This window comes from Poeciliopsis prolifica, unplaced genomic scaffold (assembly GCF_027474105.1).
Source record: "Poeciliopsis prolifica strain line A6 unplaced genomic scaffold, Auburn_PproV2 SCAFFOLD021, whole genome shotgun sequence".
Taxonomy (NCBI): domain Eukaryota; kingdom Metazoa; phylum Chordata; class Actinopteri; order Cyprinodontiformes; family Poeciliidae; genus Poeciliopsis; species Poeciliopsis prolifica.
In genome coordinates, this window is record NW_026562396.1 from 6,842,745 (window position 1) to 7,060,678 (window position 217,934).

The following is a 217,934-nucleotide window of genomic DNA, read 5'->3' on the forward strand; positions in this document are numbered from 1 at the left end:
CTTTCTGTTTCTGAGCTGAAGGGACTATATTCTCGCTCTTTACGACTCGTGTTTGGAACCCTCCCTGAAAGTCGCCTCAATTATTGAGCGTTTGCGGAACATGAATAAGCAAAACGGTCTTAAAAATACATATCCTCTCGGTCGCTTTTCCCTGGCAAATTTTGCAGCCTACAAACCGATCTTTCTGTGCCGATCACTCTGATATGGAACAGACGCAATTGCAAAGTTCCCAGAGGAGTTCTTCACCGCGGAGGCTTCCGACAAAAGTGTTCCACATCCAGACTTTTCATGAGACGAATCTTACAGTCTTTGGGTCGTGAGGAGCTTAATTGGCGGCGACAAGTGTGGCGGGAAATGTCAGAGCTGAAGGGAAGGCTTCTGGAAGAAACTCCCCAGGGTGGCAGCCATGTCAAGAGAGAGAGATTGTGTAAGGTGCGCCGAGTTCAGAGAGCGGCGTGAGTTGGTTTCCCGTCAATGCAGATGAGCCATCGAGTCGTCTGTGGAGCAGCAAGAGAGTGAAGCCTCTGTTTAAATAATATTTTGCTTCAACATTCAGCTAAAGACACGCAGAGGGCCAGAGTGGAGACAAGCTGTTGACTCTGCCACGTTTTTGCATCTGGTGCCGACACGATGGTAATGCTCCCGTCCGAGCTGTCACCAAATCAATCATTCATCCTTCCACACCAAAAGTCCAGCTAAACGCAGTGCGGGTCGTTTCATTTCAATTTGTTATGACTTCATCAATCCAATTTTGTTCTACATATATATATATATATATATATATATAGTTTTTTTTTACAAAGCTTTTATCTTCAGCTAAGGATGCAATTTTCTGAAAAGGCCTGCTTTAAAAACGTGACGAAACCCATTGACATCCCTCAATTATTAACGCTTTCCGCAGAGAAATTGACTAAGATTGCTCCATCATTTTTGTCACTTTTTTTCTTTTTCTTTTTTCCAGCCACAGAAATGTTCTTCTTGTTCTTTTTCTTTTGCCAAGGGAGCCCAGAAAGTCCCGGAGGAGGCTGTAAAAATCTCTTCCGTAAGCATAATAGCCTGTAAACTTACATTTGCTATGTATTCTGTTTATCTCAGAAGCATTTGCCACGTTCAGTACCCATATGATGACCCCAGTGTTAACATTACATTTTGTAAATCCTTTTAATCCAGTGCTGCAGAGCATTTGAAGAAATCTGGGTGTCATTTTCTGAAGTCAACACAAAATGCTTTACATATTAAAAAACGAACCAAATAAACGCGACAAGTTTGGTTTGTAAGTGACGCACAAATATTAGTTTTGTTTTTCCCCTTCAGTAAATGAGCATTTTACTGCTAATAATCTCACAAGTTTGGAAACTCTTAAACTACTTAAGTTTTTTTTTCTTTTTTAAGGGATTACAAAAATCCCTCCAGCTTGAGAAATTAAAACCCCGTTCCACTTATTTTGGTAAAAGAGACGTAAGCAGAGCGGTTCTCTCCTAGAAAACCGAAATATTTTAGGAAAAGAAGAAAAACCTTTTTTTCCTCTGAAACATTTTTCCAGATAAGTAGAAAATACCTGCCTCCCTCATTCTTCTCTGAATCTGTTTCCTTTACTTCCTAACACATCGGCACTTCCTGTCACTTTTTCTTAAAAAGCCAGAACCATAAATTTACAACCTTTTCTATTTTTTTTTTTTAGTTTCACATCCCTGTGACCTCTGCAGTTGTGCCAGAAACCTAATATTCCCTCAGCACATCTCCGTGTGTGAGCATTCGCTTTCAGAGCCGGCGACTGCTCCGACTCCCGGCGGCACATGTCACGCCGTGTTGCTCGAGCGCCTCGATTTGTGCAGCAGCTGGTGCTGTAAATGTGCCGTAATTGCACAATCGCACACGGTCCGGGGTTCGCTCGCAGCATCACACCACATCTACTCATCTGCAGGCCGTGTGAAAACCCCAACCTCACTCTCTCCCTCTCTATGAGGCCTTCTGTGTGCGCCTGTCTTTTTAGTAGTTAAAGGCAGCCTTTGTTGAGGATATACGCTTTATGTTTTTCTTGCTGCATATGCCTCTGTGCGTGCGCGTGCGTGTGTGTGTGACTGATTGGAGGAAATGCTTTAGTGTTGTGATCTGATTGGGCCCCAGCAGGCCCCTCTGCAGTAATGACCCGTGCTGGGAGGTGTTGCGGGAGCAGATTCGGAGGCGCTATCCTGTTAACAAGGAGCCTGCTGAGACAGGCTGTGAGGAAACGCCGCTCCAAGACGTGCGATTTCGAGCAAGGGCTGTTTGTGCCAGACAGTTGGAGATCTACGTGTCGCCGTCGTTCGTCTCTTTCTTTCTTTATGTTATCGAGCAGAACTGCTGGAAGGGAAGATTGACGACACTCTGTAAGAACGACTTGGATCTGTTTTGGGGAAATTTGTTCCTTTCATATTTTCTTTCAACAAGCCACTGTAATCTGTTACAGGAGACGTTATTATATAAAATTGAATAATTATTTATTTGGTTTTGGAGCATTAGATCATACTAGAAAGTTCTTCCCTCATCAAAAACATACCTGGAGCGTTGCTTTGGTTCTTCGACGCGTGGGTGAGAAATCCTCCAATCTCCCGTGGCAACCATTCTGCATTGTAAAACGCCTTCGAGACGCTGCTCCACGCTTTCTACGCTTCCGCCTCACGGGGCAACCCTCCCCCACTCAGCTCCTTCAGACTAGCAGCAGCAACGAGCAAACACCTGGCTGAGCTCGTCATGCCGGCTCCTTTTCAGTGAAGCGCTGGTTAAAAGCGTTGTTCAAGGCATTGGATTCCAAAGTCAAATTTCTTTCTAGTCACATAAAGACTGAAGATAACATAAATCTTCATAAAGACTGAAGATAACATAATTCTTTAATTGTGCTATAAAAAGGCACTTGTGAGCGAAAAACATATAATAATGATCTTTTAAAGTTTCCTGGATAAAGAACTTTTCATGATTTTGTTCTTTCCCAAATGGTGATTGATGTAGAATGTTTGAATAATTCCCACTGTATTTAATCATATGGTAAAGTAAAAATTTTTTTTTTACATCCAAATAGATTACCAGGTCCATTTTTGCATATAGGTAATTGTCACTGAGTTGATCTAATATTGTTCTGAATATAATTGGATTTGTTTGCCTTCTGAAGTATGTTGAGGTGACATTTCTTATGTAGCTGTCAGATCATGTAAATGCAGTTCTCAAATAAATACTTTGTTTGTTAATAGATAAAAAGAGAAACTAACCTATTTGGAAAAGGAATAACCCTTAAACGTGACGACGGCTCGTCGGTTCGGTCCACTCTTCTCTTGTGGAAACAATTTAATTTGGTCACATTGGAGCGTTTTTTGTTTTCTTTTAGCAAGAAGGGCCTGTTTGCTGTCCTCTCACAGTGTCTCCCTTGAATTTGATCAAACACTTTGACTAAACCACTCCACCCAACCCATGATGATGCATGGACTCTGCATGTGGATTCTCTCCAGGTACTCTGGCTTCGTCCAGCTGTCCAGATCACGTATGTTTGGTTCAGTGGGTCTCTACGTTTCTCTGTTTAGACAAATATTGGTGTAAGAAAATGATCAAAATATGTGATGAAAATAATAATAAGAATAAAGCTCTAAGACTCTAAAGTCTGAACGAGCTCTTGATGACAACGTCTGCCTGGTTCTACACAAAATATTCTTCAAAAAAATGATAAACCTCAGTTTTATTAAACCGGATAGAAATCAGAGTTTCTCGTCGCTGACTTAGTGATCATCTATGCTGCTGGCGTACCGCAAAAACGCATCTTAAGCTCACGACTGCGCGACCAAGCCTTGCTTACATGACTTCAGGCCCACAGGGGAACACCGAGGACTGTTTTCATAAAAGAACAAAAGAACGATCCATCAGTGGGGAAAACAGCCCCGGCTCCCTCTGTGCTCCATCAGCTCCATGCAGCGTGATTCTCTGGGGGACGTACTCCAGACATAATGAGAGAGAAACGTCGAGAGTAAACAGATCGACTTTTTTCTTCTTTTTTTTTTTTCTATTTTGCAGGCAGGCCTAATTACAAGGCACGAATAAATAACTGTGTGAGAAAAGGCAGGGACGTCAGCGTAATGCATTGTAATGTGCTGCGGGGGAATTAAAGCACCATTTTTCTGCAGGACATGTTGCTGTAGCATGTTTGGTTCCTGCTGAGCTGCTGTAATCACAGCGATGCGGGGCTGCAGCGGCTGTGGTAGGCCGGCGTCCTGTCCTCCAGCCAGCTCTGCCGCACTCACGACGTTTGAGGAGGCAGACGCATTAACCCAGACAAAGTCACTGTAAGTATTTAACATTCCTCCACCAGGGCAGAATCGATTAAAATGTTGGCCGTGAGTTTTTTCGTTACTTCTTTTTTGCTCAAGACGTTCTCGGGTGAAACTGGAAAGGAAAGTTTTGGACCAACTGGAAGAAAGTTTGATTATTGGTATAGTTTCTGGATTGCAAGCGGAAATAAGTATACAGCTTAGAGTTACACTTGCTGCACCACAGTAGAGCATCGCTTTAATATCATCCGCTTGAAATTACACATGACAATGTATGCTTCAATATGTTTTGGGACCAAAACTTATGGATTTGTTTGTCCTGCACATTGCTCTGATGTTTGATTAGTTTGGGGTCTGGCGGCCAAATTATCATCCTTAAAGCTGCAGAACGTAACTTTTATAAAGAATATGTTTCTGACACGTTTGTTAAAATTGTCACAATGTTGTGACAGCGTGTTATGAGACAGATAATCTGTGAAAAGATCAATCTCCTCCACCCCCTCCATTACCTACTGTGCACAGCTCCTGACCAGAAACAACCAATCAGAGCCAGGAGGAGGGTCTTAGTGCTGTCACTCACGATGCTAAGTGTTAAAAGAGAATTGTTTATCCACTGTCACAAGCGGCTATGCTGACTAGCCTGAGCATTCGCACCAGGATCTGTTGGCAGAAAAAAGCTGCAGCAGTAGCAGGGAGCAAGGGGTTAATGACAGCGCTAAGACCCTCCTCCTGGCTCTGATTGGTTGTTTGTAGTTAGCGCTGGGTGAAGGCAGAGGTTATCTGTCTCATGTAATAATGTCACGACGTTGTGACGGTTTCAACAAATATGTAGAAGATTTTTTTAATTTACGTAAAAAACGTGAGGTTTTTTTTTTTTGTCTCTTTTCGTAACAACTACTGCCAAACTATTTCCTGAAGTGTACAGAGGAATTTTGCCCCTTTCTTGTTTGCTGAATTATTGTTAACCAGACACGCTGGAGGATTTTCTCACTTTAATAAGTGAGGAAAATCCACAGTAACACGTCATGCCACAATGGGATGATCAGCTTCGAATCTTGACTTTGATTAAGCCACTGAAAAACCTTAATTTTGGTTTCTTTGAATCAGTCAGAAAATTGATGTAGTACTTTCTTTCCATGTCACAGGAAGCACCACCTTGTGTGTTGGGCTTGTCACATAACAAACTAATTAGACGAGGCAAAGCATCTGTTTTTGCCTCCTTCACGTTTATAGGACATTAAGGGCAGAAGTGGAAATCTTAATCTGAATACTCTGTTTTCAGACAATCTTCCCTGAACAAATTGCTGTATTTCATTTTCATGTCGGACAGCTCGGCGCTGCCCACTTCATTGTTTGTTTCTGTCGCGCTGCGTTTGAGTGCACTTAGCTCCCCGATAACCTCTCTGGTGAAAGTGTCTGATCATCCACCATGGGTAAAGCATTACACAAGCCCTTTATGCCCACTGGCGCCTGCTCTGCTCTCACAAATGAGAGATGAGCACAGAGAAGAGGCAAATAACATCGGGCCACCTGGTACCAAAATGAAACACTTAAAGTTGCATCTGCCCTATTTGTCGGCTAAATTGACTGTGTTTTCTGAACAGGGCTTTTCAGATTGGCTGTTGCTTCCTGTGTGAAGCTGCTTTGGTCCCCGTTGTTTGAGAGGAGAGGAGTCTTTTTAAAGTGGCTGAGGCAGTTCAACAAAGAAAAACAGCAGACCAATTGGTAGCCAGCAAGAAAGCCCCCGAACCTCAAGAGCAGCAGCCTGGAGGGGACACTGGAGGGAAGCTGCCTGTTCATTGCAGGAAGGGTGCATGTTGGCCAGACAGCCCCTTAAGTGACTTCTCCCCATCTCAATGTTACTCATCGAAGTTGAAAGAATGCCATTCATTCACTGAGGGAGGATTAGAGACATCAGCTCCATCTGGAAAGAGTTCCCAATGATGCTAACATGTTCCTATAATTCTGTAAGGGTAGGGTTGTCCAAAATGCAACCTCGAACTGAACTGCAAGAATGATATATGTGACCCGTTCAGTACTTGTGCCTGATGCAGATGGAGACTTTTTAGAATCAGGGTAAACTTATAACTGGCATAATTTTCTTTCAGTGAAAAATGTTTAGCACACCAGAAAGTATTAGACTTTTTATTTTCATCTCCTGCAGACTAGCCGGCAGCAATTAGCTAGCGCCTGGTAGAGCTCTTCACAGAGAGTGAAGAGTTCATTACACGAGCTACGCTGGTGACAACGTTCTTAAAGGGTTAATGGAGAAGTGATGTCGCGATCACTTCCTGAGGGCGGAGTTTCAGAAAGAGCAAGTGTTTAAAGAGACAGAGGCTCAATTTCAAGGCATTAAATTACTAAGTAAAATTTCTTTTAAGTCATATTTGATGAATAGCATTTTTTTTTTCATACTGCTACTAACTACCACGGCGCGCTTAAAATTTTAACACATCAACAGGCTTCTTACAAAACCTCCAAATATTTATCTGCCAAAACAGAGTATGGAAGGGAAGGGCCTCCCCGGTTGGCCTCTTCAAACACAAACTCAGTGGCTGCAACTCAAAGCCGGGCACCGTGGCAGGATTCACGCGCCATTACGGATTCATTTTGAAGTTTGTGTTTACGCCGTTCGGTTTGTTAGTGTCCCGTCTCCGAGCAGGAGCACCCTGCGCCCCCCTGCTGGGATGACAGCGAAGCATCTGCCTTCAGAAGATGGAGCCTAACAGAGACGGAGTCTACTGTAAGACGGACAGACGGCTCAGGAAGCGACGTTATCTTCCTCTGTGAAATTCATTCGAAATGCCAGGCTTGACAAATTACACCTGACTCCGTCTTAATAACACTCCATAAATGCCTTTTCTCTTCAAGTATTGTGTTTGGATGCACTCTGGAGTGTGAAAACCGGCCTTGTTTGTGAAACGACCCAGAGCCGGAATCGTCCACGCCTGGCTGTGAAATGGACTCGGATGTGTGAGGGGATCGTGCCTGGGCGAGCGGATTGTGCTAACAAAGAGCTGCCTGGTTTAATGGCTTTCATTTGAATTTCTGTTCCTATCGTTAGAAAGCGCTGACATTTTCAGGGAAGACCGAGAGTCATTATCGCTGACTAACCTTTAAAAAGAAGAGCGATGTGTCTACTCCGAAGAGACAAAGCTCCAGAAAAAAAAAGGTCGATTTAAGAAATTATTTTCTTAAGTTCGAAGTAAAAGGCAGGTGCAAAAAAGGATGTCACGAAAGAGAAGAAGATGGTGGATATTTTAGCACTCAATCTACAGAGTGAAATGTTTACTTTATGGCTTCACTGAGCTGCTTACCATATCCCTCCCTCCCTGACAGTGTAAGTGCAATGAATTTCTGGATTCACAAGCACAAATGTCTTCATGAGAGGTAATGTTGGCTCTGAAGAAGCAAGAAAAACTAAGAAAAGTTCATTCAGACTAACATTTATCGACCACAGGAGGTTTGCACCAGCCCCTCCACAGTCCTGCAAGGATTGGCAGGTAGAGACGATGGATTAATAAACATTTCATCGACCAGATTACCTGCAATTAGGACTATAAATTTATATCATTTTCAATGTATTCAAACATGTAGTAACATGTCCACTGATACGGGTTGACTGGTACTGTGTGCAACTAATTTAATTTGAAACGAAACTCCGGAAGTTCAAATGAACTGTAATTTCAACGTGTTTGATTCTGAGGTGAGATACTTCTCTGATTCTGTTCCAGGAATTCCAGTTCATTTTTCTGACTCGCTGGTCAAGAACGCAACAACAATGGGTAGAAAGTCCGGCTCATTTGGGGAGGAGTGAATGCACAATCGATCTCAGATGCGGACCAAAAAAGCGAACTCTGGTTTGGCTGAAGTAAACTCTGGTGCAGTTTGGATGCGCTTGGGGACCGAAGCCCGCTCTAAAAGCAGGAAGCAGTGCAGGGCATTCTGGGAAAATACAACCAAAACAATCATGGTAGTCTAACTCGAGCAGGAGATAAATCTGACGCTGCTCCTTTTTTGTTGACTTTTTGTGCAGAAGGAAGTCGCGCTCGTGTCTTCTTCAGAGGTTTACCTGTAGTTTCCTTCAGTTGTTCTTGATGCGGCGCCACCACAGGCGAGGGGGTGAACAGGTTTGTCAATTAGTTTGGATCATTTGACACAGTACAGTGTGAAAGTGAACCGCACCAGCTGAAGAATTTAACAAATGTTGTAATTTTGGTCACCAGTTGAGTCAAGTCTGGTGTGAAAATTTGACTTGTTCATAGAACCAGTCTAGAAATACTGTTTCTACAACAAAAGTGGCATCAGACACTCAGAATTAGTATTCTACTCTATTTTTTCCTAAACCTATCCAGAAATGTGAATTTTGTATCATTTACACCCATCAAGACCACTTAGCAACTCTGTTCAAATGAGTGCTAGTATTTTATTTATCGTATTAAGAAAAATCTTTACCTTTGTGTTTCACCCTGAGCACTTGGAAGCGTGAATCTGATTGTCTCACATCCACCAAGGAGCCGGTGCGAGCAGGCGGAAACTCTTCGGCTTCACAATGAGAGGTAATTAGGACCGGTAATCACCAGCGCCCAGGAAAAGGAAGACGACAGGGAAAGAACGTGCTGACTCGTGTGAAGCAAGCCGTGCCAATGCCTGAAAATGTGCCCGGGTAAGCACTTGGACGATGGGTGTGTCTCAGTGTGCGCCGACCTCCTCCTGCGGAAATGGAGGTCGTCCATGTTGCCATCCTCAACGACAGCTTTGAATTGGCTGCACAACAAGCAAAGCCAAATGTAGCAAGACGTTTCCAAGTCAATCCAACTTGCTTGAGAGATGTTTTTGTCTTCTTTTTTTTTCTTTGTCTGCGAGGCGAGGCTCCTTGCACACATTCAGCTGTTTCACACAAAACCATTAAATGACAATAAACACCTTCTTTATTCAGGTAATGGGTCAGTGGACAAGCGTTGCAGCTTCATGGCGGCTCCTCTACGCTGAGTGGTCGCAGGATGAGGTGACATTTCATTCGGAGTGTAAATAATCCCGAGGATGTGCCAAATGCCACACTGAAGACTGTTCATCTGATCCTCCAGTGGAGCTCAGCCTCGTGTGTCTCTCAAAATCAGGATCATCTTCCACTCCATGATAATCCATGTTGATCATACAAACAGATCCACTGACCTTATAATAGGAGCTGTGAATATAGAGAGAATACATATGGAGAACAAATCAATGCATGGGTGTGCCACAACTTTCTCCAGCTGAATAGAAACAAAACTGAAGTCGTTATTTTTGGACCTAAAGAGGAACGATCTTGAGTCAAAGCTCAGCTTCAGTTATTACTGCTAAAAACTAGCAGAAATCTGGGTGTAGTGATGGACTTTCACCTGAACATTCAGAGAGACATAAAGACAGTTATAAAGTCAGCCTTCTGTCAGCCGAAGAACATTTCCAGGAATAAGGGGTTAATGTAAGCTCTAGAGAAATTCATCCACATGTTTCTTTAGTCACACTGATTATTAATGCAACAATGTCTAAAATATGAGACAGATGCAGCTGATACAGGATGCTGCTGCTCGCATTCTGACTAAAACCAGGAAGATGGAGCGTGCTATAAAGTCCAGACACTGGCTCCCTGAAGCTCAGAGAATAACTTTAAAATACTTTTGTTAGTTTATAACTAACTAATGCATTAAAGATTTGCTGCTGTTGTATTAACCTTCCAGATCACTCAGGTATTTTGGTTCTGGTTTCTTCTGCATCCCCATACCCAAATATGGAGAAGCAGGATTCAGCTTCTAAGCACCACAACCCAGAACAAACTTCCAGAAAACTGCAAAACAGCTGAAACACCGAGTTCCTTTGAATCAAGTCTAAAAATCCATTCTTTCAGGTTAGTAGTAGGTAAAACACTGATCAACATATTTGATGTGTATTTTGGAGACATTTGACAGAAGAAAATTAATATTCATCGCTTGTTTCAAAATTGATTGCTGTATTATATTTTCCTGATGTAAAACACTTTGTTGCTGGAATACAAACATACAAGTAATCTTAACTAGACACAGCTTCATGATGCCGGCTTACTGTATATGGCTGCTTCTTCTAGCTGCACATAATCGTACGTGTGAATTACTGCACTTGACATCTGCCTGAGGCGCACGCCAATCCACCGTCATTTCCACGCTGCATAATCTGCAGGCCATTTCCTTAACCGCTCAGCGGACATGAGGAAATTTACGAGGCGAGTATCTCAGCCGAGTTCAAAGACCCGGCGTCCCGATGACCCTATTCGTTAATCAGGAGGAAACAGTTTTCCCACAATAGAAAGCAACAGGCTTTCTATTGCAGGAGGAGGGAGTTGTTGTTAGAAATATGAGTTGACTTTGAGCCCAGCTGTGCGCCTGCACATAATATAATTGGCCTGTGGATGTATGCTGAGTGTAGCAGGCAGCGCTGCAGTGCGGGATATATTGCCTCATTACGAAGAGCATGAGCTTATGTGAAAAGCTGAGGTGGTGTTTCTTGTTCTCTGAATTTATGTTTTGGCTTCTTAGGTGTCTCGCAGAAGAACAAATGTTGATCATTACGGTGTAATAACCGCTTATGTGAACGCCAGCTACAAGCAGAGGCGAGAGTAATCTGACAAAACGCTCCGTTCAGGGGCTTTTGTTGTGAGTTTCAAAGGTGCCGTCAGCTAAAAAGCAGACAAGATATATATACTTTGTGAGATGGCGCTCCACCACGCTGGCAAAAACACAGATCATCACTAAATTATGCCAGGATTGTTGGATTAAGTTGCTCTTGGATGTTTTGATCCCACTTTCTATCCATGTCCTTCACCGGGCCTGAGAGAAAAGCAACTTTTCATCATAAACACTCAAAATGATAATCAACCCAGCATTTTGTCTTTTTTCTTGGTTCTCAACTTGTCATTGATATTAGTCTTGAAAAGAAGTGGGGGGGTTTTCGACACATGACTAAAACTAAAACTACTGCCAGTGCTGAGCGAGCTCTGCACCAGCAGCATCAATATCTGAAGTCCAGCTCTCAGCGGAAATGGCCCTGTTGCTTCCTGTACACTTTTATTCTGAAGCTTCTTCTTCTTTGCCACCCAACTTTTGAAGTTTGTGCTATTAAAAAAAAAATCCCCCCAGTTCTTAGCAGCAGTTTCCCAAGATGAGTGATGTAAAAGGAAGATGCTTTTCGTTTCATCATGACCTGCACATGAACAAAGATTTCAGGCACATGTGCGCCTCCTTTTGCAGCTATCAGTCTGGAGTCCAGACCGATAGAGTGATTTCACTTGGGCTTGTAGAACTCCAGTGAGATGAAGGCAGCTGATCATTTTGTTACCGGGCCAAGCTGATTAAAACTACAGCTTTTATTGTAAAGAAGCCTTTTCAAGATAATTAAACAACGCAGTGATTCAATACGCGTCTAATCACTTCACAGTAATTTAGCAACAATGCAAAGAATGAACAAATGTAGCGAGGTTTGCTAATCACAACATGTGCGCCTGAATTTATCAGTTCAGGAATTGTAGATCCTTTTTCTGTATTAATGCAAAAGTACTTTTGTCAGTAGTTAAACTCATTTAAAATAAAACGTCTGCAGGTCACGTGGTTTTTGCTGAACATGAAACATCTGTTTATAACTTTCTAGACCTTTGGTAAAGTTTAATGATTAATGTCAAACTGACAAAAGTGACTGGCAATGAGTCCACAGGTGAAAAGGCTTGGAGTGCTTTTAATTTGACAGTAACTTTGAAGGCACTGCATTTGAAAAGCTACGAAAAAAAAAGTCTGAACTTGGACGCCGTTGCTTGTGTGCAGTGCAGTATTTGCCATGCTCAACAGGGTTTTTGGCTGTCGGAGAGACAAAGCAGTCGGGAGTACAAGTGCGATCCCGTCAATTGGAGGAACGGCGCGGATGTTTAACCACAACAAAACCGTGACGTCTGTGGAGCTTTTTAAAAAATAGCAATTGCTTAGACTGTCCGGAGTGGGCGTCTCGTGATAAACCGAGACAGCTGATACCTATTATTTGTTACTGCTTTGTAAATAGATGAGCTGATGTTGGTACAACTTTAGGGAAAGGCTTTGGATGACGATTCAGCAAATTTCAAGGGCATTACCCTGACGTCTGAAAGCAGAAAAAGCACAATGGGTCCACAGTGTCTCTTGTAGTTTAAGTAATGTACTCATACATTTGCCACACCTTCTCCAAACTTTAAAGCTCAGATTTTGAACAGGTCACTTTATTTGTTTAGTTCGTACAGTGCAAATGTATGCTGAAAGACACATTTTAAAACGGTTTCAATTTTTAACCTTCATAATCTACTTATCCAGTGTTCATACAGTGAGTCGCATGTTGCATTTTCCTTCTGGATGGAAGGCCTTTTATAATCTCACTTATATGTTGATAAACATATCAAAGGGTTGTGTATGGGGGAACATTTTGTTCCCAAGAAGACTTCAGATGTCTGGACTGTTGGTTATTAAATTACGTTTGAACTCTAATTTGTATTATTGTTCTTTATTTTTGATACAGAACATGACATAGCTGCCATTTCAAAGCAATTATGAGCCAACACTGTTTTCAAAAAAAGTTGACAACAAAACATTTTCTATTTGTTTTTTTCCCCTCACTGTACAAGTTAAACACAAGATAAAAAATATTTTAAAATTCATTTACAAAATAGTAAATGAAAAAAACACACTTACATGGAGCAGAGAAGAACCAAAAAAAAACTCACACAGAGTTCCCACTGTTCAGACGACAAGCTGTGCTCACCAGTGCCCTGCAGGGGCCAGTCTGAGGAACAAACAGATCCGAGGACAACCTGGGACTGAAGAATCCGGAGGAAGGCAAATCTTAAAAACTTCTCCAACTCAATGGCACTGAGCACTGGGGCTCCTCAAGGCTGTGTGTTTGGTCCTCATGCTATTTACAGGGCTAGCATGCTAACCCATGCCTGAAAATCCACGGTGAAGACAAGAGCAAAGCCTGATCATCAAATTTTGCAGACCATTCCACAGTAGTGTGACTTCCCTTCTGTGCTGGTTTAATGAACGGTTAAGATGCTTGTGCATTAGAGACAGTGGAAGGCATTACGTTCCTTCAAATTACAGATGTCTGATGGCCCCTGACCTCGTGCAGAGAAAGCACTTTCTGAAGAATCTGAAGCAACAATCGCTCTGTTAGCAGCATCCTCACGTCATTTTGCAGAGATGAGGACAGTAAGGGGAGTTGAGGAGGCTGTTGGAGTGTCTCTACCTCTTTGTTCAGGATCTGTTATCAGACGCCTCACACCCTCTGCCAAACATCTGGTGGCCTCACCATCAGCACTGCTGCTCAGCTTTCTTGCCTATCATGGCTGTTAAGTGCTCAAGTGCTGTTAAGATTATCAATCTTATGCTGTTGCTCTTAAGTTATATCTTTGATTTAACCAAACACTTTCTATTTCTTAATTTCCAGAAATTCTGTGGTGGATTTCCTTGTATATTTTGGGACATTGTCATGTTGGAGGATGCGGCTCTGCTGCCGCTTTCTTTTTTAAAAAGGTGCTTGCTCCTCAAGTATTCACACATTAGTTGATGGTGGATTTTATTCTTGTGGGCTGGCCAGGACCAAGCCATGACATTCTTACCTCTCTGCTTTGCTTGACCACATCGTTCGATTCCCGTCTTATTTCTGAAAATAAGAAGAAAAAAATTACTCGTCTTTGTCATCTTTGGTAAACTTCAGTCTGGCCTTCACTGTTTTTCTGCAGAGCAAAAGTGTGGTATTACACCTGTAGAGTCTAATTTTTAAAGTTTTGGAGACTTCTTTTAGCATCTTCCTTCCTGCTTTCACAGAAACCTTGATTAGACGACCACACTGTGTGCAGATGTTATTGGGGAACAAGAGGCAAACCCAACAGAAACGAGAAACGTTTGTCAACGCTTGAACTCCTCTGCTATGAATGAACTGATTGTTTCTTGACTGACCATCAACAAGTCAACATCATGGAAACTCACAAGTCAAACTCGACATCCTCTAAAGTGACTTAATTCTGTTAGTTTCTTGCGTGGAAACTAACAGAAATAAATCATTGTTGGCTCCTTTCTTTCACTTGATGAATATACTTTGCTAAAAAGTTAGGCTTTTCCAAAAATGCTCGACCTAAGATCTCACTGCCTTTGCAAACTATAAATTTGTTACCGTTGAAAAGCTGACTTGAGCTCTGAAATAAATTTCATCAACAAAAAAAAAAGTTCCTCATGAACTCAGTTTTATGACACTTTTTCTTATTCCTCTGATCACATTCGGCCTGTTTTCATTCTGCTGACCCATATAAAATGTGCATGTCTGGACTCGGTAACACCCAACGAGCATTAATCACAAGGAGGGACCTCTCAGGCAGACCACAGAGTTAAAGATCTGTGTTTTTCTTCCTTTTATAGCTCACCTCATGTCTCTGGTAGTTTGTGTTTGTACAAGATTGGAAAGTGATGTGAACTATTGCGATAAAAGTATAGAGAAAACATTGTTTGTCCAGGAGGAGAGCCTGGAGGCACACCATGCCGTCGCTGAAGTATTATCATTATCAGTGAAAATGAAAATGTTATGTTTGACATATCGAATGGGCACATGTCCAGGGCGGCAAGCGGGCAAACAAAGGAGTCTCTGTCATGCCCGAGGAGCTGATATGTTCATGATTAATCTGCCGTGAATTACTCGGGCCAGCGGGGGGCGCTGTTCAAGAGAGTAACGAAGGGGAGACAGAGCTGTGCTCGCTCAACAAAGACACCATTCCCATTTTGATATTCCCTAAAGCCAAGTCACAAGCTGAGAGAGAATACAGCAGTTCTTGTCTGAGCTCTCTGACTTCTGATCCATTTAACTGCAAACAAGCTGTCAGCTTTGCTAACGACCTCAACAAGAGCAAAAACAATCAGGTGATCAAGAAATCCCCCTGTTCACACAAACTGGATCCCTGCTTCCTTCCCCTGGCCTGGACCAGCACAACGCGACGGGGAGATCATTTTAAAGCAACTTGATCTGCAACTTACGGCTGTTGATCGCATCTTCTGACTTCCAGCCATCATGTGAAAGATGTAAGAGTCGGGTTACAGATGTTAGCCTATGTGGTGGGGGAGATCCTCCTGAAGAGGAACGACAACAACAAAAAATACCCCTATTCTTTGGGGGAACATTTTCAGCTGGCCTAGATTTATCTGTGAAACTTGCTAAAGAGAAGACTTGGCTGTCACAAAAGTGAAACATAACGCGGCGTCACTGCTTCTGAACTCTCTGAATGCATGGAAATCTGGAGAGATGAACCCGGATCTTCATCCACAGCGTTTCAGTCGGGTGTCAGTCTCCAGAGTGCCGTGGAAAACTCTTCAAAACTGAGCTTAGCTTCACATTTCTGCCCTTTGAACGCCGAGACTGATAATTCAAAGCAGATTATTATTGTGGAACATGGTAGCCAATAAGAAGTTCATCACCAACAGATTGTGGAATGGAACAGAATAATCTTTTACAGCAAGATGAGACAAAAATGTACAAACGTGTGATTGAAATCACTTAAAAGTGCATAAATCTTCTGATTTGATCAAATTTTACAAAACGTTTCTACCGGCCTTTCCTGGAGTTTTAACTGTTTAGTCGCGTTCCTTGAATTACTCAGTATTGTTGAATTTGAGGTTAAACGTCCGTGTGTAAATATGATCCACTGGTTACTTTGTCCCACAAGCAGATGAGGAATTTTTACTCAAGTAAAAGAAAATCGTAGCCGTCAGAAACATGACTCAAATGCTGAGAAACTGATCAAAACATCAATTATATAACAATCACATCAACAGACGGAACAGAATATAAAGTTATGTAGAAATGTTGGCATTTCAAAGGCCAAGAAGGAAAATGATCCACGTAAATGACAAAAATAACAAAATCAGATAAAATGTTCTTTTTCCTTTTTACATTTCGTTCCACATTCAAACCCGTGACACTTTGTGTGTGTCTGGTGAATGTTTGGTTTAAACAAGCGAGTTAAAGTTGCTCACCCTGGGGAGAGTGCCCAAACATTTTACTCAAATAAGAGCAGTAATGCTTAATGGTAAAAAGTGCCTTTTACTCATAAAAATGCCCTAAAAGTTACTTAAATAAACTTAACTAGTTATTACCCTCTTCTATTTGGCCTATCTTACATTAACACAACCCTTACCACCAGGGTGAGGGTTGTGTTGCCAAACCTGGCAACCTGGGCCAGGTTGATCAAAACCATCAGGATGACTGTTACACTCAATCTCTCCTGCAGCCTCTCTTCCGTCCCACGCCGCGTTTTAGTTTCTGCCCGAGCTTGACAAAAGCGAGCCGGGATCCAAGCTTCCGCCAGACTCCGCGCCCGGTTTTCCGGGGAGCCGCAGATCCAGCCCTTTCAGCACGCCGCTCGCTCTTACGTCCCGTCCCCGAGCGGTGAGCTGGCCGCTGCACAGATTTCTCCCCCCTCTTCTCGGATTACTTATCTCTCCTCTAACGGAGCTCTCTCTCGTTTTTTCCCCCCACACGTCGCCACCGGTAGATATCGGAGCGTTCCGTCGCGATTTGTTTAGGTGCGCAGTTGTGCGCAAAAAAAAAAAAAAAAAAAAAAGCCATCGCGAGGCTGCGCCTCGGCGGCAATGGATTGATCTCAGTGTGGTGGGTTTTTTTTCTTTTCTTTTTTTTTCTTCTTCTTCTTCTTTACGACCTCTGCTTTTGACCAAGTTGAGAGAACAGTCTCTGACCTGCGGCTCTCTCCTTCCAGCTGCGCGGTTCTCCAGCGGAGCTCGAGAAGTCACCAGGATCTGGATGTTTTTGCACATTTCAGGACTTTGAACTTTTTCTCCCTCTGTCTCTCGCTCTCTTTTTTTGTGCGTTTTCTTTTTAAACCCTCCTTGTCGTGCTCGCGGGAGGTTTGCCTGGGATTCTAAGGATATATCTATCTCCTATTATTATTTTTTTTGTTTTTTTTTGGGAGGTTGGAAGCTTTTCGACATCTTTCTCCGAGGTTTCCCGAAAGCCCGCAGAGATTTATTATTCGTGAAAAGTGATGGCCGAGCGAGGAGCTCCGGCGCTCCTCTCTCTCCTCTGGCTCACCTTTCTCTTCGCGGAGACCACCGCGGCGAAGCATGTCGACAAAGGTAAAACACAACAGCACGTCTCCGAGCCGCTCCTCCTCCGTTCAGCTCACTTCAACCTGTAGGTGGGTTTGTGGGTGGGGGGCAGAGCTCGGACGCCGGTAAGGGGAGATGTCTGAGCAGAGAAGCCGTGTACCGTCAGGCCGGGGCGCTCGGGTCAGCGGCTCGTTAACTTTGAAAGTAGGGCTACTTTTTTTTTTCCATGAGCGCGCGCGCCGTTTGATCCCCAGACCAGCCGACGTGCCTCCACGCGCCCCCTCCTTTTGTCTCCCCCTGTCTGCCTCCTGCAAGGACCAGACTGGCGATGGAGCCGTCTCTGGATCTGGACGATCCAGAACACATCCACAAACATTTGCTTTGTGGACTGAATGAGTCGGGGGATGCATGTGTGTGTGTGTGTGGGTGTGTGTGGCCGAGTGGTCGCAGAAGGTGCTTTATATCGATGCACTGATCTGATCTTTGTTTTGTTTATTTTTTGGTCAGTTACTATTTTCGTTTTTCTTTGTGTTCGATTGAAATTTAGACGTGGATGCAAAAGATAGTGGAAAATGAGAGATCTCTGCTTTTGATGCACGTATGTATATATATATATTAAGCTCAAGTGGCGATACACTGATCCGACTTCTTATTTTCTATAATTTTGGTAATCACGATAAGGTTTTTGCTCGTCTTCTTTGTGGACTTTCAGGCATGGGCTAGTATGTTAGCAGTGAGAACAGCAGTTCACTAAACACACAGCCTTGAGGAACCCCAGTGCAGTCAAATTGGACACGTTTCGGTTGTACATTTGTCTTTACTCGTCTCCTTCACCCCCTTAAAAACTGTCACCATTTATTGTCTGTTTTCTCATTATAACTGCATACATTTTCCCTGTTTTTTATTTATTTATTTATTTAAAATCACATTGATAGAAGTTTGGGCTTGGGATAAATGAGGATAATACCACTAAGAAATTGCTGGTTTTTGAACAACAATCACAGGGAAATTAGCCGATTCCTATCTCTTCCAGATTGATTGGTGTGTCTGTGCTCAAAAGAATCATTAGTGATACATGTCAGATAATCATTTTGCCTCATCAGACCAGCAGAGATCTCATTACCCCAGCATCAATATATGCTTAGAAGATGGATAAACACCACAAAACTCTTTGGGTTTTACCAAATATTTTAAAGTGACGTCCTCTCATGTCGTCCTTACGAAGGCATTAGAAACAACGACCTGGAAGCTTCTCCTAGCGTCTAGATGAACGAGACGCTCGCTCAGATACCGTAGCAAATCTGGTAGTGGGCATTTCCTTCCCACTACCAATAGGTCCGCCGATCACCCGGTGAGAGTAAATTAAGGGAAAATTGTCAGATTTTGACCTCTGGTCATATCATTCTTCCAAGCTGGAAGGTTTGATCAAGATCAGCAGCATGTGTTCTGAAAATTTCGAACATCTCCGACTGTTGTGCAACGTGGCCCAGATTCTCTCTCTTAATTCCTGTGATATGCAAAATAGTTAATGTGTCGTAGTGAGAAGAACTCATCGTTTCTTTTTTTTCTCGTTTTTTTTGTAGTTAAAAGGATGAAAGCAGTGAAAGTGATGGGCCTCTGCTAGCTGTTGGACTGTCTTGCATGTGCAGGCTGATGAAAGACCCTCTCCTGAATGAAAAGCGCTCCCCGGTAGTGGAAGAGATGGCAAGAGAGAGAGAGATAGATTGGAGGAAAAAGAAACGGCTCCTCCTTGGCTTTAGCGCAGTTTGGTACAAAAGAAAGATGAGGGGGTAGGGTTGAAACAGGCTGACTGTCTGGAAAGTAATAAAACCTGGAGATTAAGGGGTGCGGGGAGTTCCTCCGGGAGCTTTGATTGATTCCAGAGAATTGGGCCGGGACCCACACGCAGAAAGTCTCACGTTACTAATTGTGGGGTCCCCCGCACTCTCTTCTTCTTCAGTCTATTTAAAACACTTTTTTTTTTTTTTGAAGTCCTGACTGAAGCCAGAGTTTATCTCCATCAAAGCGGGAAGACCTGTGGCTCAAAGTTGAAAAGTTGACTTACTATTTACAAAAAAAAAGAAAAAGGAAAAAAAAAAGCCTCTCTTCCTTCTTTCTTTGACATAAGCCACCGAAGCTGAACCAACCCGCTGCTCTCTTCCCTCCTCTGTGGCTCGTGAGGAGTTGTTTGGGTTTTTTAAAAAGCCTTAATAAGTTAGGCTTTTGTAAACAAGTCCCAGTCAGAGGAGAATAAAATCCATTTAGGCGCTATCTTATCTCCGCGGCCCTCCTGGGAGGGAGCTGTGTGCTGATTGTCTCCCCGTGGACAGTGCAAACAACTCGTGAAAATGTGCAAACATTCGGCAATCCTCCACTCTTACAGTGCTCTCTCTCTCTCTCTGGGGTCTTATCCTCACGGACCACCTCGGATGCAACTCTGCAGAGGCTTTCCAAACATCCACCCTTTTGTTTTCTTTGCTGCATTTAGGGTCTTCCCAGAGGATTTTAGCCTTTAAGAACATAATTTGCCACCTTTGTGATGTTGTTTGGCAAGCTCTGGTGGTCCCGCATTCCAGTTTCTGAGGAAGACGGGGAGAAGGGGGGAAGGGGGAAAGGCTGGGAATTTAATTTGTAACCGCAACCTAATCAAGCATTTCTCTAACCTCTAACTTCATTTTTTTTAAGCCCAAAAGGAAGGAATCTTTAGCACATATTGGTCTCAGTTGTTGAGTTCGGAGAGGGGAAGGGGTGGGGGTGGGTGGGGGCTGGCATTATGCAAACTGAGAAACAGTCTCTGCTGGATAGATTGTGCTGTTTACTGATCATTTATTTATGGCTTCCAATCGCTCATAATGACCCCTGTCCATGAGGGGATGGATAATTGTGGACTTGGCAACCCCTTTCGACTCCTCTGTCTCGCTAATGAAGCTGCCCAGTTTGGATTTGGTGCTCATATCCAACTGCTGGTGCAAGATGAGGAGCGAGGGGGGATGTGGTTCATCTGGTTGACGCTCTGCGTTTCCTTATAAGTGATGTTTAGGTGAGAACTACTGGCTTTTTTTTTTTTTTTTTGCTTTTTTTCCCCTTATACATCTAGATTAGTGAAGGCTTAAATGAAAGCAGTTACTGAAAGTGTGAAACGGGGATCAATATCTGCAGGGTAGAAGGCTTGACATCTGTTGGTGGGCTGTGCTGGTGGTCGTGTGTGTGTGTGTGTGTGTGTGTCAGGGAAGGGGGAGGCCAGCCATGTTCAGCTGACATGGATCTCTGGCGTCTGAATTTGCTTGTATGCTGCTGTAGCTGCTAAAACAGAATCAGCCTTTATGGTCATCGTACAGAGGCGAAAATTGACTTCTCCTACTGCCGGGCTTAGCGGGCTTTCTGGGGGAAACCCTTTGTACAATATACCTTTTAGGACAAGACAAACAAATGACTTTACACGTGGGTAGACGGGTGCCCGAGGCTGATGCCATGCTGATGCCCTTTTGTTAGCTGAGAATAAACAACATGGGGATGGATTGAAGGACAAAAAGAATTTCACAAAAGGCATAACATATTACACCTGCTTAGTAAGTGCCAATATTTTGTTTTAGTAAATATGCTGCTTGCAAAGCAGGGTTTCCCAGTATGTAATAAGCCTGGCAGGCCACCAGGCTTTACTTGCCCCCCCCCCCCCCCCCCCCCCCCCCCCCCCCCCCACCCCCCCCCCCCCCCCCCCCCCCCCCCCCCCCCCCCCCCCCCCCCCCCCCCCCCCCCCCCCCCCCCCCCCCCCCCCCCCCCCCCCCCCCCCCCACCTCCTACCCCCAGGCTTAGCAGGCTTTCTAGGGGAAACCCTTCGTACAGTATACCTTTTAGTTTCTCTACACTTAAAAGAAATAAAAAAGTGATTTTCCCCACATTAGTAACCAGCTGCCCTGCGACAGGGTGGCGACCTGTCCAGGTGAACCCCACCTCTCGCCCGGAAGATAGGTGATAGGTACCAGCACCTGACAAGGGTGAACAGACAATGAATGGATGGATAGTAACTATAAGCCCGACTCCATTGTCAAGTCTCCATTGTCCCATCCAGTTGGTGCTCTTGCAAGTACTGCCTTATGTAAATTCACAGGTTGATCAAAGAATGCAGTCTATTTACAAGTATCTCTTGAGTGCAATATCTCTGTCTTGTACCTGCAGCATGTTATTAAAAAGAATTTAAACCTGGCGAACATGACAAAAAATTTTGTGTTTCGTCTATATTTTTAAAACATTGATTCTCGTAACCGGTAATTCCTTGTTTAGGGAGTTGCTTCAATGCACGATTGAAGATATTCTTATAATTTCTGTTTATTAACTGTGCCGTGGTCTTAGCTTGACGCGAAGGAGGAGTGTGGCAAATGTCATGGTCAGACACCAGGGAACTGGGGGGAGGTGGGCAGACTGTTAGACTGTCAGTTCCCAGAACCACACAAAAGAATATCTCGTAAAAGCAGAATAAAAAATTTGTGGCATCCAAATCACCCCGTCTGATACGACAGGGTCTGAATAGACACGTTTTTTTTTTTTAAAGGCTAAAGAAAACAAAATCGGCATACGTCCAAATCGGTGCATTTTCATTTACCATCGTTTCTCAGCAAACAAATCTTTCACACGTCAGCCATTGGACTTGGAGCTTAATGCTTGTTGAAAACACACAGTGTCCCTCCTATTAGCCATAGCCAGGTTTAGAGTTGCTGTGATCACTCATTGAAGGGTTGGGCGACTCTGAGTGGAGAGAAGCCAGGCTTGTGTTGTGAGCTATCAAAGAGAGACAACGGAAATCTGTCGCTCCTCGACTGAGGCGTCCATCTGTCCCCATGTCCGCCTACCCGATTCCACCAGTACTTCCGCGGGCATCCCCTGACACTCCTAAACCAGCTGGTAGTTTTAATTTCTCCCATAAATCCTGAAGTTCTCAGCTGCTTGTGACTCTAAAATCAAGAGCCATCCACATTTTCTTTTAAGCTATCTGGTTTGCAACTCTAATCATTTTTACATTTGGTCTTCTTCACCTTCTGGTCTGCTAGATACATTTTAACCTGCTTTACTGAGTCCCATGTTATGCATCTTTCAAATGCAAAGGAATAATTCAAAGATGTAATCTACTGTACCCGTAGAGAGCTCGCTCTCTCAACACTAAACCTAACCTTTTAAATTGAATTGCTGCAAAGGGGAGTCTAACCGATGTCTGTCTGCATCCAGGCCGTTCTCTTCGGCTGCATTTTTCCTTCTAAGAGCTGAACTTCAACTCCTCTTTGGGGAATCTACCGCTGATCTTAAGAAGATATCAGAAGCACCCATTTTTTTGCTCTGCTGACAGGATGTCTGCCTGACCTTTTCATGTCAAACACCCCCCCCAAAAAAAAACTGTGAAGAGATGTCAGGAGACCAGAGAGCTGTCCGTGCAGAATAGCGTGTGCATTCCTCGGAGGCTTGGTTACCCGCGAAACATTAGAACAGCTGTATCCTTCGCAGGAGCCTGAGCGGGAAACATCCCTGTCCCTGATTTTGTAGATGTAAGGATGAAGCGGCTGTGGTGGGCTTGCACTGTCAGAGCTGTTCTCTTCTGCAGGCTTAATGAGCTCAGGAAGAGCATCTTTTATCTACCTCCAGGGTGACACACACGTCACTCCGATCCAGTGCCCAAATTCCAGTTTGTGATTTAAAATATAAACCAACCCGTGTCCTCTCTTTGGAGACAGGGTTCCCATGCAGTTTGGAAAAGTTTGGAATTTGATTTGAGGAATTTCTAAAGCTGGAACATTGGAAATATATTTCCTCCAAAGCTGGAATAGCCATCCATCCATTATTTATGTTTTATACATCCATTATGTATCTACAGATTTTATCCGTCTGTCCATCCATCATTGCTTTTTCCTTATCTGTCCTTGCAGCCATTACCTTTCATAGTAAGAATTTATTTTCCTCATTTTAAAACAAAATTAAAAAACGTTGGAGAACTTTGAAAATTTCTGTTTAGTTCTGTTGTGAAAACTGCACCGTAATCCTCTGCAGCGGCAACCTGCTCGCCGTCAGCCTGCAAAAGCCTCGCTGTGACGTCGCCGCAGTGCTTCAGATGGACAATGAGAGCTGTTTCTTTCAAAACGTCCCCGAAAAGGACCTGCAAACATACCTCTGCAATCTCTAAGACATCTGGATCAAATCTTCTCTGTTCTGACTAAGCCTCAGCGGCTCGCTTTTCTTCTCCCCCGTTTCTCTTTTAGCGATGAGTGTAAACAGTTTACATAGAAATAATGATTCTCTTGACGTATGAATACAGTCGCAGCTCTATGCTGGCATGTAAGTGGATGCTGCACGACGAGCGAGCCGTCATCTTCTGCCAAGATACGTCCTGTAATATTTATGTTCTGCTGCGCCGCAGTCACAGTTGCTCGTGTTCTTGCAGGCAGCCTGACGCTGCCCCGTCTTTTCAGCGCGTACGGGGTCAAAGTGCACGTCTTTCCCGGCCTCACTGTCGCTGTGGCACGCTGCAGAGCAAACAACCTGGTGTTTCCATTTGGCCCTTGCATTCAGGAAAAAAATCTTCCAAGATTATTGCTCATCCGATCTGAGCTTACGTACAATCATTTATACGTTGAATGGAAAACGTTTCACTTATGAGGAGGAGCTTCATCTTTTTGGCTTAAACTATGCTAAGATGTTGGTTATCTTTAAGAATCTTGCAAAGCTGCACCGATAAACCCCACAGTCCTTAGTTGTAAATTAAGAAAAATTACCTGGACGTTCAGCACCTGGCAGTTCTCAGACAAGGATTTATTCTCTGCTGTGTTTCTGGAGGGCGTCCGAGTTGTGATGAATTTTCCCCGAAAAGTCTTCAGTAGTGGAGAAATAAATGCCGCCTGGTTGAAGATGCTACCTGTCATTTGTCTGCTTTGATTATCTACGAGTATCAATGAAATCTAGACTGGTTGTAGTAAGTTGATTATGTAATCTGGTACACATGGTAGATTCATTACAAGGGTTTATTTGAATGATTTGAACTACAAAGCAAATAAAATCATAATCAACTCCTCAGAAATATACATTACCATAGAAGACATGAGAGAAGACTTCCCCAGTTTTCTGCCAGTTTCACACTTTACAAGTTTCTCATGTTTAAATGGGCGCCATTTGAGCAGGAATTGTGAAAATGAGGAAACACAAATGCTCGAAATGCATCTCTCTGCATCCGAGTCTTTAGGACTTTTCAAAAAATATTTGAATTGAATCGCTGAAGTAAACAAACTTTTCAATGATTCCAAATCATTCAAACACAACCTGTGATGCTCCCGCTGTCCTACTGTTGGTCTCTGTTCCTTCGACATCCATGATCTTGTTTGATCACCGTGCTCCGCCCGCCGCTTCTGTAAACGGAAGAGATCTCGTACACACACACACCAACACACACACACACACCAACACACACACCATAGGCCTCCGCTGACTCAAAGGAGCTTCTTATTTGCTGAGAGGGTGTGGGGAGCAGCCGGCGACAGAGGGACGACTGTGAGCGCTCCTCGGTTGAGTTCGCCCCACCGTCTTGAAACCTGCCGAAGGCACTTGGCAGCTCCACGCACGGTTGAATGGTGTGTGTTTTTTGTGTGTGCATCGATGGATGTTTTTTTTTTTTTTTTTATATAGGCGTGCACCACCCAAGTGAGGGAGAAACAGCTGGCATGCTGACGAAGTTCAGAGCGTGTTCCCCGTCGAATTAACGGCAGCCTCTTACCCTGATGAATGAGTCCCGGGGAGGAGAGGCAAAATACCGTGTTATTTCTTCTGGCGAACGGCTTTATTTAGTTTATTTCGTTGCAAAATGACAGATTTCCTTCCAGCTGTGACTTGTAAAGCGCGGCGGTTTGGGTTTTACAAAAAGATTCCCGAGTCCTAAAATGCCACAGGAAAACGTTTATATGGATTCTTGATGGAAGTTTGATGTTTCCCCATTTGAAAATGTCTGAATTCTTTTTTCCTTATCATTCTGTTCCATGTTTAATCGATCACTCTCTTAGTGCCAAAGAATGATTTGCTGTTGATTTTTTTTTAGCAGCTCCAGAACAAATCTGTTTGAAACCGCTCGGTTTTTGTTGTTGTTTTTCTCTCTCCACAATATTGGAGGACTGTTGGAAACTCGGTTCCTGTGATTTCTGAGCATCAGGCAGGAGCCCCTGAAGTTTTGCAGCAAGCTTGGCATGGCGTTTTAAAGCGTCAGCAACCGACGAAGCCTTTTTTTTCTGTTTTCTGTACTTTTCCGCGCTTCTGCCTCTGCTTGTACCGTCAGTCTTGGTTTGAACAGTTTCCAGCTCAGACGCTCTCTCAAGCCTCGTAGTTTTTATTTTGATTTTCACCTGCTGCTATGGCGACTTTAACCAGTGTTTCAGCTTCAAAAATCAACTGTTCTTCATGGGTTCTCAGTCAGATAAAGGCCCTCTTGTTTGGAGGAAGCTCCCCTTTGGCAGGGAGGTGGCTGCTCTCCTGACTGCAGTGACTTTGCACCGTGTTTTTGGAGCCAGGCCCTCCTCAGCTCTGAGCTCATCCACAGCGAAGCGAGGTCGGCTCAAACTGCGGAAATACGGCCTAAATAAATTGCAGTGAAGTAATGGAATTGGCTGCCGCTTTTGATTCTGGTTTTTTGAGCTTTCACAGGTCAGACGCAGCACTTTTTTGCGTTAAGTAAGCCATATTCCAGCAGCATGAAGCCCACCTTATGTCCACATAGAGAGTATGTCCTGTTCTAAATATTTCAGGCATGACGATGAGCATTAAAGCCTGGCACAAACGATAATAACGTAATATACCCATTCATTTCACTTTTCATGTATTTCCTTTGTCTCTGGAGGAGTAAATCTTGTCCTTGACCCTTTCAGGGAGATTATTGTCTACGGAGGAGTCTGTTTTATGGTGCGAGAGAAAAGTAGGTTGAGCCAAGTTATGAAATTTCAAGAAACGAGTTAAGCAGTCTTAACACAATCCGTGCAGGGATGAGTGCACATTTTCCACATTATGATCCAGAGTGATTTTGTTCTGGAACGAGTCTCTGATGCCTTTTTGCTGCTTCAGTGTCATGTATCAGTTTTTTCCCCCTTCATTGGTGAAAACTCTAGTTTAATCTAGTTTTAAAGAAGAAAAAAAAACACCATTTTTTTTTTAAACTTAAAAATCCATCCGATCGAAACTGCGACACTTTATTCCATGTGGTGGTGTCATTTGTCCCACTCTAAATTTTAGAACGCAAATACCGCAATTGTACGTTATGACACTATTTACAGAAAAATCAATGGCTACATCCTACTTTTTTTTTACTACTTTAAAAAGTAAAACAATAACTGATAAATTTTTGCAAAAATACTGAATAAGTTTCCAAGCGGCGGGATGAGACAATGTCCTTGTAGAATTATTTCTTTTTGGTTTTCTATGTTCTTCCTCTCTTCTGAGTTGACGGGGTGAAAACCAGCACATTATTGCCCCCTAGGAGACCGCATTGGAAACTACATACGTCTAGCTAAAGACAGCATGAGTAGCACGCTTGGTCGTGAGGGTCAAGCTACTCATGTAAACAGAAAAGTATACCTTCAAGTAGCTACCGTCAAGTTGATAATGGTAGCTAGCTGAAGTTAGCTTGCTAACTGTGACAAGCAAGGCTGCGCTTGGTTTCTAACAAACACAACCCTTACAGCTTAGTAAATGTCCTAAAGCATTACCTTAAGAGACAGGAGTCGCTCCTTCCCGTTTCCATGCAGCCTGAAATTATTTTCTGTACGCTAGCTAGGCAGCTAACAGGCAGAGGGCCAGAAGGGTGGAGGAGATTCAGCTCTTTGTTACTTTGAGCTCAAAGGGAAAACTTTGCTCATTCCAGCACTTTCTGCTGCGTTTGGGATCCCAGTAAAAGAGTCCTTAATGGCTCAGCAGATTTTAAACAGTAACCTTTTAAAACCTTTGCTACGACTAACTGACCCATGCCTAGCCTTCTGTTGCATCATGTTTGCACTTTGCTGTAAACATGGGAAGAATGTAGGGCAGAAAAAAGAAAAACCCTCCAGTCTCTCTTTCTGTTATCTCATTAAAAGCACTTTAAATGGTAATTGGAACCCTTTTGAAACCCTGATACCTGTAACCTGTCCGTGCCTAATATGCACAATCTATAAAGGCTCTTTAAATATTTGCAAACTAGTTTAGTTCACCTTATGATGTCAGCTGCCTACAAAACTGAAAAGGAGCAGGGTCATTTGTGAACTTTAATAGTACAAGTATCATTAGCTCTATGAAAAGTCTTGAAATATTTGACCTGATTGGTTTGCACCAGAGTGACCGAAAGGCTGCCTAAATACGGGTTTGAGTGAGAAAAAGGACCGAGTTCTTCATCTGTGTCTAAAAGCAGCCGCGACCTTCTTCTGTAATGGAGGAGGAAGGAGAAACGCTGAGGTTAAGCTGACAGAGAGTGAGCAGGTAAGCTCAAAGAGGGGCCGATTTAAAAAAGAAAAAAAAAGGAAAGTCTATCCAGGTTGACAAGGCTGTGATGGGAAGCATCTGCATTTATCCCCTTTTTTCATGCCGGCGGAGTCTCGGTTCATGCTGAGACTCCGCCGCCACCTCCCGTCCCCGCCCCAGCCTTTTGACGGGTCACTCAGCCACAGTGACGGCGGCGCGGCTGCAAAATAGACGGCAGCCACCAGGGAGCACCTGCAGAGAAATAGCAGGCGAGCAGCATTCCATCACAGGACCCCGAGACACAGATGTCATATGAGACACGAGGGAGGTGGATGGAGAGGGAGGAAGGGAGGGGGTGTGAGCTGACGGCAGAGGTTTTGGCATAGTGGATCAGTAATGGGGTAGGATGGCAGGCCAGCTGCTACCAACAGATTCCTAATGAGGTTCCCCATCAGGAACACGGGGAGATGAACATTAATGACTACAGTTCAACCTGTCTGTTCATTTATTGGCCCCACTTTCAATCATGCCAGGATGAGCTCCCTGACATGTTTGTCCCCATGTGTAATTGTTTTTCTTTTATTATTATTATTATTATTACTCCAAGCCACGTTTTACTTTAATAGATTTGTACATCAATAATTTTCTCTGATTTATTTGTCTATATTTGATCGGTTGATTTAATCATTTGGCTTGTAAAATTATTTGAATGAACCCAAGGTGACGACTCCGATGCCTTCGTTTTGATGGCCGCCGCAAAATATGAAAAATAGACAATTTTGAAATTGTACACATTTCAGACGCTCTGCCTTTTAAGGTAAAGTTAAGAATATAAATTCTTAACTTTTATGTTTTTTTTTTTTTAAGGATTGCTTTCTGTTTATATTAAATCTAAAGGATTTTGCCTCTGTGGAGAAGCTGCAGAGCAACTCATGCTTGGAGTATCACGGCTCTCTTATTGTCCATTATTGTTTTAAGATGATTGTTTTGCTCATAGCAATCGGCAAAATGTAATGCATGTTTTCTGGCTTCTTAATTTGTGACCGTTGTGTTTCTGGCTTTTTGTGTTTGTGTTTTTATGATGCAAAGCACCTTGTTGCTGAAATGTGCCGCACAGACACAGTTGGTAGATTTTATCGTGAACACAAATATTTATCTTGGATCCAAATACATGAACGAGGGCGAGGTGGTGCAATGCTGTGCCTCACCACCGGGTGCGCTCTGTCACAAGTGATTGAAGCAGGCAGGCATTTGGTGCATGCCCATTGGTATTTATGTCGCCAACGTACTTGTTGTTTGTACATTGACGTTACACAGTCTGTGTGACGTATTTGATGAACGTATTTGACATATTTAGTCTATCTGCTTGTGAAAAAATGTGCAGTGAAACCCGGCAAGTGAGGCAGAGAGTACCGGGCCTCACCAATGGTGGACAAACCTGAGCTCCATAGACGCAACAAGCAGCAGGTGTACCTCTGGTTCATTGAGATATAAACCATCAGAAGTGTAGACGGTTCAGTTTGGAGAAACGCTCCACTCAGGCAGAGAGACATTTTGAATAACAATCATTCAACTAACAAGTGCATTTTTAATAAATGAGAAATGCACTCAGGATTTTAATGTACACTTTGTTGAGAAAGTGCTATGTTGAAAATTATTTAGTTGGCATTACAGAAATCAAACCCTTCTTATAATTGCTGTCCAGTTCTGTGTTTGTATTTTTATCAGTTTATCTTAGATTGAGAGCTCCAATTGTGTTGGAATTGGAAGGTCTTCCTTCCATAACCCTAATCTTTAGCTCCCTCCACTGATTCTCTTGAAGATTCAAGTTGGGAATCAATTTAGTTAAATGTCCAAAATCGAACATCTAACTTGGTGCCGCAATGTGATCAGCAACTTTTCTAACAAGGATTTGACTTCAGGGTTCATGTTTGATTCCCAACTACAAAAAAAAAAAAAGCCCCCTAAATTAGCAGCAGCGCTGTATGATACTCCCCAGATGTGACCACGCAGATGTGTAAAAACACTGAAGCCTCTGTGTGTCGCTTTTAAACTCAATTAGCTTTCAAAGGGGCAACATTCCACAGATCGCCCTCTAAGCTAAACCTGATTGTAAACCACCAAAATGCTTCATCGTTTAATCAAGATTAGCACAATCAAAGAGATTAGCTGGACAGAAATCAAGCTTTCAGTTTCATCTCCACCAACCTCAGATGAATTGTAGCATTCTGACCAACGCAGAGCCTTGCATGCTGTCTGCGTGCAGGAAGGTGAAGACTCGTCTAATCTCTCCCTTAGCAACCGAGAGCGCTTCGAGTTGTCGGAACGCAAAAACATCTTTCTCTGCTTTTATACTTAATTTACCTGGAGTGATCTGAATTAGTCCGGAGTGCATTAGCATGTCATTCAGGCTTCCTGGGCACCTGCCGAACTAAATCACTCAAACACACACGCACACACACGCTCTGCATTCTATCCTGAAATATTTCCTGCAGTCTGTCTGTGCCATATGGCAAATGATATTGTGGTGAAGTGTAGCAGCTCCAAATGAAAATTCACACAAGATCATTTAATTAAACAGGTGCGAAAGCTGCTTAATGCAGGACACTGCAGCTCGTGTTCAGCTCCAAGCAGCAGTTCTTCCTGCACCAAGATGAGGATATATATATATATATATATATAGAGAGAGAGATAGATATTTTAAATGGGTACTAGCCTGCAGAATTTTACTTTCTCTCAAAAAGGAGATGTCTGGAATGGTCCAGAGTCGTAAAGGACAGCAGTTTTATTGGCCAGAATCAGCCTGTGGGGCAGTTTTTTGTTGTTGTTGTTGCAGAGTGAGGTGTAATCTAATAATAAGGCTTTCTAAACCAATCAGCCCTGAATTCGCAGAGTCCCTATGTCCTTTGTGTGTCTCCCATCTACCCTCTGACCCCCTTACTGCCACTCCAGTCCCACCCCACCGGGGCAGTGTCTTTATTTACCCCTTATTGAGTGTGTGAACTCCACCCCGACTCCAGCCACATCAGCAGTTTGTTTCTAATGACAAGAAACAAACTAAGATGACAGCATCTCTTACTTCATTTAGTACATGTTTCACTATTTCCTCTGCTGTGAAGACAGCAGAGCAGGGTCCAGATTTCCCCGCGACAGGCCAGCGGTTGGAGAACATTCCTTGCGTGCCAGACGGAGGTTGAATGCGGATTTTACGGGCTGCGTTTCGGCTCGTCCCTCACATACCTACGCTTGCACGCTGTGGAAGCTTGACGCCCCTCCCTCCCCGCCTCACGGGTGAGATCTGAAATGCAACTGCTGGTTCTGAAGCCGTAAACGTTCACTACTGTAGGTACACATGCTTTGGACGTCCTGGATGAATTCACCGCCGGCGTTTGTTCTGTTTATCATCCCGTGGTTTATGTCTCTTCTGATTTACAAGCTCGCTTAATTGCCTCTAAAAGCATCTACTGACATTTTGAGAAAATGAATTTGTGTGTCGTCTTACTTAGGACCTGAGCATGCAGATCGATAGCCATTTCATTTCTGTGCGTTTAATATGGAAATGATGCTGAACTTTGGTTGCCATGGAGGCTAAAAGCAGCAACAGACACTTATGTCTCTTCAAAATAAAGATCTTGTTTCTTAATAACCCCAAGAAAGGTCATTTGATCACATGACTTTAAAAAGGGCTGCAACGAACGATTGTTGTAATCGATCAATTTATCAATTATTCCGGCTATTAATTGTATAAAAAAACAAGCCTCACATTCTACACCTTTCTCATTTAACCACTTAAGCCTTTTTTGTAAAAAGACAAACAAAATGTACAATCTGAATGTTGGTTTGGAATCGGTATACTCCAGTTAACAATTAATTGATTACTGAATTATTTGTCTGCAATTTCAATAATTGATGAATTGTGATTAATCGTTTCAACCCTCAGATGAAGGTTTTTTTTTTTTTAAACTCATGTTTCAAAAAATGAGTAGATGGACCCTCAGTGTATGCTGCAATCAACCAAATACATTTGTATGAACTGATACTCCTTTTCGTGAGTCGACTGTGCATCAGTGATTCTGTAAGCTACCATTAAAAATTTGCCGGCTCCTGAACGCTGGTGGCGCTTCCAGTGCCATAAAAGCAATGGAGCAAAAATAAAATGCGGGAAGTTGATGAAAAACCCCCAAAATGTTACATCCTCTATCAGTGCAGAATGGTCGACATTGTTTCAATTGTGAAACAGCATTAAATCTTGCATTTGTGGTTTTCTATTCTGAATGCAAACCCTCATAATCGTACAATGTTCCAAACTTCACTTCATCCAGAGGAAGATAAACAGAGCATGTAAGCCTCCAATGGGTTTAGATTTCAGAATTTGTTTCACGTGTTTGTGTGACGGCAATCACCATGCACAGCTGCAAAATGTTTAACATTACAAATAATCACACGTCTCAGGAACCAGCACCCACTGTGTGACTCACTCTGGTTGTTTACTATGGGCAACAAAAAAGACACTTTGACACAATTAGTGTGAAATATATACACACACCAGTGTAACCTGTCAAAGTGGGGCATGTACCTGGATTCAGAGGACATCGCTTAGATGTCAAGATGCAATATGCCAGTCAAAGAAAGTTTGATGAATAAATCAGATATAAAATTGTGAGATGGAAATTATTTACAAGAGTGCATTCAAGGTGTGAAAACAGATGAAACTGTGGGAACGCAGTGTCGCCCAAAAAGAATAAATGTTCGAATCAAAAATATTAAGAAATGAGAATTGAATGCATTATTTTTTTGAAAATAAGTTGGTAACATTTTCTCACTGTTATCCAAAATACCTTCCTTTGTTAGAGGAAATTGATTGCAGCAGCGCACAGCGACAGACGGGGGAAGAGGAGGACTGTGCTGCATACAGGCGAATGGAAATGTTGATCCCTCTGTTTTTTGTGTTATTTTTAGCTATCTCAATAAAATACTGTACACAATGCAAATGGCACTATGTAATTTGGTAATTGTAAAATTTGAAGCGTTTTTATACGTCGATACTGGAAACTGACCAAAGATTAATTATGATATTCCTCACTTTCCTCACGCGCATTGATAGAAACTGCAAACATTTTTGCAACATTTTAAAAATTCGCAACATAATTCGAAGGACAGTTGGATGGAAACATAGCTGGTGTGGAGATTTAGGCAAAATACTTCAGTATTTACACCTTAAATGACACAATTAACAAATTAAAATTGTGACATTAACTGACCATATAATTGCCCAAATTGACATTTCCAAAATAAGTTTGCACAAAAAAAACAGCATTTTCTGAAAAAAACATTTCTGATCAATTCTGGCACTAGGATGAAGTACTGTTTTTTTGGCCTTATCAAAATTTGTTTATTTTGTAAAACTGCAATGGAAATACTTTTTTCTCATCACAAGAGTCACATGATAAACAACCAGATGTTTCCACTGGCAAACCACAAAGAAGACAACAGGAAGTAGTTGGAGGATCATGGCACAGCATGTTTTATTAGTGACTTATTGTATGAATAAACTTTAGTATTTAGAATGAGTTTTGGGAATGCTGCCTCCTTTGACATTTTTTGTAAGTTAAAATTGTATTGGTTTGATTTTTTTTGAGAGAGATTTGGCCTCAAATTACCAAAGAATTACCTATGCTTCTCTGTTACCGCAGAGAGCAACCTTGTTTTTAAATGGAGTTATAATATATCATTGAACATATTTGAATTCATTTCAGTTGAAGAAAGAAAAAAAAAATAAAATTCCTTCCATAGGCACTTGATTAACACATAGTATCCATGTGTTGTGGGTTTGCTGGTCAGCACGTCTGCTGTCTGTGTTGATAAGATTTCCTGAGGGGAAACAATTGTGTGAAATGCAGGAAGCCATTAGGAAAGCAGGGACTCGTGTCTCTCCCTGCTGAGTAAATAGTGTCTGGGCCTCACCCCATTTCATCCACTTTTGAATGAGCCCAGCACTTGTAACAATAAAGGCAGGAAATGAACTGTACTCACACAGAAGCATGCAGGATGCTCATTGTCTTCCTAATTGACCAAACTAGGTTGAGGTAATAACAACAGAGATTCCCCCCCCCTTCCTCTCCCTGTGGGTTTAACCAAAATAACTCTTAAGATTGGTCAAAGATCGGCTAACGAGGTGTTTTTTTGTTGTTGTTTTTTTTACATAATTTTGGATTTGGTCGAGCTTGTTGCGGTCTGACCCAGTTTGGGTAAAATACATTTTTGTAGTTTGGGCCAAACGGCATTGCAAGCGTGTCATGGAAAGAATTGGTGCAAGAAAGGGAGAAAGAAACATGTCACCCAGAGGCAGATTAAGTTGGGAGCGGTCCTCACACTCAGCCGACCTGTTTCGGGATTTTTCACTGTGACAGTGTCTCGGTTTTCTCTGGCGTTCAGGCTCGGAGCCAGGCGGTGTTGCCTGAGCTGTCACCCGAGAAGGCCTCCAAGGGAAAGCTGCTCTGTCCTTGAGTTGAGCCTATTGCAGTTTGGTAATGTACTGTGGCTTGAGGTTATAGATATTAACCAGCCTGACCTTTTCAAGCTATATTCAAAATTCCCCTTAAGCTATCGTCTCTTCTTCACGTGCTAACACTCTGAGGAACTACTTTCGAAATGGTCACTTTGACTTCCTTGCTCGGTGCAGGATCAGTAATTATCTGGTCCGCATTTAGGACTCGGTGGTGTAATTGATATCTGGTTTAGCCCCACCAGATTAAGTGACAGCTAAGCAGGTTAGCACTGAGGATTTTCCCCAGATTAATTCTAAGAGTCCAATCTGAGTTGTCTGGCCACGCTCCCTGTAACGTCCCCAGCGTCCGGCCGCCTTACCTGGGATTTGCTAGCATATGAAAGGGAAATGAGATCAGAGGTGATGATAAATCCCACCATAAAACCTCTCCCTCTAGAAAATTAGATGCACGGATGGCATTGTCATTCACCAGCTGCTCATGTCCTCATTCCCCTTAAATTGATTTCGGCTGTTCAGGTGATAAGAGGATGAATAGTCCTTCAGATTCAGGTCAGCTCGGGTATCTTTCTTTCTGCTCCACTGGCGTTATTTGTAATACTTATTACAACTTTGTAGTGAATGTTGTGGTCACCAGAGAAATCATCCTGGTTTAAGTTGTGGAGTGTCAAGGCAGGCATACAACCCCATATGCACCGGATGATATGAATGGACGGAGGTCATTTCTCTTCTTTGCCCTAACAGACCTTAACTATTGTGGCTGTTTTGTATTAAAACTATTTCAGAAATGGTTGGTCTACCACAGGAGGTGTATTGCCCCCATGCATCAACTCCTGCCCGCCAGGCGGGACGTTTTGTACACACTTTGACATCCAACAATGTAATTCTTCTGTAAGGTCATTGGGTTATATGACTCCAAAATACATTGACCCAAGGGAGGTCCCCTAGGTCACATTTTGGTTTGATCGAGGGTCCATCATGCATTATTATTGTCAGCTAGGCCCAAAGGGGCATCTGAACCAAATACACAGTAAATATAATGTAGCACGCATATTAGGTAACAATAGCTTATGCTATAAACTGTTTGATTTTTAACTTTTATGACCATGTAGGTTAATAATTCATGAAAAAACTTTCCTGCAATAAAAACTAAACCAATGGAAAATAGTTTGTTTGCAAGTATAAAAGGCAAATAGGAAGGGATGAAATGACAATGTATTGATATGAGAAATGAGGTTTCGAAGAGCCAATCTGACCAGAAGCTGTAAATCGGTATGAAATGTTCTGCTATAAAATCCAACCGTTTTATAATTGCCAAGGGGTGTAAAAAAAAAAAAAAAGCAGCACAAAATCTCAAATGAATTATTGTCCTTTCCACCTATTGCATTTGCATTGTGTTGCCTATTCACATCGTCTCCATTGACCGGTTCCCCCCAACATCCCAGCAGATTTCGAAGCAACTAATTTAGAGGCTGGTAAGTGATTTCACATCTGTCGTTTATAGGACCCCAGCGAGCCACAACCGATCCACCCCCTCTCCCGTCCATTGCCGTCCATGCCTGTGGCGTTGACACTGGTTTCTGAATTTCAATCAGCCCTGGATGTGTTGCAGTGTTTGCTTGAAGGGGGGGATGGGTGGAGTCGAGTGTTAGTAGCAGTAAATGGTTGTGAATGTCAATCAAATATTCAGCATGACCAATTGGGAGGGGGTTCGTTTGGGGTGCTCTCAAAGGGGCAGTGGGTTTTAAGTGCTGCCCGCGGGGCGAACCCTGGCCTTCTCTCCCCACCCACTGCCACCTCTCCCCTCGTCATCTTCCTCACAATGTGAACACAGGAGGTACAATCAATAACTGCCTTACCCTCTTTCTCCTTCCACCACCCAACCCCCTATCCCTCCCTCGCCTTCGACACCTTCTCTGGTCGGACACTCCCTGCTCTCCATTAATCAACACGGTGTTTGATGTTGGCTTCATCACTCTCTGTCAGCCCCCTCAACACCATGGTGTGTGTAATTGTGTTAGATTTGTCATGGTTGTGTAGTGATTTGGCCTGCCCCTGCTGGCTTTGGGCCAAAGAGCTTTACTTTGTTTGTCTGGAACCCTGACATTAGTTTATGCGGCTGTTGTTTGGTTTAATGGCTTCTCCGTGTACCATAAGCACATTAAGTCCTTTATTAACACTGGCTTTCTTTGCAGGATTTCAATCATTCTCAACATCCTTCTCTAGTTACGAGGCAGTGAAGCATACAGTCGGTGATCATTAAATCTCAAATCCCAGTGCAGGTCATTTGTAGGGGATGAGTGAAGGTGATGGACGCCCGGAAATTTCACAGAGGTGCTCAGTGTGAGCCTGACCAGATTTTAATGGGTTTGATCTTCCAACCAATCTGTTGCCTAAGAAAAATGTCTACATGATATTTCGAGCAAACACAAAAATTCTTTATAATTATCAAAGCTAATTATCTTAAAAATATATATGTGTTGCTTAACCTCCTTTATGCACTGCCAAGTTACATGTTCGATGACCCCACATGTAGAGTTCAGTGCTTTTCACTGGAACTTGACGAAATCCAGTTTATTTTATGGAAAATGTGCTGACAATTTTTTTCCTAGCGAATAACTGAAATATCATCACTTTCCTAAAATAATAACCTAAGTCATTTTTTGGCAAAAGTGATTTTTGAAAAAAAGTAAACAAATCACCTCTTATTTGCTAACAAATAATTCAGGCTAAAATATTATTTTTGGTGAAAAATGACATGGGCCACTAGGTGACAAAAGAGCATGCTGCTTGAGAAATACCTAGGTGCAATGTTACTTGATGTGCGATTTGCTATGTTACCAAAGTAGCCAATCCAGCAACCCCATACATCCGCCTTTGGGGTGACTGGCCGTTCCCTAAAGACGAGGAAGACTGGTTGCTAGCTCCTCTGGCTGTGCAAAGATGGTTTCCGCTGCACATATCAATTCGGATTGTTTTAACTATTTAAAATGGCAGACGTAAGCATTTTCAGAGGTGGTTTCATGTATTCGTGGACTTGTCATTGGTGGTTGTGGTCCCCTATTCTGGGACTGCTGGAAGTTAACTGCATACTTTAAAAAAAGATGGCAGAGAAAGGCCTGAAGTGACCAAAATATTCTCAAACTCTTTTTTTGGTGTTTGGCCATGTCTTGGCTTTAGCTTTTCATTGCATCTCTAATTTACAAATAAAGCTTCTAATTATCCTTACTTTGCACTCTATAGATGGAATATGAAGTTACCTGCCTATTCAAACAGATTCTACATAGGGAAAGGGTTCCCATTATACCATATAGTCACACTTCTGCAAATTTAAATTTTTCTAGTCTTGAAGGTGACTGGTAAAAGCAACAACCTGAATGACGGGACAGTCTTGATTTCTACACATTGTCCTCAATGGTTTTTGAGCCATTTGCATTAATTAGCACTACATATCTACGCTACACAAGAGAATCTGCATTCATTTTCACATTAAATATTAGCACGTGTGTATTGCGTTTGCTGAAAAGGTTTGGTTCACACCTTTAGCGAATATAACATGTTTCAGTTGTTGGATGTAATTATTAATGTAATAATCTGGAGACTGCGAGTGTTTACACACTGGATTTGGCTTGATTGCCAACGTTTCGTGCGAAGCCCTCGGCTTTGTTGATCTTCGTCTCGTCTAATCCCCTCATCAAACATCCTCCTTCAGCTAATGCTGCAGTTTCTTCTCGGGTTATTCTGTGAAACGGGAGATCCCCTCTGGCCAATCCACACCTTGTTTTTCAGATGGAGTGGGTGGACAGTGTGGAAGGAATAAGACAAAAAAAAGGGGGGGAGGGGGTGGGAAAGAAGGACTGGAGAATAGGGAACAGAGGAAACATTTTAAAGGCAAAATGAGAGAATCCGTCCTCGTCGATTATACACGCACCGCAACCTTGACGGCCACATTAGATCTCTTTCTCCGTACACCAAACTTCCATTAATAATGGATACATCTTTCAAAGCTCGTCTGCTCTTTCCTCCCCTCCCCCTGGATTTACTCCTAGAGACGTCTACCCCCCTCATCCCCCACAATCCCCCTTTTTTTTTTGCCTATTCCTCCTACCTCCATCCTGTCCCAGTCCTCCCCCACCTCCCCCCAAAACAATAAAAAAAAACACACACACTCTGTTTCAGCCGTGCGGCTGCTAGCCAGGAGCTATGGCAGGTGTGCATACATCATTATGGTGATGGCCACACAGACTTTAGCCCCCCAACAGTCATCTTTGGAGAGATGCACCCACCTGCCTGCCCAAACAGAGCAGCTGAAAGTGTTGTGGTTGTGCAGCTCTTGGTCTCATCTTGGTTTAGATTTTGTTGTGTTTCTCCTGACGGAGAGCTATGATGACTGACACGTACTGTCAGTGGAGATATTGAGAGTAAATAGAGTGCAAACAAGCTATTGTTGACGCTCATCTGCATGCACAGAGAGGGGAAAAAAGTCTTGTTTTATTAATATTAATTCATGTTTGCTTGTCACTTCAGCATTGCAAGCTTGATTTGATGCCTAAACACTAACTTCACAGACTTGAACTCTTTAATGCATTCGCCTCAGACTTCAGAGTGTGGGGGAAATATTAAATATCCAAAGATTTCACCGAGCTAGAAATGTCCAAATTAATTATGGACATCACAAATAAGGATTTATAGAAAATGTTCAGCATTTTGTTGTTTAGCAGATTCCAGTTAATTTGTTTTTTCCTCTCAGGAATATAAGTCAGTAAGAGGAAACGTGCTGCAGGTTTCTAAATTACTACTAAAGGTAGTAATTCATCCTAATCTGAGTGAAATTGTGACAGAATTACAATACTATTGTCATTCACTCATCAAAGGATTTGCTCTTAAAATGTTTTATTAGTAAATTTAAAGTCACCTCAAAGTATGGTTGATACATTTATTAGGCCTGTAACAAATTTTGCTTAACGATAAATTTCCCTAGAAGGTATTGTGATAAACGATAATATTGTGTCTTGAGACCAATTTCCAGAAATATAATGATAATGGCATAATAATATGAGGATACATTCTCAAAGATCAACAAACTTTAAATTCTAATGAACATTTAACACTGGAACTGGGAGACATTTTGAATATCCAAAATAAATAATCAGAACAACAGAAATGACAAATAAAATGCTAAGACTTTATAAATAAAATTGAACTTCAAAACAGGGGGTTAGTTGTGACCACTGCACCAAACTGAAGACTTTTTGTCATCCAATTTTTGATAGAAAGAGAGAGAAGAGAGAAATATAAATCATGCAAATAGAAATTATTTTACAATTAATGTACATATTTTTGTGCAACTGGCCTCACATTTGTAGACAAAATTATTTGAAGTTTTTAGTTATGTGTTTAATAAGCTGAACAATATCTGAATTTTTTCTATTTGACCTGTTGATCCTAATAAAAAGATTTTAACTGGTTGGTTATCTGCACTGCTCTCTGTGTTGCAGCCAGTTGCTTTAGTATTGAAGACCGAAGCTTAAGAGCTGTTTTGAAACAGCAATGAACTGGCCTCTGTTAGTTTTGTTGCATGGTTGGACATGCAGTCGGATATTTCTGCCTTTTTAGTTACAGAATATTGGTATTTTTTCCATCCGTCTTAGAAGCAGTTTGCTTCAACAAATGGTTCAGCTTACATGAAGTGTAAACCTTTTTCGTAAAACATTCTGCTATCATTGCCCCCATTAATAAATTTATGATGTTTCCTAATTTTAGTGCAATTCAACAAGTATCATGTATATTTATGGCCCTCTTGACACCATCATCCTCTTATCATGCGGCAGCAGTTCTGGCTCTCTGTACTTCTGGTAGATCTCCAAAGCAAACAGGACGTGGAGTGTCTCTCGGTGGCAGGCTGTAGATTCCCTTTGAAACACTCCAGGAGACTCATATGGTCTGAAAATGGGCCTGGTCGGAACATGTCATGCATTGTGATTATCAAACCAGAGGACAATATAGAGAAATGCATGAGGAGGATGACTAAGCAGCTTCCAGGTGACAGATTAAGGGCAGGTTTACAAGCACGCTTTTTTACACACTGCGGTGGGATTATCCTCATCTTCTTCAAGCGAATATAAAGGTCTTATGGTGAAGCACTTCATGCTGTAGCCTTCCCGCCGCTCCAACTGAAGAGGAAGCAACAGAGTTTCGACGCTAATTGTTTCCGTTCACTATGAAGTCTGACACTCGGACAAATATACGATCAACCCCTCTGCATCCGTATGAAACGCCATCTGTCAAGCATTCTGGGAACAATCAGCGTCTCAACCGCCGGTGAATAATTGGTGACCTTTTCTTAATTGCGGTTCGTGGTAGTGCACTGGAGACAAATCCTCTGTATCTCCAAGATTAACCCACATGTGTGCCTGAGCGCTGCAGTGAGTCAACACCACGGCGAGAGACGGCAAAGAGATGGAACATGGCAGCTTGAGGTTTCAGACTAAGAAGAGAGAAGCATCATTGCCTGATGGAATTTGCTTTCTTTTTGTCTCAGGGGACCATCCTCCTCCTCCCACCCCAAGGCGATCTGTCTTACTGTCATCCCTATTGATCCCCTCCAATGCTCATTAATATGGAAAAAGGGCCATCGAGCCCCAAGGTGCGAGCCTTGGCGCCGCCGTTTGATACCGAGGTGTGCAAATGAATCGAGAGGGGTGATTATTTTTCTAAAGCTGGGATGCTTTCCATCTATGCTCTAAAATATTCGGGAGGGTTTTTATGAGGGCCCTGCACTCGAGTTGCATATAAATAAAACCCCAATATCTTTTCACAGCTGGCGATTTCGAGGCTGGAGATCTTTGGCCTTGCACACACCGCTGACAAAACCCTGTTCTAGCAGAGAGCGCATAAAAACAAGGGGCTTTAATCTCTTATCATCAAGTGGCCTTGCTGAGCCGGAGCCAGCATAGAATCACTTCAGTGAATGTCAGCTCGCTATCTACCTGCTGACACTACAACCTGGCACTTTGCTTAGGAAAGAGGGAGTCTATGGCGGATGTATTTCGATTTGTCGAGATAGATAAAAGCTAAATGTTTCATTGGATTGGTCTGGATTTTGTGTTTTTTATGTCCTTTATTTTTCCCCATTCAGTGTTGTATTTTAATTTGCACTTCATTTACATTCATATTGAATTTGTTGCCTGCCATATGCTCCCCGACGTTGTCATGGGATACAGTCCAGACTGATCATTTCTCTTTCGAAGGCAGCTGTGCACATTGAGTAACAGTGAGAAGATAAAAAGATGACCACTCCCTTTCAATGCAGAAAAGATTGAAAAGCACCGGATAAAATCAAGGTGCTTACATCGTCCTCTGCTTAGTGATTCTGGAATACAAAGCGTCCACTCATTACTGGTCTGTAGTGGACCGCTGGTTCTCCCTGGGTTAGGGACCAAAGGCGAATACGAATAATTGAAAACCCTTCTGAAAACGCCTACCACGGCCCATTTTCATCATGAATACACACAGTGGAAACCATCATGACACCTCTGCAGTCTTCCTTATCTCTGCTCTTTGGCGTGCGGGAGTGGCCACTTTGCTTCCCAACCTGCATTTTCTTTCAAATATTTTACATATGCTTTTTGCGAATAGTTTGAAGTTACGATCCACTAAAAAAATCTTCCAACAGGAGAATTTACGACTCCATAGGCAGACGTCTACTGTAAATCTAAATTAAAGCATGCAAGTGATGGATTGCAGTGTATATTCTGACTTTGTAACGACTGGACACGGTGCAAATATCAGGCTTTCACTGGAAGGTACTAAGTTTTGGTTTTCTTTGAGATCTGATATCTTGACTCTCGTGACCTTGAAGTCTAGACCAGAAAAGAATAGACTGTTCCTTCCAGTTGCAATTCAAGTGTCTTGGTGTCTTGTTTAATAAGATGGTGCATTTGATAGATATCAAGATTGGGTCCTCAGCTGTAATATTAAGGGCCAAAGGTAAAGTTTTCACTTTATAAAACTGTAGAGTACCGCTTGAGTATGTGGGGGCTTTTAGTGCGAGGCTTGCCACCCAATAGGGGAAGCTAATTTCAGATGCTTGTGTCCAGGATCTCATCTTTCTGTCATGTTTCATCAGTTTTCACACATACTGGAAGTACGTTTTAGCAGGAACCTATGTTTTTGTTGGTGGAGATGGATGTATTCATTTAACAGCCCTGGCACAAACAAGGGCAGCAATTTATGGCAAAGCCTTCCTTTAACCTGAAATTGTTCTCCAAGACAACCCCCCACCAACTTGTTAGTAAATCAAGGCCTTTGTAAGGAGCCTGATAAATTGTCTATTAATAAGTGCTATGCCTAGTCAAGTGGCACAGAGAGCGTAAGGGTCAGGCCTGCCTTCCGATCATTATACCTCATATACTTCCTTGTTAAAGGCCCACAGCCACTCAGCCACAGGTCTCCATGGAGACCCAAGACGGGGAGCCCAGAGAGGGAATGGGTTGGGGGAGGGGGCTCTGGGGCAGGAGAGTGCTGCAGACAACCATTAGCAGCCCATTCCATGGTAATTAATGATCATCCCACTGGCTCGGAATCAGGGCCCGGAGGAAAAACAAGTGTTGCTCTCTGAGAGCAAATGGGAGAGTGGGAAGTAATGCCTCTGTGAACCAGAGAGAAGAGGTGAGGGGTTCTTTTTCTTTTTTTTTGTTTTTCTTGGAAAATTGTGCCAGAGTAATGTGATGCAGCACAAAGGCAAAGTCATATGTGAAACTGATTCATGGTGAAAATTGTTTTAAGGAAACACTCGTGTTAGATTTGCATTAACATCCCTCTGCAGCTCTGCTACGCCCGGCTAGACTAATTGCCAACAAAGGCTCCTTTTTTCACCCTTTTGCTCACTCAACTTATTTTTGGTGTCTGTTGGGGTGGGCTATAATAATCAGTTGTCTAATCGAGTTATGAGGAATGCTCACATCCCAGATATGAAGCTTGTTATTATTGGGTTTGTAATCAAATCGGAGGCCTGCAAACCCTTAAGGGATTTCTTTTTTTTTTTTTAGTCAGCCGACAAGTCAGGCAGCCAATCAGCACGCCACGGCGGCTTTGAAGTGCCGGCAGACCAAACTGCCTGTCTACCCCCCTTACCCTCCCTTTCCCTGTATCCTCTAGCCCAGAGCTCCTCTACATGCCGCATAATCAAATGTGCATACACTCAGACACAAAAGCAATTTTGTGGGCAAATGAAAATGCAAACAAATGCCACACAGATGCCTGTGTTTGAGCATGCTGATGGGGACAGACGGGAACATGTATGGCATGTTGCGGAAATATTGGTGGGGAAAGTTTGTCCCCTTATTCGTAAAGGGGGCACCACTTCTCTGTGTGTTCATGCAGTACTGATGCATTATCCTCGCTGACGCTACACCTTGGTGTGTCTTTCATTCATACTCTCTGGGCACGTGAGGCGGACGCTGTTTGATATGCAGACGGTATCGTATGAGGCAAATTCTGGCATACGCACATTTTCTGAGACCCGGTAATAAATATTTGATGGCATCAACTTTATTCCCCTCGGATGGTTTGGAGTGTAAATGATGTAAAACCCTAAAAGGCAGCTGTTTCGCTAACAGATCTCTCACTTCTGATTTCTTTATGCTGCTGTGAAGGAGCCAAACATTTTTAGATATAATTTTAATAGTTTCTTAAGCAACAAGTCTTTGGACCACTTTCAACCTTATACTTCCTTCCTTGTAATTGGTCATATTGAAATAAGTTTTGGTTTCTGATTGTCTTAGACAAGCTTTAACCTATTTATCTTTTGAACATATAAAAGGTAGTGGTTAAAATGCAGTTTTCCTAGAGTTTTTTTTGGTAACGTTTTTGCAAAAACTCTATAAGTTGTATTTTTTACAGTGCATTGGACCTTCGGTGTTCCTGAATTTTGAAAACGTTAATAACTGCTTATTTTAATAGTCCAAACACAAAGTATACTTTCATATCCATTATTACGCACAGTTAAGCCTGTCGCAATAAGCAATAAATCAATTAATTGCATGATAAATTAGAACAAGCTCAATTGTTTCCATTTGCATGATTGAGCATTTTCCTCTTTTCTTTCTCTTTTCTACCAAAAACTGGATGACAAACGTCTTCAATCTGATGCTTTAGCCTCAACTGGGCCTCGTTTTCTTATTTTGATTATTTAAAATGTCTTCCATTTCCAGTGTTAAATGCTCATTAGAATTTAAAGTTTAGATTATATTAGTTGGAAACTGTCTTGCAAACAGCAACATTTTCATCTATCGCAATAATGTCTGGAACAATTTAGTGTGCATCCAAATTTGCTACTGTGGCAGGCCTATGTACAGTAATAACTGTTTTAGCACCTCACAGGGGTTAGCTTGACCATCTCCTCTCCTGGGTGTCTCGTCAGTCCACTTCAGGGTTTCCCTCAGTGTGTTTTAAGCCCCCCATCCCACCAGGCTAACGCCGTTTGTTTATTTTAAATAAGGTTTTTTATACACCAGTGACACTAAAGGCAGATTAAGCTAGGTTTATAGTTGACCCATTGAACTGGGCTTGAGGGGATGTGCACCGAATGCGTCGTCCCTGCACTTGCATGTTTGCCTCACATGCTTTTATTTCCAAGTTATGATGCCTGATCGTTCACCCCCAAATATTTGCAACTTTTTCAACACAAGAACACGGTGGGCCGCTAGTGGACTGCCCTAGCGCTCCTGCCCTAGCGCTCCTGCCCTAGTGCTCCTGCCACCAGGCTAAGCACGTCTCTGCACTTTCTTATCCACTTGTAGCTTGACAGTGTTTCGGTGCATTTATGGATGAATTGGACATCGGCATTCAGCAGAACGCTCTCCGTCTTTGTCTTCTGCCAGCTACGTTCTCGGAGTCTTGCAGGTCACCGTTCAGTATGTCCAGTCAGTGATTCCTGGCGGCGGTGGGCGTTGATGTCCCAGGCATTCCTGCTGAGGGGTGCATTCTTCTCTGTAGCTCTGCTGTGAATTCTAGCGTGCCTGTCACCCACCGACTCATCCCAAGGGCGCTATCAGCGCTCAGGCTCTCACAGGCATGCATGTACACACGGTTTGGCTCTCTCTTAATCCGTCTCTCTGCCTTTTTTTCCCACCCTTCTTCTCCCTGGCATTCCCTCCTGCCTGCACCTCTTATTTATCTCCGTTTGCTTTAGCATCGCTGGCCTCTCTCTCCGTTCTCCGTCGTGCCATCCCAGCTATCAAAGGCGGCGGAGGGCATTATCGCCGAGAAGACGTCCTCCACATGCGAGGCTCAGTGCAGCCTGACCGCACACACTTAGGAAGGCTAAACACTGTAAAAAAAAAAAAAACACGCACACATACAGTAAATGGAGAGTGAGACAGCAGAGGCTTATCGGCGACAGCTTTCCAATTAATTTTGTCGTTAACTGAACTAGGCTTGAATAATATGGACTTGGAATTTAATCATAATATTTTGTAGGACTGTTGTGATAACAATAAAAATAGTGATTAAAAAGCGTATCCCGTTTTAGGTGAATTTGTAGCATTTATAAACAGAGATGCTGCTCTTGAGAAACATTCCTTATTGGAAATAATATCAGTAATCTGCACAATGAGACTTTGTTTAGTCATATTTTTGAATTTACAAACATTTATTGATGCTCTTGTGGAAAAAAAAAACTGTAGGAAAACAGTAAGCTTTTTTTTTACATTATCTGGAACTTGTATATCAAAAATCTTACTACAAAAAGAAATTTATCACGATAAATGATAAGATACAATAATTGCCCATTCCTGCGATGAATCCCGTTACTCGACTCAAAAGGACACACACACACACAGATATTTTTCTCACACACAATTTTGTGCCCCTGACATCCATTTACATTACAATGTTAGAACCCGTCCCACTCACCCCCCCATGTACGGTCACCTGACCTCTCACCCCTGCTCCACCGGCAGACCTGCGCAGTGTATCTGCTCTCAGACATGACAGGAGGCAGCGCAGAGGGCCGATGGATGGATGGAGGTGAGGAAAAACAGGAGAAGCGGCGGGGTTTTTAAGTGATAAGGAAGCGCATACCACAGAGGTGAGCCAAATGGAGTCAGAATCCTCACCTTTTTCCACTCCTGACCCACCTCGCCACCTGATGCGTGGCTGCGGCCCCTGGGCGGCACGGAGACCGGGCGGTGAAGCCCTTCACATGACTTGACGCCTCATTTCCTTTGCGGGGAATCGCTCGTGTCCCGTGCCTGATTCTGGTTTCCCTCTCGCGTTCGTTTGTAGTTCACAGTGATCTCTGTGGTGCAGGGTAACCCGACTCCATTTTGAATCCTACAATGACTTTCTAAAACATGGACTATCAGATGACTATTTTTAAGTAGACACTTCATCAGCGCAGTTTTGCAAACAGTTTTCCTTTAAATTTAATTTAAAGCTTCTTTGCAACTCTTTTTCCCATTCTGCTCTTGACACACCCATGTAAAACTTCACATTAGCTTGTAGAATGAGGCACATTTTTCTCCATCCTTTTAGGCTTTTGCAGATTTGGTTGACTTTGTCAGAAGTGAAAAAGCGACGACTGTCACAGAATGTTTTCCAACGATCATGCATAACAGCACAGAAACTCTTTGACAACCGGCAATTTAAATCTCGCACCATGAGCGCCACAGTGTCCGGAAAATATGGCGTCACATTATTGCTGAATGTTATCATGAGGATATTGGTTGCAATTAACTCATCTTTTCCTCACCGTTCTGTTTCTTTTGCGTCACACATTTGATTCACATGAACATACATCAGGTTTTTGGTCAGGCAGTGACGACTTGGCTGATGTGAGCTTGTGAATGCATGGCACCTGAAATATAACATAATAATAAATATTGGATTCATCAGGTCTTTCAGTTTGCAACTATGCATATTTTAAAATTGCCCTAATGAAATCAGTATAATATTGTTTAGCTCTCATCGCAGTAATTTTCTTTCCTACTTGGCATATTTTAGTAAAACATTTGTTTTTTTCTGTCCCCAATGAAAGTTTCATTCTTTCTATCCTTCTGTCTTTGCTTCTTTGTCTTTCTTTTTCTTTCCATCATTCCTCTCTTCCTGCTTTCTCCCTTTCCCGTCCATTTGCATGGTTAGATTTGAACAACTATTGAACTCTAGAACATTTATAACCTCAGCTAATTTGCGATGCACTTAACCAGATGGGCCTTAAACGTGGCGTTGCAGTGATTGTGTGTGAAGGGGACGTCTTCCCCTCACATTAAAAAAAGAAAAACGTCAGCTTGGCTCCCCTCCAGGAAAGAATCCATTCCACTTGATTGATAAGCGGACACCAGTACCACTCGAGCTCCACTCCGGGTTTTCCTGGTTACCTGCTGCAAGGTAAACATAAGCCACACAGTGACTCACCAGTGCAGGCTGCTGAACAAGGTAACATCAGCCCCATTTCACAAACTCATGAGCCCAGAGAACTTCCTGGTCTAGCGGCGCTGGTGCTTGTGAGCTAGCAATCGAACTGTAAGTGTGTGTGGAGAGTCTGTGCTGGAAGGAAGACAAATGGAGGTGGACGTTTTCCAAAGCGAGAGATTTTTCAAAGTGAAATGCTTTACAAACTGCAATAAAAATGAGAATGTTGACACACCAGTCAAGTCAGCACAGGAGCCGTAGCCACTCCTGTGTTCCCCCGGCATTACAAATGCTTCCAAGACGCCTGCATTGTGCATAATAATGTATATTTACTTGTGACCAACTAAAATAGGAACTTAAAAGCGTTTTTCTTATATGGGGTTTCAAATATTCCTGGAACTGTTTGCAGGCGGTTGTGCTACCCATCCCTACAAGTATCAGTAAAATCACTGTGCAGAAATATAAAACAATATGCAACTATTTCAGGACACAAGTATGGAGTGATTGGTTTGTGGGTACAAAACGTAGCTGCTGACCAGCAGCTGGTGGGCGCCTGATGTTGATCAATGACCCATACAGATGGAAAAAAACAACCATTTGTCCCGCCTGCACTTTCTCTGGAATCTCATAAAATAGATTTAGCCATTTGAACTAACGACTAAGTCTATTAGGGCCATTAGTTGGGCTTCAACTAAAGATTATTTCAGTAATCAGCAGTCGGTCGATTATTCTGATTAATCGGATACAACAATTGGCACGTTCTGCAGATTTTTCACTAATTTTACACGAAGCATTAAAAGCATTAAGAGATGCAAAAACATCAAACAATCCAATTCTTATTGTAGATGAGAAAATCAAAATATGAATGTCTAACATGCATATAAATATACCTTTAGTGTATGCTTGATCATTTGTGGCAAAGGGTTAATCTGCAGCTAAACAAATATTCTACTTGAATGTTTTGTTTTTATTTACTGAATAGCAAAACATGCTTAATATGAGATTAGTTTTTCCATAATTTGAGCCAGTTGAAGCTAAAAATGCCACTTGAGGAGTCTATTAGACAAAGAAGCTTTTTCCACTCAAATACAAAATGTATTTACTTTTTGTCTAGTTTTAGAATTAACTACTGCTCTGATTGTGTTATTTAATCAGCAAATAGCCACTTTTAAAGTCTTGTGTACTCCAGTTAGCGATATGTCAACTACTAAATTAGTTGCAGATTACGTCAGTAATTGATTAATCAGGATTAATCCGATTAATCAATTCAGCTCTGGCTGGAAAAGTACGACATAACCTTTTAAAAATCTTTGCGCATACTCGCTTTTTAGTTGTGACTGAAAAGAAAGAACGAGCAGGATGCTGGAGCCTCTCTTGAATACATATAGACCTAATAAAATTTGAAAAGCAGGAAATCATCATAAAGCTGCACCCAGTAGCATGAATCCTTTGCTTGATTACTGTCCTCTGCCCCCTGTTTCTCCCCCCATCCATCCTCTATGTGCTTTGTACATTTATATGTACATGTGTGCCTTAGAGACCTCCGGCCCGTCTCTCCTCCACCCCCGACCCCTTAATTCGGTCTCGCTCCGTCCTTCCCACCCTTGCCCAGGGGACTCCATAAATATCATTTCATCCTGTGGAGCCGCTGACACGCTGCAAAGGGCCCGCGATAAATAATTCACTCCCTCGGTGCGGGGCCGGCAGACTCCCCCTGCTTAGGAATTCAGCATGAGTGTGTGTACGTTAGAGTAGAGGGGCTTCTGTTTGTGGGGTGTGCTGGAGGGTGGCCATACGGGCAGCCGTAAAGAGTCCAGATACACTCCCGACTAAAACGAGGTTCACTATATAAAGAACCGAAATGGCTAGATATGAGTTCTGGACTCCATTAGTAGAAAACGTAGGCTTTTTTCTTTCTCTCACTGTCTGCTGGTGCTAAAACAAAAGTCTAAAATGTCTTTCCTTGGATGTCTTTGGTTTCCTCTACATGTTTGGACCGGGATGGTTCAGCAGTGACGGTCCAACTCGGCCCGTCGTGATGACAAGTTTGGCTGAATGACGACTTGTCCCAGAAGTTATTGCGCCAATATTGCTGTTATGAGACCATTATCAAGTAATATAATGGTAAAGGCATAATAATGCTAGGACACATTCTAAAAGATTGACAAAATTTAAACATTTGGCGTCGGAACTGGAAGATATTTTAAATAAACTACACACCAAAAACAACAAATAACATAAATCATGAAATCTCTACACCCAAAATTGTCCTTGAATAAAAAGGTCGAGTTGAAACAAAAACACCAGACTGAAGACTTTTGTCACCCAGTTCTTGGTAGGAAGCGAGAAGAGACGAACGACAAATCATGCAAATGGAAATTATTGGGCTTGTTTTAGTTTATCATGCGATACATTGATTTATTGCTCATTGTGTCAGACCTAGATCCAACACCCAGCAGCCATGTTTCTGCACTCACTGACAAATGTTCAGATTTGGAAGATTCAGCAATTCCCAGCGGACAGAGCATCGCCTCGCTCACCTTTAAGAGCTTTCTCGCTGGTTTATTGATGACGGTTGGGATTATTCATGCCAGTCGCCTCCTCTCTCCACACGGAGGTGGTTTTATGATCAAAGATTTTTCTGATTGTTGGTGGAAGTCAGCGTATGTTTTTCTTTTTTTTCCTTCTAATTTTACTTAATCTATATTTTTACCTGAGGGCATTTTTGCGCATGTTTATGGAAGGATGAGCAACTGCAATGTGTTTGCATTTCATTCCGTTTTATGCATCCAAACACAAATTGAACATCTGCACAGATAGAGATGGAACAGCACTGAGTGTGTCTTGGGTTTAATGACATGCAGACTGTCAGAGATGCACATAAACACCTTGTAACTGCAGCTCACACATATTTTTATGCATATTGCAAATGGAGCACTGTCTTCAAGTAGTTCTGAAATCTGGATATGCGGGAAGGATGGAATTGACTGCTGAAAATCTTTTCATTTCCAGGCTCGTTTTTGCTTTTCCTGACGTATAACTTGGAATGCATCGATTTAAAAATTTGATATCCGATATTAATATTGCTGGGAAGGACGGTGACCGATATCAACCGATGTTAAATGAATTTCACTACCCTTTTAACACAATTTAAAAAGAAAAAAACAATTAGGAATTGGGAAACACCTTCTGAAGCTAGAAATCCAGCTTGAAAAGATGGAATATTCTTACTAACTCCAATATTAAATTCCAAAATGGCTGCCTGGCTCAAAAAAATAAAGAAAACATTTTTTTCCCCCCTCAAATTTAATTGGTGTTTCCTAATAAGTCAGTTTCAGGCGCACTAAGCTGAGTAATGTCATACGTTGGCATTAAGTGATTTATCAGCTTGTGTTGCTAATTGTATTTATGATGATCATTAAGAAAAAGAAATATAACTGCAAATCTAACCAATTTTCCTTCTTCATCTCAAACCTCAAAAAGTAAATTGGAGCTTGCATTACTCCCAGATTTAAAGGAAATTGAAAGCAAGTTTGAATTCAATTTCAAACTTAAGATGTGTATAAATCATTTGTATCTTGCTTGATACCATTCTTTTATAGAACACACAAAACATTTCCCGGTTGACAATAATAAAGTGGTGACGACCTCTTCAATTGGTTCGTGACCCGGCGATCCTTGGCCCGCTCTGTCAACGCAGCAACCCAAACCTAGAGCGACCTCCGACTTCAAAAGAAGAGTCTTAAACCTGGAGACGGGACGCCGAGCTTAACGCGAGGTGCTTTCTGACGTCAGTATCACAACCTTCCCACATCTAGCAAATGAACCTGGTGGGGCAGTGATCTGGTTGGAGGAAGGCAGCGGACCCTAAGATCAGTCTCATCTTCACCCTCCAATCATTTTTAATGGATGCCAGGAAAGCAGAGTCTTGGATTTGATTAGCCTGAAGCGGCAGCATCTAATTGCCCTCTACCACCAAAGCCATATTGAAATGATTTATTCATCAAGAAGCCTGTGTGTCTTGTAAACGCCTGCCAGAAAATAAGATTCTTGCTCCCCTGTCTTCCACTATTGTCTCTTTCATAGAACAGGAATAAAGGGTGTGATGCCTCTTTCGCTGCAGGGATTTAGATTGTTTACAGCCATAATACCAGTGGACGGTGCTCCTGTTAAACGTCTTGTGCTGCTGTTGTGCCTGCTTGATATCTGACACCTCGCGCCGTATTATGTGCTGTTTCACACACGGTTTTTCTACGGCCGGCTGTTCCGTGCGTGTTCCCCATTTAATTTGTATGGAGAAAGAGCATATCCTTGCCAACCCCGAGAGTTGATTTAAAGGGTAAATTATATATATAGACACCACTAGACAGCTTGAGTGCTTCCCCTTTGATCCCTTGGCCAAGCACGCTTGTTAAAAGCTTATGTCTAAAAATGTTCAGAAAACTTTAAATCTCCCGGTTTCGAGCGTTAGTCTCTCATTGCTTATCAAATAAAAACCCCCCAACATTTCTGCACCGGCGGGAGCAGGAACGTTTCCAACCCAGAACAGAGGAGCCTCGAACATAGTTTATTATGCTCTTTAAAGTGGGATCTGAGCTCCGCGTTTGATATTTAAGCATGAACAGGCAATCAGATTGATTATGGGTTACAAGTGGTGAACAGAGGAATGGGCTGATTGGATTGGTGTGAGACTAATGCGCCAGTTTTGCATCGTTCTTCAAAGGTAGTGGTTAGATGTTGTATTTTTGGTGAAGGTGGAAAGAAAGTCCTATTCTTTTCAATTGCAGGATTTTACATGTCAGAACCGGGTGTGTTACATACACCAGGCTGATATATCTACCCTGAAGTGTTCAGGAACACACAGCAGATTCCTCTGTCATTACTTACTGACTGACTTTGTTGGCTTCTTAAGAGATTTTGCAAGAATTTTTATCATCTCTTTGCTATTAATGATTATTGTTGATTTATTATTATTATTTCTTCCCTGCTCTCCTCTGGTTGAGGTTCTGACTTTGATTAGGCCACTGTTACCACTAGATTCCTTTCTTTTACAGCCATTCTGTTGCCTTGTAAACTAAATTTTTTTGATGACTTTCAGAAGTGTCTGAAAAGTCACTGAATACATTGACAAAGTCACCAAGTTGGCAACAGTAGGGTGACTATTATTAACAGTAAACTTTCACATGTGACCTTGTGGACGGGTCCATCAGCCACCCTTCTCTAACAGCATTCCTAAAATCATTATGCTAACTTCACTATGACGTTTTTGCATTGATATTTGATTTTCAACAAAAACAACACTTCATAATTGCCAAAAATGTCCTCATCTGTCCAAAAGACAACGTTGCAAAATTCGCATCATTCACATGAATTTTTATGGACCAAGGTTAAAAAGGAAAATCATTATATTAAATTTGGATGCAGACAACCATGCAGCTGGTTCTTCCTTATGATTATGGTGTGCTCTTCCGCCCTCGCCCCTTGACCTGGCCTTTGGCTAAACTTCCAAGCCAGTAAGTCAATTGCTGTCAGCGTGACAGAGCAGTCCCTCAGAGGATCAGTTTAACACCTAAGCAAATCAGCTTTCAACAGAGCTATATTAATATGTTTTTGGCCAGCAGACAGCAGGAGGTTAAATATAGGATGCTGGTGGTGAAGGGCTGTCTAGGTCACCCTGTTGCTATTCAGAGAGAAACAAGAACCAGAGCGCTTTGGCTCGTCTTGCTCAAAACCGACTTGTGCACAAGGAGCCGGGCCATATGTGTTTAATCCGGCAGCTTTATTTCATTCAATTGGCACCACAACCTCAGAAATCTGCTTGGAGCTGCAAGGTCGCGGTGGCACAAAGTTCAGGGAAATCAGATTGCGTGAGTTACTTTGTTATAATCATCTCTGCACTGCCGCTCACTCCCCTCCGTCCCGTGGCGCCCAGATCTTGTAGGCCAGATTAATGCTATTCTGCAGGCCTCGACTTAATCCTCAAAAAGGATTGTTTTAAGCCTTGACGAGGTAATAGGAGCTAAACAGATTGCAGTCGTAGTTACTGTAATGTGACTCTCCAAATCTGGGTGTTATGGCATTAGCACATTATCCTTTAACCTTCACAGGTCTACAGACTCCACTACTGTTTGGCTGACTTCAGGAGATTTCTAAAACGTTTCATTTCGGCTGACTTCAAGGTACAATTTAAAGCATCCATACACTTGCATGTAGTGATGAGCTTGATGCGACAAGAGGATATCAAGGGTGATAAATGCTTATCTAATTGGAGCCATCTCTTGACTTTCACATTACTGCCGAGAGGGTCTCCATCATCAGGGTCATAGAGGATGGAGTGACGATTAGAAAGTGCCATTAAAAGACGAACCATGCTAAGCTTCATAGAAATGAGGATTGCTGTTGTTGGGGGGGCCTGGAAGGCTTCCAGTTTTCTTTGACTCGACTCTTCTCGCTTTGGCTGATTCTGACTGTAACGCATGAAAGAAAAAACACGTGCTGCAGGTACAGTGATATATGTGGGCGTTTTGAATCCGACAGAAATTCCCTAACTTTAATTGGATTCCTGCGCACCAAAGAGCATGCAGTTGGTTGATGAAATTCTGCACCTAAATTGATGGGAGATATTTTCTGGGAAACGTCCAGCAAGCAGGAAGAGATTTTTCAGCATTTGACCTGGTGATTGCCAGCCAGCCAGAGTCGATCGGTGGATCAGTGTCCACCGATGTTGAGCTCAGTTTGATTGATTGATGCGCCTCTTGGGTGTAACATTTTTATTTATTTATTTGCAACCTTCTTGGTCTGCAATCCATGCCATTTCCTCAAAGAGGGCGTAAAATAACCAAAAATTTGATGTTTTGAGGCAGTTTGACAAGTAGTGGTGGGCGTTATAAATTTAAATTATTATCACAATGTTTTGTGGCATTTACAGTGATAAAAAGTGACAGATCACCAGAGCCATCTTAAAATGTTTTCCTGCAGCTGCATAACAAGTGTAATTTTTCATCACACATTTGCAACCAGGGACTGCATCTAATCATGTTTGATTATGCTAATATTTATTGACGCTGGATAAAACAGTCCAAAAAAAGCTGAATTTTTCAGTTGAGTATTAAAGTTGAGTTTCCATCACAAATGTGTGCAAAACTTTGACACAATTTTGCAGTTTATTTAATGTTGCCATGAAATAAAAAGTGCAATTGAAATCACACGGAAATCTTTGTTCACGAGATAAGTTATCAAAAATCTTGACCGATGTAAATAATCACATGAGATGTAGTCAGGTTTCAGCCACAGCACTGGCACACATCAGAAGACACTTTGGCGTCTTACCGAGGCGCAACAAAACCGTTTTACGTGGGAACAGTTATGTACATGTGCCGTTTTTTGGAAAACTTTCTTCAAAGATTTTACAGAAGATCTACGTATTCAACAATTTCAAATGACAAACTCCACTTTTGTTGAGCAACGCGACACTGTCAGACCTCTTGAGAGAGAACTAGCTGTGTATTGTCCAATTATGCACCTTAAATGATGTGATACAAGAAAAACCTTTTCCATTGATAAGTGGACACCATTTCAAATTTTGATGCGGCTGAAAAATGACCTCATCCTAATGTGGAAACTATATATTAAAACCAAGTTCAGCAAATTGATTTTTGTTGTTCTAATTTTTGGGTGAGTGTAAATGGAGCTTAAAACATTGTTATATATAAGATTTTTTTAAGGCTGACACTTACAACCTTTAGACTGGAATACAATGCCATTCTCTGCTTCACCAACTGACCCATGTGCTGCTGTCAGTGCTGAAATACTGAATCTAGAGTATCCAACATTTTCTCCATCTGAGCTTCCTGTATATAAAAACCCAATGCGTGAGTTGAGTAAAAATAAAAAAAAGGCAACTTCAGCCACCCAGGAAATAGAAAGCTGATCCGATTTACGCAGACCATAAAATGTGCACCTAATGCATGCAATTTATTTACGACTGATTAGTGTCACCGCTTTCTCTCTTTTTTCTTCTTTTTTTTTTTCTTTGCGCGTGCTGGTTTTAGTTGGCTTGAAATGGGCAGAGAGGGAAATGAGGGCCAAATTGATTCTGAACGAGATGCACTGGCTGGTTAATGAATGCGGTTAATTGACTGTGGAAGGGGGAGCCGTAACAGTGAGGCGTTTAAGAGCAGGATGATCAAGCCAGCACTTCGGTGATTGCGTCACTGATTTGCATCGATTCCAATCTTGGTGCTATTTTATCAACATTACTGTATGCAGAAGGGAAATATGACAGTGGGAGCCATAACGGCCCCATCAGAGGCGTTTCCATGGCTTGACACCCTTGTAAAGTGATTAACCTCTTTGTTGGGGGTTTTGAAGGGTCCCTTTGGGCTTCATATTGCCCATCACTCCCCCCGGATAGTGAACTGAGATCTGCATATGATGCGTGGCGGTAAATAAACTTCACAAACAGCAACGGTGCTGTCGAGAAAACTCTTTCTTCTCAGGGTTCTACTTTCCTCCCCCGCCCTTCTCCTTTCAGGCGAGGATGGAAGCGTCTTTCAAAAGATTGTAGTTCTCACTTCACATGAAATGAGTTGTACAGCTCCCAGCCGCACAGTGACAAAGAGATCCACCGGCTCTGTTCTTAGGCACATGTACGCCCACTCACGCACAGACAGCTTGTACAAACAGTGAGTGAGGCGTCTCCCTTGGTACTGGGAAAGGCTCTCCAGGAACTGCCGCCTCCACACATATGCACGGCTCCTCCTCAGATCATTCACACCTCAATGTGGAGATTTGTGGATGTCTGCGTTTCAGACTATCCTCTGGAGCTGCAGAGCAACCCCCCAATCCGCAGTCCTGCAAAATCCACGTCCTCTTTGTTCTTTGTTTATTTGCTGGTGACTGCTTTTATTCCTTTTGGATCCTCCTATAGTATCGGCTGCGGGTGCGTTCGGCTGCTCACCCCCCATTCCTGCTCTCACATTCTCCACCTTTTCTTGCTGCAGTTCAATAAGCAAACAAACCCATTTCCTCTTGACAGCCTGCTTGGTTGCGGTGATTTGCTGTGCTTGTCAGGTCGAATATTGAGCGACATTGTGGCCCCTGTCAACAAAAGGAAGGCCCCGGAAACCAGAGGGGCAGTGCTATTTGTGTGAGGGGGCGGATTACAACCTCCTCACCTCCTCCTTCCCCCAACTCACACAAGCGGTATTGTCTCATGTTCCATCCAGCAAACTGATTCTAGGACTGACAACTCAGTCCTTGCCATGTTTTACTAAAACTTGAAGGGCAATGGCAAGAAATTAGCTGGTGATTCCTAAATTGATCAATCAGGTAGAAACTTGAAGAGTCGGTCACTTTTCTGATCACGTTCAGCACTATCAACTCACCACTATGTAAGATTATTTGTGTGGTCGCCATCATGTTGGTTCACCAGATTCATCAGTGACGTGTTTAAAATTACTGCAAGTATAGAAGAATGACCACACTGAAACTGTTGCACCAACAGTTGCATCAATAAAGTAATCTCCATATCTGACATTGGAAATTTTCTTTAATTTCTCTTTTGTCCAGATATGCCTAATGATGCAGATCTGAATCATACCTAAATTACAGCAAAATCTAAAATAGAATCCAGACAGGAAGGGGTTTTATGTCCAGGAAGTCTGGACAAAGTATTTTCAGTGCTGTTTTTATATCTTAAAAAAACAGAATCACCTAAAAATCTGTATGGACAGATCAAAGATTTATAATATTGGATCCAAAAATATTTTGGGTGGCGCATCTACAAAATTTTATTTTATCTGAAAGATGCTCAAGGAAGATCTTGCAAGAAATAAAAAAACCCTTCTCAAATTAAAAGAACACTGCCACAAAACTTAATTGTGGACAGGAAGTGTTATGTTGGCATCCAAGGACTGAGAGATAAGATTGAACCAAAATTCTGAACGGCTCATTTCTAAAAACTCACTTTGGTGAAACTAGTTCCTGCTCATGGCATTTTTATCTAAACATCTATCATCTTCCAAACTTTTCCTCAGTCACATTTCCCTCATCCGTCACACAACGTCCAACACCATTTTGTTGATTAAGCTTCCGATCAGGAAAAACATCAAGCACCACCTGTGGAGGTGTTCGCAAGGTGACATTGTTCTATGATTTACGTGGAAACGTCAACATAAGGCTTGTGTTTTCTTTCTCTTGGGGCTGTGGGGGGCTCATTTTTATATCACCATCTCACGTCTGTATCAACTCGTGCTCTGAATTTGTTTGCTTTAGTTAGTTCCCTGTCCGAATGCCTGTGTTTGGATTCCCGGCGCGGCCTCGCAGTCGGACGTGGTGTTGTCAAAGAGATGCTTCCAGCTGTGGAAAGACTAAGAAACCTCCCAGGTGAAAAGATGGCATTTTTAAAAGGAGATGGCGAAAGCAAAGAGAGGCCACCGTCCTGATTAGGTCCCGCTGAGAGGCGGTTGACTATTGCAATCAGCGGCGCAGCGGGCGCCTCGGACCTCGCCGACACAGGTAGAGGCGGCAGCGCACGCGCGCGCCGCCACACAATTTGCTCTCAGACATGATACTTTTGGACTCTGAAATTAGGCTTGCGCGCCACACACACTGTCTGTTATACACCCCGGGTAATGAGATGCAAATAATCATGCATGGGGAATTGAGGGGACCCCCAGGAGAGGATGCAGGGGGAAGGGATGTGACACATGTGTTTGCATGGTTGGGCATTCTTAGTTAAACCCAGCAGACAAGCAGATTTCACGGCGGGGAGCAACACGGTGTGTCAAAGGTGTCATGCCAAAATGGGATCCCACCCCAGTATGCTGGAGGAAAAATAAGATGCAGGGTGGCGTTGTTGTGAATCTTCAGCTGCCAGCAGCGGTAGGCTGTGCTAGCTTTTGTCTGCCATTACAGACAAAAGCTAGCAAATCCAGGCACCACCAGGTGGTTCACAGCACAACAGAAATAGTTGGAAACATTGGCATAAAAATGTTTTATGCAATATTACCCTGGTACCAATGGAATGCCTCAAGTGAAGTCTTTCTTGGTCTCCATTTTGGATTTTTGGAGCCAAAAGCTGGATAATATCTACTGTCTTCAATTCTTCATAACAAGACATTAAAAGTAGGAGATAGAATAATCCCAAATCAGTACTTAAGCAGATGGGATGTACATGGAAATTCGGGTTACATGATTTTAGCAACTCCCACCAGAGTCGGAAGGTTCATACAGACGCTCCAGTCTCTTGGCTAGCACGGTTTATAACTTAGCTTCTCCCAGACAGTGGCTGTAAATGGTGCGACGAGGCCTTTGGCTATAAGTGTCACCCATCATGTTGCAAGCACAAACGCTGGCAACGCAGCGCTTCGGGATCTATTGGAGCACCAGACTGCGCCTTCACGAGGATGGGCCGTGGCATGCTGTTCCTACCCGGATCTCATCAAAGGCTCCAAAATGCCCCCCACCAGCTCGGCAGACATGTTGCCACCCTTTTGCTTATGGACCAGTGAACAGCTTTTTATGATTTAGTCTCTGTCCAGACGGACGATGAAACCACGGAAGCCCTGCTGGTTTTATTCTGTTGCAGATTTATTGATTTTGTCTGCTGGTAACCCCACATCTCTAAGCAGACCTGCAAAATGTGAATGTTTTGACTTCCGTCTTGAATTATTTTAAAATCAATCTCCCAACATTAGCCTTGGTCTGTTTTAAAATCCCATTTCCTGTCTTAGCAATGGAATTCATAAAATGTATGTGCTCTTTTACCATTACAGCCGCCTTTCCATATTGACCTTGATATCAGTCAAATTTATGCACTGAAGATGTCACCAGCTACATGTGGCGAGGGGGGGAAATTGTCAGCCCGCTCTTATATCTCGTAGGTAATTGAAAATTTAACACTTCAGTGTGGCTCTATTGCGCGGTCGTAAATCATGGAGTCATAAAGCCGCAGCCGAGGCTGGATTGTTATTCATTTTGCAGCCTTATTTGATAAAGACAAGACTTCAGCGGGTCTCCAGGGGCAAACGCTACACGGGAGTTTGGTCATTTGTCCCAGTCGGAGAGCAGAGTCTGGAGGGGCTTGAATTTTTAAGGAGCTCAACTGTTGGCGATGAGAAATGTGCTCCCTGTTCACTGAATGAAGTACATCTATTCAATTGCTTGTGAAGACAATTTGCGTATCAGTCAGTCGCTTTGGAGCAACTTCATCTAAATGGAGAAGAAAGGAGGTTTGGGTGGGTTTGAATGAGGCAGGGCTGATGGTGCTGGTGTGAGTACTTCACAATGATCTCGATTGTATCTTTGTTGTCTGCTGAAGCATTCCTAACTCTCTCGTGTTTTGCAGCGGGGTTTTGCTCGCACCTCTTTGTTACCTTTGGACGTCTCAAATGTCTCAAGTCATTGTAGGTGTCTGGCTTTCTTGCGTGTATCGACTTGTTTACAAGGCGAAAAGTGAAAGACTTTGTGAGTGGGAAAGATTTACGCAGGCTCTATTCTAACCACCTCCCTCAAATTTACGGCCTTTGAAGAGAGATCTTTCTGACAGGCAGACTGTAATTAAAGTTCAGAAAGAAAATCTCCTCCTCTTTTCCTTTCTTGTTTTTAGCTGAAAAGTCTTCCATCTCTTTGTCACGCTGCTCTTCCCCATCACTCTGTAGGACATTTGTAGAAATCTAAAACAAGCTGCGATGTTTATGCGGAGAATCATGGTTTCTCCACCAATAACCGATTTCACCCCCGGGGACATAAACCTTGATGTAGCAACTCATATGATCACTATTTTGGTCACATACCATTACACATTATAGGCAGAGATTGAGCCCTTTTGATTGATCTGCAATGATGGCCTGACTGCCTTTTATGTTTAAATTTGACAGGTAATCAATGTCTCCATCAATAACCTCTGTACAAAATAGCCCGAGGCTCCCGAACTACAGCTTTTAGGTCTTTGGGTTGAGAAATAAATCAATAATTCGGTCCTCAGATGCCCATTTATTTTTCCCTGAGCTGACTTTGTTCATTTCCAATGAAGGCAACATGGTCTTCAAGTCCAGACTCCCTCACTAACATCAACATCAGAACTAACTCGGATAAGAACAGCTTGACACACACGTGCCATCGTGTTAGGATTCCTAGACGAGCTACATTATATTGTCCGTCAGCCAATAAATCCATCCACGAAGATGCATATCAGAATTGCTGTCTCAGCACACCTCTGCATAAACCACAGCAACAAACGTCTGACAAATCACATGACACTTTGCACAGAACTCTGTTGAAACGGTTCAATCTGGGTCTGGAGTCCAGTTCAGCAGGCCGGATGCCTCTCTGTGAACAAAATGATGCAATTTTCGTGTCACGTCTACATCACAGAGAGACGATTTTGGCGCTTTGGATGAAGTATGTAGGAACCTTAAGACCCTCTTAGAAGACCAGTTCAAGCTGGCACCTGGACATGGTCTCCCTGCCTTGGATGTGCTCTGCGAAGACTTATTTAGTCTCCCTAATATTTCATGATATCATATTTAAAGTGACAACAAGCTTCTTCCAAATAATCTAATTCTGAATGTTTCTTTTGGAGATGTAAAAGTAGAAGAATTACTAATGGTTAAAAGTGTCAGTCTGGTCTCAATCAAATAATTCCTTGTGACTCATTTAAAGAACGAGTTTACCATGTGATAACATATTACTTTCACAAAATAGTTGTAATTGTTGAATGAAAACATCAACAAACGGGAATTTGTGTCTTTTCCAATCGTCAGTCAGTTTTTACATTTGGACGTTCCCTGCAGAAACCACTGCTGTACAACGTCAGGCTTCTCTCTTCTACTCCTGACTGGAGCAGAAATGTTGCAGTCGAAGCCCAGAAGGAGAGGAAACGGTTAAAAGCTGCTTCTGGGCTGAGCGTTTGGTTTGGCATGGTGGACCTGCGGAGCCAGTCGACTGAAACAGGACTAGCCCAGTGACTGAGCCCAGCTGGCCGGCTGCCAGGAGCTCCCCTTGCTGCAGACAATACCCACCTGTGTTAGGCCGAGGAGGGGGTTGGTGTTGTAGTGAGTGAGTGACTGACTGACTGACTGAAGGTGCACGCACACACACACACACATACCGTACACACACACACAGCGAGCCAGTCATTTTGCGCTCAAATGGGCAGGGTATGGCTCCTCCTCCTCCTTCATCCCCCCACTCTCCAAACGCCTATCAACAGGCTCCAGCTCTTGTTTTGGCTCGTCGTGTTGGACCTTGGTGTTCGAAGGCAAACTCCGAGACGAAATTCAAAACTGAGTAGTTTCGAAACAGACAGAAGGGCCATCGGTGGCGGATCTACTGAGGACACCTCCTGTCGGAGCCGTGCTGCCTCTCCACAAACGTGCCGCAGGCTAGGAGGGTGAAGGGAGGGAGTCGAGGGGGTCCCTGGGGGTCTTTACTCTCTGGTTACTGCAAAGAGGCTGCCACTGCCAGAATGTTTCTATGGCAACCCTATTTGATTCCTACAACAATGCGAGCGCGCCGCTCCCCCTCCGCCGCTCCCCCTCCGCCGCTCCCCCTCCGCCGCTCCCCCTCCGCCACCCCTCCTCCTCCCTTTGAGCTCCACATTCACATGCACACACAGTTGTGCAAGCGTCCCGGCGAGGCCTGTGTGATCGTCCGATTACATCGGGGATCATGATTTTTAAAAGAGGCTGCCGAGGCCCGTGTGGATTAGAGCAGATTCACATGAAATTAAAATGCCGCTTCCCAAATGATTTAAATCTCATAATTACACCACCGTCAATCAAGAACCCCATTATGAAGATAATCAGATAAATGCAGTATGGAGGGGGGAAAAAAGAAAGATACAGAGAACTTTTGTGCTTAAATACTGGAACCATCAGAAATGAAACGTCTCAATGGAATCTGTGAAGATTTTTCATAAGTGAATTTAACCTGAACTAAGTATAGGCATATGTATTTATACAGTGTGTGTACAATTATTAGGCAAGTGAGTAGAAAATATTGAGCAATGTTTTCTAACTACAAACTTTATAAACTTGAGTACCTAATAATTTTAAGCTTAGCAGCTGATGTGTATCTGTGTAATGAGGGAGCAAGATGTGGCCTAAAAATGTCAACACCTTATATCAGGATGTCTATAATTATTAGGTAGCTTTGCTTTCGTTTGGTAAAATGTGCCAAGATTCAACTGACCCTTAAAAGTCAAAAATGACTGAAAATTCCTCTTTGAGGAATGTAGCTCTCTTGAATTTTCTAAGATATTGGGGTGTGATCACAGAACCATCAACCATTTTTGTTGCAAATAACAGAGTCACAAGGAACCTGTAATGAAAAGAGATGAAAACTAGCCGCCAAGGGTTTGAGAACAATCACACATGAAGGACTGGCATTCGTTTTCCTGGCTGCTAATTGGGTGTACCTCAAAAGAGGAGATAAGGAAGGCCGATATCAGCTTCTGCTGCAGAACTAAGATTGTTTCCACTTTCCATATGAAGGCATATTAAAGTACATTTGGTGCTTCACTTATTAAATAAGCAGCTATCATTATTTATAGAGAGGATCTGAGGTATTCTCTTCGCGGGCGTCTTTGGTCCCCATCTTTTGCGAATACAGACAGTCTATTGTACTTTTGAATTATGTCTCAGGCATATATTCTTTCAGAATTCATCCTCGATGTTATGGTTGGAGACGAAAAAACAAATTAAATCAAGCCACACGTGTGCTTTCACCTTCCTTTTGTATTGGAAGAGAATTGGATGCCTCATAAGCTCTGACCAGTTTGGACAATCATTGCAGAGCTGTTCTGCTTTTGAAAAGAAAAAAAAAAGTTTCCGAAATGGGTGGCAAAAAGCAACAGCTGTCCAAGGAGGTCTTAGAAATCATTTAAACTTTTTAAGGGATCAAGGTCAGTTGAACTGGATTACAATTTAGACGCTTGGAAACAGTGCAAAGTGAATCAAAATGTGATTTACATTAAATACACGTAGTTGCAAAATTTCGCACTATTTAAAGAACCGTGCCTTATTGCAAAGTAACAAAGGCAACTTTCAGGTGACTGTTTGATAACCTTGAATCAATGGGAAGCATTTTATTGACAGCTTGATACAACGTCCTTGTAGAGTAATAGTTTTGTGTCCTCGTATTTCAGTTCTGCTGCATTTTCTTTTCATCTGCAGCCAAAGGGATATTTTTAGCTCTTCTTTGGTGGTGCTGATGGAAGAGTAACTCGTACCAAGCCCCTAAAGAGATGCAGTAGTAGTAATATTGCTAGCGCTGTATTAGCCCGGAAAGAATCTCAGGAAAAGAAAGCATCTTTTCATACGCCTGCTGGAGCTGACTGTACCAGTCATTCCACTCACAGCATAAATGTTTATGGCTAATGCAGCTGGTGGAGGCATAACAAGATGTCTGTATTTGTGGAAGGTTATGTTCTCAGTTTGAGTGCATCCCCAGAGGAACGAACATGGCAAGAAAAAAAAAAGTCTGAGTTTTCTTTGGCAGCATATGGAATCTGTGTGGTTGTTTCATTATATTATTATTATTATTATTATTATTGAATATACTGCCTGCTTACTCTGGCGTCTGTTTGGAAATGAGCTGTGATTTGAATTTTTTCCTCACTGGAGGATATAAAAGATTTCACATAGTCGAGCACAAACTGCTTCAGACCAAATTTGAGTGTTTTCCAGGTTCAGCTGATGAAGCGGTATTTGAGCTGTCTAAATCCCTACCAGGTGTTCAAACTGATTTGCATGACTTGTTGGCTAACCACTCAAGTCGTGCCACTTCAGATGTTTGTGCCCCCTCACGAGCTGATGAGGCATATTTCTCAACCGTTTGTTATTCAGAAAACCGAGCAAAACCGGTCAATGGCTGGCCAATAAAAACAAACATCTAATCTTTTACTCTTGCGCTGTCTGAGAGAAACACACAGAAAATTAGCTGATTTCAGTGTCAATGTGGTGAGTACAGGCTGCAGGACAATGAGAGAGAGCAAGACTTTCGGCTGGATAACAAGAAGGCTGAAGCTGTTGAGTATGCTGGCTATGAAAATTTTAGCAGCGCTTTGAAAATCAGAGTGTAGGCTGTTTTTAAAATGCTAACATAGCAAATTGCTAATGAAAGATGCTAAACTATCTTTTTTTGCAACTTCTTTCATAGACCAGCATTATTTTGTCCATGTGTGTAAAAAAAAACCCAATTGATTCATCAAGAGATACACAACATATCAAGATCTACCTTGAAATCGATCAATTTTAGTGATTATTCTTACCTGTTGTGTCAGTCTGATATGTGAAACTGGACTGAATGTTCTGCACATAACTGTCTATAGTTATATACAGTGTCTATATACACTGTGAAAGTGTTGAAATACATTTATGATGTATATAAAAACGGTAAATATAATTTATCGGCCATAACATCAGTTTTAATATCGGATATTAATAGCGACCCAAATCTTTATATTGGTTCTTCTCTAGATTGTTAAATAATGTTTTTAATATCAGAATACAAACATTTAAAAGAGAAATCGAAATCAGTCAAAACGGAGGTTGTGTGGTCTGCCACACAATCTCAAGTGGAGAGATCAGTAATTTGCCACAAAATCCTCATCGCTCCATCTCCAACATTTATGCTGCGAAGAATTTTCACAGAGAAGAGTCACAGAAGAAATCCATACATTGTTGTAAAAGACCCCACCGCCATATGTCACCAACATGTCGTATGTTGGGCCCAGTGCCCAGCTCTGCGGTGTGGACAGGAAGCAGCATATTGGCCCCCAAGGACAGCGAGATCATTGGCTGGGCCCCCAACAAATGGACACATGGTCCTGGACTCTCGTCGTGGTTCTTTGTCCTCCTGCTGCTATGACAAACTGCACGCCTCCGAGAGCTCGTTCCAGCATTTTTAATACGACATCTGAAATAATATCTTCCAAGACACAAAAAAAACACCTGCTTTTTGTCAAGACATTGAAGTCAACCAGGGAGCTTAGAGAAAGGTTAATTTTCCTAATGGGAGCCGAATGAAAGAGCGTTTTGTCGCTTCTCTTCTCGACTGAAGCCAGCAAGTATCGTCCGTGTCCTGGCTATTGCTTGATGGCCCTTGCTGGCCGAATCGGGTCCCCTTTTAATATGATTATGGCGGATTACGCCGTTGTCTGCACATCAAAGGAGCCAGGACCAATTATCACCCCTGCCTTCCAATGAGACAGACGCTCCTTCAACCCCCCTTCCATGTCCCCTTAAAAGAAAAAAAAAGACATGAAAAGAAAGGAAGAGCTGAGCCCTGGCCCCTCGTAACACTCCAGGAGCTCAGCGCTAATGGATGGCTTCATCATTCATTCTGGCCTTTCATGTACAGCATGATGATGCACAGTTGCTGGTGCGTTAGCTACTCCCTGAAATAGATAGAGCATCAGAGCTAATTATTTCTGTCCCAAGGGCAAACAGGTTCATATGATGGAATATGTGGTGTGTTTTCAGGCAGTCAGACAGAGCTGGAGGCTTCGGGGGCATTCACACCAGCATTGTTCAGGCCGCTTTTATCCAGCTCTTGATTTGGTTCATTTGGGGAGGTGTGAAACGAACTCTGGCCTGCCTGTAAACCCAGGTCTTGGGCAGATTAAAGGGAACTCTGGTGCGGTTTGAATGCATATGTGGATAAAAGTGGACCAGAGACTCATTTAAAAGTAGAAAAGAGACTATACCTCATGGTGTTCTGAGGAGATAGGACCAAAATTAAGGTAAACTAGCGCTGGCGGGAGAACTGACTTGTTTTTTACTAAAGACAAAAGAGAAATCCTGCAGGAGCTAAAATGTCCACGCCGTTTCTCATGTCTTCTTCTGAGCTTTTTGTGTCATTTTCTTCAGCAGTCCTTGGTACAGCGCCACCACAGGCGAGGGGCGGAACACGTTTCTTATGTAGTTTGGATCGTTTCACACAATGCTATGTGGAAGTGAACCGCAGCAGCTGAAAATGTAACAAATGTTGTAATACTGGTCCCCAATCGAACCGAGTCTACCAGACTATCAGGTGTGAAAACGCTCTTAAACACGTTTTTGGTGACGTTCGATAATGCTTGTCTACTTAACTTTTTTTTTTTTTTTTTTGCTGCTGCATTTGAGCTGTTTTGTGCTGATTTAGATGGTAGAGAGGCTTTTCTTCCCTTTTGGTCTCCATTGCTATAATCCCCCCTACAGAAAGGGTCTTCCATTACCCCTTTGTGCCGTCTGAGCTCATGACAAGAAATCAAACGGATAAAAGTAGGCCCCTTGCACATCTAACTATACTAGCATGCAACACACACACACACACACACACACACACACACACACACACACACACACAGTTCTTTGCTAAATTACTCTCATAGTTTTTACTTTTCTCCAATGTGCCAAATGAACCAAATCAAGAGCCTGAGCGCTGGAACAAAGGAGCCCATTGGACGCCCACCACCCATCAAAGGTGGAACTGGAGTCTGCCCAGAGTCCTGTCAGGAGTCAAATGAAGCCATTAAAAATCCTCCGGCTCCAAAAGCTCTGACACTCACTTATTTCTTTGTGTGCAGGATGGAGCTCTCGTCTGAAGAAAAGTGTAAATCTTGTCTCAACTCAAAGACGCCCCTTTAAGATCGCGGCGCTGATTTATACGTGCCGCACGCCCTGCAACGACCTCAATTTCACCCCCGCAGTCTTGCCTTTTTTTCATTTTTTTATTTGGGAAAAAATAGAAGACGCAGCACCCTGTGTGAGAGATTTAGTAGGACATGAACGCACCTTATAGGAAAAGAGGGGACTTTAGCTGTGCTATATTTCCCTTACAGCTCTTAATTCTCTCCCAAAAAAAGAAAAAAGAAATCCTTTTCATGTTTTTTTTTTAATTTTTGAAATGTGTTTAATTTTAAAATTTTTATTTATTTATTTTTTTGCCAACACAAACCTGCGTCAGAGAGCGCAGTCGTCGCTGCCTCCCTGTGATGATTGTGTTCTGTGTCAGGAGCCAATTCCAGCGACCGCAGAGCCAGTCGTAGCGCAGCTGGCCCGGCCGCACGCTCGTCCCCTGCAAAACGCTGTTTAATCACAGAGTGCGCCTCGTCAGGCACCACCTCGAAATTTCCAATCCAGTGAATTCACGCCTGCGTTGTGTTTTATAGAAATGACTACCGCGCGCGTATTTTAAACGCCTGGGGTGTACAAGGAAAATCCACAGTGGGCCACGTCAGTGGAGTTGACACGACCAGAGCCGTTTAGCAGGTGAGCGTTCAATCACGGGCATGTAAACAAGGATGGAGGTGGCCTTACGCTGTACATGCAGCCGCCCTGCCTTCTGGTTAACCTGCAGCTTACAAGGACCGCATTAATAATTTAGCGAAACATAAAGGCGTGATGGAGCGGACAAGAGAAGCTAAGGGGGAAACACACACATATTGGGAGCAGTTATTAAATATGAAAACTATAGTTTTTGTTTGGCCTGCGCCGCCAGACGCCGTTTTCAAGCCAGTTGTTGGATGTTTAACTGCTTTCTTAATGGGGAAACTGTTCATCTTCGTCTCCAAGAAGTTTTTATGACATTTATTCGTTGACCTTTATTGGCATCAGAAGTGCAATCCAACAACACGGGCTCCCTTTTCAGGTATGAAAGTCAACTTTGATTTCAAAAGTACGAAACGGTAACCATCCCCCGCCAAATCCTAGCAAGCTGTTGGAGCCGCCTGAGTGAACACCCAAACATGCCAGCTCTGAAACTGTAGTTCCCCTCTGAGCAGCTTCTTGGCTTCATTCTCAAACACTTCACTGATGCAGCAGGAAGACACCAAAGAGCTTTGTTTCTACAACCTCCAAGTGCTTAGAAATGGTGTGTTTGTTTTGCGTTTCCAAGCAGCTGGTCTCGGAAAGTCATCCAATTCCAGTTACCACTGGGTTAATCGCAGCATTTTGAAATGTCCTTCTTTCTTTTCTACAGCTGATCTGCTCAGACGTCCACTTGTAAGCTTAAAAATTCATAGTGTGATGTCCCACCTGGGACCTCATAGTGACCCCCGGGTTTCTGCTCCAGCCTTGGTGGGGGGGTGCAGCCCTCGTGGGGCCAGTGGCGTAAACACTGCGCAAATCATTACCGCTCATCAGCTGCTGACACTCAGCCACTTACTTCCTCAGCAGCTGAGGCGCGGATACCGAGCCGCACTCCGCTTAAAGAGACGTACCTCGTTAAGAACGAGGACGGGAAGGAGGAGATCATCACGAAACGCCAGTTGTTTAGAGAGCAACGGGTCTTAATTTGTCTGCGGCGCCTCGGGCACGATGTGCGCTATTCATCATAACTTCAAAGTCTGATCTCAGACAAATTGTGTGTATTTTTCATTTGGCAGAAGACAGTCGGGGGCGAGCCGCGACGTCGCGGAGAAAGTGTTGCTTCAGCAATCCGCCGCCCTCTGTGTGACGCGTAACCCTGAATTATTTATGACTGCTATATCATGTGAAGCGCTATGTAGCATATTAAATACATAATCTCCTCATCTTTTATTGATGGTCTTTTGATACTGGCCGCGCTGATAATAATATTAGTAATGGGGATTAATAAGCGGCGCAGGATGCAGAGTCGATGGTGATGAAACTTCCTCAAAGCCGTACCGGTCATTTCGTTTCCGGCAGAAGCGACGGCGGTGGAAGGTTTTCTGTTGTATGTCTAGGCCTGTCGCGATATAAAAAAAACTTTGATGATAAATTGTCCCAGGAGTTATTACGATAATACGATGACATTGTTGTTTTTTAGATCATTTTCAAGAAATAAAGTGGTAATGGCGTAGTAATGCAAGAACATTCAATAAACTTTAAATTCTAATGAAGATTTAACACAGATGAGGATTTAAATATCCAAAATAACAACAACAAAAAAAAAGCATACACAGTCAACAAATACAAGTTTCTGCAAACGGTTAACTTTAAAAAAACAAAAAAGACTAATTGAGACCAAAGCACCAGACTGAAGACTTTTCTCATCCAGTTTTTGGTAGAAAGAGAGGAAGGAAACAAAAGAAGCTAAATCATGCAAATTGGAATAATTGAACTCTTTTTAATTCATCATGCAATTAATTGATTTATTGCTTTTTTTGCGACGGGCCTGGTTACATCCGCGTTCAGTAAACATTTGCACCAAGCGCTCAGCGGCTGACGGTTTACACGCCTCGGCTGAGAGATAACAGGGAATTTCATCTTCGCTCTGATCAAATCTGCCAAAGGACAAGTTTGTGTCAAGTGGTCTCTGCTTCCTGTGTTTTTATTGTGAGACCTGCGGATGGATGTGGACAGGCGAGGTGGAAAGAAGCGGCGTGGCTCCCTTTGACGGGCTCCCGTCTCCCGCTCGAGCATGCGGCCGCACGCCGCTCCATGGAGCCGCGATACAGGCCATCAGCACGCAGGAAATGGGATTCATCCACCTCTGACGCGACAAAAGGGCTGAGATGTCGCTGCCGCTGCTCCGATAGGACTCCTTTTGTGAGCCTCGCCGCCCTCTCCCCCACCAAATTGATTCTGATTATATGGTGTAATTACAGCAGACAAATGAGCTGCTGCTTAGGAGGTCTTCCATCCTGTTATTTTCATTAAGAAGACCTAAAAGACAAACAAACGGGTCGGCTCCAACCGGGGCGCTGATGTTAAACTGGAAATGCATATTAATCTGCCAAAGCTGGAGAGTTTACCTCATCGGTTGGGGGGAAAAAAAAAATCAAGCTGCAGAACTCCTAAACATATGGATGTATGTGAAAATGTCTTCCTGTCCCCCAAGATAAATTATGGGCTAATACCTCTGAATGGTTCAGCATTTTTTAATTTCTACTGTAGGAAACCACAAAGAAGACAACAGGAAGTGGTTGGAGGATGATGGTTTGCCTTTGTTTTTTGTTTGTTTCGGACAGTGTGGCTCCAGCAGAGCTCTCAAGCATTCAACAGTTCATAAAATTCATTCGAACGTATCCAATCCAGAGGTCTTCTGTAAAATCACCAGAACTGGTAACACAGTCAATCCCACGCCTGAATGAGACGCCAACTCTTCTGAGTATAATGTTTTCAACCGTCACTGCCACAATTTTTATTGACTTACCACATAAACACGCATTATTTTAACTTCATTTCTTATTTAATGGGAACATCGCAGTTTCAAATTTGTGGTGTTTTTATTACATTTGCAGAATATAGCCAAAGATTTGCGCACATTTACAATGGAAATTCAGCTCGTGTGCATTTGGATGGTAAGTAGCTCAAAGTTTTCCCAGGATCCTTTAAATGTTTTGCTGATCCAGGACAAGTAAAGCTTTGCGAGTTCAACTGGATAAAAGTGAGTTGCAGGTGTGGTGTGATCTCTTCTGTCACGATGTTTTCTGCTCTGGTCCGTTTTGCTCTCACAATGGTCCCGACATGTTTGAAAGAGGAGCAGACTTGCCTCAGTAGAAAAAGACTCTTAGACCTTTTGTTTGTTTCCCAGACTTCAGATTTAATTGCTTCACTGATTTAAAAAAATGCACAAACCTTTTAAGATGATTTGGAAATAAAAACACTAATTTACCTAAGATGCATCTACTGACTGAAACCAAATTGTCAGATTTATGTTTCTTCTTCAAACTGTGGCTCTGGTCAGCAGCCAACCACTACATGCTGATACATTTTCTGTGAACAAGCATTGGGCGCCATCTTTTCAATAAATATGCAACATGTGTTCGACGGCGTTGTCACCAAAAGTTGACGCTGAGCTCAGACGCCCCGCAGCGATCGAGTCTTGCTGGGTTTTTGTAGCTGCTGGGAAACAAGCCCTCCTTTTCATTCCGCTCTGATCCCAGGCAGACTGATTGAGGCCAAGGAGCCATAATTTTCTTTATAAATAAGTTTCTTTGTTCTCGTCTACGACACGTTCGCGGCGAGACGTTCGTGCCGCCGCCTCCCGAAGGTTTTTATTTTCCCCGTATTTGGACCGGCCAAGCACAAAAGAAGAATAAAAAAGAACAGTTGTCCGTCTTGCTGCCTCTTCCTCCGCACCTGTAATGTGATCCACATTAGCATCCACAACAGCCTGGGAAGCTCCTGCTGTCTGGGCAGAGAGGACTGAGCGCAGAGATAAGCCCACTCTGTAATGTTTGTTCAGCCTCCGCTGGGCAGAAGGATGGGGGGAAGAAAGGCCCTTCAGGGCTGGAGTGTGAAATTGGTAGCAAAACAGGTCATAAGCATGTATTATTCAGAAACTCAGTGGCTGTGACCAGCACTGTTGTGGCGGTGCGATGACTTCCCGATGGTTAATATTTATGCTACACTTCACCTCGCATTGTGCCACTGCTGCCACAGCATCCTCCTGCGCCTTTTGTTGTAGCACACCCTCGGAGACTGGCGGCGTTGCAGACTGGGGTGGAGAGCAAAGGAGGAAAAAGGAGGAACTGGTAGCAAAGGAACAAAGGTGCAAACAAAGAAATGTAGGTGTTTAATGCAACAATTGGTCTCAGAATGATTGAGCAAAGAATTTCCGTGCAATCCCAAAATGGTTCCCTTAAAGTCTTGAATAACTGGATGTCTTAAAGTTTATTTCTAGGGGAAACTAAACAGAATATCTGTAGAGAAACTATTCATTCCAACAATTCTGGTTATTTCATTGTCTACAGTGATATTTTGGAGTTGTGGTGTTGCTGCCAGTAGAGCTGTAGCGATGCGTTAAGCTTACGAGACGATGCGCTATTTTTGGTTTCAAAGGACGAGAATTTAAGCAGTATATTTCAGAGAACTAGGCTCCCTCTCATTTTTGTTGTAGTTTCATTAACTACAAACTGCATTCCTGGTAACCAAGTACTTAGTGTAACACATAGTGGACCCCTAATATGTGTGACACCTGGGAATCACTAAAATCCGTGAATACTTGAGAGCCCCTCTAAAAACACACCAATAGCTGCCAATTTCAATGGTTCAAATAATAAATATTATTTTAAATGTATTGAAACACACAGCGAAAATCGCCTTAGCGTTACCACAGAAGCTAATATCTTTGGTCCAATCTCCGCTTTTGGGGATACAGCCAATCACCGCTAGGAATAATTACTGCTGCTTCTGGATTGGGTGCTTTGCAAACAATGGCCAACAGCGGTCAGGTATCGTTACGCCTTGGTCTCCCGTTTTCCCAAGTTGCGTTTTCCGTCAGATATTTTAGATATTCAGTACAAAAATAATCAGCAAAATTTTCCCCTCATAATTTGAAGTTGGGTGGCATGGATAGATTTACGAATACGAGACCGCTAATCTGAAGCGATCCACTATAACCCAGTGTGGTTTGACCGGTATTCACACATTAGCTTGGGAACATTTCGACGACTTTCTGGTTGAATACATGAACAACAAATTAGATTTTTTAAAAGTTCTAACCTCCTTTGGTTTACTCCCGATAAAATCAAACAAACCCGTTGGCGCCAATGTGAGACCGCGTACGTTGGTGTAAATTGGGAAGTCGTTGAATATTTATGCCTCGATGAATTGTGGGACAGCTGTGTCTCATTTTATAACCGACTTTAGTGTAGCGTAACCTGTTTGAAGAGAGATAAAAAGGAGCTACTGAAGCACCGTCAATTGGAGAATTGAACCAGCTCTTATCATGGCAACCGAGATACTTCCAGGTCGCTTCACTCGATAAGAAACCTTTCTAAGCAATAAACTCTATTCAGCTTTAACCTTCATGCCGAGTGTGATTTTCTAGCTTCTTCTAATGTATAAACTGCTTTGCTGCTGCTATATCTTCCCCCTGTTGATGGACGGTGATTTCCACACAGCTTTGAAATGCTTCCCTTTGTTGCACTCTTTTTACTATTTCTTTGCCTCATACTTTAATTCCTCCAACTGCTTTAACATTTCGACATTATACACTACTATAAAATCATACTTTTAAAGCATCATTATTTCATGCATGCAATAGAAAAAATATTGCAGCTAGTGCAGGAAGGCTGAAGAGTTTATTGAAATTCCCCTGGTTTCCCAGCAGTTGGTTTACAGTCAGTTTTTAGTTTTGATTGGAAGTATTAGAACATTTTCTCTCCTAACTTGAATCTGATGGAGAATCTGTGAATGGAGGTAAAGATTAGGATGATGGCAAGAAGGGACCGCAAAGACTTGGAGCTCATCGCAAAATAAATCAAACGTGGGCGACACTTCTGAAAAAGCTTGGTTTTGTGCTAACAAAGATTTTCCTGTTGACTGATGAGAAGGGTGAAAACATTTTAAACATTTTTTAACATTAAAGTGACCGTTTGACATCGTCATTTTAATAAGAATGGACCCCCTGGTACATGGTCTTATTTTCTGCTGTATTTCCTGTCAGAAACAGGGTTTTTGGTTGAATGAAAATCATTTCGTAACTAAATCTGAACTTCACTTTGTGTATCTTCACATCCTTAAAAAGTCTTAGATTCAGGTGTCTAAAATTAAGACCTTAAAATGTCTTAAATTTTGTCTTGGCAGTAATATTTATCCTGGTATATGTTTTTTGTTGCGTTCAAGGTGCGTCTGCCTCACATATGTCTTCTGTTGCCAACCCGTCAGATGCGGCATTCACTCTGTGTTAAAAAGCTTGACGCTGTTGCAACATAAAATTTACTATTGTACATTTCGTACATTTGTGATGTCTTTTATTTATTTACCAGTGGCCTGAAAAAGGCATTTTCTGTAGCATGTTATGTAGCCAAAACATTTAGCAGCTTCCCCAGTTGCGGCTGCAAAAAATGATAGCACTGTGTAAATCTGCGGGCCTGAAAACTTCTGCACCCCATTGTGAGACATGGATCTGTGGCATTCGGAATAAATGAGGCTTTCTCGACTTCAAAGGGAGCTTCGATATCTGCAGTGTGACCATGATGACATCTGTAAGACTTTAGCTTCCACGTAACCTCTTCATTTTGTAATTTCACAATGCCCCTGCTGTCGACACTTAACCCCTGTGACCACACCTAACTGCAGCATCATTACCGTGCTGCGTTTAGAAACCATTCCCAGCTGACCTGCTGCTGCTCCAGACTGCCCTGGATAGTCTGTGCTGAGTTATTTTTGGCACATATATTTATACATATATATATTTATAGTATAGGTGCATTTCTTTTTTTTTTTTTTTGGAAGGGTAGCATCCGGTTTAAAAAGTAAATCAGTAATTGACTCTGCCTCCCAGAGTTGACTCCGAGCCTTTGATCTCCCTAGTCCTGCACTTTTAAAATGGTTTCCTCTGGTTTGCGGTGAACACATAGCAACTGGCTTTTCTTTTTATCAGCAGCCCACTAACGGCGCTTTGAAGCCACGAGAAACTAACCCCAAGAAGACGAGCAAAATCAGAGGAATCCAGCATACGTGCGTCCGACATTCTGCTTATGTGCATGTCTTTTGGAATTGGTGGGATTTTTTTTTGTTTGAAGATGAAAAGCTTTGCTATTGACAACACAAAATGGTCACCAAGAAAATCCCTTTGAATCCTTTGTATCCTTTAAGTCCTTTCATCCTTTTTCATGACGATAATTGGCCAGTCGTTCGCTTTCCTTGGTTGGCTACGAATTCGGGTAAAGACTGTGACTCGGCTATGGCGTAATTAGTTGAAATTTACATGATGATTCTTATCTCAACATGGGTAGAGACTGAGGTTCTTTGAAATGGTTTTGCGTCTGGAACCAGTAATTGGCATCAGGCTTATCAGACTGGGATTGGTCACACTTGACCGCTCAAAGGAGCCCGAACCAAAGATGGCGATCAACAAAAAATTGCATCTGGATGTGACCTCTAGCAGACACGTCCGACAAGAACGGCGCTTTTATCTGCGGCTCGCCAGATCAAACTAGTTGTTACAAACCTCAGAGGGTATAACGCTTCTTTCTTCTTTTGGATCGGTTTCTGTTCCGCTTGGGAAAGTAGGGAAACACATGGAACTGAATTTTAGTGCCTTCCAGACTAGTAGGGCAAATGTTGGTGTTTCTAGATTCAGTGCTCTACCTTATTGTTTAAGTGTTGTCACTCATTCATTCGTCTCTGTCCACGCATCTGTTCATCCTTTCACCAAATCATCCATTATCATTCGTTCATCTGGCATCAGACCAATTATCCATTAGTCTGTCACAACGTTGGTTTGTCCATCCATCCAATTTTAGGAGTTTTTTCTAACTAGTCAACCATCCATCCAAATTTGGGAGATCTAGGGCAAAAACTAACACTTGTTTTAATCATCACATATTCTAACAATTATTCTGACGATTGATTGGATAAAAGAAAATTGGCACATTCTGCAGAATTTTCACTTATAAAACAAAATATCAGGAATACATTAACAGATGAAAATGAACAAATAATTTAATTTTCTTTTTTAAATAAGTAAATAAACATTTTATTTCCTAAAATGCAGTCGCAGATTTTGTTTAGTGAATTCTGGATAATTTGTAAAAAAATAAAAATAAAAATACAACCCTTTCTGCCTGACTTATCAGTACAGTGTGGGGCGAATCTATTGATTATATTTTGAATTGACAGATTAATAATTGGATAGAATCTGTGCTGGCTGGGAGACTTAGTTTTTTCACAGAATTGGAACCAGGTGACGCTAACCTTTTCCCCCTGGAGGCATTTTTTGAAATGTACATATTTTTTTGTACAGTTTTCCCTTAATTACTGCTCTGAGAACGATTTTCTTCCAGCAAATGAACCTTTTCTTAAATCTATAGACTCCAGTTAACATTTAATCAGTCACTAAATTAGTTGACAATGATCAATTCAAGACGATTGACATCACGTCTGTCGTCCCTTTTTGTGAGTTTTGTAGCATTATATTATTCATGAGGAGGTTTCACAAAAAGTGGCTCACATGTTGTGTCTTCTAAGAACATTTCTAAGATGAATGTGGAATTTGGTCTTAAAAAAATGCATCATAACCCAGATTTAAATATACAAAAGTCAGAGCAGTCAAGGTCGAAATGGGGCAACGCAGCAGACTTTGAAATCCGACACTGATAAATTGCCGGGTGTTTGATTGTGCCAGGCATACAGGATTGCATTGATTTTCTTTCCTCAGTGTGTATATATGTTTACATGAGCGAGTGCGATGCTTAAGAAAAAAAAGAAAAAACGGCAGCGGAAAGAGAAGGCAATATTGTGTTTCGTTTAAAAATCTATATGATATCTCTTTACAGCCTTATGATTTTCTTTGTCATCGGGGTTAGTGGGGCAGGGCTGGAGCTGCTGGGTGGTAAGATGAATGTTCTTTCCTGTCTCAGATAACTATCTCGTCCTGTAGTTGTTCACGGAGGAAAGGGGAAACGCACTACTACTTCCTGGCCACGTGCGCCTTCTGTTTGCTGACTCTACGGCCCGATCAGACGGCTCCACGTGGCGAGGAGGACTTCCAAAAACGCCAACATCTCGGATAGATGTAGCATGTGTTTGTCACGTTAAATGTGACGCTCGGCTCAATGACGTTGATGCCGTGGGTCAAAAGAGGCTCTCTGTTTTTCATTGCTGAAAGAGAAGCTTTGGGTTTCAGCTAAAAAAGCATTTTACATAAAACCAGCAGAGATTGTCACCTGCAGCCACAGTGGGGGCTGTAGTGGACGATTGGAAAAGGTTAACCCCATTCTCATACCGTGACAGTAAGTGATGGCTTTAACCTTTAAACCCGCCGCTCTGTTGGTCTCTGTTTAACTGGAGAAACATGCTGTTTCTTACTACTTTTCTTTCCAATTATCCACTGAGAGGATATTTTACTCTCTCTTTGTACACTCACACCATCTCAGAAGCGGCTCTCACAGTCTGCATGTCTCTGTTGCTGTCGTCTCAGCGGGCCAATCCTTTATCTGGGACCCATGAGGAGAGAAAGATAAGAGGAGGGGGGGCTTTGAGCCTCAATCAGTGCTGGGTAATTATCACAAGCAGATGAGGTGAGAAAGGTTTCCCTGTCTGCCTCGTGTCTCCTTGACGTGTCTCCTTTCGCTCCCTACACGGTTTTGGCCTTTTCTGAATCCAAGATGGTTCACTAGTGCCATTATTTACTTCTACTTCCACTGCATTTATTAGGGTTAAAACAGATTGTTAGGTCAGAAAATGATCCAAGGGTGGTTTTCATACCTGGTAGTTTGGTAGACTTGGTTCAATTGGGGATCAAACATCCTGATTTTGTACTTCTGTGGTTTAAATGCATACAGGGAACAGCCAAGGTGACGTAGAAGGTTCCAGGAAGTAAAGTTCCCAGGGAAATTGCTGTAGGTCGTAATTCCACTCTGGCGTCCTGCAAATGAGACCACAAAATCGACCACTGAGATAAAACGACAGAAAAGGACAGAGGGCTCAATTCAAATCACAATGGACAGGAAGAAACAAAGAATGATCTGGTTGGTGATTTGTCCTGTGGTAAGGTAATAAGGACTTCTTTTAGTCCTAACCAGCCGGTCCTCAATCAGTGCTGGGTAACCAGCCGGTTTCTAAATTAATCTAGAATCATCCCTCCGTATGGGAGTGCATATTGTGTTTATTGAGAGCTCGTCTCCAAAGAAATGGTGACAGAAAAGTGCTTTAAAAAGTGATCATCACAGGAAAAACATGTGGAAGAACCGTTAACCAGTCAGTGGTTAACATGTCAACGTCCATCTTACAAACAATCTGTGCTTTAGGTGAATGGGATTGTGGTCTATTCTCATGAATCAAGTGACAGCTCATTCATCTTGTGTTTATCTTTAAAACATTAACCTGTTCTGCTGCACTCTTAAAGATCGTCAACGATACCAACCCTAAGAACGTTCAGCTGTTTATCAATATGGAGTGAACATCACCTCATTGCATTGACTGACATTGTTTCCAGGGCAGCTTTCTGAGTGGGCAAGCTTGCAGTGACCCGGCTCTCCCTGTCATCTTGTCAGTGGACCTCCAGAGTCTCACAGTGGCAGTGAACACACAGGATGACAAGAAAAGAAAGAAAAAAAAAACCTCCTCACTGTGAGTCAGATGGAAAAAAAAAGGATACTCTCCTGTCTCTAATGTGCCAATTGACTCAGTGCCAGCCCAGGACAGCTAGCATGCAGCTGAGTCCCGAGTCGCTTTGTCTCCTCCTTTATGACTTGGCTTCAACCCCACGTCTCATCTCCTGCTGTGGGAAATGTGCTGAGGAAGACCAGAACGAGTGGGTTGCGGTTCTGATCACAGTCGAGAGGCTTCAGGGTTGTCAGGTGTTGTAGAAAGCTGGAGTAGCCACACTGCTGCTGCTGACGGCGCTCTGCTGCAGATCAGACATGAGATTTGTCCATGGACTGTTGCTTTGGTGTGTCTCAATTTTGATCCCTCTGGATTTTATTCCAGACATGTTTGTATAATGTTTGCATCTTCCCTTTGTCCACCCAGTCTTTTACTTGACTGAGATCAACTGCAAAGATTATCATCTTTAGATAATCAATAGATGGGTAAAGACGTAGCAGAGATGAGCCGTCTGTCGGTTTTAGGAAGGTATCCATCCTTCTGTCTGTTGGTCTCTTGGTTTTGTTGGGAGTGTAGTTTAAAAGTGGGTAAAAGAAAAAAGAAAACTTTGGTTAGAACTGTATACAAAGGCTACAGACCTCAACAAGGCCTCCCGGAGTTCAATTCCCGTCTTTCGTACCTTTGCTGCATGTTTTCCCCCTTGTCAGATTCTTTTCAAATAAAAGCCAGTAGTGCCAAAAATTCTTTAAAGGGGCCATATTGTGTAGTTTTGAGGAATACAGTGCCATTTCATATCACAAACAAGCAACTGTCACTTTCAGTGCAAAAATGTTGTATATTTATCAAATACGAAGAAATTTGGCATTGTAATTGCACACCTTGAAATTGGGCCTCTGTCTCTTTAAGAAACTCTGTCTTCAGGAAATCATCACAATGTCATTCCTCTATTAACCTTTTAGCAACGTTTTTACCAGCGTTTCACTGAGAAGTAGTTTTATATTAAGCTGAGCAGATGCTCAGTTCCACCAGATGTTTGCTAATTGCTGCTGGCTAGTCTGAAGGAGCTGAGTGGGGGAGCAGCAGGGGGATTTTGCTCCGTCAGGTGGAAGCTCACAAAATGCAACTCTGAGGTGGAGCTGCGTCCCCAAGGCTTGGTCCACCCAGAAGTTTTGCACGGTTGATTGGTTGCCGTGAGAGATTAAAGGATTTTTCAAAAACATTCATAAAAAAAATAATAAAAATCAAGGCTCGTTTTTGGTGAGCGAATAACATTATAACATGATGTAAATCTCAACAAAGTTAAACGTCGCTGCCCCTTTTAAAAAGAAAACAGTTTTGATTTCTGGACTTTTGATTTCAGGATATGTTGGTGTGAGAGGAAGTGAGCAAAATCTTCCCATCATGCTTTACTCCAGTCACTGTGTTTGGTCTTAGGATCATGATTCTTTCCCTCAGATGCCTCTCTGAGACAGATGGGCCAAGAGAAGGAGTTTGGGGAGATTGCAGGATGAAAGAATCTGCAGAAAATGAGGCATGCAATAGAGGTATAAAGATGAAGGAGAAGAAGGGAGTTGGGGAGGGAAACGAGACAGACAACCACTTCCATTAGTGTCATTAAAGCGGCCCTTGACGCTGAGGGTGGAAGGACAAACAGTAGAGGGATGGAAATACGAGAGAGGCAGGAGCTCTGCGAGTGAAGTGCTGAGGTTTATTACAAAGCGCCTGCAAGCCTCCAATCTTTTTATCTCTATTCATCTTTGATGTGCCATTAATGACTTTTTTTTCTTTTTGCTTTTGAGTCATTGCTCAGGTCTTCCGGCTTGGGGATCCTGTGCGAGACATAAATCGGTAGCGCAGAATACAAAATCCAATATAATGATGCATCAGATCTTCAGCTTCAGGTACAAATCTTTGCGTTTGCTTTTCATAAACTCCAGCATTTCCGTGTCCCTACCCACAGAAGGGGCCTCTGTTGCTGGATCTGAGAGAGGTCTGCTCTGTGTCAAGAGCGGCTCAGTTTAAGGAGGACTGTCAATACGGCTGCTCTCAAACTGCGCCTCAATAAGGGTGGAGGCTTCCTGCCAAGGCAAGCGTAGAATAGGAGAAAACAGGGGGTCTTTGTGCGTAGCAGAGACCCTCAACCACCAATCTGCAATTATGCGCAAAGCTGAGAGGCAGTCTTTGCAATCTGCAGAGATCATAAACTGTATCCAGGCTGGTGCCTGGACAGAGCAGAAATTGATCCTTTTTGTAGATTACGTGTCAGCAAAACGAGTCGACAGTCGGCTCCCGACTGTTCGGGACAGAGGAAAACTCCTTACCCCGGCATTCCGAACCGCCCGAGTCGGCGCATCGAGATGATCTGGCCAGAAATTCACAAATACCTCACACTCACAGGAAGCAGTGTAGGGTTGGAAAAGGTGCTTTTAAATAAAAATGACTCGAGATGGGGAAATCCACCAGCAGCTCCCAGTCTCCCAATCAATGAGCGAGGTACAAACTGGGGGCCTGGGGGAAGGCTGCATATCTGGCGCCATTACACTCTGGACTCCCAAACCTTTCACGACCGCTGCGAAATGTGGATTTGGGACACAGGTAACGGCCCATACTTATCAAGCAGACAACCTCATTTTCTCGCTGTTGCCTCTGTGTGGGGGTTCCTATTTCTCAAGCACAACTGGGCGGCTGCAACACCGGCACGCCTGAATAGATTAGACCTCTCACACCATTATGTGGTTTCAGACTCCTCACTTCCTTCTTTAGCACTCCAGCTCATAAAGGCTGCAACTATGTTGTAAAAAGAAATACTGTTATTAACTAGAGATGCATCTATTGCAATTCACTGGTTGGCTTTCCATTTTTTATTTTTTTCTCCAATTAACAAAAGTACACAGATAAGCAGCCCCCTACAGGCCAGGGATTGGAAATGGGAAATGTTTTTGCCCTGTGATCAGCAGGTCAGACTGAAAAGTCTGTTGCACTTTGTTTGGCCTTTAATAAAAATCGGATAAGTATGAATGTTTCTCCAGATTTGCTGCTTTGCGTACGCCAGTCAGTAGCATGTCAAGTAGCATTGTGATTAGATATGTCAGCTTCACAATCTGCATTTTCTTTTGGATATTTTAGATAAGCTATAGGGAAAAATCAACAATAAATTGATACATTTTGTGCAGAAAATTTAAAATTATTTTCCACAGAAAAACCTGTGAATACTGAGACATGAATATTGGAAGTTGTCTAAAGAGCATCAATCAAGCGGCATGCGGTTCATCTCCTCCAGCTCTAAGGCTATGATTTTTTAATCCAGTAATGTGGATGTTGATCTGATGTGTGAATAAAAGATTTGAGACAAAAATCCAAGCCTAGAATTTTCTGGCCAATTTGCATTTCAACCTTTCCCTATAGACATGAGATCTAGGTAGCTACAATGGATTTCCCCGCAGGGATGACTTTATCCGGTTCTTCTCTAGTCAGCCCTAGACTCCAACCGGAGATCCTGGGCGGTTCCTCCATGTTCTTCGGAACCACCTCTCGGGTTGTACAAGCTGGACTTACAAGGTTATAGATGAGCAGCTTTTGAGAGTTCAAGAGATTTTGGAGAAACTGTCTGCCCAAGTGGAAAATAGCATCATAGGAGGATCAACCACGGCTTCTGCGCACTCATTTGTCGCCTACATTCCCCCTACATTCCTGACTATATTCATGGCTATATTCATGTTGACAAACACTGCCAATGGAGAGGCACGCAACTTAGCTAGAAGCGAACCAGACATTAACTGTCTAGAGTGAGACTTGACAATGGAGAAGGGGCTTAACAGTGTGAGGATCTCTGCTGTTGGAGGTTTTACAGTCTTGGCCCTCTGGGAGGGGATTTCCAGGTAGACCCTAATAATCGCTCAACATCTTGGCGATTTGAATTAGCAGGTCAGAATTTAACCTAAAGCTACTGTCGGCTAATAGGAGCATAATTATTGCATCTCTACTGAGAACCATCCAGTCTGAAATCCAGCAGACTGATCGATGTACCAGCATTATGGATGGTTGGGTATGTAATGAGGAAACTATTGATGACAAGTCTCTTTCATTCTTTTCAAAGTGCAACCGAATCCTTAAAAAGACAAGGCAATGAATTTTTATATCCACATATTTGTAAAGTTTACCTTGTTCCCTTTTCCAGGGGGAGGAAAGTTGGATTCCTCCCCCTGAACTTAGATGTGAGCGAGCGTACATCTAAGTTTGAGTTTGAGTTGGCACCGATCTCTTCTGTAGGTATTCTTTAGAAATCCGTTTTCAAGACCCGCAATTCTCAACGTCGTTAGTTGCAGAAGCTGAACTTTTTCTTCACATTGAGATAAAAGTTGAACCCCGACTTTACTCTGCGACAGTGATGTTGTCAGTCAAATACGCGCCTGCCTCCCGCTGCGATCTGGGCCTGTTCTGGCTCATTTAGTCTTCCTCAGGGCTGCAGGAGAGTGACAGTTCAGGCTGGTTAACCTTTTTAATATTAAACATAGACGTGTTGCTCTGGCTTCCTCTTTCCTTAATGAAACCGCTTTTTGGTTAAAGTTCAGAAGCTTGAACTGAATTTTGGAGTCACAAGTCATTCCCAAAGGGAGCCAAGACAAAGGTGAAATATGAACTTTGATGCATGCGCTCTTAGTTTCTAAAAATAATTTGAAGCAGCATGAAAGACGGCATATTTATCTTTTATTCTTTTAGTTTCCTGATGGAAATGTTGGAGAAAGACTCCCCTCTCCTCCGTCGCCCCTACTCAGCCGATGTAATTTTTCCAACAAAGTATTTGCTCAGTGAGCTGAGGGTCCATCATTAATTAGACTTCCTGTGTTTAGACACCTGGACTTCGATCACTCCTCACAACATTCACAGTTTGAAGTTCCCGTGTGCTGGCACGTTCGTCTGCAGGCTTTGTTTGGTGAAATTGATAACATTCTTGTGGCAAATGGATCTAAGGGGGGAAATAATGGGGATGTTGTGGGAAGGCAGGTAGCCTGTCATTATCCTTCCTAACTCCTGGTTCATGCTGGTCTGTTACTGCCCTGATCTCATGACAGAGGCTGTTATGTCTGAGGCTCGAAGAGCTTGGTTTGCTGTTTTGTCCAAAAGTCATAAAGGCTATAAGCCCTCCGCTGCTGGTTCTGTGTTGAGGATAAAAGCAGCTGAAGGTGCTTGTTTTTCCATCCAACCGTCCATTTTCTGTCCATCCATCTATCCGGAATGTCCAAATTCTTCCATCCATCGGTCCATCCGTTTTTCATTGTTCCGTCAATCTGTCTGTCCATGCATCCATCCTCTGTTCATCCATCTGTTTTCCATTCATCCACTCATTCATCCCTCCCTCCCTCCCTCCCTCCCTCCCTCCCTCCCTCCCTCCCTCCCTCCCTCCCTCCCTCCCTCCCTCCCTCCCTCCCTCCCTCCCTCCCTCCCTCCCTCCATCTTTTTCATCTATCCATTTTCTGTTCACCCATCCATACATCTGTTTTCCATCTGTCCATCCATTTTTCATCCATCCATTTTCCATCCGTTGTTTCATTCGTTTTTCTGTTCATACATCAATATGACCCTAATCTCTTACCTGCTCGGCACTGTGGTTTTTGACAACCAACACTTTAAAAGTCATGCTGAAACACATTTGAAAAGTTTTGTTATACAAATTGACAACAACAAAAAAGCATTGAGAACTCTGAAAATATTAGTGTGGAAAAACTTGACAAGATCATTCACCAAGAAACTCTGATAATGACGGGAGCTCAGGAGGCCTTTCAGTTTCCTTCTCTCATAGCGAGTGTGTGAAGCTTGTGGATCACAGCCAGGCCTGGGCGGGAAACTCTGCCCATCTAATACACCCACAGCCTCAGCACCATAAAGCAGAGATGATGAAGGATGCCACCCTCCCTCTGGTTTGCGCGAGTGAAGAATTCCTCGCGCCGCTCCCCGAGTCTATCTCCATCTGTTATGTTCACTGCCACTATAATGCATTTTCAGCTCAGTGTGCATAGAGCTGGGCCTGTTCTGGGTTTTATTGATCTCCTGAAATCAACTGCTTGCCTCATTATAATTTAAAACTGCTCAATTACTGCAGGGAGCTGCAGCTAAATCCATGTTGAACCACTTCTAGACTGTACTACAGTCTGTACTGCTTAACTTTTGCATTCAGATGAGCAAATTTAATAAAGACCTTGAGGGTGATATTTCACTTTACTTGCTTCCACTGTGCTTGTGCTTTCTTACATTTAAATGGTAATGCAGATACACATCTTAGTAAACCAGAAAATGTAAAAAATATTTATTTCAGTTACACAGCTTAAGTGAAACTCGCTTATTATTTATATCCATTGCACTGGGTTATATGTTTCAAGTGTTCAGCTCATATCTGCATTGTTGGATTTGATGTTGATCATTGTCCTTTTCATGATATACACGAGACTCTGTGGAGTTCAGGTCAGAGCAGCACAGTAAAATTAGAGTCATTGACCCGGATAGACATTTGTAGTATATGGTACCTGTAGCAATGTAAGTAAGTAGATGCTGCCGGAAAATAAAATTAGCATCTCCGTAAATCTTGTGGACTGAATACTCAAACATTTCCTGACTTGATGTAACTGAGTGAACCAAGATCAGCAGAGAACCGGCCAGATCCTCACGGACTGGGGAAATTTCACTTGAGCTCAACGCGCCAGCTGGATTCGGAGGATCCCCAGTCTTTCTCACCGCCATTTTTGTTTAAGACTGATTCAGGTGTTATAAGGTCACAATACACCTTCAATGTTCCAGTCTTCTCAACAAACATTAAAACGGCCCCAGTGAAACAAAACAAATCTTTCTCAAAAGAACAAACGGTGGCTGATTTCCAGATCTTTGCAGAGGTGGATAAGATCAGTGGATCGGATCGATTTCACCTGTAGGCATCAGCCAGTCACCCAAAATTAAGAAATTTGGTTTGATTGATCGCTGCACTCTTATCAGTAAATATCGATTATCTGACATAACATCAAATTTAGCATTGGATATTAGTACTGGCCTAAGTTTTGCTCTCTGTGCGTTCCTGATTTTGCGTTTTCCAAATCCTGTCGGCCATGACCATTAAAATGAACTCTAATAACCACTTATGTCACTCTGTGTGTAATGGATCTATATATGGATTTACACATCAAACTACTGAACAGAATTGGCTTTTCAATAATATTTAAATGTCTTGCGTTTCACCGGTGGAGGAGTTAGGCAATCTAACTTTAACTGTGCTGGGTTATTCAAAGCCCCGCTCAGTCCATTATGACTCTGCAGGTCTTTTCTACCCATTTCATAATGTGAAGAAAATTGCACAGCTTAGTTGTAATGCTTTTCTCCCCCCCTCTTTCATTTGGTCCCTGATGCGAAAGTGGAAGATTTCTGTTTAATTTGCCCACTTTCTGCCTCGTTTTGCTGTAATTGTTTGTCCTTGCATAAGAACGGAGTGGACTGCGGACGATCAGCCGTATTGTCCCTGTAATGGTCGGCGCTCTCCATCGCCTCCTCCTCTCGCTCGATCTCTCTCCACGGACTCAAGGTAGAGAAATTACCTCGGAGTCGTTAAAAAGCTGAAGAGAAGACTTCCCGCAGCATTGCTCATCACTTTCCCTCTCCACCCCCCTGGAGACATGACATTTTCTTAAAGAAGTGCAGGGCATATTTTTAACTGCGTTTAACTCTCAGCCACTTATTACACTCCACGCTTTGCATTATTTAAATATCTTCATAAACCCTCGTAATCATTTCCGCCCCCAGCAGCCCTGCCCCGTCTCTGCGCGACTGATAATTGGTGATATTTATCTAAACAATACCACTTTAGGGTGACTTTTAGGGTGGGAGAGCTTGAATAATGGATGAGGACAAATGCAAAGGAATTGCACTTCCTCCGACTTTGGCACGATCCACGTTACTGCAGCATTTTGTACTGGGAAGGGGGGGGGGAGTAAATGGTGAGCACGTTCCAGAGTGTTTACTCCGCCGCTGTCGTCTGTACTTATAATAAAGCGAGACGTGACATTAAGTTGCCAGGAAGGCTCGCCTGGGTTAAATTTGTCAGCTCCTTTTTACCAGATTCCACTGGGGCTTGTGGTTTCCATAATAAAAAGCCTCTCGGAGGCTCTGGGAATGGAACAGGCTTCGCTGCCTAAAAGACGCAATGAACAAAAAGATGTTTTGCTTTGGGAACATTTCGTTGAGTGCTTGGACCGTTTGGAGTCGTGAAATGCAGTTTTATTTTCAGAGCGCGCTCCAAAATATCCCATTTGAGTCGATGACGTCTCGGGTGTTGCTGTCTTTTTGCTCACAGTGGAACTGGGAGCTTTTTGACTTTCTGGCCGTTTGGTCATAAACCGTTCCTGTCAAAACTCTTTATATTGGGTGTTTGGTACACCCAATATAAAGGTTTCAAATGTCCAAAATAAATAAGCAAAACAGAGACAACAAAATGAAATTAATTACAAAGTCGGTAAACAAAATCGTCTTTTGAAAAAAAGCTCGAGTTGAGAGCAAAGCACCAGACTGACGACTTTTGTTTTTGGTAGGAAGAGAGAAAAAAGAAAAATTATAAGTCATGCAAATGGAAATTATTGAGCTTGCTGTAATTTATTATGCGATTAATTGATTTATTGCTTAGTGTGACAGGCCCAATATTACACAGAGGCACAAACAAATCAGACAATCGTCACTAACTCTAAGCAAAGAACTCTCCTTTAATTTGAACTCGGTTACTACTTCTAATAAATAACTTTCTGCTGTCATTTTTGTCTTTATGGGCAAAGAAAAAAAATCGGAATTGGTCAAAAATTGGAGAAGTGCACCAAAAATATGAGTATCAACCAGCTGACGATCAGTGCAACTCCGATCAAGTTGCTCTGTTTTTGTAGCAACAGATTGACTGTCCACCAAAGCTCCTGTTTGGACACATATACTCAACTGTCTCCTTTCTCCCCTCTTGCCCTGTAGGCTCAGCAACGCAGCCCTTCAGCCCCTTCTGGTTCACGGTGGAGCCCCGGGACACGCTGGCCATCCGCGGGAACTCCGCGCTGCTCAACTGCTCAGCGCACAGCGACGAGGCCTCGCCGGCGCGGATCGAGTGGAAGAAGGACGGCACCTTTATGAGTTTGGTCTCGGACGAGAGGCGGCGCATCCTTCCGGACGGCTCGCTGTTCTTCGCCCACGTGGTCCACTCAAAGCACAACAAGCCGGACGAGGGCACGTATCAGTGCGTGGCCAACATCGACAATGTGGGCTCCATCTCCAGCCGCACGGCGCGCCTCGCTGTTGCAGGTAAGGGGGTGGCTGATGGGTTCTTCCAAGACATGTTGTGCAAGAAAATGTCTTTCGTATGTAAAGGGATGGGTTCAGTATAAACACTGATTGACTTCCCTCAGTTTTTCTGGCTGTAAATTTACATACCATTTCTTTTCCTTCCACTCAATTTTCAAATAATATTCTTGTATATGACTTTGTGAACACTGAGCTTCTTTAACAATGACTTTTTTATGGCTTTCCATCTTTGTGGAGGGTTTTGATGACTGGACAGCAGTGAATCTGACACATCATAACATTTCAGTTTATTGGCTCTCACTTCTTCTGGCGCTAATGAGTCACTTTATTTGAATTAGACATTAAATTGAACTAAGGCAGACCATCCAATGACTGAATGCTAGCATAGACTTTATATATTGACAGGTTATGGGCCATTACTCCAAACTGCACCACTTTGCATGACAGCAATTTTAAATGAAGAGAATTGTAAAACACTTGGCGAAGATGGAAAACGAGCTAATGCCGCATCTACTGCATGCAATTTGACAGATGCATTTGCAGTCCATAGATGGTGTGTGGTGCTTAGTCTTGCTGCACTTAATGCTGGTTTCTTAAGATTTTTAGGAAAGCAAATGTGTAAATTTACTATAGATTTTTTATGAAAGGCACCGCAGTTAAAATTTAAATATTATGGTCAATATCTGAATTGATTTGAAGCGTAGAAACATTGCGGTAGAGCTGGACACAACAGATGACGAGTCTGATAGAAGATTAGACACAGCATATTCACTGGATTCCGATTCGGAACCGCACAGCATTCTGGGCGATGTAGGCAGAGAAAAGGCTTCAGCAGCTCAACCTCTCAGGGCCAGTCAGGCAAGGTGGCATCTTCTAACTTAACTGTCGTGATACGTTTTTCAGCCATGTCGTCCAGCCCTACGTTGCAGCGTTAATGCATCCATTTCTAAATAATATCTTGAATGTTTACCACTGCACGGCTGTGGGATAAACGTGTTCTCGCATAGCGGCTATAAATACACAACTGCTCTTTGTGGGAATTTTTTATTTTTTGCTACTTCATCCTCTAAACCCATTTATTTTATCTTTCATAAATTCCCTCACCTTGCAGGAGCTCAAATGCATTTCCTCACTGGATAAATGCTTGTCAAAGGCTCTGTTTTTCTCATTGCTTCTCCCACACTGTGACCTCGCTCGGCTTGGGAACTGCCGGTGATGTTGGGATTATTAGGTGTTTTGAGTCAACTCATGCCCTGAAATTCAATTTGGAGCTGGAGGAGGACCCAGAACGCGCCTACTGCGAGCTTCCTGCTCCGGTAGGTTTAAGACACCCGAGAGAGGCCTCTTGTTGACAGTGAGGTTGTATATTATGTGCTTCTCAGACACTGAATCCCTGAGAGAAGTTATTGCTTCGACTGTGATTGTTTTGTCTTTTTATGGCTGTCTGAAGCCTAAGTTAATAAGGCGTCGTGTTAGGACGGAAAGCATTGAAACAAAAAGGGATTTGCTTTATTACTTTAGTCGTTTAAATCTTTTTTCAGGTTATCGCCGTTCTTTTTACGACTCACTTTGGGCATAAATGTAATTAATTTGAGTTTTTAATGATTTAATTGAACTTCTGGAGGAGGGCTGAACAAACAACCCCAAGGATTTTTGAGAAACAGGAATTGGGATGCACACAGATTTTCAAACATCCCCACTTATATGTGGGGGAAATGTCGCTTAACTAGCTGTACATGCTTTCTATGGCCATCAGTAAACATTTAGCATAATTGTAGCTTGACAGTGAGGACTCATTCTTGTCAGAATTCTATTAAGGTAATTTAAACTTAGATTTATTTTTTTTAAATTAGGGCATTTACAGTGTCTTAAATAAGTTTGTCTCAAATACATTAGTCACAGGTCTTCCATTTTGTTTCTAGTAAGTTCTCGTAACAAGCTGCTAATGCTAATTCTTCCTTGCTAGCTACTTGCTTCGTAGCACTGCTGTTTGTCTTCACATTTGCACTTTAAAATATTTTGAAGTGCAAAGCGTTCTGTGCGTTTGAGTCATGCACAGACATCGTCACTCACTGCATTTTGTAGCAGTGAAAGCTACCATTAGCAAGCTGCTAGCTGGCTAGCTTGCTAGCTCTTTGCATTGATCAGGTTAAGCGTAAATTTAACAGAATCCCTGTTCTTTCTTCTGGTTTTATTTTCTTTATACATTCACAACACAATTTTAATTTTAGCTATTCTGTTATTTCACCGGTTTAACATTTGATTTCAGCTGAATTTGAGGATAGACCTTCTCATAAGTTATCCCAGTCACTTTCTGCAGTGCACCGCAGCATAATGCAGGCGCTACCTTGCCTGACAGTTGCTGCATTGTCCTTTGGGTTGAAAACACTATTTTGACGCTTCAAAACAAACTTTTTATTGTATAATCACTACAATGACTAAAGAATGATTCAATTAAATCCTCAAAAAGCCCCCAGATAATCATGGCGCGATTCAAGGTCAGGATTAGCACAGGTGAACTGTTATACCTCACATGGAGGTGAATTATCAGTCCGCTTTGTGAATTTGATAACGTTCCTATGTTGGTGACGGGGCTTCACTGAAAAGTACAACTGTTTGTTACAGATGATGTCGTCTCATCGTGACAGCAGTGATTAGTCCCCAAGGTGAGTCGGGCTCTTTTCAATAATCTATTTCCAGACCTCCCCTGCCAAGCTCAGTGGGCGGATACAGCAGCGTTTCAAACTATTTTATCACTCCTGAGTTTCACTCCAGCTGTGTGTTGTTCTATTTATGAATAATGAATTAGAACTGTGGATACCCACTTGCTTGAAAACAAGTCCTGTTTTTTTTTCTTATTTATAAAGTTGACAAATTTTGCATCAAGAACAGTCCTGATTTACATCTCGCGTTGCTGCAGGAGGCGTCATCTCCGTACCTGTGTGTGTTGCAAGGCGCTTTGCGACACTGGGGGACTCACTTTGGTCGCTTGAAGTTTCCATTCAATCGTTTTTGTAAACATTTTCACTAACGGTAAAATAAAATAGATCAGGAAGTGGCGATGCAGCGATATTAAAATTTGGACCAATATCCGATATTAATACTGCTGTTATGATGGATAATTGATATTTACCAAGACTTTCAACACTATCTAAATGCTGCCTACATTGCTTTTCTGCTCCAAACAGTCCCATAATATTAATTGGGGGCCGTAAGGACTGAAAGTTTTATCACAATATTTGGTCATACTATTGTGATAACGCTAAAAGTGACAATATCAGTTATTCGACCCTTTTGAACTAACTGTGTATCTGTGACAGTGTGTCCTACAGTTTCACAAACACAAATAATGGTTTTGAAAAGCTTAATATAATGTATTGTGCTTATTCAGAACACTAGTCACATAAGAAAATGTGATTTGAATCACTGAACTAAATGCACGGTGTGGCCGTATTTTGAAATGTTTTTGTATTTATTGATGCTTTCATGGAGCAAACAGTGGCGAAAACGGTAAAACTATCCATCCTGATGACAAGGACAGTTTTAAACATTATTCTTTAAAATTTATTCTGCTAACAGTAAATCAAAATTCTTATAAAAAATTGGTAACAATAAATGATAAACGATAGGATTAATGCCCGCCCTTAGTGAGCGGGCATTAAGTGTTCCTACGTGTCTTTGTGCGTAAACAAAAGCAGAGGCTCGTCTTGGCAAGACTCCACCAGCTACCAACAGGATTTGAAGAGCTAATTTGAAGGTTTCAATGCCTTGAACATTCATGAGAGACTTCAGCTGGAGTTTGTCTCCACTTGTTAGTCTTACAGCAACAGAGTGGATGCGTTTGTTTGCTTTGCTGTGCAAATCATACCTGTTCTCCCAGCTGGCTGGCGTGCAGTGCAAAGGAGAACCGTTCCAGTCCCTGTTCCTGAGGAGCGCTCTGCTTTCAGACGGCACAACAGCCATCGTGGGATCTGTTCGGGTCAGCGATGATGGGATGTTGGATTCAATCAATTTCTGTTTGAACCGTGCGGCAGGTGAAACCTGTCAGCTATTATAGGCGCGCTTGTATTTATGCTGGCTTCCTTCCCCAATAAAAATTCATGGACCTAAAGCCGTCGGGCTGCTATGCACAAGCACATCATGTGTGTAAGCAGACAAGGGGCTGACGCGTTCACTCTTCTGCTTACACACATAAGCGCTGATACGGCCTGCTGGCAGGTGGCCAATAAAAAGGTTAATTGCAGTGTAGAGAGAGGAGGCCATTAGGCCACCATCAGACCCTGGACCGATGGCGCAGGCCGGGGCGGAGTGGGCGTGACCTCCGAGATGTAATGACGGAGGGAGTCATGGGTGGTTGGCGTTGCGTGGAGCAGAGCTGACAAATACCAGGGATTGATTGCCGCGAGACGAAAGGCTCATTCCACCTCCACTTCCACACATGAGCGTCGTCGGGGCAGCCACTCGCCTTTGCCTTTTCTTTTACTCGTACAAAGCCCAAAACAAGCTGGATAGACGAAGCCAAAATAAAAATCATTCGAAGTCGGGTTATAAATGGTTCACCCTCTGCAAGAAGAAAATGTGGGACAGTTTTTCCCATTTGTTTTGGTATGTAAATTTGGATTTAACAGGATAAAATTCAGCTTTGTAACAAGCAAACCTCTGCATGTAGTGAACATGACTTGAATACATCACTGATGGTGTTAACTTTCAGACTTAACTTGGAATTAACCTTCATAAAAACTGTTTTTTATTTGTTAAAACTGTCACTGTTTTGTGACAGTATAATGCAAGACAGATAATCACTGAAAAGATTGATCCTCTCCACTTTCTTTTTGGGCTGCTACTGCTCTTTGACGAACTGTACGACTCCTGACCAAAAGCAACCAATCAGACGAAGGAGGAGAGTTTTAGTGCTGTCAATCATCCTCATGTTCTTGCTTCTGAATGTGCTAAAGGCGGAGAAACAACTTATTGTTGCAGAAAAACCTTTTGTCTGCTGTCATCTGGTATCATGCTAACTAGTCAGAGGATTCATGACGCACTTTGCTAGCTTCGTCGTACCAGAGAACAATAATGGAATGAGCAGCTCCACATGAAGAGGTGATTGAAAGCGCTAAAACCCGCCTCCTGCTTCTGATGGGTTGATTCTATTTAGCACTGGGAGAGAGCTACTGGCTCCACTGTGACTGCTTGAATCAGAATCCAAGGAAAGTTGTTCAGCAACAACATGAAGAGCAAATAATAAGACACAGCAAAATTAGGTCTGATTGTGCGCTTTGAAGAGCGTTTAATGGCTATAAAAGCGTCAGAAAACGGCGTTCACGACTGGCGAACATTCACGGCAGCCAGTCGAATGGAAATCTTCAATCATAGATCCCTACCTGTTTGAGTTATGGACACAACCATTATCCTCATCGCCGCTTGTTCCGGCCACTGCACCCATACGCCCATTCATCATGCCTCATGGATCATGAGAATCATAAAACATAAAATGGCCGAAGTCCATGCAGAGGGAACGCTCCCTTTTAAAGCCCTCCATCGTGTTTCCACATGTGCATTTCACATCTAGATTTGGCACAGCGGGACTTAAAATTAGCTTGTGTCAGGACATTTCATCCCAGGGATAACAAACTGGAAATGAAGTTTATTATGACCCAATAGTGTGAATCTGTCAGGCTGTAGAAAATCAAACCAGCACCAGGACTGCTCTAAAGCAAGAACCTCTGTAGTGAAAGGGAAAACACATAGATGTCACTATTAGTATACATTTATGTACCTGTATGTCCTTTCTATTGAGGTTTTGATATATTAAATGAACAGCAGTTACTCCAGTCATCATTAATATCCAAGGTAGAATGCAAAAGAAGAAAAAAATAACTAGTGAAAAATGTAAAGAAATTAAATACACAAACTAAAAGCATCATAATAAATAATGGGAGTCTAAACCAAGAGAGGGTTTTATCTTACTGCTCATTTCTCTTCTTGCTAAAGCTGTTGTATTTTCAATCCCCTTTCTCTGAATGCAGAAACACTTTAAAGTATTGGTAATTAGGACATATTATTTTCCTAATTGCTCAACTTTGAAGCCTGACCTCCGTGCATGCTAGACGTCTCTGCGCTCCTGTTGTGTCCAGTCTGCGTGTTTTCAGCCTGTGTGCCGAGCTGAGATGAAAGAGAGAGGGAGTGCGGCCTCGTCGGCGCGCAGCCTTATGTATTCAGTTTGCGTCTCTGTGCAAGGGAAAGGAGGAGGGAAAGGGGGAAATTACAGGGCAGGGGACGAGGAGCGGTGTGCAGCGGCGCTTTGCCGGGACACGGAGCGAGACGGGAGTAATGAGAATCCCCGTCCGAAACGTCTGCTGCCGTTCTCCCACGCCGCCGTTACCTCCCACCACCAACACGCTGGAGGTGAGCGCCCCCTCCGCCTCGCTGCCGCTTAACGCGGGAAACCCCCCACATGATGAAAACTGGGAATTAGTTTACTCTCCACTTATCTCGAAGTCTCGGTTTTGTGACCTCTCGGCGTACTCTCAAATAAATCAGCCTTTTTTATTTTTTGTTGCTGTTTTTTTTCCCCCTCCATTCTTTGTCCTGCTTTTCCTTTTGTCAAAAAAAAAAATTGGAATAAAATAAAAATAAAAAAGCTGCGGCATAAAAAGACAACAAAAGCCACAGGTCATTTCGCAGCAATGTAACGCTTCACTGAGATCTAATTTCTTCCTCCCCTCAGTAGTAGAAATAGAGTAGTAAACTGGTCACCACGCTCTTCACGTGTCATGTGTGTCACCTTATATTTAAGCATGCTCATCCTTTGATAGAGTCGAACGCTCTTTGGGGGATTTAGGGGTGTCTGCAGATTCTTTAATCCCTTTTTTGATGTATTTTAATCCGCTTCTGACTGGGGAAGGGGAGCATTATAACCCCACCAACATGCTGGTTTGAAATAGCGATTGCATTGCTGCTGCATGGATAGCTCTTTGTGATGTTGTTCCTCACGTTTTGTTCAGACATGAGTAGATGTATTCAAATTAGTGTTTTTAAAAAAAAAATACATCAGTCCCTTTTATGATGTTTAAAGCTATAAACATATAGAACGAAGTATAAAGATGATGTTAAAGGATTTTTGTACATTGCTCTATTGATGTTCTTTCTTTGTTGTCGTTGTGCGGATTAGCTAAATTAGCATTGTTATGCAGTACATATATAATCATGTTCTTTCTTAGTTTGGGCATTTTTGATGTGGGACCAAAGACGCAGTTTGCTTTGAAACTTAACCTGAGGTTAGGATGGGTGCCATCCATCTCTGATGCTCTTAAAAGTTATTACCAGCCGGATTTAGCTGCTGTCTGACTTGAATTTTGCATGTAGTGCGTTTATAATTTGATTTAAAGGCAACGCTGTGATGACTTGTCTCGCTAACCTCTTTCACAAACCTGTTCCATCAGAAACATACAAATAGGGAACATGGAGAGTTGAACATAATTGTTTGATAATTCCCTTTCTGAAAGGGTAAAGGTTGTCTAAAGTCTGACAAAATTCTCAGACGTTGATTAGAAAAACGTTCCGTGTTTAGACGAGGTTTAAATCCGCTGTAGTTCTCATTCTAGGCCACTAGGTGGCGCTGCTATTTTAGCATGTGGTCATGTGTGATTTGGTCAGAAGAAGAAATTGATGGGCCTTCTGTTCTGGTTCACTGGTGTGATATGTGGACATGACAATCTGTGAGACCACATAGCTGTAGAATTTACCCAAACTGTTGTGGACCAGCGGCCCACATCGCGTCATGCATCAGTTCTTACCACTAACACTCGCTAAAGTGCGCTGAGGTCACAACGGGTCACTGGACTTCACGGTAACGGCAAAAGAGAGCACTAACTAATGCGTTTTGCGCCTTTCAGATGGGAAATGCCGTTCACTTTGTGTTCAACACTCTATATAAACCCCACTGATTTTCATGCTACGCTTCCTTTGGTTCCACAGTACCAGCTCCATTTCTGAAAGCTCACATTTGCTGGGAATCACCCTCTTGATTGGTGATTTCTGAACGGCCAGAGGCTCTACTTTGTGGAACTGCTTAATTAAAGAGGACAGGGTGACCTTAGGAACAAGGCAGCATAAAGGCTTGCAGCCGAGATGCCAATGAAAGTAGCCAGTCTGAGCTCTTTGTTTGGATGGAACATATTTTTATTGAGTTGTAACGGTGAACAGGTTGATCAGTTTTCTATTCTTAACCAGTACTAAATATTGTTTACAATTATGGGCCAAGACTCTACATCGATAAGCTCATCTGTTCCACATTGGGGGTGGGAGTTACTGCCTGTTGAGGTAAATAGACCCAAAATAAGAGTTGCTAGCAAATTAGTCCAGGTAGACTTGGCTCTCTGAAGTACTTGGAAACGCACAACACATCTTCAACACTGATCAAGCATTCATTCCATGATTCTGGCAATCAAAACGCAAATACTCCAAGAGAATGCATATAAAGAATGTCCCTGGTTTAATATGCAAGAGCCAGCAGGACTGGGGAAGGGTTTATTAAAATATTACTCCAGTTGAACAGCATTTTAAGCAGCTGCAGAGTCCGTGTTTTTCTCAAACATAAGCACAAACTCAAAGCAGTAAGAATTGCTTCCTTTATCTTCGCTTACAAAAAAAAAACTCCCATCAAACAGCGTTATCTCCGTTAATAAATTCTACTGTCACAGACTCGGCGAAAGCTGCTGAGTTGTTTTGTTATTTCAGTGATGTTGCAGCAAGTCGTTTAGTGATTCACATCACTGAAATATCATCACTAATGGTTATATTTTCCTCCTGACGTGACCTGGTCTCTTGACCTTTAGCGCGTGATTTAAGATAGCGTTGACGGCATAGTGGCTTTATTTGGAGAGGCCATTGACAGAAACTTGACTCTTGTGTTTTATGTTCTTTAGATTAAGATCGTTTACAGTTGTGATTTTGATCTTTGAGCGGTACAGACCGAAAGCCGGGATAAAACACCTTTTTAATGAAAAATGACCTGATGATAGAAACAGTTGAGCACAGTTTGGAGGGCTAGCCAGCCGAAGACGCTTGTTCTCCACTCGTCTCGTGTTTCGACCAGAGGAGCACAGCTCATTTTCTTGTTCAGCCCTGTCTTCCTCTCTCTATCATTTCTCCCCACTAAATTACCCTGTTGTCCTCTCTCTTTACCTCTTTATGCTGCCTCCCCCACGACCCTCCATTGTCCCTCTGTTATGCTTTCTTTCTTTCCTCCCTCTGCTGACAACTATAGTGCAACCACTGCTACACACACACACAAGTTTGTATTTCTAACCATATTGAGATTTTGTATTGACTTCCATTCATTTTAGTAACTGTTTAGTCATTACTATTTCTAACCTTAATCAAAGTTTAATTCACAACTTACCCCTGAAGCAAACCCATCACCCCAAACAATAGGGTCTATCATATTAGAACCAGCCTTTGATCCCCATAAGGCCCATCAGTCCAAAGTAGTATAGCTGAACTAGTATACACACACACACACACACACACACACACACACACACACACACACACACACACACACACACACACACACACACACACACACACATTCTAAATAAGATTTTTCCTATTTGGTAATTTAAGGAGAAGAAAGTTCGAAAAAGAAGCTGAAGAAAAAGAGCAGAAAAAGTATGTATCTTCAATTTATTCCTGTCGCATTGTCTAAATTTTTAGTTTGTTCATCTATCATCCATCCATCTCTCTGACCGCTAGTTCATGAGTTCATATATCAAACCTTCTGTCATTCAGTCCGTCCGTCCGTCCGTCCATCCATCCATCCATCCATCCATCCATCCATCCATCCATCCATCCATCCATCCATCCATCCATCCATCCATCCATCCATCCATCCATCCATCCATCCATCCATCCATCCATCCATCCATCCATCCATCCATCCATCCATCCATCCATCCAATTGTTCGTGTTTTTGTCCATTGACTGTAAAACTGTCTGTTATTCAGTTGATCCATCAATTCATCCAACCTCCATTTCTGCCAGCCAATAAGTAAGCCAAGTATTTATGAAAGAAAAGGAAAACAACTATCTAATAACTCTTGATGTTATGAATGGCACATTGAGTAATTGCTGTTTGGTCTGCAATCTGTAGGCTTTGAGACGATCTCGCAGTGCTCGCTGAGTGGCATTGATCTTTTTGACAACAACCGTCCTCAGAAGCACACACTCGCTGAGTTGCTGCATTACTGGAACGATTATTTGAGTGAAATATCTAATCCTGTCGCTCAGCTGTGCACAGATCGCTGCATTATACTTGTTAAGATGTGTGGCAACAGAAATAACTCCCATAATAGGCTGCCGTAATCATGCCCAATTTGAGTGATTACAGAAAAGAGGATTGGAGCCTGTTCAAAGTAGCTGAGCTTTGTAGACACTTTCTGCTGTAACTGTTGGCTGCGGCTGTTGTCTCCAAATGCTTTCACTTGCCGATATGTATTAGACTGCTGTCAGTTCTTTGGTATACTTTCGACAAGACGTCTGAAAATTTTCTCAGAGATTCTTGTCTGTATTGACGGGAGAACTTCATGCAGTTGCAGCAGTTTGTTCGACTTCGGGATGAAGTCGCTCTTTTGGATTGAATTAAGCTCAATGTAGAAGCCTGTGGTGTGCAGTGAACAGATAGGATGATTTGAGCTTATAATTTATCCATTCTTGCATCAACACTGTATTTTTTTTTCCTCAACAGAACTATGTCTTTATTTACGTTTTTCACACCATTCTTTGTAAATGACAAAGACAGTCATGTGTGTGAAAATCCCAGAAGATCAGAAGTTTCTGAAATGTATGCCACATTCAAGTAACATCAACATGTTTTCTCTAGTCTCCATATTTTGTATTTTCCTAACCATCATTCTCAGTTTGAACTTCAGCAAATCTTCTTGACCATCTTTAGATGTCTAAATGCATCAAGCTGTTGCAATGCCATTGGTTGATTTGCTAGTTTGCATTTAACAATAGGGGTGCACTGATAATCAGCCCCAATTTCTGATGTTCACATGAAGAAATCGATCTTATCTACTGATCTTGTCTACCTCCGGAAACGTTTTGCAATGAGTCTCTCTGCTGTGAGAGAGGGCTGACTGAGAGACTGGCCCCAGACCAGTTCATCAGTTCTGCATGTGTGCAGTTAAAAATAATCATTAAAATTTTACCAGCTTACAGAATTTGTTGCTACATTCCTACAAAACGATCCGTATCGACCAAAATCAGAAGTTAGGTGATTAAAAACTGTTGGGCATCTGTAGTCAACAATTTGCCAAGCGTACACTGTAAATGGTGAAATTTAATTGGATAATAAGATCTCAACATGCTATGCTAGCTACTTGCCTCAAGGCAGGCGTTACTGTAGTAAGGCCTGGCCCTCTGTGCAACATTCAGGTGGAACAACAAATCTCTTAAGGGCAATTAGGTGTTGCCTCATACCTGAATGGTGGAATAATCATCATTACGGATAGTCCTTAGTGGAAATCATGGATCAGTGACCCGGTTTCCCTTCACTCTGATTACACCTGCTAGGAATAAACTGTAAAATAAAAAAATAAACATTCATTTAGGAACTGAAATCATCATATTCTGAAAGGAAAACTGCAGACACGTTTGAATGGATCAAACGTTGTGTTTTCAGTGGTACCAGATGAGTCCGCGGAGGACACGGAGAGAATGAATGATGGAAGGTAATTCTTGGTTTAATGTGGGACTTTATGGAAACATCCATCCTATTTCTTTTCCCCTCCCCGGTGGTGGATGGCAGTAGGAACAGGGTGTCGGCAGGGAGCCTATCGGGACGCAGGTAGATGACAGCTTCCATTTTCCGAGTGTTCACAGACTGATTAGGTCCTCTGGGTAGGTGGAGAGGCTGATGGAGGCGGCCCTATCTCTTCTCTCCAGACACCTCAGTCCCTGATGTGTGTTTCTGCGTGTGTGTGTGTGTACACGTGTGAGCGTGAGAATTTACTCCCATGCAAATTAATTGTCTTTTGTTCTAATAGATTTTTAATCGTGTTTGTCGCTTGTCGTCTGTCAGCATCTGAGCTGTTCAGATAACTGCAAAGTTTTGAGCTTCGCCGCAAGCTGAGATGATCGTATCCGGACTGTTACAACAGATATTGTTCGTACAACACAATCAATTGCTGATAAGCTGTGATTCTTTGGCTCTTTGAAACAGTCCCTGGAAAGTTCTTCCCAAGATCAAGTTTCACTGCGCTGGATGGTACACTGTAAGTGAATATTTTAGTACCCTCTTTTTTAGAGTAGATGAATGGCTATCAATGTATGGATGCAGGTGTGTGTTTCCATATGAGAATAGGTATTTATTGTACTGTTATTCATTGTGATTAATTTCTTGGAAGAATTTAGATCTTATTGTTGTGTTTAAAACTTCTCAATATTATTCATGTTAGGATTGTCTGTTTTACTTATTTTCTCCACTGTTTTTTTAATGAAAGTATAAATAACCAGCAAATGTGAGAATGTGTTCAGTTTAGTGACAAAATTACACTCCTTTATGTGACTGTTGTCCTAAGGAAGCGCATTAGAAATGAATGTTTTTGAAAAGCAATATTTGTATTTGTCGGATTATGATTGCTTTGTCATGCAGTCAGAACAATACAATTACCGTATTTTCCGGACTATACTTCGTTCCGGAGTATAAGTCGCACCAGCCATAAAATACATAATAAAGAAGAAAAATAAATATACAAGTCGCTCTGGAGTATAAGTCGCATATTTGAGGGAAATTTATTTGATGAAATCCGACACCAAGAACAGACATGTCACCTTGAAATAAAAATAGAATAGAGGCAACAACAGGCTGAATAATTATTCGGTATGCTAATGTTACATGACGCATAACGAACTAAGAACGTGCCTGGTATGTTAGCATAACATATTAAGATTTATTCAGATAATAACTATAGCATAAATAACATGCTAACAAGTTTACCAAACCAACTGTGTCACTCCAAATCACTAAACGCAATGAAATCTTTGTCTTTGGTGTCGCTTGTAAACAAAGCTAACTCTGAAAGTAGAATAACACAGGCCTAGAGCGTCCTCTTGCGGTTTAGTGTGAAAATAACATATGATACAATGATGTGTTAATTTCCACACATAAGTTGCTCCAGAGTATAAGTCGCACCCCCAGCCAAACTATGAAAAAAACTGCGACCTATAGTTTTGAAAATACGGTACCTAAGAAAGAAATAATACATAGGTTTTATTGTGAAAGAGTGATAATTTGGGCTTGTGCATAAGTCACAGAAATGGGAGCCTGACCTGTATTGGATCACTGACAGGATAATGACCTCCAGGTCAGCTGCTAATCTGTAATGAGATACAGGAAACAGAAAAGATTCAAAGTGATGCATTGGTCTAACGCTGCACAGCTCATTCCAAGCTGTGAATTGTTAGCACTGTCACCTTCCAGCAAGGGTTGGAATCCTGTCTGTGTGGAGTCTCCATGTTCTCCCCATGTTTGTGTCGGTTCTCACTGGGTACTCCGTCAATCACCAAACATCTGTTGGGTTAATTGGTCTCTCTAATTTGCCTGTGTGTGTGTGTGCCTAGTTGAGTGTCCTGCGTGTCCCTGTGCTGCCCTGTGATGGACTGAGGACGTGTCCAGGTTGTCCCCTGCTTCTCGCCCAGTGACCCTCGGTGACCCTGCTAGGACAAGCAGCTTCAAACAATGACGAGATGGACGAATTTGTTTTCCCATGACTGTACACACAATCCAGTCATTCCACTGTGATCTGACTCGATCCAAACCAGTTCGGTTCTGATTCAGATGCACATATTGTTGCTTAAGTATCTGCAGAGTTTTTCGGTGTTGATGAAGTTTCTTGAAATGCCTGCCAGGATCCACAATCGGAATTCTTCACCACAAAGAAGCCAAATTTAGCATCTCAGATCAAAGCATTGCTTCCAATCAAGCCCAGGCGCCCTGTTCTGCAGTACGCCGCTGCAACCGCTGTGTGCTAATGAGAGTTATTATTGACTGCTGCAGTCAGCAAATGAAGAGAAACTTTCCTAATGACTTCCCAACACTCTCTTGATTCCTGCGTGTGAAGCTGGACGTCATCTCCCGGCCGTGTTCCCAATGTGTATGCGCACGCGGCGCTCACTGATCAAGGCTTCACACTTATCGTCAGAGATTTACTTTAAATGGTCCCATTATGATTGTGGACCTTACAGAGGGAATTTAGGTGTTGCTAAGAATCTGGCTGCTGGTGTGACGTGCTAATCAGATTGAATGTTTTGTCTCGCAGCCATCTGTTCTGAAATGTCTGCCTGAATGTAATTAGCATAATCGCGGCATGCCACGCATTTCGGATGTGCCCATCATCTGGTAAACCTTCGATCATGTGTCAATGACTCTGACTGTTTTTGATATGTTTCCCAAATTTAATGTGAGGGTGTAAATTCCGGATCGCACACTTAAAGATTGCACTTTCCACACCCGCCAGTTTGAATATGCGATTATGCGTCAACGCTATGCCTCTGCAGTGGCAGATTTTTGAAATCAATCATTCGACTGCTAAGCGATTGCATCACATCCAAATCTAAAATCGCCTGTGTCATTTCCAATCTTAAAGACCTCTACTCACGGTCTTGTGGCTTAAATAGATGACTTGAGGAGGTGTTTTCCCTGCAGAAAGTGGGCGTGGTGCTTAGTGCCAGGTAGAAAAATGTCACTCGAAAACTGGGTTAAAAGCTTCATTCTGAGCTGTGGAACAGCGCAGACACCAATCCATCACTTCAGCAGCCGACTCTTAATCTGCATTTTGAGAGTATTCTGTCCGTCCTCTTCTCCTTGATTAAAATTCGCCGTCTTTGTCCCGCTCCTTACACCCACAGTCCTCATCGTCCTTCAGTCTACGAGTGCTCATCCAGGTCTGTGTGTAGGAGTTAGTTTCAGGGTTTTCATATGAAAACGTCCCCTTCTTTCAAAGGTAAATTGGGCTTCACAGCGCTTTTGAACCCAAAAAGAGAGTTGACTCTCACAAATTCCCCCTCCCTCTCCCTCGCACTCTCTCCCTTTTCCCCCTCTTCCATGCCTCGGGGGAATCCTTTGAAACGCACCTTCAGTCATCAGACACAGAGCAGAGACCGCACTTTTATTCCAGACTGACACGGTGCTGTCAGAGTTTTTACACTCAAGGTGACTCCTCTTGTGCCCTGCCCTTGAAAAGATTTCATCTATTTTTGGTCACCTGTCCGGTTTGGATCCGGTTTTATTTTCAATTTGTGCCACTTTAAGGGCCTTAGACATATTCACAACATTTATGCCTGAACGACGACTGACATCAGTCCATTTTATTGGAGTTTGATTAGGATGAGGATAAGAAACATAAAAATGTTGCGCACAATTGAGTTCATCTACCTTGGCGAAATATCACGTTATTCTCCTTCTAGTTCACCATCAGTGATCTATAAGATGAAATCCCACTCAAGTACATTGAAGATGCGTGAATTGCAACGTGTGAGTAAAAACGTGTGACTATGGGTAGCTTCTATTAGCTCTCCATGTAAATAAAACATGTGTGAAATGCATATTTTACTTCCCTTGGCTGGTGCTGAGGGTGCAGAAATATGGTGCGTTTCATTGCGCGCAACGCACCGAGAGAAGTCCTCGCCTTGGGCGCAGATGGAGAGCACCGAAGAAAGCAAAGTGTGAAGTGCTCAGCTGGTGATCATCTTGGTTTCTTATGCTTGGGAGACCAACATTATTTATGGATCGACTTATTTTGCAGCATTGCTGAGGGGTGGTCCGGCTTGCGTCCGAAATGGGTCCCGATCAAGTTTCGAAGAGTGTTTCGCTTCTGTTCCACTCGGTCTGCGTGTGTCTCGCTTCACCAGGTTTTACTACCTTCAAAATGCTGTTTTTATGCTTTTCATATCTACAACAAACATTTGAGTTCATCTTAATTGACAGTCTTCCTTCATCCTCACTTGGAGGTGACGTGAAGAAGGGAAAAAGGAATTGTGGTTGTTGAGTATTCCTCTGTGGCAGAGGGGAATACAAAAGGTGAGATTTAATAGCGACTGGAACGTGCCCTGGAATAAAGGCTGTTGGGTGGGAGCTGTCGGATCCTGTTCAGGCCTGCTGGCGCAGCACCTCCGTCTTAATGTGCACAGGCATGACGTGTGATGCAGACAGGAGTTGTAGGAACGCAGACGAAGTGTGAAAGGAAGAAAAAAAAGAAAGTGTGAAAGCAAGGAAGTGATAGGTTGTTTGCATGAGCAGTTCAGACTTACGTTGTGTGTGTGTGTGTGTGTGTGTGTGGGTGTGCGCATCCTTCTCATCTTGCCCTGAACTCTACATGTGATGGCCCCGGGGACCGGGTGCAGACATTCCCCTTTCCCCCACCGCCGTCACGGGCCTGTTGATCAGCGGCTGAAAGCTGTCGCGGTGTCAGATTCGCTGGGATGTGGACGTAGGATTTCGGAGGCTTTCGACCGTCTGAGCTGAGCCTGATGGGGCTTGATGGGTGATTAATAAAGAATAAAGGCTTGCGGTGGTGTAGTGGAAGTCTCCCCCCTGCTGATCACATCAATGTGTGGCGCTATGAGAGTAGCTTTTCTTACAGTAGATTGCATCCTGTTGTGTCAGAGGTCAGCAATCTGCACCCTCTCTGTTTTCAAACGCTCCATCATTAAGAGAGGTCTGCAGCAGCATGTTCTTTTCCAACGAGTAGCTACAATTTTGTGCTTTAATCCTCCCCTTTGAGTGCTACGATTTAGCTCCCAGATAGCAATTTAGCTTCCATTTACTGTTGGTGAAAACAAGGCAAGCTCAGACAAAGCATTTCAATGTTGAGGATATTCACCAATAAGGTCCAGTTTTCTTCATGCTGGAACCTGTTGGTGAGACATCAAGTGAATATTTTGTCCTCAGTTTCTGTGTTGGATTGAGGAAAAACAGGCAAGCATAAGGATCTGTAGGAGTTTAACAAATTGGGATGACTAGACAGCTGGTTCCGAGCACATCCACAACTGCAGTTCCTGTGGGGTTACACAATCTGCTGAGGTTACGATCTATCGATGGTGATCTAAGGAAGGAGAAGTGGGAAACTGACAGCAGAGTTATGGGCGGCCAAGTCTCGAATGATGCATGTGGGGAGTGAAGACTTGGCCTGTGTGGTTCAACAGACCCAATTGCTGAGATTGGTGAGTAAGTTGATGCTGCTTCTATTAGGAAGGTGTTGTTGGCTATACAGCTGCCTTGCCGCAGGCCTAGTCAGTATGCCCATACCGACCTCTGTCTACTATAGAAATGCCAACATTGCGTCTGTCAGCATCAAACCTGGCCTGAATAACAAAGCATGCTCTCAGAAAAATGGCAGTAGGTGTTTCAACATGTCACAGCGAAGGCTGGTGTTTTCCTGCACATGGGTTGAACATGAGCAGCCTTGTTTGTTCTCATCATCAAGGGATCATGAAAGTCCTGCAGACAGGAGGGTTTGAACTTTGACTGTCAAACAAGGCCTGGTCTGATAGATCATGTTTTCTTTGACATAACGTGGTTGTCCATTATCCAGGGAACATGCAGCACCAGGATGCATTATGGGTAAGCCAGTAGAGAATGTGTGATGCTTTGAACAATGTTCAAATTGAAGAATTGTTGTAGACCATACACAGTAGGGATGCACTCATATGAACATTTGGACCGATGACTATATTAATATCACAGCTACGTCTGATAACAGGTATGTTCTGATATTATATGCATTTTCCCACCCTTTCAACATAGTAAAATAAATTTCTTTTACTCAACTATTCATTATTCTGTACTGCATTGTTGTCAACGTTGTGTTTCTTTGGTCACATGACCAAAAAATTCAACAAGATCAACCAACTTCCCCTCCGCAAATGGCAAAAAGATTGAAGTCAGTATTGACAGTTTTACTTTTCAGACAGATACGATGAGTTAAAAAATGACCAACATTGGCTGATACCAATATTTTGGGTGTTTCTAATATACATCCTTACATAGAAAGAGATCACTTTAGCCTCTGAATGCACACTAGCACAAAGCAAACATGGTTTAGCAATGGTTTGAGGAACACGACAACAATGACAGCGACTGAAATGTGGACTTGACCCCCTAATTATTCACACACTTTCAGCCGGTCTACTGGAGTCAACGCACCGTCACACTGTTACACTTAACGATAGATTTGCATGCAGTTATAAACCGTGATTTTCAGGGTCTGGACCACATTTTACTCTGGGATCTAGATGATTGAGATTTTCTTTTCACTGATTCTGACTTCAACTCTTATTAGGCCACATACTTAATATTATGCAGGAATCCAAGTCGGGGTCTCCCGACTTCACACATTTTGACCCAAACAACACAAAAGAAAACAAAGCATCATAAACAAACAGCGACTGGAGCAAATTAACTTCTGCTCTGCGATCAAATGTTAATTAACAGTTAGTAATTAGCTGCATGAACACAAGTTTTCGAAGTCGTTTCTGAAAGGAATTATTCTGAATCTTCTGCCTAATTACTTTAATTATGAGCACATGACAAATGTTTTAGCTATAATTAAGTTGCTTGAGACACCCATTTTTCACCGTTTTTATTTTTTTCATTAAATGCAACCCCCTAAACATCCTGAATAAATAACATTTCCTTGTACGAGCTGCTTTTTGAAGTAAAGAGAACATAAAATCTGTCTCTTAGTTTTCTCTTCCTGTATTGTCCATTTTATATTTAATGACCTGGCCTCTTCAAGTTCAAAGAGCAGCTTCCAAACCAGATCTTAGGTGCTTTTAATTACCTTTGTGGCGACTCAGACGTCGATCAGCCCCTTTGATTACCACAGGAAGTATAATGGTATCTTTAAAAATTGTTGTGCATTTTAATGGTTGATTATGATTCAACCAGAAGGTTATTGAGAAATTATTTCTTCCTGGAGGTTTGGGACTCTGTTGAGATTTTAAATTTGACCCTGTCGCTAACATTTGCCTGTGACATATGCACTGCACCGGTTCTACGCTGTGAGACTTGCTGGAAATTGCCTGCGCTGGACACAGTTATCCTCCAATGCGAAAAGAGAAGTGTGGAGTGTCAGAGTCCTGCAGCTTATAGATGTCCCTTGTCCTCCACACTTGAATTAAATGTTGAAACTGCCTCACTAGCTTTACAAAGCTCTGCTAATGAGCTTATATTGGAGCCTGGTGTGCAGAAGCAGGAAGACATCTAAATGTTGCAGAACACCGGCCCTTGAGGACCGAAGTTTGAGACCAGTGGTGTAGAGGGACGTCTGATTTCCCCCTTGTCTGGATCTTAGGTAAGCAAATATGGGGAGCCGACCCCTGGCTACAGGGAAGCTTTAAAAGGTTTTAAACCACGCAACATACGGACATTAAAACAAGCCCTTAGCGCCTTTATGAACCGGCTGGCTTGCATTATAATAAGATCAGCATTCATCATTTCTTCTCTCAGTGGTTTTTAATGTTGCAGGCGATCTGTTTGTGCAGTTTATCAACCATTAGACTCCGACTCTGTTCGGGGACACTCGTTATGGCACCTGCTCTGACTGAGGGCGCTTCATCACAGATGGACCGAGGTAATTGGTGACGCCATTCTCCCGGGCGATCCAGATGTTCTGGAAATCCTTTGTATTTGCTTCCATCAGTGTTGAATATCTGATTACAGAGCCTTCGGTGTTACTTTGTCCTGTTCACTCCTCTTGACAAGATCATTTCAGAACCCATTGCCCCGACTCGTGCAGTTTTAACAGAAAAAGACTGACATTAAATGAACAAAAATTAGAATTGGAATGATGACGTTACCAGAGCACATTGTTGCTTCACGGTTTGTGATCAACATCCAGATGCGCGCCCCGCCCTCCAGCAGCTTATTCGGCATGCGCAGCAGCGTGTTTGCTGTATTTGATGTCTGTGTTTGCTGCTGATTGTTTACTCTGTCATTCGCAGCATCTGCCTCTGCTCCAGACGTATCTAATGAACTCTGAAGGTGCGTTGCATCTCACGCCTACACGGGCAGATTTGCAGCGCTGATCGTGTCAGATCGCTCACCGTGAACGCTGCTGCCAACGTTCACTGGAGCATCCAAAGAGATTCTCACATAGACACAGAGAGGGCCGACCTCTTTTTAGCTGTTTAAGGGTTTTCATTTGTGACAGATGCGTCATTTCAGGAACAAGGCAGTTCAAAGTGCTTTACGACGTGCAGTCACCCATTGTGAAACAAGCAATAAGCATTACATTTTGTCATGCTGTAATCAATACACAAATATGGAACTTATAAGTTAAATGTTATCCTGTACTTGTTGTTCATCTTGTTATATTCTAGTTTGGTCAGACATTTTTATGTTTATGACCCAAATTGTATGATTGGCCAGTAAATGAAAAACAATATCTATCAGAATAAGCACATGATCAGTGTCAATAGATAGTACATCTGATGGAATATTCAATGTGTAGAGAATATTCACTGAATTCCGATCCAGAACCGCAAAGCAAAAGCATTCTGGGAGATGTAGGCAGAGGAATGGCTTTAGCCACTTAGCCTCTTATGGCCAGCTAAGAAAGGTTGGTGGCATCACTAGCAACAACCTGTTGAGTAAATTGCGCAGCAGCAGTTTCAGTTTTTGCTGCTTCATATCTGCTTAAAAATAAGAAATAAAAAACGGTGTGAAACTGTGAATGAAACAGGAAACGTCATGACACTAGCTGGGTAATATTTCAGATATAAAAAAATTTTAAAAAACTAATCAATAATTATCAATATTGAAAGTTATCGACTGTTATAAAACACCTATATAGATATTTCAGACATATTGTCCAGCTCTAATAGAACGTATTCAGATTTGTAAATTAAGTATCACTTTATGTACATCCAGTATGTTCCAGAACCACCTGTGAACTTATTTACACACATTGAAACACTGGTGTGTTTGATCGGTAACTTCGATCAAAAACACACACCTCATTTGTGTGTGGAGATGGCGGTGGGGGAAAAGAGCTGCTAACTGGCGCTAATTTGCCACGCTGTCACACCTCTTGACGAGGTAAACGATGATGAATTCTCCTGGCCACGGTGACCGACATGGCCGCCTCCGTCTGCAGCTGCGTCTTCGGAAGCACCTGCTGCTCTCAAGCTGCCTCTCTGCAGAGCGGACAGGAACGAACGCCCATGAACACGACGAGTTTGATCGTGTGCGGATATGGGTTCACAAAGGAAATGATCAGACACACCATAGAATATTTAAACCAATCCAGATGAAGTGCTCCTATTTCCAACACTTGGGAAGGTAATTCAACTCTTTGAACTTTCTTTCTGATTTAGTGACGTTACGATTGCAAACTTTAAGAAATGTTATTGGGATTTCACGTGACGTGGAATTAAAGAGGAGAACGCAGTTGTTTACACATCTATTGGATTGTTCTTGTGTGGAACAATTAAAGGAAACTAAAAGGAGAGTATTTGTGACGATCAAATTTCTCACGTCTTCACGGATTCTCCATTGGATTTAAGTCTGGACTTTGACTAGGCTGCTCTAGCACAAAAAAAAAATCTTATCCAGACTGTTCTATTTTAGTTCTGTATGTTTAGGGTCTCCACCTGCTGGAAAGGTAGAAACTCAACTTCTCCAGATCCTATTAGGTTTTCTTGTACAGTCGTATTCATTAAATTAGAAAATGCTTCCTGATGAGGCTCGTCTGTTGGATTAAAATTACTTTGTGAAAATAGCAAACTGTAAAATAACAACCAATAAAGAAGTGTTAAATGTACTTTTCATTAAGCCATTTCAGTTTCAAAAAATAGTTTTTCTGAAGAAATATTCTTATTTTAATGTGATCTTCTCATTACCTGAATGGAAGATCTTCATAATTAACAGAAAGACTTTAAAATATTCATCTGAAATAGTTTTTCAGATTTTTTTGATGGTACATTTTTTTTTAATCATTAAAGTTGACTTGATAAAACATGAAAACGTTAAGAGTATGCCTTTTGTTCAGCAAGGTTCACTCTTTGTGTCTGCGGTTCATTGCCTTGTAACCAAGGTCTCCAAATCCTGGGGAATATTTCCCCACATGGCCGAGGTCTGGATGCCCTCCATCTCCTAATCTCGCTTTTGCAATGACTGCTTTTGTTTTTTTATTTCCTTCCCTTAGCTGCAGTCTCGTATATTTAAGAAGCAGACACCCATGGGAAGGTTTTTAAGGGAAAAAAAAAATCTTTTTAGAGTGTAAAGGATTTTCTTGTGAGTGTTGACCGATCAGTGATAAACCTTGCAAACGGAGTTAACGGAAAATAAATCTGGCTAAATAACTGCACTGCGGTGGTTCTCTGTTTTTCCTCCGGCTTTGTCGAGCCTCTCGGCTTTATACATGTTTATGAGGCCTGTCTGCCCCGTCTGCTCCTCACTCCATCATTTCTGCTGAGGAAGATGTTCCCATTTTCTTCTTCCGCCATCCTCCATCCATCTCATTTCCTGTCAGGCTGCTCTTGCTGGGGCTGGAGCATAAACAGAGCAACGGGGGCTGACCCCGATAGCATCTTCAAATGTGCCAGCAACGCGGCCAGATAAGAAACCCGGCAGCCGCGCGCTCCCTCTTTACCAACCAGAGCTCCCTGAAATGTGCGAGGTGGAACGGAGGAGAGGACGGCCGATAGAGGAGGATGGATGTCGAGTCCTGGAATCACGCGAGGAATTAGAAACCGCCCGGGAGGGAAGGAGGAGGTCAAAGTGATGGAAAGATGCCATGTGAGGAGGTTTCATCCATTTATCTCGCAGGACGGGGTGCGTTTGTTTTGTTTATCTGGGTGACCCGATGAGCTTTGGCTGGAGGTCTTCCGACCTGAAGAGAACGCCCCGTGAAAGATGAGAGGAAGTTCATTTTGCGAATGATTGAGAGTCGCTTTAATATCACTCAAGCGAGACCTGTGATGCTGGAGCATGCTCAGTCGAGCCTTCTCCCTCTACCTGATAAGAAATAGAGAGAGAGGAGGGAGGTGAGATGGAAAGCGTGTGTGCTTATCTGTGGGAGGATGCCTGGGAATGTCCTCTCCCACGGTCTCCCCTGGCAACGACCTCTGACGAAGGTCAGGCTCCAAAATGGCTCAAGATTGAGCCAAATTCCCTTTAATAAAATAAGACACTTTAACACGATTAAAGTTCCTAATGCAATCAGTATTGTTTCAGCTACAACTCAATTAGCTTTAATGAAAAGGGCTCCTCGGTTAGATACTCTGGGGTGTTAAACAGGTTTAGTCCCAAAGTGCTTCTTGGCTTGAAAAGTGAAAATTTCCCCTCCCTCAGACCTTTCTTCTTGTTTGATGTCCGATACAGGGCATACCTTCCGATATGGCCGCTGGGGAAAATGATAGGATTTTTCACAGGACAGGTGGATTTAAACAGTTGAGCAAAATCTTGACTTTAATCAAACAAAACTTTGGTCTTTGCAGATTTTGGGGGGAAAACTGAAAAATTCTCCCTTTTTTTTTTTTTGCTTTTACAAACTGAGTAAATGTTTCATAAACACTAAGCTGCCTTTTAAAGAAGTTGGAGTCAGTGTTGGATATTTCTGTCTAGGTTTTAACTGGACCTTTGTTTGGACTTCTATGCACGTCTAACTGTAATGGTGGCCCAAAAGTAAAAAACATCAGTGAAAATGACCCACGTCTAATTTTTTTCCCAAAGCAATCTGTTTCATGAGGCATGTGAGGGATATAGTTATCTGTTTCAGGTTGGACCTGTTTTATTTTTTTATTCTAATGTCAGATCTGTTCAAATTCAAACGAGATCGATGAATTACAGAAAGTGAAATAACCCTTTAGCTCTGGCGCAAATGCTAACTTTGGATGGACGGACGGACGGACGGACGGACGGACGGACGGACAAAATATGGAGAAAAGTCATTTTCAATAAAGGGTTGGTGAATCCAAATGAAAAGCCAAACCAAACATGTTGACAGTTGTCTTAATGTGCAACATTTATGAACTTAGCATTACTGTATTGTACGTAAACCACATCGATTAACACATTTAATTAAACACGTTTATGGAACTGAAATGAATCGAAAAGCAGACGTGATAACCATGAGCTTTGTGTTGTTGGTGGTGTATCTGTTGGTCACCCTTCATCACGGTTTAGCACCTGTCTGTTCTCACAACAGGTAATCAGGAGCTGCCAACAATCTCACCCCGACGTGTCGCTTCTCATTTACACTCGGTTGATTGTGGGATTTTATTGTTCCTTTCCTCGTCTCTCGCTCTCTCTGGCTTCTGAAACTCGGCTCAGTGAATGCGCTCCTTGTCACAGCTGTAACAAGTGTAACAAAGAGACTGTTTGGTGACATTTATTTGGAGCGGTTTTCTACGCTGTCTGTTTGTCTGAGTCGAGTCGCAATAATAAAAAAAAATAAGAAAAAAAGAGAGAGAGAGAGAGAAATTGTCTCCTCAGCTGTTCTTCCAAACTGCAGCTGCGCCCTGCAGCAAGTCCCCTGATTGTCATAAATGTTTAGAAGGTCGCTCTTTGTTCAACATCTGGCCTTCGCGCAGCCTGGTGTAGCATTCCCAAACTTCCCTCCCCGTTCCTGCAGCGCCTGCGGAGAGGTTCAGGCCGAGCACTCTTAAAGGAGTCAGCTGGGCTGCGGATCAAGCCTTTGATCGCACCACTGTCACTTCAGTAAGCTTCTGTTTGGAGCTTTGTATTCAACAGTGAGTTTCTGTTTCATATACCCTAACATGGTGTGTCAGTCTTGGACACCAGCTGGCCTCTGATGCTTTTACTTTTCCCTTCGCAGACACGGTTTGAGGTCAGGATATGTTTTTTTTTTCTTCTTCCCCTCATCTCCTGCATCCAAGAGCCATTTATTCAGCCCAGTGGTTAAAACAAGCTTCCCTGTGTGGCTGCAGTGGAACTCTGTTTATTCATCTTATGTTTGTTTCTATGGTGTGCATGGAGATCACAAGCTGCTGTGTATCAAGAAAATATGCATGCCTTTATGGATCAATCAGGCTAGTGTTCAACCTCCGGGGTTTTCATTACCCAATTTGCTAAGGCACCAGTTTCTTTGAGTTTATTTATCTTGTCAGGCAGCTGTTTGGCTCTGAAGCTTTAATTCATCTCTGTTTTGGTTCGGAATGGACAATGTGGACTTCAAATTTGATCGCAGTATTTCGTGGTACTATTGTTGTAGCAATAAAAGTGACACGAAGACTTTTCACTACTTCCTTTTTAGAGTGCTGTATGTCTGTGACAAACAGATAAACCTGACACATGGTTTAATCATCATCACCGTGGTCAAATTTATCACGATAAATGATGAACGATACGATAAATGCCCGCCCCTAGTTTTGGGAAATCACACGCAAAAGAATACAGTAAAATCTAGGCTTATAGAAAGGCTAAATCTGAAAGTTCAAGAGGTGCTAATACTACTCCTAGTCATTGTCTTGGACTGTGTTATGCTTTACTCAACATTGCGTTACCCACTTAATGCAGTCACTCTTCATCATCCGCCCTGCTGGTAGAACAGACTAATAGGCTGAGATGACACAATCAGGCCCTTTGCATGTCATTATTTCCTCAGTGTGTCAGGCCTGTCAGGCATCATACATGATGAATAAACTCTGCAACTTCTTTAATAGATTCCAATGCAACATTCATTAATTAATCCTGTTTTGCTTCTCGTCGTTCTTGGGAGACCTCCCACCTATCACCCCCTGGCAGGATGAAGGCTGCCGACGCCTTTTACAGTCGGGAAAGTCTGCAAACATTTCTTTTTCTGACTGAAACGAGAAAGCGGCAGGTTGTGTGTATTTTAGGAAACAGCCACAGTATCACTTGTCAGACATGTCTGCTGCTACTTCTACCATTTGTGCCACTCAGACATTGCAGATAAGCGGCGAGGAAATCATCCACTCACCGAAAGCGGCAACAGCAAGCTTCCTTTTTGCTGCAGAGCCATTTAGCATGCACAACCTGCCTCATAAGAATTGCAACCACTGAACAGCCATTAATAAAATTGATTGAGAGACAACAGTGTTATGGCTTTTTTTTATGTGGAGGCAACGCCTTCAAGTATTTCAGGAGGTTTTAAAATGACATCTAAAGTTTGACAGCAGATGCAGTGGAGGAAATTTAAAAAGAAACGTGTTCACTAACTTGATTTCTGATGTTTGTGCTCGTGAATGGAGGCTTGCAAATATAGATTAGGAGCATTTGTGTATCAATTGAAAAGCTCAGGAATGCTCCATTTTTTTCCTTATGTTTTCAATTATTTAATTGAAAAGTATGACACAGCATGAGGGTGGAGATTAAAACTTGTGCACCCAGAAGTGGCTGCATTTTTACAGGAGGCTTTTCTGTAGCCAATGGTAACTCGGAGGCCAGGGTGGGCTAATAGGAAGGAGGCTACACATTTGCATTAGCATTAACATTGGAGAGGAGAGACTCAGCATACAGGCTATCACTCAATACCTCTGCTGCCCATTAGCACTGATTGGTTGTTCTTAGCGTTAGAGAGGCTAATGAATGACATGCACAGGCTAAAAAATATTCATACACAATAATAGCTTCAATAATATTGAGCATTTAGGTTTTATATTTAATAGTTATGCTTGATATCAAGTTGGATTTCAGTAAATAGTGTTAAAAAAAACTAATTCCAAACCGAGTGGTGCATGGGCTTTAAGATATTGTATGTCAACCATTTTATTTTATGAAGATTTATTTAGAAAAAAAACAACACACAAACAAAAATGTGTCTATTGTGGTTGGTGACCAGCCTAAGCATGCCAGCTGTTAGCCTCTTTGATGCTAACACAAGTGAATGTTTTCTTTTTCATTGGCCAGTGCTGGCTGCTCAGTCAGCTACCAATAAGAAAACTGCAACCATAAACAAAGGGTTTTATGAAACCTGAATAATGAACATTTGAAATATGTTAAACATTTGACGCCATCAGACATGTCAGTTAAATATCACTATTTGCAAAGCTTTCCTTTGCTTTCCTTTAAATACGGCATAGATGGCAAATATACAGATATGTGTTCAGATCCACAGTGAGCAGGATGTCAAATGGAAGCCGAAGAGAAACTCGGCTGCAGAACTGCATCATGGGGCGGCATGTTGCCACGTCTCCATCACAACCGTTAGAGGCCATCTACACGACAACCGGTTATTTGAGGATGTGCCAAGAAAAGGCCTTTTTCTCTCAGCTCACAACAAGCGTAAATGTGAAGAACTTGCTAACTTTGTTAGGTCAGTAATTGAAATCGTGTGTTTTGGTCAGATGAGACTAACTGAGGTTTTTTACCAACAGACATAAAACAAAAGGTGAAATGTGTGTAAAAGAACCTCTTGCCAAGAAGATGTGTGATGCTGTGGGTCTGTTCATTTAAGTCGCGCTTTGAAGTAGCATTTTGAATTATCAATAATGATGGCCTTTATCAGAAAACTGAACATGAGTGAGCAATATATAAGATATACAAACAATAAACACAAAGTTTGACCTCTTTCCAATGTTTATCTCAGTTTCTCGATCCCAAATTCTGTGGAAAACCTAAAGAGAAAAGTACATAGAATTGGAAACAGCACTTTCATCACTCAGACATTATTTAAAATGTATATTTAAATTTACCATCTCTCACCTTCCCATTCATTGAATCTACACTGCAAAAATACAAAATCTTAAGTATTTTTGGTCTAGTTTCTAGTTCAGTGTTGTGGATCAGTAATACCTTAATATTGATGAAAAAGTTTCACTGTCAGATTATTTCACTTGCTAGTATTTTATTAATCAATATAAAGAAATTAGTGACTTCAAACAAGCTCAGAGTTCTGGCTAAAAATGTACTGGTAAGTCGGCTTTGTCTTTTTTAAATTGCACTATTAGATATTTGTGATATAAACTACATCACCAACAGCTAGTAGGATTTTGCGTGAACTTTTACTGGTGTTGAACTTGTGACTTCTCTGACTGAACAGGGTATTTTCTCTGGCCAATGAGCTTTCATTTGGCCCTGTCCGTTATTGCCAAATTCATAAATACACCCACAACACTCCGATTATCTGTCTTTGGGTGGACATGTTGCCAAACTGAACGAGATGTGTTGATAACGGAGGACAAAAAGGGTGTTATTATTGCACCCTTCAGATTGCGGCATTTACGCTCCCAGCACATTTGTAACAGTCAGTGCTTCCAGAAATTATTTTGACAAGAAGGGTTTTAATTTACTTTTCAAGAGTCCCCACTTTTCTTCAGCCTGACTTGTGTACTTCAATTTCAGGTATTGATTTCCCACATTTCTCCCAATGACTTTCAATAGTCCCCGGAGAATGAGCGTGAATTTGTTGGATTGAGCGAGGCGGAGAAGGGGAGCAATAAATGGATGCGTGACAGGAGGGCCTTTCTGGCTCTCCTCTGGGATTTGTTTCTTCCTAATTGTTTAGGAGCACTAAATGTCAAATCTGGTGACGAGACCGTTTCCATTAATGGCTGTGGACTGACAAAAAGCCCCAAATCATTGAAGGTCGATAGAATGGACCTTTTATCATTAGAATTCACTTTGGGTGGTAAACCTTTCAGTCTAAAAGGAAATATACCAAATGTGTGATTACTCACTGCTTGCTGCAGAGATTATTTTGTCATTGGCCACATTTTAACACATTTTAGTTTAGAAAAACAATCCAAAACGTGTTAATTATTAGAATTTTTTTAATTTCTAGCTTAAAAAAAATAACCTTGACTGTATGCTAATTCTCACTGGGTGTAAGCAGGTTGTTTGCTTTGAGGTAGTGAAGGTTTCAAATTCAGCAGTCATTTGCTCTATGTGACTGGAGTTACCAGCAGTTGTGAATGCTGAGTCGAAAAAGAAACAATGACTCAACAATACCTCCTTACAGCAAATTGTGGGTAGATTATAAAAGCTCGCTTTACATCATTTGGTGAAAGTAAGTATGAAAATATCACCTTCCAACCCGGACAAAATGGCTCTGTAATTTCCTACAAGATTTTCAACCCAAAAAAACCATAAAACATTTAAAACTATAAAGGTGTAAGAGGGTGAAATGACCTACACAAAAATGAACAAAAATCAAATCATATTCAAACAAAAGACACTGTCTTTTGAAACGGCCTGACAATTTCCAGCGTTTTTGCTCAGACGCACTTTGAGTTTAAACCGAAGTCTTAACACGATATCAGGCCTTGACTTGTGACGTCCAGATGCAGGAAACATCCTTGCACTGATCTTGTATTCGAGTGGTTTGGATTGCAACACTTTAATTTCCTGCAAGGCGTCCAGTTGTGACGCATTGTGTCACAACTAGACCGAGCCCGGTTCTGTACTTGGTGTTTAAGTCTCACAGTGTTTGCAGCTTTTCACCGCCGATGTTTGGATTTCATCAAAATCAAGACCTGCTTAAGAATAAGAATCTGCTCATTTTTTCCATGTTGAATTGAATACATTTGACATAGGAAGTGATTTACTGTTTCGTGTCATGTATGGATTTTTATCACGTTTATACATCTTAATCTAATTAAGAGTCGGAAGATATTGGCAGCACATGTGATAGTAAATATTTACATAAAATCCATCAACAAATTAATTTTTGAAAGGAAAAAAAAATGCATGCCTAATTTCCCTCTAATTAGTCCCACAGGCTAATTTATATGTTAATAGAAAATGTTGAATTAATGGGTAAAATCCGCCTCCATAAAGAGCCTGGAACTGCTCCGTTTAGTTGATTCATTCCGGCTTTTATCTATAAAATATCTCCGAGTTGCCTGGACGGTATTTCCTCATATGTCATAATATATTTTTGCATCAGAAAAGGTTTTTTTTTTTTTTTTCTTTCTTAAAACAGTCCAGATTCTCCATATGCTCATTTGAAAATAAGCCTGACTTTTTTTTTTAATTATCCACTCTGACTCTGGTAGAAAAATAGGCAACAAAGAGCAGATCCAAGGTGAAAGGAAACCGTTATGCAGTCAGTTACTAGTTCAGTTGGATCTCGGAGGAAATCCCTAAAGCCTCTCGCCTATTCCTTTAATCTGCTCATTTTTATTCCATACCTGATTTTAATTAAGAACAGCAGGAGCCGCTCCAAGTGCATGCCTATCCTTGTGTGTTAGTGTATCTTGTGTTTGCGCTGAGGCGGCGGTATACAGGCATTACGCTGGTCGGTTGCGCTTTGTGGCGTCGCTCCGCTCTGCTAATCTTCGTCCGGTGATGGACACTTTGCTTCATTAGCATATGATTATGAGCTCCGCAGACAAAGCCACGCAGGAAGATCTCACGACTAACATCCGATTCTATGCCCTTTGCTCCATCCTCACTAGACCAAACACTTGGCATTCTGGAGAAATCCACCGGCGACATCGGCATCATCGAATTCTGCTTTCGTCCTGACAAACAGAGGACCCGATGAACTCTCTTCGTCCCTTCGCTTTCGACCACAGAGACGACCCGGCTCCGCTGGAGTTATTTGGTTCCTTCACACCCCGGTGATGAGACTGGAGATTGGCAGCACAGCACTTCTGTTCAATAGATGTGCTGAGCCAGGACGTGGAAAATGAAGCTCCCAGCCCAGTCGATTTAAATGGAGAATTGTGATTAATTGGAATCGATGGCGTTGGCTTGGGCGCTCCCTCTATCCCCCTCTCCCTCCGCTCTGTCTTGACCTCAACTTAATGTGCTGATGTACAGTTTAGCACACAGTACATTCGTAACAGCGCTTTCATTAAAACCGACTGCCACTGAACAGCAGATCCGAGCTCTGCACACATCCGCACAGCAGAGAGACGAGATGAGCCAGGAGGGACAAAGGGCCAGTCGATTTGGAGACCCGGCGACGAGACCACCAATCTGATGGTGTGATGCAGCAGCGTTTGATCTCTGGAGGAGGCATCAGTCTGCTGGTAGATTTTTATAACTCCCACCCATAAAGCGCTTAGGCCGAAGTGCGACGTAGTAAGACGTTTTACACAAAGATGTTTTGTTTATGGAAGAATACGAAAGATTGGGCAATTCAAGTCAGCAGGTGGCGTTATTAAGAAATATTATCCCACGTTATTGTTAAGAAAAATGGCTACTTGTCTTTATTTGTCCGTCGAACAATAAGAGCTAAGGCTCTCGCTATTGTGTGAGTGTCAAAGGATTATGAAAAGCATTGAAATATACTATAAAATTAGTGTTTTAAACAGTTTTATTTTTCTAAAATCTTCATGCACCTTGGAACTTTTTCACATCTTGTTCCACAAAACTTAGGATTTTTATAGTGATTCATATGTTAAATCATTACAAATCAAAAAGCTGTTTTTGGACCCAAGTCCAGCAAAATAAAAGTTTAGAGCTGTGAATGTTACGTATTTGGGTATTTTTTACGATAATCTGAAGAATCTGATATCTCTTTCTCTTTGATATTTCTATCATTTGCTCCAAAACCCTGATGACCTGATTCTGACACCACAAAAGCTGTCGTACTCCAACCATCGCACTGCAAAATTCAGCAATCCTTATTTCTCCCCCAGACCCTGACAAAACGCCACACAATTCAACATCATGCTGCTAACCCTTCAGAGGCGGAAATAAGAGCGCTGCGCACCACAAATAATGATCCGGGCGGAACACGGTGCGTTTCATAATTTAACAAAGCTTCAAGGCAGATACGTTTTCCTTGAGAAATCATAACAATCAAGAGACTTGAATCATTCGAGGAATCATTTCAGCCCTAATTTGTTTACATACTGTTTTACTCTGACACCCCTAAATATAATCCAGCGCAGGCCAGTGAAAGAGGACCTCATGCAGAGTAGAAACCAAGAAGCGGCTCATACTTACTCTGGAGGAGCGGCAGAGATCCTCAGCTCCCTCTGTGAAACATGGTGGTGGCAGTATCATGCTGTGGAGACTCTTTGCTTGTGCCTCAGTTTCACAAAAATACTATTTGGGACAAGAAATTGATCCTAACATTCCAGCCAGAGCTGCGAGGAATGATTCAGCTCATGTCTTCCAACGGCCCAGTTAAAGCTCAGACCTCATAAATGCAGTTGAGAATCTTTGTCAAGACTTGAAACCTTTTATAAATCCAATGAAGAATTTAAAACGGTTTCAGACACTTTCCATGCAGTCTAAAAAAAAAAAAACAGAGTGTGGGACGGCATGTGACGGTAATAAATTCAGATCATCATTTTTAATCTTTTGATCGGTTGACTTCTAAATCCACGCGTGGATCGCGCTGCATCTGTTAATCGCGAACAAAAGCGCGAACGTCTCCAATCTAAATAATTCAGGTCGTTCTTCGCTGCCGTGATTATGCAGCAAGGTGATTGGCAGCTCTGACACAAAACTATCAGAGCCTGGCATCAGAAAAGCTCATATTAGTCGAACTGCCGCGCTGAGATACACCCAGAGAAGCTGCACACATCCTGCAGGGCCGGGGGAGAGTGAGCGGGGCGGAGGGTTTTATCTAAAAGTGTAATTCACCCTGGAGTCACTCTTGGCAGGGATTCAGAGTGATGTCTGCTCCAGAGGTGTTGGGGGAGGTGAAGACACCGAGTCATCACTCAGCAAGCGCTCAGCATCACTGAGACAGAGTTGCATTTGCGAGCAGATGAACGTTCCGCCAAATGCGGCCGGCGTTCCTCTCATCCGCCGCAACGCGGCTTAATCCCGACGCTTCTCGCGCACGTTGCTAAGGAGACGGCCGCGGTCGGCTCAGAAAGTCGAGAGCCTCTCCTGGGGTGATAACGCAGCATGGTTTTCTTTTCACACTTGATTGAGAGGCCCGCTTCACTTCCCAAAACAAAGGCTCGTTCCTCTGCCTGGCTAATAAAAGGAGGACGGACGTTTTCATCATTATTTTTATTAACTTTCGCTCTTCCACACAGTGTGGTCTCTTCTCTGGCCGCAGTTTGCTTTGAAGGAACTCTGGGACGCCTTTAAATGCAAGAGATTTTTATAATTACTGCGTATCCGTGTCTCTGCGTGGCTGATTAGCATTAGCCGTGGCTGCTTATGTTTATTTTGAGGATCTTCAGTGTGTTTAAATGAGCTGACCTCTTGACCTCTGTGGTTTTTGGGACAGTGTTCTGAATATGAACTGAAGGATTTGTTGTTTGTCTGCTTTTGTTATTTTAATTCATTTCTACCTGCGTGGAATCCTGTGTCAAGTTCAAGGATCCACCTGTTTTGTTTTGGGTTTTTGTCCTACGAATTTGAATATGAATGGTTATGAAAACAGCTACAATATTTCCACACTTTATTTCTGATTTCATTCTTCAGAAAACTTCCTTCCACCCACCCGTCACCTGTCCGTCTTTTCTTCTATCCGCTTGTCCATCCGTCCATTTAATGTTCATCTGTCCACTGTTTATAATCCATCTATATCTGTTTATTCATCTCGCAATCCATCCACCCACAGTTTACTGTTTACACTGAGGGAGTCCAAACTTTTTGCATGTGGGGCCACAAAAATGTCAACATTTTTATTCCATTTTTTAAAACAAACTTCTTGTGACTTTATTTCATGTGCTCAAGAATAAACTTAAAAAATGACAGTTTTATTGAAATTTGTTGTTTTATTTTTACAGAAAACAGATCATTGTGCATACAACACACATAATCTTGCAAGATTACGATAGTGTAAGACAGGCCAACATTTTCTACATTGTAAATGCTGATTTATTTATTTTTCTTCTTATTTGGCTTGTAAGAATTGCTGTTGAGTAAAGCAGGTCAGTAGTTATGGTTCTAGCTTTTCCAAAATTAAAAGAACCATGATAAATGGGAATCGGTATTGTACTTTTATACACTTCAGATCAATCATCATTCAATCAGATTTTATTTGTTAGCACCTTTCAGCAACAAGGCATTTCAAAGGGCTTCATAAAAACACAAAAATACGTCAACAAAACATTACGTTTTTTCAAGTCGTTACATTTCAGTTGTTTCATCCTAATCAAAGTCTCCACACTTCTAAGAAGATGCTATTTCCTTTGAAGTAAAATTACCCTAAAAGGTCAAGAAATCATCCATCTGCAGCAACCAACTACTCCAGATTTGCTCAGCTCTAGAATTTGGCCACCCAAAATCTTTCAGAGCGAAGCTCCCCTGCTGCTACGTTAAATTACACAGAATACAGTCAGAAAGTTGCTGCTGTAACAGCGGGAAATGAAGTCTGTCTCAATTCCCTCGGTGCACAATAAGTCTCATTCACCCTGTTTTTCCTGTTTCTCCCCATCCTTTAGGGATTCCCCGGTTTGCCAGCCAGCCATCGCCGGTGTCCGTCCACGTCGGGGACAGTCAGGTGATGGCGTGCGAGGTCAACTCGGACCTGGTTCCCTTCACGCGCTGGGAGAAGGACAAGGAGGCGTTAGAGCTGAGCGACAGGTTGATCCAGCTGCCCAGCGGGGCCCTCGTCATCAGCAACGCCTCTGAGACGGACGCCGGCCTCTATCGCTGCGTCGTGGAAAACGTGGGTTCCTCCAAGTCCAGCGACGAGGCCCCGCTGCAGACCATCCCAGGTGGAGTCAAACTCTGAGACTCGGTCCTAAATAAAAGCTTTTATCCTTCTTACTGTGATGCACGCCAGGTTCCCTCCAGAAAACTTGCTAATCCCCGTGGTGAGGGCACTAGGGCGGTCATCCAGGGTCCTACTGCTTTTGAGTTGACAGAACATATCACTAGGCAATTACATGTTATTGAAAGACAACATGAACAAAACTAAACACCAACTATAAAGGCTTGTAAAAAGCAAACATAAAAAAACACAATTAAAAGAAATATCAGTCAAGTTGTTTCATCTTAATCAAAGAGCCCAAACGTGTTTCATCCTTTATGTGTGACTTGTCACTTTATCTGCTGAAGTTGTTAACATGTTGACCAGTGAAGACATTACCCAGCATCCCTATGTGTTCACATAATGACCGTACTGCGTTTCCAAGCATTCTACCAAAGTCACTGTTTCTGGTCTAGATTCATGTGTATATATAACTGTAATAAATAAATAATCAATACTTAGCCTGGATGCAAGAAAAGCCTGCCAGGCTTATAATACAGTGAGGGAAACCTTGCCGTGCACTATTGCTTACCTTTCCTCTCTGATTGAAATATTTAGCCTTTTGTTGATTTATGGGTTTTTTTTAGTATCTTCCTTGCAACTTTACATTCCAGTTTTATTGTTTAATTACAGAAATCCATTGTGCTCCCTTTATGTTGCTTGTTGCTTTTAGCACGAAGACCAGGGTGAGAACTGGTTTAATGCTAAAAGGAGCCGACTGATTCCTATTAAGTTGAATTGATGCAACAGTAACTCACTTGTAGCACAAAGAGACGCTGAAGTCCGGCGAGGCAGGGTCTCCTCCTGCCCCTCCAGAAGGTTTATTTACTGTGCTGTTAAACGCCAGACCTCCTACCGGCACAGAGGAGATATTGGAGGCCGTAACTCTTGACTTCAATAAGACCTCTGTGGGATTCTACCTCCTTTGTTCGCTCGTAGATGAATTCGTGTAAGAAGAGACCTCGTGAAACCGTTTGAGGAAATTAGATTTTCCAAATGGGCCTAAGAAGAAGTTTCCAATGAGGGGCAGTGATTGACCTACAAAATGTTTAGCCCTATGTAGGCCTGGACGATAAATTGTTCCACAAGTTATTGCGATAACCTGTAATGTTTTTCTTTGAGACAGATAATGACGCGAGAACACATTTTCAGCAATCAATAAACTTTACATTTTATTCTGTTGAAAATAAGTGTCTTACAGTGTTAAATGTAGTTAACACTGGAACTGGAAGACATTTTAAATATCCACAATAAGTGAGCAGAGCAACAGAAACAACAACTAAAATGACTTATGAAGTCACTATGAACAAAACTGTCCTTGAGAGAAAGAGAGAGAAAGGAGAAAAGCGATAAACCATGCAAATTACTGAAACTCGTTTTAATTTATCATGCTATTTATTGATTTATTGCTTATTGCGACAAGCCTCGTTCTAGGTCTTTATGGTTGTTTGCGCTACCGTGTAAAAAAAAAATAAAATGGACTCAGGTTGTTACCGAACACTTCGTCGTTATTGCTGATGTTACTCGGACTTGAAACATAATTAATTTTTTATTCAGCCTTCCTGGCTTCTTTTGAAGTTTATTACTAATCATTCTTAAACTTCACTTCTCTCTCTTTTTTTTCTCTCTCTCGACCCTAAACATTTATTGTTTTTTCCAAAGAACCTGGAGTGGAGAGGAAGCTGGAGTTCCTGGTGCAGCCTGCGTCTGTGGCCAAGCTGCTGGGCGCTGGCGTGCTGCTGCCGTGTCTGGCCACAGGTTACCCCCCACCACACGTCCGCTGGATGTTTGGAGACAAAGCGCTGGAGGAAAGGTACCAAACCTCATTTCCCTTGCATCAACACGTACATTTTAACACCTGAACGATTTTATAAAGATGGTTGTTAAATTTTCTTGCACAATTATTCAGTTATGCAGGGGGGAAAAAAATAGTTACTTTATTGATAGCAATCCTGAAAGTTTCTCTGCTACAGCAGCACAGATAAAATGAAACACACTAGGCAGTGGAGTTACACAATATATCAAATTACATTTGTTATCGCAACATCCATGTTGTGCAATAACACTTTTGCAAGAAGAGCGCTTCAATGCAATTTTAGATAAGATATTATATTTCTAGTGCGGTGCATGCTATGCACGTTCTTTTACTGGTGTTAAACCTCACACTTGATGTACCTATTATTATTATTATTATTGGTTGAGATCCTGAAGCTGAAAAAAAAAGCAATGGGAAAAATGCAACAAAGGAAAAGACAGATGAGAGTCAGAATTGTACAGGTTTGTGATCACAATGGCCAGCAGGAGTGTGGCAATTATACTTATATGAATTCAATAAAAAGAAAATTTGTTCATCCTAAAGACATTTTAAATGTTTCTGTAACTCATACAGGAAAAAATTTATGGTAGCAGTCAGTGTTGCAACAACTCTGAAGAGACCTCTGACTGAAGACATTGTGGCTATAAGGCAGTTTCATGACTTTCATCATATTCTAATGGCTCAATATCCGGCAACACAGACAGTAACATGTCCTGGATTAATCTGTTGGTTGCTAGCAAGCGCTGCTAATCCGCCTCATTTGCTTTTGCCTTTTCCTCTTCAAATTTCTATCAGGCTGTGATCAGAAAGGGAGGCACAAGAAAAATTACAATGCAAAAACAAATCCAGTGGTTCTCACTGAGCACAAAATTATATGAGCTGTCATAAAATAAAATAAAAAACAGTAATTAGTTACCCTGAAAAGTCCTGTAAACATAGAAACGCTTGTTAATTTTCATGTGTTGCAAAAGACAGAATCCAAATCTGTTAACTCAAAATGCCAAACCAGGAAAATTGTTCCCAGTTTTCCCATGGTTGGACATATTTTGTGCTGTGTATAGTTTAAAAAAAAAAGATCATCAGGAGTACTGACGGTTTGCCTTGGAAAAATATTTTGCTTCTCGTCGTCTAGACCAGCAGTTAACGTTCTCCTCTAATCTGGGACAAACGTCCAGAAAACTTCAAAACTGCTGAAACATTGAATTAAATTCAGGCTAAACCTGACGTGTTTAGAGCTGCCTTTTAGTAGTAGTAACTGGAACATCGATCAACATATTGGATGTATACATCGGCTTTTATACTCTGGCAAGTATGAGAGGACTGTGTTGCTGCTTCGCGACCGTGAATAAAGGCAAAAGTGAGGAACCGGGTCCCCCAAACATTAGCTAAAGATAGCTAGAGTTTTCTTTCTGTTGTACTTTAGGGTTCTTGTATAAATATATTTAAGGGTCACTTATATAAGAACCACCCAGTAAGAGCCTGCGATTAGTCCATAGCCAGACTCTGGTCCATTCAATCTCGTTTTTGAAAATCAGCAGCAGTGCTAACACTTTTGCTCCCAGAGCTTCTGGCCTCCCCCAAAAAATAAGAAGCTAAACAGTTTGTCCTGGCGCCTGCGCCCAGAGGTGTTAATGCTTTTCTGCCACTGCTTCCCCCAAGACCTTCACTTCGGAGGAGGGGCGGGGAGAGAGTTAGACTTGCAAACGGAGCCGCTTCATCTGGGAGACCGGTGCTGCCGGGTGGCCGGCTGACGGGAAGCTTCCCAAATAAAGAGCCGAGGCAGAGTGTGCTCTCGCTCCTCTGGCTCTCATTAGCTCAGGCGCTGTGACTTAACGTCCACAGAGAAAATAGCGCTGAACGTGGGAAATTTGATTCTCACCAATTAAGAAAGGAGTTTGTTTACCTCACCCCTAGTTTGTCAATTCTGCAGCATAATAACTTTGTGGGTCAATGCAAAAAAGCAAACAACAAACAAACAAAAAAATAAACCGGGGTTGAAATGAGGCCCATTTATCTAAATCCAGCTCCGGATGGGGATTTGTGCTTTAAGTGAAATTAAATGTAAGGTTGTCACATTGTTAGCCGCCAGGCTCCTGTGTGGCGTGAGCGAGAATGTCATTAGCCCGTCGAGCTGACGGTTCAAAGCACGACTCTACGTAAGCTAAACGTCTTTAATGACTCTGATTGTCTGCAAGTGTTCTGACCTCCAAAGGGAGCCGGCTAAAATGGTCCTTATTAATCTACCTTGTATTAATTAGAAAATAACATCCAGTGCGAATACTCCTCCCCTCTTGGGGCGTCTGTGGGGGTAATTAGCAAGCATACTGAACTATCAGGGAAACCTTGGCCATATTGAAGAGGACGGACAGCCTTTTGCCGTCAGAACACAAACAGATTGTGGAGCAAACCCATTTTCAAGATGTTTCTTTGGAGTTTTTATTTTTTTAATGCAACAGTGGCAATTAAGAAGAACATCAGAGGAATTTTCTGTCTGGTCTCTTTGCGTTGGCCTCTTCCTCCTCGGAGGCGGCGTGTAGGAGAGAGACGAAGCCGTCGGTTCAAACACTGCGGAGTGAATTAGAGGCGCAAAGGGAGAACCTTAAAAGAATAGTTCTATTAGTCTTTGGTGCACAGCACAAACCTTGAAAGTTGAGTTGCTGGAGCTGCATGCGAGTGATGAAAGAAGATGGAAATGAGCGGAAAGTACTGACAGAAAGTAGAGTGACTTACACGAAGCGTCTTCTGCTTTGTTACCCCTCTTGTTTCTGTCATTGTTCTTTTGTTTGTAGACACATATAACAACAGCAGCTCTGTAAGGGGTAGCAGATTTTGTATTTTAAAATGGCTGGTATTTATTTTTTCTAAGCCATATTTTGTCTCTAAAGACATCTCAGATGTTTGATGCTGCAGCTGTTGTTGAAATGTGAAACTGATTGGGCTCTAACAGGGGGAGGCGCCGTTTAGTTTTCTGTACGCCGATGTGAAAGTTTAAGATCAGATGAATTAACTGTGGTTAATTATCTCCCATTTAGTATTTCATTGGTCAGAATTGTCTCTGACAGGTGAATTCAATGATTATCTAACAACTGATGGTCTTCGCTTGTCTTGTCACAGTTGTAGCAGCGGCATATTGTTGCATGACTTGAAACATGAAACACTTGGCGTGATGTTCTACTCCAAGTTGCGGTTCACCCTCTCCTCACATTCAGTCGACTCTTAGCAGGTCCATTCCCAAGGACGCCAACCTTGGCGAGAGTCGTTTATTTAGATTAGGCCCTGCCGCACTTTGACAGATTACGCCACAGTTTAAACTGTTCAGTCAACATTTATTCTAAGTAAATGTCCTGTATGTCATTGATGGCGTCCCCAGACATAAGTGTGCAAAGACGGAGGGCGGGGGAGCGGGTGTTCAGTGGGTGGAGGGGTCCTTTGAACGCCTCGTACGCGCCGGTCCCGATGACACTCATGAAAAGGACAGTCATCTTTTGTTCTTTCGAAGGATCACTCCGTCACCTACCAGAATTCCCTTGCAGTCAGTGAAAATGGATGCATTATGCATGGCGGCGAGTGGCGGCGGAATTGACGGGGCATGCAAATCGCGCCTCATCCGAACCCTCCGGGTCGCACTGTCTCCTCCGCGCCTCCTTCTCTCCCGCCGCTGATTTGAATACGACTGTCAGCGTCAGGTTTTACCGGCGTGCAGAACGGAGGATCTCTGCGTGCGGGATTTGTTTGCTATTGGGTTTCTCCTCCCCCCTCGAACTCACTTTGCTCATTTCAGATGAAAACGTACAAATATATATAAATACATACAGGTAGCCGCTTTTATGAACACAGAGTTTGTCCTTTGTGTTTATTTTACTACCTTGAGAGAACAAGAGGAACATGAAGAAAATGAAAAATTACTCTCCATCCAGGAGTTTTTATCACGTTTTAACAATCTGAGTTATTCAGAAATCATCTCCATCTGATGAGATTCGGTTAGCAGACTTTCTCACTCAGCAAGCATCTAATTTCCTTTTCTTTTTTATTTATTTATTTTTTGCTTAGTAGCAACAGTTGGTTTCAGGCGTCCTTGGGAAGATCGGATCCAGCTTACAGAATACAACAAAGGCTTGCAGCATTGTGCGTAACTTTGTCAGCCTTGCTCGCAGCACAGGAGGAATCGGATCGAGGTTTGTTTATTTAGTTTTGTCAGAATGTGAGGTTGGAGGCAAGTTTCACTGCCACTGGTAAAAAAGTCTGAATCACCCCAGCTCTGCCTCGTGTCCTTCTGTTACAGAGGCCATCAATATTCGACTCTCGCTAAGGTTGAAAATAAAATGCGGGCTTTTTCCATGTTTTTTAGGATTTTCTAAAGAGCTGGTGCTGAGTTAAATTAGACTCAGCTCAGCTTAATTTACGAAGCACTAAATCAGCCTTAGTGGAGAATGTGCCGTTTTTGTTTTTTTCTGTCTTTTTTTTTCTTGCTGCTGTAAATGTCATTGAAAAACATTAGAAGCAATTAATACTGAACAACTTGGGTATTTCAGTTCATAATGGATTACTAAAAAATTCCATAATTTAAAATTAATGCTCTCAGATGTCGGTGCTTGTTTGCAATTCGGTGTTAAAAATAAAGTATTGTCTATTCCCATTTAACTTTTTCCACAAACTATTAGCTTATGCTAATGATTTCTAGTAAATTTCCTTCATTAGCTCTTACAGTTCCCAGGTGGAATCGTCTGATTCCATCCTCTGACATTTTCACAATTCATTCATGAAAACCAATCACTTTGGACTCACATATTGCAGTATTATTATTATTATTTTTTGCCATAAAATGTGCATCCACTCTTTAATGCACTCTTAAATATCTTGTTTATAGATTCAAACAGCGACAATCTGCCTAGCCCCAGCGGAAAGACTGACTTTTGTAAATTGCTTTTTGAGCCACAGCTCTTTTGGTTGCAGTCGCTCATAACTGTCCGCCGTCTTAAACAAACTCGTAAAGTGGCTCTGCTCTTCGCACCGCCAGTGTTGCTGCGTCAACAACACCCACACTGAGGAATGTCGAGTTTAAATTGTCGGGTTGTTTCCAAAGGCGTTTTAAAATAAAGTCTCGACATAAAACCAAAAAGATTTGACTGCTTGCAGTGAAACGGAACCTTTGTGTTTTTCTCCGAAATTGAAAACCGCAGCATGCGATTGGCGTTATCGTTCGTTTAACGTGTTAATCCATATCCGTCTTTTTTGAAAGTCAGAAGAACGCGTCGGTCGACGCCACATCTGATGAGGGAAACGTTAAATTCTTCACTTTGTTTGTCAGAATGAGGATGTGCAGTTCCAGCTTTTTTTTTTTTTTTTTTTTTTTTTTTAAATGCGGGGCTTTTGATTGTGTATCTGCTACAAAGGCTGAAATCAAATCTTTTTTATGCATCATCCCTGTGTGGCTCCTTTTCCGGGAGAGTTTTACAGCATAATAAATGGAACAGAATGGAGCAATTGTGTTCAGCCCTATAGAGTGGCTTTGTAATGAAAGAGCATATTTAATTTAGTTGTAAATTGATGTCAGTTCTGCTTAGCATAACAAGTAGCGGCTATGTTCTAGTTTTAAATATATACAGAAAATGTTTTTCTTGTGAAAATTGCAACAACTATTCTATTTTTTTTTTTTTTTTTTCCCTGAACAACAACAAACTAAAAAACATGATATTTTAATAAAGCTAGCAAAGCAGTCTGATTTCAGTACAAAGTAGATTTAGATCACTGTAGAGTCAAAAGGTGAAAAGGTTGTTGCTTATTTAAAGGGAAGAAAAAGAGCAAATAACGTCATTAACGTTTCAAGTTGATCGTTTTTATCTGGACTTTTCTGGATATGTTTTTTTTTTTTCAGGACAAAGGTGACTCTCGCTTGATTCCCCCAAATTTAATAATTAAGTTATTTTTTAATCCACTCTTTAGTCAAGATTAATGGTTGTTTGTTTTCCGATTTGCTGTTAAATTAGAAGCAGAAACATGGCTGATGAAAGATGGATATTTTGTGACGTACATTTTCAACCTGGAAGAAGATTTTAATTTACGGTCAAGGGCCGCGCAGAGTTGTTCCGAGGTCCTTCCGATCCAGGTCCATTAAAGATATATTGTATTATATCAGAACCTTGTTTTCATTATATTTTGTGATATTTTATGGAATTACAACTTGAGGTCCATGTGGGATATCAATGTAAGCTTCAACATAGCAGAGAATGTTAAAACGTTGAGGAGCTTTAAGAGAATACGGTGAAGTGTTTCTGGCATCTAAACTATGAGCATTCATTATTAATTTAGAATATATATGAGCAACACAAAGACTACTTTTTGAGAAAACGAGGACCTCATTAAAGCTCGTTTAGTTGCTCCCGCCATGTTTTAGCCACACGGATGCTGCGGTATTGGTAAAGTCCTTCACGGCCTGGCTGTCAGCTCTTCCTTTAGTAAATATCTGAGTCTGCCCCGTTTAAAACGGTTATTGTCGCCCCGTGGTGCGCCACGTCTGCATATGTGCACCACGGGGCGAACCAGGTTTGTTTAGCTTTAAGAGACCTGCAGGATCCACCAGAGCCATCTAGATGGATATTACGTGAGTCCTGAGCTGCAGGCTTTTATTATATTATGCGCTAATCAAGCGATCAGTTTATTCTTGGGAACCCCGGCAAGGTAAGCGAAAAAGCAAATAAAGTCAGGTATGCAGGAGTTGTTTTTGTCTCCAGGGCCCCTGCAGCTCTTTATTACGAGCCAGTGGAGGACAAAAATGTTTTCTTGGCTGAGTCACTTGAGAAGCTCCAGTCTGTGATCTTGGCAGCAGCTTGTTGTTTTTTTCCCCCCTTTTCTTTCATTAATTTCTCCACTTATGCTTTTTTAGTCATTCACTGACTCCTTTCTATACCTGGTCAGACTTTTTACCTCCTTTTCGCCTTTCACATTTCTTTTCCCAGGATTGTATTTCACCACTTATTTTATTTTATATGGTGTCTAATCAGAAGGGACTTATGAGAATAAAAAGTAATCGCAAGAGCCTCCTGGCCAATTTGGTAGTCGGTCAAACGAGTTCATAGTTTTCTTTTTCTGCTGATCCCGTGGTGACAGTGGTGATTCGGATGGGGCGACCTCTGCACTAGTACTGATTGCTCCGTGGCAACACACTCCTGTGCCTCCATCAGGAACCCGCAGGAACAGTGTTTCTGTGGTCTGCAGCCTGCTGACCCTTCCACTAGTCTATGTTATGGATGGATGGCTGACCTCCCCAGGCAGGATGGCAGAACACAGTACAGGATTGTGGAAATCTTTCAAAAGCAGATGAACAGGAAAGGAAGGAATACATGGTTTGTGCTGAAACAGTTCATTGATTTACTTCTAGATGATCCTAATTGATTGGCTTCCTGAAACATCCTGCGCTGACACAGCTCAAGCTCGCTTCCTCTTGGAAGTCGGAACAGACATCCCCTTTTCAGATGAGCTCTTTCACTTGAGACACACTCACACTAAGCAGAATGAGGAATTGTCGGACTGTATGTATTTTCAAACACCCGAAGAAAAGAAGCTGTCACAGCCTTTTGTGTAGCGTACGGGACAAAGGGCCAAAAGTCTGAATGGTTGTCCTAGCGAGAGAATCTGCAGGAATGCCTGGCACAGCAAACTCGGATGTCTTTTTCAGAGGAATTTTTTTCTTCGTTCATTCATCAGGGGGCTTGGCGTGCATCCCGCCTCTGAAGAGTCAGCCATGCTCTCCACTGTGAACAAAGGTCTATGCAAGACACTGGCCATTTCTGAAGTCTTTCATTTGACTGTGGAAGAGCAGAAAAGGCAGATTGTTACTTCATGTCGCTATGATTCTCCCACCTCAGAAATCCATGATGTTCTCTGCTGGGCTTTTTGCTGAGTTTGGTAATTTTTCCCCTCCAAGTGTTTCCTTTATCTTTGCTTTGCTGTCACAGTACGGCATAATGTCTTCAGATTTTAGACTTGTCGCACTTATTTCTCGTTGACGTCTTTAAGGGTCGACTGCTTCCTATAACATGGCTTCATTGACCTTCAAAGTCCTCTCCTTGTAATAATGCTGAAACAGTGATGTCATCAGGAACATCAGGTTGAGCGCCGCTCCAACGCACGCAGATGGCCTCACTGGCCGCTGTTGCCAAACCAGGACTCGTCATGAGGCGAGGCAGCAGCATGGATGTGGAAAACCTACATAGTCACTTGTTTAATAAATCAGCGGTTTTGTTTTTCTGCCTCTGTGTAAAGCCTGTGTTGCGTACAGTTGCCCTCTCTGGATGCTTGCTCAGCCGACCTGCTGGTTGCTCCTCGTCTCTTGTCTTTGCTTCTCCCTTTGTGGACGCTGGACCTCTCTCCGTAAGCTATCGATTGCAGCTCTCTTCCCTCTCTGCCGCCTCTTCCTGCTCCAGTGGTTGTTGAATCCAGCCAGAGCTCGGCCGCAGTCTGCATCCCACTGGGACTATTGTGAAAATTAAAATCAGGTCTGTTTAAACTGGTGGGTCACTGGTTCTCGGGGAAGATATACAAATAGATATGAGGTTCCTATTTTTAGCATTAGGTCTAAATAGACAGTCTCTCTAGAACTTTCTAATTACAAAAAAAAAATCCCTGTTTTTTGGTTGTTACTTTGGAAATATGTAGGATTTGCAAGTGAAAGAAACACTGCCACCTGCAGGTGATAGAGCCCAACCTTTTTGAGCATTTATGTGGAAAATTTAGCAAGAAAAATGTGGGGATCTGGACGCCCTGAATAGAAATAGAATATTAAACGCTTATGATCAATCACTGAGTGCTCGGTTTCCTTGCCTCCGAACCCTTAGTGTTGCTGCGTTCATTTGTTTGCAAATGTTATAGTTTTATTGATATGGATCCTACGCAGCCTGGAATTTCAAATAAGTATTTTTGCACTTTTGGATACATATAAAAAAATATTTCAAGAGGTTATTTCTTGCGGTATTATGAAAGTCTGTCCATCCAACCAACCAAATTTATTTTGAACCTATTTTTCAGTTTATGTCAAAATTTAGCTACACAACAGACCAGTAACAAGAATTCACATTTTGGTTAGAAAAGTATTAGAAAATCCACATTAAAAGGGGAAAAGCAGACTTTATTCACACTTGTAAACATCTGTGATTATGATGCTTTTAATCCTATGCTTGTGGAGCATAAAATCAGCTCTCCAAGTCCAATCTTTGCTGGATTGCAGACACATGTCACCAGGAGACACCAATAAACTGATGAAAGAAAATGAAAACACATGTCAGGATGATGCAACAGCCTGAGCAGTTGTCACAGTACAAACTGCAAAGACTTTCAGCTCACAGTCTCAATAAAACTTGCCTGCGTTGTAGTCATTCCAGATGGCAGGCTGTACATAGGATCTTGAGGGATGGCAGCAAAATAAAATATGAAGGCATCTGTTCCAGGACTTTTATTTTTCATCGCTCTATGCTACACTACACTACACGGGCGACTGAAAAATCCCACCTTATTCTTTCCAGGCTGAATTGGCGGAGCGCTGCTGGAACCTCTCGTAAAAATGATTGTTGATGAAGATGTGGAAGGAGCTCAGATTAACTTGGTTTTCACCCACCTGGGGCTGCTTTTAGGGCATTTTATTAATTTATGGATGTTGTGACGGCGCAAAAGAAATGAGGGCAGACTGTGGAGTCAAACTCCGGTCAGTAGAGGAGCGCTGCTCTCCTGGGAATGCACTTGTTTCTACTCTGAAGTAAAAGCGACAGAGGACTGTACCTCATCTATACCTACAGCAAGCGCGATAAAAATGTGTCGCGGCTCATGGGAGACCTACTTTATTTTTGATGAGCAGCGATCCCTGAATCTCAATGAAAAAGCTTTTGCTTATGTCTAACTTTGGTCCCGCTTTCTGTTTTCAGCGATGGTCGTGTGGAAGTGACGGGAGGCGGCAGCCTCCAGATTTCCAACATTACGGAGGAAGATGGAGGCGTGTACACCTGCGTGGCGGAAAACTCCAACGCCACCATCGAAGCCCAGGCCCAGCTCACAGTTCAAGGTGATCTAGTCACACAGCATCCGCTGGTTTCTTCCAAGTTTGGATTCTGATCCACAAAACAACAGTGGCAGAACCACTGGGCCCAGACATTTGCTGATTGACGCTAATATACCAGTTAGACAACACCATTAAGTAAGTGAAGTTTTATTTGTATAGCACCTCTCACAAATAAAATTTGATTAACGTGAAGGATTTCTCTGAAAGTTGTGACGCGAGCCATCGTAAAACAACACCAGTAAATCCAAAGTCCAAACACAAGAAGCCTCCACAACCATAAAACTATTGTTAATTACTCTCGTCGCAATAGTTCATACCAAAATATGCAAAGAGGACTTATTTTGATTTTTGGAAATTATCTGAAGATCTTTAACACGGTGTTTAGTGGCCCACTTGTTTATATTGTCTGCTCTCTGCTGTATAACTAAATACAGCAGAGAGCAGAGTGGCTTAAACATAAGACTTCTTCAATGTGAGTAAAGACATCAAATATCTAAAAACAGAAAATTTGAAGACTATCTGTGCTGTTTCTGCCTCAAAATCTAAATTATATCCATTTATATTGATATATTTACATCTGCCCCTTTTAGGCACAGGAGCAAATGGTTAACAATTGGTTGCTATGGCGATCCCCACCCTTCGCAGATGAAAGGCGGAGAAGCAAACCTTCATTTTAGGCCTCAAACAAAGTTGCTTTATGCACTTACAAGTCAACATTATTGAACAGTGAGAGTGGTTAGGCTGCATGTGAAAATTGCTTTTTATGAGCCTGCAGTGTTTCGTCTGGCAGATCCGTGAGGTTTTACTGTCAATGCGCAGGAGAACATCGAGGACAGACATAATGGAAGCTGGCTCTATGATATCTGCACTTTTGGGTTATTTTATAGAACACTGTAATTTCGACAGCAATGCCTGACACCGGTGACTGAAGGTAGACATAAATACTCTATATTTTGAAGAACAACTGTGAACATGAAAATGATTTGATTTCCAAGTGTTTCAGAAAATGTCAAAGTCTGGAAAGTCTGAATATTCTGTGGTGAAACCCAAGATCTGTCCAAACAAAATGGCACCGTTAACACAAATGAGCTGAGCTTAAAATCTTTTTATCCTAACAGCTTGTGTGCCCTCTTACACAAATGCACTGTGAGTACTGTGCATTGGTGGATTGACATCTCTTATCAAGCTACCTAAAAAAATGTTATTAGTTTTCAAAAAGTGTATAGTTTGCGTTTGACTGTATAAACTCCAACACTTACAGTCAACGTCTTGTTGAAACACCCATTACCTTTTCAGCATAAGCCGTCGTTCCCTCTGAACGTCTTTCGATGTATTCACAGTGATTGGTGTGCAATAAAATGTCCTGACTCTGTGCTTTTGGCTCAGTGTTTGGAAATCATCTAGCAAACTTGTACAGACACCAAAGAACAGTCTGGCTTTCGTCAGTCAGTAAAATACAGAACAGTTGCTCTCTCGGCAGATCGGTGCGTTCTTTGGCAAACTGTGACGTCTTTACGTCGTGTTGGAACCTCCTAAAGCTGTCTTCTCATCGCCACAATACAAAACACGTAGCTGTAGATCATCTGTGATCGGCCTGGGGAAGAGTGATCATTGGCTCACTCTTACCCACTTTGAATTTCCTTTCGAATGGTGATTTTCCATTTTCTTCAACATCTTTTTTTGCCATCATCTTCTTCACTTCTTTATATTTGTACTCCTCTTTCGCCTGTGTTTTGACTAGAGGGGAGTCAAAAAACCTCTGGAACCAGAGTGGATTTTATGAGTGGCAGTAAATGTTTAGACTATTGGGTCTGCTGGGTCTCTACTGCTCTGCTGCAGCTACTGGTCTTTGAATTGAACCGCTGGCTCTTAAAAGCAAAATTTGACTTGAGAAAAGTATCGAAGTGCCAATTCATTCAGGTAAACTCCAACCTTCGGTGCCTGTTTAAGCTTCAGTTGGTGTTTCTCGGTGAACTTTGTGCCAGCTGCTGTTCTCCAAGTAGCTTTGGCCGAAATCTTGTTAGAGATTGATGGAAAAAATTTGAGATTTTCAAAACCGTACATTTTTTTTTTTGAGTGTGTGGGTTTCAATCCAATCTTTGGGAAAAATCAAGTTGGCATGAAATCATCAACTGCTAACAGCACAAGCGAACTTCGGCGCATTCGCATCGACTCCGGTAATTACACTTGTAATCAATCCCTCGGGTTTTAAATCATCTTGTCGTGGCTGAAAATCACCTGATATCCTGAAGTATTAGTGACTTTATTGTTTGGGCTACGTTAGAAACAAAGTGACAGTGCCACTTGAACAAATGTGCAAATTGGAATTGGGCGAGAGGCAGCAGCAAAGTCAAGTTGCATTAGCCGCTGAGGAGAGTGCAGCAGAAGAGAGCAGAGTCTCTGCAGATCTCGCTGAACTCTCAGATCATCCCTCCATCAGCGAAAACAATCTCATTTCGTCTTATTATGTTTGGGAATGAGGTTATTAAAAGCCCCTGGACACGTATCTCAGACATAAAACAAAGCCAGAGAGAGTTTGGTTGGAAAGGCAATGAAACAAGTGAGACGTATTTCTCGCATGTGAGCCACTCCGAAGCAGAGCAGATGATTGTCAAGGCAGAGACAAGCAAATCAAACGGAGCCTGAATAGTTGCGTAGTAATTGTCATTAAAATACACTTGTGGACTTGGGTGGGTTTCCCGACCGCTCCGAGTCGACGGGATTTTGGCTCAAAAGACTCGAGGAAAGGGGAGAGGGATGAACTCCCCGGGGCTCATTCCGACGCTTTATTGCACTTCACACGCACACCCGCCGTGCCACGACTTCCAAACCCCTCTGCCCAAATCCCTTCATCTCCTCCTCACCCCTCGCCCTTCCTTCATCACTTCCCGCCACTTGCCGTGATTAAAGGAGGCCAAAATGAAAAATTGGATCGGGTCACAGGAAGACACCTCGCTTCATTCGTTTCCAACCCTTGGAGTCCGCCTACCGAATTCCCTCTTAAATCCTCCACACGTCCTGCCCGACCTCCCTGACACACTACAGGATGGATCAGCACTCCTGGAACGCGGTTGAAGGACAGACGTTGCTGTACTGCAGCGACATTTTGATTAGCTTTCATGTTGTACACTCGGCGCTTAAATGCTTTCGTGTCAATCGCACTCAAGAAGAAGCCAAATTGTGGCATTGATTTTCTCTCTTTGACAAGCAAAAGGGAGCCTGGAAAGATCTCTCAGTAAGTAGTTATTCCTGTAAAGGGCAATCAAATCAATGTGGTTTTAATCCATACTATCAACAAACCATTTCTTCTTTGATTGACTTCCATTAAAACCCCTACAGGGTGCTTTTTTTTTTTTTTCTGGCGTAATGAGAGGAAATTGTATGTTTACCCACAAGAGGCTTTTCATAAACACCGGACTGTTAGTAGTGGAAAAGATGCAGGAAGCCAGCTGCTCGAGCACTGTTGGGTCTTTGCCTGGAGATACCTGGAGGGTCTGTTATACGGCTGCTGCATAAATTTAGAGGAAGAAATGCACAGATATTCGTATAAACCCAAAACACACAAATGTACGATTGCCGGCGTCTCCCAGTTGTGTATTTACTAACAGCGCCTCACAAAACTGTTCATATCCTTTGAGCGTTTCCACATTGAGTCACATTACAAACGCAGTGTTTTATTTAAATTTTTATGTGGCTGTTACAATCGCACAAAGGAGCTATTGTAGAAGAATGTGTGATTCTTTGAAGAATAAATGAACAAAACAACTGGAATTGGGGTGCAAAGATCAACCGGTCGATCAATAAACCTCTTTTTCCTTAGTTTTAGGCAATCGACCGATATATCTGAAATCAGTGACTGAAAATGTTTTGTTTTTTTATTTTGGTCAATTTTGGTAGCCTGGATTGCAACGCCTTTCATTTTTCGTATATATTTGAGAGCGCTAGTTCATGTAAGGCTAAAACAGGTTTGAATTGTTTAACATTTGTCTTTCAGTGGTTTTCAATAAAATAAGATTGAAACGTCAAAGGTGCCTTGTGACCTTTATAACACCCGACAGCGTCAGTCATTAAGAAAAACAAACGGTAGAGGCCAAAGTTGGAATTGCCCAGGCAAGTTTTTTAATGATCAGTGGTCGTGGTTGGCTTGGAAAGTCAATCATGAATGCTGAATACATGCATATGTATTCAGCCCCCTTGCTGTAATTCTGGGTCAAATATGAGCCCGATGTCAAAAGCAAAGTCATCCACCACATAACACACACACACGCACACGCACACACACACACACCTACCTCCACAGACATCTACCTGTCTGACACAGGTAGATGAGGGCGCAACAGCAAATCTACAGCGATAAATCAGAATAATGTAAAAGGGACGGGCCAAGAACCATAAGAAAGCAACCTGAAATCTGAAAAGGATCCTTTTCAGATTTTTACCAGATCAGATTCACTCAGAGTCACTCCGGCTGAAGCGATCTAATCTCAGGAGGATCCAGCTGTTTTGACGCCAATAACATGTCTGTTTGACACTCCATGAATCACACTTCGAGCTGCAGAGCAACAATATGCTTCAGACTTGTATTAGGTCCCTGGGTGTTTCGCAAATAAGCAATACTTATTAAAACCGCGTTGCGCCTTATCGTTCTAATAATTACAATCGCAATGTCAGTGTGTTTAAGAGGATTTGGCTCATTGTTTTTGCTCAGCTAATAAAAAATCCTGTAATTATCCCGCAGCAGACAGGAGGCTTTAGAAGATGGCGATGCTCTAAATGAGTGTTAACAGCAGCACTCGGGCCACTCGAGTCATATCTCAGGGCCCCATGTGTGGTGTTGACACACACGCATGTGTTTCTGTGATAACTGTCTGTGGAGGTAGGTGGATGTGTGTGGGGTGTGTGTGTGTGTGTGTGTGTGTGTGTGTGTGTGTGTGTGTGTGTGTGTGTGTGTGTGTGTGTGTGTGTTATGTGGTGGATGACTTTGCTTTGACATCTCACCCACTATTAGAGATGGGAAGAGAATAAATGAGGCCAGAGGAGGCTGCAGCTTTTGATTATCGCCGTGCATGACTTGGGCACCACCCAGACCTGGGCTTTCTGTGTGTGTGTGTGTGTGTGTGTGTGTGTGTGTGTGTGTGTGTGTGTGTGTGTGTGTGTGTGTGTGTGTGTGTGTGTGTGTGTGTGTGTGTGTGTGTGTTCTATACAAAAATAGTCCATAACCTGTTTGTTGGCAGTTTTATGGGGCTCTGAGTCAGTGGTCCGCATCTATCATGCCCTCCTGCTATCAGGTCATCAACTTAATTGTTCTTTCCATGTGTTGGGCTGCCATGCAGGAAATCCCTGCCCCCCCATAAAAGCCTTTCATTTGGGCTGTGGTCTCTGGATGAACAGCCATGGTCATTACAAGTGTTTAGAGTTTTTATATATATATATATATATTTCTATCTAAATGAACAAATGCAGCAAAAGATTTTAACATTTTGGAGGAGAACTGGCAGAAACAAAAGTGCTTGCACCCTTACAGACTTCTTCTGTTTTGCGTTTTTTGAATCAGACTTTTTTTTAATCAGATAAACAAACAACATTTAATGTCAGACAAAAGTTTATTAAGTGACATTGCGGTTGTTTTTTTGAGTACAGACAGTCCACAACGTCTAATTCAGATTTATCCAGACTTGAGGAGGAGGATGTTAGCGTTGTCGATCCCCCCTGTATTCTCGCCACTCAGCCTCTCCCTCTTGTTCTCTGCTACACTACAGCTTCTCCCCATCAGCAGAGCCTGCCATCAATTCACAAGCTAGTTAGCGTTACTACCGATGTGTAAAACTGGCATTATTATCTTGTGTTAGCTTTATTTATCCGCCCAGCTCAGGATGTTTCCTGTAAAAGGTTTGTTTGGAAAGCAACAATTTGACAATAATCTAGTGGAAATTTTGCCTCACAGTGCCTCCACACTTCCACCCTGCTGCTGTCATGGAGCAGTTTAATTTTGGCTGAAATAAGCTTTCCATCCTGCTATTTAAAAAGATTTAATCTGATCAACCTGGCACACACACACACATGCACATTTTCCCTTTCTCGCTGGGAGTGTGTTTATCTCAGCCAGGTGTTTTTGTCTGATTCCCAGTCTGCTTGCTTTCCGCCGTCGCCGCAGCAGCTGTTGGTTAGTTCTGATACGGACACATTTACGCGACGATACCGCGAACATGCAACTTGTTTCGTTTTTTTTTTATTGTCATCTGGCTTATTGTAATAAATCTTAATTGTTGTTTCTCTGGCGTGTTTGTGTCGGTGTGTCTCATCATGTCATCCCAGCTGCTGTCTGGATCCTCATCCAGCTCAGCACTTCTTCTCTGCCGTGTCAGTGAGGGAGACAATCACCCTGTAAAAGCCACACTGATAGATGAGTGCTCAGACTTTTGTCTTTATTTTCACTACTTCGGGGAACGCTTTTCTTTTGTTTGGTTGAATTAATTGAATGTTTTTCTTCAAACATGAGTGTGAATCTGCAGCAGTACAGCAGCAACCAAAAGTATTGACCAGTCTTGAGCTCCACAGTAACCAAATCCAATACATATAGGGATTTTTTGTGAAAAACCACCACATAGTGCTGCTTTATTGTCAGATAGAAAGAAAACAATTCATGTTTTTTCACATTTATTTATGAAAAAGTGGTGTGCATATTAAATTTGTCTCTGTAGTCAATACTTTATAGAACCATGTTTTACTGACATCATAACTGCTAATGTTTTTGTGTTTCCACCTGTTTTGCACTGAAAACGAATTTACTTTCACCTCTCTGTCCGACAGATTGGATGGACACCTTCCATTTTCAATGCTAACAATTAATGCTGACAGTTAAGTCTGGACTTTGACTAGGTCATAACCCATAAACATGCTTTGATCTGTAGCTGAATGGTTGGAGTTGTTGCTCTTGCTGGAAGTTGAATCTCTGTCCAAGGTAGAACTTTTTTCTATCTACTAATAGTTCTTCTATTACCGTGCATTTAGTTTTTGTATTGCCGTGTTTTCACATGTTGAAAGTAGAAGTACTTTTTAATTGAACTGCACAATGTGGCAATTTTTATCCGGTTAATCCAGAATAATTTGCAGATTGATCAATTTCTAAAATAAATCTTGCTTGCAGCCCAAAGCTGACGCACAACTTCACACAGCAATGCTGCAGACGCTCAGACGTTCTCCTCCCTGCAGCAGCTCACCTTACCTGACCATGTATAGCCGAGAAACTAAAAGTTAAGTTTGCACCAGATGACCAGAGATTCAAACTAACGCTAGTATGCTTTACAAAGCATGATCAGACAAGTCTTTCTCTTCCATCCCCTACTTTCCTACTTTCAGCGCAGTCCCCACTGAAATGTCCGACGAGGATGTTTTTGAAGAGCTGTCGTCTGAAAGCGCGTCAAACGCCAGCCTCGGCGAGCTTCGTCTCGGCACGTCCCTGGCAAACCTTGTACATCTGCTTTCACTCAGCTCTTGTAATTTGCGAAGCATCAGGAGTCCATGAAGGCATCCAGAACACACTGAAGTGCCTCTCTGAGCCTCTGGCGTCATCTGCTCATTGAGCAGGAATGCAAACATAAAGCATTGTGTTTGAGGCTTTTCTGCCCGGAGTGCTTGTTTTCTCTGGGATGGCAAAAAAAAAAAAAAAAAAAAAAAAAAAAAAAAAAAAAAAGGAGAACTTGTAAAGCTGGACTCAAAATCACACACGCACACAAAGGCTCATGTAATGAATGCTGCTACCCAGATCTTTGGGAAAGTTTGACCGCCAGAGATGATTTTTCTAGTTATTTTCAGATTCAGCTCAATAAACATCATCTTTCATCGGCTTCTGACTCTGATAGTTTTATTAGCAGCCAATTAAAAGCGCGGCCAGACCTTCTCTCCGCCTCTCGTTCGGCTCGCTTCTTAAATACCAGCGAAGCTTTAAGTGAAATAATCTGCTCAGAAATCCCTTCAGGGGAATCCTGCAGGGTTTTGTTTTAACAAGCTCACAGTCAGACACACGCCGTGACCTTTTAGTGGTCCTCTCTCAGTAGTTCGCTGGAGTCAGTCTGCATTAAAGCTTCTTTTACTAAGCTACGGGCTCGGGAGATAATGCCAGCCCTGAAGTACTGCTCTTCCAATCCTTTCAGCCGCTCTCCCTCCTCCACATTCACATTGATGTTGTCTTTCGATTCTTTTTACGCCGGAGTTTCTTTTGTGGCCGTTTCATTCTGCCTCTGTCAAGATTTTTTCTTTCATTAGACTGGGATTATTTGTGTTCCAAAACAAGTTTGCTCATTTGGAGAGATTCGCGCTCTTGGTGTCTGGCGTCTGGTGAAGAAGAGACGAACTCTGCCCGTAGGAAGCGCTCTGCATCAGACTGCATCACGATTACTGGAAACGTTGAATTGAAATAGCGAGTCACGGCTGCGGACAGATCAAAGACATTTCTGAGTTTGATGAGTGGAAACAACCATCATCTGATCAAATATGTCCCTGACATACACATTTTACCCTCTTTTAATGCCGTGCAAAAGCACATAGATCTTTTTTTGTTTTTTGGTCACTACGCAGTTACACTTGATGTATTTTGTACAGCTTTATGCAATAGAACTTTATGAAGTTGTGTCTAATAGAAAAGATGTCATTTAAAAATAATTTTAATAAACCCTGCTGTCTGCTGTTTGGTCATTAATTTTCTCTAAGATATCTGTAGGCAACTGAATACAGTTGTACTTTCAATGCTAAAGCATCCCACTGTCCTTTAAATTTCAAATTTGTGTTATTTGTTGCATATTTGAACAAGTAATTTCAAAGTGCTTCAGATGTTGAATCAATAATCAATTATGAAACTAGTGGCAAACATTAATAATCATCATCATCAAATATATTAATTATGTTCCAGTTATCAATCAAAGAACAACTGCGTTCTGGATCAGCTGCATTTGTCAGATTTTTTTTTTTTTTTTGGCAGACTTGTGAAGACACTGTTGCAGTAATCGACACGACTTCAAACAAAAGTATGGATGAGTTTCTCTATATCTTGCAGAGAGATTCATCCTTTAGTCCTGGAAATGTTCTTCAGGTGATAGAAGACCAACTTTGTAATTGTCTTCATGTGTTAGTGAAGGTTCAGGCCTGAGTCCATCACTGCACTCACATTTTGGGCCTGATCACAAAATCCTTTCAAGAACTGTTGCCTAGTTGCTAGATCGTAGTACATTTGACATGAGACAAAATTATTATCTTTTCAGTAAGATATAGGAGCTTGTTTCTTCAATATTTATTTAAAAAGAACTACATCTATTGACAGATTTCTTCACTTCTAACATGGGGGAAAGTGTCTCGTTTTCTATATTTTTGAACTTGTTTTCAGACTGGTATTTTTCGCAGAGCAAAGCGAAAAATACTTGTTCCAAAAACCGAAGCTGTGGCAAAAAACATTTCTACAACAATTCTTGTTGTAGCAAGAGAAGGCGTGAAAAAGTTCACAGGTGCGAGCACTTCTGCTATGTGAGTGTAATTTCTGTGATAGGCACAAGAAATAGAAAAGCAAATGACTATTTAAAGACAGTTATTATGCAGGTTGTTGCACTAAGAGGCACACGGACCAACACACATTCCCCCCGTGTTTGCTGCCGGGGCCCCTTTCCCCCTCCCCTCGTTCCTCCCGGCCACGCAAAAGCCTGTATTGGTATATTTAGGCGTTCCTCCTCATTGCTCAGTCCAATAGGTTCCAAATGTCTGAACTCCATTTAGAGAAAATGGTGCATGGCTGCTTGGTTGGAGAGAGGGAGATGGCTGAAGATGGAGAGATAGAGGGGCAGTTATGGGAAACTTAAGGGTTGGGTGGGTAGAAGAGAGCGTTGAGTCTGAGTAGATAAAGGGAGCCTGTGAGTAGCAGTTGGCATCAAAACCTGAACATATACAGTATCTGGCCAGACACAAACTCTGAAACAAAGATGCAGACAGAATGGATGTACAGGACCATATGGTGAGACGCCTCGGTAAAAAGGGAGGGAACGGAAACAAAACAAAAAACAAACAAACAAAAAAAAACAGGCGTCCGTATTGAAAACTGCCCACAAACACAAACAGTGACTCGCCGCTGCTTTCAGAGCCGTGTTCCCGACACACCAAAGCAAATCAGCGATTCCACCTGTCTCCGCTGCTCACCTACTTAAGGCAAATATCCAGAGGACGGCACACTGCGAAACACATTATTCACGCCTCAAACACACACTCCGCGGGGCCTCGCGCAGAACGGAGGCGCACAGCGGGGTGGCGGTTGTCATGGCGGTCTGACGCGTCGCAGGCCTCATTACCGTCCCCTTGTCAGTCTTCGGAATTCATCACAGCGGCTCTCGGAGCCATCCAGACGCTTATTAGTTACGGAGACGGGGGAAACTCTGCTGCTGGGAGCCTCATGAAAAATGCAACGTACTGTACGGAAAGGTCTGAGGTTAAGATGTATGTTTATGGAAAAGGAGAATTCGGCATCGTCCTGTTTTAACCTCCCTACTGTTATCGATGCAGCGTGTTCGGGTGGAGGATTTCTCGGATACCATTTGTCCATCTGGAGCAGCTATTCATTTTTATTAGGACGAGGAAGCCTCAGTCTGGAAATTGAGAAAGAAAGATTAATTGTCACACAAATAATTCAGATTAACGACTCTGCGGTTTCTTCAGTTCGTTCTGGTCCCGCTCATACTTTTTTATTAGCGGCATTATCACCTTCTATTTCAAAAATATCCTCTTCTTTTTAAATTTCTTTTTTTTTTTTATCTTAATTGAGAAGTTTGTATTTGCAAAAAAAAAAAAAAGTTAGTTTGGATACGATTCACCGAGCTATTCAGATCCCTTCAAGAAAAAAAATACAGCCTAACCATAAATAAAACCGATAAAAGATTAAACAATAACTTAAAAGTTAAGAAACCTGGAATAAAACACCCGACTCAACTGCAAATGTTCTTATTACCTTTTACCGTGAATCGGAACCGTTTCAATAAGCTGAACTGGACAGTGTGAACCAGAAAGAACGTCTTGCAGTCGTTTATTGTTGCCTCTCTCCCTCCAGCGTTGCTCCATGTGCTGCAAGTGGAGCAGGGAAATACGCGCCAGATGTTGCGCCTCCAGCTCGGAGAGAAACCAGCCTGGTTTTTGAACTGAAGCAATTGGTCCTTCTTCAAAACCGTCTCAAGTGGATGAAGAATCGTGTGCGTCGGAGTAAATTAGCCATCGCCGCATCAAGCGGCGAGGGGAGAGGGCAAATGGAGATGAAGACTTGACCCCATGACCTGCTGCTACACTGTATTAAGCCGGGAAAGAAAAATAACCGACCTCGTCCTCCCACCGCCTCTAATAACCAATCATCTTGTGTGGATTAACGCAAAATAGATGCTAATAACTCTCTATCAGAGAGGCCCAGGAGGAGGACGGGAAAGCGTTAGACGGCACAACTCGGCAACAAAGCACTCGTTTAAATTGTGGTCGGCGAGGTCGACCACGAAATGCGTAGAGGCGGTAAAATGCCTCTACACACACACACACACGAGCACAGCCGCGTTTCTTCCCCCACAACACGTACAGTCCAATTACAGCGAGAGGACGAGGCCCGGGCCCGGCGCTGCCTCTGACCTTGTTCCAGGACAGATTGATGAGGCACCGCATCGCCCCAGCAGATCAAATATCTCCTTTCTGGCCCTCATTACCAGGTCTCGGAGAGATCTGCAAGTGCTCGGCTCAGACAGCGGATCATGCTGTTCTGGTAGCCCAGCAGCAGTTATTTTTCATCCGTTTCTGCATAAATAAAAGCAGAGGTCACCGAACCTTTCATCCACGTGCCAAAGCAGACGCAGCTGGCCCGACGAAGCAGGAAATAATTAGATAGCTTTTATTTATTTTTTTTCTTCCTTCAACTTGTCTTGTTTGTTTTTGTTTTGATCATGTAATTAAAGAGGGAGGGAATCGATTGATGTGTAGCGTTTCACAATGCCACAGAAATTAATTTGGATTTCCCTGGTCTGCGTGGAGAAACTGGAGGTCGGAAGTGTACGACAAAAGAACGATGAGCGGTGTTTGTCCTCTGCTTATTTTTTGCTTTTTTAATTTAAAAAATCCCCCACTAACCTCGTTTTTTCTTCTGGACTCCGCAGTTCCTCCCCAGTTCGTCAAACGGCCCGCCAACATCTACGCCCACGAGTCCATGGACATCGTCTTCGAGTGCGAAGTTTCGGGCTCGCCCGCTCCCACCGTCAAGTGGGTGAAGAACGGAGACGCTGTCATCCCCAGCGACTACTTCAAGATAATTGTGAGTTCACAATTAACCGAATAAATGCTGGTAGATTTATTCTGTTTTTGCCTTTTTTCTCACAGTTGCATGTTTCAGATCATCAAATCAATCTTTTATATTTCCGTGGAGGAATTTTGGGGTGAGGCAGAATGGCTGTAATCCAGGCACGTTGGAAGATTTTCAAGCATGAACAGTCTATTCAAGGTCACGCCACAGCATTTCAATCAGATTAGTTTCAACTTCAACACCATCTAATTACTTTTTTATTCATGACTTTGCTTAAACTGCTGGTGTTCTTTGGCTCACTGTTCAGCAACAAAACCCAAGTTTACGTGACTGCAAACTGATTGCTGAAAATTTTCCTTCAGGATCTTCCAGCAGAAATCACAAATCGTAGCTCCGTCAATTAAGGCCCTGTTTGCATGACAATGATCCAACGAAAATTGAATTTTTGTTTTGTTTCTGTGAACACATTTACATGAAGACGTTCGAGTTACAATCTTTGTTTACGCAGTAACGGTGCGCATCGAAAAGGTGTAATGCTCTTGCCAAGCCACTAGTCGGTGCTAGGTTCTTTGAAACTAAGTGCGCATGTGTTTAAAAAAAAAGTTCTACTTGAAAGCGCGTCGAGTCGCGTTTCCCCATCCAGTACCGTTCCCCCAGATACTGGGGAAAAACCCGCACTATGTGCGTCTGATTGGGGCGCAGTTGGAAAAAAGTGGGACAACTTTGCTGACGCGCGATGTTTGAGCCTTCACGGTGTCCGTAGTTCTCTAGATAAGACGCTGGAGGAACCGTATCTGATGGGGGGACACGAATTGTAGTAACACCAGTAGTTTCATCTTCTTCTGTGGGTTGTGGGAAGCAGCAATGTGTTGCGTCATACTATGCATGGCCAGAAAAGATCCATTTATTCTGTTTACAAGACAACTGACACCTCACATTTCACCAGAAAAAAATAATAAATTGCCTAGAATATTATGCACAAGCCAACAGAATAATGTAATTTTGTTCTTGCCCCACTAAGAAAGTGAACAAACGTCTCTGTTCTTGTGGAGTATGTGTTGGTCTTGGCACATTCTCTCAGCCTACTTCACATTGTCAGAGATGTTTTTGTTTCAGTAATTTCTTGATTCTACAGATCTGACAGAGCTGTGCTATTTCATTTCCATTTTCCTTCCCCCCGCTCTTACTCTGCAGAAGGAGCACAACCTGCAGGTTCTGGGTCTGGTCAAGTCTGACGAAGGTTTCTACCAGTGCCTGGCAGAAAACGATGCCGGCAACATCCAGTCGAGCGCGCAGCTCATCATCTTGGATCACGGTACGCCACACACTGAGACAAATAGTGTGCAAATCACATTTGTTAACTTGGGAAAGATGAATCAACTCCTCCTCGAGAAGATGACAAAGTTGCAAAATTGCTACAATGTAATCAATATCATGCCAGAGTCTGATCGGGTTTTTGCACAGCTACACACAAGGTTATTTAGAAATGCAGGCAGGTTGAAGACCAGCAGTGATTATCTCTCTGCTTCTTACACCTGAGTTTTCCTCCAGGGAGAGGAGACTGCTTAATTCTTTACATCTTTGTGAAAATGCTTAACACAATCCCAAACAAAAAAAGAAAGGGCAGTCGGAGGTTTTTGGAGGTAGATGTTCTCATTCCGAATCCTTTCAGACATGACAGGCCGAGCGGTCGGCTCGCTGTGTTGCCTCGCCTCTTTTAAAGATGCGTTAATTGATTGTTGGGACTCTGCACATCTGTGGAAATGGAAAACAACAACAACAATGATGTAAATCCTTAAGGGTCCTGTTAAAACAGGCGAGTCCAAAACCAGAACTATCTCGTGTCCTTTTTGCATGCAGTCCATTCTACATCCAGGGTTACAGAAATGTTTGTGCCATTTAAACCCAAAAAAGTCCAAAGACTGGATTTTTAGATGTTCTTTTAACAAGAAGATGTTGCTCGACAAAATAAAATAATTGAGGAAACACATTAGGAGAATAATTATAATGTGTAAGAAAGAAGCAACAAACTCTTTCTGCGGCTCCAGAAAGAGTTTGTTTCTGGTACCGAAAAAACTAATGAAGCTTTTCCACCAACGCCGTCCAGAGTCCATTTCGGTTCTTGAATATTGAACGGGTGTTGCGTGTTTATACTGAAAGAACAATGTTCCCAAACACTAAATCAGATTCCAGTCAAACATAGTGGATACCTGACACTTCAACATAAACGGTGAAGTCACCCCGTGGCAAAACCGAAGATCACGCAACAGTCAGCATGGCAGCAAGCAGGAGGCGCACAGGCCAGCCGCCATCTTGTTTCTACGCTCTTTTTCCATGTTGTGTCATAACGCCTGTTGGTGACGCATGCTTGACAACCAAGCATGCGTCTGGAAACAGGCGTTGGCTTTCGACAAAACAGCAACGCACGCAAACCAGATCTGTCCCAGCATCATTTTGGATGAACATCTGATGAGGACATTGTGTGTCGTTTTGACTGAAAACTATTCATTTTGACAACATGTGAAGACATTAGTGAGCTTATTCATTAGTAGACATTATGTGGCTGCAAAACATTTGCTCTGAGATGCTGTTTGAGTCTTAGCCTCATCTTATATGCATTAAGCTGACACTTTTATTTATTCATAGTATGGAGAATTACATACAGTGGATGTAAGAGACTGTGGTCTATATGGTAGCCTGGATTTATGTGTTTTCAGTATTTTCTAGGAGACAGTATCTATTATGCTCTACTATCTTATCTAGGGCAGGAAATGTACAGTATGTTGGATAAAAGCAGTCTTCCTTCCAACATATATATAGCAAAATCCTAATCACTTCAGCAGACTACTGAAAGGTCCAACCCACTTCAATCCCTCTTATAAAGAACTTCCTGCTTTTAAAGTGACTGTAATTTGCCGGCTACAGCTTAAGCACAGCACATTAAAAGCAAAAGATTAATTTCAATTTCCAAGAGCTTCAGAGTGAAACTAAAGGAGGACAGGGACTGGAGATAAAGATCACATACAAAAGAGAGAAAAACAAAACCAAAACAAAGGAAAACACATTAATCGTTCATTTTTTTAAAGATATTTTTCATTCCATTAACAGTGACGGCAGGAGAGAAACAAGTTGAATTTAAGTGAAACACACATCCATGAATCACAGAATATGAGCTGGAAAGTATAATTGTGATAAATGTAATTAAGACAAAGCAACCCTTATCAAGCAGAAATCAGTTTTATTGTCTCCGTCAGATCCTGTTGAGCACAGTGACAAAGTTTAATCAAGCATGACCCCGGCCCGGCCCGGCTCCACTTGAAGCAGGTGGTAAATGAATGAGCGACTGGTGCCACCCCCGGTTGAGCTGTCCCCACTGATTGGAAAACATTAAGTCAGAAATAATGATGACCCGCAGCTCACAGTGGATTTGTGTTTCACGCTATTGATAAGAGTCAGGCTACTTTACTTGGCCCCAAGTCTTTTTTTTTTTTTCTCCCTCTCCTTTTTGTTTGAGTTGCAGATAAATGGGAGGAATTACAAAGGCAGCTGGCCTTGTTCATGGAGGTCTGCCTTCAGCAAAGCTTTGAAGAAATTAATCTCTTCTTAATCCACAAAGAAATCACAGAGAATCTTTGCCTTTCTTGCTTCTGTGAGTGTTTACTTCTGCGTCGGTCAGAGTAATTCTCGCCCGGCTGTACCTGAACCTCCCCAGTGTCTTCATCAGTTCACTGTCCAGTAGTCCTCAGGAACTGATTAGACAAAAATGAAGGTTTGGGATGATTTCTAACATTTTTGTCCCCTTAAAATCACAAACTTCAATTGACTTTCTTGATTAACATTGCATTGATTAACCAATGCAAAGTGGGGAATTGTATAAAGTGGATGGAAACAAGTGAGACATGAACTTGTATTCCCTCCATGTAAACCAGAAGCCCTTTTTTATAATAGAGTTTGATCCCAAGACCTCAGAGGTTTGTTAGAGACACATCATCAAGAAGACCAAGGAACCCTGGTTATTTTTCCACAAATCAAGTGCAGTAGCGATCATACTTCTCTCCATCAAAGTCTCTGTTTCCACCTCTTCTGTTCATTTTGACTATGAAAGCATACAGTCCTGACCATCTGTCACCCTTCCTCACACTATTCACTCTTCCTGCTTTTCACAGCCACCTGCTCTCAGCAATAATCCAGCGCACTGGGCTTTGTATTAATTGTGCTCCGTTTGATATCTTCTCCTTACATGGATACCCCCCTCCCGTCACAGCTGGACGTCTTTGTCCACTCCACCAACCCTCAGTCAGGTGTCCCGCGCGCACCTGCCGGCCTCGGATCTTTCCAGAACGGGGCCAGGCAAACAACCCGCGCGTCCGGCTGCCTCGCCGTCGGCTGAGATCAGTTGGTCGACTCGCCGCTGAGATAAAGTCGTCTTCACCCCCTGCAGGGAAATTGATGGGCGTGAGCTGCATCTAAATACCCAGCGGCTACGAGTTGGCTGATGTTCATTAGTGCCATAATCTTTGCATCTTGACACCGCCAGCTGCAGTTAAATGTGGATCAGGTGATGAATCCCACTTGTGGGTGTTTGCAGTGGAAGAGAAAAGGTCAGCTGTTAGCGCAAGTGCACCAATCTGGATGTTATTTATAGTGATACGCGCTCTGCAACAGTCTTCTTGTGTATGGCGGAGAGGATAGGCTGCATACAGTCTGAAGTGTTTGTTGCATAATACAAATCTGCTGACCCGCTAATTAGCTAGCAGTGTCGCTAATTCTTTAGCATTTTGCTAAATTTAAAAACACTTAGCGTCTCCTAAATAAATGTTTTCAGATAAATTCTAGGGCGCTAATTTACTTGGCAGGTTTATCATCTTTTGAGAGAGGTTATAATGATTATCAACATGCTTGAATTTAGCGCGTTAGCTTCGTTTAAATACCATGTTCGCATAGGGCGTTAGCATTAGTTTATCTAACGTTTATGGCTTTAGCGTTACTAACATTTTTGCTAGGGATTTCTGCGTCGATATAGTAAATATTCAGCATTAACATGATTATGACTCACTTTGGCTCAGTCAAAACCCAAAGAAAGAAAATGAAAGACCTTGTGTTTTGTAAGTGCAGCTGGCATTGGTTTTTTTTGGTGTATTTTTTTTTTTGGCTTCAGTAAGAATTGAATTCATCTGAATAATAAATGAGTGTAGGGAAGAAAAAAAAAGTCCTCTTGAGTTTAAAAAGTCAAAGTGTGAGTTCGTGCCTCAGTGGAATCACTCGAGGTGCCTGGCTGTTCCTGACTCATGTGCAACATGAGTGGAGTAGTTGCAAACAGATGTGGACAAACAGCGGCTCAAATGTCAAAATAAATTACCTCAAGGTGACCTAATTGTGCCTTGTCATGCAATCCAGTCCAATGTTATTTTTCTTCTTCTAGTTCTTGGTTCTTCCATCCAGGCTCCTCAACTGCCGTCAGCCTGATTTTTCGTTGTCGCTCCAGAAAAAGTTGATGAGGAATCAGTAGTGGGATTTATTTCTTTTTGTCTTCCGTAACACCTCCGCCCATCTCCTTTTCCTCGCTGTGCTATAAATACAGCCTCTAATGGGCGTCGCGCTCATGTTTGATATGCTCTGTCCTCATGGAGGCCCTATTGTCACAACAATCCTGATGGAAGTTGGTCAGCTGCAGAGATTATTGCTATTTAAGGGATTATCGTCACATGCCATCTACAAATGGCACGCAAGAACAATAAGGCATTTTCCAGTCAAATGAGGTGCGTTTATACGTGCAAACCAAATCAAATAGGCTGCGACTACTGGTTCAAGGAGACAAGCAGTATTTTTTTGAAACTTTTTTATTTTTGTACGGAAAGAGTAGGACTGGTTGATTTGGAAAAGTTGGATTTCTATTCAGAAGCCATGCATTTTCTTACGTTTTTATTTGATTCAGAATATTTCTCTCTTCTTGGAATTGAATGTACATCCAAATGTATAAAAAAACAAAGAAGAAAAAAAAATCCAGTCTGCACAGAAGCACATGAGCTCAAAAAGTGTTGGTGTAAACATTTATGACCATAAATGTCTTAACGTATTTCAGAAAACGTTGGACAAATTTGCATTTAGAAAGAAAAGGCGCACGCGTTCTATTATTTTCCAGCATAAATCTAAGATGTACATCCATTTGCATTTCAATACCATTACTTCTTTCTTTTGTTCCTTCCATTTGCTAAAGTGTTAAACTCCCTGCATCTTTTCTTCATTCTCGTAGCCGTTCTCACGGCTCGCATGAATGCAAGATGTGGCGTGCAAACGGTGGGAGTGCGCTGATGTACAGGAAGTAGGACTTGCATGCGCCTACTCGTACGGTCCGATCTTCTTGTTCTTCCAGCGTGTTTCAGCTGAGGCTGTTGAAATTCGTAGAGTCAAATGAATTAAAGAAATCCTTTTTTTTTATAAACATGTTTGCGGCTCTAGGCTGCAGCAGGAGTTTTTCACTCTGAGCCCTGATTCAGGTGTCAAGATGACATGTTTCTGATGCAAAAGCATCTATTGGAGCTTTATTTTCCTCGAACAGACACGTGCTCCTGCTGCCTTTGATCCCTTCCACCTTTCATTTCTCGCTCTACCTAAAGCACTGCTTTACTTTATTTTCTTGTTTTACCCTTTCATCGCTCTCTGCCGCAATTAGTTTTTGCAGCAAACGCTAACATCTTATCTCCACCAAAGTTTCCCGCTTTGAACTCCAGATTCCTGTGTGTTTTTTACAACCAGGACCTCTGCTTTAAGAGACGCTGAGGATTAAACAGTGTTTCTTGATGACTTTATAAAATCAGCAACTTTAGCAACATCTACATCTAAGCCATTAGATGTAGATGTTGTTAGCTCTGATGTGGTACAGGGAAAGGCGCGCTACTTTTAAATGAAGCCCACATGAGCCATGTTTGTGAGCTAATGCATGGCACATTTAATCATTCATCAACTTTGCTTGAAGCTGCTTTGTTACAGTCAGCATATGAAAAAGGGCATGAGATGAAATGCTCTGGCTGCTTTTATTTAGAAAAAGGAAAAAACTGATGGTGGGTTGCAGTCAGTTTTTACTATTAAAATAAATTAAAATAAAGTGTTGGAACATCACCAAATACTTTAGAAACGTAATTATTAGTTCTCATCAATCTGTGAAGAGTTTTAATGCAATTTAAAGGCATTAACATTCGAGACGATAGCAGATATGTTTTGGGGAAAAGCACCGTCTCAGAAGGCATTTTATAATTAGTGTAATACTTACCAGTAATTTAGTATGTCCAAAGGCGCCATGTTCAGCCTTCTTTTCACGCTGCCGTTCAAGGTTCTGGGTGAAAAACAAAATTGTTTCTGGAAATGCCCTTGTTTACACAAAAAGAAACTGCCAACACAGAAGAAGGTGCAAAGACTGAGCTTCTTTTCACAAAGTTACTTTTTGTTCATCTACACAATTTCCAGACGCTTACAGCAGAAAATCGCATTTACCATGGTGAGCACAGTGGTGGAGGGTTGATGGTTATGTGTCACCAACATGAACTCCTTAAAGTGTTCGAGGAGTTTCTAATATGGGTGGGCATTTATCGTATCGTTCATCATTTATCGTGAAAAAATTTCTATTTTCAGAATTCTGATTTTTTTTATTGTTGAAATAAATTTCAACTAATGATTCTAATTAAAAAACAAAACTGCCAGCATTATTTTTTACTGTTTTCTTCAACATTTATTCCTCAAGAGCAACAATAAATACCAGTAAATTTAAAATGTGGTTACTCTGTGCAGATTAGTGATTAAACTCTCACTTATTTATTGATTTAAGTAAGTAGCGTCCTGGACACACACGTGTCGAATGGGAATGATTTTCAGTATTTGTGCGGCGCTCTGAACGCTGTGCACGCAGTCGCAGCCAAACAGTTACTGACAAAATAAGTCATAAATAGTTTTTTGTTCACAATTTTTATTGTCATCACAACAGTACCAGTAAATATTGCAATAATTTTTTTTGTTCCCAGTAGGTGACGCTTGTCTAAATGGGTGTGATGCTAAGGGGAAATGTTCTTAAACGCTGGAGCTGGTCAATATTTATGCACTAGCTCAGCCAATGGTTAAAGAATGTGTTGAAACAAAGAACTGAGGCAGCTTGGTACAGAACCATAATCTAAGAAACAGCGACGATCAAACAAATTTATTAGCCAGGCAGTCATGATATGATTTATTACACTCTTATGTGACTGAGTTTCCTCAGGAACAACTTACTCAAATGCTCAGAGTGCAGAATAAACACAGACTGGAAAGACGCAATAGCCAGAGGCGATTCTTTCAACACAGCGAGCATCAAAAAGACAAAGGAATCAGAACTCCTATAGTTATTTCGGCCTTCAGGGGCATTACTTATTAATTTAGCCTCATCTGAAATGTGCAGTAAATTTGTAGCGTGAACATGTAATCAAATATTAAGAATCCATTGCTTTTGACTCAAGCACTAGCAATTTAGTTTTTAACTTTACACAAGAGATGCTGCCTACTTGTCTGGATATTCCACAGTGAACACTTGCAACAATGCAGCTAAGGAGGGTTTTGTGTACAAGCATGTCTTGATGCTTGCGCTTCATATTCTCCTTTTTCCTGTTCTTGAACCACGCATCGTGACGCGTAGGAGAAGTTGAAATACGACAAGAGACTTTTCAAAGATGTTCTCTTATGTCTCTGCTCTGCTGTCAACACATCATCCCACCTGCTAGATTTGAGAAAAAAAATCATATAAAATGTAACTCAATCACGATTAAACAACAAAGAACCAATAGTTTCCATTTCAGCAGGCAAAGAAGTGAGAAAAAGAGTAGATTTGTGACTGACGAGTCGCAGAGGAGGGATTCCTCCTCCCCCCTTTTGTTCTACTTACTGGAGAGCACCGGCCTTATTCCCAGTTCAAATCAAGAAGTGAGAATAGGCTGCTAAAAGACCCCGCCCTTCTGCCAGACTCGGCATGGAATAAAAGCCCAGGCGCTCTTCAGGGAATACGGTGTGCTTCATCATCTGCTAGCAGGGTCAAAACCAGGCCAGCAGGAGCCGCCGCGCAACGCTGTGAGCCTGTGAATGTGTCAGCACCGTGTTTTCCGCTGCCGTTGGAAGTGTGGCCTGAACAGCAGGCATTCGAGTGGAAATTCAGCAGTTAAACGACGTGTGATGGGGACTGCTGGAAATCACATGTTACGCATGCAAGTTACCCCACAAACATGATCAATTTCTGACCTTTGATTCAAAGCTTCAGACAGGAACACACGAGTTCATCAGTCTGTTCAGTCAGTCATATTTGACTTATAGAGGTTTTTAACTGCATGAAATGATGGTCAAGTGGTATGACGGCTAATGTTTTGACATCACTTCCTGTTATGTACATGTACAGTTTTTGTTATGTACTGCATGTGTATCTTGATGAAGTGTGCAAAACTGTATATGCTGAATAATCAACTGATCATCATCATTCAAGTTGCCAAATATTTGGTGGAAGATGAGGCTAATACGTTTGGTTCACAGCCACTTCAAGCATTTGGTATGCTGAGGTGAGATGCATCGCAGCAGATGTTTTGAGATCATAGGAAGAATGTTCTTGTAGCAATTACCCTGTAATGTTTGCCTTGCATTACAATAAATTGTGTAATGTACATAATGTATATATTGTGCATATTTGCAATGTACCGATGGACCCCTTGTGTTTCCGGTTAATTAGGGACCTGCTGCCCATGAATAGCTAAAATACACAAATATTTGAGACCCCCTCTAAAACATTTTGCCTTGTTAATATGCAATAACATTAACAAGGCAATAAGTATGCAATAATATGCACAGCGGAAACCATCTTGACACTACCGCAGAAGCTAATATCTGCAGTCTACCTTAATTCTTCTCTTGGGTACAGCCAATCAGCTCCAAGAACAACAAATCGCGATCCTGGATTGGACACTTTGTAAACGCCAGCTTATAGCATGTCAAGTAGCGCTCCAACCTAGGTGTTTCAACTTCCCAAGATGAATTTTTGGAATGTGTCAGATATGCTCTACATGACAAAAAAAGTCTGTATATATTTTAGCGTTATAAGCCAGGGTCAACTGCGTATGGTGTCTCCTCTAAGCTGAGACAATCAAAATGCAGAATATTGTTCAACAAAGGAAATATATATATATATATATATATATATATATATATATAAAAAAAAAAAAAAAAAAAATTCCCTTCTCACCCACCGCGGGTGGTTCTTATCCTCTGAGCTCGGGTCCTCTACCAGAGGCCTGGGAGCTTGAGGGTTCTGCGCAGTATCTTGGCTGTGCCAAGGACTGCACATTTCTGGACTGAGATGTCTGATGTTGTTCCTGGGATCTGTTGTAGCCACTGCTCCAGTTTGGGGGTTACTGCCCCGAGGGCCCCGATGACCACAGGCACCACTGTGGTCTTCACCTTCCAGGCCCTCTCCAGTTCCTCCCTGAGGCCCTGGTATTTCTCCAGTTTCTCGTGCTCCTTTTTCCTGATGTTGCAATCACTTGGTATTGCTACATCTACCACAACGGCTTTCCTCTGATGTTTATCCACTACGACAATGTCTGGTTGGTTCGCCATTACCATTTTGTCTGTCTGGATCTGGAAGTCCCACAGGATCTTAGCTCTGGCGTTCTCCACCACCTTTGGGGGTGTTTCCCACTTTGATCTCGGGGTTTCCAGTCCATATTCTGCACAGATGTTTCTGTACACTATGCCTGCCACTTGGTTATGTCGCTCCATGTACGCTTTCCCTGCCAGTATCTTGCACCCTGCTGTGATGTGCTGGACTGTCTCAGGGGCCTCCTTGCACAACCTACACCTTGGGTCTTGTCTGGTGTGGTAGATCTGGGCCTCTATTGCTCTGGTGTTTAGGGCCTGTTCCTGGGCGGCCAGGATGAGGGCCTCTGTGCTGTCCTTGAGTCCAGCTTTTTCCAGCCATTGGTAGGATTTACTGATATCAGCCACTTGGGTTATTTGCTGGTGGGGTACATCCCATGTAGGGGTTTGTCCTCCCATGATGGTATCTCTGGCACCTCAACCTCCGTTCCCTGTTGTCTGAGACATTCACTGAGCACATTGTCTGTTGAGGCTTTGTCCCTGATGTATTTATGGATCTTAGTTGTTTCGTCCTGGACAGTGGTTCTCACACTCACTAGTCCTCTGCCTCCGTCCTTGCGGCTCGTGTACAGTCTCAGGGTGCTGGATTTGGGATGGAACCCTCCATGCATGGTTAGTAGCTTTCTAGTCTTAATATCTGTGGCTTTCATCTCCTCCTTTGGCCAGCTGATTATTCCAGCAGGGTATCTGATTACTGGCAGGGCATAGCTGTTTATCGCACGGATTTTGTTCTTGCCATTGAGCTGGCTTCTCAGGACTTGCCTTATTCGTTGGAGGTATTTAGCTGTGGCTCCTTTCCTTGTGGCCTCATCGAGGTTGCCATTTGCTTGTGGTATACCTAGGTACTTGTAACTGTCCTCTATGTCTGCTATTGTTCCTTGTGGGAGTGAGACTCCTTCTGTGTGGATCACCTTCCCCCTCTTTGTGATCAGCCGACCACATTTCTCTAGTCCGAATGACATTCCAATGTCAGTGCTGTAGATCCTGGTGGTGTGGATCAGTGAGTCGATGTCTCGCTCACTCTTGGCATACAGCTTGATGTCATCCATGTAGAGGAGGTGACTGATGTTGGCCCCATTTTTGAGTCGGTATCCATAGCCAGTCTTGTTGATAATTTGGCTGAGGGGGTTCAGGCCTATGCAGAACAGTAGCGGGGACAGGGCATCTCCTTGGTATATGCCACATTTGATGGACACTTGTGCAAGTGGTTTGCAGTTGGCTTCAAGGGTGGTTTTCCACAGCCTCATCGAGTTTGCAATGAAGGCTCTCAGAATCCTGTTGATGTTATACATCTCTAGGCATTCAATGATCCAAGTATGCGGCATTGAGTCATAGGCTTTCTTGTAATCGATCCAAGCCATGCACAGGTTGGTGTGTCGGGTTTTGCAGTCTCGGGCAACTGTGCGGTCTACGAGGAGTTGGTGTTTGGCTCCTCTGGTATTTACACCGATACCCTTCTGTGCCGTGCTCATGTGTTTATCCATGTGTTTGCTTATCTTGGCCGCTATGATGCCTGACATGAGCTTCCAGGTTGTGGAGAGGCAGGTTATTGGTCGGTAGTTGGGTGGGACTGGACCCTTTGATGGATCCTTCTGGATTAGGATTGTCCGCCCTTCAGTTAACCATTCAGGGTGAGTCCCACTTTGTAGCAGCTGGTTCATTTGGGCTGCCAGTCGCTCATGGAGAGCAGTGAGTTTCTTTAGCCAGTAGGCATGGATCATGTCAGGCCCTGGTGCTGTCCAGTTTTTCATACCTGAGACTCTTTCTTGAACATCTGTCACAGTGATGGTTACCGGGGCTTGCTCAGGGAGGTTGCTGTGGTCCTCTCGTAGAGAGATCAGCCACTGTGCATTGCTGTTGTGGGACGCCTCCCTTTCCCATATGCCTTTCCAGTATTGTTCAGTCTCCAGCCTTGGTGGGTCTGCTCTGTTGTTATTACCCTGCCATTGAGAGTACACCTTAGCTGGTTGAGTGGAGAAGAGCCGGTTAATCCTTCTGGATTCATTCTCCCTTGTGTATCTCTTTAGGCGGCTGGCCAAGGCTTGGAGCCTCTGTTTGGCAGTCTCGAGTGCTTCAGGTATGGGCATCTGCCTGTACTTTCTGGGTACTGGTCTTTTCATTGCACCCTTGTGGAGCTCTGACAGTTGGCTCACTTCCCTCCTTGTTACCTTGATTTTAGCCTCTAACCGTCTTTTCCATGGTGGGTATTGGGTCTCATGGTTGCTCTTATAGCCAAGTATCTCAAGGATCACTGATGCTGAGTTGTAGATCAGCTCATTGGTTTCTGTTATGGTGTTGGTAGGGATCGTTCTCAATGCTGCATTCACATTCTCAATGAGACTTTCTGATGGTACTTCACTCAGCCGTTGTAATTGGCGCCGGGGAGGCCTGGTTGTCATTCGGGTCATGATTCTCTCTCTCAGGTCAGCAGCTGTCTCGTTCAGCTCTGTTTCGCTCATTGGGGCCGTGTATCCCCTCACTGGGTGGGGACTTGTAGTTAAGTCCCCACAGTCCTGACATCCGGGTTCCTCCCTTTTGCCGTAGCATTTGTGTTGTATCTCGTCAATCTCAAGTTGTGATAGCAGTTGCCGTTTGCGGATGTTGGAACACTGAGCTACTAGTTGTTTAGCACTTAGTGTTGACTGGGGATGTCGAAGTAACCATTCCTTCCCCAGTCTTTGCATGTAACCCCTCTGACTAGGGTTACTTGAGTAGTAGCTTTCCAACAGATCCACATTTTCATCTCTCGCCCATTTCCGTCTTGTTCCAGTAGCCCATTTGTCATCAAGGTGCTCTGGTTCCCCAACACCTGACGCAGACCTTGTTTGGCCGGGCGACGTCTGAGCCGGCATGTTATGCAACTTAGTATCTCTCATGGTATGAGGTAGGCAGTAGCTTGAAGGGTCTTGCCTAAGGACCCAGACTGGATTCGAACCCTGCCCTCTCGGGTGATATACTGATGCCTTATGTATTGAGCTATCCAGTCAGCTTATATATATATATATATATATATATATATATATATATATATATATATATATATATATATATAAATTTATAGCTTTATATATAAGTATATAAAGCTGGAAGCATGATCTATGTCCTAAATTAATGATGGGATTTCATTTAAGGCTTTTTAAATTGTAGAAGAGGACATATTTTTGTGAATTTTCTTGTTATGGTATTTTAGACTCTTCTCGCATTTAAGAGCCAATCACGCTCCACCAAGTATGGGATTCACGTTCAGTAATCCAGCTTTGGAGCGGTTGTACGTTGATCAAAGCTATCCGAAATCGGATTGCAGAAAGGTCGGGTCAAGATCCGTCTCGTCTTTGTATTTCATCGCTCCGTTCTCAGTAAAGATCAAAGAAATATAATAGGAGGGGAATTCTCTAAATATTCTCTCTCAGTCGCTTTCTTTTTTTTTTTTGACAATAATCTTTTTTCTCCCCAAGCTGCAAGCTCCCCTGCTGCTTCCTAGGATTTAGTTACACAATACGACATCCTCAGAACTGCAGCATCATGGGAAGTTTGTGTGGATAATGCAATGAGGCAGAGATGCTTTATTCTATACGGACGTAAACACAGATTAATGAGAAACTTTGGGATATTCGGGCTCTAGCATTTTCTTGTGACTGCTCCCAAACAAATTCCTCATCTTATTTCAAAGGGGTTTCATTCTTAGTTTGGGGGTAGCCAGCTATTCTGGCTCTCTTTTTCATAGCTGTAACTCCCAAAATTAATTATTCCAGTGGAAGTGATGATGATGAACTGCAGAATTAAGTGATTAATCGAGAAGAAGGATGGGAAGCCTCAAAGGGAGAAAGAGTCTCTCATTACCAGTCAGTGTAAGTTGATAAAGTGGAGCCAGAGGACTTACTCTCACCTCCAGAAAACGCAATACGAGAGCATGAATTAAAAACTGAATATCAGTATCAGTTGCACGCACCGAAAATGTTTAGTCTGTCGCTTACAAGCTGCCAACATTTAGGAAATATGGGGAGATTGTCGGGTTTAGACGTTTTTGCCCTAATTAAAGATGATGAATCGACTTTTGTTCCGTCCCTCAGAGACGCCTACGGAGGTCGCCGCAAACTTGTAACCACTATGAAGTGAAGAGGCATACATGGGATTCAGTGCATGGTGTTTCCATTAACCATGGAATTGCGCAAATAGAAACGATAAAAATATATTTGCTTAACGGAAACCCGGCAATTTCGAAAAGATGTTGATAAAAGGTGGTTTCTCAGCCATATCGAAATAGATGTACTTCACAGAACTACAATAGAAACACTTTTTTGCATCACACAACTTGTGATCAACAGCCAAAGGTTACTACTGGCGAAAACCATGAAGAAGACGACAGGAAGTAGTCTTCTTTGTGGTTTGGAGTTTGTTGGCAGAATATAGTCAGAGATTTGCGCTCAGTTGTAATGAATATGCAGCTATTGAAAACATATTGTTAGATCAACCTAATGGATAAGTTGAGGAATAATTGTCGTCATATGCATCAATTATGTCGCGTTTTAATACAGCAGCAGCAACAGAGAGAGCTAATACCTTTATTACCTCAGAGTCCACTCTGATTTTGTTTTTTCTAGTATTTTATGAAGACTGTTCTAGTCATTAGAACCCTATTAGAGGCTCCACTGTTTACATACATGTGGGAGCAGCCCGCCTTTATTTTCTCTACAGCCCAGTTCACCTCTTAACACTGGCTCATCTGGGAGTGCCTGTGTGATGTTTCTGGATGAAGACGGTCCTCTGGGTGCAGTAATTGGAAGTAGCAAATGGCACAAAAACATCACTTTCCCTTCACGCCCTTCCCTTAGCTGCGGACTATCTGACCTCTGCGAGAGGCACCTCCGGAGCCGCAGCTTTTTATTTTCCCCTGTTATCGCGCCGGCACTCCCTCTCTGCGCCGAGCCTCTCACTTTCCATAAGCCGAAAGTGGAACAGGGAGGAGAATCGCGGCGGGATGCAGGCACCCCGGCTCGCACGCGCGCAAGCGCTGCGGCCGCCACTCATCAGGAGGTTCCGACGCAGGGAGGTCGCTTTTAATGGCGGGAGTGTGATTAGCGAGAGTGTTTGTTAGAGGATCTTCAAATAGAGGGGAGTTACAGCTGCTCTCACTTCTGCAAACATCCTGTTTGACCTTTTCAGACCTTTTTAACATTGTTCAGCTCCACTCACTTTACACGTGAATTGTTGCTGCCACACGTACACACATATACATACACACACTGTTACACAAAGCTTTCTGGGAAATCAATTACTTTATTCCAGGCTTGCGCTGTTCCCCTCAGAAAGGTTGAACCGTGTTTGTGTACCTCCAAGGTAATAAGATACAAAGGCTGGAGGCAGAGCAGACAGAGAGCTTGTTTCCAGCACGGGCCGCTGGCGGCTAACTGCTCCGGAGATGTGGAGTGTTTCTGGATCGTTTTTTTTTTTTTTTTTTGGTTTTGTTTTCTTTCCCTGATGTGCCTGAAAGGTGAGCCCAAGAGGCCTCATTCCCGTTCTCTGAGTGAGCATGTGCAGTACGTGACGCGTATGATTCCATATTTGAAGTCTGGGGACACGGATGGGGCCGGCGGCGGGGGGAGGACACGGGCAACGAGGAGAATTACGTTGCGTCTTAATTTGCATGCAAGGCGCTGAACAGAACAAGGCAATCGGACCCAGATGAACTCACCAGTGGCTCAAGGATCAAGGGGGGGTACACGTGTTTGATGTTGAAGGGATGATGTATGTACACACAGAGGATGATTAATTATTGATGCACCCGGCCCCTTTCAATTATAGTCGTCTCTCCCAAACAGGGCGTATGTTTGTCCATGTGTTGGAATAGGTCGATCCTCTGGGCTTTCCTCGTCTTGTGGATAGACAAGTCACCAAAGTGAATTATTTGCATGTTTCATATCGGGAGACCATTGAAGACATGCCGTCATAAATCTCATTCCACATCAATAAGTGATGGATGAGGAAGATTTTTTCAGCTCTGCCTTACTTTATTTTACACAAAATCTTTAGTTTCATTATTGAAAACTGAATGAAGGAAGCTAGTTAGCTAGCTAGCATGAACTCACCAGTACATATGCATGTAAATGTATATAACGCACTAACTTAGGGACAAAATGAGCTAACTGAGCTAGCTAGCTGGCTAACTAATTTTGTCCTTTAATAGTTTCTTTTGTAAAAACCTGAAATAAAAACAAATAAGAAAAATAAATTTTACCCATTTCATAGTTTTACAATTCAGAATGAACACAAAAAGTACGCATTGAAACTAAATATTTAGAGCTAGACATAAGTGTGGCTAATTTGTTTTGCGTGCGGCTTTTGAAGTTTCAGTAACTCAAACATTTCAACGTACACTTTAGTTACAAAATGGAGGCTGGTGTCAACTTATTTATTTACGTTTTATGTTAGCTTCAGGTTAGCTTTTCTGCAGCATCATTGTGCTGCTGAGTTTCACAAAACATATAGAGGGTTATGTTATCAGCATATAAGCTACAAAACTGGGATAGACAAACGACTGCTTCCTAACACAGGCTAAAATGAAAAGGAGCTAAAAGAGTTTCCTGTGGGACTCCTTGCTTAGTTTATTGTTAGATCAACCTAATGGATAAGTTGAGGAATAGTTGCAGTCATATGCATCAACTGCTTTGTAATTGCATTTAGAGTATATTCCACCAACACTCAGCTGTTTTGCTAGCTCCTGTAGCTGTAGGCACCGCAATGTTCTTTCATTTTTACATGTATGAAGTCTTGGTTCCTTCTGTGTCGCAGTGTGATGTCTAACGTTTGATTTACGTTTTCACACCTCCAGCTACCCGCTGTACAGTTTTATCAGAGAGTACATATCTCCAGGAGTAAATACAAACGCAGTCGGCATCAACCAATTCAAAACATCCCTCTTTCCCAGAAAGAGTTGCTTCTGGACCAGAAATTGAAGTTACATAAAAGCAAAATTGAATAAACTGTGCTGTCTAAGAAGAATTTGCTGCAGGACAGCAAAAGGCTAAACTCTCTTCACTAACAAACCAAAACATTGAACTGGCCCGTGGGGTTTGGTCGGTTGATGCACAGCTTTATTAAAGTAAAATCGTCTCATGTACAGCTTCAGCTTCTCCACATGGCATCCAGGAACCTCGCCGCTCTATCAGATGGGGCCCCCTCATGTTACATTTGGTCTCTGGGGCCACATGAGAAATGAAAACATCTGGGATCCACTCCAAAGCTTTTAGAAGAACATTTGGCGGTATTTATTTATTTATTTTTGGCTTGCATACTTTGTGTGGTTTCAGATTGTGACAGCATAATGTACTCTGTCCGTCCCTCTATCGGTGCATCTGTTTGTCTCTTAAAAATGGTTGAAAATTCAGCTGAAAAAGTTATGGAATTGAGTTATAAAAATGTGCAGGAATCCTACCTTTTTTAGCAAAACTGCCTTGGAGCGTGATGTCCGGACAATGCTGTCTGATATTTCTGTTGAGTCAGTATGACATAAGAATGATTTTCTTATTTTTCTTTGAGGGTCTCGTCAGCGATTCAGTAGACCTTGTCAGTTTAAGCTTTAGAGCAACTCGAGTTGCTCTTTAATCTCGGCTGTAGGCGATTATCACAGCCGCCGATATGCCTCCGCCCTTCAGCAATCAGATGCTGATTCTCTGTCAGCTGCCTTTTTATTTTTTGCCGGTGATTAGATGTCTGAGTAAGGCCTTCATTAGTCCTATGGTCCCATGCAACAAAGGAGTCCTCTGTGGGAGCAGTAGTCAATTATTTCAGCCTTTGTCGGTACTTGTATCACATTTTTCGTTTCTCTTGTAATGCTCTATAGGTCAAAAGGCAAAAAAACAGCTTCGAGATATTTTTGACGCAGCAAAGGAAAGATCCTTGCGTTAAAGAAAGCACTTTCTGTGATGCTTTTATTTTTTTGACATCCCTCATTTCTCTCCTCACCTCTCATTTTTGGCTTCGCTCAACACATTTTTCTTCACTTTCTGATTTGTCGGCGTAGTAAGGAGCTGCTCTCATGTCACGAGCTGTCAGGCTTCCACGTCTTTCCTATCTTTACGGAGCAGAGATAAACAGAGATGGCTGAGGGAGAAAAAACTTAGACATATAGAACCATAATTGTCAGCAGCGGTTGCAGTAATAAACCCACAATTTTCTCCCCCGCAGTCTTGTGAAGTCGTAAGAAAAACGCTTCATCTACATTTTGATAAAGGAATGTCTTATTTAGCTTGTGTTTTCTTTTTCTTTCTTTTTTCTTTTTCTTTTTTTTTTACTAAGAAGAAATCCAGGATTTCCCTGTAATTATTTGCAAGTGCCATCCAGCCTCTTCATCACGCAACTATCGCACGTCTGCATGGAATAGACCAACTACGAGGCCATACCAACTTTATTTATAAAGCACTTTATACACCCACAGGACCAAAGTGCTCTACACAATCATAAAATACAATGCAATTATAAAACAGAAGAGATCACATATAAAATACATATTAATATACAGACACAATAAAACAAAGTGAAACATCTCAGATTGTGCCAAAGAAAAAAGATGGATCTTGAGAAGTGAGTGAAGATGACAAAGCCTCGACACTCTCGTGTGATTTATTTAGCTTGTCATGCCTTTTCTGAATGTTCCAGTGGAAACACAAGCAGCTAATGTAGGGGGAGTGCGGCGAATGTGATGGCAGGCTGACAATTTTAATTGACCGTCTTCTTTGTGCCGGCTCTCTTTGGCGGACCGGGCCTTTTGAAACACTGCGCGCTTTTCTTTCACTCCGCTCAGGCCTCTTTTCTCCGGAAGATAAAAGTACTGATGCGGTAATGGACCATTAGCATTGTGCTACATCTGTCTCTGACGCCATCATCATTACCGGAACCACATTTAGACAAGAAAATCAGTCCTGAGAAGAAACCCATTTAGCAAGAGCCTGGCGCAGCCTGCTGAATCCTCTCTGGAGAGACGCTCTGTAGTTACAGTACTGTGTTTGATTCTGACAGATTCGGTTGTGGGTTGAGAGGGCTGCAGTTCGGCTAACAGGTTTTATGCAGCTGGTCATGATACAAGTGATCTGGTCTGTACCAGTGACGTGCGGTTGTCATGGAAAAGTAATATATAATGACATAATAATTTATATTGCTATTCCCACGCTGGGGTTTGTAATATAAAGTACCTATTTTTCATTTAGCTTAACCAATTCTGATTGTTGTTTTTCTTCAAAATTGCTGAATTTTCGCTTTTTCCCATTCAAACGCTCGAAAGCGAAGCCAGAGAGCAACCATGACCTTTTTTTAAATGACTCAAGTTATTCGTTTTCAGTTTTGCTTTTACTCGCGTTGAATATTAAGACGAACCCGCGTCTTTGTCCCGACTGCTTTTGTGCACACCGGATTCTGCGTGCGGATCCAGAGTAACCTTCCTCGTTAAGCCTTAATGCCAGTAATTCATTACCTCTGGCACGGAGACTAATGACATCATTAATCAGCTATGAACAGAGCTCGGTAGCAGCAGCGGGAGGCTGACACCTCCTTACTGTAACAATCCCAGGCGTGCATGTACAAGACAGATTGTGGGAAGGACACCGAAAAACGGCGGCGCGTGTCAGTTACCTACAAGTGACGATGTGTATGAAGATGGTAGCTGCCAGGAGTGGTTTTATTTCTGATCTCGCTTATTTCAGGATTTGTGCTGAAGCAAAAATTCTTGGTGTAAAAATTTCTTCTACCTAGCAATCATTTACTCCCTCTTTTGCTCTGTCACATAAAAAAAATAATAAAGCACATAATAGTTTGTGGCATCAATGCGATGGAAAATGTGATAAAGGGGTATAAAAACTTCAGCAAAGACATTTAATGAGTTCATTATCGGCTCTATTTCATTCCTAATTTATGTATTAGCTGGAGCACAGCTTGTACAGTAGCTGTCAAAGATGGAGCAGAATCAGCATGCTCTGTGAACGTCTTCATTGTGAACGTCATCTTCATCTCAAGCTCTCCACCATCCATTGTTCCAGCCCCGCAGCGTTGGAACAATGGTTCACAGGAACCTCGCCTGCAGCGCGTTTACGCAGCCTGAATTTTTAAGCCTCATCCACAGTTTGCGGTGAAAGAAAAAAAAACATCCTGTGTTGCTTCTTTTATTCTTCTTCACGCTGATTCTTTTATAATTAAGTATGGCATATGAAAAGTAGCTCATGAAAAATGCAGAGCTTTTTCTCTGACTCTTTTTTTTTCTTTCTTTTTTTAACTTCATTTACAGCAGCATTGTAACCTCTCCGATGGTCAGATCTCAATCTCATATCAGTTTTATATTCGTTAAGATGAGAGAGATTTCTACTGCAGATCAGATATTAACTCCACTTAAAACCAATCAGATCCATTTCTTTTTCTGCGATCTGTTCTTGTGTCCATTTCTCCTCTGTTCAAAGTCAGACACTCAAGGACGTTTTTGGAGCTGCTCAAACGTTGAGGCCATTCTCCAAGTAAAACACGGTTTAATAAAGAAACGATTATGAAGGAAATTGTTCATAATAAAAAATAAAATTTGAAAGTAATACTTTTATCTCTTAATAACTTCACTAATGCTGTTTGTCATGGCTTAACAGTGAGTTATGGAGTTTTTTTGTGTGTGTTTTTTATAACAATAATTGTCTGGGTTGGAAAGACAAAGTGGCTCAAAACAGTCCCAGTTATTCCTGTAGTTGGGATCCAACGTCAGTTTCTCAATTTATGAAAATGAATACGCATTCACTTTGTTTAAATGTCATGTTCTCTTCCCTTTCCCATGCTGAAGAGTAGCAAAAACATACAGGTATCCAAAGAAACAACCACATCCACAGTTTTCATTTGCTTGTTTTCTTCCTCATGCTGATTCTTTTAATAATTGCATTTAAGCAAATACGACATATTAAAAGTAGCTCAGCTTTTTCTGGGTTTTTTGGTGGGATTTGATCTTAAACGGACTGCAGCAGCGATCTGTGACGTTCGCCTCCCGCCTCTGCTGTGTGACAGTATTTTCCATCAATTCCCACCTCGGTCAGCGGAGACCAACATGTCCCTTGATCCGCCATTTTCTAAGTAAAGGAAGTGCTTCCCTGTCAACAAACAGGCCCTAAGCTTTTGTTTATGCCATTGTGAGCTTGGTTCGCATTAGGTCTGTTCCCATTCGTGTGCTCTGTGTGTGTGTGTGTGTGTGTGTGTGTGTGTGTGTGTGTGTGTGTGTGTGTGTGTGTGTGTGTGTGTGTGTGTGTGTGTGTGTATGCATATAGCTGTCTAGTTGAAGATAATTACTTAGCATCTGGTCATTTACGCCGCAGTCAGAAAGCATTAGGCTGAAAATGCGTTTTGCATTGTCGTTGGCTCGACTCCAGTAAACAGGATTTGAGATGAAGCGGAGGCTCCGAGGCCGGAGTTCTGACTTTTAAACTGTTTACAGCTGTCGCCATGTCGGCCATGTTGAATGCAGTGCTGTTCTTGTGAGACTGTTGTCTGAATGACGGGAATGGCAATATTTTTTTTGTGTGTGTGAATTTGGGAAAAGCTGCTCCTGTCAGTGATTCATCCAGACTGTAATTGAACCGTAGCGCCTGCTGCTCTACTGAGCAACCATCAATTTATTCTGCACAGAAGAAGGAGCTAGAACTGCAGAGCATGACTGAAGTTGCTCTGATGAAAGTTCACCAACGGGCCCTTCTGGGTTATTACTTATCAGGTCAAAATAAAACACTCTGAATCCTCAATAGCTGCCTGAATTATTTAAATCTAACCACTAGTGCACCAAACCTAAAACATATTCCTCATTATTGTTTTTTTTCTTTTTTAAACCGAAATAATCCTTCTCAGAAGAAACGTGCTATTTGATTGAATCCTTATGAAGTGTTGAACACCTCAGTGACTGTTGGGAAGAAATAGTTGCTGTCTCTCAATCTAGGAAGGGTCATGAGGTAATTTCTTAACAATTTGAAGTCATTCTACTTCAACAAAGGTGATAGGTATGTGGAAAATATTTATGTCGGCTGCTTATCTACAGAGGAGTGGAAACACTTAGCAACTCAATATTAAGATCAGACAGTTCAATGCTCAGAGATGTATGGGAAAAAAAAACAGGAGCTCCAACTTAGGGCAGCTACTATGTTGAAGTTTGTGATCACATAATTAGAATAGAAAAAAGTTGAGAAGGAATATTTGTTTTTATTTTCTCACAGTGGTGAAATGCAGCAGCACCAGCAGTAAGTTTAGAGAAATCTGGAAGAGTGCATATTCCCTTTTATTTTAGAGCAGTGGAGTCCAGACTTTTTGCCATGATCTCCAAAATTACGTAAACCTTTTCATAGCATTTTTAAAGCAAACTTTTTGTGCCTTTCTTTTATTATTATTTGATCAGCTCATTAATAAACTAAACCAAAAGAAATAGTACAGTTCTATTGAATTCAATAAAACAGTTGTGTTTTTTGTGTGGAAAACACATCAGTAAAGTATTGTAAACATTTTTTAAAAATCCTGTAAGATTCCTTTACTATAAGATATGAAAACAGTTTCCACGTTGTTTGAGCCGATTGCATTTTTCCTTATTTGGGCTGTAAGGTTTGCTTTTGTGTGAAAGCATGTCAATAATTGTGTTTCCAATGTCTCCAAAATTAACATCAGGGCATCTACGAAGTGTTTTCCAACATTTGGGGTCAAATTTAAAGTCGTTTTCAACCAGGAAACTTTCTGTAAATCATCGTTAAGTTGAGAGACGCTCTTCCTTCTTTTTACCAGAAGTTTCTGCACAGGAAGCTCATGAACTCGATGTGAAAGACATAAAGTTGAAACGAAATTTCCCTGCTTGTTTGCTGTTCTATTTTCTTGCGTTAATGTTCAGAAATCATGCGTGAAGGTAAATCTTATGAGTTCAATCACAGACGGCGGCTCGCGCCGACAGTTTGAGATGTAAACAAACGCTGAAAGCCAAATTAGCGGCTTGTCAGCATGATGTGACAAATAAGCGCGCCAGCAGCCTTTTTCGTTCTTTTTTTTTTTTTTTTACATTTCAGTAGCATTTCAGCAGTAATAATACAGTTTTAGCAGCACGCTGGCTCTGCTCCGATTCTTTATTCCGGCTTTGCCCTCCGGTTGATTTCCCTGACCTCCAAACAAATGGAAATGTCACAGAGAAGCGACGCGCTCCTCCAAAAGGCTCTCGTTTCGCTCACTTGCCAGGCAAATGGAAAGCAGATCTTGCCTGGTCTGACCGCAGTTTGTTCCTCCCAAAAAAAAATGGGGGGGAAGAAGTAAAATCACAAACATTTCTGTGGCTTGGACAGTGGAACGTGACGGTAAAAAGGGGTTTTATAACCTCATCTGGTCCGTCAGACGGCAGAATGTTGATGTCAGAGTGAGGAGTTTTTGTTACTGTGTCATAAAACTGGATCCCCTTTAGGCGACTTTGTCCAAAGCAAAGTCTGAGAATGCCCAGAAACATGCAGACCAATCATTCCGCCACACGAATGATTGGCTGGGAGCATGTTTGTCCTCGAGCTGAACGCACACGCGGCGTGTTTTGCTGCCTTACCTTACAGGGCCGTGTGTGGATCTGCATGTTTAGTCTCCTTGGTATTGTGCTTTCGTCAGCTCTGTGCGTGAAGTAGAAGTGTTTTATTTCTGTGGTTCCTTGTCATGCCAAGAGTCTTTTTCGTTACGTTGTTATTTTGTTTTTTCTGTTTTGTTTCCTTCCTTTCTTCCCTCCTTCCTTTCTTTCTTTCGTGTCACTGTCATTTTCCATTCCAACTCCTCTCCTCCTTTTTCGACCTGTCCATTTGGATGCAATATTTCTGTCCCATTTCCCACCCACCCCACTCCAACCCTCCCCCCTCCTCCCCTCTCCTTACCCGACCCTGAAGACGTAGCCCTGCCCGCCTTCCCCCCCCCTTCACTGACTCCTAACACTACTGACCATGTAACAGCAGGCTCCGGAGGCGTGGCCGCGCCGGCGGGGCCCACCCCCTCCGCCCCGCGGGACGTCGTGGCGTCCCTGGTCTCCACCCGCTTCATCAAGCTGACGTGGCGCCAGCCGGCCGAGCCGCACGGAGACGACCTGACCTACTCCGTGTTCTACAGCCAGGAGGGCACCAGCAGGTACAGCCACAACTTAACGGGAGGAGATTTGGACGGTGACGGGCGGTCAGCAAGTGGAAATGTCTCCGTGTGTTTTTAGTGTCTGAGTTTAAAAGGTGAACATCACATCAGGTAGTTTAGTTACTGAGATCGAAATATTGGAGGAGTTTGTTGATTACACATAAAAAAGACCCTCAAAATGTAATTTTTCCATACACTATTGAAATCTCACTTTTATTCTCAGACTTCTGACTTTAAACTCTGAGTTTTGAGGAAATAGTCCTGAAAAATGTTTCAGTGGCCGTAATCCTCGTCTGCAGTGTATTACATAAGGATCCGTTTTCAAAACAATAAATGTCAGGTTAATATAAAGTTTGTTCATGTATTGTACAAAATTTACCCTCGAAAGTTGGTCGGAGTTCCTTCTGCATGAAATCCTGCTGAAAAATGTGATGGGGAATCTCCATAAAGCTTCTCAGCAGAAGCAGACATGAAGTGTCGTGGGGCTTTCTGTGGTAATTTTGGGTATTATAACACAGTGAAGCAAACTCAGCGGATGAAATGGCTCTCCAAATCATCACTGCCTGTGGAAAAGACACACTGTATCCAAGTCAACTTGGATTCAGTGTCTGTTGCTTGTGGACCTTTTTTTTTAACCACACTTTTTCCTTCCACTCAACATTCCATTAATCTGCTTTGGTGCAGTAATTTGTGAACAGCCGGCCTCTTTAACAACAAGCTTCTGTGGAGGCTCAGATGCTTTCCGCTGAATAACTGTAAAGTCAACAAATTATGATTATGTTGGCTAAAACTGGGCGATAAAATCAACCTTTTTTTTTTCTGTAAATCCCTCTCATTAATGCTCTGATGAATGTTCTCCAATGGTCAAATTAAGTTCTGCATATAGTACCATAAAATGTATTCATTGATGTTTTACCTGTTTTATTGCTTTTACAAACTAATAATCACCAACAAAATTGACTTTCTTCACACACAAAGAATGTACAAAGGAAAACATTTAAAGTCAAAGTGAAAACTTGAATTAATGGTTGGAATATCGTAAATTTCTCACGTTCTGATTTTGCTGCTCCAGCTGAAGATGCATTTATTTTACGCCCACTTTTAACATGGATCGTTCTCTTTTCAGCTTGGAATTAGAAGAACGTTTTAAACATTTAGATAATTGTTACAGAGCTACATCATTACTAAAAGTGAATTAAAATTGATTTCGAAAAGTTAATGCGAGAGCTGCGTGTTGTAAATGAAATATTGAAATCCCTGGACGTTTTTCCTGTTTTTTCCTCCGTTCCCTCCCGCATCAGGGAGCGGGTGGTGAACACCAGCCGACCAGGAGAGATGCAGGTCACCATCCAGAACCTGATGCCGGACACCAGGTATCGCTTCAGGGTGGTGGCGCACAACAGCAACGGCCAGGGCGAGAGCTCAGCAGCACTCAAAGTGGCCACCCAAGCAGAAGGTAACACACACACACACACCCACACACACACACACACACACACACACTGTACAGCCAATTCATATGTGCCCTGAAAAATGCGTGTGTAAACATGACTGGACCCGCTGGAACATGCTCTTACCAACACTCCGGGGTAAACAAGGTGCGCTCAAAAATGTGCAAACAGACGGAGGCACAAACGAATATTCACCCACATGCAGCGTGTGGTGGCCTCCGTCACCCTCCGCCTTCACACACACTGCACACACACTGATGGCTGGAGGGGGGACTGTGTGCTGCAAGAGGACCACCCCATAGAAAACCTACTGTGAACCACTTCTTGTTTATTCCGCAGCGTTTCCTCAAACCCCACTGTGTGTTTTGGTTTTAGCTGAGCCTGCCGAGGTCAGCGTTCCCATGCAGCCTGGAAAAGTCTGGAGTTGTTTTCGTGTTTTCAGGAGTGAGATCTGGACACGTAAAGAAAGAGAGCAACAATCCTTTATTTTGGTGTCCTTCCTTCCTTGTAAACTTAACTCTGTTATTTTTTTTCTCTACTTCTTTTCTTCCTCTCATTGTTTCTTCCTTCTGTCCATGCTTCTCTTTGTTCCTGTCTTTCTGTTTATGTCTTGTTTATCTCTTTCTTTCTTTGAGTTTTTTCTTTCATTCTTTCCTTGTTTCTTCCTTTCTGTCTTATTTCTCTTTTCTCTCTTTCAGTCCCTCTCCTTGTTTGCTTAAGTCCTTCTCTTACTGTTTATCCATCTATCATATCTTTATCCTTTTTAGATTCCTTGTGTGTTTTTTTTATTCACTTATTCTTCTCTCTTCCTTTTGTCATCTTGTTCTGCCACTAACCCCTCCTTCCTGTCTTCTTTCTTTCCCCTCCTTCTGCCTTCCCTTCATTCCCTTGTTTCTGTCATATATTAATCTTTTTCTTCCTTCCTTCCTCTCCCTCTGTCAGAGAACATTTCTGTCCTATATTTGAAAATGGACCTAAAAGTTTGAGACCGAGTCTGGACGGATACTGAGAGGGAAAACTAGCGAGACATGAGACGGTCAAAATCAGATATATGCAGATTTCAGCACATTTTCTTGCTTCCAGAGGGCAACTAAGCGGCTTTGAACGTTTCCACTGGCGGACGTCTGTAATGCGCTGGGGGAAAGCGAGAGACACCGTGACTTTGTCGTTGGGTTATTTATTTAATCTTTTTTTTAAGTGTTGGAGCCTCTTGACTGCTCCTGGAGTTTCAGCCATGACTTCAGAGCTCTGTGCAGGGGATTCCCCCAGCACACCCTCAGACTGCCGACACGCCTCTCCTCCTGTCTGAGCTCCAGCTCTGTCTCTGCCGCTTTGTAGGTCAGCTTCTGTTTTCCTACCTGTCCCTGTCGGTTTCTGGCCGGATGGCTCCACACATACACACACGCCAACAAACACAAAAACACACACGCAACACCTTAATGCCTTTGCCAGCAGGAGCAGAGCCGCCCACAGGGACGGCGGCGAGGGCGGCCTGTACCTGGGGGTGTATCTTTAGTTTGAGGACATGCTATGAATTGCAGCTTAAACTGTTGACCTGCATCTGAGTGCCTGGTCTGTGCACACAGCGTTGGCCTGATTTTTTTTTTTTATTTTACCCACAGGGACCAGAGCTAGTACACCAATACACACACACATGCACACACACGCACCTTCACCATTCATGCAGGCTGACAAATGGAAGGGGGGTCTTTCTTCTGTCAGCAGCACCTGCAGCTAAAGGTTACAAGTTTTGTAGAGAACAGAGATACTGTCTGCCCTCAGGCAAATGCTTCAGCATCATTGTGTTACTTTAAATCTGTTACTTTTCAGCCACAACAGAGAAGGAGCAAGCATGTCTACCATAAGCCAAACGTAGGTTTTTTTATTAGTAACTAAAATGATGAAAAGTGTTCTTCTGTATTTGAGCTCGAATTTGTCTCGACTTGAAAAGTATGCATCGCCCTTGATTTTCTTGCTTGTGGTCACAAGCACAATTAAAGTTTACTGAGGGTCTTTTTTTATTTGCTGGCCAACACAAAGTGTTGCATAATTGGAAAGGAGATGACATGTTTACTTGTTTACCTATCGCCACCCGCTCAGCTTATCTGCGTACCTCTCCACGCCATTTTTGATACCATGGCAACATTTTTTTATAGCAATGGGTTCTTTCTAGTTGAGAGCAAAAGTATGACCACAAAATGACAACATTATAAACTTCTTAATTAGGGAAAACCTAATAATTAAAAGTGAAACAGGCATGTTCTTTTGCTTTTTTCTTTCTGTAGTCACTGCTGTGAAAATATTTTCCTTTTGCCACTGAGAAGGGGAATAATTTTATTTAAATCATAAAAAAAAGAGCAAAAGGAAAAAAAATGTCTTCAGTAAGAAGTGAGACGCCAGCATGAATATGACGTCTAACTTTTGCTTTTAAACATCTTGTAAACTTCGACTTCTTGTCGTCTTGTAGCCCAGTTTGGAAGTTATTTCCACTTTTCAGCCCAGGTATCGCTCAGAGAGAGCGATACCTGGGCTGAATATGTAAAAACCAATGTATATAAAAAATGTATACATCCACGGTTTTGTGGAAGCACAGATTTGTTTCATCCTCGGAAACATTAAAAATGCATCAGTGATTTAAGGCTGAGCCTCGCTCTCTTTTATGATGGGTGCGAACCTAATCTAATAATGTGGCTTAGAAACAACCCAGAATATATTTGCATTCAGAGTGACTTTGCTTTCTCTGGGCGTACAATAGTAATTGTAAACATATCGATGTCTCATTTTTGCCTCTCGTGTTCTTATGTTGTTTGTTTTTCCCCCCCATCAGTACAAGTGCCGGGTCCAGCTCCCAACCTGCAGGCGGTGTCCAACACGCCGACCTCCGTCTTCCTCAGCTGGGACAAACCCCTCACAGGCAACGGGGACATCCTCTCCTACAAGCTCTACTACACAGACAGGAGCGTTGGCGTCGAAGAGGTGGGGCTCTCTCTCAGCAGCACATCACAGACCACGCCGGCCTGCGTTTCTCTCCCCGGTTTCTCCGATTCAAACAGGAAACCTTTCCCTCCAGAGCCAAAACAATGATGCTGTTGATCTATTCCACTTGCTCCGATCTGACTGCTGCGACACATCGCAGCTATATGAAGCAGCCGAAACGTGAATACATTGGAGAGCTTGCTGTCTGCGCAGAGATTTCTCTGTGTGATAGGAAGATAAATAGTTATAAAACAACAAAAGAGATTCAAACTGTATTTTTGGCATATGAAAAATATTTGTTTTAACTGTGTTGATTAGCATTATTGTTCCACGTGATGATTTGAGACTTTTCAGATTAGGTGCTTTCCTAATCTGGAAAAGTGTGTTTCAACAATAACACTTTTCTTTTTTGAGAATTAAATGTTTCAAATCATAACATTTGTGGGAGGTTTTTGTATTTTTTGTTACTTTCTTAAATGAAAGTAAAGTAAACTGATTTGGGCATCCCCAGCTTTTTGTCTTGGCTCTTATACTCAAGATTCATTTAAAAAAAAAGACATAATATGGGATAACTCATCAAAGCCTCACAGGTGCATCTCAATACATTAGAAAAATCATTGAAAATCTCTATTTCTGTCACTAAAATCAAAATGTGAAACTAAGATACTACATATATATAAGGTGATATATTATCTACTGGTGATTTCATTTATTAAAGGACAAAGTATCCAACCCTGCATGTGAAACAGTGATTGCTCTCTAATCCGGGGTTAATGTTGCCAATGTGAACAGCTGCTGTCAACTGTTTGCCACAACTAGCAGCTTTACATCCCTCTGGAGGACTTTTGGCTCACTCTTCTTTGCAAAGTTGCTTTAATTCACCCACATTGTAGGGTTTTAGACTTTGAAGTTGACTTCCAGATTTGTTTAGATTTTTCCTCCAGTTTCTGCTGTGGAAACAGAGATGAAGGAAAACGTTTCCTGTTTCTTGAAAAAGTTTCCCCAGTGAGACTCGTCTGTAGCTTTGGCAACGTTGCTGAAGATGTAACTAAAACATTTAGTCAAATGTTTACCATTTGCATTGCAAGAACAAACCTTTTGCTCGAAGCTTGTAATTGAAAGGAGCCCTGTTTTATTGAAAAATACTCAAACCCGGACATCTGAAACCAGAAAAAACCTTAATAAAGTTGGATTGAATGGATTTTCTTGTTCTCCTGATGTATTGTTAACTACGACTCATACATCTATATTAACAGCTTGTACTTCCATGTCAAAAGAAAAAGCCTGAAAATGAATTGAAAAAACTTTAATCCTGGAGTAGAGAAATATAGAAAATGTTAGATCTCCATGCTGTGCCTTAATGGTGCCAGCAATTGATTTCCATTTAGCCTGGTTTTCTGAGAAATTCATCCATTCTTAGTACAGTTGTCTACCACGCAAGAGTGCATTGAACAGAAGGAAAGCAGACAGGATTCCTCCATGTTCTCGCAGAAGTAAAGGTGGAACATAGCTGCTCAGATAGCGAATCAGCCCCAGCAGCAGCATTGTGCAAGCCAGTGAGGCATTAAAAAGCCTTTAATATGATAATGGACGAAACGTCAGCCACTGCACTGAGTGATGATGCCTCGGTTCCCTGGAGAAGAGAGCTGGAGATGAGGTGGAAGAGGCGGGAGGTGATGAGAGAGGTGAACGAAACAGAGATGAAGTTGGGAGGACATCAAACATTGAAAGGTCAGACGGCAGTGAAGCGATCACGTACACGCACAAAGGACGACGCGTTCAAAGGTGAACGTCAGAGCTGAGGGTAGAATTTGAAAGATCTGTCTGCTGTGTTTTTTTTTCTTTCTCCTAAACATCACAATTAAAGAGCTGGATGTAAACGGCCCGGAGTAATTGGGAATGCAGCGGCGTAACCAGTTTGTGAAGCAAATCGCACTAATCACAGAAGGGAGAGGCGCGCATCTCGGCGGAAGACGACATTTTTACAGCAAGTGAAAAACAGAAATTAGTGAAATGAGCCGACCAAAACAGGCATCTGTAGCTGCTGGAGCTGTCTTGTTTACAGCATGTTTGTCTCAGATTCAAAGCCGGGATGCTGTCAAGAGTTTTCATTTTTTGCGTGCGCGAAGGGAATCTATTTTTTGCTTCTTTATTGTTTTTAGAATGAGTGAAGGACTTTCACTGCAAGCTTCATTGATTTTGCTCCGCTCTGTGTTTCAGGATGTTGACATAGAGAGCCAGTCGTACACCATGGCTGGACTGAAGAAGAACACAGAGTACAACTTCCGCGTGGTGGCCAACAACAAGCACGGCCCGGGGGTCTCCACGGAGGACGTCATGGTCCGGACGCTTTCTGACGGTCAGTCGGTTGCTTAAATGTTGACCTGACAGTTTCAGCATCTCCTCATGCTTGTTGCGAGTGTTTTAACATTATCGGTTGTCCTTGAACTGTCTCAAAATTGAGGCCTCAAAATGTATTAAATTCATTTTATAAAAGCAAGTTGGGCTTAAATTTTCAAATTTTCTCTTTTCTGTCTCGTGACTCAAGATGGTCACGGCTAGCTTTTTTTGCGTCTACCATGTGAAAGTGCAAATGTGTCACTATTTGCAGTTCATATATTTCTGAACTGATATAGGTCCTTAATCCCATTCATAATGTTTTGTAAAAGTCTTACGTTTGGTGGAAACTGCAGAAACACTGCACTCTATATGTTGGGTTAGATGACATAGGAAGCATTGGCGTTAGATCAAATGACAACCTTCTCTTTATTCTTATTTAGTGACTGATTATTATTTTCAGTTTGAAGCAAACAAGTAAACTATTAAATACAAGTGACATGGGTTGCACATTGCAAAAACACATAGTCTTACCATACCAAGTATTTTTAAGCTAGTTTCTAGTCCCGATATCTTAATATACTTCAAATGAACCAAAACTAGCTTACAAGTCACTTTTGTCGGAGGTTGGTTTTAATAAATGGCTTCTTAATATTGATTTTAAAAGCTACTACTTCCACTTGCATATTGTTGCATTAAAATACTTGGTAAGATTTTGTTCTTTAAATCCAGGAAGATGTATTGTTTCATCCACCAAACTGTCTAAAACCTACTTTGCCTGATTATACGGACAGCAAAAACCTGATATTTCACTTTACACAAATGTTCCTTCAGATTTGAAACGTTTATTTTCCTATTTTGTCTTCACAGTTCCAAGCGCCCCTCCTCAAAATCTCACCTTGGAGGTCCAGAACTCAAAGGTAAGTCATAAATGGAGACGCTAATGACTGGCTAGCTACCCTGCAGCTGGTCTTGTTTTGTTTCTGTACCTGCAGCAGAGTGTAACGTTCCCGGGTTTGTTGCACTCGCACCGATTTCAAAATGTACAATGCAAACCATCGTTCTCGAATGCGTGCGAATCAAAATCCAGGTTGCCATTTCGTGCACCAAAATCCTCCCGGGGCGACTCGCGAGCGGACACAAACAGCCGAGTAGATTTGTAAGCCTGCAGGCTGCGACGTCCTTCTATGCGATGAGCTGCATCAGAAGCTTGTAGCCTCAGCTGGGTAAGGCGGCGCGAGAACCCTCATCGATTTTCGTCGACAGGAGATTTGCCTGTCAGAAGGTTTTATCCCGTATCAATGTGTACATGCAACCCGGCTTAACTGCCTACAGCTCAAATATGTGTTGATACAGAAGAAGCAAAGGTGATGCTTTTGGCAGTAGTTACTCCACTTTTACCCAACATTTAATGCAAATGTGTGCTTGTATTGTTTCGCTCGTGCTTTTCTTTTCAAGTCTAGCTGCTGAATTTACTGAGACTTACTCCAGCTCTCGTGTGAAGCTCTCGAATGGACGCGGCTCGCGGAGGTGGCTGCTGGCTTAGGCGAGCAGCGGCAGCTGTTAAAACCAGAAGCAGGGCTCGACCTCCCGTCGTTTGAGCCATTTGATCTTCAAACAGAGAGCTGTGGGCCTGCTTATTGTATATCTCCATGAGGGTGATGGATTAAATTTTACAAAAGATGTTTTTTTGGGGGTTTTTTCTTTTCCACTCCTGACTTGGGAGAGAGTGAGTCCAAAAAAGAAAACTGAAAAGAAAGAAAGATGGGCAAAACCTCAGGGTGCGAGGATCGCCTTCTGAAGCAGCACTCTGAGGCCTTCACTGGTTGATGCAAAGCCCAAACTGGGGGTTTAGGGTGGTGGGGGGGGGAACGACAGACAATCCTATCACAGCCTCCCAGCTTGAGTGCAAACTGACCACCCCTGCTGAGGCATGCTTGGATGAGTTTTTTTTTTTTTTTTTTTTGGGTGAGAAAACACCCTTGAACTAATTTTAAGACCGAAATAAAGAGGATTCTCTCAAAGGAATAGTGCTGTGAACTGATAATTAAAACTCAGAAAAAGCCCATTTAAAACAAGCTGTAATTATTATTTTATTCTCTTTTTTTCCCCCCTCTTTGTTCAAAGTGGATTTAATTATTACCATTACAAAAACAATGCTTAGGCGGTTTAAAAAAGAAATTACGCAGTTGGCTGTGCGGCAGAATGAGAAGAGGTTCCTACCCCTGAAAGTTCTTCGCGTCTCTGGCCACAAGCTTTGTTGTGTCTTATTTGGCAATATTCTAACTAAATGTAGTTCTTAATTTTGTAATGGGAGGAGAATTGCTCGAGGTTTTCACATTTCTTTTCAAAAATGATAATCTGAAATGCGCCTGGATACTCTTTTGTCACCTTGGTCTCCGTTAATAGCTGCACATCTTTCAGTGTGTGTCTCTGCTAGCTTAGGCACTATTAGCCTATTCCTGTTTACAAGATCGATGAAGGACCGCCACATTGTGAGCATTAGTTCAATCTAACAACTGATCCTCAGTTGGTTTTGAGTGCAGACTTTAACTGAACCACCCAAACTGACTTTGATCTAAACCATCCTGCTGTAGTTCTGCCTGCATGGTTAGGCTTGTTACCTTGTATTTGGCTCCATGTTCCCATCAACTGATACGTTTCCCAGGGTGTTCATGTATTCTGAGAAAACTCTTCAAACATCTTAAATTAATAAATCTAAAGTTAAGGCTTGCTAGCTAGCTGTATTTTTGAGTCTACCTTGGTTTATGTGCAAATTTATGGTCTTAAAAGGTCTTACATTTCAGTTGGTGAAATCTGCCAAGGCCCAAGAAACTTGTCTTTGTATCATTCAATCAAAATAACCCCCAAAAAATGTTTTATCAGATGCTGATCACTCTCAGCTTCAAACTTGGTAAAGATGGCCACTACAGTATCTGTTGAAACACACAATATTGTGAAATGTCCTTGCCAGTCCCTGGTTGTGCAACCTCTTGTCTTCCGGTATGTCCACTCGCTTTGGCGTTCTGGGGAAAATTCAAAACTGTGAGATGATCAGAATCTGCTTCAGTCTGCCAGAACCAATAGGAACAGGCTTCCCCCTGTTCATCCTTTGGCTCCGCCCAGGATGCTCAAGTTCCACCAGAAATGGGGATTTTCAAAACCAAACGTTTGAGAATCGTAGCCAAATACTTCTGAAATGTGCAGGTATAAGTTTCTGCTTTTCGCCTCGTGAGAAAAAAATAATTGTGACATTGTGGAAAAAACAGGTTTTGTTGGCAAAACTTTACTTTTAAAAATGAAACGGCTCATTATAATTCTAAAAGTTTAGGTCAGAGTTTATACTTTTGATTAAATGTAATTTTCATCTTATTGAATAATAAAAGGAGAAATTTCCCTCCATATCCCTGCTATGAAAGAAAGCATCCTGAAGCATGATTCTTCATAATATGACATTTTCCACATGTTTGAAGGAGGGTTGAACCTTGAAATGCGACATGATGCGAAACCATTGATGTAATTTCTGTCGTGTTGATGTTTTTTTTGTCTATTTCCTGTCATCTGCTGCTCACCTCTTCCCTCCTGTGAGTTCGCAAAGTCAATTAAATGTGTTTTCGCAATTCGGGAGAAGATGAAAGAAAGGCAACACGCATCCCACTACAGTGGCCCACAGTGTAATAAGAAAAATGGAAATAATTGAACACACTTAACCCAATTTTAATTTGCTCAATTCCCTCACCTCGGCAGGGGAGGAGCTTTAGCGTGTTTTCAGGCTTTTTGTGCATCGGTGTGACAGTGAGAAAGCATTAATTAACTGCTCTCCCACGCTGAGCTACCCCCCATCTATCTCTTTAAACACACACCCAAACTCCGATGCCTTTATCCTGCAACAGCGCAGCCTGCCAACAAAAGGCCCCAAATTCCTCTCTGACTGGAGTAACTGTGCAGCTTCAAACTCTGCGCACACCTCGCCCATCAGGACTCCTGCTTCCATTATTCATGTTCGTTTCGCTCGTAAAGCTCGGGTTGACACTCGCGCTCAGAGGGGTGTTTGTTTACGTGAGGCTCGCCTGTTGGCACCCCGCGTCCGGAGGAAGGGGAGATGCAGAGGAGTCAGAGGAGGGAACCTGGGGAGCCACGTCAACACAAAGGGCACAAACACCCCACCGCCGAGTGTTTGTGCGAATGAACTTATGAGGTCACCTTTTCTGGCTGCGGGCTTCAAATGTTTTGCTCATAGATTCCCTCGTTGCTTTTCAGAGCATCCTGGTTCGGTGGCAGCCGCCTCCGCTCAGCGGCCAGAATGGGGAAATCACCAGCTACAAGATACGCTACCGGAAAGTTCCACGGAGGAGCGAATCGGCTGTGACCACTGCTGGGACGGAGCTCTACAAGCTCATCGATGGTGATGTTTCACTTGTGATAGTCTGGATGTTACTCCTGTTATGTAGAGAGACAACTCGGCAGGCACCATCTTATACTGATGCCGCTAGTCGAGATGGGTAGAAAGCCTTCACGTAGCATTATCACACACCATGAAACATCTAGAAAACCTTTTATTAAGCTTATTCATTCAGAAAAATATTATGTTAGGAAGCTTTTCATTTTTATAAAATCATCAGCAACTCTGGTTTTGCTACTCCTGCTGTTACAATGCAAAGTATTGACAGCAGGGGCACAAACTTTGGTACTTTGAGTCTCGAAAAGACTGTAGGATGTGGTCACTGTTATGTCTGAGGAACTTTTTCTGTGTTGATTTGGCCATGCAGTAGCCCGGCTATCGCCTTCCTGCGCAGTTTTTTCTTGTGTTCTAATTCCTACATAAATAGCTTTTGAATCACTGAGCTTCGCAGCTTGAACAAGCCGTCTTGTGTACATAACAGATATTGACTCTGTTCTGGTTTGTGTTCACACTTGTCTATAAAGCTGTAAACAGTGTGAAAGTAATGAGTGATTTTAAATTTTTTTTTATTTTCTTTGCTTTTGACTTAAAACTGTTCATGCTTCTCCAGTCAGGAGCAAATGTTGTAATATAATAGGATTGGACATAAGTTATGTAACATGGTCTAACTCTAATCAAGGTGGAAACGGCTCATTGCAATTCTAAAAGTCTAGGTCAGAGTCTTGCTTCTGCTCCCAGATAGCATCTTCTTTCCTCATTCTTTGGATTGCTTTATTGTTCAATCGTTCTCGCCATCAGACGCCAGTTTCTCTCCGCGGAGTGCATCTATTTGATGCACTGCAACATTTAAAAACTCGTCATGAACCTGCGCTGATTTACATTGTCTGCCGGATCGTAGGTCTTCAGTTTCAGAGTTTTGGATTAGAGTCACAAGCTTTGGTGCCTTAAGATTACACGCTCGCTGCCAACCGCAGCCGGCGCGATATCGCCAGAAAGAGGCGCACAGCGATGGTGATTAATATTAGATGTTGCCTCAGCAACTTTCAAGTGGCCCGGCCTCCCGCTGCGCGCCGCATCAAAGAGAATTTACACTTAAAAGTTGATTTTGGAGATCATTCCAGGGGGGGGGGTCGGAACAGAGGGGGTGTTTGTTGGTTCTGAAGCTTTAAGAAGGACGTGTTGTAGCCTCGAAGGCGTAGATGGCAAGGCGGTCTTTAGAAGACACCCTCAAGAGGGGACGGGGGGAACAGAGGGGTGTCGGAACAGCGAGTACAGAGAGAAATGACTAGAGGATTAGAGCGTAGCGTGCAAATAGCACAATGTGATGACAGTGACAAATTTTATTGCAAATTAATACAGAAGCACCCCATTTGTCAGCAGGCACCCACCGTCATCTACGAGTACTGAAAGCAGCACCCAGCAGCGGCGCTCCCCCCTCAGAGGGAGATGTGCCTATAAAATATGAATCAATGTGAAATTCAGCTTTATGCTCTCTGGGAGAACTGACTGTCTCGCTTTTTGTGCTGCCATTTATCTCGTGCTTTCATTGGTTTAACTTTTTCTTTCTTTCTTTTTTTTTTTTTAATGGCACACACCTTTTCTTGTTCGAGCCACCAAAAACTTTAATTAAAAGTTGAGAATTACCTCCTGATCGTTCACAAAATGAACATGCCATAAAGAATGGGATTGCTGCGGCTGCTGCCTCCACACTGGTTGGCTTGCAGTGTCAATTTAGTCAGTCGTTATTTTTATTTGCAGTAGTTGCAGTATTTTTTTTTTAATCTATATACATATAAGTAATGTAATTCTTTCTTTCGTTTTGTTTAAGATAAATTTTTTCTGAAGATGAGAACTTTTCCACCTGAATGTGATTACAAGGGAAATTAATCTGCAATTTTTTATTTTTTTTAATTATTTTTTTTTTGCAGTTTGAGATTTTTCTGTTCTAATAAAATAAAAATGTATTGTTCACTGCACCTGAGTCCATAAAACTTGATCTATTCTGAGACAAGTTGAGATGTTTTCTCCCTATGAAGAATGCCGTATTTTTCTCCAGAATATTGTCTTGTATAGAGTTTTTTTTTTTTTTTTTTTTTTATTTATTTATTTATTTGTACTGTATATCTTTATGTAGATGTTAGAAGTTAGGAAAACTTAAGGGCAAACGAGAAAGACAGAAAAAAAATGTCCAGAGTGTTATTGAAACTTGTGAAAGTATTGGTGAAAAACAGAAGTGTGTCTGTGAAGCCTCAGCTGTGAACCTGCGTTTGCCTCTTTAGGTCTGGAGCCCGGAACGGAGTACTCCTTCCGAGTGTCGGCCGTGACTGTGAACGGGACCGGACCGGCCACCGAGTGGGTCCCGGCAGAGACGTTTGAGAGCGACCTGGACGGTAACGAGTCCTGCTCTTCTCGCTTTGAACAGACCAAACCGGATCTGCTCTGTGCGCTGAGGCTGCCAGGCTTCTGAACTGAACTTTTCTGTCCTGCATTTCCTCCCAATAGAATCTCGCGTACCGGACCAGCCCAGCTCGCTGCACGTCCGCCCGCTGGTCAACAGCATCGTGGTGAGCTGGACGCCGCCGGAGAACCAGGACATCGTGGTGCGCGGCTACACAATCAGCTACGGCATTGGGAGCCCCCACGCTCAGACCATCAAAGTGGACTACAAGCAGCGCTACTACACTATTGAGAACCTCAGTATGAACGGGTTTCCATTTGGGTTTTGGGTTTTGTTACAAACGTAATCTCGCTTGAGTAACTATCATATACCGCTAATTATAATATGGATCCTAACAGAAGGCGAGTTTCCTGAACAGGAAAACGGGTCAAGTCTGATTTTAAAGACTGCATTTAATGAACTAACGACCAAAAACGCAGACGCCCGAATGCTGTGAAACGGTTCATTGCTACCAGGTAGTGGAGGCTGAAGGAGTTAATTAGAGCTTCACCGACTGCTGAGCCACTAATTATACTGATTGGACTTGTAGGCACACACTCGTTAAAGGTCAGGATGTTCAAGTAAAACTATCTTTGTGAAGCTAAAAGAAACTGGGATTTGCAGTTGCATCTCCATTTCACAAAATATCAATTATGTTTGTTCCAATTCCATATTACATATATTGCTATATACATATTGGTCCTAGATCAACCCAAAAAAAAGAAATATCGGATTAAGTCGTCCTGCATCTAAAATATCTGATTTCGGCCCGCTGATTGAAATGCTGTGCGCCATCATTTAGTCCGGCCCAGGATTTGTATCCAGAATCCCACATACATACAATTGGTTGATAATAAATGGGTCATTTGTTTTCAAACAACTGACTCAGCAGAAATATCATTTGGTAAAGTGTTTTCTAACTTTCCACAATATAAAATAAGTAATAAAAGTATGTTTGAGTCATGCTGATATTGTATTGTCTAGATATCTGTATCCGCCGATGCTCAGAGCTACAATATTGATATCGTATCGCGAGTGACACATTATACTGGGACATCCCAATATTATGTATTTTAGTTGTGTTATTCCAAAAATGAGCTTCATGAATTGTACTGGCTCACTAAACACAAACTGTATTTGTGAAACTTTTGATGATTACAGCAAATCAGAACCCCAAAAAGACATAAAACCAATAAAGCAAAAAGTTTTATAAATTTTCTTTTTACTAAGTTTCGACCAGTATACAGTACATGTATTCAGTGTTTGGTCAGAGATCCTTTTGCATTAGTTACAGCATCCATATCGTGTGGCATGAACAAGATCAGCTTGTGGCTCTGCTGACATGTTAAGAAATGACCAATTTCCCTTTCTGCCCATGTAAGGCTTTGGTTATCCCTGGTGTTTGTGCATCTTTTCCTTCCACTCAACCTTCCATGAATATGACACTTTTTCTGGGAAGTTGGAGTGAGGGTTTTCCATTAGTTTTGAGCCATAATCATCAAAATTAACTGAAACAAACATTTTACATGTTTTATTTTTCGTGTAATTAATCTCTTGACTGCCATCCTTTACTTCTGCTGAAGTTCCTTCTCAAGATTAATTAATTTTATGTCGTACTGAAGCTCTAGAAAGCAAGGCTAGCTCATTTTCTTCAGTGGGAATGGAGAGCTGTTTGTTGCTGAATCTGTTATGTCGACATTTGGCTTTTTTTTTTTTTTTTAATGAGATAATTGATCTCCTTCGTTTGCTGCGATTGAAGAATCAGGATTGTGTCCAGAATTGAGTGACAAAGTAGAAAGGAAGCTTTTGCCAATGTCCCGGCATCCATAATTAAAGCTCTCATCACCATCACTTCGAGTGGAGCTTGTGTGTTCAAATATTCGCGGCGCTAATATCGCAATTACGAGCGGAGAGCCTCTGGAGTTTGGCTTGATTGCACCGGCCGCGTCGGGTGGTCTCTCTCTCTCTGTCTCTTTCTCTCTCTCACCGACCTCCGTCTCTCGTCCCGCAGACTCCGGCTCCCACTACGTGATCACGCTGAAGGCCTTCAACAACGTAGGGGAGGGCATCCCCGTGTACGAGAGCGCAGCCACCAGAGTGCAGTCAGGTACGAACTCTACGCATCTGCAGCTTTCAAAGGGAATGGCGAGGAAAAGCAGCGGAGAGAAAGGATTCAATGGCCACATCAGGAGCTGAGAGCAAATCGGCTTCCCTTTTCCTGATCACAGCTGATACGGAGGGGGGGGGGGAAGAAAATGCTGCTCATGCTTCTCTGGATTCAGTTGACATTTCTCGTTGCCCTCTCTCTAACCTGGCATCATTATCAGACACAGTGTGTCTCGACTCTAAATTACCAGGCAGAAAATGGGTCATCAGCCTGTCTCGCTGCTTTAATTAACTCTCTTCAATAGTGGCCTGTAAGTATACTCAAGTCTCTCCTCCTTTTTCTTTTTTAATCAAATGATCAGAACCTCAAATGATGCACCTTTATGAGTAGTCTTGATTATTACGATAAGGGAGCATGAGGTTTTTTTAATCCACGTTTTAATTTGCTAATACAGGCAGAAATGTTATAAAAAGTAGATTTCATGGAGAAAGGCAGGATGTTTAGGGGGCTGAAGACAGCATTGGGTTTTATTTTGTCATTTAAAAAAAAGGATCTATTCCTTAATATATATCATTTAGAAATGTTTCTTAAGGTAGGTGTATTTCAGACATCTTATCTTTTATCAAATTCTGCACAATAAGTTTCCTTTAGATGTCACCAGTGGGAGGCACAGTCCTGCTAACATGCTGACGCAAAAGTTTTCAGCATTTTTGGCGCTCTGGTCAGATGACGCCAAAATTAACATGTTTGCTACATGTGCAGGAAAACTAGCAATTGGCGTTACAGTTTTCAGAACACAAGAGCTTAACTTTATTCTTATTTTTTTTTATTGTATCCCAAAAATCCTAACAATTGCAATTAAATTTCTTTTTTAACAAATGCTAAAAACAAAATTTTAATAGATAAAAAGTTGCTTCTCGTGTCCAAAATAAATTGTAGCACATACATATAATTTAAAAACTTAGAAAAGAAAGTCAAATTTAGCAGAAGTGTGGTAAGGATTAGCATTTCATAATCATATTTAACAGATTTTAGCCACCTCGTGTTCAATGTTGTGAAAGCCTAGTGAGAGTTGGTCTCACTGCAGCGCAGTGAAACCGCTTTTTTTTGGCTAAATGATAAGGACAACCTCTTTGGCCGCCTGCCAGGTGACGCACACTTCATCAAGCCTCACTTCTTAACAATTAGAGGCAGAGCATGTGTCGCGGCCCATGGAGTCTCATGAAGAAGAATAAGGAGTGCAAAACGCTTCCAGTTAGCTCACATGCCGGCTGAGTTCACGCAGTTCGTGTGACGATGCAAGGAGACGAGCAGCTGCACGCTCCCCGCAGCGTCCCAGAGTGCGGTCTGCACCCGCCTCCCTGCTCCTCCTTGATCGCTGCAGTTTGTCTCCGCTGCAGCACTGTTGCGCCATGGAACACAAGAGGGGCGGGGTGCCTGGCGACGTGAGTCACGTCAACATGCTTTGAGAGGAAGGGGAGGGGGGCGCTTGAGTTTTAACACAAATGCACACACATAGTGCACACTTGTCTCTAAAAAAGCTCCCTCTCATCCTAACTCCCTTACACACTCTGTGCACTCACGCAAGACCCCCCCGCGGTGACTTTGGCAACCCCTTCGTCAGATCCAAATGCTTCCTCTGAAAAGCAGAACCGAAAAGCCCACCACTGTCGGCTTCTGCCGAATTCTCAGAGGCGCGTTCCCCTTCCTGCCAGTTTGTTCGAGTCGGAATTAAAAAGACAGGGCTGACCTACATAGTGCTTTACTTTTGGAAAAAGTGAAGGAAAACTTGGTGAACTTGGGCTGAATATCGGATGACAGTGACGTCTTAACTTAAAAACGGAGAAAGGGAGGGAGGTGTTTCACCCACGTGTAACGCTGCATTTTTATTTCTTTAACCCGCGGCTGATTCTCAGCAAAGAAAAACTGCAACGCACGTTCTTCAAAGCTGCAACTTTCGAGCCATTCTGAAACCTCAGGGTCTGACTGCAACCATGAGAATGCTTGGATTTTCAAAATGCTCTCACTCCCACACACACACTCTTCCGTCTTGGGGATATAATGAGGGCACCTCTGCAGAAAGAGTTGTCAAGGTGATGGAGGAGGAGTGTCATCACGGGTGACCAGGCGAAGCTTTTTCTCCCGACATAACTAAACCGAGTACGGCAACAGAAGCAGTGAAACCAGAAGCTAATCCTTAAAGGATTCATTCTGCAGAAACTGTCTGTCGGTCGACCTCCAGACCTGCATTCTTTTTTTATTTGTGGAGGCCGTTCACACCGACAACTTCCTGTGGTTTTTATGGACCACTTACCAAGCCTGTTGCTCTCTTGCATTAAGCCCCCCCACGTACTTCGACCAATTCCGAACAGTCGACACACAGCCACATGGATTTGGGATGTGCGTTCGATACAAACCCTTGATACTGGAAGCCAACTAGTTAAAGAGAAATGTCGATGTTGAATCAGAAGCTCCTTAAGATCCGCTGTAATACAGACTGCTTCAGGATATTCTTCCTGCCCACATCCACAGCAACTCTTTGAAGAAACTTGGCTAAAATGAACTACATTTAATTTCCATTTTGGATTCATGAAGAATTTTGTGCCATTTATGAGCTGCGTTATGTTGTGGTTTGTTCTAATGCTAAATAATGTACTTTGTCTTTCACTGCGTGGTGCTAAGAACATATAGCCAATAAAAGCTGCAAAGAAAGAAAGACTTTCAAAGTCTTGATACCGTGGTGGATGATCCATGCAGATTAATGAGTTAAGCCACGATTCCTACATGCTAAATCAGGCAAGTGGATTTCTTATGAGCTAAACTCTGAGCTAAACCGGAAAACCTTCCACAGTCAGCCTAATTTGCCGTGCGTGTTAGGCTTCCTTTTGTTTCAGGTGATTATGCAAAGTTGGACATTTCTTCTTCACCACCCCCCCTTTTCGAATTTGCATATCGGATAAAACGTTACACAGTTGTCACGTAAATCCTCGGTGTCTCCACTTGTAGGCGACCCTTCTCTTTCTCCTCCACTGCCGACGGACTGAGTGCTTAAATCTGGGTTTTCCTTCTGGGGTTCTGAATGCGACAGAACTCTTTTTGTGCCGTCTCGATTGTTCTCTTTGCATGAAAGTTGCTGTTTTCTAAAGCTGGGTGATGTAAACACGTGTCAGAATTGCCTCTCTTTGAAACGACTGGGTGAAAATGTTCTTGTCTTCACGAGCAGTTGCATGAACACTGCAAAAACGCAAAATCTTACCGCGTATTTTCAGCCTGGTTTCCAGTGCAAATATCTCTGCAGGCTGGAATTAAGACAAAACTGACTTACAAGTAACTTTTCAGAAAGGATCAGAAGCAAATGAAGTATTATGCATTTGTGCCAAGTAACTGTTACCTTCAGTCATGTATCAAACATGACTTAAAAGAAATTTGTGTCTGATGGCGGCTCTAGGTCCATGCAGTAGTTTTACACACAATAACTAATGCAAAGGTGAAAAAAAGTGGATTTTACATAACACTGCCCCTTTAATGTGCAAGAAAAAGTATTAGTTATGAATGAAATAATCTGCCAGTGTAACAAGACATTTTATGGGAAAAATACCTTGTTTCACTTACAACTAGAACTTTTTCATCAAGATGAAGGAATTATTGACTTAAAACAAGCCCCTATTTCTTACTGAAAGGTTTCTGGTAAGTTAGTGCTTTTATTCCAAGGTAACTGAGATATTTGCACTAGAAAGTCGACCAGATATTCTTGGTAAGTGTTTGTGGTTTTTGCGGTGTCTTTCACTCTGGTTTCCCATTTGCAGTCAATCTTGCCATGATCAGCTGATCTCCTCCTGTCTCTCCGTAGCGCTGCCGTCACTTTAGCTTCACACACTGTCGGGTAGATTTCACACAGCAACCAGTTGTGTAGGTTTGCTTGTTCTAGAGGTCAGTGTCTGTTTTTTTCTAATAGTGTCCTCTCTTTTTCTCTTCCACCTTCCCAATCCCACCCAAAACCCTGCCCTTCTTCCTCCACCCCCTTCCCTGTCTCCCTCACCACCGACCTTCATTTGTAACGCATTAACCTTTTATTTTTCCCTCCTCTCCTTCCATCCACCGCTCCTGTTTCGACTCCACTCTCTCATCCTCCATGCCACGCTTCCCGTTGTGTGTGTGCGTTTTTTTATTTAATTGTGTGTGCAATCAATGCATGCGGGCTTTTTACTGCCTGGCACGCAGACCCCGTAGACCCCGATGTTGACTTGTACGAACTGTTCCATCCTCAATACACCCCAGCGCCCGACCCCAGTCCCATGATGCCTCCCGTGGGCGTGCAGGCCTCCGTGCTGAGCCACGACACCATCAAGGTGACGTGGGCCGACAACTCGCTGCCCAAGAACCAGAAGATCACTGACAACCGCCACTACACCGTGCGATGGAAGACCAACATCCCCGCCAACACCAAAGTGAAGGTGAGAGACTTTCGCGTTCGGTTTTGTTCAGTTTTAAATCTCGTTTACTCAAGTTGTAGCCCTGCTTTTGTTTATTTACAGGGCAATTCACTCCAAGAAAATCTGAACGTGTTTCCTCTAAATAAAACATCACTGATATCTAACACCCTCTGAGTTCCTTATTTCACTTTTACTTGTCGTGCTTTCTGACACCGTTGAAGGTGCTGATGTGCAGGCAGTAATATCGCACGGTGGCATAGAGTGAAGTGATCTGTCGGCGGCTCTGGACCTCAGGGGAAATATGGGGCTGAAGAGAATCAAAACATCTGTCGTCATTTAAGCGTTGGAGCTGGAAAGCAGCAGACAGACGCTCCGCTCGCTTTTGTTTTATGGGCAATATGTAAAACTCTAAATTAATAATGCAGTGCGCTACACTTTAAATAGTTTTGCACTAAAAAGAGAGTTCTATGTAAACTGCATGATGTTGTCTCACCAGAAGCTATAAATGAGTTACATAGTGTGATGTGTGGTATCTAATTTTGCAGTGTAGTTTCCCCTTCCATATTTATTACCGTCGTTAATAAATACGCATAAAATGTTTTCTGCCTTCTTTTGCAGTTTTATGTAATGCCGCAACTAACTTTTATTTTGGTAACTGATTATTCTATCAATTCATCTGATAAAACAAATTACAGATTGTGTGTGATATTAAAAAATATACTAAAAGATGCAAATAAACAAATAATTGTTTCCTTTTGAATTAAGAATGTAAGCATTTTATTACCTAAAACAGAATAACATAATATCCCTTTAGTGGAGTTGAACCAGCTGAAGCTAGCATTATGCCACTAAAACATATTGGCTTAAACACATTTACAGACAGAGGGCTCTTTTTTTTATTTATATATATTTTTTTTTATCTTAAATGCAAAATGTAGATTTACTTTGTATCAGCAAATTGTCTTTTTCTAGAGTCTGTATACTCTATTCAGCTCAGCTTGTTCGCTAGTCGATGTCATTTTCCAAAGAGGTCATTGACTTTGCAAAAACTCTCCCATATTGAGCAAGCATGAGGCGACAGGGGAGAGGAACAGCTCCTGTTTGAACACGGAGGAACCTCGAGCAAATCGCCTCCGATCTCAACCCAGGGCGAACGAGTGGGAATCTCAAAGTGACGGCTACATGAAGACATACATTTATGAACAAAACTCTTGAGTCTGTTTGTGTCTTAGTTGCGCTTATGTTGTTGACAATTGAGTATTTTTTCATAGAAATCCACAAGCTTGTTTGCCACTGTGACGTTGTGGATGGAAGCTGAAAGGCTCAGAAACCTTTTTGCACCAAACAGCTTGGAATGAGACACAAGGACATGAGGGGAGGCGCAACCTGATGCAGAAAAGACGCGTCTTCAGGAGTTTTTCAGTAGATATGAAATGGCGGTGGAGGCCACTCACATGTCCAGATTATTGACTGTAGTGGACAGAAGCAGTTTGCAGGGTAGCTGCGCTCGGCTCCCTGTGGAGGAAAACGGACGATGCTTATGAGTCGTCGTGATCTCAGAAGGATTCTTCCTCTAATTTGAAAATCGGTTTGAACATTGTTTTCCGGACAGAAACAGAAGGACTATGAATATTTATCCCATGCAGAGCCACGGTTTGAATTTCATAGTTGTTTGTTATGAGCTAGAGTAACGGGTACTTGTGCAAATTAGCTTTTAAATGTTTTTTTTTTTTTTTTTTTTTTAAGTGAAATTCAAATTGCAGTTTCTCTCAGTTTGGCATTTTGCATGCATCCTTCTGGTTTCGTCGCTGTGTGTGGAGACAGTGGCCGAGCGGAGCTCAGATAAAGGGTTGCGTTTGCTGATCAATTATTCAACAAGGACAAGACAAACAGAGGCAGAGGAGAAAAAAAAAGGGGGAGGGGGAAGAGGGTGTAGATCTGACGACGCGTTCCCCCATAGCGCCAAAATAAACGCACGCAAGCCGGGAAGCTGCAGTGACTCAGCCGGCATGCAGCTGAACGTCAACGTAAAGAGATTCCCCGAGTTATTTGTTATTTCCCAGGACCGTAAAGTAAATCGCCACGAGTTGCGCGCGAACAGCTCGGTCTTTTGTGACAAGTGGATGCTCTAAGTGGTCTGATTCACACAGCGTGACAATAATTAAAGAGCAGCTCGGGCTTATTATGCTCCTGCCCTGTTAATGAAATCAAACATGTGAAGACCGCGCTGTGTTTCTGGAGACGTCGTCCTGCGTCTCCTTGTGTTTCTCTGCAGTTCCACAGACAACAGAAGCGCTGTCACTTTAATGCCTCTCTTAGGTCGAGTCTAACCAGACAGGCTTGTGCATTATTGAGGGAATGACGGCTCTTAAACCGGCTGCATGCAGCAAAAGAGTGGAGCGCTTTGCCGGCTTAACCCACTGCCCTCTGTTTGCAGCCCCCCCGGCGGAGAACTGCCTTTGGTTAACCCGATTCTCCCACTAAATGCTTTTCTTTTTTTCATGACGACCCAACTCAGCGGAGAGCAAGTAAAATGGTTGCATAAGTCAACGCTTAAGCACGTCCGCAAGGTGTGTTTATGGTTAAGTGTTTCTTTGTGGTTGTAGAGCCCATTTGTTTTGTCTAGACCTCTTGCGCAGGTTTGAAATTCTTTGAGAGAGCCTGCTTGCGGTTCTGTTAAAAGAGCACTTCAGTATGCAGAAAACAGTTGTTTTTTCTCGTCACCAGAGTGCAGTAAGCTGGGAGGAAAACGGCAACCTGCGGTGTTTATATTTGCTCAGACTTTTCCGGCGTATTGTTTTTAGTAGGTGCTTAATGGCGCACATAAATCAATTCAGGAAGGTAGACATCAGGCCGATTTTTGGGCCGATTTTCCTTCTTCATTGTGAAGTCTCACTCCAGCCCGGTTGATGTCCGGTTCTGTTCTAGTCACATTAGCAGTGTGTTCCCCAGTATGTGGGCATAAATATTGGTGGACCGTGAGGTTGATGCTCCAATGATGTCATTTTGTGCGAGTACTCTTGGGCATCCGGTTTCTCCAAAACGTTTATTTGTTGCGCATTGACTCGACCCAGTTGATCCGCTACAATTGATAAGAGATTTGGACCTCAAGGTTTGACTATTTTCGTCATTGTGTCAACTTCTATGACCTCAAACTGGATAAGGTGACGGTGAAGATGGCGTAAATCCACGGGCCAATCAATGACTACAGACTGCTGGCAATCGAGTGATTGGGCGCAACACCTGGCTCGGTCCGGCTTGTACCACTCCTAAGGTGGTTCCAAAAAAAATCTTTGCCTACTCCTGATGAACCTTTATCTTCCATTTTGTAAATCCGATTATCTTATGAATAAAGTTCTTCATTCTAGGTCCATTTAACCTTTGGGAGACGAGAAGTCTTTTCGTGAACTGTAGCTTTTTTTTTTTATAATTTCTTCTGTCTTTCTAATGACATTTTTCCTTTTTTTCCCCCTCATGTTTCTCTTTGCTTGTTCACTCCTCCAGATGGCCAACAGCACAAGCCTGAGCCACGTAGTGACAGGCCTGAAGCCCAACACGCTTTACGAGTTCTCTGTCATGGTGACCAAGGGCCGCCGCGCCAGCACATGGAGCATGACCGCTCAAGGGACCACCTTTGAAACCAGTAAACACCGCCGACACACACACATGCGCACGTCGCACACACACACACACATCCCCGCAGAGACATTCGTCATGAGAGAATCAGCAGTGACTGCAGAGTGACAAACCCCTGGCTGGTTGGGAATAACGGTGAACTTTTTGCAGCCCAGATGGAAGAAGGGGAGACACCAGAAGATAAGTGATGGCAGCTCGGTACAATGTATCTGGACAGGTATTTAAGAGCAGCTCAGCTGTTCAAATTAGCCAGCTTGCCTCAAATTTGGTAATTGGGGATAATTCTACCTGACTTCCTCAGAGGAAAGTAGGCATAACAACACATCAGCCTCAAAATACACAATCAGACTAACACTGGGGAAAGCAAATAATAAAAATAAATATTGTTGGGGTTTTTTTTGTTGATATTTATTCCAATATTCTTCTTGGTTTTCAGACTCTTGGCCATGTTTCTCCATCTGAGGAGTCACAATCCAACACCTGCCTCAGTCTCTGCTTTTAGATGGAGAAAAATAAAACCTTTACAGTTTTATTGGTCCTTTTTTGATATCGGCCTTCAAACTATAGGGCATTCCTCTTGTGAATATAGTTTATCTTTAATTAGTTAATCCCAATGAATCAATGTTTTAATATTACCTGTTGATGTTGTGCATGTGATGCCATATCCCCTACATCACAGAATGAAATTGTGCTCACAGAGGGGCAGATCATTGACAAAATGTGAGGTTAAAAGAAGAATATAATTACTGCAGTGTAACAGTCTGTGCAAATGTTCTTGGCTTTATTTTTTTGCAACTAAAAAAATCTAAATAAAGACATAGAGCACAGGTACATTGTTGCTTTTCTGTTTTTGCTGTTGTTTTTTCAAGGAGTAAGGTCATAGTTTATATGTTCAGTATTTTGGAGAGCTTTAAGCTTAAAGAATAAATACAATCTATAACTCAACCAACAAAAATTTAAATGATGAAGATAATGAAAGGCACATGCCTCTAACAACTAGCAGTAGGAGCCATTTAAAACATTTTACCTCTCAGGAGATAAAGTTTTAGTCCTTATTTAGTCTTCTTGCCATTTTCTATAAAAACACCCTTCCTGTATTTTTGCACACTAAACTATAGCAAAAGATTTTTGTTAACACCGAACAAAACGAAGCAGGTACTTCAAGTGGCAAATGGAGCATTTTAACTGTTTTCTCGCAGTTTCTATTCCGTCCCAGGCAGGGGTTTGTCGCATGCATGAGCAAACAAATGGATCCTATAAGGTCAAACAATATCAGTCACAGCCACACAATTATTTTCTATCTGATGTTTCATTTTTAAAAACGCGTTTAATTCCTTCTGTCCGTGCCTCAGTTCCCAGCTCCGCCCCAAAAGACGTGACGGTGGTGAGCAAAGAGAACAAGCCGCGCACCATAATAGTCAACTGGCAGCCTCCCTCTGAAGCCAACGGGAAAATTACCGGTGAGCATCAAACTGTCTTCTGGCTCTTGTGTGTATTATAAAAATGTTTGGAGAATTTATATCTGCTAAAGGTTTGATTTGAAAATGGTGCTAATTTTCCACAGCTGAGGGAGAATCAAACTTTTCTTTTATGTCTTCTTTGTTTAAGCAATTAAACACCTATCCTAATCTGCCTAAATGTAACTTTTCAATGAGTTTTATTGCTCAGTTATCTTGAAGTATAATTTATGTAGTATTATTATTCATAAAAATTTGGGCTGATATCAATATCCAACATTAATACTGTTGATATTTACCAATGTTATTTAACGCTTTCCTGCTCTTTCAATGTAAAAGAAAGTGCTAGTGCTAACACTGCTTTTCTGTTTAGGTTAAACATCCCACAATCCTTTGTTGCTCAACCTTAAAAATTCCACAGTTTAAAGTGGAAAGTGTCATTTAAATCTACATCCTAAGGAATAGTAGCCTTATTCAAATGAGTAATTACAAAAGTTATTGACATGAATGTCCACCACCTTGGGTGCCAAGTTGTAAAATGTTTTGAAGTTTTACGTGCAAATTAAGTTCCCGTCCTATGTTTCAAGGTGCAGTCTAACTCCGCCCGTCTTGTCCTCTCAGGTTACATCATCTACTACAGCACAGACGTCAACGCGGTGGTGCACGACTGGGTGATCGAGCCTGTGGTGGGGAACCGCCTTACACACCAGATCCAGGAGCTGACGCTGGACACGACATACTACTTCAAGATCCAGGCCAGGAACTCCAAAGGAATGGGGCCCATGTCGGAGCCTGTTCAGTTCAGAACTCCCAAGAGTAAGTGTCCAAAATGTGCAGAAGAGAGGAAACTCCTGTTACGATTCGCAATCAATAAATCATTCAGTTGTATTTCTTCCCTGGGTAAATCGCAGACAAACACCTCAGATAACGAGTCGTCCACTCAGCAACGAATGAAAAGCACAAATTTTCCACCAGAGCAACAAGGTTTTATTAAAAAAGTTGCATCCAAAACAGAAACAAATAAACAAATGCAGGACAATGCAGTGATGTTTGTGGTTGTAATGTGGGAAAATATGAAAATCTTCATCAAGTTCAAATACTTTTACAAACCTTGTGGGTGGATTACAAATATTACAAATACTGCACATCAACTGAGGCAGCTTTAGAACTTTACTTTTACTTTTATTACTGCAGCAGCTGTTTCCTGTAACTAATAATCCCTCTTCTGAGACGTTAAATTAAAACTGTACATCGACCTATCTATATTCTTTACTTTTATTTGCTCTGGATTTTTTAAATCTTTTTGCCAAAGTTGTGTTTATTTCTTCCATATGAGTCATTCTCTTTGAAATCTGCTCCGCATCGTAGATCGCATTAAAGCACTCTGGGTGAATTGGGTTGGGGAGTCACACTCAGCCCTTTTTGGTTTTAACTTCAGTTACTTAGCAGGGCCTGCTTTATTTTATTGCCATATTTTGTTATTATTTTTTTGTTTTGCAAAGCATTTTACATTTTGGAAATCAATCTGCTCTTTTATTGTGGGACGACTGAATCATTCCTGGATCGACGCTTTGCTCCTTTTATCAGCTCTGCTCTGTCTGTTCAGCAACTGTTTTTGGTTTTCTCACATGTTTTTCATTTCTCTAGATTTGCCCCTCTTCCTCCCCCAGCCCCCCATCTGCCCTCCCACCCCCCGTATTTCTTTCTCTGTTGCCGCTCTTCTCAGCTAACTGTTTTTTGTTTTGCGTTTTATTGTCTCTTTCTCTCTGCTCTCCTTTGGCCTGTTAAGCTGAGTCCTCTGACAAAATGGCTAATGACCAAGGTAAACTCCCTCTTCTCACTTTATCACTGCCAACCGCAACTCATGTGCTTCTCTTTCTGAGCATCTCCATCTTCTGGGCTGATGACAACTTGCAATGCATGACTGCCAGATTGTGTTTGTGCTCGTAGAGTTAGTAGACCGTTGACTTTGCACCAGAAGGCCTAGAGAATCTTACTTTTGTTCTCTCTGTTTGACTCAGCTTTAAGTGTCCCGCTAAAGCCGGGACCTCCAGGCAACTCGTATCCAGTTCCCCCTCGAAATTCAGATGGTAAGTTCTTAATCCTACCTGCTGACTAGTCTGTGATTGCCGTTGGCTTTTAAAGCTAATTGGATGGCTAATGGGAAGGACACTCTTGCTTTGTTTCTCAAAGAATGACATTTACAGCAGAAAGAGACGGAGAAAGAGCGAAATAAACCACAGAAGCGCCATTGCACTCAATCATGCACTAGCAGGAGAAATGTCTCGTCTTGCCAAAGACAAAAGAGAAATCCCGTAATCGGTGCATTGTGCCACCATTTCATTGTTGTTTATGTTTTGTGAAGGACAAAGTTCCGCTCAGTGTCTTCTGAGGTTTCCGTGTCATTTTCTTCCGTAGCTTCTGGTGGCGTCCCACCACACGTTAGAGGTGGGTGAAAGGTTTTTAGATTGATCCGGGTTGCTTGGCACAGCGCCATGTGAAAGCAAACCGCACCAGCTGAAAATGTAACAAATGTTGCAAAATTGGTCCCCAATCAAACCGAGTCGACCGAACTGTCAGGTGTGACAACAATGGTGGTCCAGCTAAAAGCCCAGACCTCTCAGTCTTCAGACACCAAAATTCACATAAATAACGAACGACCGACGAAGCCTGAAGCGCAGACGTCAGGTCAACGGTGCTCAAGGTGCTCCTGTGCATGCGTCTCAGCACACCTAGTCTAATTCACTTTCTCTCCTCTCGAGGTAAAATAGGTCCAAGAAATGAGAGTCTCGTCGTGATCATCGTCAGCATAATCGCAGTGGGAGTCTTCACCACCATAGTGGTGGTAGTGGGAGCCTTGCTGTGCACGCGGCGCAGCACGACCCAGCAGAAAAAGTGAGATCCTCACTAACTCATTTCGTTTCATTTGTTTATACGTCATTCTCTCTTCCGCTTGTCTTCTTCGCTTGTATAAACGAGGTGTTTGTGCCGTTTTCCCCCTGCAGAAAGCGAGCGGCCTCGAAGTCATCAAACGGCTCCCATAAGTACAAGGGAAACTCCAAAGACCTGAAGCCGCCCGACCTTTGGATTCACCACGAGAGGCTGGAACTGAAACCCATAGACAAGTCGCCGGAACCCAACCCGGTCATGACCGAGACGCCCATCCCTCGCACCTCGCAGGACATCACCCCCGCCGACAGCGGCCTGGAGAGCAACCCCCACCTGCAGCAGAGGCGCAACTCCTACCGAGGTCAGGTTTGCCAACGCCCGTGAAAGGCAACACTTCGAAGTTAATGTTTTGGAAAAAAACGGATCAAAGCAAAATGTCACCCTTGCTGCCTGAGAGCACATTCATAATAAGACCCAGCATAAGTTTGACTCTGCCTGCAAGACAGGAAGTGGCATTTCAAGAGATTGACCCAAAAAAAAAAAAAAAGTGAGTTCATTATTTGAGCTGGAAATTCAACAAAAACCTGCAGGTATGCTTCCAGGAGCCTGTCTGAAGGCTTATTGAACAATTTTTAGTGAAGGATGTGTTTTTCTCCTCTTTTTTTGTCTGTAATTGCCATGCAAAACATTTCATGCTTTATCATGACATGGCTCATGACACTCATTACACATCATAACGCCGCGAGCCCTCGGGATTGCCGCGATTTCCTTCAAGTGCAGCCGACAATCGGAGTTGACATTTGGAAATATCACACAGCGATACAAAGCGGATTAGAGTAATGAGGGATCATTAACCAGAGACACCCAACATCAGAATAGCAACTGATCTGATTGGCTGATTTCCACCGTACCTTTTAGGCCACGAATCAGACGACAGCATGTCCACACTTGCAGGCCGCCGGGTGATGAGGCCTAAAATGATGATGCCTTTTGACGCTCAGCCGCCCCAGCGTAAGTGTGTGTGTGTGTGAACGTGTCACAGCAACTCAGTAGTAATTCTAGAAAAAAAATTGAAAATCTCTCAAATCAAAATCACAAGCAATAGATTCATGTCCTCCATGCTTCTATGATTTATTTTTTTTTGTTTGTGAATTTGTCTGCCTCCTGAGTGACGGAGAGAGTTCTTCTCGCAGGACTCTGCATGCGTGAATCGCCATCGTTCATTAAGCATCTCTCATCCTGTTTGTTTGTGTGTATCCACGTCCATTTCCATTCGCAGCCGTGATTAGCGCTCACCCCATCCATTCCCTCGATAACCATCATCACCATTATCACATGGGCAGCCTGGTATCACCGACTCGCAGCTACCTCTACCATCAAGGCAGTGGGTACCCTCGCCCGCACGCCTGCGCCACCCCCATCTCCCACCTAGAGAGGGTGGACTCTTCAGGTGAGACACTGCCCCCTGCTGGACAGCCCGAGAAAGCCTCACGAGGGCAGGCCACTTTCACTTATTGAACATTTGATTATTCGTCTGAGGGCAGCTGCCGCCATCTTGTTACGTTTGTAATTCATCTATACGGTCTTTTAGATTTTCTCTAGTTATTCAAACAACGATGGGATTAAAATGCCAAAGTCAGTTTTTCTTTTTTTTCTTTTCTCTTTTTCTCTAGAAGCCTAGACCCAAACAGTTCATCACAGAATGAGGATTTTTTTTCTTAATGTTTTCATCTATTGATACATTTTCCTGTCAGCTTTTTCCTTCCACCCCAAGGCTTTTGGATGAACAATTTATATTTTCCCCTCATACGGATGTTTTCACAAATCGCGTAAAAGAAATTCACAGTTTTAAAGGATCTGGAATAAGCGCTTCATTAGTTTAAATACTGCAGTTTTAAACTATGTAAGGTGCCGGTAACATAGACGCGAAATTGGCCTTTTTGTGTTTTCACAGATGGAGTCAAAGCAATGGAAAACTGCTTCAATAAATATTAGCACAGCGGAGAATTTAGTTCATCTTTGATCAGTATTTTAGATTTCGGACCAAAAGTGATAAAATCCAGTTCCTAAATATACACTTACTAAATATATCAATTCACTGAAATAGTTCTTTTTATCAGTAGATTGGACGAATGAGATTTGTTTCGAATATAGGTTTAATGATGCCGTTGAAATTGTGATGAGAATAGTCACTTTATACTCTGTATTTGAAATTGTATGAATATTCAGCCCTAATTTAGCGGAACAAAGTTGTGCTGACTGGATAATTGCTTCGTCATATAAACTCCCTCTACAGGAAAAGCACAGCGAAGGTTTACCATCAAATTATTGAAATGTTACTGGCTGTATCCTGTAGAACCAGGAAGCGGTGAATGATGTTAACACAAGGTTTGAATCCTTCGTTCTCTGATTTGAACTCTGTCGATTTAGAAAACTTGCTTGATCAATTGTTGAACATTGCAGTTATTATGGTTGTGTATTTTTTCTTACATAGAGCTCAATGGGATGAATGCTAAGAAATGCATGGATCAGGCGTCTCCTCCTGATCAATACCAATTTCCAGTTTTTATTAAGATCCTATCAAATCTGATTTTGACCCATTCTTATTTTTTATTATTCCAATTATAATAACACGTAAAAAGCTGCAGATTCCCTGTCTGACAACAATACAATTGCAAGACTTAAGCCCATTTACAAATTGCACCATATGTCATTAACTTCATCCAATTTTAATCAAACTGGAAAAAAAAACTGGTGCGTTTTCAGACAGAAAATGATGGGACCGTTTGATTTTGATGCAGTCAGCGAACAGGAGGAATATGTTTGAGCTTTCGACTTCCTTTGGCGATCAAAAGATGATTGGCTCGCTCCGATCTCTGATGTATTTACAGGTTTAGCTTTATTCCTCATTCTGTTTCATACTTTGCATGTAGGTGCAGCGGACAAGCCGGAGGGGTCAGAAGACACTGTTCGTATTAGCATAGAATATCTGCAGCTGACTGTTTATTTTTGTCACCATCACCTTCTCATTTTAATTAAATCCCTGGTTGTGTATAATGTGGAGTTTGAGATGATGCATCTAAATTGCTAATTTTGAGAAAAAATTTGAGCCATTAAAGTAAATTGCGCCCAAGACAAGCAAAACTGTAATTTATTCAGATTATGGAAGCTGAAACAAATGAGTCAGTGGGTTTTAAAATGTTATCTTTAGCATTTAGTTCTCAAAATCGATGACACCCTGGAGAACTATTTAAATTCATTTGTCTGCGTTTTCCATCCTCATCTCTTTTGCACAGTTCTTTCACCCAACAGTCACTGCAGGTCGTGTGAAAGATGGTTTTTAAATCCTGCGCTTCCGCTGCTTCTCTCCTCCAGAATCTGTGAGGAACACGCCGAGTTCGGAGCCCCTCCCTCCGCCCGCCGCCTCCTCCCAGGTCTCCTGCCCCTCCGAGATCATGGCCGACCCAGAGGGCAGCTACCACGGCTCCACCACCACCGAGGAAGAGCCCAGCTACTCCAGCAACCTGCCGCCGCACCGGCCAGCCCACGCGCACCCCCTCAAGAGCTTCGCCGTGCCGGCGATCCCGGTCTCCGGCCATCCGTCATACGAGTCCCCCGCCCTGCCCAGTACGCCTCTGCTCGCTCAGACCGGTGAGCACTCACCTCAGACATACCCAGAGTCTGTTTACCACCAGTGTGAGTTGTTTTACAGCCTTCATTTACATGCTTAAAATGTTTTATGCCGTTAAAACCGTCTTGTGATGTTAAGTTTGATATTTACGACCAAGTGAATCCTTCAAATGTCTCGCGTTGCTGTTTGATCCACATTCACTCTACTCCAGAGTAATTGCGCTCATTTGTTCTGCGGTCTTTCAAAACTGTTTTCTACATAACTTCCTTTAAATAAAATCCCGTTCAAGCTGTTTTCTTTCTGAAGTCACTTAGTTAGTGAATAATCCACCTGTGTGCGACTCCACCGCTCTGCAAAGGCCTCAGAGATTTTCTTGGTCAAAAAGCACAGCAGACAGCTCATAACTAAGGCCAAGTGGAAATGAAAAGCAGCTTATAAAACAATAACCCAAGCTTTGAAGATCCAACGTAGCACTGCTTAACTCATCATGACAAAATGGTAAGAGCATCATACAACTGCAGTCCTAGCAATAAAGTCCACTGAGTCTGACTGAAATGACCTTAAAGCACTTTAAGAGGAGAGTTTTCAGGGAAACAAGAAAAGAAGAAAACACAAAAACATTTCTCAGGTTGAAAAGTCCAAAACTTTCTAGAGAAAAGACTCAGAAATCTCCAGAGAAAATGTTTGACTTTTCAACCTACAGGTGCCCTAATAAGCCATTGTACTATCTTGTGTTGGCCTGTCAGCCCCACAAAAAAGCCAAAACCATTTTGAGGTTGTGGCATAGAGGAACGTGTACAGGCAGAGTTGGGAACACTGCCAGCTTTAACTAAAAGTCTTTGCAAACCTCTTCCTCCCCTAGGGCCTCCCACTCACCCTCACGTTGTGAAAACAGCCTCCATTGGGACACTAGGAAGAACACGCACTCCAATGATCGTAACGGTGCCCAACGCCCCCGACGTCCCGGAGACGAGCAAAATGCTGGAGGATGTAGACAGCGTGAGTATACTGCCTCGCGATGGCCTTTGGCGGCATTGCAGTGATGACGGTGATAAATGTCCATGAATGTCATCTGTCCTTTCTTTATGAAAAGAAATCACATCACACTCCAAATTCCATGTGCATTTTTGTTTCTCTAGGCTCTGGGTTAGAAACATGCCTTTCAGCTGGACTTGTTGTAACCACATTTTCTGTTTTTTGCTCCTTCCCTCTTGTTTCTTCCACCTTCAACCTCGTTTTAATTTCTCGGCTGCTTTCAAAACGTAAATGATTCGTTCTAACGACTGCTCATAACAAAACCCATAACCGGAATGACGGGGGATGGCGGGGGGGGTGTTTTGTGTGTGTATGCGTGTGTGTGTTTACCATCTGGGTTTTTACTCTCATTTGATTGGCTGTCGCCCCCTTTTGGTTGGTAATGTTTTGCTTTCGTCTTGCTTCAGTTTCATTGACCAGTCTCCCAGCTCACCCCTCCCCACCATCCCACTCCTTCCTGTCGGCCTCTGATGGATCCCCTGACTGACCTCCTCTCCCTCCTTTCCTCTTCTTCTTTCCTCTCTTCCTTCCCCCACTCCCAGGTGCTTGCCTCCCTGCCCCCCTGCCCCTCCCCGGCCCCTCGCAGTAACCCTATTCCTCTCCCTCAGAGCTACGAGCCCGACGAGCTGACCGAGGAGATGGCGCACCTCGAGGGCCTGATGAAAGACCTGAACGCCATCACGACAGCGCCATGACCATGCGCTCGCTCAGAGAGACGCACTCGCACACACCACACTCCCGCACACATGCACACACACACAAAGATGCGCGCGTGCGTGAACAGAAATAAGCCACACGACTTTCACAAGCAAAACACATCCAGAGGCCACGTGGACACAAACCCGGCTTCCTGCGGCCCCCGACAGAGACAACGGAACCTCCAGACTGAAACGTTGGGACTGCTTCTTCTTCTTCTTCAGTCTCAGACAGGAAGATTGCCACGACGAGGAGGAGGAGGATAAATCGAGACGCTTCATGTTGATATGAAGAACAAACCTCAGAGACGATGAACTGTTCGGTTCCTTTCAGCCGAATGATTGTGAATCTCACCTTTTTTTGTTTTGTTTTTCCTCGCTGGTCGACTCGGCATGAAGTGAAGAGGAGGAAAGACCATGAACATGCCAGGGAGGGGCTTTTATTGATGCCAGCGCTCCTGCGGCGCCGACTACAAAACGGTGTTTGATCAGTGTTTACTTTGTGCGTTTTGTATATCTATTGGGCCGTTTCAGTGAAGTGAGCATTGGAGGTCAGCTCCTCCCCATTACTATTTTTTTTTTTTGTACATTTTTTTTTTTTTTTTACAAACCCACAATATTTGATGTCCGTTTTGCTTTTTACCCTCTTGTGTCATATGTTGTGCCATGACTTTTTAATTTCCAATGTTTTATTTCTTACATGCCTATTCTTATGAATATGTACATACATGTTTTTAAACTGCCTCATTCTTTCTTTAATATTGTTTCATTATTATTTTATTATTATTATATTATTATTATTATTACTTGTGATTTAAATTGAGTCGTGAAGCTCAGTTTTCATATCAGTGGAGGAGTGAAGCCTGACGGGGTTTCTACAGTTTCCCGTTTCCCCTGGAGTCACGTTGTCCACTTCGTACAGTACATCGCTCTCCGGTCTTTCCTGTTCGTTATGGAAACTGCGTTTTCAAAAGCCTTACCAACGTGTTTTTATGTCGGGCCGCGGAGAGGACTCGCCGTCAACGTTCTCCCACGCCACCGTAGGAGAACGTGGATCATTCTGTGGGACTGTGGCAGCTTCTCGCAGGTCAGGCTTACCTCGGACTCAGGGCGCTGACCCCCACCACCCGCCACTCAACAGCTCTCCGAAAAAGAAGGCATAGATCGATCGATCGATCGATCAGCAGCAGATGAAAAGTTATCTTTTTATACAACGAGTTTGGTCGTATGTGCGCGTTTTCCAAAAAAAAAAAAGAAGCAAACAAAAAAACAAAACAATCTTTGATTTTTGGACATTTCTTCTGCTGAAACACTCGGGCATTTTCTTGCTGCAAAGTCTTTTTAATGTTTTTTTTGTTTTGTTGTTGTTTGTTTCTTTGTTCTTTTTTTTCCCTTTTCTTCATCAAATGCCACACGCGTTGTGGTTCTGTTACAAACGTTATAGGATGCAATGATGTTGACCTTTTGAAAGGGACTCCCAGAATTTTTTTTTTATATATATATATATATGGTAGGTTTTGTACGAAGAAAAATAAAAGAAGATTGTTCTGAACACAAATCTGCTGTAAAGGAAAAAAAAAAGAGAGCAAGAAAAAAGGTCCATCTCAGAGACTAGTTTTTCATTACCCTCTTACCCAAAGAAATTTTGTCATTTGCAATCATAGTAATTTCCTCTACTTTTGTGAATACCATGTTTTGCATAAATGTGCATCGTCATGAATGTCAGTATAACTGTAAGAGATTTTAACTTTGGAGACAAACAAGGAACACGTTTCAGAGGAAACTGGGAGAAAAAGGAACCGTACTCCGTTTGGGAAACGATCTGTTGAGTTGTAAAACAGTTGAACCTGTATTGCACTTTTTCACAATTTTTGAAAAGTAAATTTCTTACATATCTTGTGTTTTGAATATCAGAAGCTGTTTGTGTAACGTAGTGTCCTAGGTAAGCAGCAGGCAGCTTGTCTTTTGTTTTTTTTATATTTTATTTCACTTTACTTTTTTTTTGTTTTTGCTTCAGAGATGATATGAAATGAGCGACTGAGTTGTTTCACTCGGCGGCTCGTGATGAGGAATTCTGTTGTTCTGCTTGTTCGTGTACAGAGCTTTCTTTGCTTTCTGTAGAAGAAGAAAAAAAAATCTGTGGCTTTTTAAAAAACAAAAATGTTGAAAAATGTTTGGACAAAAATATGTTTTTTTTTTATTGGTGCTCCTATACATTGTGTATACAAGCTATTAAGAATACTAACAAAGTAAACGTCTCTGCTGGTCTTTCTTTTCATCAGAAATGATTGGAAAACCGATGCGGCGTTTAGTGCTCTCTCAAAACTGAAATGCCAAGACATAAGTAGGTTGACCAGAGCTCACATAGCTACAACTGCACCTTGTTAATCTAGAATGTCAAAAGGTTTATTTCAGTTATTCAAATTAATAGTTGAGCTTGTGTTTAGATTTATTGCTCAGTTACAGCATCAACCATTAAAAGGTGAAATTGAGAGCTGTATTGAATTATTAAAGCAGACGAATGGTGTTCAAATATGTACGTGTGGTCAAAGTACAGTCATGTTCAAAAGGTTTCGCTCTTATCTAAGTGAAAAAAAAAAAGTTGATTCAATCCAATCTTTCACATCAATGTCAAGTCAAGTACAGACAACTGATCTTAGCCCTCAAACGTTGTGGGCCAGTTTGCAAATTCAATATAAAACTTCATCCACAGACTCAGCAAATAGTCATTGACTCTCAGGGTTCGCTCCTTGTGGATGAGCACGTAGCGACAGCAGGAAGGAAAAACAGGAAGAATGTGCAGCAGAACGGTATGAGCGGCCGTCTGCTGCAGCCGACTGGGTGTTTGAGAAGACAAAAGGACACAGGGAGAAGAAACAAAACACTGATCGGAGCACATACGGGTTGTCACAAGAACCTGTATGTGCAACAAGCAGTAGCTTCGTTTAGGACAGGGGTGTCAAACTCCAGTCCTCGAGGGCCACTGTCCTGCAGTTTTTCGATGTGCCACAGGTACAAAACACAGGAATGAAATGGCTTAAGTACCTCCTCCTTGTGTAGATCAGGTCTCCAGAGCCTTGCTAATCACCTAATTATTCTATTCAGGTGTGGTGCAGCAGAGACACTTCTAAAAGTTGCAGGACACCGGCCCTCAAGGACTGGATGTTGACACCCCTGGTTTAGGAGGTTTGCTTGTTCTCCCAAACAGTGGAATGTCCTCTCCCTCGTGGAGGGTTGTGATCGTAGCGTTTCCAGCATCGTTGGGTGAGAAGAGGAACACGTGGATGAGTTGCCATGAGCTTGCTGAGTCATCTTTGTTTACTCCTAGAAGAGTTCTCCAAAACATGGAGAACACAAACACTTTATATATAGAGGATTAAATCTTTAATCCTCTCTCTCTATATATATATAAATATATATGCATATTTATATGTATATATACATATATATAAATATACTTGCATATGTATATATATATAGAGAGAAGATTATAGGTTATTAATTCTACATATTAGCATATGTAGAATTACATATATAAATGTAGAACCTATGCATATATAGGTCCTATATATATGTTATGACAAGTTTATTGCTGCTTTAATGAACTTGATTTATTAAAGCAGTGGTCCCCAACCTTATGTCAGATAATGCTTCTGCATGTTACTGTTCCCGCTAAAGCCTTTTTTTTTTTTTTTTGACCCGATTTTCCCCTTTACGACAATCTTACAACGTCCTGCAGGATTTTCGAAATAAAAGATACTCCCTCGTCAAATAAAACATAAAACAGAAATATTTATGTCTTGCGCGGCCCGGTACCAATTGGTCCGCGAACCGCTGGTTGGGGACCACTGCATTAAAAGGACCCGATGAAACCAAAGGGCGTCGATGTAATACACATTGGGGACCGGCAGGTGTCACTGCAGCCGCCCTCTTCTCTGATTCCCTCACTTCCGCCCGGGACGCTCTGACTGACAACACGGACTATGGCGTCCAGCGCTGATCGAAATCCTCCTCCTTTCCCGGCGTCGGAGGAGCCAGAGCCCGAACCGTCCGACATGGCAGACGGAGACAGCGACGAGGGAGAGGACATCTTTGTCAGCAACGTACGTCTCCAGCCGTGTCGCGTCTGACGCGCTTCAGCGTGTCTGCGTTGTCCCGTGACAGAGAGGATGGGAGAGCTAGCCTCTTTATCTGGTCCGAGCTGCTTAGGAAAAGAGCCGAGAACCCCGCAGAGTAAACCAGGTTTACGGGAAAATTAGCAAAACTAGCTTAGATATTTTAATATATTTTTTAATTATCTTATTACACAACTAAACAATGTAACAATTTTTCACCTTTTTTTTTTACCCTGTAGTGATGTTAGTTTTGCTTCCCAGGTGAATTTTTAGCCATTTTTCTTGCTTCGTTTTTCTCTGCTAATCTTTTTTGCCCAGCCGCTTGCTTGCATCTGCCTGTTTATTTCGGTGCCAGCGGAGCGATAAGCACTTTCTGCCTTGTGGTTTGTGCATTTCTGAGTCCAAAACGTCCTGTCTGCAGAGCCACCCTGCATCTGTCAGTCGAGGAGTCTCTCAGCCAGAGGAGCCCGCAGACCTGTTCAGTGAGGAGGCCGCCACTGCCAAACCCAACGGAGTTCACTCCGATGACGATGATCTGTTTGCAGGTGAACGAGTCCAGGCGATAAACAATAACTGACGGTTTCAGGCGATATGTCGATAAAGATCGCTTTCTCGAAGACCAACAAGATTTTATTTGGAAAGGGCTCTTTATTATTTTATTTTTTTTAACTTGAAGGTATGTCTAAATATCCAAAACGAAACACGATGTTCAAAAGTAATGAATAAAATGGAAATATAAAATTTAAAAAAGCGAGCACAACCAAAACCGTTAATGAAATGGATTATGGTGTTTCCGTTTAATTGCTCTTCAAAAATATTAATTATTGGGATGGAGATTATGGAGGTTATTTTAATTCATCATGCGATGAATTGATAAATTGCCTATTGGGACAGGCTTAGTCGGCCATGTTGGATTTTGAGGTCTAGGTGGGTGTATTCCAACATATTTTTTTTTTGTGGAAATTTCTTTCAACCAATTATGCACTGTTAATTGATACAAGTGTTTTCAGATTTTTTTTATTTATTTTTTTTACCTTTGTAGTTGAATATAAAGCTGAAAAACTCTATGCCCTGTAACAGTACTCTTTTACGTTGTCTGTCAAGACACTGGTCATGTTTCCTGAGGCAGCCATTTAAGCTACTTTTAAAATGGATATCATTCAATTTGGTTGTCGCACAGTACTCTGTTAGATGTAGTTGTAAAGAATTTGTTTACTCATCTATAACGCAATCAAAACTTGTTTTTCTTGTCGCCAGAAGCACAAGCAGATTTAAGCTTAGATCCGTCCGGCGACTCTACTCATAAGGATCCGTCCTCTTCTGGCCCGCCGTCTGCTCGGAGTCCTGCAGCTCTGCAGCCCACCTCTTTGGAGCAGGTACAGCCCTTAACCGAGCTTCTCAGAAACCACTCGCATCGTCACCTCCGACTGCCTGTGCCTCATCTGCCACGTTGTGTTTCTGTTTAAGGCCAAATATTGAAACTGCTTTGGTTTCCAATTTTGTACAAATGTTGTCTTGCGCTTTGCAGCTGGAAGAAGAGGAGGATGGTTTCGATGTGGATGTTGCTGTCACTAACCCGGAGAAAGTTGGTCAGTTAAGGTTTTTTTTCTTTCGTTTTTTTTTTTTTTTTTTAAGATTGCAATAACCCATTTCTGAAAGAGTTTGTAGTATTTTCATAACAGTCTGAAAGTGTCATCTTTTTTTCCCCCTTCTCCTAGGAGATGGAATGAATGCATATGTGGCCTACAAAGTATCCACCAGGGTGTGTATTTTAAGGTTCTGATGTTTAACTCTGTGTGTGAAGTGTCACGTGGCCACTCACCGTCTTTTGCTCGTCTTCTCCTCCAGACTTTTTTGCCCATGTTCAAAAGTAAAGCCTTCACTGCCAGGAGGCGCTTCAGCGACTTCTTAGGCCTTTATGAAAAACTCTCAGCCAAACAGTCGCTCCACGGTTGCATCATACCACCCCCGCCCGAGAAAAGTGTTGTAGGTGAGCAACTGATTTACACATGCATGTCTTTTTCACATTGTCACAACCTCTAGCTTGAATGGGTTTTATTTGACTGTGACGTGACGAGGCAGCACAAAGTAGTGCATCGTTCTGCGGTGGAAAGGACTTTTAAAAGAAAGCTGCAAGAAGTCTCATTTGTGCAGATGAATAAAATCTTTTTATAAAATATTTAAAAATGATTCTTATTTATTTTTCCATTTTTTTGCTCCTGTGTTATTTTTTTTTTGTTGCAAGTAGAATCAGAAGTTTTTACTCAGAATTTCTCATCACAACGAGGAGTTTTATGTCTCGTTAAAACTAAAAGCTTTCTGGTTGTAACTACATGAAAAAAATGCCGTCTTCACTTTTTTTTAAAATTATTATTTGCAAAGAACTTTAACTTTTGTTCTAATTTTGCTTTGGATTAACAGGAATGACAAAAGTGAAGGTGGGCATGGATGATCCATCGTCTGTGGAGTTTGTGGAAAAGAGAAGAGCGGCTCTGGAGAGGTCAACATCCACTCGTGGTTTTTTTTTGTTGTTTTAATTAAAATACTTTCTACTGCACAAATTATTTCTCTTTTTATTTCCATGTATATTTCTGTTTTCCTCCTTGGCTTAGGTTTAGCTTTTTTTTAATGTCAACTCATGTCTGCTTTCTGTGTAGGTATCTTCAGAGAATAGTGTCTCACCCGCTGCTACTACAAGATCCTGACGTCCGTGAATTCTTAGAAAGAGACGATGTAAGTTTTTCTGTCAACATTACCTGTAGTGCAATGTGTGAGAAGCACAAAGCTGCTGCCAGGAGCCACAGAAATACTCCAGAAATGTATCAGTTTAGGTCGCCTACACTTCTTTTGTACATTTGTCATAATATAGGGTTTGAATTTTATTCATAATAGGCTTAAATTTGAGTTTGCGAAATCTGCATTGACCCTGGAAACTGCTTTATTGGCTTCATTTTCTGGTGATTATACACCCGGCACTACCTATGCTCATTAGAGTTACAGGTAATGGCCAAGTCTTCCTGCTGTAAATATAGTTTAACAGATGAGCATGCTACCGAAGACTCAAACGTTGTTGTCGTTCAGATCTTTGATTTGTATTTGTATAAAAAAGCAGCTCTGATGCTAACAGCAGCAGTACCAAGAAGTCACCAGACTTCACTCACATTAGCAGCACTGCAGTGAAAAGAGACTAAGGGTGCATAGTAATGTATATCCTGGACACAAGTGTTCAGGCCCAGGCAGTGGAAAGACGTCTATTCTTTAAAACGATTTATTGCCGACTTAATAAACCTGTATCTATTTTCAGCTGCCCAGAGCGGTAAACACTCAGGCGCTCAGTGGAGCCGGTTTCCTGAAAATGATCACCAAGGCATCCGACGCTGTCAGCAAGATGACCATCAAGATGAACGAGTCCGACACTGTAAGAGGAGCCAGCATGATGCGTCTTCCCATCTGCCACGCTGTGTGATGCTTCGAAAGAATTTCAAATTTGTGAAAATTCCTAAATTTTCAAATTAACTGGCATATGCAAACGCAAAATAATGCCATTTGTAGGGGGGGGGGAAACAAAACATGTTCAGAGCAGAAATTAAACCAAAATTATTGAAAATATATGTGCATGTGAATACCTTTGGTTTAATCTACCATTTATGTTTGTGTGTGTTCTTCAGTGGTTTGAGGACAAGTTCCAGGAGGTGGACATGGAGGAGCAGCAGCTGAGGAAGCTTCACGCCGTCGTTGATTCTCTGGTGAATCACAGAAAAGGTGAGCCGATGAAACGATGTCTTCCTGTCGAAGGGGCGAAAGAAGCAGCGCAGAACTTCGTATTCGACAAAAACAAAACGGCCTGAAGACGTTTTCTCGCCCTTCCTCCCTTCTCGACGCCAGAGCTGTGCATGAACACAGCTGTGTTTGCCAAAAGCATGGCCATGCTGGGAAACTCGGAGGACAACACGGCCCTGTCGCGGGCCCTCTCCCAGCTGGCCGAGGTGGAGGACAAGATGGAGCAGCTGCACCAGGAGCAGGCAGGAAGCGACTTCTTCATCTTCGCCGAGCTGCTCGCCGACTACATACGCTTGCTCGGCGCCGTGAGGGTACGGTGGCATCTTAATATACCAAAAAAAAACTGCCGAATAAAAACGTGAGGTTTCACTTTAAAGGCATTTTTGTTCAGCCGAGTTTGAACAACCGACTGGTTAATTGGCACATATCTACTTATGTCTATCAAAACCCATCTGGAATGTTTTTTTTTGTTGTTTTTTCACAGGGTTGCTTTGACCAGCGTGTGCGGGCGTGGCAGCGATGGCAGGAGGCTCAGAGCACGCTGCAGAAGAAGAGGGAAGCCGAAGCCAAGCTGCTGTGGGCTAACAAACCCGACAAGCTGCAGCAGGCGAAGGAAGAGATAGCTGAGGTAACGGCGCGATCCTTTGGCAGAAAAATTATCACATTGCATCACCTGGGGGAGTCTTAACTGTTAACAACAGGCGGTCAGCGTTCAAACAACTGGATGTGTCGTTTAGCTGAAAGCTAAAAGCACAAATGGTAAAATTTCTTACAGTTCACATTAATCTGCCTTTTCGTTATAAAAATAAAATCTATAAAAAAAAATTTGAAAAAATGTGTTAAACAAATCCAATTTACAATTTTTTTGTTGAGTACAGAATGTGGGCACTGTTTTCTGGCTTGTGAATCATCAGGGGTCAGTATGAGAGTCTTATGGAATATCAATAAAGGAAAATACTGTCGCATTGTTATTTACACAAGGACAAAACTTGACACTGTCTGATTGAGTTTATTTAAACCGTAAAATGAAACGTGCTGCATTCCAACCACTGAAGACAAACAAATATATTTATAACAGATTTCTCACATATCAGGGCTGGTTCATGATTGAATATGTAGGTTTAAATATAACTTGAATCATATGATATAATTTTCTTTGTTTGTTCAGTGGGAAGCGAAGGTCACTCAGTACGAGAGAGACTTCGACAGGATTGGGATGACCGTCCGGAAGGAGGTTCTCAGATTTGAGGTGCGTTGTACAGTTTTTCCATCTCAATGCAACTTTTAGCTCTTTTTTTTTTTGTTTGTTTTTACCCTTCATCTGCACTATCCAAAAGATGTTTATTTCTTGTGTTTTTAACTTTGTAAAGATACTAGTCATCTTCTGTGATTGTCCCCTTGACCCAATTTCTGCTATGTTGCCATGAAAAGATTGGCAATAGTCACTATTTGTAAAATATCATCAAGTGAGCAAAGAATTCCTGCATCTTCTTTTTTTATTATTATTATTGAATTTGCTTATTTTTATTGCCAACGATCTTAAGACATGACGATAATCTTCTCATTGCAGAAAGAAAAAGCAAAGGACTTCAAGAGTCAGATAATCAAGTATTTAGAGGCAATGCTGCAGTCTCAACAACGGGTAATTATCACACCAAATAAAGTGTTGTATCAGGCATCTATGGTTTCGATTAAGTTCTTTTCTTTTTCAGTTATTGAAAAAATGAAAATTTATTCATTACTTTTATTTATCATGTTAAGAGCAACTGGCAACATTTTCCTGTGACACCTTTTGGTTTCTTAATGACTTTAGCAGAACATCATAATGACCACCTGCAATATTTTCCCCTTAACTTAAATAAACAAGAACATGTGCTTCTAGACTAGAGGGTCTGATTGCGTAGAGCTTATAAAATGAGTTAAAATGTATTGTACTCCAACCATTTCTTAATTTTGGTAATGCAACCACAATAAATGTGTAGTAAGCTGTGCAAAGTGAATGTAGGGAGGTTGAGCAACGAGTCATGCTTTCTGTATGATCTAATCTAATATTTAGATTGTGAAATACTATAAGAATACCGAACTCCTAATTTGAAATGTTTAAGAAAAAATAATTTGTGTGCAACTTCTTTTTCTTTTATTTTTTAAACTGAGGTAACAGTGCAGTTAGTGAGCATATTTCACTGTAACCATCAAAGTTAAAAAGCTTTTAAGCAATTGGTCTCGCCATGTTTTAACAGTTTTTATTTGTCTCGCTCTGATTTCATTCCAGCTCATAAAGTTCTGGGAGGCGTTCCTGCCTGAAGCGAAGGCGATAGTTTAATAAAGTGGATTTTCCTTTTTTTTTTTTTTTTTTTCTTCTTTTTCTAAAAAGAAAACCCCAACTGCCTTTTTGAACACTCTTACCTCTTTACCAGAAGTTTAGAGAGAGAGAGAGAGAGGAAAGTTTTTGAAACGCAGAAGGAACTTCCGTCCGTTTTTTTCTCTTTGTCTTTATAATTCGAATGAATTCTTCTGTACAGACGTTTGATATAATAAGCTGCCACATGTATCTATATGTCTTTGACTACATTTTGTGTTTGGGGGGTGGGCGGGTTTGTTTGAAGGGTGACTGTAAAGCAAGATTCGAGCCTGATATGAACTTGCCTGAATAACGTGCGGGACTCGCCGTCTCGTCAGTGGATCGTTCATACCGAGAAACTCCACCGTGTGTCATTGTAGTTTACATTGGACGATAGTCGCTCCACTCCCAGCAGCCGCTGTGGAATAGATGCATGTTGCAAAGTTCGATGCACCAAAATGGATCGCACAAACGGAAAGCTTTTCTTTTTTATACTAAAACACCAGTGTTGATGACTATTAAATGTATTAACGCATTCTTAAGGTTTATTATAACACAATGTACTTTGGATATTAGAAACAGTGCTACAGTCCAGAACTAACGCCACAAGCTTATCAAAGTTTTGACCAATTGATTAGTTGTAAGGCAAGCTAAACAGGAAAGTACAATCTGTCCCACTATTATATTTATTGTATTAATGACTTTTTCGTCCATGTATTCAATATTGCTACATTTATTTTGTCGCCAGCCCAAATGAGGGAACGTGGACCTGTGACAGAGTTTGAATCACACAGACACTATTTGATCGTTTTCCTGCCTAATAGGCGGGCGACTGGTTAAAAACTGACAATAAGTGTTACGGTTCCTTATTTACTGTTTTCTGATTGTCCTTTACATAAAATGTGCTTTATTTTTATAACCACTTTGCATTAGTACATTCATTTTCTTTGAAATGGTGTTCAGGCAAATGTACAAAATAAATGTTTGACTAAGCTTTGGGTGTTATCTGTCGTGATTTTTTTTTTTTTTTTTGGTTCTCACTCTTTTTTTGAAAACTTCGTGTTTCTAGGCTTATTGCATATTTTATAGTACAGTAAATGTTTGCATTTTCATGCAAGCTTTGGGGATGACCTCAGTCAGGATTGGCTGTTTTCAGCAGTGTCTCTATCCTGTGTTCATGGGTGCAGCAGAACCAAATAATTCTTCAAAACACTTCACTTTTTCCACATTTTATATTACAGCCTTATTCTAAATTAAATTAATATCTTTCCTCAAGATTTAACACACAAATACTATGATGATGTGGAAAATGGGAGTCTTTTGCAAATATATTAAATATGGCAAACCAAAATTTATATTCAGATTTACATAAGTATTCACTTTTTTTGGTCATTTGTTTGTCCTTTGTTTTGTAGAAAGGTAAGGCTGAAAAGATATTCACAAAGAGGCAGATACTGTACTAGAAAGTTTTATGAATGTAGAATATTTGGCCAGCAGGTGGCAGTATACAGAGAAGGGCATTGCTGTCCAGTAAAATGGCTTTCCTACAGTAACTTCATCCACAAAAAAGAAGCCAGGCTTTAAACTTGTGCACCGCTGTGAACGTTTTGGAGGAACAGGGTCAACTATAATGAGGACTTCAGTGTAAATGTGGTTTTTCCTTCAGGCTGTAGACAATTGTGTGCTTGTTCCTAGAGACGCATCAAGCAACCTGTCCCACTACTCATTTTATGAAAGGATTTGATTGAGCCATTTCTTTATACTGTAACTTCTACTGGTTAAAAATCAACAAATGACCAATTTTATCTTTCAAAGCAACTAATTAGAAGTTAGTTGGTGCTGATGGTTGGAAATGTGTGAGAGTACTTGGGAAAGAGTGTCTGTGATATCTCTGAACTAATTTTTTGTCAGGTGGGCCAAAAATCCTCAATGTAAAAGTAATCACAGAACACATTTTTATTTTCAAATTAAAAACTGGGGATCTTTTTTCTTTTTTTGCCTGAATATACTACATATAATGGACATGGCAATTTAGAGCCAAATGTCACTTTGCCATGCCGTCATGCCCACCTACTCCATCGAAACCAGTCGGGGTTGGAATCCACATCACACCAGCATGTCTTCTATCTCTGGACACAGTTTCATGTTGATTGGGTCAAAGGGGTCAGATAGGGACCGTTCAGAGTAAGACATGACACTTCCTGTTCTCAGGGGGCATGGCTCAAGTGACGTCATCATTTGACCGTTGGGTATAGTAGGACACCCAATTGTGATCAATCACTGAAAGTTTGGTGCCTCTGTAGGTTTTGGTGTTGGAGATGCAACAGTTTCGTTTTTCATCGCAAGTATGTGAACTTTGACCCCCGGCAACCCCCCTCCCACCCGCTACCCCCTTCAGCATGCACAAAAACGCAAAACTTTGATAACTTTTAATCGGCCATGCCTGACCAGGTTTGAATCCCAAATGGGTAACTCCTCAACACAAAACTTAGTTAATGGATAGGGACGCCTGAGTCTTCACTAGTTTGTAGTGCTGTTGACAGTGAAATAAAACGAAATCAAAATAATAAAAAAAAGGTTATGAAAGATTAATGCTT

The 217,934-nt window shown here is 42.3% G+C and overlaps 2 protein-coding genes and 1 long non-coding RNA gene across 12 annotated transcripts; 2 read left to right on the plus strand and 1 right to left on the minus strand.

Moving 5' to 3' along the window:
• Window positions 1-9,245: 9,245 nt before the first annotated feature.
• On the minus strand, window positions 9,246-19,429 carry LOC129369502 (uncharacterized). The gene is made up of 3 exons (XR_008606947.1): window positions 17,412-19,429; window positions 13,939-13,982; window positions 9,246-9,480 (listed from the first exon to the last, which is right to left on the minus strand). It is a non-coding gene; the product is annotated as an uncharacterized LOC129369502 (long non-coding RNA).
• On the plus strand, window positions 16,704-207,636 carry neo1a (neogenin 1a). 10 transcript variants are annotated; one of them, XM_055044943.1, is made up of 30 exons: window positions 16,704-16,973; window positions 17,080-17,455; window positions 87,734-88,057; window positions 122,354-122,629; window positions 124,327-124,477; window positions 134,395-134,531; window positions 146,687-146,841; window positions 148,024-148,144; window positions 171,381-171,615; window positions 172,917-173,071; window positions 175,894-176,042; window positions 178,263-178,401; window positions 179,250-179,299; window positions 182,640-182,784; window positions 185,061-185,171; window positions 185,284-185,478; window positions 187,230-187,325; window positions 191,547-191,779; window positions 195,263-195,401; window positions 196,747-196,854; window positions 197,473-197,667; window positions 198,641-198,673; window positions 198,873-198,941; window positions 199,614-199,746; window positions 199,857-200,101; window positions 200,659-200,751; window positions 201,020-201,190; window positions 203,116-203,436; window positions 204,234-204,370; window positions 204,949-207,636. In XM_055044943.1, exons 2-30 carry the CDS (start codon window positions 17,365-17,367, stop codon window positions 205,099-205,101), a joined length of 4,560 nt encoding a protein of 1,519 aa, XP_054900918.1. In that variant the 5' UTR covers window positions 16,704-16,973; window positions 17,080-17,364; the 3' UTR covers window positions 205,102-207,636. The 10 variants fall into 10 exon arrangements, with proteins under 10 accessions (XP_054900918.1, XP_054900922.1, XP_054900924.1 ...); XM_055044947.1 differs by having other exon boundaries at window positions 16,704-17,455; window positions 205,015-207,636; XM_055044949.1 differs by having other exon boundaries at window positions 16,704-17,455; window positions 203,116-203,391; window positions 205,015-207,636.
• Window positions 207,637-209,049: 1,413 nt separating this feature from the next.
• On the plus strand, window positions 209,050-216,330 carry LOC129369499 (sorting nexin-1-like). Its single transcript, XM_055044954.1, has 15 exons — window positions 209,050-209,204; window positions 209,638-209,761; window positions 210,474-210,592; window positions 210,745-210,805; window positions 210,935-210,978; window positions 211,065-211,206; window positions 211,638-211,716; window positions 211,874-211,949; window positions 212,521-212,634; window positions 212,885-212,978; window positions 213,102-213,307; window positions 213,481-213,624; window positions 214,165-214,245; window positions 214,567-214,638; window positions 215,269-216,330. The coding sequence occupies exons 1-15, from the start codon at window positions 209,085-209,087 to the stop codon at window positions 215,317-215,319; spliced, it is 1,527 nt and encodes a 508-aa protein (XP_054900929.1). The 5' UTR covers window positions 209,050-209,084; the 3' UTR covers window positions 215,320-216,330.
• Window positions 216,331-217,934: the final 1,604 nt, after the last annotated feature.

What these genes read in the sequence shown, in the direction of transcription:
- neo1a (XM_055044943.1), top strand. Translation starts at nt 17,365, where the DNA reads ATGGCCGAGCGAGGAGCTCCGGCGCTCCTCTCTCTCCTCTGGCTCACC. An exon ending in GCGACTACTTCAAGATAATT is followed by an intron (nt 146,842 to 148,023) that starts GTGAGTTCACAA and finishes CTTACTCTGCAG; the next exon opens with AAGGAGCACAACCTGCAGGT. An exon ending in AGCCAACGGGAAAATTACCG is followed by an intron (nt 196,855 to 197,472) that starts GTGAGCATCAAA and finishes TTGTCCTCTCAG; the next exon opens with GTTACATCATCTACTACAGC.
- LOC129369499 (XM_055044954.1), top strand. Translation starts at nt 209,085, where the DNA reads ATGGCGTCCAGCGCTGATCGAAATCCTCCTCCTTTCCCGGCGTCGGAG. An exon ending in CACTAACCCGGAGAAAGTTG is followed by an intron (nt 210,806 to 210,934) that starts GTCAGTTAAGGT and finishes CCCTTCTCCTAG; the next exon opens with GAGATGGAATGAATGCATAT. An exon ending in AGAAGAGCGGCTCTGGAGAG is followed by an intron (nt 211,717 to 211,873) that starts GTCAACATCCAC and finishes CTTTCTGTGTAG; the next exon opens with GTATCTTCAGAGAATAGTGT.